Genomic DNA, 288,358 nt, shown 5'->3' with positions numbered 1-288,358 from the left:
ATTTTTGCAGTAATTGGGAACTTCTTAAATTTGGAACGTATTGTCGGAAATATTGTAGTTTATTAGCAAAAACTAGGAAAAATAATGAAGACCATATTATGGCTAGAATCACTGCTTTATCACATAAACAGATTGAAGATTTTACGGATTCAGAGAGAATTGAGTTCATAGATCAGAAACATCACTTAGAGAATATCTATAAACTGAAAGCTGAAGGTGCCTTCATCAGATCTCGTCGAAATTGGTTAGAGGAGGGTGAGCAGAATTCTGCTTATTTCTTTAGGCTGGAAAGGCAGCGAGTTAAAAATTCTATTCAGCAACTATGTATTGATGGAAAGGTAACTGATGACTTTAAGGTAATTGCAGATTTTTGTGCCAGATTTTATAGTGATTTATATTCCTCTAAATTCTGCCAGCAATCGGCCACACAATTTTTTAACTCTTTATCTTATATAAAAAATTAGTGATGAAGATTGTAGTCTATGTGATGCACCTATTAGTCTTTCAGAAATTATTGTCTCTATTAATAATCTAAAAAGTAACAAATCCCCTGGTACCGATGGGCTATCTGCAGAGATTTATAAAGCTTTTAATCAAAAATTGGCTCCTTTTTTACATAAAATGTTTTTAGAGAGTATTGAAAAAACAACACTTCCTCCCTCTTTATGTCAGGGACTAATAACTTTAATACCTAAGTCCAACAGAGATCCCCTTTTAATTGAAAATTGGCGTCCGATTTCTTTACTGAACACTGATTATAAAATGTTTGCCTACGTTTTGGCAAAGAGGATAAAATCTATTCTTAATAATATAATAGATGAGTGCCAATCAGGTTTTATACCCCAGAGACATATATCTAATAACATACGCCTGATTTTAGATTTGTTGGATTATTCAGATCTTATTTCAACTGATAGTTTTATCCTCTTTCTTGATTACTACAAAGCATTTGATTGTTTAGAACATGAGTTTATGTTACAGGCCCTGCACAGACTTGGTTTTGGTAGTTTTTTACAAATGTGTTAAGATGCTTTATAATAATGCAAATAGTTCTATCCGACTTACTAATGGCACTTCTCCTAGATTTTTTTTAAAACGAGGTGTAAGGCAAGGTTGCCCCATCTCTCCATATCTTTTCTTAATAGCTACACAATTTCTATGTTTCCATATTAAAGAGAGCCCTGTGAAGGGAATTTCTGTTGCTGGTACGGAATTAATTATTAGCCAATTGGCTGATGATACGGCATTGTTTTTAAAAGATGCCTCTCAGATCCCAATTGCCTTGACTTTCTTTTATCTTTCTCAAATGCATCTGGCCTTCTGCTTAATTTGAATAAATGTGAGTTACTTCCAATTAAAAAAAGTGCTGCATCTTCTATCTGTAATATTCCCGTTAAAGAGAATGTCACATATTTAGGAATCAAAATAATTAAAGATTCTAAACTAAGATGTCAGGAAAATGTTATCCCAATTATGGAAAAATCAAAAAAAAAAATTAATCTTTGGTTATTAAGAGATCTGTCATTGAAAGGAAGGACTTTGCTTACTAAAGCTGAGGGTATCTCTAGATTATCCTATGCTGCTCATTCTTTATCTGTAGATAGATCAACCTGTAAGTTAATTGATGTAATGTTATTTAAATTTCTTTGGAAAAATAAAACTCATTACATTAGAAAATCTGTTATTTTAAATTCTTACAGTAAGGGCGGCTTAAATTTTATTGACTTTGATTCTCTCAATAACACTTTAAAAATCAATTGGTTGAAACGCTTTCTCCATAATCAGTCTTCTATTTGGAATGTAATCCCTCAATATGTCTTTTCACAATTAGGTGGAATTAATTTCTTATTAATGTGTAATTTTTCCATTAGTAAACTCCCTATCAAACTTTCCAATTATCATCAGCAAATGCTTTTGGCTTGGAAACTTATTTATAAGCATAATTTCTCACCTCACAACTTTTTTATTTGGAACAACTGTAATATTTTACATCAGAGGAAATCCTTGTTTTTAGAAAATTGGTTCAGTAATGGAGTGTTGTTAGTGAACCAATTGTTTGACAATGATGGCATTTTGTTTAATTATTCTGATTTTATTTTAAGATATCATTTTCCTGTATCTAGAAAATAATTTAATACAGTTTTAAAGGCCATCTCTTTGGAAATTTGTATGCTCTTTAGAAATAATAACAGTGGCTCATTGATCTCTGTTTGTCCTCCCACTCCTGAATCCACTGTGGTTGGTTATATTTGTTTCTCTGTTAAAAAATCCAATCACAAAATTAAGTCTTTATTCTTGGACCGTGTTACTTCTATTTCTTCCTCCATTTCTTATTGGAACAACTTTTTTGATGATATTAAGTGGGCATATGTTTGGTCACTTCCTCAGAATTTTTTTTTAACAAATAAAGTTAAAGAAATTTCTTATAAAATAATTCACAGGTTTTATCCTGTCAAGCAGTTTTTACAGAAATTTAAAAGTGACATTGATATATCTTGTTCTTTCTGTGAACTTTCTTCTGAAACTGTAGCTCATTTGTTTTGGGAGTGTCCTTTTGTTCAGTCTTTTTGGAATAATCTTAATGCTCTGATTGTCCAAAATATTTGTGCTATAAACACATTCTTTTTGGGTTTTATGTTAAAGATAAGAATCTATTTAATGCAAGTTTTTGTATAAACCTTCTGTTATTTATTGGAAAGTTTTATGTCCATAAATGTAAATATACTAAATGTAAACCCCACTTTAACATCTTCAAACAAGAACTGAAGTTGTATTTAAATACAATATCAATGTCTGTTAATAAGAAAGCTTTAAAAACTTCTAGAATTTGTGCCATATTTAAGATTTTCCCTTAATATATTTGTATCTCTATTTGTATGCCCTCTTTTTCTCTCTTTCTGTCAATTTTAAAGAACTTATATTTTACATTTTTCTTTATCTATTATTCCTTGAGTATTTTATTTTTTATTTAATTTTTTTTTTCATTGAAAGGTATGTTGTTCGTTTTGTACATACTGTTCTTTTCTGTTTATGTTTTATACTGTATTCTTTATTATTATTGCAATATAAAATTAAAAAAAAAAAATATATATATATATATATATATATTCGATGTCTACACGTGGGGGAATTAAACGCCCTTTCTGCTGATTGGTCAGCCAAAGATCAACTGTGCAGTCATCAGTAGGCTACTTCTGCAGTTCCACGCTGCAGAATAGTAGTCCTCGGCTGCTGCAGGTGTACGGATTTATAACCGTTTTATTGCAACTACATTTCCTCTTTTTCTCATCAAACAAGCAGACTAATGAATAGCTCGACACAACTCTTGCCGAGGCAGTCTCTAGACAAGGTTTTTTTCTGTGTAGACCAGCGGTTCTTAAAGTGATCAGCGAAAAAATTTGCTAGCCTACCATATTTTTCAGACTGTAAAGGCACTTTTTTTTTTTTATCATGATACATACAGTGATTTTTTTCCAAAGTGACTTATATGATGCATTTAAGGCCAAATAATCTAAATGTAGACTTTTAAAAGTAGGCGAGTCAAGTATCACTGTGGATTGGTTCCTGTGGTGGCGTGCGACAGAAAGATGTTCAGGGAGACCAAGATATTGGGGTTCTGTGTGGAATGAAGGTGTGATTATATAATCTTTTCCAATACAGCAAAACCTGTTGGTGTCTTTGTTTTTGTTTTTTGTTTTTCTATCTTTTCTTATCTGTGCTTCTCATCCACTCTGCACAGTGCAGCTTCACACTGATTTAACTCTGCACAGCTAAATAAAACAGGCTGGGTGCTGATTAAAATTTCTGAAATAAATATTTCTGTAAAAAGCTTAGTTTGCACAGAAGAAAGCCCGATCTAGGACCTGCCCCGTACAGTTTAAGAATCGGTATACTGATACAGCAGCAGAGGACTATTATTTTGTTGAATGGAACAGAGGAAAGACTGATGATGTCACGGGTTCAGATTTGGTTGACCAATCGGCAGAAAAGGGCGTCTCATGACCGCCCACAAGAAAAAATGAAAATAGGCGCCGTTTTCTCATTTTTCTACTATAAATATTAAATCAAAAAACGAATGATCAGATGATACACGGACCAATAATCACACCTTCATTCCACACAGAACCCCAATTTAGAACAACAGATTAATCATATTTAGGCTATGTATTCTTGATTGGCTTGAAAGGGGTGTTTGGTTAGGCTAGTTCTTCATTTACTGAATGAGGACGGGAGCTACTGAACTTAAACAATTTAAGCGCATTATAAATGCCATTCCAAAAAGTTTTATAAATCTATTTATAAATCCATACAAAACTTTTGTTAACATGCCAGATGGATCATGTGAACTCTCATCACTTCTCTTTAATGGTAACGACCTCAAGCTTCCCAACAAACTTATTCGTTCTTGTTTGTCTATAGATTGCTTTCTTCTGTGTAGATATAAATTCTATTCTTTGCATCAGCTGGGCATGGCAGGGTATGATATGACGGCTATTATAACCTACCCTGCTCGCCCAGTAAGTTTGTTTGTTTAATTAAGTATATAATTAATTCATTCATTTCAAAATAAAAAAAAATGTAAACACTAATACAAAAAGGAAAGAATGTAATTGGGTATAATAGGTCTATAACGTTCACGCAAGAAACTGTCATTATGACTGACAACCGGAGAACAGAGATATTAAAATACATACTCTCCTGAGTTTTATAATGTAGTCTTGTATTTTATTAAAATTGATTATAATTATCGCAAAATAAGCGCTCGTGCGCGGCGCGATACTGTAGGAATGCAAGATTTTCAGAAAAGTAAAAACTTGCCATTTCGGTTGTTTCTCACCAAACCCATATACCCTCAGAACGCCTGGAATATACACCACAAGTTATTTTACGACAGATTTGCATCCGCTTCAAAAAAGAAAAGAAAAGAAAAAAGAGCATACTCTGCCATTAAACGGGCAAGTGCGAGCAGGATATTGTTTGTGTTTGTTTGTGTGTGTGTGTGTGTGTGTGTGTGTGTGTGTGGGTGTGGGTGTTTCGAAAAAAGATAGCCTTTAGAACAGGTGAGTTGCCCTAGTTCACAGTTCCAATACATTGTGATGGGTTAAATCAATAAGCAGACAAACACGACTACATCAAGCACAGACCAGTATTGAAGTGCACAGGAAATATGCAGCAGTCATTTTAAAGCAGTTTATATAATTAATATTGAGTATTAATTTTTTTTTTCCTCAACAAATAACTAAATACTCTATCTTTTTTGTTTGTTTGTTTGTTTTGTGTGTACATTCAAAATAACTACAAAATGTCATGCCTTTGGAAAATAAAGAAAACAACAGCATGCAACACTTTCTGTGGCACGCCACAAACACGAACCAATCCACAGTGAATACTTGACTCGCCTACTTTTAAAAGTCTACATTTAGATTATTTGGCGTTAAATGCATCATATAAGTCACTTTGGAAAAAAATCACAGTATGTATCATGATAAAAAAGTGACAAGTTGTGCCCCGGTACGAGTTGTGTCGAGCTCATTAGGCTGTTTGTTTGATGAGAAAAAGAGGAAATGTAGTTGCAAAAACGAGTTATGAATCCGTACACCTGCAGCAGCAGAGGACTACTATTTTGCTGAGCAGAACTGCAGAAGTACTGATGAGGGCACCGTTGATCTTTGGCTGACCAATCAGCAGAAAGGGGCGTTTAATTCCCGCCCACGTGTAGACATCGAATATTTAAGATGTTTACTAATTTTTCTATGCCTGAACGAAAAACGAAAAATTAAGCTAAATTCTCGGTTTTACCTTTTTTTCTCGTTTTTCTACTATCAGTATTAAATCAAAAAACGAATGATCGGATGATACACTGACGGTACACAGACCCTCATGTCATGTTTGTGGCTTCCAAGTTTCAGCTATAGAAGCAGGTAACATCCGTAGGTCACGCTTGCTCGCTCTCATTGGCTATCGCGGGTATCACCTCAGAGGCAACCCGATGAAGAGTCGTTCGATTTGAGTTCGGCGACTCTCCGTCTCGATTGGGAACATATAAATAATGGTAATGACACCACACAATAGAGGATTTTTGGACCAAAAAAATCGCTTGCGACAAGCCACGAATCGGGACGCCCACACCCCCGATTGTTCGAGCCGAGGGTGCAAATTGGGCATAAAATCGGCCTTAAAATCCTCTAGTGTGAGAGGAGGAGGGACAGAGCGGTGTGGAATAATGGTAAATTATGTGGAAAAATAAAGCATTTCTTTTTTAAACGAAGCATTAACACATGTTAGATTGCACCCCATGCAATCAAGCCTAGAAAAAAAAAAAAAAAAAAAGTCAACCACCCCTTTAAAGAGTGTTTAAAGAATGCTCTTATGTTCATCAATAGATTAAAACAGGAATATTAGAATATTAGCTGGTCCGGTAATCAAAAAAAAAAAAAAAAAAAAATATATATATATATATATATATATATATATATTATCAATGTTGTGCTGTTTAATATTCTTGTGAAAACTGCATTAAATTCTTAAAATATATATTTTTAATAGTAGCGTGGCTAGCATAAACTTTCTATATTCATACCATATCAATTATTTCGATATTTTTACATGAGTGATTTTATTCTATATGAATCTTAACACAATATTTTTCATAATTTCTAATTCATAATTTCTTTCTATTGCAACTAGCCACTAATATGTTTTTTTCAAGCTAATAATTACCAGGGAGACAACAGTGTCATCGAAGAGCATGCTGACACAAGAGATTGCTCTTTTATGAAGAAAACAAAGACAAATCAAAGGTTTATTGTGCATCTTTCCAATCAAGCTGTAAAATTATGCAAAAAGGTTAAATGGTTTAATTGTGTGTATTTGACATACATAAAATGCTAACTATGAAGGCAGCCACCGCAAAACAAAGTGTGCTATTTTATTCCAACACGAAATGCGATTTAGACTATAGTCATTGCTTATGTGGTGGAAATGACATTAGTTTAGGAGGTAAAAAATACATTAAAATGAACAAATTGTGTTTAAACTTTTATTTTCTTCTTTTTCAGGCACAGTACACAAAACAGTGAGGAACATTTTCAGTGAGGATTGAGAAGGCAGCTTGGGAAGATCTGTCAGCTCTCCAAAAAGCAAAATAAGGCAAGTTACACAACAGCTCTGTTAAACATACTTTCATTGGCCTGATAAGAAAAGGCACAGCCTCGAGATCATCTTCCCCCGCTGTTCAGTACCATATGGTGTGATCCATAGCCTGGCATATTGACCTTTTGCTCCATCACAGCCTGAGTTAAAGCCCACCTGAACTCACTGGCACAGTCCTACACACTTCAGGGTAAATGCATTATGATCAAAACATAAGAGCCTGTGAGCAGATGGTGCTCTTGTAAGAAGCATGTAAATATGTCCTTTAGTTACGTCTCATTGCACATGAGATTTTTTTTCCCACCCTAAGCAAGTTTAAGCTGTAATAGAGATACATAGTGCAGCTGAACTTGTTTAGGTTACCTATACTTACAAGCAGGGCTGGGAAGTTTACTTTTAAAATGTATTTCACTACAGATTACAAAATACATACATGAAAGTAATCAGTAATGTATTTTGTTAGATTACTCAGGTTTAGTAACTTAATCGAAATACTTTAGAATACTTTGAATTACTTAAGCTATGTAACACAAAGGAACATATTAACTTGATGTCTTGTTTTTATGTTTTCCAACTCTAAATAAAAGTGACATCTTCCAGTCATAAGATTAGTGTTTTCTTTGCATTTTTTAACATCAGTTTTCCACAGCTTTTCTATGAACATTTAAATCTACCAATCAATATAAATTCAATTTGAATAAAATGAATGGGATTCCGGGCTGTTTCATGCTGCATTCCAAGCTTCAAAACGAATCCAAACACACCAAACTGTTTACTTAAATATTAAATTAAGAAATTACATTCAAATTTAAAGTAATCACTTTGGTAATCTAAAATATTTTTCGGATGTAACTGTAATTTGATTACCACCTATTTAAAATGTAATTATAACGAAATCCAATTATTACTCATATTTTGTATTTTAAATACGTAATGCCGTTACATGTATTTCGTTACTCCCCAGCCCTGCTTACAAGCACAGGGTGAAGTTTGTAAAAACACCTCGCGGAAGATCTAAAAATACAAAGGTGGAGAAAAATACCTTCTGGACAGGTAATATAAAGCACTCTCTATTTCAGGCAAGAAAAGAAGGCACAGGTTTCCACAGGCAGACAAAGCTATCCGAACCTTTTCTATGGCCTCTGGCCAGTGTTGATGAAGAAATATACCTGTAAACAGTGGAGCGTTAAACCATTTAGTTGTCACAAAATCAGGGCATCATGGAAGGCAGGGCCCAGAAGAATCCTCTTATTATGTGTTCGCTTGTTAGGTGGCCCGAGGTTAACCTGGACACTCCTCAATGTTACTCTGAGTTGACATTTAATCAGAGCCGCTGAGTTAGCAGCAGCTGGGCTAAGACTGTGGGTATGCTAGACAAATGGGATTGTGGGATAGATTGGAAACTGTGGTATCATCTTGTGTAACTGCATGGAGGTTTACGAGTTGGGTGGGAGAATTAATAGATTTTTCAATGCATATTCAACAAATCTGCACATTAATTGTCTTAGTTCTCCATTAACAAATAAAAAATAAAAATGTGTAAAGTGCTACACTATGATTATTTGAATTTGTGACTGAAGCATATTATTGAAAAATGGTTTACAAGAACATGCTGTTTCAGTCTTTCTACTTCAAAATGTCACATTTAATTTAGCTTGGTTCTTGCTGTTTCTTATTAATTAATGAAAATTGTTTCTACAACATTTTTGTTCATTGCATCTGGAATCTAGCTCTTGATCTTGAAAATCACACAGATTAGGCCATGTTTTCTAAAATTTCTCATTTATCGACTAAATAGCATTACTGATTCTCCTCTAACTTGTAAGTTTGCATGTATTTGTGCCTGTAATGCAGTTTTTTATGTTTGTCGAGTTCAAAATGCAGCACCCATAATTGCCCTCAAGTCATTTATGTCAGTGACTGAAAAATGGCCTGGTATTTGCTTGCTTATTGCATATTTAACTATGATGCACTAAAATATTTACAGGCAGTTGTTCTTCTACTGTCACTGACACTAATTACACAATCACATAATGATTATGTGTGTGTTCTCACTGCTAAACAATACAAAAAAAAAAAAAAGCAAATAAATAATAGCATACTAACTTCTGAGCAAAGAAGCTATACATTTGTTCATTTTGGGCTGCAATAATCATAACATATCTTTAGCTTGCAATTGAGTTAATGTTGTCGATGCAATTTGACAGATGACATATGGTTTTGATGTGAAGACTATTTGTCTTTTTTTTTTTTTTTTTATTTGTTTAGTATTATTATGAATTATGTTTGTATGACTTTAATGTAAGAGAGATTTATGAACAGAAATCACATTGGAACCAAATAAGTAGGGATTTAAAAAAAAAAAATCTAAATCAAGAATTTAGATTAAAACTTATTTGAATGTATAAGGAAAAATGTATATCTGAAGTCCTAGTTAGGTTTTCCTCAATTTTTCATACTTTTTTCTTGCAGTGTGACAAATCCATGTTAAAGGTACATAAATTACATGTCGTTTCTTAATTAATATAAGGTCATAAAACTACATGCATGTTAATTATAAAATAATTAGCCAACTGATGTTTTAGATGTATGTTGTTAACCTCTGGCTCTGAAGTATTACTGTGTATGCATGAATTGTTTGAATTGGTTGTGGATACAGCTACAGTACAGTAAATCAATAAATGTCATCTAAATTTGTCATCTGTCATCCTGGCAAAACAGCATTTCATCTTTAATATTAATTCAGAATATGCGTAACATTTTGAGGTGTGTTGTTTTGTATGCGGAGCATCCAACTATTTTACACCATCGGGATATGAAATCGACAACAGGTTCCTTTTCTCTAATCATTGCACATAGCAATACTTAATTACTTCATTTACACTTCACGTCCCTAAAGCAAATTAAGAAACAGTTCAGTCTCACGATACACAAAACAGATTTGTGACACTGAAATTATGTCACTGTGTGCTTTTTATATCTTTTGGTTACAAAAAGAATAATATTACATTGCAGTCTTCCATTTTAATGCTATCTAGCTCATTCCTTTCAATTTATGTTTATGTATGAAAATCTCTGGTCGGTCAATCAATCTCTCCCATCAAATCTCAGGGCGGCTGGTAATTTCTGCCACCCAATCGTTCATGTGCTAATTTTTTGGTTGCTCAAGGTGGTCTCCGAACAAGTTGAACGTTAATGAAATGAGCAAATCCATCTGGATCCAGACAGATTGCTCTGGATGGCAGTGAAATTCCATTAAATCTTGGCAAAAGAGACTAATATCCTGAGCCCGGGCCAAAGACAAGTGACACAGCAGTGGAATGTATCACAAGAAAAAATGACACCCATCTTGGCTAACCCAGGCATGAGCTAGTCTCCAGTAATCCACATATTTATGATTGAGCAGAAATGGATTAGTTGTGGTTTTCCTTAGGAAAATAAGCTATTATGGTGTACAGTGGGCCTGTTATGTATTGCACTGACTTTTCTCTCCTTCATGTCTCCTTTGGAAAACTTACCTCATTATTATTTGTGAAAGCTCACCTGTTCTACGAAGTTTCAGCAGATGCACCATGTTGACACGTCATTGTCTCTTTGATTGAAACCGGCCCTGAGAGCCTTGATGTTTGGCATTGCGCTGTCCTCTTGACAGACGTCCAGAATAACAGACTGTCTCACCTACGATGGCAGATTTGAAAATATTATTACACAATGAAAGACTGTTCAGACAGAATTGCCTTTGAGGATTGAAACACAACTGGAAAGTATAAACTATAGTGATGTGTTATGGCATTTTTGTAGTATTCACATATAAGACCTATTAAAGAGACTTAAGAGAATAATGGCCCTTTTATATACCAGTGTTACTCAAACATGTAGCTAGCTAGGGAACCAGTTCTCTGCAGAAACCATTAGCTAAGCTAAGCTGAAAGCTATTCTGTAGAGAAACTAGCTGTCTAAATTGAAGCTTTTTAAATAGCAAATACTTATTACAAAACAAACAACAAATGCAACTCCAAAAGAAGTAAAAAATCATTAGTAAATCAGATGGTAAATCGTTTCCATCTCCTGAAGGAATTTCTTTTATAATGATAATATTAAAACAGAAAAGTATAATAAAATTTCACAACATTATTGTTTTCCCTGTATTTTTTATTGAATAAATGAGGCCACGATAAGAGATTTCTCTCAAAAACATTCGAATTGATCTTTCTGACCCCATAATTCCTCATAGTTTTCAAAGGTTGAACCAATCGCAAAGTCTTGAGTTGCCACAAATACTCAAACTCATTCAGTTAGAAAGTATGCTGCAGAAATTCCCGAAGAGACACATTAAAACTTGACGGCAAGGTATGAAAATAATCAATAGCCTAGCTTACCCAGGATTCTCTTGTTAAAACCTTATATTCTTCCTCTGGTAACTTTGCACTTGGATTGTAGCAAAAATGGATGGGCAGTTTTGAAAGAAAATTTTTCAGTTATTATTGTAATGAAGCTCATTTGTTTTTCCTGCATCTCTGGACTTGTCAGCAGGTGTTGCAGGGAGCATCCAGGTAGTAGAGAAACGAGGACATTGGAAACAGTATTAATGATGATTGAAAATGAAGCGCTTTTGGGCCTGTAATTAAAACACCGAGGGGCTTCAGAATATAATGCGCTAGTGCTCATTAGGGTGTTGGCCAGTGACACATTTTATTAATGAACAGGCTTGTGTCTCTAGAGATTCCTCGGCAGAAATATCCCTGGTCTCTTCAAATCAAGCTTGGAAAGAAAAATGGCTTTTGGCTCGAGCTCAATAGTTTAGTAATCCTTAGGTGTATGTAGTCAATGAGGCAGCTAAACAGATGTTACCGATATGCAAGAAGAGTACGAGAAATTTTGTAAGCGCTCGAGTTTGTCATCATTGAATAATAAATCTCACGAACAAAAGTCTGTCCCTTGTTGAAGATGCTCCTGCTGGGTTCTCATTGGTTGAGAGGACCCATGAGATTACAGATGCGAATACTGACTCCAAGAGCTTGTTTAAGAAGTTTTAACTTCAGTCGTGCTGAATTTATGGCTGCTGTGTTTTACTGTACACCTACATTTAGTTCTAGTTATTCCAGTTTATTTTTGGCTGTTCTCACACAGTAACATTTTATCTGTTTACACAGGGGAGGAAAAGAAAAGCTGCCCTCATGCCATGTCGGGGCAGTCTGTTGATCGATTTTTCTCACTTTGGCAAGCATAGAAGCTTCATAAAAGGTCTCCTGTCATATAAAGGCAGACTTTCACCTTATCATATCAGCTGTGGTTCTGGTCAATAGATACATGACCATGAAGAATTTCTTAGAAACTTATTAAACTACAGGACTAGGATCGCTTTTACTTGATATTAAGTTGATAATAAATAATTAAATAGCCAAAGTAAATAAATATATATATATATAAGTATATACTGTATATGTTTAAATATTTTTATAATGATTATGAAGTTTCTGAAACTAAAAAAAAAAAAAAAACCTTGACTGTAAGAGAATTAATGAGAAAGTAAGATTAAGGGTGAATCCCATTTCTCTGTCTTACCCTTCCCCTTCCCCTACCCCTTCGCCTTACCCCCAAGGCTAGTCTGCGGGACTGTTGTGCAAATCAGCAATGTAACATTAGCGTAGCAAACTAGCGATTTTTTAAAACGTTTCAATTAAGAACATGGATGCAAATATATATGTACAGGACTGTCTAGAGCACAAAACAAGACTGTCGTAATTTTTAAATAAATTATTTAAGCCGAAAATACTTGAATACTTGATGATCTGGCTGCCATTGTTGCCGGTTGCGCAGTGTGTTCTGGGTACCCCTTGGTTTCAAGTAAGCTCGCGAAAATGCTTGGTTTTAAGGGGTATCTATCACTTCCCCTTAGCCCTACCCCTCGATCAAAACGAGAATTGGGATAGCCCTTACTCTCACGTGAACGCGCAAAACTAAGGGGAAGGGGTAAGACAGAGAAATGGGATTCACCCTAAGACATACATGCCATCTGTATGTATAAATAACCAAATCTCTTTTTATCTTCCTCTTAGAAATGAATATGTAACTATGGTAACCAGGATTTGTTTTCTCATGCAGATGAGCCTTTCCTCCTTTTGCACCAGATTCAACTGGTTCTTAAGTGTTTTGTAAACAAATACATCACACTTTTTGAATATGTTCATGATAGCTATAGTGTAGTGGGAGGTCAAATTTTAGTTGTTCTGCTAATCAGAAAGCTAATTTAGCTGACTAGCTAGTTGCTCTGGGCTTGTGAATCATTTTTGCATTTCTGATTGGCTGTAAAAGTGTGGGCCGCACCTCTGACTTGTGCCTATTCCATTAGTAGACACCTATTATCAGGTTACCCATTTCACTGAGATCTGTCAGGTAGTTGGGACATTTTATGTGTGGTTTTCCCCAAAAAACTGTTTGCATGGCACTTTTCAGGGTGGACTGTTTCATAAGCCTGACACTATGTAATGCCAGCCTAGCAAAGACACTGTTATTGAATCATTGGTCTGTGCCAACTATAGAAAAACTCATGCTTATATAGTGTATATTGCATATCGTGAGTGTGAATAGGAGTCTGCTGACGAGTCAATCTGAGTACAATCTGTCAAATTATTGTATTGTGGAAACTACACCTGGCAGAACATTACCTGAAAACATAAATATACCCATCACTGTAAAAAATGATTGCGCCAATTAGTTATCATAACTTAACATTTTGAGTTAAGTTAACTTATCTGGATTGAACTTGTTGAGATAACTCAAATATCAACGTTTTTCTTGGCTGAACTTATTAGACTTAAAAGAATGAGTCAACTGAACTCAGATAAATCAGTTAACATAACTGCTTCAAACATTTGAGCTTTAAATAGCCTAGTACAAATATGTGCAAATGGAAACTAATAAATATTTTATGATATCAATACATTTTAAAATTGTATTTGCATGCAATCAACTATTTTTTAATTTATTGTTATTATTTTTGATGTATTTTATATATTTCTATGCATGCCATTTATAAAGTAATGTCCATGAACTGCAAAAATGTAAATATCAGTGTAATGTTAAAGCTATATTATGATACATTGTAGGAATTTCTATAATTTTCGGATGACGTCAGAGGATGAACGTCCTTCTGCAGCACCACCATTTTCTCACTTTAATGATGCGGTGTTCTCGCTAGGTTCTCCTCTAAAACCTGCCTCTTTATGAGTTACAATTGTGTAGATGAGTAATGCTCAATTGGTGATTGCAAGCCGTCAATAAAAAACGAATAAGAAGAAGTTAAAATTGTTTTTGCAGACAGCTGCAACCTGTTTTTTTTTTTTAATTTTATTAAACTACGGAGGGTCATCTTGATTAATTTAAGGTAGGAATGCCAAGTATCTGTCAATTTATGTAAAATGTTTAACAGAATAGATTTGAATCTCATATTGATCCACAACATTAATATTCAGAATGTTTGTGTACCCACTCCTAATATATAATTTTAACAACCACCGCCTTAATTCAGTTTCACGTGCAAAAATCATGTGACCATTGTAAGCCAAATATTGCAACTTTCATATTTAAAATGTTATAAAATGAAATACTGTATGGGCAAATTAGATAAAATTGATTGTACTATTGATTAGATTAAAAAAAAAAAAAAAAAGTAAGAATTTAGATGTTTTTTTTCTTAATGACGCCAGAAGAGTCTTTTTGCAGCACCGCCATTTTCTCACTTTAACGTTGTGATGTTCTTGCTGGAGTTTCTTCCCAAATACCTGCGTCGGTTATCTTTCAAATTTGTTTTGGCAGACAGTACAAACCAGCTCTTCATCGTGTTAATTGAGCCGTGGACCTTCATCTTAGTCAGTTTAAGGTAATGCAAAATCTGTTTAATATCTATCATCTTTGATAATGCCATTGTGAATATCAGAAAGGTAACAGTTACGCTATGTGAAATAACTTTACTTAAAAGATAGATTTTAATCTCTCATTGAGTCACGACATTTATTATTTGGAGTGCTTCTGTACTCACTTCTAAGATATTGTTTTAATACATTCAATTTTGTCAACTAATTGTAGTATAAACCAGGCCAACGCCTTAAACCAGTTTCGCGTTCAAAAATTACTTGAACTTTTTAAGCAAAGTCATGTAACGTTAATGCTTTTCATATTGAAAACTGAATACTCGGTGGGAAAATAATTCGCTTTAAAAAATTCAATCCCATCATTAGAAATTTAATTTACTGATTTTTTTTTTCTACATGACTTCAGACGATGAACGTCTGTTTGCAACCGCCATTTTCTCACTTTTACGCTACCATGTGCTTGCTCCAGTCTTGAGTTTTTCCTCAAATGTCAGCGTCGTTTATCTGTTAAATTAGTCTTTTAGGGTTAGCAGAAACCTGTTTTTAAATGTGTTAACTGAGCCTTCGAGCTTCATCCTGGTCAGTTTTGGGTGAGTAGGCCAACTATAGTCCTAACGTTACACATTTGAATGAAAATGATTTGTAAGCCATTTAACGCCTTTTGTATTGCAATCGGTACTTTGGGGGAACAATTTATTTATTTTTGCTTAAATAAGTTGTATTGATTAGAGACAAATAATGTAACATATGATACTGTATTATAATGTAATGTTTTTTTTTTTAATGTAAGATAATGTATTTTTATAGACGATGAACTGAAAACGCACCTGCAACCTCTGATATTTTCTCAATTTAACGCTGCAGCCTTGCCATGTGTGTTGGTAATTCATGTGTGCTTGTTTTGGCTCTGAGGATTGTTTATCTGTTAAATGTAATAGATTTCTGCAATCTGCCTTGCTCTTATTTTTATTAACATGTGAGTTCTGTAATTCTGTTATTTGCAGAATTATACCTGATCTTCCTGTTTCTGTCCAGACTAAGAGGATCCAGTACACTCGATAGGTAAGGTTTGTTTGTATATAACTGTAGTTTGAGCAGTATTTTTATTAACATGTGAGTTCTGTAATTCTTTTGTCTTTTGTTATTTGCAGAATTACACCCGATCTTCCTGTTTCTGTCCAGACTAAGAGGATCCAGTACACTCGATAGGTAAGGTTTGTTTGTATATAACTGTAGTTTGTTGAGCATATTTTCATAGAATCTTACATTATGTAGGATGATTTAATGTAGAAAACGGTAAAATACAAACAAGACTTAAGCATTTTGCAAGCAGGGTCTCAGAATTAAGATACTTTCACTACATATACTGTATTTCTGCTAAAAATTGGGTTATACACTTTCAATAAAATAACTGACATTGAGTAAATATTTTGATAATACACTTACTGTAGGAAACCGACATTGAAGACCATGTGACGGCAGGAATGGATGTGGGCATTCTCATAATTCCTGATGGAGATGATGCCTTTGACTACGTGGTGCTGGAGGAACAGATTGCCCTGAGAGATGCCATAGACCTCCCTCATGCTGCGGCTCTACTAGTCGGGCAGATTTTTGCGCTTAATATTGATTATCCCAAAAAACTACGCTACACATTTGAGGTCATTCAAAAGATTTTCATTGACCTTGGAGGTGATCAGTGTTCTGTGAAGGTGCATGGACTGAAAAATAGACTCCTTCGCAAAACTGCGTAGTGTCCTAACTGAAAGGTATATGATGTGTGCCTTTTTGTTGTTCATGATTTAGCCTGGTGAATTTCTGGTTGTTTTAAAACGATGAATGTTCAATTCTTGACGTGGTACTTTATGCAGTGCTAATATATGTAACTCAATATAAAAATATCTTGTTTGATTTTTAGACACTTGTTTTCTGTTTATACAGTGTTAATGTACATTACTGTATGTTTGTACAGTATTGTTCATGCAGTACATTTATTTTATGCAGTACATCACTGTATGCTTTATTCAGTATTGTTCATGCATAACATTACTCTGTATTTTATGCTGTTTTGTTTATGCAGTACATCACTGTATGTTTAAAGTATCAGTTAATGAACTGGTTTTAGTGGAAAAATAACATCCAGATGATTTATGCTCAGTTAAGACAAGTTGTCATTTTAAATTTATTAAACTGATATTGTTCATTGCACTTTATTCTATTCAGCTTTATTCTTAGTTAAGACAACTTAACAATTTATGTTCACAAAACTTAAATGATGTTTATTGTACTTGTTTTATAAAGTCCTATCAACTTTATTGTCAGTTAAGACAACTTCACAATTTAAGTTCACAAAACTTGACATTTTAAGGCAGCACGAACACTTACTTTTTTAAGTTGAAACAACAACATTTTTTACAGTGCACTTACCAGAACAGTGAAAATGTTATAACATTAACCATTGGAAGACAATTTAGTAATATCCAGTTATACAAGAAATAGCTATAATCTTGCTGTAATTTAGAACTCAAACAAGCAAAACGGTCAACATGAGTGGCGGTTATTCAGCTGTACTATAATGGGTTTATTTATAAGCAGAGAACAGTCTGTAAAGAGAGCTATAGATACAGTAGGGAAAAACTAATTTGATCCCCTGCTGATTTTGTACGTTTTCCCACTGACAAAGAAATGATCAGTCTATAATTTTAATGGTAGGTTTATTTGAACAGTGAGAGACAGAATAACAACAAAAAAATCCAGAAAAATGCATTAAAAAAAAAAAAAAGTTATAAATTGATTTGCATTTTAATTAGTCAAATAAGTATTTGACCCCTTCGCAAAACATAACTTAGTACTTGGTGGCAAAACCCTTGTTGGCAATCACAGAGGTCAGACATTTCTTGTAGCTGGCCACCAGGTTTGCACACATGTTAGGAGGGATTATGTCCCACTCCTCTTTGCAGATCCTCTCCAAGTCATTAAGGTTTCAAGGCTGACGTTTGGCAACTCGAACCTTCAGCTCCCGCCACAGATTTTCTATGGGATTAAGGTCTGGAGACTGGCTAGGCCACTCCAGGACCTTAATGTGCTTCTTCTTGAGCCACTCCTTTGTTGCCTTGGCCGTGTGTTTTGGGTCATTGTCATGCTGGAATACCCATCCACGACCCATTTTCAATGGCTTGGCTGGCCTCAATGCCCTGGCCCTGACGTTACATGGCCCCGTCCATCGTCCCTTTGATGCGGTGCAGTTGTCCTGTCCCCTTAGCAGAAAAACACCCCAAAAGCATAATGTTTCCACCTCCATGTTTGATGGTGTTATTGGGGTCATAGGCAGCATTCCTCCTCCTCCAAACACGGCGAGCTGAGTTGATGCCAAAGAGCTCGATTTTGGTCTCATCTGACCACAACACTTTCACTCAGTTCTCCTCTGAATCATTCAGGTGTTCATTGGCAAACTTCAGACGGGCCTGTACATGTGCTTTCTTGAGCAGGGGGACCTTGTGGGCAATGCAGGATTTCAGTCCTTCACGGCGTAGTGTGTTTAGCAATTGTTTTCTTGGTGACTATGGTCCCAACTGCCTTGAGATCATTGACAACATCCTCCCGTGTAGTTCTGGGCTGATTCCTCACCGTTCTCATGATCATTGAACCTCCACGAGGTGAGATCTTACATGGAGCCCCAGTCCGAGGGAGATTGACAGTTATTTTGTGTTTCTACCACTTGAGAATAATCACACCAACTGTTGTCACCTTCTCACCAAGATGGTTCTCGATGGTTTTGTAGCCCATCCCAGCCTTGTGTAGGTCTACAATCTTGTCCCTGACATCCTTGGGCAGCTCTTTGGTCTTGGCCATGGTGGAGAGTTTGGAATCTGATTGATTGATTGATTGCTTTTGTGGACAGGTTGTTTCTTATACAGGTAACAAACTGAAATTAGGAGCTCTCCCTTTAGTGCTCCTAATCTCAGCTCCTTACCTGTATAAAAGACACCTGGGAGCCAGAAATCTTCCTGATTGATTGGAGATCAAATACTTATTTGACTCATTAAAATGCAAATCAATTTATAACTTTTTTTTTATTGTTATTCTGTCTCTCACTGTTCAAATAAACCTATTCTTTAAACCCCATCTTTACATTATTAAATTCCTAAACAAGCTTTACTTCAAGGCCAAAGAGAAAACAATTAATTCGGTTGACTGCATGCCAAAATGATTGTATGCATGATTGTTTGTGAAAAAACAACAACTCATGATTCTTCACAGTTCATGTTTTACCTGTTGCTGATTCAACTTTTTGTCCTTCTAGCTTATTTGTAAAAACTCTGACTCTTTGTTACTCAGTGAGACCTTGAAATAAGTCGTCATTGAATGTTTGAAAACATTGTTTTGATCATTTCTGTTTTTCAGAGAAGAAAATAAGGCAGAGGTGACGTGTGACCCTGAAGCACAAAAGCAGTCTTAAGTAGCACGGGTATAATTGTAGCAATAGCCAACAATACACTGCATGGGTCAAAATTATCGATTTTTATTTTATGGCAAAAATCATTAGGATAGTAAGTAAAGATCATGATCCTTGAAGATATTTTTAAATGTCCTACCGTAAATATATCAAAAAGTGATTGTTAACGTAATATGCATTGCTAAGAACTTCATTTGGACAACTTAAAAAGGCGATTTTCTCTATATTTCAATTTTTTGCACCCTCAGATTCCAGACTCTCAAATAGTTGTGTCTCGGCCAAATATTGTTCTATCAAACCATACATCAATGGAAAGCTTATTGATTCAGCTTTCAGATTATGTATAAATCTCAATTTTTTTTAAAATTACCCTTATGACTGGTTTTGTGGTCCAGGGTCACATATATGCTTTTCATTATATACACCATATTTTTTCACTGTGGCATATATTGTCACGATTAGTCCAAGGATGAAGACAATGATGAAAATCAAATGAGATTTATTAAATAAATCCACAGATAACCAAACTGCGAGACCGCTGTATAACACAGACAATATCAGATAACTGAAAGGTCAAACAGCAGCAATTTAAATACAAGACAAATAAGGGCAGTAAGGATGAACACCTGAGTTGATTAAATGAATTACTATGACAACTAAAGAGTGGCGGGGAAACCGAACACTGCAAAGAACAAACTAAAAGTCCATGATAATGAAACAAACTAAACAGAACCGTGACATACTGTATATAAACTTGGCCATAGTTTGTTATTATTGCAATGTTCATTTATGTATGTCAAGGAACATAAATATATATTAGTGCTATGTATGGAATGAATTTGAAATATAGTACTACAGTATGTCTTTTTCAACATTCACATTCTTGCAATATAAACTTGTTCAGATAAATGCCAGTTATGTAGCATTAGTAGATCCTTCAAGGACATTTATTTGTAAAATCATACAACAGGAAACACATGTCCACATGTTAAACAAATGCATGTGCTACATATCAACAAAACAGGAATGGACTACTTACAATGCTTATAGTAGTGAACTATTTAAGGGTTGACCAGATTACAGCAGCTTCCTCTCCCCTACGGTGCCAATGAATATATAAAACACTTCATCCACTTCATTCTCACTAAAATCAGACATCTTGTACTAACTCCTTCATGCAGTGAAAGCACTGACATTATTGTCGATTATATGCTAATCTTAGCCAGGAGGCATTATCTCTGGATGATCTGTGTTAGTAATTACATGCCTTGCGGAGAAGGATGGCTTTCTGCATGAAAGCCATGCATGTTAGTCAGAGCGCAGCAGACGTTGGTCTGCATGTTTGCACCTGTGTGTCATCCTAAATATTGAATCAGAGCTTGTGACGTCGGTCCTCACTCTTCACGTACACAGCAGTGTTGATGGCCATGTTATGGATCACTCCACTTTCTTTTCCAAATAGGCACAGCATGAGATTTTCAGACCATTGTTGAGGCTGTAAGAGTTTCTTTTGTTAGCTTTTTTCTTCTTTCATATCAGCCATGCTTTGAAGTGCACCGTATATTTTATAACCGTACCACCTGATGGTCAATTATAGAACTATTTTTGCGCTCAAGTACTTAATTAATGAAGAAGCAATTACTGATGAAGGGATAATGATGAAAGAAGTCTGAATATTTTAGGATGTCACGAAAAATACAATACTAAGTTTCCCAAAATGGTTTTGAGGTACAAATTAGTCATTAGAATCAATTGAATGGATGGAAATTCTGTGCCATTTTTCCCCCCCCGGTGCTGATGTTCTTTTTTACATGCCACATGCCGACAATGTACCCGCCTGGTGGGCTTTCGTGAGGGGGAGAATTGTAGGAGCAAGGCGATGGTGACACACCCTGCGGTTTAGTGGCATTTGCCTGCTGACAGCAAAGGAAGTCTGACTGTCAACAGTGTCATAAGAATGGCTCTATTCACTGTGATGACCTTTACAGTGTTTTTTTTTCCGGTATATTACCATAATATTGATTTCTCTTCCGTGACATTGCACAACATCTTTTTATGACCCCTGTGAGTTTTGTCAATGACAATGTTACACTGATTTGAAATCTTTATAGCCAGAATAAACCTTGATTTACTATTCGTCAATAATAATGTCAATATAAAGGGACATTTTGTATAGTGTTTTGTCAACACTCTGGCAACTTTTGCTTATGTTAAATGCGTAATCAACACAGCTACTCGGAATGATTTGTTTGTTGGAATTAAAGTGACAGCATAAGCATGAATCACAGCTACATGGAAGTGAATTCCTCATCTCCTGTTTCCTCCAGTGTTCATGATTTGGAATGATTGACTGGATTATTTTTACCTGTGAAGTTTGCTGTGAGAACTTCCATCTGTTCAGAGTGAGATAATCTAAGACACTCTGTTCTTTACTGTTACACCTTGTCTTCGCTCACAGTCAACGATGATGTGTCACTGTGCTGGAAGTAGCACTTCATTTTATTTTTAATTTTATCAGGATGTCCTTTTTATTGAAATATTTATAAGGAATATATGTATGTATGGTTGTGAGTCAAAGATGAGACGTGCTATTTATATGTGTCCACATCAAATTAAATTTACAAAAGTGATTTTATACACACAGAAATCATATTAAATGTAAGTAAAGTGTCTACTTTTTCTGATCTGTACTTATTAAAATGTAAACCAAAAAGGTGATCATACTGAATTTTATTATATTTTAAATGATGACTTCTTGCTGACAAATGGGTTAAACCTAGTGGTTTGAGGGATAGTGGCAAGATTTAAAATCACAATTAATACATTTTTTGGGGGGGCTGCACTGTGGTATAGAATACGATTCTTGTTCTAAATATGCCTGATAAGATTTTATTATGTTACACTGACTGGCATTTAAGTGGGTGTCTTCTGTAAATCAAAGCATGTGTACTGTATGTGTATATATGTAAAAATCATTTTTGTTGTTCTGTGTCTAAATGTATTTATTTTACTTTTCTTTTTTGTTCCTTTTTTTAAAATTGGTATACTTGAATGGTACCTTAAAATGTTTTGTGTATATAAACAATGATCAACTGTGAATTCCAGTTCTTGAGATGGTCTGTGTGCAAACACTCTCAAATTGCATATGTTCAAAACACAGACTGGCAAAATGAATGCTGAATGGCAGATGCAAATGGCACAGAAAATGACAACCTTCTGTAACAGATGGCTGTCTTATTTGTCTACTTGTCTTTTGCTCTCTTCTTTGAATTACAGTCATTTGAACAGCTGTTCCGGCAAATTTATTTCTGTTTAATTGTGCCATGTTCATAATGCAGATAATAAGAGAGGATTTGAGAAAATGCAGAAATTGGGATAGCTTGTGCAGGTGGTATATATTTTTTAAAAGTTTCATCCGGAAAGGTCAGAGACTGAATGAGGATTTCTTTGAAGTACTATTTCAAAGGAGCATAAAGGCAGTGTTTCTCATGGTCATTGTTGTGATAAATGCACTATGATAAATGCTAGGAATACTGTTAGTAGACATGTCAGTGTCATTCAAATGCTTTAGGGAATGAATGATGCTTAACCACCCAAACAGTGGATTACATGTTGCGATCACAATGAGAGTGGCCATTCAGATGTAAATTTTACCTTGCCAAGAACCTTGGCTGGGAGTGTAGAGCACATGCAATGGAGAACAATGTTCAAATTCAGCTCCACATGAATCCATCATCTGCTTCTAACCTCATCAGATAGCATATGTTACTAGCAAGCCTATTTGAATGAAATGTAAAAATTTTGTCTTTAAGTGCACGTGTTTAAGGCCTCACGTTGGCATTTTCTGTCACGTATGCTTGCATTTGGTGCAGTAGAATGCAGTAAACAATGCTGAAGAGTGTGCAGACCTCTAAGCTTATTTCTGTAATTATTTAAGAAAAAAAAATATGTTTAAGGATAAGTCTGTGGATGTACATTCATAGCATTCTTAGAAGCATGCATTAATACATCAATGGATGTGCATTGATAGGATAATGAATTTCATTTAAAGGTTGCATTATTGGCAGCTGCCCTGCTGGTGGATCTCCAGTGTGATGGGTATGCGGTGTAATCCAATTTGCCCTTCCTACCAAATGTGTATTTGAAGGACAGATAAGAGGCATAAAGGCCTTGACTGGGGACTCTAGTCTCAGGGGTGTCTTACTGTAAATACTCACAATGCTGGTAAAACTGTCTGCTGGAAAAGTTAATGAAATGCTCTGACTGACAAGCCTCCTGGCTGTAATCTGCCCACTGCGAATAACTGTGTCAGTTCTCTTTGTTGTTTTTGGTTTTTAATGTTTTGGGAAAGTGACTGCCATCGAAGGAGAAAACATATTCTCAAAGATTGAGGACACAAATGAGGACTTTCTAATAACTCGATAGTTTATCATAGACAGCAGTAAGGTAAAACGGAGAGTAAATGCAAACTTTCCTGAGGGGTAAAAAAAGCCCACAGGAAACATGCATTATTGTCCCCTCTTGAGTTTTGGAAGAGTGAATATCTCAGTCTGTGCTCATACTTACCAATATACCAATGTGTGTAGTCAAAAGTCACTTTAAATGTGAAGTGTGTGATATATTTGTTATCGACAAATGAGAAAAATAGAATTTTATTAATTTATCAGTAGTTACTTTTAAATTATTTCACCAATAATTGAATAAAACTATTATATGTTATCTTTAGCAAATTGCAAAATGTTGTTATTTATACTGTTTAAACAACCACAGAGTGTCTTACAAAACATTTTGTATTCAGAATTACTTTCTTCTGCCACAGATTCAAATCTCAAGTTCACAGGTGAGCCAAAGCTTCCATTACAATGTGGTCTCATGATAATTCGTATGTATTTTACAAAAAAAGTGGTTCTATAAAACGTACATTTACTTGCATTTTACATGCACTAAAACATACAATACTGACGTATTTTCAGCATCTAAACGTACAAATACTTACGTATTTTCAGCGTTTAAATGTACAAAACTGACGTATTGATGACACCTAAAAATGAATCCTTATGAATATTGAAATCGCAGCATTAATTTTATTATTCTTGTTGCATTGTTAAATTGTTTACTCATTTACTTAATTTGAAATGATAACATTTCATTCTGTTCTGTGTGATTTCTGCTGCCAGCTCGTTTCCAAGAATAGGCCTACATAATGTTAAACAAGACTACACTTTAAATCCTTAAAATAAATAACATTTCTGCAATTGTTTAACCTTTACTTGTCATGTAAAGTTCTCTTTGTTTGCCATGGGCCACAAAAGGCGTTTTCTCCAATATGCTGTGACTGACAATAGGACTATAAAATACACCAAAAAATGGATGATGGCGCTGATGGTTTTACTCAGGTGGTTAACTGTTTTCTCTAATGGCTTCATTCATCCACTTTAGCTCCCCTTTTGTATATACCCGTGAGTGTATGTATGTTTGTTTGTTTGTTTAGATTAGTTATGTGTGTTAGCGTTTAGTTAATAAAAGTTGTGTGCACAAATTACACGAGTTTCTGGTTCTGCCTTGCAAATTAATGTCCCTTTGCGATTTTTGATCCTTACTACATGCTCTAATGCATTAATACTTAAGAAAGTATTTTCTGTGGCCACGAAAATATCCTTTATTAGAGTTGATACTACACTGGAATGTTCGCTGGACGAACAGATCAGTTGATGGCAATTTAATTCTGCTACAGTTATTACTGTCAGCCGATATAAATAATTGTAATTAATCATAATTAATTGTAATTATTTATATACAATTCCCTTTTAAGCTAATTTTCTACACAGCAAAGCCCACACTGCCTGACACGCTCTTTACAAATTCAAATATACCGCTTCAAACGACAGGTTTTACGGCAGGATAATCGAATGCTCATTGGCTCTCGCCTGCATTCTTCACGGATTGCGACCTGCCGTGTTTCTGATGAGGTGTGTTTGAATGATGCGCGCGCCATCACGAGTTCACTGAGTGGATCGGGAAAATAATCTGGATAATATTTTCAGCGATTAGCAATTTAAATTCAGCTCTGCACTTCACACAAACCTACTGTATTCCGCCAGAGAGGACTGCGGCTGCAAAGCATGGTCATTTGGATTATTTTTGGACATTTTTGCAATAAATACATGATTATAATTGCATTTATCTGTCTGTCATGTTTTTCTTATACTGTAGTTATGTTTAGGTTTAGGGGGTAGGTTAAGGGGTCTAAAAATCTAAATCGCTTATTGACAAAATGATTTTAAAAAATGCATATTTGCTATAAAATGGGTAGGTTTAGGTTTGGGGGTAGGTTAGGGTCTAAAAATCTAAATCGCTTATTGATAAAATGATAAAAATGCATTGATATTAATATCTTAGTGATATACAAGATATGTAATGCTTGTAAATGTATTAATACCTACATATAAACAATGAGACCAGGCTGGTGTATCACTGCACAGCACCGTCATCAACAATAATATAGTGTCAAATCTGTTCCATGTATTATGTATTTCAGCAAAAATAAACTTAAAAGTATAGTGACGGGGATGCTATACTGTAAAAAAGCACCGTGTTTCGGATGAGACGTTAAACCGAGGTCCTGACTCCCTGTGGTCATTAAAAATCCCATAACACTCATCGTTAAGAGTAGGGGTAAAACCCCGGTGTCCTGGCCATATTCCCTCCACTGGCCCTTGTCAATCATGGCTTCCCAATAATCCCCATCCACTTGATTGGCTCTATGACTCTCTCTCCTCTCCACCTGTAGCTGGTGTGTGGTGAGTGCACTGGCGCCGTTGTCCTGTGGCTGCCGTCGCACCATCCAAGTGGATGCTGCACACTGGTGGTGGTTGAGGAGAGACCCCCCCCCCCACATGATTGTAAAGCGCTTTGGGTGTATTGCAATACACAATAAAGTGCTATATAAATGCCTCATTCATTCATTCATTCATTCATTAAAAATTGTCCCCTGTCAAAGAAACTCCAATGTGGAAGATATTTTTATTGACTTTTTTTATTGAAGTATTGGCCATTTATCAGTTATCATTTTATTGGCATAAAAGTTATTAGCTTAACCATATCAGTCTGATCTGAAACATGTCTAATCAAATTCAAGACAAAATTATCTGGCCATGCTATCCACATTCATATTTAGCTCTATACTCATTTGTTTCTACATTTATTTCTCATGAGGAATTTTAAGCAAGTAGCAGGAAAGGGAAAACTGAGTGCAGCATAGTCATTACAGAATGTTGAGACAAATTTGTTGTTTATATAAAACTCTATCAAGTCTCATGAGCTAGAGCAATCTCTGAGCAATAATGTTCCACTGGTTGTCCACAATAAATGAAGAAAAGATAATAAATGTTTTTATAGGTTTTGCTTTCCCATACAGGGACAGTTTAGGTGAACTTGGATATCATACAGAGAGAACAACGTTTTTGATGTCAAAACAAAAAGTAGATTTGATGGATGTGAGATGCCTCCATGCCAGTTCCCTGAGTAAGACCCAACTCAATTACTTTGTTGAATTTCAAGATAAAGCCATCAAAATGCATTTCTTAAATCCACGTGCTGTTTATCATGGCCAAGACAGTCAATGGTCTCAATAAGAAACAGCCTCTCAAAGAACAAACACCAAGCACCATACTAATCATGCGGTTTCTTTCAGCATCCCCAAATGGCTATATTACGTTACCCCTGGTGAGGGCATAACAAGTTGGTATTGAGAGAATTGATATTGAGAGTCGGTGCCGGTGAGTCAGTCATTGTGTCATGTTGCTGTTCCCTTTGGAATCACACAGTCATTTCAAACCTCTGAATCATGTGTGTAGCTTGTGGCTTCTAATTAGCGTCAAACATGATGTGTGTGCTTTTCACCATGTGGCAGTGAGCAAATGAGTCAGACTTTCATACCTAAGGGACAAAATGTAATCAACCCAAGCACTTTTGTGTGTTTTTTTTATATGTTGTTGTTTTTTTCTCCAGCTGCAGTTCGATCGATGAGTAGCTATTTTTGCTAAAAGTATCTTCCTTCATATGATGCTATTTTAGAGATCATTATTTTGGTGTAACAGAATATGTTGACGTGCTTTAATAATCAAAAAACACATTATTGTTAAAATACCGTACATTATTGTAGGTCCTCTATGCCTCTCAAACGCGTAATTTTCAACAAAGCCCCTCCTTCCAACTAGCACAGTCTGCTCTGATTGGCCAGCTGACACATTGCATTGTGATTGGCCGAACACCACAAGCACGCATCGGAAATGTAACGCCCTTTCCATAATCACGAGCTTCAGCTTTCAAGTTAGTTTTACCATCAGTTCAAGCCCGAAAGGGGAACAGAGTCGTGTGACAGACACAGTGATGATGCTCGTATGTATTTGCAGTACACAAGCCACGGTTAAGACTATTTCTGACGGGCTGTACACTCCGCTGTAATGTGACCCTGTTCTCCTCACACACACACACACGACGCGTTACACGCAAAACTCCGCATTTGAACAGTCACTAGCAAATACTTAAACTAATAACAAAACATACTTACAGTCGCTGATTCAGAAGCACCAGATTATCGTACTGATTGTCGTATTGTTGTACTGAAACAGCGCCTTCTTTCTTTGCGTGCACATTTGGGTGGCATTACGCAAATATCATCACATCGTCACATCGTGACGTAGACATGTGGGGGTGTGTTTGAATGAGACGTTTCAGCCGGTCTGGACCAGCCTTCTCTTTTAGAAAAACTAAATCCTTTTGTGGGAGACTTTGAGCTTTGTAACTCTGCAGATCATATACAAAACACAAACAGCTACAAAACAAACTAAAGAAAAGGAAAACAAGAAATCACATCATATGACCCCTTTAAAAGTACTGTAGCTTAGTGTCAAATCTTTAACCTAATGCAATAGTTCTCCCAAAATGGAAATTTACTACATCCAAGATGTAGATGAGCTTGTTTCTTCATCTGAGCAGATTTGGAGAAATTTAGTATAACATCACTTGCTTACCAATGGATCCTCTAGAATGAATGGGTGCTGTCAAAGTCCAGCTGATAAAAACATCACAGCAATCCACAATAATCTACATGACTCCAGTCCATCAATTCACATCTTGTGAATCAAAAAGCTTCATGTTTGTAATAAACAAATCCATCAAACAAAAGTTCTAAACAAATATGTTGGTAGATTTTGATGTGAAATGGACTTTTTCACTGGAGGAAGTGTTATTATGAGTTATGGAATCCTATTTTGGCCAGAAGTAACGTTTAAATTGGAAATGCTTTAATGGTGGATTTGTTTCTTACATACATGCAGCTTTTCACTTCACAAGATGTTAATTGATGGACTGGAGTCATGTGGATTATTGTTTTTATCAGTTTTTCAGACTTTCATTCTGACAGCACCCGTTCACTGCAGATTCACTGGATTCATTGGTAAACAAGTGATGTAATGCTAAATCTCTCCAAATCTATTATGTTGAAGAAAAACTAATCTACATCTTGTATCGCCTGAGGGGTGGTACATTTTAAGCAAATTTTAATTTTGGATGAACTATTCCTTCAAGAGCTGAAATATTTTTCTGAATTAAACTGAATTAAAAATTAGTTCAGTGCAAAATTATAAACAGAAGATGTCCCTGATGACCAGGAAATAAAATGCATGGCTGTATGTTAATTCCTTTATATGGAGATTAACTGTTTTTGATACAGTGGTTTCACTCCATTCTGGCAACTGGCGGTGACGGCTCCTCTTATCAGTCTTCAAAAACTATTAGATTTCTTGTCTTATCAGGACTCAAAGAGATGGAAAAAGTGCCAAAGTGGTTTCAAGGCAAACTTTTGAAGTCTAATAATTCCCTTGAAACTAATGCACCCCACCCTTGGTTGGAAGTGGGCTTGAGCACACTGATGAATCAAAATAAATGAGGCGATAATTCAAGGGCACTATCAACACACTTCTGAGGAGACGTGGATTTATTGTGGTGACAAGAATTAGCCTAAAAGCTTAACGGTACTGTTTATAACAAGTTTTCATCATAATTTGCAGGAAATAATGTATATTGACAACCCTGCTAAAAAGACCAGAATAGCTGCAAGACTACCATGGTAGAATGGGTTCAAATTTAAATGTTTTGTTTTATTGATGAAATTTTGTTGATCTAAACCGTTTTTTTTTTTTTTTCTTTTAATAGATGGGATGTGCCCTTCAAATCCAAGGTTACTTCTACAACATGAAATTTCCTTTAAGTTTAGTGGTTCTTTTTTCTGTTCTTCAAGCTATTATCTTCTTCCATTCTCAGCTCATATATGGCAGAGTAGACGGTTCATTTCCAGTCCCGATAACCCTGCCTTACACACAGGCGCTATTCATTCCATGGGGATCCAGTCAAGAACCCGAAAGAAAAATGTTCCTAGTAAAAATGATTTTGTATCAGAGAGAGAGTGTGAAGTATGTGTGGTCAGTGTGCAGTGAATGTTGGCCTTCTTTAATCAAGAGCCATGTTTTTATTGGTCCCACGCCCATTCCTTACTGATGCATGAAATTAGCACTGTAATGCACTTTGATGATGTTTTACCCAATGCCTGAGGAACGTTATGCTTGCGTATGATGTCAAAAGTTTTAAATATATTTTAAAATATTTTTCTCTGGAATTGCTGTCAAATTCCCATCTCTACAAATGACTGCTTTCTCCTCAGAGCTGAAAATATAAAGGTAATTGCGAAATAAAACTTAAAATAAGGAATTAAGTCACAAATTTGAGATATGAATGACCTCTTTTTATTTTTTACTGTAAGGCTAAAATGCCACAGTGAAGTTGTCATAGTCTGACATGAATTTAATATGGTAGTGAATAGTCTGCTATTTAATATACAGTGGCCCTAATAAATTAAATTATGTATTTTTATTATTAATTTATAATTGATTTCTAAAATGTATGGCAATGGTTGCATACTTAATAAATAACTCTTTATAAGTATTAATTAGTATTCATAAAAATCTTGTTTATTTAAAGCCTTGTTGCAGAACTCAATCTCTATTTGTTTTTTGGCACTGGATCCATTTTTGAAGATATCCAAAGTTGTTGCAAAGAGAATATAAAAAAGGGAAAAACTGCTAAAGAATACTCAACAGTGCAAAACTAACTTATCTCCAGCCAGGTGAGCGAGTCATGCAGGACTGAATGTCAGCACAGGTTAAGTACTTTTGATTAAGTTTGGCCACTTTGGTATCGCAAGTACTTTCAGAGTTCTGTACAACTTCAGACAACTGCCTTTTGAGGCTCCCGGTAGGTCATACCAGGGAGAAGGTCACCGAGGTCAGACACTTGCAGAGCATTACGATCAAAAGTAGGAGAGAGAATAGATGCAGACCTTCAGGCATTTTCTTAACAGCCACCCTGCTATTGTTTTAACCGTGGCTCATTGTGAATTCCCTCTGAATTCTCTTTGTTTTTGTATATACAAGTGCTGACAATTTGAAGATGTGAAGTTAGAAAATACGAAAACACAACAGGGACAGTTAATTGACCACCTTTTAAACTAGGCCTTATTGTATATGGGATTTCCAGAGCAATATTTTAAACAGGATCTATACTTGGACTCACTAAATGTCTTTAAGGTGATTTTTTGTATTCTTCTGGAGTCTATGAAGGAATGCGGTGCAATAATCTCATGGTTCCATGGGTTCCTTTTGAGAGCTTTATTGAATCATGGCTTCTAGTGTTATAAAGAAATACTTGAGTGCTTCAGGTGAAAATCTCATTGTCCTACATTTGTTGAAGCAGCTTGCATTTAAAAAGACATTAAAATGACAATCACAGTACAGTGTCTAATTTGGAAGTCTTTGCTTAAATTACAGCTTCAGCTGAGAGCGTAGCGTTCACAGTTGCAATACTGTTTTTGACAGGTATTTTGATTGCAGACAACCCATATAATTCCTTTCTTGCACATTTCTAGTCACGTCCCCAGATATCATTGTTGCCATTGTCAGCTTTTTTTCAACCCAGCCACAATTTCACAGTCATTTAACCTTAATTGGAGCCATGCAAGGACAAATATTGAACATTCAAACAGAAGCAATTGTGTGAAAGATTTTCAAGAGGTTCTCAAGTTTACTTCAAACTTTCGACTAAAGGAAAAATGTCCCTGCTGGCCGAGGGAGTGTTGTTGTTTAAACCGAGCCTTCATTGTTTTGTGGTTAACGGTAAGACTTTAGCTAGAAGCAATAATTCTGAAGGTCCAGCCTAAATTGACAGAAACTGTTCATCAATGAAGGCAACTTTTCAGTTCAAAATCATCTATTGTTGCTGGGTTTTGGTGCTAAGGAACATTACCCTCATTCAGACAGTGTCTAACATTTATTATTAGTTTTGAACTGTTAAACAGTAATAGTTTGTGTGAAAGATCGGCAGTTTTTGCAGTGGGAAACGTGAAAGAAGAGTAATGCACAGTTAATCTGAGTTTTTGCGAGTCCAGTGAACACTAATGCTATCGTGTGAGACTGTAGACGGAGTTATTGCAGAAGTTCGGCTGATTGTGTCATCGAACAGGGAATGGTGTGAGAGACTGGCTGAGAGCACGAGAGAGAGGTGCTGGAGCCGTGAGTTTCGTTCTGAGCACTGTTGTTTTTGCGTGCGTCATTCGAACTGTGAGCATTTTTGAGAGTATTGCCAAAGTCTCTTTAAGACAAGTCATGTCACTCGGCGGCCATCTTTGTAACGCCTCTCGGGCATCCAAGTGCAGCTCCTATCTCTTTGAATGGGGAAACATCAAATTCTCTAAAACTGTGCACTAAGTTTACAATAAAATTTCATATTTGAAATCACCAAAGAAATCTGACAACAACTGTATCATAAATGTTGTTTCTTTTGCTCAAATAGCATTATAAAAAGCTTATTTTTCAGGCTAGATCAGCCAGTGCGCATGCGCAGTCCTAAGCGCACGTCTCAGAACGCTGACTGTTTCTATAGCAACCGGGACTTCTAACGGCATCTGCAGTGACGCGCTGACTTTACCGATTAGTGATTGGCTCTTTCATTCAGAAGGCGGGGCTTCCTGCGATTGAGCAGCCATATTGAGTGTTGCATTTTTACACATTCACAAAACTATACCAGTGACATGTCTTGGGTATTCTATAGTCTTTGGTATTGCTGCGTTCCCGAGTCATTGATGAGCTGTGCTTTAGAGTGAGAGACATTCATTACTTCCTGCGCGTCATCCAAGTGCACTTGTCAGTGCACGAGGATACGTGTATAAACTGGAAGTGAGTTTTTCACGGAGTGTTTGATTTTTCCACTCTCCCTTGAGTATTCTTACATTTTTGTCGAGACTGTCCATCGCCAGGATCCGTTTTGCTTTTGGGAAGCACTTATCTTTTGAGACAAGAGTCAGTGTGTGCTGTGGCCGAGCTGCGCCATTTTGTTCCAGAAAGTTCCTGAGTTTTTCCTGGGCCACGCTGAGTTTTTGCTTGTGTGTTTTTTTTTTTTTTTTTTATTATTACCCTGTCATCCTGACGATATCTCCTCATTGTCCTGACCCAGCTGTTCATTTAATTATCGCAAGTCATCTCATCAAATTCTTCGTTGCTACGGACTGGTACAGATGTTCTTTGCACATACACACACACACACACACACACACATTAACTCTTCACTGATATAAATTGAACTGTACTGTGAACTTGAACTGGGTTGGTGTGGGAACTGAATCGTACATTGATTCATAAGAGTTGCTCAAACATTTGGACTGAGTCAAGAGTTATTTCTGAGTTTAATTGAAGTGGGTCATTTGATTGCAATTGCAAGAATCATTTATATGGTTCAGAGTTTTGTTTAAGATATCAGGTGCTGTCTGAAAATATATTTGTGGTGCACCACGGGTAAAGGGTATAGTGACAACTTTATTTGAGTAACATTGTTTTATTTGTTTTTTTACATTCATTTCATGTCTTGTTCTGATCGTCTTTATTCCACTGAAACACTGCAGAAGAAAAACAGTCTGAAAAAAGGAATAAATTTGATTGAATGTTTAAGTAAATCTTAAGAGTATTATTGTTGAGTTTACCTTGGGGTAGGGGCGTCTCACTTGCTCTGTTAGGTACTGGGGGGTGGGAATGTGAATTGTTACTGTTATATTGCCTCACATATTAACACTTAAGGCAGCCACCAGATTAATATAAGTATTTATAAACTTACCTGAAGCCACACTTTCTGGTCCCTTTAGTATACTACACGACAGAGTAAGGTAACACGTATACATAACATATACACTGAGACTCAAAGCACTGGGGTGCGGGACCTTTCCTCCTTAAGTCTTCCAAGATAACATTAATATCCCCCTACAAGGCAGGACTTATAGTCTTGTTACATATTGGTATTAATCTTTTTGTCAGCTTGTTTTCTTTCAATTAGGACTGGTTTTATGTTTATTTTTGGAACAGATTTTTCGTAGGTCTCATTAATCTGAGTTTACGTGCATCAGTTTTTGAGTGAAAAAAGCGTAATTAGTGGATAATTTTGTCAACATTAAATAAAATATGAAAAAATGCAATGTATATCACATTAGTATGCTCTAATGTTTAACCAAGAAATTTGTTTTGAAAAGCTTTTATTTTTATATTTTTTTTAAATAAAAAAAAATTGCGCAAAAAATCACTCTTTTGGTGTTCCCGGCCTAAAATGACCTGCCCACAAAAAATAGCTTATAAATCTCTTGTTATGCTATATTATCACCAAATATTAGTATAAATCTTTTTGTAAGTTTGTTTTCTTTCAATTAGGACTGGTTTTGTGTTTATTTTTGGAACTGATTGATTGTAGGCCTCATTGATCTGACAGGCCGTTACATGAGGAGAGCTGGACAGGAACGTAGAAGGGTAACAACCCAGCAGCTGGACCGGAATCTGCTACCTTGAATGGGGAAGAATAGGAGGAGCACTGCTAGAGCCCTACAGAATGACCTCCAGCAAGCTATATGTGTGCATGTTTCAGACCAAACTGTCAGAATCAGACTTTATTAGGGTGGCATAAGGGCCCGATGTCCTGTAGTGGGACCTGTGCTCACAACTCAGCACCAAGCAGTTTGATTGGCATTTGCCAGAGAACACCACAATTGGTAGGTTCGTCATTGGCATCCTGTTCTCTTCACTGATGAGAGCAGGTTCACACTAAGCACATGAGAGACGTGAAAGAGTCTGGAGATACCGTGGGGAACATTATGTTGCATGCAACATCATCCAGCATGACCAGTTTGGCAGTGGGTCAGTAATGGTCTGGGAACATCCGTGGAGGATTACAAAGACCTCCACATGTTAGCCAATGGTACCATTGCTGCAGGATGAAATCCTCAGAGCCGCTGTCAGACCTTAGGCTGGTGCAGTGGTTCCTGGGTTCCTCCTGGTACATGATAATGCCTGGCCTCAGTGGCTAGAGTGTGCAGTTTTTAGATGACAGTGGCATTGATGCCATTGGCATCAAGAGATTTTCAGTCTCCCTCATTCATTTTCAATGGATGGTCATTTTGGACGAATAAAGCTAAAATCAATAAGGCCTACAATCTGTCAGTATCAAAATTAAATACAAAACCAGCCCTAATTGAACAAAAACTAGTTGACAAAAAGATTAAATCCCATTTTTTTGTGATGATGTAGCGCAACAAGAGATTTATAAGCTGTTTTTTGGTAGGCTGGTCATTTTTGACTGGGTTTGGGACACACAGCAGCCACAACAGCACTTATGTTTTATTTTTTTTTTTTCCTTTTATTCGAAACATTCCCAAATGCATTAACTATATCATGAAATATCTTCATTCTCACCTTTATAGATTATGTTAGTTGATCTAGTGGGCGATGGTAAGTAACCTAATATAATCTACTAACTATGCATAAAAACCTATTTGTTTACTTAATTAACAGATATGGGTGTCATGCCATAACATATTTTAATATGAATGACTTTATATTTCATGTGAATAAAAACATTGTAAGCTAGGCTACTAATCATAACACTTTCATGGTAGAGAAAGAGAACACAGAACATTTTGCTACATTATCAAAGAACATTTTTACTGACAGTCAAGAGTTCAAGCACTCTCAAAAACTCCCAATAGAATCACTGAAGCTGTTTACACTATGAAATTAATATCTTACAATATTTGTACATTTGCCAGAAAGAGGTCTTCAGTCAGCAAGCAAGTGAAGAAAACACCGGCATTTTAGCGATGATTGTCATTGCATTCATAAGTTCAACAGCATCGTGTGTGATTGGTTATAATGCACAGTGCTGAAAATACTGTGAAATTTAGCAGCCGATGATATGATGCACTGAACGATCTAATCACGCCGGTGTGATTGTATTAAATATAGAAAATATAAATCGGCAATTTTTTGTCTTTTGGAAGCTGCATTCAAAATCCACTTGGCTCAAAAATCTGAGGGGCACGTGCCCCCTCACTTTGAATGTGCATGACGCCTCTAGTTCCAGGTTGTGCAGGGGATGTGAAGTGCAGGGATGGGTTGGTGTCTGTATTCAGAAAGGCACGGAAAGCAAATAACGCGTTCTAATAAAATACCGCGAGTCACTAAAGGGACATAGTTAGCTTCTTGCTAGTGGTAGCCTGTTACATTACAGTACATAAGATTTCACTTACCACATAAACAGAGTAAGGAGAGATGACTGAGGATGATGGCGAATGATTTACAGATCCTGAGCACCACTGACAAGCATCCGATCTTGTAAAATGTGTGGCAAGTACTGCCGCTCCATATAATAAACAAAGTATGTGCGATCGCGAACCTCGAAAGAGAAAGTGAAACTAAAAAGTGATTAATATCGGGTATATACAGTATAATATAACAACGATATAACTGTGTGAGAAAGTATTGAAATATATATTTTCCCTGTGTTTCCTTCCTGCTGTGTGAGCTACTGAAATGAGCCGCACAGTGAAACAGCCAATCAGAGCAGAGCTCAACATTATTATTCATGACCCCTCTAAATAAGGTAATAACGGACCATTTCATTCTAGGGACAAATCCTAGGGTTGTAAATGCACATGTAAAACCGTTTCTGGAGATTTTTTGCCCTTACCTAAGCCATATACCTTCTATGTAGATATCAGAGAACAATTTAAAATATTGTATCAATGCATTCTATGGCACCTTTAATATTGACAAAATTATCCACAAATGTTTTTTTTTTCACTCAAAAACTGAGGTACATAAGCTCAGATTAATGAGGCCTACAAAAAACACAAAACCTGTCCTAATTGAAAGAAAGCACACTGACAAAAAGATTGATACCAACATTAGGTGATAATACAGCATAGTAAGAGATTTATAAGCTATTTTTTTGTGGGCTGGCCATTTTTGACCGGGAACACCAATCACACAAGTGTGATTTTTTTGCAATTTTTTTAAAATTTTGTACAAAATAAAAGCTTTTCAAAACAAATTTCTTGGTTAAACATTAGAGCATGCTAGTGTGATAAACAGTGCAAATGTTTTTCAAATTTTATTTAATATTGACTAAATGATCCACAAATACAGTATATATTTTTATTTTTACTCAAAAACTGAGGTACGTAAACTCAGATTAATGAGTTCCAAAAATAAACACAAAACCAGTCCTAATTGAAAGAAAACAAGCTGACAAAATGATTGATACCAATATTATATATAACATAACACAAGATTTATAGGCTATTTTTTGTAGGCTGGTCATTTTTGAGCGGGAACACCACAAGTGTAACAAGGTTGAATAAAATAAAAAATAATGAAAATTAACCATTTTTGCTGTGAAAGTAGTTATACCCTGTGTGAACATAGTCAGTCAATTTTAGTCCAATGTGATAACATTAAGTAACATTTTCGGGAGAAAGAAAATTCTCTTCGGGTCAAAATGACCCGAACATAACCAGAGGGTTAAACTTGAAAGAAATAAAAATCTGAAATTTATTGTGATAATTATCAATATTGCTTGATATGAAAGAACATCCTTCAATAGCAAATACATCGGGCCTAGCTTGACTTGACTTGGCTTGCCATAACTGTTGGAAAATCTGTCATATCATTGATCAAAATCCTTTTAAATGTCATTATATCATATCATGCCTGGTGAGGCCACACAATGTAAAGCATCTGACCCTGTTATTAGTTTGCAGTGCATAATGGTTACAGGTGTTATGGTCCTAAGAGAATAGAAAACAGTGGCATACAATGACAGAATTAATGGCTATAATAAGGGATTCTAATATAGTTTTTGATGATAGACATAAAAATCTTTATTAGGTTCTGTGTGTAAATCCATTTAGTATAATATATTATGCTAAATAATTCATTAGACATCCCCAGCCAACACAACAAAGGCTCTGACAGCTAAAAACAGTGCAGACAGTTCACAACCAAGCAAGCAAGCATAAAGAGCACATCAAAACGGGTTCATTGAGCTTGAGGGTGGAGGTGGGATGATGAAACAATAATAAAACACCCAAGCAACTAATCCATAATGACACACAAAAGGATTTGATCAATACTAATGATGCAGATTTTCCTACAGTGATGGGAAACTTCAAATACACTAGCGGTCAAAAATTTTGAATAATTAACTTTTATCCATCCATTTTTTAAGTCTCAGTTTTTTATTAAAATACAATAAAAAATGTAATATTGTAAAATATTATTACAATTGAAAAATTTTATGCATATATTTTAAAAATGTAATTTATTCCTCTTGATAAAGCTGAATTGTCAGTATTATTACTCTAGTCTTTAGTGTCACATGATCCTTCAGAAATCATTCCAATTCTGATTTGCTGCTCAATTATCAATAATGTTTCTTATTATTGTTAATGCTTTGCTGTTGATTTTTATTTATTTATTTTTATTTTTATAATTTGTGTGTGTATTTTTTTTAAATGCTGTTAAAAAACAGCATTTATTTGAAATAGAAATCTTTTGTAATATTATAAATGTCTTTATTGTCACTTTTGATCAGTTGATCAAATTTTCTAGTAATATTTCAGACGGACTGTTTTTTGCTGTATTTTTATCAAATAAATGTAGCGTTGGTATACATTAGAGACTTCTTTTGAAAGCATCCAAATAATAATAATCCAAACCTAAACTGTACAGTAAATTGGTAAATACTCTTGTTTTCAGAAAGTGTGCAATCCATATATCCAATAATTCTTTGTTACAGCCAAGTTACAGCTGAAACTGTAACAACATCAGCAATGATACTGCCAAAAACAACAGAGTGCCAACAGCTGTGCTTGCGCCCCTCAGAAATTACATTTGATCAGATATTATTACCATGAAACAAGGCAAAGGCCAGAAAAGACATAGCTTGAAATATATTTATCAGATAAAATCTTTCAAAATGGCTTTGGAAAAAAGAAAGAGAGAGAGAGAGAGGGAGAGAATGATGGCTTTTCACCTACATGGAATTGAGATTTTATGCTTCTAACTATCCAATGTGGATAGATGAAAGCACAGACACTTGAGAGACATCACTATGACAGGAGTGGATATTACTGCTTGGCAGTAAAAGCAGTCTTGCACCATGGCTGTGAAAAGGCACTCCAGTGGTGGACTTTTGAAAGCCTGTCTGCCTCCACATATAATTGGAGTCATTATTATATTTCAAAAAAGCATGGAAAAGGGAGAAACATGCCCAATAACAGATAGGATGTCACTACCATTACACATTCTTAAACCTGGCGTTATGCACACACAAACTGACTAAATTGCTATAACCTCTGTCTGAGTATGATACCAAAAACTAATATTTACTCTGGTGTCATAAAATGACCTATGAAAATGTCACCTTTGAATTTATATTTTTAGAAAGCACATTTTTGAAAAGCATGAAAAATGTTACTTTTGGTTGTTATGCTATTAAGCCTACCTTAGTAAGTGTTTTTTTTTATTTTATTTTTTTTCATGTCCAACATGTAAGTACATACTCATTAGCAGTGGCTTTCATTATCAACAGAAGAGCACCTCTGCTAACTGCTTATACTCTTGCACTTTGGATGTTAGTTATTAGCTTCTAGCACCTTGTTCATCCTGCCAAATGGGATGTATATTTATACACTGTACAGTCTGCAATCAGATATCTATTTAAGGTGTAATTATAGGCTTTTATACTATTTATTTATTTCATAAATTGTGCCACATAAGCTGCCTCTGATGATACCTTGTTTTCACCACTAAGGCAGCATTGCATGTGTCCAAGATGACAGATATCAAGATAAATGTTAACTATATATTCATATATTTGTAGTTGGTAAGATTTTTTTTTTAAATATGTTTTAAAAAGAAGTCTCTTATGCTCACCAAGGCTGCAGTAAAGGGCACCTATTATGAAAAATTCACTTTTACATGTTGTTTGAACATAATTGTATGTTGGCAGTGTGTGTACACAAAAACCCTATAATGCTAAAAATGTCTTATTAGAGCTAAATTATTCATTCAAAAGCAGTGAGTGATTTTCTGTGTTCATTTTATTATTTGGGTCACATTTTCATAGACAGCAGTATAGGTACTGTATATTACACTTGTCAGTTAATACACAGATTTAATATAAACATGTAATTCATTTCCCAGCTGTTTAGCTTCATATACATAACTGACTGTATTTTTGTAACTTGTGTGTTTTAACAAACTTGTGTGTATTTGACAGTTTAAGCACAATAAGGCATGGAAGAGAACTTAGTTTAGTACTCCTGTATTTTCTGTGCGCGCTCAGAAAACTGTATATATCAGAAGTTTAAACTGATATGGCTTTAAAAACCGCATGATTTCAGCATCATATTTAAAAGTACATTTGAGTATGTGTTTATTATTAATAGGTAAATTTGTCATTTTTCTTCTGAAATCTATTTTGAGTCTAATCTGGAGTACGTTTGGTGCATTGAATTCCTGTCTATGTAGAGCATTCCAAATTGGTCATGTATGAGGTTGCATTCTGGTTTTAATGCCATAGAAAGCAGCTGCATAAGTAGACCGTAAGCAGCAAGGTACAATCACAGTGGTTTTCTGCAACCAGACGTTTGAGCAGGCATCATGACATGCTAAAACCGGTTATATAAATCTACTGCACCCACTCAAAGTATTTCAAGTGGCCTTGGTCAAGATAAAATTTGACATTGAGGTGAGCTGCCAGATTTCCTGGACAGGGCCCAAGCTGTTTTTATTATTCTTCCACACAAAGCATCACTTTTTTCTGAAAGAACCAAATGTAGGAGCACAGGAGACAATATGCTGGAGAGAACAAAGGAGGCAAGTACACGTTGGCAGTAAGTTGCTGTAATAGCATTGAGAGTCCACATCAAATGAACAAGACCAGACACTAGAATGCTGTGAGGTGTGTGCTTAAGTAGTAGTTTTGACGAAGGTGCTCATGAGGTGCAGGTGTGATCAATCAGGGGTCAGGTGAGGGTGTGCACAGTGATAGGGAGTGAGCGAGACTGACTGATCTGTGACAGATATTTGTATTTACTATGTTTTTCTTTACAATAAAACCAGTGTGATGTTCTTAAAACATTCATCATGATTGCCTTGCTGTTTTACTGTAAATATGATTAAACATTGCAGATGAGTCCAGTTTACTTTTAACACTTTTTTAAATGTACATTTACATTGACAGAAATCTCAATTAAAACTCTGGCTGTTCATCTATACTTAATGACAATTATTCTTCTCACATCTGTTTACTATTAGCAGAAATCGACAGAAATTCACATTCACATTCACAAATGAGGCGCATTTTGTTAAACTATGAAAAACTGAATCCGAGGGAGGTGTTTTTGCAAATAATGTCCCAATAGTTTTAGCCTTAAAATGTGAAGTGCTAATCAGGCTAGCATTATTATGCTAATAACCCAAAGTGTTTGACTTGGTCACAAGGCTACAGATTATAAATCACTGTGCAGAAAGTGCTTTTTTCAATGCTTTCTCCAGTGTCCACAGAGAAATTTGGCCAACCAATTTTCATCAAAGGCAAAGGTGTTAATAAAGTTCAAAAAGCGGTTTTCACACATCTGAGTATTTTCATACATCGTTGCTTAATGTTCTCGAAAGCATTTCGCAGTTCAGTGCTTTTAGCAAACACAGACAAGTATTGAAATAGGGGTCATAAAGGAAGTCAGACTATTTAGAGCCTGGCCGACCAGCATTTTGTTAATTAAACAAAACTCTGTGAAACTTTAAAGAGACAGTTTATCCAAAAATCAAGGTTCTGTCATTATTTATTCACCCTCATGTCGTTCCAGACCTTTTTTACTTTATTTCTTTTATGGAACACAAAAGTCTTGTTATTTCCAGTCTCAGTAAAGGCATGAGAAATAAAAACATTCTCTTTTCAGAAATAAAGCTAGTCAGATGACATGATAGTGAATATGAGGACAGAAGTTCAATGTAAATGAATATAATTTCTGGAATAGTTAATTTAGGAGTCCTTCACTTCAGTATTTGTGCACTTATCTTAAATAGACACAAATATATATATATATATATGAAGGTGATTCATGTTTTCAAAGGATCTTGTGATGAAGAATTTTAGAAAATACTTCAACCGTCTCAACTTCCACTTTGTTTTCCCTCACAGTTTTCAAAAACCCATCTGAATTCTACACGGCGTCCAAACAACAACAGACGTGACCTATAAGGTTGTGAAATGGACACTGCACTCTGGCTGTCAAAAAGCACAGAGGAAAACATACCATGATGTATGAGTAATTTGAACAGAAAATCTAAACCCTATCCACATTCCACTCTTGATCTAGCAGCACACAGCATCCATTCCAGTGTAGGTTTTAAAAAGCACTGTACTCATAGTCTGTCACAGACATGCTATACTGATTTGTTCTCTGTGGCCTGTAGCTCAGTCAAGCGTCATCTCATGTTTACTGGGCTGTCACTTGCCCCAGGCTTTGAAATTTGGGTGGCTTGTCTCATAGTCTCAGATTCCGAATGGCATTCATCAAGTCCGTATGTCACTGAGATTTGATAAAGACACACGAAGTGACAATCACTCTTGCGTTTTTCAAAGGTCAAAAGTTCTAGAGAGCAGTAGTTCGACTGTCTGTTCCTGACGTTTCCTTGCTTCCTGTTGCTCTTCACTGTGTTTCTTATTGTTGATGCTTTTGCCTTTTGAAATGCACAAGCAACATATTTCTCCGTCGAGCTCAGTGTCATCACAGCACTCAAGATAACCTTTTGATAAGGATATTATGACTCTTTACAGATGGAAAACTGATGAATGCATGCTCATCTGATCTAAGTTCATTCCAGTTTTTCATAACTCTGTGTTCAACATGTTTAAAATAGATCTTTATTATTGTATTTTATTTATTGTTGGTAAATTTGTTTCATACTGTATTTTACTATATGTGACCCTCGACCACAAAACCAGTCATAACGGTCAATTTTTTTTAAAGGGGATATATGACGTTGCTAAAAAGAACATTATTTTGTGTATTTGGTGTAATACAATGTGTTTATGCGGTTTAAGGTTCAAGAAACACATTATTTTCCACATACTGTACATTATTGTTGCTCCTCTATGCCCCGCCTTTCTGAAACGCGCCGATTTTTTACAAAGCTCATCGTTCTGAGAAATGAGACATGCTCTGATTGGCCAGCTATCCAGTGCGTTGTGATTGGCCGAATACCTCAAGTGTGAGACGGAAATGTTACGCCCTTTACCGTATTGTGATGCCGTGTCCCAGCGTGACGACACAAAAACAATAAAACCCATCATAAATGAGGCATTTGTTGCATCCAGTGGGGACATAATTACTGATTATAATGACTTATACTGTCTTTTTATGTGTTGCGTTGCGTTGCATCGCACCGCGTAAACATTACCATGTGTGCATTTGTGATCAGAGAAAAGACAAACAGCATGCGCTACTCTACACTGCTCAAAACTTGCGTTTAAATTGTCAGTGACAAATTCTTTAAAAAAGAAAACATACTTACAGGCTGTGTGTCAGAAGCGCCAGACTGTCCTTGCAAAGTTGGAATTGCCCCACTTTATAGAAACAGCCTTTGAGCATAGCTGGCATTGTAGGCTACGCCCAGGTTCAGGAAATAGTCCTTCGTAAAATACGCTGCACACATTCTAATATTTGGGTTGAACTGTTCTGGAACAGTGTTGTAAATACAACTTAACCACTGATTTCTAGTTGTGTCCTCTTTTGGACACAAAATGAAATTTTCAATTTTTCGAAATTGAGATTTATACATAATGGAAATACTGAATGAATAAGCTTTCCATTGTTGTATGGTTTGTTAGGATAGGACAATATTTGGCCGAGATACAACTATTTGAAAATCTGGAATCTGAGTGTGTAAAACATTGAAAATCACCTTTAAAGTTAGCCAAATTAAGTCCTTAGTAATGCATAATCAAAAATATCTTCATGGAAGATGATTTTTACTTAATATCCTAATTATTTTTGGCATAAAAGAAAAAAATCTATAATTTTGACCCATACAATGTATTGTTGGCTATTGCTACAAATATATCTGTGTGACTTATGACTGATTTTGTGGTCCAGGGTCACATATATTGTTCTATACTATATACTGTTTCACTATATCACTATATACTATTAAAATATGCTATTTCATGTTTTATTATACTAAGAATATAGTACAGAATAATGTATAATTATATACTACAATACATTTTAATATAGTATATAGCATTATAGAATAATGTATATTCATACTACATTATACTATGTATTTGTCAGCAAAATACAAATACATAGTATAATGTATTTTACATTATAAACAACATGATCTCACAGAATTCCGTGTAATGTTCACGGACTTAATTAACCTCCGAATCTGTGGTGGCATCACGGAATCGCCGAAAATTCCGTGATGGGCTCACAGAAAAAATTCTGTGATAGGCTCACAGAAGTGATACCAATGTAAGTCAGTGACAGGCATCAGCTGTGCTCCACGCACGGAAACCCTTAGCATCAATATGCCGACGCGATACTGGGAAATTTATCGTCATCATTATTGTTCAGAACTGGGTAGGTTTAGGGTAGGGGTGGGGTCAGGTACTCCAGTGAAAGTATAACCATCGGAGTCACTCTTTTTACGTGGTCCGATGCAGCGCTGGTGTTGAACCAGTGAATCCATGCATGGACCACGGCTGATGCCTTCTGTGAGCCCATCACGGCATTTTCGGCGGTTCCGTGATGCCACCACAGATTCGGGGTTAATTAAGTCCGTGAACATTACACGGAATTCTGTGAGATCAGGTTGTTATAAAAGTGCAGCACTGCTCACTCGAGTCATGAAAACGAGTTGTTTTTAAAACGAATATTTAGCTGTTTCACGGTGACGTCAACATGAAACATTAGCATATTTATGCCCGCCGACTTGTTGCACACGCAGACCCGGGAAAACTTGAACCTCCCCTCCCTCAAACACCGTAGCGGATTCCTGTGGAGAAGACCTGTGCTCTGCACTGTGAGGGTAAATACGTTAGGGTACAGTTAGGATATGGCGAAAAACTCCCAACTCATTTTCTCCTCCAACTTCAAAATCATCCTACATCGCTGCAGAAGCACCGACCCAGTGTTTACAAGGTGAACATACAAGGAGGGTCAAACACGTACCTTTACAAAAAAATAAAAAATAAAAAAGGTAAAACAAAGATGTAGTACAATGTAGCGCGTTGAAGTTGGAGGAGAAAAGTGTTGGGAGTTTTTAGACATACCCTGTCTTGAACCGTTGTACACAGACAAAGTATGCATGGGTCTCGCAGAGCTAGACAAGATGAGCATTTGTGGTTAAAAAGTGTATAAACTTTTTCTTTTTCTTTTTTTTAAAGAAAATTACAGATGATTTCGCTAGATAAGTTGTGACTGATAAATTCTTTGCGAACATCTTGGATGACATGGGGGTGATTAAATCATCAGGAAATTTCTATTCTGAAAGTGGAGTAATTCTTTTAAAAACTGTTGCTGTCATGTACTCTGTACTGTAGCATGCAAAATACGTATTTAATTGTGTGTTGTGTTCGCTCCGCGCAGCTTGTAGGCCTAGGTCTCCGTCTAACCGGCTAACAGCAATATCTGCTCGCTCGCAATTGTCTAGAAATGTGTCGATGAATAGTGAATGTTTGTCGTTGTTATTATTTGGAGTTCTGATAAAGAATAAAGCAATATGTTGGTGTACAAACTGCAGTAATTTATCAATGCGTTTCTGCATTGGGCTAAGGCATATACCATGGCTGTTTGGGTGTTTACCACCGATCTGTGGGCTAAGTGGCGATGGGTGTTCCGTTATTGACATGCGCTGCACGCAGAAGACCAGTCACAGCAGATTGGGTCATCAGACCAATCACCGCAGTTTAGTGTCACGCAAAGGAGGAGTTTGGAAAAATTAATCGTTGAACGAACCGTTTGGGAGTCTTGAGCAAAAAAAAGGAAAACATAAATGCATATTTTAAGACAATGAAAGTGTTTTTTTTTTTTTTTTTGACCTTGCATGCATGTCAACCTGTTGTTGAGGACTCCCAAAACCAAAATATGAAACTTTCATAACCCATAATAGGGTTAACTAAGAATAATGGTCAAATTTATAACTTAATATTCTAAAATAAGATCTTCTTTATGACTTATGCAGCCTACAAATGCGACCTCCGGAGGATGAAGCCTTCCATTTGAGAAACGGCCAATGTGATAGCGAGGTGACAGGTGCGGGGAATTAAATTCCAAGTGATGGTGATCGTGGACTGCAGGTGTGAGCCGGGGAGTATTCTTGGAAATGGATTCCTGAGCTGGTGACTGGGCTGGTGAACTTGTGACAGTATTATTTTATACTACACTACATGCTTTTGTCATACTTTATTATACAATTTTTCTATACTATATACTGTTATAATATATATAATATTACTGCTACTACATATAGTAAAAATTTAAGACCAAAGAAATAGAAAGCAATTTTGGATAAAAAGTGCTATAATTATAAAGAATAAATTTGGACTTTTGATATATTCTTTAATATTATTATTATTTAATTTTTGGTGAATATGAAGGTTTTCTTTGCTCTTCTATTTATGGAGCCCTCTGCCTCCAAGGTGAGATGATCAAAGACTGCTCCTATAAGAACAATGCACTGGCAGACCTACCAAGCACTTTCTTACCAGAAAGATCTGCCAAGACTCAGTATTTGAATAGTTGCAATATATTAGTTTTTAAGTATTAAATGTAATGACTTGTAATGTCACTATTTTAAATGTATTAATGGCCGATAAAGTCATTGCCTTTAAGTGATGATATACTGGCATAAGTAGCATTTGAGTTTTTAGGGCCCGAGCACCAGTGATGGGAATAAGGTCGTTATAAATAAACGGCGTTACCAACGGCTTTATTTTTTCAGTAACGAGTAATCAAACGAATTACTGTTTCCCCCATTACAACGGCGTTGCCGTTACTGATAATAAAATGTGGCGTTACTATATTATATTATTAGAATTTAATTTTTCAGTTCATCTGAATGGATGCGCAGTGTAGCTGTATTTGACGTACCATAAACGCTAGTGTGAACTCGCCGTCGCTTTCTCTCACATAAACACACGCAAAGAAAGATACAGAGCGAGAGAGTCTTACATAACATGCAGAATTGACGCGTTACATGTAAACGATATTCTTTGTTGTATTTTCCTGTCAAAATAACGGAGTTCCTTTGGAATTCTTCAGCTTTTAAGAACTGCCAGTTTCTCTGGTAGTGGGCGGAACTAATGCGCAAACGACAATCTCATTGGCTGGCGCTCACCTATTATCGTCCCTGTTTTAATTTCAGCAAATCAATTCGAGTGAATGCAGACAACGTGATTAATATTCATGAACCCAGCAGCTCATTAATCCTTAGTGCGTTTTATATTGATGACAAATATGCATTCATCCTTGGATATTCTGTCATCATATAATATTAAATTATCATAATATTATTATATTATAATGCTTGACTGACTGATACTAAGTGTCAGTAGATAAATAGTGTAGATTAATGTACAATGTTTTATAATAATAATTTATTCTTTTTAGTGTCCATTTCAATAATTTAACATATTTAATATTGGGGGCATCCAAAGTTATTTGACATTTGAACTTTTTTTTTTTTTTTAAAGTAACGCAATAGTTAATTATTGTTAACTGGTAATTAGTTACTTCTATAATGATGTAACTCAGTTACTAACTCAGTTACTATTTGTGAGAAGTAACTAGTAACTATAACTAATTACTTTTTTAAAGTAACGTGCCCAACACTGCCGAGCACAGATGGTGTGAGGACCCTATTGGAATTGCTCCGTTTCTTCTTCTTCTTCTCCAAAGTGAATCGCATTTTTGAGGGCCTAAACATGCTCCAAAACTCATGAAACTTTGCACACACATCAGAACTGGCGAAAATTGACATCTGATATGGGTTTCAGAAGTGGGTGTAGCAAAATGGTTCGATAGCACCACCTATTCAATTTCATCAAAGTGCCCCTCGAGCTACGTTTCACATACATGCACGAAACTTGGTACACACATGTAACACACCAATACCTACAAAAATGTCTCCTTGTTCAAAATCCCAAAACCAACAGGAAGTCCGTTATTTTGAATTTCCTGTATGATTTTTGTGCAGTTTTTGTCATTTCCAGGCCTAATACTTTAACAAACTCCTCCTACAGTTTTAATCGGATCATCTTCAAATTTGCTGAGTGTAATCATAAGGCCTTTGTGATGCTAAATTGCGAATATCTTGAGTTTTCGTCAAAGGGCGTGTCCCTGGTAGCCTGACAAATTTCGATGTTTCGCCATGAAACAGGAAGTTACTGTAACTCAGGCAATATTCAATCTACCCCAAACTTCACATGTTTGATTGGAGTTCAGTCCTGAACACATATCCATGCCCCAATTCGGTTATAGTCATAGCGCCCACTTGCTGGCAACAGGAAGTGGCATGTTTAACACTGTTATGGACTCCTAGGAACATATTAAAAAGTGTCAGCAAGTGTTAAGTAGGCTGGCTACATGCTAGAAACATACTAAAACATGCTAGCAAAACACTTAGCAAAGTGCTAAAGCATGCTAATGCAGTGAAACAGCAAGTTGCTGTAACTCAGGCATGCAGTGTCCAATCTGCCCCAAATTTAACAAGTTTGATGAAAGTCCTGGCCTGAACACTTCGACATTAGTTATAGTCATAGTGCCACCTACTGTCAATAGGAAGTGACATGTTTAACACTGTGATGCACTATTAGCAACACAGTAAAATATGTCATTGTGTGCTAAACATGTTACAAACATGCTCAAACATGCTAGCAACACTTAGCTAAGTGCTAAAGTATGCTATTAACGCCATCAAACAGGAAGTTGTTGTAACTCATGCATATAATGTCCAATCTGCCTCAAACTTCACACGTTTCATGAGAGTCCTGTCTTGAACACATCTACATGCTCATATTCAGTTATAGTCAGTTATAGTCATCTACAGGGCCCTTTCATTGCTGCTTGTAGCTTTAATTTTACTTTGAAATTACAACTAACAATAACAATCTTAATTGAGTCAATGTTTAAAATTATATATGTTTATTTCTGAAGAAAACTGCATTATACACTAATAAGGCTTTTAATTCAACACATTCAGCCAGTTGTTCCTATTTTTGAACAAGTAGCAGTGATTATATATTGGTAAATAATTTTCGGTTTGAAATTTCTGAGAGCTGAAATGTGATGTTTTGTTAAGCTTTTCTGTTTTCTTTGGCCAACCAAATGCAAACTTCATCATATACTTTCTTCAAATATACTTCTGATAGTAACTGTTTAGAAAAAAAGTATAGAAAACACCAACTTAAATGTTTACAGTTTCCACTGTAACAGCATTAAGGGGCACCTTTGCAATCTGCAATCCAGCAGCAGTCTCTGACAGTGAGAAACTCTACCCACAATTCATTTATATAGCAGCAATGTCAGGCCCAGTTCTACTTTCTTTCTCATACGTATAAACTTAAATTCACTTGTGTTCTTTTACAGTTGAGCTGCGTTCTGCTTTATGTTTCATACGGATGTCAAGATACTCTTGTCTCCTCATCGTTGTCTTATCAGTCTTGACCTCTAACTTGATGCTGACCGGGAGGGATCAAATGTCCATCAGGAGAAAATCAATACTTGTGGTCAAGGTTTCACTCTCAACTTCAGTCAAAACAAGTTAGAGGATGCAATGTGTAGAGGAGTCAACAACCTGTTGGATGATCCTTGACTACAGCAAAGTCCAACTCTCCTTCTGAGTTTTTGTATAAAGCAAACATGTAAAGTTACCTGCCATTCATTTGTTTTTCATTTAACACTGTCTAACAGAAATAAGTACTGATTATTTCTCTTACTTCATATAATCTTGATAACATATTTATAATATATAAATAAGTATAAAGATTTGCTATATAAAGTGTCTCAAACAAATGTACTGCAACCGGTACTTTCTTAGCACAACTTACCTTACAGATGGAATAATAAAAAAATATCACTGAAGCTGCATAAAGAAATTTCTGCCAGCACTAGCCATTTGTGTGTGCAATATTCATTTGACAATTATAGGTGTTCAATAATTTAATCAAAGATATAATTTTAATTAGGAAAAGTGGCCTTTTCTCTTCCACATAATCTTAAATATACTGGTAATACATATGATAAATATGTAGTGTATATGACAATGTTAGATATTTTAATAATGTTATAAAATATTCTGTGCACTTTGTGGAACGGTTTGTACACAGACACTAAATAAAATCTGTTGCGCCAAAGTGCTATTGTGCCATGATTTCTTGCACAGGATAGTTTTAGCATCACACCTCATCACATATACACACAGTTTCTCTCTCTCAATCTCTCTCTCTCTTTATATTTATATATATATATATATATATATATATATATATATATAAACTTTATTCAAAGGTTTGGATTTGGAAAGATTTGGAACTTTTTTTAAAAAGAGGTCTCTTTAGCTCATTAACGTTTGCATTCACTTTATCAAAAATACAACAATATACAGTATTGTGAAATATTACATTTGAAATATTACAGTTTTCTATTTGAATATATTTTAAAATGTAATTTATTTCTGTGGTGATAGCTGAGTTTTCAGCAGTCATTACTTCAGTCTTCAGTGTCAGGTCCTTTATTTATTTAGTTATTTATGTTTGTTTGTTTGAATAGAAAGCTCCAAAGAACAGAATTTATTTGAATTTGGTTTTTGTTGTTTTTCTTTTCTTGTTCTTGTTGTGTAACAATGTTAAAGTCTTCACCTTTTTAATGCATCCTTGCTGAATTAATTAAAGTATTAATTAAAAAGTAATTTTTAAAAATGGGAGTATCTATTCCAGGTACTGTTTTTGATATTGTTCCTGGGTGTAAAACTTTGAAATGGAGGAGAATAACAAAGCTTAACGGTGATGTGAAGATGAAAAAAAAAAAAAAAGTTAATAAGCCAAAGAATAAGTTACATGTGCACTGATATGAGGGTTCACATTTACAAATAATGATGTTTTTGCATGCTGAAACAAACCACTGGACAACATTGAATTCAAATAAATGAATGGTATTCCTTGTACTTACAGGAAAAGGAACTTTTGCAGAGACTGAAACAGCATATAAGGCAGTCTTGACAGATTGGCCACTGAGCAGCATGACAGCTGCCTCCTCATCCCCTGCTAGCATGCAGACTCACAAGAAACTATTGGCTGTCAATCAAATGGAATTTCTAAATAGTACAGGCATGAGGGGAATATATGTGGACTATTGCAATCACTGCAAGTACAGCTGAGCTGCCAAAATGATGGAATCCATAGGCACCGAGCATGAAAACCTGGAAATGAAGATTTGATTCTTATGTGCAAAGAGCAAATTGTGGGATTTTCTGTCTTCCAAGTCCCTACGCTAAAGGCACGTTGTCCTAACACGCTCAAGTAATGAGAATGTCGTGTATGTTTCTGTCAATATTTCAGCTATACTTGTGACAGTTTTACACAGGTTTCTCTTTACTTCCCCTCACAGCACCACAATGTCTAACAGATAAATTATTCGGATGTCCAGAAATCTGCAGTGACATGTAAACCACCTGGAGCAAAGCCTATATTTAATGCTGTCACAAACTGAGGGAATGTGGTCTGAAGAAATATGAGGTGGGCTAACATTTGACTTAAAGGCATCTGAGAAAATGTGCACTGACCCTGACGTCAAGCCAGGTAGAGACTCTTTGTTTGTTTACATTTTCCCATGAACCAGGCCATCATATTATGCTGTTTTAATAGAGTTAATTAAACTGTCTTCCAATAATCATCAGATTGTGATTTCTGCTAACAAGTGGTACGCGGCAGCACCTCTCCAGTCGATACGTCTGTGTGAAGTATAATTGCAAAGTGTTTGTTACACTTGACAGGAGACCCACTTTAGCAATAATCTCAGTCGGTGTTATTGATCTGAGCTCAGCGGGGGCTTGTGTTCCACTGCATGAGCAGTGTGTGTGGCGGGCCGCTGCCAAGAAAGTGACCCCGTCTATCAGTCCAGGGAGAGGAATGCTTCGTTCACACACACAACACATCTGGTGCCAAATCATTTGGCTTGAATCCCCCTGAATATGGGAATATTTTTTTCTTATAGTGATGGGTACATTACACAAAGATGGTATTAGAATACGTTTAGGATGCACAATATATTATATATAATAATGGATTTTTTTGGGGTATTTTCTGTAGAGTGTGCAAATATATTACATATATATATATATATAATTTTTAAAGTAATGTTTTGCATTTATATTACATCTGCTGTGTTTTTAAAACACAATTCACATAACAAATGTGATATTTAGTAAATCACATACAATTCTGTGATGCCTAAATTTACTTTTAGTATTTAAAATGGCTGATTTCAGTTTTTGTTATTAATATATATATAATTTAGACAAAATAAGATTGAATATTTCTCAGCTTATCCAAATCAACCATAATTTTATTTAAAAGTTCTTAAGATTTTCTTGGTTACCATTAGCCCTGCTGGTCTTTCTCCATTGACAATCACTGAGTCACTGAGTTCATTGAGTCTTTTTCCAGCAGAATGATCAAAGACAGCAGATTAAACATTTTGCACATAAAATGTGTCCTACGCCAGCTGAAAAACTGCCATTGAGATGAATGGGAACGCTAACTGCTAACCTTCGGCAGGTATTATAATCCTCACTGCATCAGACTCTAAAGACACTGATGTGCTTTCATGAGATGAATATACGACAAAAGATTGATAAACCAACCATTACTCATGAGTGAAATTCATTGACGTATTATTTAACATACAAAGCAAAAAGTGAATGACTGACAGGTTGATCGCCAGCATAGGTTTCAGTAATTACTTCTCAAATGAGAAAATTAAGGATGCATAAAGCGTAAGTCAGTCCTATCCCCTTGCGTCCTATCTCCACAATCTGATCTAAATTTAGCATGAATGAACGTGATTTCATATTATGCAAATTATCATATTTTGAGGTGTTGGATAATATATCCCTGTATGTGGCATAATCAGGCAGTTTTGTCAGTAAGTAGCAAGTAAATAGCAAGTTCCACCATGCTGCGTAATAATTAAAAAAATAAATACAAACTCAGAAATAGAAACATTAATTTGCCTTCTGGTTTAATTATGATTGTGGATGTCAATGGGGGAAAAATGTAGTGCTATAAACAGCAAAACTGTTAGTTTAACTACATTTCTTTGTGATAGTTAAACTTTTTTAGTACTGAAATTTATTTATATAAGTAGGGTATATGAATGTACAGTATATAAATGTGTTAAATGTGGTTAATAAGCAAATTAATACTTGTTCAAAACCATTCTTTCAGCAAGTTTTGTGCCATATCCTGTTTATTTCAGTAAAATGTGCTTAACTTTTATTCAGTTTATACACTGTCATTAAAATATATTCAGTTAAAAAATACTGAAAAGAACATTCTGAAAACTGCTTGCTTTAAGGAGATCCCATAAAAACCTGTTGATTAAATCACCTTTAGGCTTGAACAAAACAACATCATTAACAAGACCTTTTTTGTAATTATAACGATTCTCAATAGCTAAATAAACTGATACCATTTGATTAAATATTAGATCAACTTAGCGCAGAATCGACTTTTCGACCATAACATGAAAGATTAGTTGAATTTACAGATGCATAGTTGTTTAGAAAGTCCTGTGTTGATGTAACAACAATATCTGATTCCATCCATTGCTGATATCGCCTTGAGCGAAGAATATACGTTTTTCAGTCAGCACTATGTGATGAATGAAACACGGACTTATTATGTAAGCTTTTGTCACTGTATGAATTGCTCTCGTGATCATACTGAATCAGGCCCTGGGGGATTGAAAAGCTTCAATTTCAATCTGAGAAACATGCTAAACAGTCTATGGAAAGGCTAAATTGAGCCTTCTGATTAAGATGTCCTTTGTATCCCATCAGTGATTGCTGATCACTAAGAAACAGCATTCCCCTGATATGTCTATATTTCCATCTTCAGTAGATGTGCCCTTGGAAACCAAACACTGATGAGATTTTACAATTGCTGTGACTCCATTTGGTCCTCTTCCTTGGTGCTGTTTATCGATCCATTTTGGTTTCAGCTGTATAGGAGTGAGTTGTCTCTTCTCTTATCAGCATGCACTGATTAGGTAAACTCATCATGCCAAATGAGGTTTTGAAAGACTCTGCTGCACAAAATTCAGCCAGTTAGTCTGTATATTTTTCCTCCACTAATGCAGATAGTATCAAAAGATGCCAAAGCACAGATGCTCTGACTCGCCTGAGAAAAATTGCTTTGCTCAATGTTACAGGAACGCTGCAACCAGTGCTGTTGTAGTTAATACAAGTACAAGAAATGGCTTTTGCTTAAAGCATTATACTTACAATTTAGTTTATGTCAAAGCTCAAATTTGTAGTTGTTTATATCAAGTGTTTAAAAGTGCCTTCAGAACAAGATTATCAACACACACACTTGTTATTTTAGGTTAAATGACACCAATTAACATAACAGATGCAATATTGAGATATCTTGCTAAAAATGATGGAATGATGGAAATGCCTTCCAAAGTACAGTCTGTTAAATCCTGGAATCTTTGTGCATTCAGGAATACACACCTTAGCCATTAAACTTGCCATTATTAAAATGATTTGAATATTTTGAAATGGAGTGCGCGCAACCTGAATAGGTTGACTGTAGTGACCATATCAAAATTATTATTATGTTGACTTCTTGAAACCTTAAATATGCGATTCAGAAAGAAAGAACAAATTTGAGGTATTGGATCAGCCTATAAAAAAAATTATATTTTGACTGAAGCTTTACAATTATCCGAATGAAAAGACCTGGGACGAATAGATAACCTTTAACTGCTCTTTAAGCATTTGCTTTTTATCAGCAGTTACAGGTCAAGCATGACCATTTTATTTGTCCTTTATCAATGTCAAATACGTGTGTTCCAATTACCAACCCATTGCATGGTTACCGACCTATACCGACCCATTCATTTACAGATTTCAGTTTGTAACAAGCTAGTGAGCTAATCGCTCTTCTTTTGGGCCAATATACTCATCGTTATTCTGATGGGTTTCATGTTTCGCAACGAAACATTTAACAGCACCGTCGCAGTTCATTGGATTTGATTCCCTGGGTTTGTCGTTTAGGTGTCTTTCAAATGTTAATATGCCTCACTCCATTTAGATCCGCTTAAAAGGAGTCCCAGTATAAAATGTGGTATTTGTGGCTTGTCTGTGATCCAGAAAGTTCTGCAAGTACAGGTATATACAAACTTCCAAAATTCTACTCTCTGACACATTCACATAATATGGGTAATGCCATATTCTTTAAAAGAAGCAAGATTGTAATGACTGCACTTTCTTGTGTACTGCTAGGAAGCATAATTTTATTTAAGAATAAAAAGAGTCAAAGATGTCAACTCTTCATTCCACCGTACTTCTTTCTGGATTAACTTGCAACTGAATGTCCAAGTTTCTTTTTAAAGCTTCTTCTCAGCTGCTGGTAATTGGTGGTACCAATTATAAGGCTCCATCACTGGGGTATGACTCAATGTGTGCCCAGGGTAATTAGAGGCTGTGTCCAAAACCTATACCAGCAGTATACAGAGATAGGAAGATATGAAGTCAAGTCCGAATTTAATGTTTGTGTATCATCTTTTCTACGAAGATGCCTTCATCTGGTCTGTTTTTGAAAGCAGATTTATCTGACAGTGGACTTTCTAATTTTTATTTTCGCCTTTGTGCACATATTTCTTTTTCTTTTCTATTTCACAATGACGTTGTAATGTGTGTTTTTTTTTTTTTTGGTCAGACCACTAGTAAAAGTGTAACTGTGAATCATATCCAGTCTTTTTCAATCAGTATCCCACATACAGTAATGTGTACATTTGTACATTTGAAATGGATATATAGCATACATAAGAAGCACAGCCTTCTGCATTTCAGTACAGTAACTGTCATCCAAACTGTTGCCATAGTTTACATCAGGTAATACAGTTTTTCTCAGTCACTTTGGTGCATTTCTCAGATCAGAAATGAAATTCTCAAAATTACTTGTTCAACCTCCACAACATCTAGTCACTTGTGCACATCATAAAAGCATTTTGTCATTCTTTTGAACAAATTGCGATTGCTTTGGTACATTCATGCAACTGATTATGTACATTTGTCTGTGGTTTCCTACATTTTCAGTTGCTAATATCATGTTGCTCAAAATGTATTATATAGTTCTCTGTGCTATAGTCTTACCCCTCAAAACATCAAGTCATTAGCTCATCGTATAAGTCATTAAATGCAAAATGGTTGATCTAGTTGTCATAAACTGTCAAGCATATTTTCTACACATTTCTATTAGACTTTTTGTTAATTTGCCACGAATTGTGCAAGTGAATCTTGACTTTCAATAATGAAGAGAATATAGATCAACCAATTATAAACCAGTTCTCTGAAATAGCTCAAAGGTTCATCTCATGCATCTTCTATTGGAAAGCATATATAGACAGAGGACAACACAAGAGTTACAAATTCTGATGATGGATGAACATCCAGAAAACAATCAGGGTCAACAGCCGAAGAAGAGGAGTAAAGATGCATGGTGGAAGGATACAGAGGCAAAACAGAGGAAGAGGCAGAAGAGGCCAAGGACATAGGCGCATATCAGATGAAATACTGTTGTGGACCATGTTGTCAATCATGGCCTTATAATGGCTGAAGCTAAATATTGGAAGATCAACCATATCCTCAATTATACAGTCCCTTTCAATCAATATCCCACATACAGTAATGTGTAAATTTGTACATTTGAAATGGATATATGGCATACATAAGAAGCGCAGCGTTCTGCATTCCAGTACAGTAACTGTCATCCAAACTGTTGCCATAGTTTACATCAGGTAATACTAACAGAGTGCACTGGTATATTGACAACATGACTAAGCATACTACACAGTACATTAAATTGAGGAATAAAACATTTGGGGAGTACCACACTTATTACCGGTTTTTGTAGTATTGTTTTGAATTTATCTCATCAGTGTGTAAGACTGTGTTGTAGTGTGTGTGTGTGTGTGTGTGTTTGAGGGTTTGTGTGTCATGTCTGTGAGCAAATTTGGTTTTTCAGCAAGATTGAGTTGTTTTGAGTGGAGAGCTTAATTTTGACCTGAATATAGGAAGTTTGGGGAATTGAGTTTAGAGTTGCAAAAAAGAGGCATAATTTCAAGAAATGTGTTTAAGCAATCGAGAAAAACTGTAAGTGTTCTGAAACTGACAGTAAACAGTCTTTTGTTGTTCATACTCGGCTCTTTACACTTTTTTTTTTTTTTTTTTTTTTGGACAGTGTATATAATATTATAGTCCCATAATAATATATTTTTTTTTAATTCTAAATGCTTCTCCTTGTATTATATTGTACCTTCACCCTTCCACTGATTCCTGATTAACAGTAAGTGTTTTTTTTTTTTTTTACCAGTTTTAGTAACAGTGTTTTGAATTGATCTCACTGGTGTTTTCTAGTCTGTGTATTTGTTAGGTTTGTGCATTATCTGAGGCCAAAGTTTGATTTTGACTAAAGAGAATATGTTTTTGACTAGAATAATTGGTTTTGACCTGGAAGTTTGAGGTTTGTGCAAGTTGGTGTCTAGTTTTGAGATCGAGAAAATGGTTAATTGTTTCATGAATTGTGTGTTAGCAATCGAGAAAAACTTTATTATTATTCACTTTGGTATTTTCACAAGCAACTGTTACTTTTTCAAAACTCTTAGTACTATTATCACAACAGATCATCAAAAGTACACTTTTCTCAAACATTTCAGCATATTTTCAATTGTCTTAGTACAATACACACAATCACAAAGTATCCTTTTCACTACACAAAAGTTGTTTCATCTATTTAAATGTTTCATTCACAGTAACTGCCTTTCATAAAGCTCTTACTATGAAACTTTTCATTTGCATTTCTTCTCATTCAGTTTAATACATTTGTCTATCATTTAATCTAACTCATCTTAATGGTTAATCAGTGAATCATTAGGTGCATCTATAGATATCTGTAGATCAGGGGTGGCGAACGTCGGTCCTGGAGAGCCACAGCCCTGCAGAGTTTTGCTTCAACCCTAATCAAACACACCTGAACAAGCTAATCAAGGTCTGAAGAGTTATTTGGAAGCCACAGGCAGGTGAGTTTTTATTAGGGTTGGACCTGAATTCTGCAGGGCTGTGGCTCTCCAGAACTGGAGTTCGCCACCCCTGCTGCTATAGATATAGTTTCTAAAGAACTTGTTTGCAATTTAGGGATAACCAAATTTATCAAAGATAACCACTATTGTGTGCGTGCGTGTGTGTGTCTGTTTGTGTGTGTAGATATAGATATAGTTTCTAAAAAACTTGTTTGCAATTTAAGGATAACCAAATTCATCTAAGATGATAACCACTATTGTGCGTGCGTGCGTGCGTGCGTGCGTGTGTGTGTGTGTGTGTGTGTGCGTGTCAAGTACTGTAATCGTATTTTGGGGGCAAATTGGTACCCAGAAGTGAGCAAAGCCTGACAAAAATCACCAAAAACCACCCTTTGAGAATGTCCTCATTTGTAAAACTGTGTGTTACATACAGCAGGATACAAGGGAGAGGAACTGATCAGAGATGTATCAAAAGAAGGGAGACAGATGGCATCAAATACAGCAATTTACATCACAGTATACCAAAGAGGCGTTACCATGGCGGAGAGTGCACATTACTATAATTCACCTTTCATCTGAAAAGTTTGGCTACAGTATAGATTCAGTCATATTGGACAGTGAGGACATTTATTGACAGAAAACAAAATGGCATACCTTCATCACACCTTTTAATACAGTAGCCTAACACGCTCGATAAATACTTTTACAAACATTTGTATGTGCGTTATGCTTAGGTAGTTAGGTAATGTATTTTCTAAATTGACAATTATTGCCTCTATTACTGTAATTATTTTTTTAAGGTGATTTGAGACATTGTTTGCTCTTGAATGAACTGACTGTTAGAAGTACTAAATTGAAAGAAGACTACAATGTTGTGTTTTGATGATTAAATAAAATGTTCTCAATATATATTACAATATTCTTATGTTTTGAAACAATGATTGTGTGGATGAAAATATGTGTAATTGTAACAAAAGCATGAGATCAGGTTTTGAAAGAATGACTAGCTATGTTACAAGTGCGATCAGCAGTGTTGGGGATAATGCATTACTTTTTAATTTACAAGAAAATATCTAGAAAAAATTAATTCATTAGAACATTAATTCATCTCACTCACAAAAAAACAAACAAAACGGATTCAGTATTTCTCAAAATGAAAAGAAAAAAAAAACAAACAACAACAGTGAAATGCAACTCAGAATATGATGCAAACCTGCAATAATTAAATATGTTAAATAATACAAATATTCTTTATGTATTTTAATCTTATTTTATTAACCAGTGTTTTGCTGCCGACCTTCGATGATCCAATTCAACCAATCAAAAAAGCAAAAATTACTCATGATAAACTAACATTTGTTCTTCTTTTTTTAATGCTGAAGAGTGTTGAACTTTCTTCTTCTGCGTTCTACGAAGTGAATTTACGTTTCCTTCAGCCTGAGGATTTTGGTATGAAAGGGCTTTTACACTTGCCAAAAATATAACTTTTTTTATATTAAAAACAAGCAAGCCCTGCCCAGGTTTAAAAGGTAACGCCAAGGTAACGTAACACATTATTTTCCATAAAAAGTAACTAAGTAACATAATTAGTTACTTTTTTAGGGAATAACGCAATATTTTAATGCATTACTTTTAAAAGTAATTTTTTCCAACAATGGTGATCAATTTTTATTTTTTTTTATTTTAATCTCATGCACATATAGGTCATGGACATCCTTTTAAATAATTGTGTGCAAAAGTCATCATGTACAATGGCTTTTTTCTTCAACCTACGGCTGTATTCACAATATATATAGGCTTTTATTGTCCCTCTACTTTCTGAGAAGAAGTATTTAAAAGACTCTCTCTCACTGCAATAGCTCTCCAGGTGACTACAGTACAACAGGACGTGTTGCATCAAAGGGACAATTTGTGATGGATGGCACTATTGTGTAGATGGCCAGGGAGGTTTAGAAACTTTACTAGCTGAGTCCCTTTTGAGTCTAAAGAAGAAGTGGGAACATTATTGTCTGTGGCACTGTGAGATGGCTACATCCCTGTAAGGCCATTAGCTGACAGCCATGGGGAGGGAGGTGGTGGGGTGATATCTGCTGGTCTATCACAAGTTGAAGTTAGCTGAGGCGACCGTGGCTGCAACACCTACCTCAGCTGTTTAGTCTCTTTTGTCAGTGTCACAGGAGGTTTGTAGAGTGTGACAGATGAAAACTTGCTTTTGGGCTTATAATGGTGGTATATTTTAGGTCATATGATTTCTAGAGGGTCCAGAGGCTTAGAGTCATCAGAGCCTTTTCAGTCTATAATGCAGTATATTCTGAATGAAAATAGTCAGCAATACACATTAATGTGTAATGTATAAATGCACATCTATATGTGTAAATCTGCATAAATACATATATTTGCTGACTTATGTCTTCTGGTTTAACATGCTGTAAGCTTTTATTTTATTTTATTTGAACCTTTTTCTTTGAATTATGTGGAGAGTTCAAGTATTAATATTAAAAGGGTGAAAATATATTTACAGTGTCCTGTTATTTTGTCCACCTTAAAAAAAAAAAAAGAAAAGCCCAGAATAATAATGCATATCAATATGTAAATATGCATAAATGCACAAATTTACTGACTAATTGATGTAAGTCTTCAGGTTTAACATGCTGTAAGCTTTTATTTTATTTTTATTTTAACCTTTTTCTGTGAATTATGTGGAGAGTTCAAGTCTTACAGTTTTTCTCAATTGCTTTGGCTCAATTCTCAAATGAATTTTTTTTCCCGAAACAATAAGTTCAGATCTCTGAATAATTAGCTTCTTGTTCACATCAGATTGAGGAAGACATAATAGAGGAAGAGGTGGAAATAGAAGAGTCAGAGTCTCTGATGAAATCATAGCCACACTTGTGGATCATGTAATAAATTGTGGTTTTACAATGGAAGAGGCTGGTCGAAGAGTACAGCCTAATGTAAACAGGTCCACAGTGTCATCAATTGTGCAAACCTTTCATAGGGAAAACAGGTAAATATGTATCTATTTTTTTGTTTTACAGTATGTAAAGCATTTTATAAACAACAATATTGTAAAGGTAAATGCAAGTCTATTTGTACATTCTATAGAACCGCACAACAACCATTCGCTGGTGGCAGAGCAGCAGTATTTAACCATCAGAAAGAACAAGATGCAACATGGTCATAGCCAACAATTCCATCAGGCTAAGAAAGATCCAAAGTGCAATCATAAATGACAATAATGTCTTCGCGAATATAAATTCTGTCAGCATTTCCACCATAGACAGAGTTTTGAAAAGACATCAAATGACTATGAAACAACTCTACAAGGTGCCATTTGAGAGGAATAGTGAAGGAGCTGCGGTACCAGTATGTCCAGATAAACTATTGGTGTGCACTTACAATTTTACTGTACTTCTAAGATGCCTGTATTCTAAGAAGTTTTAGAAACACATAAAAAGAGTAAACATTTACTGGACTCTAGAATAAAAATTAACTTTATTTTGTTTCTGTGTTTCTTAGTAGAGAATCATGTATTTAGAAGGACATGAAACAACCCACATTCTTGTTTTTGTGAATGAGGCCGTGTTCAATTTGTCCAAAGGCCGGAGATGTGGTCGCAATCTCATTGGACACCGAGCCACAACTGACACACCAGGCCAACGTGGGGCCAATATTACAATGTGTGCTGCCATTTCAGAGAATGGTGTGAGCACACATATTCCACACATTGGGCCCTATAATAACCAACTTCTCCTGGCCTTCCTAAACACACTTTACAGAGACCTGATTCCAGAACAAGAAAGAGGTTTAGTTGGACCACATTTGCCTAAATATGTTGTTGTCTGGGATAATGTCAGCTTCCACCGAACCAACATTGTTAGGGACTGGTTTGCTGCACATGAAAGGATAACAGTGGAGTTCCTTCCACCATAGTTTTTTTCAGCATGGAGGTGGAAAGTATAGAGCGACAGGATGTCCACCAAGAATAATTTTTTTTCATGGATGTTATTTGGTATTTTTGTGTATTTTTGGTAACATAAGAAATATGAAATGTACAGTAATTCGACTAGCAATATTTCACTTTACATGTAATACATTCGTACAAAAATAAATGTACTGTATAAATACAAATGTTCATATACTTTTTTTCCATGTACTATTGACTCTTCTCAACAAATATCATTTTTTTTTTTTTTTTTTTAAATAAAACCTTAATTTCCATGGTTGACTGTCACGGTAAAAAAACAACTAAACATTTTGACCAATGTGGCTCACATGATGAAAAAAATACTTTATATTTTGGTGGCCTTGGCCAAATTACTGACACGATAACTAGGTTTTGAAGCATGAATGAAATGTTTTGGGTGAGTAACTACATTTTGCAGACATGCAATAAAGTTCAGAAATTCCAGCAAACCATTGTGACATTTGCACTCACAGTTTAGAGAATGTAAGACTTTCGAAAAATGTGCCAAAGCAATTGAGAAAAACTGTAATTAATGGGGCTGCTGAGTGAAAATAGATTTCGGGTGTCTTATTTTGTTGTCCACATAACGGTAATAAATCCGCAGTCACAAGTCCTTTAAAACCTATTGCCCACATGGCCCACACTCAATGTTTTCTTATTAATTAACTCTGCAGACCCAGATACAGGTCCACAATCACGTAAAAAATGTTTATGCTTCATTTACATAGCCTTCCTCATATGGTATCAGCCCATACATGGTCTCATTTGAAAGCTTAGAGCCTCTTCTTTTCAAGGAATACCATAACTATGTTTTATGAAATTTAAAGCAGTAAAATTAAGCTTAGAAATATATTCTTCCCACACAAGAATTTCCACCTAACGATTGCGAAGAACTTTTCCAAAGAATGTGTATTTTTTATATTTTTCAAGTCATATATCACAAGAAAGCTCTCATTCTCAGGAATCTGACTATATATATTTCATTGTGTGACAATCACAGATCGAATGATCTTCAATAGAATCGCAATGTAAGATTTCTCACCTTTTCGCAAACATTGTTTTTGTCATTTCCTACTCGTACTACTGCAAACAGCCAGTCTCTATATTATCTTTTAGATTATGATCTCTTCTTTCAAACGAGACCATTTTCACGTTTCTGCATGCTTCCAAAGCTGAGAAATCGTCGTTTGTTTCAGATGCACTTTTTGCCAAACACGCTCTCCAAAACATAAGCGCTTCTTCTTCTTCTTCTTCTTCTTCTTCTTCTTCTTCTTCTTCTTCTTCTTCTTGAAATTTATTGGCAGTTGACAAACAACAAAAACATAAGCGCTCTGGTGAAGCAGCTATGATAATCTACAATTCTGTGCTGCCTGGTGCTGCTCAATAGGTCAGGTTACATTTCAGTCTAGCCGCAGCCAGTCAGAGGTGTGAAACTTGACTTTGGATATAAAAATATAAGTTATAGATAATGAAGAACGTTCAGCCGCATCTGGTGAGCGTGTTTGAGCGCTTTTGCTCCGTTTTTTGATACAATCTTTATTATGAAACATGAAAGCACAGCTAACAGTCTGATGAACTGTTTATTGATAGAAAAGTACAGTACAGGATGCATTTCAGTAAATATACATAGATTATTACAGTGCAGTGTGGATGAACAGGTATTTATTTGTTTCACATTCTGAAGATCAGACAGCAGCCACAGACAGCTGGAGCAGTATGGAGGAGCTGTTATTTCATCTCCAAAAGGCATGCAGAGCTCAGGTGAGGCTCCAGACAGAAGAACAATACAGAATGCACATAAATGGAATGATATAAAGCTGGATGATGTGGATTCTATTTTAGATTGTGATAGACTAGATATATTTTTATCATTTATACATAATGTGAAATTTGGTCCAATTTGTTGATGCCATTTTGAATATTACTACTTAGAAAAACATAAAAATGAAACGTAATTCAATCAATAATCAAGAAAAATGCTTATGACACATAGTAAAATGGGATTCTGGGTGTAATTTGTTTTATATAGCCTGTTTTTGCTAAGGAAACTCAAAATGACACTTGTAGATGCAAAAAAAGGATAATTTCACTCGCTTCGTTTATAATGCAGTAACTCCTATTTGGAAGCTGTTATTTGAAAATGTATTTTTTCTGGTACATTTTGGCAACCAACCCGCAACTGTTGGTTGAAAACAACCCAATTGCTGGGTTTGTCCATATTTAACCAAGCATTTTTTAGAGTGTAGTGGTGTTGTGAGAATGCTATGACACAATATGCTTTACAAGTGATTTTCGGTAATGACTATCATTTGTCCAAATTATGATTTTAGTCTTTCCTGACTTCTCTAACTGAAATATGTTATCATAATGCATTAGTAATTTCGTATGGCTCATCCAATTACATATCTTCTTTTTTTTTTTTTTTTGTAACCAAAGCATTTGTTTTACCATTACCATTAAGTTTGACATTTTAGTTTCCTGACGTGCCCTACAAACTGATTTTTTTTACTGTATGTTTTTTCAACGTTTGCAGCATTCACCTCTCACTACATAAGATTAAGCGGTATTTTTTAAAAGATTTATATAGGCCTATTAAAAAAAAAAAAAAAAAACAATGTGAAAGGGATAGGGACATTAAACTGCCTGACTAAAGAATTTGCTTTATGTTTTATTGTGTGTACATTTCAGTGTTAGAGATTACTTTAGCTCTATAAACCTCTATTGTGATTTGTGCAGTGATATAAAAGCCACATTCGTCTTTGTACGGTGGTACTGTATATCTGTGCTGCGAAAGGCAGTTGGTATGAATCAGGGTTTGGAGAGCAAGAGATTACAGGAAACTGATGATAATAACATAGCGAAACATAATGTTTATGGCTTCATTTCCCCTGTAAAACTTTATATACATCGATAGAGAAAGCTGATTTTATTTACTTTTCTCAAAATGTATTTATTTTGGCAAGCTGTAATACACAATACAGTACAATGCCTGCTCAGGGCTTCTGTGCAATGAAAAGGGCGGGAAACATTTAATGAAATAAACATTTAATTGCATTTTTACTTTAGTGCAATAACAACTGTTTTGAGTATGCATCTTTACTCAGTAAATAAACATCGGACCCAAATGAAAATTACTTTATGCTCAGGGAGTCAGCTAATGGCTCTGAAAGATTCTCTGATTCAAACCCCTAACTCACTCCTTAGGCATTTTGTGAATCTTTTGACTGACTCATTAAAAAGAACCGGTTCGTAAGAATAATTTGATTGCAAACTAAACAATACAACACACTCGCCTTAGTTATTCTGTGATGGAAACACTGATATGATCTAGTGTGATGATATCCAACAAAACCGCACAGAAACAATTTTTTGGGCAACACAATTAGGATGTCAAATTATTGTCACTCAGTTGTTTTTGTATGTTTGTGACCGTTTAGTCACACTTTAGATCAACTCTGTGTGATAGGCTATTTAAGTTTGCATTCATTCATGAATGTTTGCTCACATACTTGTGCTTTATATTTTATTTCTATCAGACTGGTTTGGTTAGCGTATGAATTTAAGGTTGAGTTCAATTCTTCATCTTTATCCAATTTTTGTTATCATTTTTTAATACATTCTTCTTTGACTAAATTCAGTAATACAGTGGATAATTTGTGTGTTTTACCTTGTAGGCAGCATACATGGGAAAGCAAATGGAAATATTTGAGCAACTGAGTGAAAATGTTACCATGATGGCCTTGAATGACACATTCCACCACACCAGAGACCGAAGCCCGATACAGCAAAGTTAAACATCCTATTTAAATGCATTGAGGCCTGGTAGATAAAAACAGAAATACTATGGTTTGAAGAATTTGCTGGCATTTGGGTGGAGCTTTAAAATGTGATTTATCCATGTATTCCTCTGACTCTGTCAGTTATGGGATGAATATTTTAAGCAAGTAATCTTGAGAGATCTGAAATTCTCTCATGTCTTTTGGCTTCTTTGTTTTTGTTGTGTATTACAGAAAGCTCTAAAGCTTAAGTTGTCAGTCAAAATAACTGCCGTCCAAATGGTCCGTTCAAATGGTCTTTAATTGTCATGAGGCCTTAACTCTTGCCCCAACAAAATGTGTCCATAACCACACAAAACAAGTTAGCATCACAGTGAGTTGTGATTTCGAGCACATTATTATGTAATGTCTGTGGAAAGTCATTTACATTTTGTGCTATACGCTTTTCTAGAGTGTTGAGTATTGAGCCAAATGCTGATGGCTACTTACAAAACACAAGTCTGCTCAGCCAGTCTGCAGTGGTGCTCTGCTGATTGAAGAGGGATGTATATGGAAAATGATGCCTATTAAACACAGCTCAGTATGTCCCCAGACTGCTGTTTCTGATTAAAATGATATCTGGAAAGGGGAAGTGTTTATTGTCAGGTGCAGCCTAGTCGCAACTTAAGTTTTTCACTTTACTTGCCAAGAAAACAGGATTTGGTTTTTAGATATTAAATTCTGTCATCATTCACTCACCATCAAGTTGTTCCAAACCTGTATGAGTTTCTGTCTTCTGCTGAACACAAAATAAGATATTTTTAAGAATGTCAGTAACCAGTTTTTGGTCCCCATTGACTTCAATAGCATTGTTTTTCCGTACTATGAAAGTCAGTGGGGACCAACAACTGTTTGTTTATGCATATTCTTCAAAATATCTTCTTTTGTGTTGAGCAGAAGAAAGAAGCTCATACAGGTTGAAACAACTTTAAGGGTGAGTGAATGATGACAGAATTTCATTTTTAGATGAGCTATTCTTTTAATGCACCTCAAAGTTGGTGACCAAATTGAAGTAACAAGACAAACCAGTGGCACTTGACAATTGTTTCACCTCCATGCGACACGGAACTCCTAGCACAAACCGTTATTTGATAAGATCTCTGAAGAACTGGCTGATGATGTTGGCTCTGGGCGGGCGACCATTCGTGATAATCAAGTATCAGAAAAATGTCTCATCTTCCTAAATAAGGTCCTACGGCAAGGTTTGTTCATTAGTAGACCATTGTAACGACGATAATCTTCCAGAAAACTTGCTCTAGGTGAATGAAGAATCTAAATGAATGCAAATCATTTGAAAGTTCTGTGGCTATGATTCCATGAGGCGAAGCATGTTCTACCCCATCTGATAATTCTTCTAATGTCATTTCCTCTGGCATTACAAGCAATGGGAACTAATTAGCGTCTTAATTTTCAAAGGGGAAGCAAATAGGACCCATGTGGTAAAATACAATAAACAGCAAGGGCGCGCAAGTCATTAGAGAATGAGAAAGTCAAAAGCTAGGCTTTAAAAGGCTTTTCATTTCCCATTTAAAGCAAGTTCTTCTGAAACAAAGTTGCAGCCACTTGCCGTGCAATTACTCTGGTTTTGCTATTTCAAAATTGTAAATGCGTGTTTAATTGCAGCAGACCCTTCAGTGCCCTCCTCATACCGCATGTCTTAATGTTCCCCCTCTTTGCATACGTCTAGCGATTAATTACGAGATACAACTGCTTTGCGTCAGGACAGGCTTCTGTTTGTCTAATGCTGTCAGTCAGATATACATGGCAAAGCAATTACGATAAGCCATAACGGACCAGTGTCAATCAATCGTTTCCATAATTAACAATAATTCCAAAAGATAAATGTGAAAGGGATAACGTCCATTAAGCTTGCAATTGTAGGGAATTCCACACTTTCAAAGCCACAGCATATCTCAAAACATGTAAATGTTCCTCATTATGACAAATGACCTTTTAGTCATATTGCCTTAGCAGCAAAAGCATTGCACTGACACCTGCTGCAATTACAAGTACAGTAATTATCTATACCCTTGGGCGCTTAGTAGACATAAAGGTCGCAAAGTAGAGGTGTCGTGCTCGGAACAAAGATTGTAGGACATTATCATTCTCTGGGTGACTACATAATTGAAATGAGATTCTCACCATGTGGGCAGAGTAACAAGACATGGGAATATGTTAAAGGAAGCAGTAGTCTGGGAATAGAGCTGTTCAGTTTGCAGTGCTAAAATCTAAACGACACTTAGCATTTTCGAGCCATGTTTCCCTCTGGAATATCCTGTGGGTTTTTTGAAAAGTGTTTTTCAATTTGTGAGTTCAATAAGGTCTTTTGTTAAAGCCATCTAAAGATATGAATTATCTCATGTCGTTCCATACCTGCAAGACCTTCATTCATATTTGAAGGCTGACATGGAAGAGAAGAAATTGGGGAATAAAGTCATTGTTTTTGTTTTCTTTGCACACAAAAAATATTCTCGTAGCTTCATAAAATTAAGGTTGAACCACTGATGTCACATGGACTATTTTAACAATGTCCTTACTATCTTTCTGGGCCTTGAATGTGTTAGTTGGGTTAATTTGGGCTCTGAATATGAACGAAGATCTTACGGGTTTGCTATGAAATTATGGTGAGTAATTAATGACATAATTTTCATTTTTGGGTGAACAATTCCTTTAAAACATTATCATTTATTCATCCACATGTTGTTTCAAACTTGTATGACTTTCTTCTGTGTGACATGAAGAACAAAATACTGTATGTACTGTATATTAGATGAGTAATTGATGTTTTATCTATGCATTTTATCAATGATCTCTGTTGTTTATCAGTGGTGCACAAAATAAATTCATACAAATTGTGCATTCATAAATCCAACAAAATAATGGATTTTCCACTGCTAGCAATGTATGTTTTAAAGCACACAGGGGTGTTAGAATTCAAGTTTGAGGTTGTTGGACGTTAAACAAAACATGAATGTATTTTCAAATAATGTTAGCCATAGACATTAGTTTTATAAATCTATAAATTTCATATAAATATTTCAAAATCTTATTCAAAACACCTATTAGAAAGTCCTGACGGAACCCATAGAAAATTAACCTTCTGCCACGGCATTCTCAAAAATGAATAAATAAAACAAGGGGGGAAAACATGCAAGATTCAAAAAGTGTTTCATAAACAGCTGACTTTACTACCAGGGCGTTTGGCTGTCTTGACACAAATCAGTTTAATTTGATTTATTGAACATCCACATTTAAATTCATGAACCATGTCCTTTGGAAATATTAAAGGGTTGCAAGAACGAATTTGTATGTGGCCTCGGCAAATGTCAGTGAACAGAACATCTGTAAATCTCCTCATTCATAACACTCGTGAATCCATCTTGTTTTCATGCTGCATATTCATTATAGTGTCAAACATTTCATTTCAAGGACAGTTGAGAGAAACAACTACTTAAGTCTTTTTAAAAATGCTCGTATATAGAGCCATGAAACATCAGCGGCGCAATTGACTATATAGCCAGAATCTATTCTAGTTCCCAAGGTCAATATCTGTGGGTGAGGAGCTGCACCCATTGGCTTGGGGCAATGAGAAGGTCGCATCTAAACAGCATGACCTGAGGGACAAGCCAGTAGGTGATTTGGGTTCCCTTAAGCCAGAACATCTCTATCAGCAGTAAACTGACACAGAAGCAGATGTGTGCCATTTGTTTTGCGCGATGTGTCTACCAGGAAAGGTCAGAGGGGTGCGGAAACCCATCCTGCTCTGAGCGAGCCAAACACCATTAAATCCTGATGGCTGGAAAATAATCACTACCTGCTGGATGCGAAGTGACACAGTCTCCACATCCCCAAACACATCACTGTCCAGCTCAGATATAGATAAGCGTTACGTAATGTGACACTGCGGTCCGTCCTGACTGGGGATTTTAATGAGTTTCTGCATTCACTCTAGGGAGTAAAATACTAATCAACAGGGTTTAATGAGAGGTTTAAAGGAGTAAGTCATGTATGGTAAACTAATGAGGCGCAGAGGAAGGCGTTTCTGCATTGTAACTCTGACACGTATGGTGGTGCGCACTTCACAAGGGCAGACGGAGCACGGATAACATCGCTTGAATTTCAGCCGATGTCTGTTCATTATGGCTTGTGTTTATTGTCTGCAGGAAAGTGTAATTTCAGTTACAGATACGTAACAAATTGTTTGTTTTAGTAAGAGTAATATTTTTAAAGATTTGCTTCCCAGATTCCTTATTTTGAGGAGGTTTAGAGAGAAAATTAAGTTTGGAGTTGACATGCACCATTCATTAAGGCCATCTGACTGACATGTTTTCATGTGATGTAACAGACCAGCATGCTGTGCAAAAGATAGTGATAGTTTCGTGAACATGCTGAGACATCTTGTTTACTTGAAATTATCTACTTCAAACTGAATTCTTCAAAGGATAGTTTATCCCCCAAAAAATGTCTGCAATCATTTACTCAGAGAGTCAATAAGCTGAACTGAATTTGAGGCTGATTTTGTGAACTGGCTGAACTGATCAATTGAAAAGATTTGACCTTTCATTTTAATGTGTTTTTCACACAAAGCTATCGGATGACTTCAAAAGACAATCAATAGTGTTGTTTGAATATAATTTGTAAAACTGCTTTAAATAATGTATTATAAAAAGGAATTAATTGGGCTCAATAATAATGTACTGTGACCATGACAATATTTGTAAGGTGCTTTTAAGGTCATTAACATTCAGAAAAGTGTGGCCAGCATATTCTTCAAAAAGGAAAGTTTGTTACATAGAAGAAAGGATAGTGAGTAAATGATGACAGAATTGTCATTTTTAGATTAATTATTCCATTAAAGGTACCCTCAAGTTGTTCCAAAACTGTGTTGTTACTTTCCTTCTTCTGTTGAATATAAAACAAGGTATTTTGAAGAATGTGGATAACCAAACAGTTGCTGGAAGTCAGTGGCTACCAGCCATGGTTTGGTTTGGTTACCAAAATTCTTAAAACTATCTTCTTTTATTTTCAACAGAGAAGAAGAAGAAGACAAAAATGAAAATAATCTCATATAGGTTTAAAAATTAATTTTTAATTTAGTGATTTAATATCACTATATTGAATAAAATAGTGAGTAATTAGATAGGTCTAAAGAAGTATAGATAGAAGAAAATAGATCTAAAAAAAAAAAAGAAAAAAAAAAACATGTTTAGAAGCAGAATGTCGAATGAGAGCAGTCTTATCCTTGCTAGCCTCGTTGGAGGCCTTAATGATAATAAAGCCTCCAAGCCCCATGAAGGTCCTGATGCTTCCTGAAGCATAAAATGAAGCATGCTTCAGATGCATAAGAGGTTTAGAGTATACTTGGATAGTAATGTAAGCAGATAGAACCTAATCAATGTAATGGCTACTACTTAGGTTTATAGCTTGTGAAGTTTCATCTGTAAACTTATTAACTAATGCAAATATTTCTGCATTTCCTTTATGAGATTGTTATTGCAGCTAATTTCCCCACAAGTTCACATACCATTTTCCCCAAAATTGAGAATGCTTTATAAATATTTTATTTTAGTTGTTTAATCAAATATTACAACATAAATCAGCATCAGCTCCCATTTCAGGCCAAATTAATTAATTAATCAAAGGATTTGAAAACTTTCTCTCATTAAATTAGTTGTCGTTCGTTCGTTTTTTTTTTTTTTTTTTGTGAGTCGCTTTGAAATTAATATAGTTTATGCAAATGGACTTCTTGCTGTGTCTGTTGATTCACTGAAGACACAATGTACTAATTAATGAGTCTAATGTATAAAAGGAATTTGATAATTATGGCGCTTATGATCAAACAGCTTATGTTTTACACAAAATTAGATCAGTGACATACACAGAACCTGCCTCACTGCTTTTATACTAAAGGGACACAAATACAGCTGAATTACTTTAAACATTCACCAAATGTTTCCTCATACTAATAATCAAAACTGGATGTATCTTTCAATAATGAAGCTTTTCATTCAAAAGAATCATAGTAATGATTTGTTGACAATGGCTGGAATCAAACAAACAATAGAACAAATTGTCATGAGGAAATATTCAGACTTCGTTTTAAAATTACAACTCTCACAGTCTGCAATCAATCCAGTGTAGGCCCAATGTAAACAGTCTTCCCAGAAATCAGACTTTTATAAGTATAGTGTTTGAACTGCCAGATTGAATTTCTCCCATTGTTTGCTCTAGAATAATAGGGATACAAAGACAAAATACTTCAAGCACAACTGTACAAGACCAAGGATCATGTAAAGGACTCCAAAATAAAGAAGAAATCTTTTTATTCAACAAATCATACTGAACTCCAATTCTGAGAGCTAAACGCCATTTAAACTAAGACATAAAATCTGATTGCACTGATTCAACCAAACTTAAGAAACATGTTTATCAGTTCTTTGATATATGACTAAGCTCTGTTATTTTTAGATGTGCACTGGTTGTTCTGAAGAGCAATCAGTGAGTCAAAGGAAGACATACATCGCAAAAATCTCTCAATTTAACAATCTCGTTGTATTACGGTCAGTTCGAGAAGATTGTTGAAGATTGATGGTAATGTTATCACAAATTACTAAACTTAGTGAATTTAATCATAACAACCCCAATATATATATATATATATATATATATATATATATATATATATATATATATCTCATTGATATGAGTGGTTACGCTTTATTTTGATAGTCCACTTTAGACATTCTACTAACAAGTAACTTTGTAACTACGTCAACTACATGTCAACTAATTCTCATTAATTTGCAACTACATGTCTACTAACTATATGTCCGCTTGTTTTATCGCATTTAATCACAGCTGTCGTCGTTTTTTGTCTGGCAGAGGCAGCAGGTATGCGTTAAAATTTCAAATTGAAGCCTCTACTACATCGATTCTGGCACCCAACATCACAACAAGATGATATTTTAAGCTCCTTATGTAGCCAAATCTGTGCTGTTTTGAATGGGCCGCCTCCAGTTTTGCTTTGTTTTGCCTCCAGCTAGCGCTGTGACGTCGGCCCTTTTCACTCAAAAATTGAGGTGCATCAGCTCAGATCAATGAGGCCTATGATCAATCAGACTGAATCCAAGATTTGGTGATAATACAGGTGCATCTCAATAATAATAATTAGAATGTCGTGGAAAAGTTCATTTATTTCAGTAATTCAACTCAAATTGTGAAACTCGTGTATTAATTAAATTCAATGCACACAGACTGAAGTAGTTTAAGTCTTTGGTTTTTTTAATCTTGATGATTTTGGCTCACATTTAACAAAAACCCACCAATTCACTATCTCAACAAATTAGAATACGGTGACATGCCAATCAGCTAATCAACTCAAAACACCTGCAAAGGTTTCCTGAGCCTTCAAAATGGTTTCTCAGTTTGGTTCACTAGGATACACAATCATGGGTAAGCCACAAACATTCATTGCCAAAGAAGCTGGCTGTTCACAGAGTGCTGTATCCAAGCATGTTAACAGAAAGTTGAGTGGAAGGAAAAAGTGTGGAAGAAAAAGATGCACAACCAACCGAGAGAACCGCAGCCTTATGAGGATTGTCAAGCAAAATCTATTCAAGAATTTGGGTGAACTTCACAAGGAATGGACTGAGGCTGGGGTCAAGGCATCAAGAGCCACCACACACAGACGTGTAGAGGAATTTGGCTAGAGTTGTCGTATTCCTCTTGTTAAGCCACTCCTGAACCACAGACAACGTCAGAGGCGTCTTACCTGGGCTAAGGAGAAGAAGAACTGGACTGTCGCCCAGTGGTCCAAAGTCCTCTTTTCAGATGAGAGCAAGTTTTGTATTTCATTTGGAAACCAAGGTCCTAGAGTCTGGAGGAAGGGTGGAGAAGCTCATAGACCAAGTTACTTGAAGTCCAGTGTTAAGTTTCCACAGTCTGTGATGATTTGGGGTGCAATGTCATCTGCTGGTGTTGGTCCATTGTGTTTCTTGAAAGCCAAAGTCACTGCACCCATTTACCAAGACATTTTGGAGCACTTCATGCTTCCTTCTGCTGACCAGCTTTTTAAAGATGCTGATTTCATTTTCTATCAGGATTTGGCACCTGCCCACACTGCCAAAAGCATCAAAAGTTGGTTAAATGACCATGGTGTTGGTGTGCTTGACTAGCCAGCAAACTCACCAGACCTGAACCCCATAGAGAATCTATGGGGTATTGTCAAGAGGAAAATGAGAAACAAGAGACCAAAAAATGCAGATGAGCTGAAGGCCACTGTCAAAGCAACCTGGGCTTCCATACCACCTCAGCAGTGCCACAAACTGATCACCTCCATGCCACGCCGAATTGAGGCAGTAATTAAAGCAAAAGGAGCCCCTACCAAGTATTGAGTACATACTGTATACAGTAAATGAACATACTTTCCAGAAGGCCAACAATTCACTAAAAAAAATGTTTTATTGGTCTTATGAAGTATTCTAATTTGTTGAGATAGTGAATTGGTGGGTTTTTGTTAAATGTGAGCCAAAATCATCACAATTAAAAGAACCAAAGACTTTAACTACTTCAGTCTGTGTGCATTGAATTTATTTAATACACAAGTTTCACAATTGAATTTGAATTACTGAAATAAATGAACTTTTCCGACATTCTATTTTATTGAGATGCACCTATATAGTAATATAGTCATTTTTAAAAGGTTGATTATTCTTTACCAGGAACACCAAATTAGGTAGAGGGTTTAAAAAATGCTTTAGTGTGTATTTTTAGTGTGTTTTTCCACACAAAGCTATCGAGTGACTTCAAAAGACAATCAATGGTGTTGTTTGAAGGTTCTTTGTAAAACTGCTTAAAAAAAAAAAAAAAACCTTTCTGTTCAACTTCTGAGTTAATACACTTTGGCATTTCTTTTAATAATGGCCATGAATTATAAAATGATTATTGGGAGAATAATTACAAACTTGATCATAAAGAAATCTAATTTACATGACAAGGGGGATCTCATTTAAATCCAAATCATAATTAATATGTGCGGAATGGAAACCAAACCCCAAGGTGTAGCTATAAACTCCTTACATCATCTGGATTCAGTCGGATTTTCTGAATAGGTGTTTTACAATACAGGTGGAATGAGTTTGTTTCTTCATCTGAACAGATTTGGAGAAATATAGCATTCATCACTTGCTCACCAATGATCCTCTGCAGTGAATGAGTGCCGTCAAAATGAGTCCGAACATCTGATAAAAACATTACAATAATCCACAAGTAATTCAAACAACTCCAATCCATCAGCTAATGACTTTTGAAGTGAAAAACTGTGTTTGTGATAAACAAATCCATCAAGACATTATTAACTCCAAATTTTTAGATGAACTATTTTTTTAAAGGCTTATACTGCAGAAGACTGTTAAACACATGAAAAATGAAGAAGAGAAGAGAAGAGAAGAGAGAAGAGAAGAGAAGAGAAGAGAAGAAGAGAAGAGAAGAGAAGAGAAGAGAAGAGAAGTCATGCAACATGGAAGGTTGAGACTGCTTCTGTGTCCTTGCATGCAGAAATGTGATTTACAAAGCCCTCATGGCATGCAAGCGACTCAGTGAAAGGCGAGACAGAAGGAGGCTGCCTGGGCAAGCAAACCATCAACAAGTGACAGAGCGAAACTGTGACATACGCCTTTTGATGGACGTAATTTTTCAGGCTGTCATCAAACATGGACATTCACACTGGAACAGATAAATGCTGTGACAAAGGGCTTTCTGGTAGGCTGTGATGCTAAAAATAACAAGAGTGAAATTGATAAAACACTTGCGTGCCCCTGCCTGTAAGATTCTGAGCAAGAAAATTTTCTTAGCGTGCCTTGAATTATTCTGACATCCCTGTTCAGAAGATGAAGTGATACTTCTGGAGAAAAATTACCAGCTGTGTGTATATAGTCATCTCTTTCTTCATCTGTTCAGGCGTCTCCATGTTTCTGCTCTGACAAATCGCTGGCAATAACTTTTCTGGCCTGTAGTTGAAGAAATTTTAGAGCACTTGAACATTTAGTTGTTTGTTTGTTTCTAGGTCAGGTCTGATGGACCTCAACACACAAGTTTACTTTTTTTTTTTTTTTTACATGTGATTCCCATGCTTCAATTACATAATGATGTTTTTTGTTGTTTCTTGTTTTAATAGTATTTAATAGTATCATTTTTAATGATTGTTTTAAACAAAAATACATTTTTAAATTAAAGTATGGTAATATCAATGTCACATTAAGTACAACGTTTGTATTAAGTTTACTTGGCACACTACTAGACAGTACCGTTTCTAGGCATAGGCAAGCTAGGCGGTCGCCTAGAGCGCCACCAGCTGGAGGGGCGCCAATGAGCGCACGTACTGCCGCTACATTTTAACAGGGTTGTGATCAAGAGTGGAACGGACACTGAAATATGATTGCCGCCACCACTGGATTCCCCAGCATCATTGGGCTAGAGGACTGTCATTCTGACCATGCCTGTATGCCATTGGATCAGAGCGCTGTCAATTGCTGCCTCTGATTGTTGCATGCAAAGTTTGCATTTGGATTTGGAGCGCTCAACAATGCCATTAATGGGTTCTGTCAGTGTTTTGGCAAGGTAAGGCTTTTTTTTTTTTTTTTTTTGCCGTGCAAGTTCTAGAAATCATGTTTCATGTGAAACTGGTCTAAAAGGTGTGCGTTTTTGCACCAATGCATCGTTAAAGGTTCAGTGCGTCATGTAATATTTACATATAAAACTTTTACAGCCAATTAAAATCAATACAATTAAGATCAATACATACTTTATTAAACCACTTTGTCAAATTTAACGCATCCTGACTGAAGTGTCGAAATGCTGAATCAATTAATTCGCTTCCCAAAAAAAAAAAAAAAAAATTCATTAATTAAAAAATATAATTCGCTTCCAACAGCGCTTAAAGGGATAGAGGGCAGAGCATCACGTTATTTAAAGACAATGAGTAATAAAATAACTACTAGCTGCATTCTGATTACTTTTATATGCCTATGTAGTTTTGGGTAACAAAGGGTTTTATAGGTTTGACTGAAATAATAATACAATAACTGACACAACAACAACAAAACAATTGAACAAAAAAAAACAAAAAAAAAACAAAACAGATAAAATCAAAAAGTAGCCATTGATAATATCTAAACATGTATCCAAATGTAATGAAATTCATTTATGTGTGATGACAATTTCTTAGCAACTAGGGATTGTAACATAGAGCTATACAGGCATCCAGTGGCTATAATGGTGTCACAGATAACAAACTGTGCAAAATGTTTTATCTTAACAGTCAATTTACAAATAGGCCTAATGCGTTCAGATTTGTGGAACTCACAATGTGCTGAATTTCCACAAATTAGCGTTGTTACTATGACAACCAATTTATATAAAACCTATAGCCTATAGGCCTACAAATATAATTTTTAAATGTATCAATGTTGTTATTTAAGATTTTAGTGTTTACATAATCAGTTTTATGTTATTTTGTATGTAATATTAATTATCTATTGGGTGTGGGATTTCGCCTAGGGCGTCAAAATGGCTAGAAACGGCCCTGCTAGTAGATCTACAATGTGCTACAGTACTTAAGCTACAATGCTTTTGGGAAACAGTTTACATTGGTTTACATTGCCTTTGGAAACAAGGCTCAGGATGGCATTGTCTACTTTACCGTCTGCAAAGCTGCAGTTTTGGAATCTCAGGGTTTCCTCCGAAAAGAAACAAATGTACATGGTGCAAATTCTACTAAATGCAGAACACTTGTTTACATCAGAATGTCACATTAAAAAAGCATGAGATGGAAAAGAAGCCCTTAATTACTAGGACTTAAGATTAGCTTGTGCAAGTTAGAATACCCATCCATCTGTGTAATTACATATTTAAACTTTCCTCAGAGCTGTCAATCGTTACTGCCTGCGGGCTTTCACCAAAATAATGCATTAGGCCCTTCAGAGTCTCCATTTGCCCCCCATGCATATTGAATATGCTGATGGATGCAACACAGACTCTGTCACTTCCTGGAAAACATATTACAAGGAATTAGCCATCACTCAGGAGTCAGCACCTTTTTATTAACATCTCCAGCTAGTCAAACAACCTCTAACAAATGTTATGGATTCCAAAAGTCATTATGAATAATGACAAGGATTCCAGAAGATTCCCTTTATCTCCCTGTCCTTTGGGATGTGAGGCTAAGCTGATTAATGGAGAATCAGTTTAACTTCAATATGACAAGGGAATGGCAGGTCATTTAGATGTGAAAATGGCTGCTAGGATTTCTCCACAAGTGCCACCCAGCTGAGATAATGCAGTTTGCGATAATAGCTGACAAGATGCTTTTTTCGGGGATCAGTGATCTTTGGAATCGATGTTTCGATGCCAAGATCGAGAGCGCAGGCATGTCAAACGGACCATTCCACTGTTTTTATTAAATGATATTCTCGCAATCATAAAAAATGCGCTGCACTGTATTTCTTATTTTTTATGTCTCCATTAGCCTTGAATAAGTGCTTAGAAATCACGGCTAACATTTAAGTCAGGGCACTTTCGTCTGTAAATGTCTCCGCTGCACTTATCTTGACATTAATCTACGTTTCAATCATGTCATGGCATGTGCTTGTGAGAATGAGCAGCTGATTTTTCTGCTTTTCTTATAAAGGCTATTTATTACGTCATCACACGCTTCGTGAGGGGTATTCGTAGTTCATCACAAGACTTACGGAGCACAATGCAAACTCCCTTGGGTTTGAAAGCATATATAAATCAGAGGAGAAAAAAAGGTCAAGGCAGAATTGTACTTCTTTTTATTGATGGCTTTAAGTTTGCTCTTTGGATTCAACGGGGCATTTATCAGTTACCAATTACAGCTCCTCAGTGGCTAGTAACTGGATAACAATCTCAAGTAAGCAAAGCCTGTGTGTTACAAAACGAATGTGGAGTCAGTTCTTTCAATGAGTCGCCACAAAATGCAAATTGTGCTCATGAAGTTATGGGTTTTTTCGTCATGGCTGTGTCTCAGCAGGAGTGTACTTTCTGTGAGAAAGTGGGATGATGGAAAGGTCGCAGAATGGTTTTATTCAGAATTCACAGGCTTTAAAATAGCTAATGAATGAGATGGATTTTTTATATATTTTTTTTGTCTAAATGTAGCATGAGTGCACACGAACAAGTTGGTATAGGCAGTGGCGTAGCAAGTCGGCCCCGGGCCCATATGCAAAAAAAAAAAAAAATGGTTAACTAATTGTTGATTTTTCTGACGTAAATAACGTTACGTGACTATTCACAAGTTGTTTTAATTACAGTATAAATGCTTGGAAATAATATTTAACGTTTTCAAGTCCATTCATTGTAGCACGCAAGCCACCCAATAATCGCAATAAGCTTTGTGCTTTGTCACTTTTATTATAACACAAAGTCTCATCCATCTGTCAATTTTAAGATCAAATACAAACAATAAATGTGTTTTGTGCTCTTTTATTTGTAGTGAGATAACTATATTCGCCTTCAAGCAGCATGCGAATCAATGATATTTTTCTCCTTAATATTTGCAGCACGAAATATACATGAATAAATATTTGAATGCATATTGTAAAAAAACTATTTAATACAAACGAATATCTCATGAAATCGATCAATTAGAGTTTCAAAATCATCTATAAGCCTACATTGTATTGCTGTTTTTCGTGTTAAGAATGACAGGTTGGATTCCACAGACATTGTTTTTTTTTTTTTGCGGAGTATAGGTGTAATTTTCACATTAACTTCAAGCAATATAACATGATTTTATTATCGTATTATAATAATACAATAATAAAATCATGTTATATTGCTTGAAGTTAATGTGAAAATTACACCTATACTCCGCAAAAAAAAAAAAAACAATGTCTGTGGAATCCAATTTAATAAATTTATTATCGTATATTATTTCGTTTTAAAGCAATTTATAGCCTTCTATAAATATATTTATCATGTCAGTGAGGCAAGTATTTGCTGAGTTTCGGTTCAGTTTTTGTGAAGCAATCCTGCTTAAGAGCGAAAATGCAGAAAGCCACTCTGTTTGTTTTCTTTATTTTACAAAAGCACGTTTTGTTGATATTGTGAGTGTACACAAATAAAACTATTTGCAGCTCCAAATGATGTATACTCTTGCCTTTATAAGGAAAAATGATATCATCCATGTCCTTCAAAGCATGCTTCAGTTTCCACTCTTCGCACAAACGATTGGATTGGATCTTATTTTTTAATTTATATTGTGAAATGCATGAAGTTTTTTTATCTCTCAAATCGTGTTTATTTGAGAAGGCTAAACTATGCTCAACTCACTTTCTGGCGCTGGCCACAAAAAAAAAACCTTGAATTTAACAAACATAAAATGTTACAATCATGTTTCTAAATTAACTTAATAAAGAAACGAAACGAAATATAACCACTTTGCTATTAAAGACCAAAACTGAACTATTGTAATGGCTGCAACAGCAGCTGTGTAAAGACCAATTTATACTTCTGTGTCGAACCTACCCCGTATGTTACGCCGTAGCTCTGTGTAGTATGGCATAAGTAAAGCCCAATTTATTCTTCTGTGTCGAACCTACGCCGTAGCTCTGTGTAGTAAGGCGTAACCTATGCCCTAGCCTGAGTGCACCCCTCCAAAAGTCAATTCTACATGGAACTAAAGCGCTGTGATTGGTCTGCTAGAACCCCTCCCTCCTTATGTACTTGAGTTTTGTGTGTATTTAAAAGTGAAAGTGACGTGAGCATGGTGAGTATGGTGACCCATACTATTAAATTTGTGCTCTGCAATTAACCCATCCAAAGTGCACATACACAGCGGTGAACACACACCAGGCGCCGACACATCAGACCAAGCTGTATTCATGTTACCATAACTGTTCTACCTTTTGCACTATCGAAATTATTCAAATTGCTCCTGACAGACAATATTCGCTATTCGCCAATATATGGCTTATTACGGTAATTTATTGCGCTCCGTCAACAAATGACGGCAGATTTGAAGGGAGAATTTGAATGGAGAGATAGGGAGCGCGGAGTTTGTTATTGCATAAAATAATAAGCAAAATAAACAAAAACATGGTCAAGGAGGAGTAAACAGCATAAGAGTCGATTAGGATGATTTTTGATGAGACTTTGGGAGCAGGCTGAGTGAGACTTTTTCACATGTGTGGTGTGTGCGTCGCTATAATGAGTCCGCGCATGTAAATGAATGGGTGTATGCATGCAAATGCATGTGTAAATGTGTGCGTGAATGAACAAAAAATCCTCCTGAATGAAAACTGTGCAACCCAGTGTCCCAAAAATACTTGTATATATGTATTATAGTTGAATTTTGAAGTAAGAAGTGTTGGATTATTTCGATCATGATTTTTCTTTTTTTTCTAAATAAAAAACAGAAAAATTATTCAGTTTTTTTTTTTTGTCTATTTAAATTCTGTTTACAAACTCAAAACACAAGATTAATGGTCAAAAACTGTACTTTTTTGAAAGCCATTTGTTTTCTGAAAAAAATGACACCTTGCACTTGAAAATAGCACATTCTGTTAGAATTTTACAGTCAAATAAACAAAATGTGTGAAAATGACCTATTTTACCCTTAGGTTTTAAAGGGTTAAAGCACTGCGCATTATAACCAATCACACACGATTCTGTTGAGCTTATGAATGCAAGGACCAATCAGAAGCATTCAGATGAGTCATCGCCGAAGTACCGCTATTTCGTCACCGCGCGCTCCCTGACTGAATTCTCTGGTAAATTCCCTCAGAAACAACAAAGTGAAGATGTACGAATGTAAGTAAGATTAATTTCACAGTGTAAACAGCTTTAGAGATTATTATGGGAGTTTTTGAGTGTGCTTGAACTCGCTGGACTGAAGTGAAAATGTTCTTTGATGTAAACGTTCTTTGCTCTTTTTGTACAGTGTTATGGGCTAATTAGTAACTTACAATGTTTTTATTAAATCCACATAAAAGACAAAGTCAGTCGTATTATATGTTTATGGTATGACATTCATTTTATGGTATGACATCTGCTACTTAAGTAAAAAGACTGATTTTTATGCAAAGTTAATATTACACTATTAGGCTTTGACTATCGCCCATTATAGATCAACTAACATAATCAACAAAGGTGCTAAATGCATTTACTTACACATATTTGAGAATCGAGATATTTCATGATATATTTTGGGAATATTTCTAATAAAAAAATAATAATACATAAGCCTGTATCAGTGGTATTGTGGCTGCTGTGTGTCATATGACAAGTATGAGAGTCCCCCTTCAGTCGTGCCCCCTCAAAAATGATGCCCCTGACATACAAAATGATTTGTCAAATAAATGAAACATGATGAAATATTAATTTTAGTTGAATTTGTTATAGATTACTTCTAGAGATTGCAATGATACATGACATGGTGAAAAATGACTGAATGAATAATACTTAAAGTAGGTTAGGATGAATTTTAAAATTGTGCCCCCTAAAAGCACAAGTGGCCCCTGTCTGGGCCCCCCAGTTACTGTGGTCTAGAACCGCCCCTGAGTTGTCCGCGACAAACAATGTTGATCTGCCGTGGTACAAGTCCTTGTGCAGATTGAAAGAATGCCATCTTCTCTTGTTCAGTTGTTGTCTCCTTTTTGTAGTTTTAAATAATGATTTAATGATTTGATATTTATTTGCCGCCATCCGACGAGCCGCTTCTTCTTCGGCTTTTGCCGTGGTACTGCGGGTTGGTTACACAAGCAACATGCCCGTGGACACTGCAGACTAGCGGCCTGCATGTGTACTGCACATCGACGTGGACAACGACGCAGAAGTATAAATGAAAACTGACGCATAGCCGTAGGTCTGACGCAGAAGTATAAATCAGCTTTAATGGGGAAGAGAGAGAGATGAAAAAAAGACACAGGCTCGGGTTGGACTCGGGTGGAGAATTCTGATAAGCTGTCGGACAAGGGCCGTGCAGGGCTCTATAGCCTATTCGTTCCCTTGTTTTAAATTAAAAGTTCCCCCTCGGCTAGGCGGGCCCCCAATCTGCCCGAGCTACGCCCCTGGGTATAGGGTAAGGCTTTAAAGGTTTTTTCAAAACTTTAAAATGTTTTGTCAAGTCAGTTCTCAATGATTGATTTGATCAACTTTGCTTTTGTTGTTTGAATTTAAATTGGCTTTAATTAAATTTCCTATATCCAAATGTGAATTGCAATTATGCATCCTATTTACTACATGAATCCTAATTTCTTAATTGAAATTCAGAAGTTGAAGTCATTCTTAATTCAGTTCTGAATGATGCAGAAGCTTGCAGACTGCTGTGTTCAAGATGTATATTTGATCAAACTATTAATTTCTTCCTATGTGTTTTACTCTGTTTAACAGCTATGATATGGGACTACATTATACAATGAATAAATGAGCACATTAATAAGCAAACAGTTTACTTCCAGCACTGGCGATAAACACATTTAGTGATGGAGACAGCTCTCAGACCCACGCCTCATATTTGGGGCAGATTTATCGGATTGCGCCTGCTCTCCGTTCCGCTAGCGCCTCTCATTGAAAATGAATTGTGAATCTCTGTGTGTTTTGCTTTTCCGCCCCCTCTCACTTTGGCTGCTATCTGTCCGTTCTCCATAGAAATAGGATAATCAGTGCTCATAAACAAATGTCTTTACTTGCTAAATGTGAGGGAGGGATAATAATAATGCTGTCCGGTACAGGTGAAGTTAATCAAAGTAGAAAATAAAATACTAAATATACAACCACTTGCATTAAGTTTCTTAACACAAAAATAAGCTCCTTTGGGAATTGAAACCTTTATCCCTCATTAAGAACGTAGCACTGTACCAACTAGCAGCCGTGTAATGCTATTGCTAATCTTCTATTTATAGTTTAATTTAAAGATGCAACATTTCTCTGTCTTTGATTCGCAATTTTCAGTTTGATTTTATTCTGAAAGTTTAGAAAGTTTATTCTGAAAGGTCGAAAATTTATTCTGAATTGCCTCATACCGTATATATTTAGACCCCATCAGGGAGATTTTTAAAACCCTGTCTGTAATTAGAATCATTTTTCTATGAATGAAACAATGTTGTATTTTGTATCTGTAACAGTAAATAATGATGTATAATAATGCAGCTGGTGGTCTTCTAGATATTAGCTCTTTCCTTTGTGACTTGCTTCACCCAAGATCATGAAATTATGGTGAAATTGGATGTGGTCACTGAGGGACAAGCAGACTGAGAAATCTGAATTAGGCCTCATTTGTATGCAATTTAAATTCTTTTTGGCCCGTCTTTGAAATGGCTAGTTTTCGGACTCTGTAAGAGGATTAAAAGCAAATAAATTTGTGTCAAACTGGGAGCTCGGCTGATGGCCATTCACTTGCATGTCAGATTTAAGTCTAGGGCTCTGGACTCCTGTCGGCGTTGGGCGCAGGCTTAGCGTGGGATTTAAGACTCGTTTGCTGCAACTTACCACTGTCCTAATACAGAATCATTTTTAATCTGACATTATGTGAGAACTGAGGGTGAAAACATATCCATACAGGCTGTTCAGGACTAGAAAGCACTTCAGTGCAGACACACTTGACTAATACACCTTTTCTGTATATGCTTTTAATAACGTTTACTGTAGCATTATCAAGTCTATGTAGTATCTATCTATCCATTATTTAATCTACGCATCCATTTTGTGTTGCTTTCCTGATCACCCTTTCTGATGTTTGTCACATTGCCAATTTTTGTCACATTATGTGTTGCATACAAAATTCATTCCATGCCCATTTTGTCTCCAATAAAAATACATATAAGACTTAGCAAAAAAAATGTGTTTAAAACCTTTATGAAAACTAGTAACATCAGTGGCCTCAATGGGCCACAGGCACTAGATGGTCCTCGTTTTGAAAAGGTCAAAGTATTGAATGATTTTCTGACATATGAAAAACGTGCCATAGAGAGATGTATGTGGTTCCATTCACAACGATCAACAAACACACCAACTTAGCACATTTACAAGGTTTTCAGATTCTTTTGCTGAAGACCCCATGGAGAATATTTTTTAAAGCTGTATTTTAACTATCGACCCTTTTCAGGAGACACTGTTAAAAGGAAACACTTCTTCAAATGCTCTGCTGCAGAGTGTGAGAGTATGTGCTGCATTTGAAATGCCGACGTGCCTCACTGTCTTTTATCACACTACTGCACATTACTAACTGTGGGCGAACAGAGAAAGGGTTGGGAATAACAAACAAAGTGTCTGTGCTCTTCATACGTTTCGGGAATGCTGGGGGTTGTGCGTTAGTGACAGAACCAGCAAACATGAAAGAGAGGAAATTAAGACACATCAGGCAAGTTTGGTAAGAATTAGCAGATCAAAGGAGAAAGGCAGGTAAAGTTTTTAGACTCATTTCCACTCTGTGTGTGGATTCAACATAATGTGAATAAGAACTGATACTGGAGTGGGGTAGAAAATGTTTAGTTTTTTAAATGCTGTGGCATGATGAATGGGGTGTTAAAGGAATCATCTAAAAATGAAAATGTCAAAAGGACAAAAAGCATCATAAAAGTATCATAAAGGTGGTTCATACTTGCATGCATTATATTCCAAGTCTTCTAAAGCCATACTGTCAGAAGAAGAAAAAAAGTACAAAAGCTGTCACTTTGGCAGTACCTTTTCAAAAGAAACACCTTTGCGCCTTTTTATGCCTATAAAGGTGCATATTAGTACCTCAAGTATACATATTAGTATCTTAAAGAACTCACGAGAGAAGAACCAATGTCCCATTGATAAATGAATCATTGTTTTGAGTCAAATCTTTTCAAGGAATCAACTGATGCAGCATAAAAATGGTCTGATTGATTTGAAAGCCATACTGGTTTGAAACATGAAGGTGAGTACATTTTTTTGGTGAACTATCCCTTTAATCTCTTTAAAAGGTTTTATTGACTAAAATGTACTTTTGTTTAATATAAAATCTAGTGTTTTATAACAAATTTTCATATTCAATCAAGGTGTTTTTGAGTTTTAGAGTCTGTCTTAGACTCTCAGATCATTAGTATTTCAGTGCTTCATTGTTTGGATACATAATTTCAAATTGATGCAGAGATCAATACATAACCTGCACTTGATCTAAACCTCTTTTTCACTGGTTGTCGTATCTGTCAAAGCAGGCACAGCTTAACATTCCCAATTTTCTCTTCGCTGTTACAGATCTCCACGTGAGCATGAAAAACAAATGCCATCCAGCGTTTTCACTGACCCATGATGAGTTGTGTGGGACAAACAGTATCAGCAATATACACCAAACACAGCCAGACAGAATGTCTCTAGAGAGAATTTCAATATTTCAAATTCTGGATGTATTCCACAGTGTCTCAGCAATCATATCTGCATCAAAAAAAATGACTCTTTTTATTATTATTATTTATTTATTTTGCTCAGCATAAGCACATTTCTGCCAGCTTGCAGCAGTACGATGATTGTGCCAGTCTGTCTTGGATAAAATGTTATTTTAACCAACACATTCTCTCATCTATACTGTCAGCTTAAGAAGCTTATAATTGACCACACACATTTATTGACAAAGCCCAGTGGATTTGGAATAGTTTAAGTTATGCGGTTGGTGTAATTGGGTGCTTAAAAAGTTAATAACTTATGAATTAAAGCACTTGTCAGCTTTTCAGTGTTGTGTACATAATCTGTGGCCGGGGCCTAGTGAGCATGAATGTTAATGACAACTATGGGGACTTAATTAAATGATTTTCATCCTTTAGAGTGGCTTGAGTTTCAGCTGGAATGTGGTCCAACAACATTTCCAAGTTAACTTGGGAATAATTAAAATTATGAATTTAAAATAAAAATAAAAAAATAAAAGCAAATTCAGTAAAGATGCCCATCATTTTCTCATAAGAACAGATGCCTGAAGTGTGCTTAAAATTGTTATCTTTTATTTACGTGAACACTTTTTTGTAATGAATATTGCAAATATAGGCAAAACTGGGAACAAGTGGGAATAAATGAATACCCTTAGGCCAAAAATGACATCTCCAATTCTCACTTATTGGTCCTAAAAGCATTTGCAGTAGAAAATGACATCAAAATTTCTTTTGTCCAACTTTTACCTCTCAGGCAATAAGCATTAGAAGACGTGTTATGGCAGATCTGTCTCCGGACAGAGAGCGATGCTTTGTCTTCAAATGAACAGAAATATGACAGCATGTTCATCATTTTTAATTTTAACTATGCCAGTCTGGCACGTACTGGTTTGGTTCAGGCAAATAGCTTTTGAAATAAATAAATTATAGAGGCTTTATATTGTATTTGGCATCACTCAAAGCTAAACAGACAGTGGTTGGCAGGAATCGAGCACATCTGAAACCATTATTTGCCATTCTCTCTTGTGGCCACCCAAAAACAAACTACAAAGGAAAGCTCTGCATCCCGACAGGGTGCTGAATAGATTATTCTCTCCCTTGGCACCTCGTGAACCTTCCTCTACCATCCTCGTAAACAAGCCTACAACGGCGATTGTCTTTCGGTATCAACGATATAACAAGTAATAATGATGGTAATGATGTCTATTCATTGGAGCCAAGATGGCTCCAGTGGTATGGAGCGTTTGTAAATCAGAAGCGGACCTCCCTGAGCTTCACATGGGCTGGGTAGGAAGCATGGCTGCTGAGACCATGATAAGCCCCCCACCATGGCACCATTCTGCACAGTAAAATCCCTTTGCCCTGGGTATTGCCAGTCTGCGATAAGATAGTATGAAGCATCGAAAAACAGCCCAGGTATTAACCTGCCCATCTGTTTCTCAAAAGAATGCTGGGAGCCCCAGGAGGGCAGCGGTGATGGGCTGAATCGGAGGCCAAGCTCATTTTCTGGGCCGCATGATAACTGCGGCCCGTACAGAGGCAGGAAGATGGGCCCATGCCGAGGACTGGAGAATCTTGTGAAGAAGAGCTCACAATGTGAGCACAGCAGTGATGCCTGACCTACAATCAAACAGTGCGAAACAGTGCTAGTCCCCCGACCCGTGTGTATAGTAGAGAAACTCTTCATTTAACACAAGCGACCTGAAATATGCCCTCAGAAGCCGTGAATTATAATTCAAGATGTCATTTTAAAGGTTTGATCTAAGGTTTAACAATGAATATTACCCCAAGATAGAATAAACAAATTCCAAATGAAAGATCACAAGCGTCAGTGTTCAATGACCACAGTCTGGAAATGGAAAACAAGAGCAGACCTTTGATAACTGGAGTGGCCTTAATGAGATGTCTGGATCGGCACTGTGCGCCTTTGTGTATTTCCCACACGTGTGTGTGTTTGTCGGTGTTCATCAGGGGTTGTGCATGTGTAATCATGCATGGAGAGATTCACTGTTCATCGTTATTTTGCTTGACACTCACCGATGCTATCTCCAGCTAGATGAGAGATAAAAGTGGGAAGGAAAGGAACACATTAAATACATGACTCAGAGAGATGCAAATAGAAAAGAGGAGATAGCCAGCGTGTTAGATTGGCCACGGAGACACAGATACACCAGGGGCCTCTCTTGCATAAGAAAATGTGCAGTCCTCACAGGATCATAGCTATATTGGGCCTTGCAAAATAAGCATAAATGTGATGGATCACCTAATCACACTTAATCTAAGCAAATATTATCGTTTAAAAAAAAAAAAATCTTATACAGTGTTGTTTCACTCTTCTTCTTCTTCTTCTTCTTCTTCCAGACTACTACAAAAATGTTTTATGATTAAAACTATGATAATCAAACAAAGAGTATAATAAAACCCTAGTAAAAAAGTTATATATTTATAATACAATTATTTCATACCAAGTATAGTCCAAATCTATGAATATATTTACATATCACTCGAGACTTACTGATATAAAAATCATAAATTGAGCACAATGTACATTTATTAATATAAGCCTAAAATGTGTTTTAATGTCACCATTGATGAAGATTGTATGATCTTTGAATAATATCGGTATTTATTTGCAAGATATTTATAATGTGCCTGAGGTATACTTGCAATACTTCCACTTTAGCACAATCCAACATACTTCAGTATATCTTTAGTTAGACTTCAGCACTACTTCCGCACAATTAAAGTGCGGTAAGTACAAAATTAGTTGTTCCAATCTAGCAGACTTTAAGTATACATGTTTAATATACCAAAAGTACAACTGCAGGGTATTTTATTAAGCATTTAAATATGTATATTTATTTGTAGTGTACTTAGAATGAAATAAATGTATTTCAAATGCATTTTAGTATATTTATTTTTCACTAGGGAAGTTTTAATTTTGTAAAATGTATATATTTTAACTTCTCACAGTTTCACAGTTATGGCATCATTTCCACCACAAAAAACAAGTTTGCCCCAATGAAATAAGTGTATTTGGTAACCAAGGAGACAACATTGTCAGTGAAGAGCATTGAGATGAAATATTAAACGTGATATGTGAAGCAAACAATGAAACAAAGAAAATATTTCTTTTGAACATGAGTGCTTTTTGTGTGTGTCAGTGTGTCATTTCCAATGAAGCTACGTTTAGTGGAATTATGCAAAAAGTGTGAAAATATTCCCTAATTGTGTGTATTTAGTATACATACATTGCTAAGCAGGACAAAGGAGTTGGCTGTTTTATTCTAAAAATGTGTAAAAAAAAATTCTTCAACTGTTATTTCCACAGCAGAACGTTATTAATCAAATCTGCTTTGAGATCTGCAGAAATTACATTGTGGCAGACAAAGACAGAAGACTACATGCAGACAGAACAAAAAGACATTACAGAATGTTATTCATATGCACACTCTAAAAAATGATGGGTTAAATATAGCCCAGTGCTGGGTAAAATATGGACAAACCCAGCAATTTGTTTTGACCCAGTGGTTGGGTTAAATGTTTACACAAACCACAATATTCGTGTTAGGAAACATTATGGTCACATTGCCTTAAAGATTTTGTAAAAGATACAGGGAAATGCAAAAACAAAAGCATTAAAATAAATAGAAATCAAATAATATACCAGTGCAATGTTATAGAACCAGCTGCAGTGATATCTTCTATAAATATATGATATTAACAAGCGTTCTACATTCCAGACTACTGATGTGTTGATAATGGTACATACTGTTCTGTATACTGCACTTTTGTATATTCTGCAATATATTTTCTCATTGTCACTTTGTCCTTTCTTTCTCATAATTGGCCAGAAAGAAGTGTAAACACCATATAATGTATTCTATATTTATCCATGACAGCAATGAGGGAAAAAGACATTACAGAAAAGTATGAACTCAATGTACTGTAGACTTTCCCCACACACACTACAGTGTGAAACTCCCAAATTACCTCATGCTGGATAACACAAGTGAACTCCTACTTTGGATTGACAGCCCGCCAGAAGTTACTTTTTGTTTAATTAAACTACAGTACAAGATTTGCCTACCAGCCAGACAGTTAAAGAATCCGCCCAAGTCATCATGACAGTCGGCATGCAGATTAGAGGGAGCTTCAGTTACTGGCCTGTTTTCAGGGTGACCACTCAAAGTCCTTAGCGGACACATATCTGACAGCCAAGGGCAACATCTCATTGAACAAACAGTAATGAAAGGGAAAAGTGTCCTCCCCTGAAGCAGCAGACTCCCCAGCCATTGCTGTCAGGGTCTGGCGAGTGTTCTCTCTTAGTAATACTGTGAACGAGTCAGAAATTCAATACGCAATCTACATTCTTATTAGACGTGTTACTTTTCTAGGTGGCTGGAGCTAGGCTGCTGCCGACGATGGGGTGTCTCACAGTGATTTGAAAAACAAGACCAATGTTAGAGGCCCTAAAGGAATAGTTCACCCAAAAACATATTTACTCACCCTCATCTCATTACAAATTTGTAACGTGCTGTATTGTTTTCATGAAGCACAAAAGGAAAATCACAGAAATTATATCTGCACAAATAGCTTATAGCATACTTTAAATTAATCTAATGGGGAAAAAAGTGTTAATGTCCAAGTTTTGCAGTCTCCTGGTATTGTGCTTGTATCAGAAATCAAACATAACGTAATAAACTAATACTTTTTGAAATGTCTGTGCTAATGTTTTAGACCATTTAGGCAAGATATACCATGATGTTTCTGGCAGATGTGTTTTGTTTGTGAATAAATCAGTTTTTTGTCTGAAAATAATATTTTTTTGTCAAATGGATTCAAAAACAGAACATTTCTTACATTTTGAAGGGGTCATGAACTGCACTCAAATTCCCTTGAACTTTTGACATATAAGAGGTCAATGTACTATAAAAACATTCTATAAGTTTCAGAGCGCAAAACTTTCTTGTTAGTCTAAAAACAGCTTATTTTGAAGACAGTCTGCCAAAACATGTTGTGGAATGTGCCACTCTATGAAGTAATAGTGTGTCTAAACAGCAGAGAAAGATCAACGCCTGCTTCTACATCACTGCCTGTTTAGCCCTGCCCACTGATTCGCGCAAATAGTGTAAATAACGAAAGACGGGAACGCAGGTCTACACAGAAACCAAACAATAAAGATGGCTCCGAACACAAGACGTGTGCAGTGACCACGTCAGTGAGATCTCGGTCCTTTGTTCACATCATTTTACTACGGATTCCTTTACAAACATGGCACAATTCGACGCAGGGTTTTCAGAAAGATTGAAACTAAAAGACGGTGTTGTGCCGACTTGATTGGATCCGACATTAATGTCACAACACCAACCCAGGCTCATTGGAAATACATGCCTCTAAATGCATTTCTGCAACACCGTTATGAGAGTGAGGCATCATGGCGGCAGTCAGCGGGACAGGTGTGTCAGGAGTTCTCCTGGCACTTTTAGTTTTTGGAATTATTTTAAACTTCACAGAATTGGGACAGAGTGTAAACACACAGCAAGTTTCCCATAATATATCAGTGTATCGAGAAACAATGTCAGTAAAGCATTTCGGATATGGAAAGCACATTTTAATGCAGACGTTTGTAAACACTGCGGTCGGCCGGGATCAACACAAGCGAAATAATGCAGTCCGGGGCAAACACCAAAGTGACAGTGGGATTATCATCATACTCTACCTGTTGCTGTCCGGAGATGTGCACCCGTGCCCAGGTCCGATTTTCCGGGACGACAGCTGTAAGGCACCAGCGAGCGCACTAGTCGCCATTGAGGGGCTGGGGCTCATTCGGCATCGACCGGCTGGTGGATCTATCAATGACGGGGAGCGAAGATCTCGGACGAAGCGGGCTGAGACGCCGGGCTTGGTGAGTGCTGAGGGCCTTGATTGGCCATCTTTCAGCGCGTGGACCGACGGGCGCGGGCTGTCGCCGTTGAGGAGCAAACAACTACAATTTCCTTGCCCTGCGTTTCTGACCCTACTCGATCATATCGTGCGGATGTTAAGGTAACTGGTCATTGCGCTCAAGGTAAGCGTGAAAATCTGCGCGATACAACCCACAGTCGTTTCAAAAACATTATAAACTCTGCTTTGAAAAAACATCGCAAATTGAACTTTTTTAAAACTGTTAATCACTCTCGACTGATCTGGGATCAACAACTCAAACCAAGGGGTCTATTTGGAGGGCATATGAACATCCGTAGCCTCAGTCCAAAGTCTGAAGAAGTACATCATCTTCTTATTAATTCCAACTTAGATTTTTTAGGTCTGACAGAATCTTGGTTACATAAAAACTCTCCATCTGCTGTATTACATGTACCAGGGTATAATATTTTTAGACGGGATAGATGTGAGGGAAGAGGGGGAGGGGTAATGATTTACATAAAAGATCACATTAACTGTCAGCAGATATGTTGGCCTTTTGACCATGATTTGGAGTGTATTGGGGTGAATATACTGCTCTCACCTGAAATGTCTTTTGTGTTAATTGTTGTATATCGTCCACCCTCCTCTAATAATGATTTCTATATCACTTTTAAAAAGCTACTTCAAGCATGTGATTTTAAAATTGAGGTAATACTGCTTGGTGATTTTAACTGTAACTGGCTTAATAAGACTAATAGGAAATCCCTTAAACAGATTACAGATAGTCTGGATTTTACTCAATTGTTGGAAGGTCCTACTAGAATAACCACATCGTCTCAGACACAGATAGATTTAATATTCAGTAACAAGCCTGAAAGAATTGTAAAAACATTTAATTTTATTACTGGACTGTCTGATCATAATCTGACTCTACTGTCGAGAAAACTTACAAAAAAGCGATTTCATCATTCTAATAAACCCGTGGAGCAACTTAGGATTCCTAAGAATGAAATGGATAATTTTCAAAAGGCAGTACAGCAGACTAATTGGATAGATATATTTACTGGGAATAACATAGAAGAAGTTAGCAGAATGTTTTCTACCAAGCTACAAAACCTAGTTAAGGAGTTTACTAGAAAGGTAAAAGGAAAGAAAAAAGTAAATGCACTCCCCTGGCTTAATACTGAAATATTTAATTTGATGAAAGAAAGAGACTCTGTTTTAAAAAGATCATTAAAAACAAAATTAAATAGTGATAGGCATAGGTTCACTTCATTACGTAACCAAGTGATTAAAGAGATAAGAAAGGCCAAAGCCAATTTTTTTATGACAATTATTAATGAGGGAAAAGGTAACACAAAATTGATCTGGGAACAGATTAAGAATGTGATGGGAATCAGCCATAAGATTAGAAACCAGTTAGAATTGAACCTGAATGGTAAACTAATTCAAGACCCAGCTCAAATAGCTGTAGCTTTTAATGAATACTTTATTAATTCTGTGAATGAAATCGCACAGAATTTTTCCCTAATAACTGGAAATGTTGTCACAATAGATGAAAGCATGCCTTCTTTTAGCATTCAACCTATCTGTGAAGTAAAAACTCAGGCAATTATTAATTCTCTTAAAATCTCATCAACAAAAGATATTTATGGAATGGACTCGAAAATGCTTAAATGCCTGAAAGAACATCTATCTTACCCTATCACACAAATTTTTAATCAGTCAGTACTAGAGGGGATATTTCCTACCACCTGGAAGACTGCAATTGTAACTCCCATATTTAAGTCAAAGGACCCACGGAACATATCTAACTATCGCCCAATTAGTATTCTTCCAGTAGTCTCTAAGGTTGCTGAAAAATGTGTGTCAGAGCAGTTTGTCTCTTTTCTTAATAATAGTCCCTTCACACTTCATCCGATGCAGTTTGGCTTCCGGGCCCATCACTCCAGAAACGGCTAACTGTTACTTTTTAGAGACTGTTAGAGCAATGGTGGACGAGGGAGGTGTTGTTGGCGCTGTGTTTTTAGACCTCCATAAAGCATTTGACACAGTCAACCATCAGGTTCTTATTGCCAAACTCTCTACTTTTAATCTTTCCCCCTCTGCAATTAAATGGTTTGAGTCATATTTAACTGGTAGAACTCAATTTGTTTCTGTGAACACCCATCGTTCACTAGCTCTTAATTTATGCACAGGGTGCCACAAGGATCAATACTTGGCCCGCTTTTGTTTAGTCTATATATTAATGACTTGCCATCAGTTTGCCCTGATATCAATACAATAATGTATGCGGACGATACTGTAATTTATGTGCATGCCAAGACAAAAAATCTGGCTGCCATAAAATTGACCAAAGCCTTGGACCAGATTACCAATTGGCTAAATCGTTCATGTCTTCAATTAAATGTAGACAAAACTGTGGGAATGTTTTTACAAAAGACAATGTAATAGTGTGTCAAACATATCAATTTCGGGTCAAAACATTACTATTGTGCCACAATTTAAATATCTGGGCGTTATTATTGATTCTAATTTCTTTTTAAAACACATATTAAGAAAGTCTGCAATAGGGTCAAGTTTAGTTTAGCTAATTTTAGATATATTAGAAGTGCCCTTACATTTCATGCTGCTAAATTATTTATGGATGCAATGATTATGTCACATCTAACATATGGTCTGACAAGCTGGGGACAAACTAACAGCTCATCACTTAAGCCACTAGCAACTATTTATAAAAACTCTTAAAATTTTGGACCAGAAGCCTAATAGTTTACATCATTGTATAATCCTTAAAAATATAAACTGCTGAGCTGGGAAAATGTAATCAAATATAAAAACATTTGTCTGGTTTATAAAATTTTACATAATACCGCTCCGCCTCCTTTCAACTCATTCATAATCCAACGTAATAACAGCAGTCATAATACCAGAAGTACCACACGTGGCGACCTAGTAATCCCACTCAGAAAAAGTACATTTGGTCAATTATCATTTTCATTTACTGCAATACATAACTGGAATTCATTGCCCATTACAATTAAAACATACATATGTATTCGACTTTTATTGCACACCTTAAAAATTGGCTAATCGACAATTACACCTGCACACATTAATATGCTAGATGTGATGTGTGCATTAGATGTGACATGATCATGCTTCTGCTACTTGATCTCTGCTGACTGTTTCAATGCTATGTCCTATATGTGTTTTAATGTGGCCTTTGCATGATTATTTTGTGTGTCAATTTTTTCTAGTTTATTGCTTGACCTGCTTTTATGTCTTTGCAAGTTGTGTTTGCTTGTCTGTTTCAATTTTGTACCACTTTGTTTGTTTGTCTAAGCTTTTGCTTAAGCTTTGTTTTAATTGTAATGTATTTATTGATGTATGCCAATTAACAACTGGCTGGGGACTACAGCTGGAAATTAGCCGTAGAGGCTAAAGCTGCTCTTTTCATTAAAAGAGGTTGTCCACATTACTATAAACCAATAAAGTAAAGTAAAGTAAGTAAGTAAGTTATTACATACCTTACTGCACGTTTCGAGGCAGTTTCAAAGTGAATCGTCCAGTGAGTGGCGCTAAAATGCATGTTCAATACGTGACCCTGGCACGTTTTTGTTACATTGATATAGGCACGTATTGCTGTGTTTTTATTATGTTGCTTCAGGTAAATATTGCGGTGGTTCATAATTTAAATATCTGGGGAATGTCACTAAATGTTAATGCTCTGTCATGTTGGAAATATCCCCTACACCAAACCCAACCCTAAACCTACACGATAGTGTTAACAAATTCAAAAGTGATATTAAAAAAAGTGATTTTTTAATTCATAACATGATATTCCTCAAGTAATTGTGTGAAAATTAGGCTTTATTAATCAAAACTGTGGACCTGCAAATCATACTTTATGTGAAAAGGAATAAAAGTTTTTTACTGCCTCTAGTGTTTATTTAAACTGGAAACTGCAGCGATTCATATGTATAGGTAATTTTTTTCAGTTTTGCAGAAATGTATTTAGAGGTATTTCCAATGAGCCTATGTTGCGCTACACACAAGTGTGAGTAACAGTTTTTATTGTGTGGTCACTATTGCTTTTTCAGATTGTTTGGTGTACTGAGTTTCTATGCGTTTTTACCTAAATCACTGCAGCTTACATCTATGAAGGACGTAGGCTGTCAAACATACACAAGTGTTAGCCAATCGTAGCAATGGATTCATACTTCCAAGACTGCAATCCGCCACACTTACTCAAATAAAGTGTTCTAATGAGAGGGGTAAAAACAAGGACAGAAAATATTCTATTACTTCTAAATGATGTTTTTTTTATAACATTATAAGTGGACCTCAGAGAACAGTACAAAATAATAAAAAAGGCAGTTCATGACCCCTTTAAGAGTTTGTTATATAAATATAAATGGCTGTATGCACTACATGAGGCCTAAATGCTTATATTGAAAGTATAAATGTAATAAAATTACATCTAAAAATGGATTACAGATACAGTAACAGATCATTTTTCCCTAAAGACGTCATATTTACTTTTTTGATGGGAACGAAATGGATAAACGTACAGTGTGTTCAATGGATTGTACTGTAGTTTAATAACATACCAAATACCAGCGCCCTTCTGAAAACAACTTTTAGTAGACAAAAACTCTATGAAACTTTTTGAAAGTTGTAAGCTATGGAAATTACATGATCTAGGACCTTTATACATGTGTGCCATTGTAAAAACTGTAAGTCTATCCATCACAAGTTATTTTTCAAACGCCTCTAATTCAATATGGCATTTAACCTAATTAAGGTCTACTACAGATACATATAATGGCTTCATTCCTATCAGCTACTACAATGTACTGTATGTACAGTATTCCATAGAGAGTTGTGTATTTATCTGTATCACTCTCGTTCTTTCCATCAGTCTTGCGAGGGAAGAGCTGTTTTGTGGTGTGGTCTGGCGGTGTACCACAAAGCCATTTATTTACAGCCCTCTACTTGTGCTAGTGTAAATATTCTTCATGAGAGCAGACGCTGTCACCAAAGCACCGCAGTTCATCAAAAACAACCCTTTCCTGTCAAGGACTAATGTGGTGGCGTATATCACGGCTATGAAAACTGGGCTTGCCAAGGGACCACATGTCCTCTTCAAAGCCTTCTTCAAGTCGTTCAAGTTTGTAAAGCAGGGGAAAAAGGGGAAACAGATCATGGAATGGTAATCAAGCACATTGCTGTTGGTTTCACTTCTCAACTAAATGCTGAAACTTGGAGCGAACTACTACGTTCAATTCTTCACCTAATCAAATAATCTCATTGTCTCCTATTATCTGTCTTACATTCTCTCTGTCAGTGCCATGACTCATAAAGAGCTGTTATGAATCATTTGTGGCTGCATATTTAGCCGCCAGTCAGATATGGATAGTGCTACTGGAGACAGTGGAATCTAATTTGATTCCATTATATTACTATTGAGCTGTAATGAAGACTTTTTTGATATTGTAAATGCAGTTACGAATGGATTGAAAGTGGATTTTAAAGCCTGTATTGATGGTGAGTGCTATCATTGTGAGGCCATGAGCTCTACAATGCATTGTAAACCTTTAACCTAATGAGCAGAATGAGAATGTATAATACACTCATCTGCCAGAGATTTCTGGAGGTTTTATTTGATCTGAAATATTCATTAGTCGTTCGTATCACATGCTAGATAAGAAAAGGAGGGCGGTGAAAGCGAGACGGATGAAATGCATTCTGTTCTGACCTTTGCCCATTTCACACAGCACTGGTTAGAAAGTAAGTAAACTGCTTTAATGAATCACAGTTCTTTTGCATTTTGATCTGCTTTTATCTCCACTTATCAGCAAGTGTGAAGAAATGGAATATTTAAAATGTAATGTGTTATTCTTCTGGCCATTTTATCGAAAAAAAAAACAACTTTTTCTTTTCTCAGGTCATTTAGAAGAATAAACACAACCCTTCTGGGGGGAAAGGCTTGTTCTATTGGACAAGTGAATATCTTTAAAACTGTTAAATAAAGACGAGCGTGACTTTGGCCCCAGAGACCTCATGAAAAGTGGTATTATTTGGAAGGAAATGAAATGTGAAAGCATTTTCTTCCAGAGCACGGCCAAAAAATGTGTTGTAATGGAAGGAAAAAAGCACCAATAATGACAAGACATCAAACACTTGAAGTAAACAGAAATGCTGGGCGTATTTAATTGATGGTAATTAGTTTAGCGTTTTAATTTCACTGTTTTTAAAGGTAATGAACTGCATATGCCAAAGCATTAAGTTGGGATAACTGCTTTGATTATCTCTGATAATCATAAAAACATGAAGTACAAGCGAAAAACAGCAGGAGAAACGTTTGTTATAGCTCTCCTGTCAGAAAAGTGAAGAAAACTCGCTTGACATCTGATTATTTAGAGATACATTACTTCTCTCATTGTTGGATATTACCGCTGTGCGTGAATTTACGCACACAAGGCCGTTCGGGCTTAATTACTTCCCACTGGGCGAATAATAAGAGGTATTTTATCTTTTTTTATTTCCACATTGTCCTTCCATGTCTTCAATCTGTGTTATTCCCAACCACACACTAACACCATTCACACAGGTCCACCTTAAAGACAGAAGATAGAGTTGTAACCATATAACCGAGTTTGCTTGAGCAGATGCAATGAGACCGGTAAAGTTCCCAGCGTATTTTCAGGGGAGTTGATCTTGACTGAAAAGGATCGTGTGTGAGGGTAACCCGCAAAGCTGTCTCCTCTTAGCTACGAAATGAATCACAGACTTATTGTAATAGCCTTCCTCTGTCACAGAGCGCTTGTACCTGTCAAAGCATTTAAATTGCAACACATTTCAGAGGGGAGTTGTGGGACTGACCCTGCCGTGCTCTTCCGATGAAAAGACCCCTGCGCGGTGTTGCAGTTTATTCCAAAAAATGGGCCAAAGATGAATCCCATATCCCTTGACATAAAGAACATTTAATTAAGGATTAACAACAATGATGAGATCCAATGCATCCACTACTTCATATAAATGGTATGCTTTGAGCTGCAGTTGGTAGTTCAGGTAGTCTGATTACATAGTGTTGCACAGTAATACAATACAATTACAATAAACAGCATTAACATGAACTCCAAAGACAGGGTATTAAATAGAGACAGGGACATTCATGAATAGAGAATTTGCCATTTACAAAACTGTTAATACTTTTGTCTTTATGCTTGTAATAACATTGAATGTGAAAGAAATTATCTGTTGTCTTGATGTAATATCCCTTTTAACAAAAAGGTTATTTAATGTCATCTTCCAGGAACTGACATCATTAGAAAACAACAAACATCAGTAAGTATTAACAATGGATTTGATGAATTATCTAATATTTTGTGGTATTACTTGTTTGACTTTAAAATATTTCATTTGGTTAGATACTGTAAACTGACAGAAATCAGTATGAAATTAAATAACAAATAGCAAATCAAATTGTTGTCTTTGTGTGAATAATTTAAGTAACTGAGCTTGACCAGAGCATATTTTCAAAGTCTTGCTTTTACATTTACATTTATGCATTTAGCAGACGCTTTTATCCAAAGCGACTTACATTGCATTCAAGTTACAGTTTCTACATTTTATCAGCTCTTGCTTTCCTTGGGAATCGAACCCATGGTCTTGACGTTGCTAGCGCCATGCTCTACTATTTGAGCTACAGGAAAACTTAATTAGCCTATGTGCACATGTAGTAGCACAAACAACTATACAGTGTGCTCTATGGGCACGATGTGTTTAACACAATTACATTTTTGAATCATACCTGACAGCAGAGAGACACACAGCAGCGAGAGTTACTTTAATTTAAAAAAAAAAAAGTAGAAAGAAAAGTTGCATTCAAAACTACTGTATAACTGGACTGACCCAGGGCTGTTGTCTGCTATCCACTTTGCGCATGGTTTGTGATGTGATAGGATTCAACATCATGTCGTGATCTCATAAAAACAACTTTATACGTTCCCTCTCCCACCTTCCATTGGGCTGCGACAGGCCTTCCCTTCATTTACGTATTTATCTGTCTCAAAGCCCCCATGACCCTTGCAGTTAATGGATTCCTGTGAGAACATGACTGTTCATAAATCAGTAAGTCAGGCTGTGTCTCTGTTATAAATGGAGTGATCCAGCTCGCTCACATCACTCATGAATCTTCAGGGTCAGGGAGAAGCAGGGGGAAAAAAAACACGAAAGAGGGAGAGACAGCAGGGGCTATTCATCTGGAATCTGAGCTGGAATCAACTCCATTTGGCACAGAAAGGCAAATTGAAAAGCAAGTTGTTGGGTCATTGAGATGACAAGCCTGGGTCTTTTATCTTCAGACGCTACTCAGAGTAAAGAAGTGCTGTAAGTTGTTCTCATTCTAATGAAGTACTTTGTCCTATCTTAAGCTATTTTAAGCCTTTTCCGGGCATCATCAATTTGAGAGCAGTAACTTTAATCTCTTAAAGCCGAAGTGTAGAATTTCAATTTTGACATCCTAGAGAGAACTATGAGTAAGCAATTCATTGGTTGATTTTCCCCTAAAAACACGATTGCTAGTGTGATATTGCTTTTTATACTATAGTTCAATGAACAAAAAGATAATATTGTGTAACTTACATTTTAATCAATATTTCCAGGTAGTTATACCACAGGCGTTACACTTCCCCAAGCAACATACAAACGTTGCTTCTCTGAAAGAATCAGTGAACAAATCATTTGAGTGAATAATTCAGTGGCACGCTCATAAAAACAGTCACTTATTTCCTTAATTCAGTCCTGAATGAATCAGTGTTTCTGAACAAATGGCTTCAGTGAACGATTCTTTGGTTTATTCACTTTTTTTTTGGACCTGAATGAATCATGTTTTGAATAAATCGATTGAACAACTGTGTGAATCACTCGTACAGTTTGTTTTGTTGCTGAATGAACCCATTTTTTTAACAAAGTGGTTGAGTAAATGATTCAATGACTCATGGCCCTATTTTAACGATCTAAGCGCATGGTCTAAAGTGCAAGGCGCAGGTTTACTTAGGGCGTGTCCGAATCCACTTTTGCTAGTTTAACCATGGGAAAAACAGTCAGCGCGCCCGGCGCATGGTTTAAAAGGGTTGTCCCTATTCTCTTAATGAGTAATGGGTGTGTTTTGGGCATAGGTAGCCTAATTCTGATACATACAATGACTATCCATTATGACATGTAGGCATTTTTATATTTATGTAGCCTACACAATAATAATCTTTTAGTTTGTCAATGACGCAGTCTATTTCAGTTCCCTCAAAATAGCAACGCGCCAACAATGCGCCTGAACACCAGCACACCCATATGTGCACAAATGGGAGCAAATGCATTTGCTATTTAAACAATGTGGCACAGGACGTGAAAATAACTGCATTGCACCTCGCGCCTCATTGCACCAGGTGTATGATAGGGCCCTTAGTCATAAATACAGTCACTAGGTTCAGTCTTGAATCAGTGAATCAGTTCTGAATGAATTGCTACAGTGAATGTTTTTTTGATTTTATAGTCACTTGTCACTATCTTCTGGTGTAACGATAACACTTGCAGAAATATACTAATGCAAGAAGTGAATTTAATTCCTCATGAGGCCAAAACTCAGGAACTCTCGCAGCACATACAACATGCAATAAAACAATAAACGTTCTAATCTGACAGGAAGATCTGGGAGAAAGACCATTTGCTCATCTGTCCCTTGACCCATCCTTAGGCTCCCTCCTTCCCCCCTGGGCATGACATAGAAGTGTCAAGAAATCAAGTTGCCAGACTTACAAACTGAATTTATTACAGTATATCTTAAGAATTAATTATCTTAACCCTTTCATGCTTGGTATAATTTTAAAGGTCTCTGTGTGATTGGTAAATTGGTCTCAATTTCACAGTAGTCACTTGTATTGTGAGAAATATTGAAAACTTTTGTAGAATTGTGTTCTGCTGAGGAGGGGTCTGCAGGAATGTTTATCCATCTTCATCCAGGTGCGACCCTGGAGCACTAGAACAAAAAACACCAAAAGGTCTTTTATGTTTTTACAACTGATCTGAAGATTTTTGTTTTTCTTATTTGGGTATATAAGGGAAGTGACAAAACACTACTTTGGAATTTCTGTAGTCAGAAAACCCCATGCAGTGTGTGAGGGTCTCTGGAGCTCTGCTCCAGAACTCTCGCTGCTGTGTGTCTCTCTGCTGTCAGGTATGATTCAAAAATGTAATTGTGTTAAACACATCGTGCCCATAGAGCACACTGTATAGTTGTTTGTGCTACTACATGTGCACATAGGCTAATTAAGTTTTCCTGTAGCTCAAATAGTAGAGCATGGTGCTAGCAACGTCAAGACCATGGGTTCGATTCCCAAGGAAAGCAAGAGCTGATAAAATGTAGAAACTGTAACTTGAATGCAATGTAAGTCGCTTTGGATAAAAGCGTCTGCTAAATGCATAAATGTAAATGTAAGTTTATTCTCTAGAACATCTGAGTGCTTTGCTATGCATTTTAGACCGTGTGTCTTATGTTAAATTAGGATAGCTGTTACATGTGTGACTATGTCACTTGGCTATTTCCCATATAGCCACAGTCTCTATGTACAGGAGCAAGGTTACCACGCGGTTACAATGTGATTCACAATTGCATTATCCTTTTTAAATTGGCTTCTAATTGTTTCATTATGTAATTGGCATGATACAACTTTACCTGACTAACAATAAATTGTTATATTTGATTTATTCTGAACTGTCCTGAAATCATTATGACTATTAGACTGTGAGGAGGCTTTTGTTACCGCAAATCTACGGCCAGGATAGGCCAAACTGAAAGCTCATGAATGAACGGAGCAGTAGGCACGTTTCTGTCTATCACTGGTGCTAGCAAGTTGTATGGGAAAAGACTAAGTAAACTACACTTTTTGTCATAAGCAAGCAGTTGGCAGCAGGCAATTAGGTATTAGTCTACCTACATCCTCTGACTAACATCGGACTGGCGAGTTTGTGTCCGTGAGATCTAAGCAAAACCCGGGGCGTGAGACTCTGTGCGACATTAGATCCCCAGTGAACGGATAATTGAAAATTTGGGATGTCTAGAATAATCAAATATCTAAATTAATATACAATCGATGTCTGTGATCAATTTTTAATTATAAATATTCTCTGCCGTCTCTGTCTGTCACCTCTCTTCACAGACACATAAATAAAACGGTGTGAATCTCAGCGAATACTTGCCTCAATGACATGAGGAATGTATAGAAAGCTTGAAATGTCTACTTTTAAATGAAGTAAGTCACGTCCAAAACAAATATTCTCTGTTAAAGTAATCCATATGAAACCAACACGAGCTCCAGTTTTCCGGGTCTCAACTTATTATCTCTAATGCAGTCACGCCCACGAGCTGATCGCGCTTTTGAAATTGAAATTCAAACATTCTTTACAAATAGCCTTTGCTCATCAGTAAAAATTCAGCAGAAATTGTGTAGTCAGTTTTCATAGCACATAAATAATCATATGTATATGTGCTTCTTGCTAAAAGAAGAGAGAGGGGAAAAAAATAAATAAATAAAAAACAGTGTTAGCCTTGTGTTTGCATTTTCCTTATCTCACTGTCCTGCACCTCTCACCAGTACGCTGGGCACCTTAGGCATTATTTCCCAGGATAATGTCCAAATTTATTATTCATCAAGGCTTTCTGTCATAATCAATTCATTTCCAAGGGGCTACATTCACTGATGTGTTTTTAATCTCCCCCTCCAGGAACGCTGAACTTTGTCATATCCAATTATACACTGTGAGTCAGCCGTGGCTAGATGTAGTTTCCTTCGCCCCGTTACACACACGTGCACTCTCAGAAATAAAGGTACAAAAGCTGTCACTGGGGCGGTACTTTTTCAAAAGGTACATATTTGTACCTAAAGAGTCCATTTTGGTACCTTAAAGGTACATATTAGTACTTAAAGTGTACATATTTGAACCTAATAGGTACAAAAGTGTACCTTTTGAAAAGGTACCGCCCAGTGACAGCTTTTGTACCTTTATTTCTGAGAGTGTGTTTACCTGTGCCGAGCCTTTGATATTCATACTATATGTATACACATGTTCTGCCAGAGACACAGGTGAACTGTTCAGACAAAAGAATGATGAAATCATCATGGTTTCTGACAGTGGACAATTCACATCTGTTCTTCAGGGCTTAAAAACTGTATATACATATTTATATAAACACACATACCCATGTAAAACATACGCATATTATATATATATATATATACAAAGCAAGTCAGGTCAGATATGTTTCATATCAGAGCTCTCAGATGTATTTGTCAGTGTCCACTCAGTGACTGTCAGAGGCTCAGCTGAGCAGACAGGATTCTTCCTGTCAGATTGTAGCAGTAGAAAGCCTTACATTCCTCATACGGCAGTGTGAATTGATCACCTCTAAACCACACAGAAGCCAGCAGGAGAACTGTGCCAGCAGAACAACACAGGGAAATAATTTTCAATGTGAATTCCTTATGTTTTCTCTCCTCATTTTACATAACACATCCAAAAATTGCTAGTAATTGTATTATGAGCTGAATGTAGTGCATAAAAACTAAATACCTAATAATAGTCTTAATCAGCATATCTGCAATACATAAATAAATCTCAATACACATGACTTCTACAGTATAAAGAATATAGAACAAAGTGGCTTTGAAATGGTCTTTAACCCTCTGGGGTCGACAAACGCTGATCAGAATAATTTTTTGTTTCATAAAAATGTTTTATAAAAACTCTGCAGATCACTTTCCACAAAATGTAGCTTTTCTATCTATTTTTCTTTAGGTTTATTATTATTATTATTATTATTAATTCTGACTTTTGCATTCCAAACAGCCAATTATTTTCTTTGAGTTATGCCTGTAATCCAAAGGGTTCTTGTAAAGGGTATGTAATCTCCATTCCATTTCCATTTTGTCACAGTCATGGACTTTTGTTTGTGTTTTGATTCCCCATGTGCTCTGTGTGACCTAGTTTCTGCCAATGTCTGATTGTGTCGTTATGTTCAGGTGTTTCTCGTTATTAACCTCCATATAAGTTGTATTCAGTTCAGTGATTCTTCGTCCGGTCTTACGTCTGAATTACCCTAGTGTATGTGTATGCGGCTTCCTTGCCTTGGATTACCCATATGTGGATTATTAAATACTGTTTATTGTCATCTTCGTCGTATTAGTGCTTCTCTCCCGCACCACACCGTGACACTTTTATTGACTTTTTAGTGTTAGAAAATGTTTACCACTTTTCTCCTGTGGTTCTCTCAAGGCTGTGTTAACCAGATGGGCATTTTGGCCTGTGCCAAGGTGCATAATGTCCAAGGACGGTACCGTACAGGGCTATAAAAAATGTTTGGTCTACCTGAATCCCTCACAATTTTATTTTAGATTTTCCATTGTTGCTTTTAACAGTTATGAATGAAGTGAGGAGTTGGAGGTGATTGTTTCATGACTCCAATACACTACTTTGTGATCTCTTGCCATTTGTAGAGGACCAAAGAAAGGTTACCACACTCTATATTCTCTCTGCATAGCCTGCTGTCCACCGTATGTCAGTCTAAAGAACTTTTTGAATTCTGCAGCCTTGCAAGAAAATAGGGAAATTCAACTACCACATAACTGCACTTTAATTATTCTCTGAAGTTATATATTGTGTACAGTGTAACAGGCAGATACTTCTTGCGCCTGAAGGCTGTAAAGATATAGCATATTGTACATGCAGAAAGAAAAACTATTTATGACGCTACTTGACCCTGTTTTTCATAAAAGGTTGTATGTATCCAATGAAATGTGTAATGAGCGATTAAAACAATGACTATTCTCCTGCTAGCAGACAGCCCTGTTTTAACAATGACGATACATTTTAACACTGACAAGCTCTTTCCTAGCCTGCGAGGAGCATGACAGAGTTCTGAGAGGGCTTTTGGGCAACATGAATAATGTACTTTCAGCTACAGGCCTGCTGGATGTGAGAGCGTAAAATTCACGAAGAGCATTGATAAAAAAGGCAGTGTTTTGACACTTCAGCTCCAGCAGATGACAAGTTCCCACCAGTGCCAGAAAGCTGGTGAAAAGGTGTCTAAGGAGAACAAGATCAGAGCACATCCACTGAGTATCAAAGTCAGTCTAATCAACTGCTCCAATTATGCAGCTAATGAAATGTCAAACACTGAAATTCTTCACCTTAAACATGTCATCAAAGTGACAATTAGATCAGAAAATAAGTTTGATATGCTTGAGAGGCGATTTGAGACAGTATTGCCTAATTAACCTTCTGTGATTGATTTGTGAGGGGAAGCTAGTCATGCTAAGAGCGTTTCTGGGAATGAATGGGTCATATGGCAGATCTGTCATTTCATAGTAAGCTGGCGAAAAATATATATATATATATCAAATCGAACAAAATGAGCTGTCCACCAAGGACATTTTGATCTGGATGGAGAAGAATTTCCTGCTTTTGTGTTCTATTTCTCTGTCCACAGTTTGAAGCATGATGATTCAGCACTAAGGGATGTTGGCGGTGTTATTTTCCTTTGATTTGGATTCTCTGTGGGAAGTGTGAGTACACCCATCTGTTCCTCAACCTCGTCATTTTCCTCTCCCTCCGTCCTCCTCCCCACAGACCGCTCTCTTCTTCTCTTTTTTAGTATCAAAACAAGCTAGTTCACAGGGGTTAAATTGGTCCGAAGTGATCCAGGTGACCATTTGAGTCATTTTTTATTTATTTATTTATTTTCATTTTTTATAGACTGAATAAAAAGAGTGTAATAATAACATAATTATGTTTTAACTCCAAACCATTGTAGAGATACAATCATTTGAATAGCGGCTGTGTAAAAAATGGCTGTGAAAAAAGTTTTTGACAGAAACAAATTTATTCCTGTATACATTACACAATCAATATATATCATAGACCTGCATTTAACACATGGTGTATATATTTAACACTATGTTTATGTTTTTAGTCATATGCTGTTCTCTCAAGTTTCTCTAACTAATGTGCTATGGATGTTTAATTACTTTTTTGAGGTAAATGTCACATGACACTTGTTCACACACTGCAGTAAATGATTTTTACTCAGTATTTCTGTCTTGTTTTTCATTACAATCTAAACAAATCAATTCACTTGAGAAGCATAATTAAGATATTAAGTCTTGTTTTCTCAATAAAAAATAAAATAAACCTGTAATAAATAGGTTTTATTAAGTTTAATTTTATTTAGATTTAGTTAATTATTACTTCAAATTAGTGAACTAAATGAAACTAAACAAAATTTTAAAATATTGCCTATTCATGAAAGCTGGGACTTTATAGAAAAAAAAAATAGCATAAAACAACATAATTTCACATTTTTGCATTTATCTCCAAACAACTAACTGGAATATAGACCTAAATCTGGATGAAAATGAAGCTTTGAGAAATAGACTTACATTCTTAAAAATGGCATGCACTGTACAAAGGTCCTAGATCCCAAGCAATTTGCAAAAAATATATATATTTTTATAGACTGTATGTGCTGTATAGTCCTCTATTGAACACAATGTACTTCTGTCCACAGCCTTGTTTACATTTCTGTAAAAAATTAAATATGGTGCTACCCTGACTCAGGTCTGTAGTCTCCAATGATTGTATATTTATTCATATACATAGCCTATTTCTCCCACGTTCAAAACCTCAATTTACCCCTGCTGGCACTGTATACTATTTATATCAAAGAAGCTAGCACCTCGTAAACTAGCCATACCAATCATAATGATGTAGATCATTTTCTGTTTACCCTTGCATGCTTCAGTATGGGTAAAAAATGGACAGGGGATAATTAACAGACTCCTTGGCTCCTCTTGATGAGCTCTTTTCATTAAAAGCCCGAAACAAATGATCTGCCTTCTGCATTAGCATACGGCGCAATTCACTTCCGTGACGGCAAACAAACCATTTGCCATTTAATAGTCCTAAAGAGCAATGCGACTGTTGTTTGCTCACTCAATATGTGCAGCAGAATTAATTAAACAAATCAATTAAACAGCAAAAGGTGACGCCGATTATTAATGAAGTCTTCCTATGGTCCCCTGCATTCCCTTCTGTCTCTGGCCCGTGTTTCTGTTGTGCATTCATCTGATAATGACAGAGCTGCACTGATACCCTCAATAGGAATCGGCTCATTATTTGTGTGCTTATGTTGTGAAAGCTCTGTAATAGTAGGAATGCCTTGTAACGACCTTTCCAAGCCAGGCATTCCATTTTATATTTCCAATTAGTACTGTTGTGACTCATTTGTACTCTGTGATCACACACACCCATGCAGGCCTTTGGATAAACAGAGAGGAAAACACAAAAAAACAGAAAGTGCTTTCAACGTATCAGCTTTTATACAATTTTAACAATCACAAATTCATGCTTTTTCTCATAATCGAATTTCACCACAAATGGCACTGCCCAGCATATCACATATACCTGTAGATCTTACTCAGGGTAAACACCATATTGAAATTCACATGCAATTTACAAAAACTTTCAATACCTTGTAAACATTTTTAATGGTCTGCTTAGATTATTATTATTATGTCTTTTTTTTCTTATGATTTTTTTCTTCTTCTTCTTCTACTTTTACTTTCTGAAAGATGTTTGGCAAGCTGAATAACTGGCAGTTGTACAGTACAATTCATTGAACACACTGTACTTCTGTCCTTCACTGCCTTGTGTATTATGCCTGTTCAAAATTAAATATAGTACTGACCCTACTAGTCTATAGCTACCTGTCTGAAAGTACATTTATCTGTAAACATAGCCTAGTACTTCCACATTCAAAATCCCGATTTAATAAAACAAAAACAGAGGTTTTATGGAGTGGTTTTAAAGGAGACCTATTTTTACAATACACTATATTGCCAGAAGTATTAGGACACCCCCTTCTAATGAACAGGTTTGACTACTTTAGTAATTTCCATGAGTACAAATTTTAGGGTGGGTTGCACCAACAAGGATTAAATTAAGCAAAGTTCAGAGCTAATCGAGGATTTGTTGATCCGGGTTTTATTTTAAATTGAGTTGTGTTGCACCACTTAATTTTAAACTGAGATTAACAAATCGGGGATTAGAATTCTAACCTGCGATTAAAACCTCAATCTACGATTAATTTTCTCCGCCATGATGGATTCGTCATGTAATTAATTACCAACAATGTTAATATTCCTTATCCTCTGTCTCTGAAATAAGTTGCTTTTGTCGATAAAGGAAATAAACTTTTAAAAGGTCCGTCTTTATAAAACGCTACATAGAGAGACCGTTGATCAAACGGCTGATCAAACAAGCAATAAAACTTTGAGGCAGTGCATATGGATTTGATCATCTTGGAAATATATATTTATTGTATCAATTAATGGAGTATAGCTTATGACAAAACAACCGAGATAAGAGAAAATAACTGGCATGATTTATGGAATGACTACCTACCTAATGACTACGAGAGGCGCGGCCGCGATCCTGTCTTCTTTTCTTTTGTCGTACGCCGAGATGCACCGAGATAAGTGACGGACTCACATCCCGGACTCGATAGCAGACGCCAGTTTACTACAGGCTGCCACGATCCTCACAATCTGCGGGCTCAGTGCGCTTTAATTTTCATTTTTATTAATAAAAAACACCTCTCTGAGACCTGAGGACACACCCACTGTTTCTGTCTTTGTTCAATCAGCTTGTTATGGAGTTATGGAGCAACAGGATTAAAGTTAATCTATTTTAAATATACAATAAATTCAGGATCAAACTGATGGTTTAAATGTAAACCTGCTTATTTTTAAACAAGGTTTAAAGTTTGGTGCAACAGAATTATTATATAAACCTTGATTTAATCTAGATTTAAACTTAATCTTTGTTGGTGCAACCCACCCTTAATGTTTAAGCATATTCAGGTAATGGTATTCTATGGAATTGTGTGCTTCTAATTTTATAGCAACAGTTTGGACAGGACCCTTTTCTCTTCTAACATGACAATCCCTCTGTGTACAAGGCAAGGTTCAAAAAGAAATGATTGATTCAGTCGGTGTGGAAGTACTTGACTGGTCTGCAGAAACCCTGCTGAACACCTCTTGCGTGACATTAAATGCAGACCTTGAGCCAAAACCTCATCACCAAGCACCAATGGCAGTCGGTTACGTCTGTGAAGGTAAACAGCTGGGAAAGAAATTGCATGTGTATATTAGATCTGTGTGGCAGCAGTGTAATAAACAGTAAATAAATCAATAAATCCACTGCTCTCTTGTCTCCTCTGAGGCTGGGACTCTAAACAGTGTTCTGTGCACATCAGTGCAGCCAAAGACAGAACAGTCAGCATGCTTTGCTCGAACTTAGAACTGGTACACTGTTGTCACTTGCAAAAAACACAATGATGGCACCGTGGGTGGAAACTTGCAGATTTGTGGCGGTGATATTATAATAAGATCCCCTTTCTACATCACAGGGGGAGTGAAATCTGAGTGCCTTTTTTTTCCCAAAAGCTTGCAGAGAAAGGCTTACCAAAAAAATAAATAAGATTAAATTAACTGGGTTGTTCTTTTTCACTTTTCCTGGGTTGGTAGATGCACAGGGGACACAATTATAGCACTTAAACATCTGATTATAGCACTTCATGATATGTCACCTTTAATAAATTTTGCTTTAGGTTCCAGATTTTAGTTTGGACATCAAGGTTCGGCTGGTTAGTATGGTCCCATTAGCTTATGCCGGTGCAGCAAAATACATGCTTTTCGCTCCCTTTTAAATTATTTTGCTATCCTTACTATGCAAAATTAAATAATTGCTTTTTATTGCATTTAGCATTGCTCTTCTAAACAGATTTGTGTTCCATTTTTTTGGTTGCAACCCAAACCCCCAGACTGAAATAATCTTTAATACATCACATTTCAAATGCATTTCATATATGTAAATTTCAGACTACGCTATCTGTGGTTTCATAACAAAGCCTCTGCACAGTCCCTTGATAATTACCTGGTCTGGAATCAAATGTGATCAGTTTAGTTTATCAATTTTGAGGTTGAACTGGGGGCAAGTATTAATTGAGACATTTTCTTTTCCTGTCAGAAAGGCATTATATTGTTTTCCAGAATATAGATAATATGGATAGTTCATCATTCACAATGTCATATACTCGATTACAATAATAATGATTTACTTGCTAGGTTTTAAAAAGCACCAAGGGTCGTAAATGAGAAACGTTAATATATAATTTTATATAATAGTATCATTCATATTATAAATTACTAGAATTTACCCCAGAATGTCATAAATATGTGTATGAAAATATATGACTCAAGTTTTAAGACATTTCCATCTGTATTAATGTACATTAAGATTTATGAAACATTATGTAATGTATAATGTTTTTTTAATGTTGTTATTATTATGAAGCATAACCGCTAATGCCAGCTCTTACTGGGCTCTGATAAAAGTTAAAAGGCATCACAGTGGAATTCATTTTCTCTAAAAATCTGAACCACAAAAGCCTTTTTAATGACCAAAGCTAATGTGTCTTGCTTTCCTGTCAGCCCTTTCCTCTTAAAGCGAAATGGTCTGTCCCTCATTCGACCATTTCCCCTAAAGTTTTCCACACTAATGAAGACATACACGCTTGTCAGTCAAAGGTCAAGGCCTGGGTGGTTGGCATGGTTCAGTTAGCCGCCGCTAGCGGTTGCCCTAACATCACCATTATGGGGGCTAAAAGGATCTTTCTCCATTAGCGACTAAATCATTTCTGACTGAATTATTATTTTTTTTTTTTTTCAATAAATCAGAAATATATCAGAAGCAACTGTCATTTGAATGAATGTGAATGCTAACCAATAGTTCTCTCCAGGTATTACAGATCTCCTTGTCATCTGTTCAGGCAGTAATTAAATTTCATTGCTACCAGAGTGCTCACTAGCACCAAGAAGTTTATTTCATTAGACGTGGCTACATTTCAGTTTGATTCTATTCTACATCCTGCCTAGTTGATAATTCAGTAAAATCTTATGTGAGATGTGTATTATCCATTAATATATGTCCCATGTGACTGTACATATCAGGATATTTAAGAGAGTTTCCATCCTGAAGTGGCCAGCGATTGAATTGAATACAATGAGAAAGAGAGATAAATGTCCTGGAAGCAATTTATTCAGTGTTTTATAGATAGTGCATGCAAATGAGGCTGTGATTGATGTAAAATGTAATGACAGGATGTTATACATCAGGATGTGGACATATGGTGTTTAATTTGAAGTCATGGGCTGTTGATTGTAGAACAGCCTTCATATAAGCTTTGGCATAAGAGCTGTCAAAATCTATGTAACTCCAAACCTTGTTCAAAAAGTTTCAGTGAGAAAGCCAAGCTCTTTTATTTTCGATGGGAACAGAATAAAACTCTTTACAGCCCTCTGAAATACTTTTTCCAAGAAAAAAAAAAAAAAATTGTTCCCTGCACTAAGTTTACAAAGCAAAGTCTCAAAGCCAAAGCTTTGTGTGATTTTGCTTTTACTGTAGAGATCTCAGCATTGATTTCTCTATTTTGTGGCAGCAAATTAATAATGCATGCTGTTTACACATGATCAATATAATGTCATAGTGGAGGGAGAGGTAAAAAAATAACCAAATTGAGTGCTATATTTATCTGCCCGTTGCAAGTTAAAACAGTGTTGGAAGAATTAGCTTGTAAAAAGATAGCAGAACATTGGTTAGCGCAAAGGAAGCGACAAAAATAAAAAGCAATAGAACACAAAATCCTTTATTGAACAGGATAACATAGTCTAGCATTTGTCACAGTATGCTGCAGCAACACAGCACTGTTATGAACTGCTTTAACCTCTAAGTGAATAGAATCTAGACAACAAAGACAGAAAGTACAGCTGAGCAAATATAGAAGCAGCTTCAAAGGAAAACTTCAGCCATAAATGAAAGTTCTTTCATCAGTTACTAAACCTAATGTTGTTCCAGACCTATTCATGACTGTTCCAAAAAGACACAAAATCACAATAAAAGTCTGAAGCCATCCGACAGCTTTTAAGTTGCTTTTCTCTGATAATGTCCCTCTTCAGTGAGCTGTTAGCCTTTGTGACCAGCTCATTGAATCAGCGATGAATCTTTCAGTCCGGTTTTGTGAATTAGTCAAAGAATTCAGCCTTGAATCGAACATTGCTACTTCTCTCAGAAATGTGCCAAAGAATAGCTAGGTTAAATGTCATAATTTTCCAAAACGAATGACTTTCGGACTCTTCCTCAAACAAAGTCCCAACAAAATCGTTTGGATTGCATTCTTAAAAATAAAGGTTCTTGATTGGCCTGTATGGTTCCTTGAAGATCCTTTAACATCCATGGAACATTTCTATTGCACAAAAGCTTCCTTTGAGTGGAAAATGGTTCTTTAGATTATTATTTGTTTGTGTGTGTGTGTGTGTGTGTGTGTGTGACTACGCAATTCAACAATGGTAACACAAACACACACACACACAATATTATAGTGAAATTTAAAGTTACAACCAATCTATGAATATTAAGTAATCACATAAAACTAACTCAGATTTGACCCCAGTACGCAGTTTCACTTTCCATTAACTGTAATGGAACTGCAATGATCAACCAGCACAAATGTTACAATTTTCTCCTTTGGTGTTCCATGGATGGAAGAAACGCATACAGGTTTTGGAAAGACATAAGGGTGAGCAAATGATGACAGGATTTAATTTTCGAGTGCACTATCCCTTTAAAGAAAATGCAATACACTCTCCTCCATGACTCCATACCTCTCTGCCTAGGGAAACATTTGCATGCTGTGCCTTTCTGGATCTAACAGCTGTCAGTTTGGCTTACTTACCTTCAACGTATGTCTCCTTCTCTCTGCCTTTGTCTCTCTTTCATTTTCTCTCTTTCACCTTCTCTGTGACTTCTTTTCCTGTTTCTCTCACCGGAGACCAGATGAAGCACAATGCGCCTGTGATCAGGGATTATGCACTTAACATCAAGTGTTACTTCTACCCTTACATGCCGTACTGCACTTGCTAGCATAATCCCTGAGGCTCTGCTCTCCAGAGATGCACATATTTATTCATGCGAGTGCACGACAAGCAAAAAGTAGGTTAAAGTATGTTTTCAATTAGGTCCAGTGACAATTAAAGTAAAACAGCCATGAACATAGTGGTGCTCTTCTGGGCAAGCATGGTAAATATCTCCTGAGAACACACATGAATGCACACATTAATTGAATTTAGTTTTATAAAGCACTGCTCAATACATATTGTACATATTGCTTTACAAAGCCCCTAAAGAGCTCAAGAATCTATGAAATAACAGTATTTTTTAGGCATAAATAGTCAGGTTTATGAATATAACAAGAAATACTTTAAGAGTGGGGTAAGAAAATGCTTTTTCAGTGCTGGGTGTGTGGAATAATCTAGGTTTATGACAGTTGTATTCCATTTGCAGTTCAACAGATTAAAATGCATCAAGAGACTCATTTATATCATATTTTTCTGAGATGTTATTGAAGCTCAACTCTACAGCTAAAGTCAGGGCCCCACAGGTCTGTATTCATCCTCAATGAATCCTCATCCTCCTTCGTTTTCACACTGACAAAAACATATTTACATAGTATTTCCTCCTTCTATGACATTTCTTTCCTCATTAAGCATTCATAACCCATAGGAACAGACACGCTGCATTTTTTAAATAATTTTATTTTGGATGTTAATATTGTCATGTTCAGAGTTATTACAACATCATTTTTACCCAGGAGTTGGCCCCTCATATGAGCAACCCAAAGCAACGTGCCTAATTACATATAATTAAGCCCCAGCGTTTTGGAGAGCAATCGCATATTCCCTTTATTGTATTACAAATGGGACCATTACCTCTTAACAAGGAAGGCTCATCTCTGCAAATCAGGTTAGAGAGATCCTTTCCAATTCACAGCCCTCTTGTTAAATGTGTCTGAAATGTCATTAGGACTCTTCAATCTCATCTGTGTTTGTTTTAGAACACCATATGATTATAGAAAATCCTCTGCTGCAATTCACTGCTGCTGCCATTTCACAGTGTGTGGCTGGATTTTCAAAGAGGATAATATGTTATATTTAAAATGATTTGAAGCGAACCGAGACGTCCTCCATTTTTAAGTGAGCGGATAGATTGCAATGTTCTTTGTGGATACCTGCTGGAGCATCTGCTGTTCGTCTCTTCTGTATTAACAAATTAGAAATTAGTAGATGTGAGTACAGCCATAATTATTTGAAGGGAAAATCATCAGATAAACAAATGCAGCAGGAAATAAGGTCAGTGAATAAATTTGCTGAAGTTGGCAATAAACACAAATTAGACAAGGAGACAAGCGCTCTCTCACTCAACATATTTTGGGTCATTAGGGAGTTGAAAACTAGCTGAGAACACACAGTATATATGTGACTCTGGACCACAAAACCAGTCTTAAGTCGCTGGGGTATATTTGTAGCAATAGCCAAAAATACATTGTATGGGTCAAAATTAGAGATTTTTCTTTTATGCCAAAAATCATTAGGATATGAAGTAAAGATCATGTTCCATGAAGATATTTTGTCAATTTCTTACCATAAATATATCAAAACTTCATTTTTGATTAGTTATATGCATTGCTAAGAACTTCATTTGGACAACTTTTAAGGTGATTTTCTTAATATTTAGATTTTTTTGCACCCTCAGATTCCAAATAGTTGTATCAATGGAAAGCTCATTTATTCAGCTTTCAGATGATGTATAAATCTCAATTTTGAAAAATTTACACTTAAGACTGGTTTTGTGGTCCAGGGTTACATATTACAGTATATAACCAGCATAACCTCTGCGCTTTCATAGTTACTCACGCAATAGCGCATTTGTTTTCCTCACATGGGTGTCTCACACTCAAGTCTCACACTTGCTACCTCATTAATTGTCTAAATAAATCTATGAGTAAAGTTCAAGTTCCATTACTCCATGTCTTCAGTGTCAGAAATCATTATGCTGATTTGCTGCTCAAGAAACATTTCCTTTCTATTTTTCAAGTCTCAATTTTGAATAAAAAAACGAAATGAATAGAAAGTTTTATTAGTATTTAGTATTTATAAAATTATTTAGTATTTTATTAATCAAAAAATAAATATTCATCTTTCATTCACAAATCTTACTGACCCCAAACTTTTGTATGGTAATGTAATTTTGAAATCCTTAGTAGCTGTGAATAGCACCTTTAAATACAGTTACCCGAATGAGCTTAAAGGGATAGTTCACCCAAAAATGAAAATTCTGTCATTAATTACTCACCCTCTTGTCGTTCCAAACCCGTAAGACCTTCGTTCATCTTCGTAACACAAATTAACATTTTTTGATGAAATCCGAGTGCTCTCAGACTCTGCATAGACTGCAATACAACTGAAATGTTCCCAGGTCCAGAAACGCAGCAAGGACATTTTACGAAGCTACGAGAATACTTTTTGTGTGTAAAGAAAACAAAAATAATGACAAACAAGAAATGACATGGTTTTCCAGACAAATTAGCTATTTATTAAACTCTTGAACTATATGATACAGCTGCTGAATAATACCAAAGTCCCTTTAAGGCAAGTCATTTCACTTGCCGGCCATCTTTGAAATGCCTCTTGGGCATGCAAGTTCACCTACAGTAGCTTACGATTAAATTTCATATTTGAAATCACCAATGAAATCTGACAACAGCTGTCTCATAAATGTTGTTTCTTTTGCTCAAATAAATGTAAACCTTATGTAGCCTATCTCCACCCCTTTTTCAGTGCAGAGCTTCTGTCATCTGTTACAATATAAAGTATAAGGTCGTACGAATAATTTCGGTCATAAATAAAAGAATAAAACGATTTAATGCATCCTTGCTAAATGAAAGTATTGATTTCTTAAAAAAAAAAAAAAAAAAAAAGAAAAATTACTGACCCCAAACTTTGATGATGTTTTAATAAGATTATTTATTATTTAAGATTATTTATTTAAAACTAATCTATATGGAACTAAAAAGTTCAAACTTATTGGTAATTTCCTGTTTATTTTGCTTTATACCTGTAGCACTTGAATATGTTATCAGATTTCTGGGGTTATAAAGACAGCCTTTATGACATAATGAATAAAGATGATTCATATTGGTAAAGCCATAGTATCACTGATTGTGAACGTGTAGCTTCTGACTGGAGCAATTACGTGGCACTGTTGGCTTGTTGTTACAGTAGTGTCAGACCTTTGGTTTTGAGTGAAACCGCTATGACCCAGAGGTGAGAATCAATATAATGTATAGATCTCACTCACTCACTCACTTAGCAAGGGTGAAACGTGTTTGTGTCGGTCAAGGCCAGTCATGCTCATCTGGATACCTTGTGTTGCCATTGCCTCATTAAAAATGAGACACAGTGCAAAGGTGTATTGAGTTTCCAGACTACTACAAAACAAATACAATTACTCATCCATTAAGTCCTCTAGAAAACAAGGACTCACATTTCACAGATGTCTGGTGTATGATGCCAATGATTTTTAATTTATCTGTATGGTGTAAGTTGCTGCCTATTGTATCTTTAAGCGTTGAGGAAAGTGGAGTAATATGTCAGATAGATGTTTCACCTATTATTCTAATAAAAACTAGGTCATTTTTGTTATATATTTGCACATATATTTAGAAAGAGTGATTTATAGAGTCGCATGAAAAAAAGTGACGATCATTTTCCTAATGCATGACATTGTTTTGGCATTTCAAAGCAAATTGTCTACATGACAAGTAAAATGGGTTTTATGTCAAAGCAAATGTATACAGATCTAAAAATATATTTGTGTGTTGGTGAACTGCCAATGTATAATTTTGTGGCTAAAGATTAGCATGAATTATTAAATGAAGCATTTCCCCCCCCCAAGCTGTGGGGGAAAGAGTGCCAGATGCCCAGTGGCTCAACAAATAGTCAAAAGCTTTGAATCCGTATGCAGGAAATACTTTTGTTGAAAAACTTGAAGTGGGGGCCAGATTTCTTCAAAGAATCTCAGAGGCGTTGGCAAAGAAAATGCCACTTCTGAAATAAAAATAAAATTATGTACCGAAGAAACTACCACAAACTGGGAAACTGCATGCAGGGAGAAATTGCATTTTTCTCTGTAACCTTGATGAATGGAATATGGATGCAAACAATATGAATAATATACATCCCAAAAAATAAAACTCTGCTATAATGCATTATTAAATAGTTATTTGTATAAACAACTAATTTATGTTCATATTTTTATTAGAAATATAAATAATTTAAATATTCCCAATGATTTACCCCTTAACTTACATAGTTTACCGTTACAACGGACCCTGTTTTCTAATTTCAGTTGACATTCATGAATATATTTTTGTCGTATTAGTTTCCCCTTACCTACAGGGCAACATAAGTCAAAACTGGCATAGCTTACACCAATCTCCCTTGGATATTCAATGCAAAAATAACCTCTTTGCTCCTTATTTGAGCCTTAGCCTAGTTCTGGAGAACTATCAGAGGCCTGTTTCTCCATAATGTACTGATTATTCCATTGGCTGCTTTAAACGGGAATGATGCCCTTAATGAAATGGCTGCCATTGACATCATGAAAGCGTTCTTTAAAAGAGATGACAGCGCTTTAAACTAGGGAAGGGCATGTTTAACATGAGGGGCTGTTGTCTGATCAAAACCCTGTTGTGCTCTCTGTGAAAGGCATGACTTTAAAAGCACCCAGCAGGGCACTGCACAGCCAGACTCAAAATCAAGGGCTCGTCGTGATTTGGTCACAAGGCAAAAACATGTTACTTTGACACTGAAGGCCACATTCATCGACTGCTTAGCAATTACTACAGTATCATCTGCTTGCTTTAAGATTTCTGACTAATGTCTTGTCAGTTATGATTGATGGGCTTGAAAGTATATGTACTTCATTAGCAGCACTTTGGAAGACACCCATAGAAACCTTGGGCTGTCACATCATCAGACAGCTTTTCACATTTCCTCGATTTAGTTTCAAAACTGAGTAGAACATTTCCACTGAAAGCCCAATTAGAAGTCATGCTCTCTGACAGATTGATAGTTCATTTAGATGATCCAGAAATAGCGTTTGTTCTCCCACTAAAGCTAAAATGCGAAATTCACACTGTTTATCATCTTTTCTCTTCTTTTTTTAACATAGAGAATTTAGGGTTTTATGTCCCATCTGTCACAGCACATTTGCTGGGCTGCATTACAAACAAAATTACTCGGAGGGAACAGTGGACCTGGTCCTGAAACTGAGACGGCAGTCACGTTTCGATTGAACAACAATGTGATTTTCTCAAATGATATAGATTACTTAAACCCTGTTTGTTTTCACTATAAAGCAACTTCCTAAGGGATCCCTGGTAAGACAGAATGACTCATAGCTCTTTGATTTCATCACATCTGTTTATGTGACAAGAAAACAAGATGGTATCATGTTGTGTAATGAGGGTTATTGATGATCTAGGATAAAAATAGACAGCCTATGCACTACTTTTAAGGTCCACCTGCTGTCAGGCAGTTTCATTAGAGCTGCTAGATCTTTTGCTGCTTAACCTCCCTCTGATATCAAAAGAAAAGCAATGTTGAGTTTAAATATTTAATCTAGCTTTTCTTACCTGTCGTGTTTTGAAACCTTATTAAACTTATTTGTATCCAAACTGTCTAAATTTTGTTCAGTACAGAGCTCAAGTATAACACAAAAGCCAATGTGCAGTACTTTTCTCTTGTTTAAAATATATACTTGTGTACATACATGGGTCAATGACATCACGCAACTATTTTATTCAAAAACGCATGCAATATATACAGAGGCTTCCATGATCACCATGTCTCGTTTGGTCAGGGAGCATTAAGTTGAAAAAACCAGGGTGATGCAACTTGTATTTTTTGTTGATATGGTACTTCTATCTTATATTGAAATATTAATTTCCAGCACCCATTTTATTTACTACTACAGACCACAAGTCCTCTAAACATGCATAAAACCATCTCACTGGTTTGTACACAGTAAAATATTGATAGGAGAATTGGGAATTGCTCCCCTAACTGTGTGCCAGCTCGAATCCCTGGTGACAGCTGCTTCCCCCTCAGGCAAACACTTTTGTTTTCTTGCCTAAGAAAACAACCGGCGGTACGAGAGCGCAGGGGCTTACTTAGCACACTGGGATGTCCTCAGGATATTGCTAGCAAATGCAAAGCAAACAAGCTGCAATTCTTTCAAGCATTCCTTATTTATGTCATTACCCACCTATTTCTCCTCTGGCTTGACTACATTAAGTAAAGTAGTATGTGCAGTCTGCTGGTCATTACTGCAAAATAAATTCTGACGGGGAGAACAGGCAGGTTGTGATAATGTATGGTATATTGTCCCATTTATTACCAAGTAAAAATAAAAGGGCAAGAAATATTGAATTATCAAATTTTCTTGAGAATCAAGAGGTTGTGTAGAGATGTTAAACCGTGTAGGAGCTTGGTCAGAATGACAGAAGTATTGCGAGTGTGATATTTATTTTATATCAGGAAGCTAATACTGAGTAACTTACATTTTAGATGGTACTTACTTTGTTTTTTGCTACACCAATAAAAATAGTTTAAAACACAGCCACAGAGTGACACAAATAATGGTATTCCTGAATAAATCAATGGTTTTGAGTAAATGATTCAGTGAATCACTAATAAGAAATAGCTTCATGAATGAGTCAGTGTTTTAGAACAAATTAGCTGAGTGAATGATTCACTGACTAAAAACATTGATTGCACTTGAAATTGTTATATACCTTCAGAGTAGGTAATCCTTTTGAATAATTACTTTCTATATAGTATGTGTTTAGCATAAATGTAATCTGAACATACTACATTCGTCATATTGGATAGTAAAGTGGCCAACAGATGCACACTTAAGAATCCTGACAGAAATAGTATATCATCCGGGTACTTTTTTATAAATACTCTTAATTTAAACATGTTCACATTTAGTTGTTCTCTTACTATATAGAAGTGATACAGTAGCGTTCCTTAATGAATCGATGTTTTTAAACAAATCACAAAGATTTTGTGAATTGGTTTGTTTGTTTTGCACTAACTGGTTTGTGTGAATGTTTCAATGACTCAAAAGGTTGCTTGTTTTGTTCCCAAATCAGTGTTGTTGAACAAATTGTTTGAATTAATGATTCAGTGATTCCAGTCACTTGCTGCCACCTACTGGTGTATTAATGTAACCTGCAGAAAGAATCGGAAAAATTCCCACCACTAAATTGGACACTAAAGTACAGCCTATCCTTTATTAGAGGTGAACTATTCCATTAACCCCATATTGTTATACCGCAAGACAAAAAAGCATTGCACTCTTAAATATCTCCATTCCAACAGATTCAGCTCTCTGCTTTCACCACGAGGAGACCTTTTTCAGGATGACCTTGAATGAGTGCTTCTGAATGATTAGGTTGTGCTTTACATGTAAGCAAGCTTTCACAGTGGCAAGAACATGCCAGGTGAAAAAGAGCTCTTCCATTAACATTCACTCACAAGCGTTTTTACTCAGGGTGCATCTGTCACACAAGAGTTAGTTGAAAACAAATGGCATGGGAATGCCATCTATTTGTCAGCTATGAGCGATGTGGTGCCTGATTCGGATCAGGCCACAGCACATCGTAGTACAACAGCCTCTCAGAAGGAATACCAGGGGAAAAGGTAAAGATTGCTTTGGCCCCTCGGTTATTGTTTTACAGGATGGGTCATATTTTTTGTTGTCCTGCAGAATCTGTTTAGACTTGTGTCAGATAAGACGATTATTACTTGTCCACGGTTTGAATCCAACTGCCACTGGAAGGGAAGCACAGGAAAAAACTGAAGGTCTTGAATGTTAACGTTCCTAGTTTGCAAAGCACTGGCTAACAAAACAAGCATTTTATCTACTTGAAGCAGGTCCATTTGAGGAAATCAAAGAGTTCAGGTGAAGGCCTAAACATTTTTGAGCAGTAAACCTCTTTGAATGTAAAAAAAAAAAAATGACAGAGCACAAAATGCTGAGTTTACTTTTTAAAGGAAAGAAGAGGTTTTCAAAATGACTGGATGGTGCACAGTGTACCTTAAAATTTTTATTTTTAAGACTCTTAAGTAATGCAATATTTTGCATAACACAAAATATCAAACCAGATAGCATTCATGTGAATTGCTTCACTGCTTATAAAAGCCTTCTTTTGGTCACATTTATGTACGAAAATGGCATTATACATGTACAACAAGACAATATATTTAAAATTTCACTCACCTATTACGATTACATCAAATAGAAGACAAGGCCAGCAGAAGAGTTTGTTCAGGTTCACTGAGCCTGAAAGCACCAGCAAATTTAGAAAACATCATCTTCAGTTTGACAAGACTGACAATACTCAAAATACAGAACCGCGCTGTGCACAGTGCAAATGCTCACACAACTGAGGGCCAGTTGTATAAATGGTCTTCTAGGCATCTAATTTTTTTTTTTCAAGACTGTTTTTTTTTTTTTTTAATTCAGTTACATAAAAGCATAGATTAGTCTAAACTGAATCCAAAAATTACCCTTTGGTTAACTGCTAGTTGGTCAAACTCGTACTTAAGTTTATGCAAATGGTCCCAAATACTCACAATACAATCAAATACAGAAACACGCTGCAAATACGCACAATGCGACCAAATACAGAAAAGTCACAATGGAAATGTTTGAAGGGGACCCCAACAACCCTTATGAAAATTAACCATGGTTTTATTATAGTAAAAGTGAAAAAAACGTTTCACAGTTACAGTAATTTTGTATTTTGTCTGCTTATTTAGGCTAATAATATCCAAAAAAAAAAAAAAAAGCAAAGAATCATATGATCAGGATGTTAAAATCAACAAAAAATCGAATTAATAAGCATATCCCTCACTTAAACATTTCCGATGTGGTCTGTGCGTATTTGCAGCTCGTTTGTTTGTGTTGTAAGAATTTGCAATGCGCTTCTGTATTTGGTCGCGTTGTGAGTATATGAGGCGCATGTGTTTTTCATTTGAGCCCTCTCGTATATTGGCCACTTGGTTTTGCTAATAATTCTGTTCTAAAACTGCGTTTGGCCATAATTGTTGGCGCGGAATAGCAGTTCATGCATATTACAATGTAACTGACATCTCCAGTGACTGGTTGATAAACCAAGGGAGCCTCCTCTGTGGAATTCTTATTATTTTTTTAACTAATGAGAAATAGAGCCATTCTGCTGACGCAGTGAAATACTTTTTTTGTTTATCAACGGAGGCCAAAGTCTCCAGCTATGGATTGTCCTGCGGCTTCCTCCTTCCCTTCTCTATCCACAGAGATGTTTGAGGGGAATAGCAGTGGTAAAACATAGTGGAAGCCGACTCCAGCAATATTTTATGGTTTGCAAGGTGAGATTACAATAAAGAAATAAATATTCTGAAGACATGTAATAACTTGAGATTTTATTAACACTAAATCCTTCCATTTTTTTCCACCACAAAATTTTGAGTAGGCTGTGCCTCCCTTTCTTCCCGACGAGCCGCCATGGCAATCTGCACCTTTCAAGCAAACCATGTTGTAAAAAGAAGCTTTTTAGGTTTCAAATGATAACACAATAGACATTGTTCAAAATGGGGGAACAATTAAGACATGCTCTGGTCGTCAAATGTTAGTGAAATATAATTAAAAGTTTATGAAAAGGAAAGTTAGTTCACAGAAACTTTTTCATATTTGCAGATCTCACTAGGTTTGAAATGTGCTATCTAATACAATGAAATTCAAACATTTCAAACAAGTCTCACTACTTTTTGGGCCAATGCATATGGCATCATAATACATATGATGGATATGCCACAAGTCTCCTCCTGGTGGGTGTATAACCCAGCGTGGGATGATCAAATTTTCATTCATTTTGTATGTTTCATTGGTTCCAAATAAAATATGTTTTACCAACCATTGGAGCCAATGGTCAGTGAGTCCAACAGAGAGAAATGAACAATTGATAGACCTGTGATTTAGAAAACGCCATTTAAATGCAGCGGCGTGTTTTCTTTCAAGCCGCCAGTTAACAATTCATGCTCAGAACTGTCATCTTTCAATACATCACCAACCGTACGTTTCGCTTTCACACAGGTCTGATTGGCGTCAACATTATTATATTTCATCCAAACATCACAGATACTAAATGTCTTGGTCACAAGCCACAGGCCCTTTAACACATCTTAATGGAAAAAAGACAGATATGTGCAACAGGAAGTAGTCTTTTGCATTCTCTGTACGAATCATTAACTCTGACATTCTTTGTCAAAATTAGCAGCTGTGACTTATCAAAAATAAAACTAGCTGTCAACAGCAGAACATTCATCTGCATGCAAATGATTCCTAAATCTTGAGAAGAAACATGCAGTTTGCCCACAGCTGTGTTGCATGATAGGCAAAATTCTCTCAGGACACCTTTAGTGCCACAATACGCACATGTATCTGCTGTTTGCGCACTGTTTGTCAGCCAAAATGCTTGCGCTGCAACCTGCCTCTCTCTTTGTTGACTCCAAGGCGAAAGTGTGGCTGGTATACGGGTCGTTCTAGAGCTAAACTCCATTTTAGAATGCAATTCAGCACTGCCGTACAATCGCTGGCTTATGTTGGGCGAATAAAGCGTTCGCACCCATCCTGCATTACGGACTGACTCAGCATGTGGCACCATGTGATCTCGGTTTGTCTGTGCTGCGACTGTCCCACTGGAATATTTTACAAGGGTTCACAGGAAATGAGCAAATGACTTATGCAAATTGAAAAGCAATTGAAATAACCACTGCTGTGACTCGCTTTTTCTGCAAAGATGAATGTGTTTGTAATGATATGTGGCAAATTTCTAATATTGTGGGTCACGCTTGGCCATTTAAGCCAAATGGACAGGCTTAAAACTGATAAGGGCAATGCCAAGGTCATGTTCTGAGACAGAATTGTCTTGTGTGATTATACTGGCACAATTTATTATGAAAACGAATCACTCTAAAGTGCCTTAGTTTTCTCAAAGTTGCCTAGAAACGCTGTAAGAGATTTTTAGTACACTAGTCACACAACACCGAGTAAGTACAAATAAGATTGACCTTAAAAGTAAATATGCAGAGTATCAGAAGCTTGTTTGATGTTTTTATCCTCAGCAAATAACATGCCTGGGTGATTTTCTTGTCTAACGAACAAAACTTCTCAGGGAAACAGCATGTAAGCGCAGCTGTTTCACAGAACTGCGATCTCCAATCAATTTGATCGCAAATGACATTGTGCTCAGCGCAACTGCAAACACCCTTCATGCTGTAAACGACACTAACATGGGTTTAAGTGGGCTCTTGGACGTGTATCTGCCTAAGGCCAGCGTTCTGAAGCCAGCAGGGCTAGGATGAAGAGATTCAGCGGGAGCTTTGGTCTGTCCTCAGAACCTCCATTCCACTCTCACAGCTGTGTTTACACCTGTCATGCATCATCTGAATGCACCCAAGAGTCCTTGGGTTATAAGTACGTCTTTTTCCACCAAAACGGTGTTGGTGCTCAACTAGAGAATATTTGAATTTGTAACTTGCTCAATTTCCTCTGACTTGACAGCTGAATAATGCCATAACTGACCACAAACAAACAGCACAGTTTTATGTTCATAATACACTCTTAGAAAAAAGCTACAAAGATGTCACTGGGGCAGTATCCTAAGGTAAAAGTTACATTTTTGCAACTTATTTATCCCTAAACGTTACATATTTATCCCTAAACGTTACATATTATTATTACCTAAAAGGTACATAGTAGTACTTTAAAAGAACATATTAGTACCTTTTTTCTGAGAGTGTGGCATGCATAACATAATACTCTTACCAATAATGCCATTTGCAAATTAGGACACTATGAATAATTCAAATCCAGAACAAACTCCATTAAAAATTTTCATACGTCTGCTGAGCGCAGAGGTGCTGAACTGTGTTCAGCAAAAGTGATCATTTTCAAATCTAAGATGTTCTGGCAGCGGCAACGGTCGAGTTTGTCACCATCCCAACATGCATACATTTATTCAGATCTGACCTTTTGGTACAGCTTCTGGGTTTTTCCAGTGTGGGATGTCATTTAATGCACCGTACTTATCCACCATCTCTGTGTAAATCGTATGTAATCACAGGGATTTTTGCTTTTGTGAGGGTCAACAAGAGATGGGAAAAAAGCACGGCCCTGAATAAATTTGTCAGCTTAGCAGCAGCCAAGAACACACTAGTTTTGCCATTTTATTTCCTACATTTACTTTAGACTAATAAAGTGCACTGTTTACAAGAATCACATACAGAGGTAGATTGTATTGGTTTTATTTTAGTAACAGTGAATTGACAAACATGAGGCTACATTTTATTAGCATAAAAAATAAAAAAAAATCAGTGCATTTGGGACACAAATGGAAACTTCAAGTGGTTACTTTATATGGATGGATAATGCACACTTTGTATTATTCATGCTTAATTTAATTCACTTTTACTTATGAATTTCATATCCAAACAATGAATGACTGTTGTAGCACTACAGTTATTACATTCAGTGGGATATTATGGCCTTCATAAATGTTTTATGTTATAATGCAAAAACATAAAAACTATTTAAGTTTAACAGTTTTAATAAAAGTTTGCAGTACCCGGACAAATTATACATTTCGTACATTCATAATGTTGCATGGTATGAAAAATGCATGACGACAAAGTGGTGAGGGGTGGAAAAATAAACCATTTAACTAGATTATTCAGCAGCTATTTCTGAGGAATTTTAGTTTAATACAGTTTATTTGCTGTCTTCAAAAAAGATTAAACCAGCCTAAGGTGGTTTGCTGGTCTATGCTGGTTCAGCAGGGCTCCAACTTTGACCAAGCTGGTTTTTAAACAGAGCTTTTTAGAGCTGTATTCATTAATGAGTTTATTATTTATTTACTTGTTCATTTGTACCAAAAACAACCTCAAACTATTCCCTTTTACACAATACAATGTGCATCTGGCACAATTCCTAATGGAAGACTGGAAGACAATGTCTTAAATGTAGATCAAACAAGAAAAAAAAAAAAAAAAGAGGGCAACCAACTGTAGCTTGCAGATGGAGCTGCAATATTACACAAAATATCAGCAGTGAATACCCTTCAACAAGATCAAATAAACATCAAAAGCTTCACAAGATCTCCAACTTTCCTGCAATTAGTGGTGCTTGTATCTTTCTCCTACCAGCTGCTAATGAACTTGCTTGTTAAGTAATGGTGATTTAAGCAGACGTTTCAAATGACTGCCATATGGTGAAAATGTTTTCAGGTTGTATACATAAGTCCACTAAAAATATTTTTAATGAGGCTTCACCATTCACCACAGAAATTTAGGCTGTCAATTGTTTTGAAATCCATTATTAACACTCACTCACACAGCACTGACCTGCACAGGCTTGACTTCATGTGTTCGCATTATCAAGAGTCAAAGGGTGAGAGTATTCTCTGAGTGACTGCACAAAAGCATGAAAACCCCTTTCACTTTGCTTTTCACTGATATTTCTTCAGATGCAAGGGAATAATAAAATCTGTGGTGTGGTAAATCCATGATTCACTAAAGGCTGACCAGACTGAGGCCTCAAGGAAATGTTCTACTTGAATAGTTTAGGCCATGATTATGGTGAAGTCTGAGATTAAATACATGGATTTTAATTCTCTACTGGTAAGGAAACACCTTCCAGGTACTGTACAGAAATGAGCGACAGAGGCTAAATTAACTGAAAATGTATTACTCTGAGCCTATTAGTTATGGAATATTCTTATCGGAGGACCTGGATTTATCGAGATCGCAAGGTCATTTAATATGGAAGACATTTTTTTCTGAGAAAGTGAACAGTCCAAGTGCCTCACATTTTGTACCACACATGCCCAGCGAAAAGGAAAAGTTCACTCTGAAATGAAAATTCTGTAATTTACTTATCTTCATGTCATTCCAAACCCATATTACTTTGTTTCTTTCACATATCCTGGTCACCATTCTTCTATATAATAAAATTGAGCTGTCAGGCTCCAAAATGACATATACAAAAAAAATTAAAAAAATACAATAAAAAAAAATAAACAAAAATAATAATAATATAATATATATATATATATATATATATATATGTATGTATCAGATATTTTCAATTAATCACTTACAAAACAGGTCTGGATGATTTGTTCATCAATCGGTTCTTAAGAGAGGAAAATTATCAGAGAAATAACCCCTTAAACTTTAAATGGACTGTTCATCACACAAACTTACTGAATGACGATAATTTGGGAGGATGAGCCAATTTTATGACAGCTTTTGTATCTTTTTTGAAGCTTTCATTCATTGTAACAGCGCTGAAAAGAGTAACCAGAACATTAATTAAAAAGAAAGTCATTCAGGTGTGGAATGACATACAGTATGGGTAAGTAAATTGTCAACATTTTCATTTCACAATTCCTTAAACACAATTTCAGTTCAAACTGTGAGAGGAAGCTGCCAGATCATAAGTGTGCTTTCTGCGGTGGTCGCCACAGAACCCTCCCTCAGTCGGCGGAAGCCCTTCCCGCCCGAGATGACTGCTACTGAGGTAACCCTGTCCCTCCTCACCCTGTCCCTCTCACAGGGTCGACCCCTGACCCACATGTCTGGATCATCGCTGAGTTCATATATGGAGCCGTCTTCCATGCTGTGTTCCAAAGATTCTAAAGATGAGTCCGAGGCTTCGTCCCCTCTCGCGGTTAACGGTCGCCCGGGCAAACCTGAGGTTGAGCGGAGGCGGTACTGCAGCAACACCCCGCCCCGTCCCTTCCCTTTGCCATCCACTTGGGTGGAAATACTGGGCTGCTGGAGAGATTCCTGAGAGGACGAGTCACTGCGGTCCTCCACTCCACAGGCCGAGTCATGCCCTTCCACCATAGAATCCCGCTTCAGAAGATCAGGAGACAAACTGCTGGAAAGGGCAACTAAGAAATCCACAGGCCCGCAGTGTGCATTAAGAGATGTCATCCCTTTACCTGTGCCACATTGAAAGAGAGCTCAAATTGCTTTAATCAGAAAAAAGCAGCAATGCCAGAGGGTCAGAGAAACCTTCAAATTTGATAACTCATTTCCATTATTACTCATACTACTTACTGAAATGACTTCGAATTAAAGGAATAGCTCAGATAATTGGTCATCATCCTCGGTTGTTCCTTTCCCCATATCTTTTTTTTTTTTTTTTTTAATTTTAATTAAAAGATTTTTTCCATATAAGGACGAGCTCCAGATCAGAGGGGAAATACCATAAAAAGGTAGTTCATATGACTTTAAAATTATGCTACCATATAGAAGTTTAGGGTCAGTAAGATAAAACATAAAAAAAAAAAAAATTAATTTATTCAGCAAGGAGTTGTTCTTTAAAAAAAAAAAAACATGCATCATGGTTTCCACAAAAATATTGAGCAACAACTCAGCATTTTAGAATTTCTAAACCATGATGTGATACTAAAGACTGGAGTAATGACTACCACAGGAATAAATAACATTTTATAATAAAATAAAATACAAAAATATTTTATTTAAAATTGTAAATATTTTACAGTATTATTGTTTTTACTGTATTTTTGATTAAACAAATGCCTTAGTGATTAAATATGACACTGATACGTGTGTCATGTTAGTTTGGATATCAAATATTTGCTCACAAGACATGTTGAACTACTTTATGGTGCTTTTTCTTTCAGGATCTTTGCGAAGAAGCTTTGTAAAAAAATGTTTTTTTTTAAAAAGATTTTTAATTGTGTGCCACAGAAAAAAAAACATAGTTTTTAAACATGATGGCGAGTAAATAATGATAGAAGTTAAAGCTGCAGTCTGTAAGTTTTGCCTCTTTGTCGCCATCTGCAATTGCAGTTATTTGCGGAATTATCTTCCCTGCGTGGGTTGTGTGCCGTCACGGCTCCAGTTCGGATGAATCTAATGTTTTGAGGTGAATGTGTGGTTGTCAGTCACCGCACCGGTGTGGATATTCACAGTACTTCGGAATCACAGATTCTAGCCTACATCTTAGAATATATGACCAAAATAAGAATTTTCACCGGATATTGACATCTGAACAAGTAAATAACAAGTCTGCCACTTTTGTTCTGACCAACTGAGGGGAAAAAAAAAAAACATTACAATAAATTGCGCTACCAATGGTCATTAAATCTAACGATCACTTAGCTCGTATCACATCAAACCATGTAAATAATTATTATTGTTATATTTTTTTCTCAAATTGTGTTTGCGTGTATGTAGTCTGTATTAGCGTTACATATAGATTTCAATTTCTGTACTGTCTAATCTCTAATTGTCATACCATTCGAATTTCATATAAAGAAATTCTTTCAATCCAAAAATCTAATTATTCTTTCTATTTCAAAATGGTTCTCTTTAAAATACAAAAACTTGTGTAATTCCACGTAGGCTATCTGTAATCAGATGCACATTTAAAACTGGAATATAATTTAATTCAAGTCACATTTATTTCATAAACACATAATCCTTTCTGGATTACAATCCACCATCAAAATGATCAATTTAATTATTCCAGCTGCTGTGAGAATAGGCTTTAAACGATCCTCTACCTGCAGCATCCACACACACGATATAGCCTACTAGCCGGGATGCCTTCTTTTTTTTACAGAAGTGACGTAATGACGCAACGCCATGCTTGAATTTCCCGCAAATTCCTACCAGTACCACTCAAATTAGAAAACATTATTATAAGCTAACCGTGGTGAATTGGGCTAAAGTAAGGCAAAAGTTTTGAACACTGGCTGGTTATGTACTTGCTCAAATATTGATTTCGGATCATTTCATCACTTTAAATTTTAGAGTGAAATATTATTTTAAAAAATGAATCATTACGTAATTGTCTCTTTGAATCATTGTCCCTTTGTAATCGTCCTATCATTGTAGAAGAGACTTTCCAAAAGGACTAAAAACACTTATGTATCATAAAGAGCCACCATCTGTGTACCTGTAATTTTGGGGATGCCTTCCAGCTTGGGCACAGGCAGGGTGATGATAATGCCCTGGGCAGTTCCCACCCACAGCAGCCCCTGGCAAATCAGCAGGCTGGTAACTCTCATGCTCTTCTGACCTTCAAAAGAAAAATACAGGGTCACCAACACTAAAAAAAAAAAAAAAAAAAAACTTTCTTTAGTCAGCCTGTTTATATCTATGCAGTATGATAGCATATTTACAAACATTGAAAACCACTTTCCTGCTTGCACATCAACAATTATTGTATCTGTGGAGACTCAGATTAAAACCCAGCACACTGCTGATTGCCCCCTCACAGTTGTGCTTCTCTCATCAGCTTTATTTAACTGGTCAATTATAGCAGTGTGTAGGTCTGACAGCATTTAAATCGCTGTTTAGACAAAAAACAACACTGAACATTCAAACAACTTCATTCACAGTGCCCAAATCCCTGACCCTGAGTTTTTAGACATCAGAAAGCCACCATGGCCTAATTACATCAAAGAAGAACAGCACAGCAGCGACTTCAGCAAGCATGGATGGTGGTCGCATGCTCCTGTTATAAAGCTCGCTTTGCATGAGCGATCGGCAAGTGGCTAATTGATTCCTTTTCATGGCATGCTGTCTTTAGGTTGCTATAGTACTTGGGGAGTCTTTTGCTAATGTGTAAATGAAGCATTTTCAGTATGGTAGTTAGTCACCAGGAAATCACTGAAGGTCATGAAAAAACATGAGTGAATGCACTGCATTAGGCAGAATTCCTTCTTAGAAATGTCAGCTGTCCGTTCCTGCAGAGCATTCACCTATTATACATTCTTTTTCTGTGCAAGAGGGATCACCTTAATAGTAGATTGTCAAATAAATCTGCAGTTCTACAGTAATGCATATGAATTCATGAATGCTGAAAACATAAGATGCTGAGGTTTGTGGAAAAAAAATGCATATTGCATATTTTATTAGATGTCCTTGTAGTTGAAGCATAATGGGCCTCATTTACGAAACGAAGGTACAACAGAAAAATGGGCATACAGGCGTTTCAACACAAAACTTGGAATTTATCAAAATGGATGTGAGCGGTAGCTATGATCAAACCTCACGTCAGGTCTGAGCACGTGTACGCAAGTTTTTGAGTTAGCCTGAGTTTTGGAGAATTTTGTTCATTTAGATTATTTTCCTAAACCGACAAACAAAGCTTTTTTTTTGTTTAGTTTTTTTTTCTTTCAGGGCTTTAGCTTTATATGAGGAAATAGCAGCATAAACAACAGATGATGAGGAATCACACATCGTCGTATCATGCACCTGCAGCGCTTCTGTGAATGGAGCAAAACAGAAATTATAAGAGGAATAAAATAAACAGGGCTACACTAAATATATTTCCCTTAATTAACAGATTAACAAAAGAAAAAAACAAAACAAACAGTGCGACAAGTATAGGCCACTTTCGTTTTTGTGACACTCTTAATGCATTTTATATCTTTATTTTTTTTTTAAATAACTGATCGGTGATCGCGCAGGTGCCTCACACACACACACACACACACACACACACACATTTCAGCGTTACTAACTTGACATTTCAGCCATTAGTCTAACTAAAATGCAGTCAACCAAACATAAAAGTTACACTGCATAATTTAAGGTCCACTGTAAAATCAGCGTGCAGCGCCGAAACAAACATTTATTGCGCATGTGAAGGATGATGTTTTACGTGGATATTGGAACACAAGTGAAGTACAAAGCCTTGTTTACATCATAGATAATAGTTTAGCAACCAAATGTTACATGGCAAAAATGGAAACATTTGGATGTCGAATGAGAGAGGCTTGTGAGACCAAGGCTGTTTAGTTTCACTTTAATAAATTCATTTTAGCTTGACGTTGTATTCTGTTTATAATGAATGCCACTATAGCCTAATTTGTGTTTTATTTCATAGTTTAATATAACATCTTATAGCTACCCATTTTTTCATTCTGGTTTTGTAATACCGTTAAATTTAAAGGGTTTGTTGTGAATTAAGAAGAACTAAATAATCTATATAGTGTTTATAATATTTATAGGCATAAATGTTTCGTTATATTTACTGATATTTAATATACATATAAATTAATGCCATTGTTTGCAATTATAAGGTTAAAGGGTGTTTTTGGAGTAAGATCAATTTCTCTTTCATGAGATTACTTCCTCTTTTTGGCCGGGTTACGTTTCTCCGTGTCGTAAACTCTAAGGGCGAGGCTTCTAAACTTCTTGTTTTTAGGGGCGTGATATTCAAACAAAGATTGTTGTCTTCCACATTTATCAATGTACGATCTTTCATACGATGGGATTGGCGGCATACGAATGTTTCATAATCACACTTGAACCTTGTCGTAAGCTGATTTGTGCGCTCGGATCTGCACTCGTTTCTACGTTAATGATAAATGAGGCCCAATGTGTACTTGGTCTGTTTCTGCATTATAACTATTAAGATTTTAGGTTAAAAACTATTGACTTTTAGTATATAAGATTCAGCCTAACATTAGGCAGTTCAAAAACTAGTGGTGTATTACAAACAAACAATATATTTTCAACAATTCTCCAGCTGTGGTCCTTGAAGAGTCTTTAGCCACTCAAATTCTCCTCCTCACCGTTCATAAGGATGATATAGACACACGTCCTCTTTCAGGCAGTTTCGTAACATTTTATGTTGATTGGAAATTCTTAATTATTGCCCTGATGGTGGAAATGGGAATTTTCACTGCTCTAGCTCTTTTCTTAAAGCCACTTCACTAATTTGTGAAGCTTAATTATCTTTTGCTGCACATCAGAAATATAGTCTTTGGTTTTTCTCATTGTGATGATGATTAAGGGAATTTGGACTTTGTTTTCTGTTAAACATATTTTTGTGAAACAGGAAGCCATGGCTGGATAATGTCATGTTCATAATCCCCCTTGGAGTGCTCAAAATTGTAAATATGAATGGGAATATACTTCAGAGATATTTTACTTATAAGAATTTTTAGGAGTACCAATAATTGTGTCCAAAGTGTATTTGAGAAAAACATTAATTTCATAATGAGATTTTCCCCCATTTTCAATTTTGTGTTTTTTTAATAAAAGATCAAAAGGATTAATAATGCAGGTTTATTTTCAGAGCCTTCATTTATCATATTTACCAAGGGTACCAACAATTATGTCCACGTGTGTGTGTGTGTGTGTGTGTGTGTGTGTGTGTGTATATATATATATATATATATATATATATATAAAGGTGCATCTCAATGAATTAGAATGTCGTGGAAAAGTTCATTTATTTCAGTAATTCAACTCAAATTGTGAAACTCGTGTATTAAATAAATCCAATGCACACAGACTGAAGTAGTTTAAGTCTTTGGTTCTTTTAATTGTGATGATTTAGGCTCACATTTAACAAAAACCCACCAATTCACTATCTCAACAAATTAGAATACTTCATAAAACCAATAAAAAAACATTTTTAGTGAATTGTTGGCCTTCTGGAAAGTACGTTCATTTACTGTATATGTACTCAATACTTGGTAGGGGCTCCTTTTGCTTTAATTACTGCCTCAATTCGCGTGGCATGGAGGTGATCAGTTTGTGGCACTGCTGAGGTGGTATGGAAGCCCAGGTTGCTTTGATAGCGGCCTTCAGGTCATCTGCATAGTTGGGTCTGGTGTCTCTCATCTTCCTCTTGACAATACCCCATAGATTGTCTATGGGGTTCAGGTTAGGTGAGTTTGCTGGCCAATCAAGCACAGTAACACCACGGTCATTGAACCAGCTTTTGGTACCTTTGACAGTGTGGGCAGGTGACAATTCCTGCTGGAAAATGAAATCAGCATCTCCATAAAGCTTGTCAGCAGAAGGAAGCATGAAGTGCTCTAAAATTTCCTGGTAGATGGCTGCGTTGACTGTGGACTTCAGAAAACACAGTGGACCAACACCAGCAGATGACTGTGGAAATCAAATCATCGCTGACTGTGGAAACTTCACACTGGACTTCAAGCAACATGGATTCTGTACCTCTCCACTCTTCCTCCAGACTCTGGGACCTTGATTTCCAAATGAAATGCAAAATTTACTTTTATCTGAAAAGAGGACTTTGGACCACTGAGCAACAGTCCAGTTCTTTTTCTCCACAGCCCAGGTAAGATGCTTCTGACATGGTCTCTGGTTCAGAAGTGGCTTGGTAGCCCTTTTCCTGAAGACGTCTGAGCGTGGTGACTCTTGATGCACTGACTCCAGCTTCAGTCCACTCCTTGTGAAGCTCTCACAAGTGTTTGAATCAGCTTTGCTTGACAGTATTCTCAAGCTTGCTGTCATCCCTGTTGCTTGTGCACCTTTTCCTTCCCAAATTCTTCCTTCCAGTCAACTTTGCATTTAATATGCTATGATACAGCACTCTGTAAACAGCCACACCTTTCAGTAATGACCCTCTGTGACTTATCCTGTGACTTGTGGAGAGCTTCAATGTTCATCTTCTGGATCATTGCCAAGTCAGCAGTCTTCTCCATTATTGTGGTTTCAAAGAACAAGAGATACCCAGAATTTATACTGTAGGGATGGTCATTAATTGAAACTCTAATGTAAATATTCTAATATTTTGAGATACTGATTTTTGATTTTCATGAGCTGTAAGCTCTAATCATCAAAATGAAATGTTTTACTTTACATGCAATTAATCTAAAATTTATGAAAGTTTCACTTTTTGAAATAACTTACAAGAAAAAATTAACTTTTTCACAACATTCTAATTTATTGAGATGCACATGTATATATATATATATATATATATAATCAATTAACAATGCATAATGTTAAAACGTTGAACCTTATGTCATATATCATATGAATATATAAAGGAAAGTGTGTCTTAGGTCCTGTAGAAAAAACTGTTCTTTTCAATGCACTTTGACTCATCAAATGATTCAAATATTTCTCTCAGTTAATTAGAGTGAAAGTCAAAGTGAAAGTGAAGTGACATATGGCCAAGTATGGTGACCCATACTCGGAATTTGTGCTCTGCATTTAACCCATCCAACGTGCACACACACAGCAGTGAACACACACACACTGTGAACACACACCCGGAGCAGTGGGCAGCCATTTATGCTGCGGCGCCCGGGGAGCAGTTGGGGGTTCGGTGCCTTGCTCACAGTCGTGGTATTGAGGGTGGAGAGAGCGCTGGACATTCACTCCCCCCACCTACAATTCCTGCCGGCCCGAGACTCGAACTCGCAACCTTTGGATTACGAGTCCGACTCTCTAACCATTAGGCCACGACTTCCCCGTACTAAAGGTACTAAGAGGTAATAAAAGCTGCATGTTTAATATAAGAAATGTGGTTTAAAACAATTTAAGATGGTCACACCGCAGGCCATTCAAACAGATTATTATGATACAAAATTATTTCATCTTAATTAACTACAATATAATGTTAAGGGCAGAAGTTGTAAAATGTGATATAATATAATATAATATAATTCAAAGATTCTCTTTGATGTAATATGGATCTGACTGTTCCAGCTATTATAAGAGAGGACGGATTCAGCCTGACGTCTGTCTTGCTTATCATGTCTGAAGGTTCTAGCTGATGAGAAACTGCAGAATAATCTGTTCACTTTAAGAAAATAATTAATTCATCATCCATCACTTGGGTGCAAACCTGTGGGATTAGCAGACCATTGATCTGTAATAACTATATCAGTCCTCCTATGTGTGATGTGTGCAGATTAGCATATTCAGGAAAGCCAGTGGGACGTTCTCTGGGCCTAGAGTAAAAAAGGGGAAGAAGGCATCTGCCAAAGCTTATTTTCACTTTTGTGCTCCATTGACTGTAAACCCCTGAACATAACATGAAATCGCAGAGTTACCTCACCCAACATGAACTACATATTTAAACACAGCTAGCTGCGTAAGTTTGACAACAGCCTGAGGGTTGCAGGACCTTCGCAGACATCTTCGCCACAACACTCGCCTTTACTTCTTCACGTGTCTTTTGAAATACAGCTGTAACTTTGATCCAGAGGTTTGATGTTCTTGCTGTTTGACAAAAAAAAATAAAATAAAATAAGGTATATGTTTTTCTTTTTGATTTTAATGAGACACAGTTGTAGCAACAGGCCCGTTGACATTAACTTGCTCTGGCCAGTTCCTGAAGTCTGCTACACAGCTTTGGGTTTATTTTTCTCCTTCTCCTTTCTATTCCACTTGATCGCAATTGTCTGTGACAACTGGAGGATCGTGGGCTATTTTTTTTTTTGCTAAACGTGGACAATCGCATTCAAGTGAAATCAAACATTATTAGACAGCCTGAAAGGAGTTATTCTGCTCCGGAGGATTCTGCGAGCTACTGGAGCGATGCCGCCCAGATTTTCTCTTTATACAGTCTGATGTGTGGCGCTGAATTGCACTGAAGTGATGTGGATATTTACTTCAACTATTATTTTCAGTTTCCTTGCTTATATAATGAATGTTTACACAAGCTCCCTTTACAAAAAGGTAGCAAAAACCATGGCTTTGTCTTACATATATTTCATCTAAAGTGCAAAAAATTTGACAAATTTGAGATTTAACAGGACCTGAGGGAGATAAAGATGGCTAAAGGTGAGTGCAGAGAGGTAAAAAAGTGAATACAGCTGAATTGAATACCAGCTGCACTGAGAAAAGGCACAATGGCAAAACGCTGGCATATTACCAACATGCCACGGCTGCTGGAGTCATGACAAGAGTGTTGCCATGGCAACATTTCGAATGGAAAGCTTTGTCTGTGCCATTGTGACTTTTCCTGCCTGTAACCCCGCAGCTCCATTACTGCTCTGCGGGGTCTTAAGTTAGCTACTTATTCATGGTCGGTCCCTGGAGAGCCAGCCTACAGGAATCATTCCAACAAGAACTTCTCGTCATTACCTTTTTATCACAAGAAGTGCAGTTCAAAGAAATGATGGAAACAATGCTGATCAAGCATGTGTGAAGGCATAAAGAATTTTTGTATTCAAACGTCTCCTTCCGTAGGGTCAAAGGAGAGATACTCACTGGGGTTGTAAAACGATGAGGGCATAGATATGTTGATCTCCTGCAGGTGCTCCAGTGTTTCCGTATGGAACAAGCGTATAGAGGAACCTTCTGAAAAAGCCATCCATACGCCCCCCCCAGCACGTACCATATGGGCCACACTCACCATCGGGTCCTGATGGACCTCAAATCTCTAAAACAGAACAGAGGACAATGAGATTACATTAGATATCTAACTTCATATCAATACAGGTCTAGTGGGACATTTTCTGATAGTTTGTCATCGAGCTGTTTTTAAAGATATAATGCCAACTTCAAAAAGGTGAAGAACTCCACTACACAACTGAGAGGAAAAGTTAAGATATAGTTTACCCACAAAAGAAAATATCATCTCATATCAAAAAATGAGTAATTTTCTCAGAATAATGATATATATCACACTATTTATTTTTGCTTTAAATAAGGTCTTTATGATACCAAAATTTACCATAGAAATTGCATAATTCTTGTCACCAGTGACAATATCACAGAAACTAATACTAGTCTAAATTTATATGTAAAAAAAAACAAAAAAAAAACTTAACTTCACTGAAGACATGAAAACAGTCAGCGATTAAATAAGAAACAAATTACAAGCAATAAGACAAAAAAAAAAAAACTGCAGTAGAACAAATAAATAAGAAATGCTACATACATTGATACACTGTATAAAGTAATCAAATGAATAAAATCACTGTGCAAGTTAGATATACTGCATATTATTTCTTATCACAGTCACAAAAGTGAAAGCCTTTTGTTGTTTGATTAACGTGAATGACAGACAGCAGGAATATTAGACTGCCGTCACTTTAAGAGTTACCCGTATCCAACATACTGTTACACATGTTTTCTTTCTCAGCTGTTTGCTTTCACTTAAGACCTAAATTACTGTGTTTACGAGGATACTTGCAAAGACAGGCATTGTAACATACAAGTATGTGTATTAAACCATTCAAGGGCTGTAAAACTGCAAAAATATCTCCGCTCAATATTCTCGCGCTCGATGAGCACCGCTTCTCTGACAGCATGTGCATATAGCGAAATGAGCTCGGATTACCGGTGTATCGCCAGGCCCTACTACTTACCCTCTTGTTGTTCCAAACCTGTAGTAGTTTCGTTCTTCGGAACACAAATGAACACAAATGTTTTTGCCCATACAAACCAAACTACTTTGGATCCCACAGCATTTCACTGTATGAACATGACATTTTTCAAAATATGTTCTTTTGTATCCCTCATACAAAATCACACAGGTTTGAAATGATACGAGAGCAAGTAAATTACAGAATTTTCATTTTTTGTGAATAAACTCGAGTGCCTCATTTTACTGGTTGATTTAGGCAAAGACATAATTGTGATAATGGAAAACTTGACAAGATGCCAAGCGATCCAGAATTTTAAGATTCTTAAAAACTTAAGAGTCACTGAAAGTGCATGTTTGCATGTAAAACGGCCATTATTTTGATCATTCAAAGTGTCTAAAACACATTTTTATGCATTTTATGCAAGTTGTCTTTACAATAATTTGACTAAATTGTACTTGTGCACAACTAGAACATTTTTGTATGAAATCTGAAGATCCATTATGCATTTGAGTTACATTCATTCAGCGGGAATCCAGCAAACACCCATTCCAATAGGATGATGTATGCCTTATTATCTTCAATATAAAATTCACACAAAAACAGTAACAAATTCTGTGCACAGCAAGAAGAAACTATAATAATGCTGTATAACAGAACCATCTAATCTAAGTCACATTTGAGATGTTTGACCTACATGTTCAACTGGGAAGTATAAACATGACATTAACATTCCCTTCATGATAAAGTCATTTCAGACTGCAGTCGCATTGCTTTGCTAATGGGTTAAAAGGTGGACTGCAAAACCAGAAACCAATGAGAATCAACAAGCAGAAAGGATTGGAACACAGTTTGGTACAGAACTCAATAAGGCATGACAAAAACAAGCAGTTACAGAACTGCATCTTCTTTCTTCTCTCATTTGCTTTCTCTTCTCCATTAGCTCACAAACTGAATATTGAACTATAATGATAAAGGGTCCATCACAAATGCATCTAGCTTTTATTTCCCCCTCTTTTATTCTCAATACAGTACATATGCAAGGACTTCCTCACATGTAGGGCTGGGCGATATATCGAACACGATATTCATGTGCATCTCGTCAGTAAAGCCGGTTCCGTGATTAGCGCTAAATCTCCATCACCTGTTTTCAAATAGAGCGCCATTTTTAATACACAGAGCCGTAGTTCACTGACAAGCTACGCAATATTGCGTTCATTATCGAAGGCGATTCATCTGCGATAATGAACGCGATATTGCGTAGCTTGTCAGTGAACTACGGCTCTGTGTATTAAATGGCGCTCTATTTGAAAACAGGTGATGGAGATTTAGCGCTAATCACGGACCCGGCTTTACTGACGAGATGCGCATGAATATCGTGTTCGATATATAGCCCAGCCCTACTCACATGTAAAGAGTCTAAAACTGGGACAAGGACGATGTGCATTCAGGCTCTCAAGTTGGCATAAGAAAGTGAAAACCTTACACTCTTGTGTAAATAAAAAAAAATAATGTGACTGAAAGCAAAATTTGCTCCATATATGTGCACCCATTTCATATTATTGCTAGGAGACCATACTCAGATATGGTTCAGGTTGTTTTCTCCAAACTGGAAGATCCACAATGCTGCAAGAATTCTCTTTAATGATGAGCCACCAAAGTTATCAGCAATTTAAGGCCCTTTGTATCATTTGAGTACACAGTGTGCCAGCATAAATTCCAAACTTTCTGGACTTCAGAGCTGATTTATAGTGTTATGTGTACCAGAGAAGCAAAACAATGCAACCAGATCTCAAAAGCAACCACTGAGGTGGAAGAGGGCATTCACATCTTCACAGTTCTTTTTTCCTCGGTCTGATCCCTGCAAAACACCACAGGTCTGGTATTTGGATTGCTCCACTCCTGAGAAATCCTGGATTTTAGCCTGTGGCAAAAACGTTAAGAAGCAGGCATTGTTCTGGTCATCCTCTATCAAAAGACCTCTACTTGAGCAACAGATACCTAATTCAAAGATTAAGCTGAAGGTCCCCTTCTGGTCCAGACAGTTCACTTCTCTCACTGAATTCGGAGCATAAGAGATACAGATAGTTCACCTGGAAATGAACATTGTCATTATTTACAAACTCTCATGCTGTTTCAAACCGAATGACTTACTTTCTTTTGTGGAACATAAAAAAAAAAAAATATCTTGAAGAATGTCTCTGTATTTTTTGTATCCAGTGATTTTTCACATCCAATGTTGTTTTAGTTGAAACATTCTTCAAAATATACATTTTCACAATAGTCGGTCCAAAATATCACATCGATTTTGACTCTGAGTCTATTCAGAATGTTAAAACCTGAAACTACAATAATACGAACCCAGCTGTTTCTTATTCTTCCTGTGATCATCATGTCAAAGAATTTAATACAATTTTGCACTGGCCAAATGAACAACAACAGTAAAAATTCCATTTCACAGTGAAAATATTATCATCCTCAAAACAAACTGAAGGGGAGCTGAGTGGAAATGACATGTTAAGGCAACACAGATCTGTTCAGTAACGCAGTTAGAGCTGCCCAATGTGCTTAGTTCTCTAAATTGTTCTCTGTGAGCCTGAAGGGCTCAATTCTCAACTGTGATGATTTTGCAGCTTTTTATAGATAAGCAATCCATAAAAATCTTTGAATTTGAAAAGGCACTTATGACTGAAGCAGCTTCCAAAGTTGTTTGACCAGAGGGCCTACTAATACGTTTAAACGAGTCCTTTAGGCAGTCGTGGCCTAATGGCTAGAGTCAGACTTGTATTCCAAAGGTCGTGGGTTCGAGTCTTAGTACCGGCAGGAATTGTAGGAGGGGGAAGCGAATTAACAGCACTCGCTTCCACCTTCATTACCCACGACTGAGGAGCCCTTGAGCAAGGCACTGAACCCAACTCCCTTAGTGCCACAGCAAAAATGGCTGGCCACTGCTCCAGGTGTGTGTGTTCAGTACTCACTGCTGTGTGTGTGCACATGGATAGGTTAAATGCAGAGCACAAATTCTGAGTATAGGTTACCATACTTGGCCACGTCATGTCATTTCACTTTATTAACGTTACCCTACTCACTGGTATAACCTGTTCTTGAGCAGACCAGTCTAAATGAAATCGTCATTTTAAACCTTAATGCAAACTCATCTACATCCTAAAGCCTTAGTTCTGCCATGACATGACAATGTTAATGTGTTTGGCCTTGGCAGAATAGATCTGCTACGCTGCTGCGGCAGAGCAAGTACCGAGACTCGCTACTGCCAATACATCCACAACATGCTGCAGTGAGCATGTAAGAAATACTACTGCTGCTGCGCATAATATATTAAATAACCCCCATATAGCATACATTAATCACCCTGTAGCAGATCTATACAAGTGGAGCTGGGGAAGGTGGAGGGTTTCTGAAACGTGCTGCAACTGCTACAGCAAACACTAGCCAAGTATTTGAATTTTGAGCAGCAAGCTCATTGGTTGCTGATACTACAAGAACCAATCAGCTGTGCCATGTGATAATGACGTCATTATGTCAGATTGAGTTTGACCTATCAGACTGCACCATCTAGAGTTTCACGCCAGAATTTTGGATTTAAAGTTGATGATCAGTGAAAAAAAGTTAAGCCTTTGATTCTGTATATACTACCAGTCTGACTTTGAACTGTTGAGGTGAATTAACTTTTTGGGGACAGTTATGAGTTGGTTTAGAATCCTGTCCAAACATAAAAATAGTTTCAAATCCAACTCTTGTGCTGAATACCAAAATATACCTCAGATAAATATTTTTCACCAGCTATGTCACTGTTATGTTACTAACACTAGCTTCCCTATTGTTTTTGCATTCTAATTATTTTCTTTTTATATATTATACAATTAACAAAAGCAAAAAGGCCTCTAATACTAGCTTGCTCTATTCTTTTTTTATTCTATGCTTTATTTTTATTTATTATATAAAAAAAAAAAAAACAACCTTGCTACAGTACGTGTACTACGTTAAGCTAACTGGGATTTGTTATAGCACTTGCGTATCATTACTCTTTTGTTGATTTTGATTGCTTCTATTGTTAAGTTGCTTTGGATAAAAGCTTCTGCAAAATGGCTAGATGTAAATGTAAATGTTATCATTGTAGAAATATTGTTTCTCTGTGAGTCAAATGGAAGCCTGTTTCAGTCGGAGTAAAAATTAATTGTGAGATAGCTTAAAATAAGAAATAAAGTTAGGTAATTTTATGAGAAAGTCACAATTATGAGAATTATAAACTGCACTATAAGTCAAATTATGATATAATGACACAATCTGAGATATAAAATAACTAATATGAGATATAAAGTCATGTTTTAAGACCTAAGTGTTAATTGTGAGATATATGACATATAAATTTAAAGTCTGAGATATAAAGAGGAAACAGGCTTCCATAGAGTCAGTGGCAGACTGCAGATACGGTACAGTACTATGCTGTCTAATCTTCCAGTAAAAGTCCTTGCTAGACTAAAATTTAAAAATGCTGTAATCCTTCATAGGGCTTATTCTAAATAGTCTCCTAACACTAGGATACTTGATTTATGGGGATCCAGCATTAAGGTTCTCAAGCAGAAGAGCATTCCAGAAGATCTAATGCTGTTGCAACCACAACACAATATCAAAAAGTATACTTTAGCTTAGCGTTAATTTACACAACACTGATAGTTGTTCTCGTTTCTACTAACGTGCAAGATGTACAAAAAAAAAAATCAGCATTTCTGCTTACCGTTTTATTTTACTTGTTATAAAAAATATATTTAGTTGTACAAACACAAAAGCAAAATCAAAAGCAAATGAACACCTTCCTTCCTTTATGTTTTTTTGCAATGCACAGGATTATTGTGCCTACAAAATCACCATCCGACCAGTGGGTTCAAGGGCCACACATCATGAAGGTTTCAATGACTCAGGATCCAGTTTCTTTGATTTCAAAGTGATTCACAGCGGAGCCTTGCTCCACTGTCTCACAAAACAATACACCCCCTCCCAAACACCTTTTTAAAAGTCCACAGGGAAAGAGGAGCCATTTCATGCCTGATCCTCTAATGAGGCATGAGGGAGCTGTGCTCCTTATCAAGGGTTTGCACGCAGCCCCCTGAGGTCTGTGGTGCTACCGAGGAGCCCTGAGAACCCTTACAAACAGCTAGTTCTCCAGTCTGGGGTTGAGGCAGATTAGTTGGAGGGGGTGAGGTGGGTGCGAGAGAACTTTCTCTCCTCTGCACACTAGCGGACAGGGATTAGCACCTGTTTGCGTGCCCTTGCCAAAGGGAGCTTCTTTTGTTTGAGAGCAAGGGAGACGACTGAAACTGCCTTTGATGTGTTTTCGCTTTTAATTGACTTGTCGGCAATGCTTGCCTTTGCTCTTGTTCACTCTCTGTTTTCATTTTATTTTGCTTGGACAATTTCTTCAGAGACAAGACACCAGAAGAATACTTCTATCAACTGGTTACATCCATCTGTAATACTGTTGTGAATGTGTATATATGTTTACATTGTTACAAACGATTTCCATTTCAAATAAATGCTGTTCTTTTGAACTTTCTATTCATCAAAGAATTCTGGAAAAATGCATTATGGTTTCCACAAAAACAAAGCAGCACAACTGTTTTTGATAATAATAACATAACATTGATAATAGTAAGAAATGTTTCTTGACAAAACAGTATCAACATCAGCATATTAGAATCAGTTCTGCAGGACCATGTGAAACTGAAGACTGGAGTTGGCTGCTTCACCATCTGAGAAATAAATTACTTTTTAAAAATATAAAATGTTGATTTTATTGCTAATTCATTATTTTAACACATTTTTAATAAAATTGTATTTTACCTTTTTTTTTTAATTGTTTATAATTATTATTTTTTGAATCTTACACAGCACAGCCAATGCTTTACAACTATAAAATAAAACAACCACATGACTGAAAAATGATGAACAATCTCATACATCCCGTATGTGCCTGGCATCTACACAAATTTGATTTGAATAAAATCATCTAGTGCATAAATGAGCATGTGAAGCACATACATCCTAAGTTAATTTATCTCAGCTGCTTGCTGAAATAACAAAGAGCTTTTAGTTTGCAACATCATGTTTGCGATGTGATTAAATAAAGCATTTATCCACATATAGTACATAGTCACAGGAGATTAATTTGAGATACAAATACTGATGCACTGTATTTCTTTACAATATTACCACATTCTCCATATAATATGATTATTATTACTTATTTTACATTCTGAAAATCTGTATACATTTACAGTTATGATGACTCTACATATGTGTATAACTTGGGCCTCAGGACTCAGAGACACACACAGAGACAGAAGTTGCCTCCACCAATTCACCCCAAGACACTACATCAGTTTATTACAGCAGGAGAGCACTGTTCTACCAGCGGACAAAACACAGCACGCCTCCACCTACCATCTAACCCCTCATTAGTCCACAGTAATACTAGGTGACAGTGCTTACGAGAGCAACATATTTAAACAATCACTCATTTAAACGTGTGTGGGACCTCACTCTTCGATTTTTATCAGCTGTTCTACAGCCCTGTTTTCACCTGGTATTAAGACCTGGTACTTGTGATTTCAGTGATCACAAGTGATCAGCTAAGACATATTACCATTTACACTTGGTCTTAACATGTGTTTCGAATGCATCTCCTGTGACCTCTTGTGTTCAAACCCTCCCATCTTATTTTTGGTGCTGTTCCACTGCATGGTACGGCATGCCATGGGGAATTTCCACTTGGTACAGTACCTGGTACCTGGTACTTTTTTCAGTACCATCTCGGCTGATGTTCCAAGTGAACCGTACCGTTACCAAAACGTGACGTGTAAACTCTGCTGATCACTGATTGGCCAGAGAGAATCGTCACTACCTGTGTCATTGAACTTGCGACATGAGACACAACAGACCCGCTACATTTAAATCAGCACAGCCAGCGAAGGATCGAACAAAACTGTGAATGAGCGCACCTTTTTTAACAACCAATGGATGGTTCGTGGTCTGTTGAGGAAGTACAGACATTCCTCTCGTTGATAGCCGAGGAGCGGATCCAGCGAGAGCTTGATGGGGTAATGCGGAATGAACGTGGTTTTCAGGAGTCGCGGCAGTAGAGGCGGCGCAATTATAACGACGTGAATAATCCCGCTCACTCTAAAGTGGTACTAAACTGCAATGGAAACACAAACTGAACCGAGCCATGCCGTGCCAAGTCATACTACGCAGTGGAAAAACGCCATTTGTAAAACTACACATCACTTTCTAAGGGAGAGCAGAGTGTAGCCCACTGAATGAATAAAACCATTACGTTGCTTATGAGGAAGCAGGAAATGAAGCAAATGCAAAGGATTTTCATTGTAATCTGTGTGTTTTGGCACAACATAGTGAAGTTTGAATCAATAGTTTTCGTAAACTCTCTCAAAACACATCCCATAATGTTCACGTTAGGTCAAGATGTTTGATTGATGCATCTTTAGGCCATTACATGGCAAGCCAGCGGGTGGCCAGCCTTGGGCCGTCTTTGAGCGCCTGTCAGCTTTTTGCGGTATGTTCTGCACTGTCCGCACTAGTTGGATCCAGTTGGCTGTCAGTCCTAGATTTGTTTTCCCTTTTTGATTAATGAATATACACTGCTGCCACCTGCTGATATAGACGGTTGTTTCCTCAGAATGTACATGCTAGTTGGCCAATGGTTGTAGTCTTTGCGGTGTGTTAAAGCATATAAACTTGTAAAAAAAAAAAAACTTTTTTCACGCACACATCATAGCTAGTTCTTAGATGTCAATTTGGCGTTTCTTGGCCTTTACTACCAGGTGTAAAGAGGGTTACACTTTATTTTGATAGTCCACTTTAGATATTTTACTAAATATAAGTAACTTTGTAACTACATATCAACTACATGTCAACTAATTCTCATTAATTTGCAACTACATGTCTACTAACTCTCAAAATAGACTGTTAGGGTAGGTTTAGGGTTAGTTGAATAAGTTGATATATACTTGCAAAGTTTCTCATTGTCAGTATGTTGTATATTGTGGACCCATCAAAATAAAGTGTTAGAAGTTATTAAGCAGACAGTCTACTAATACTCTAATGACTGCTAGTTGACATGTAGTTGCAACGTTACTTACTGTTAGTAGAATGTCTAAAGTGGACTATCGAAATAAAGTGTTACCGTAAAGAGGTCTTACATATTAATGAGCCAAACTCGAAAATCAAGTTGGTTGCAGTCCCAAAAAATTGTGCAGGGTTTTCTCTGCATAGTGCGTACATGCCCGACCACCACTGTTTGTTTTCTCCGCAGTACTGTGGTTGAAATGCTTTCGGCATTCTACATCAATAGCGATCCAGTGGCCTCAATTGTTTCGGGTCAGGGGAACAAGGTGGCACGCTGCGTAGTGTGGAATTCTTCCCTAAAAACTGGTGACGAGAGAGACAAATTCGCACAGGCTCTGTTGCTTATCCCACCGACACACATCATTGTACGCCACTTTGCCACGAGTCCCAAGGAGGCAGATTTACAGCTGTAGAGGAGATGCTTCCCCCTCCAGCTGCTGGGCCTGCATAGCTCCGCGGGAAAAGGGATACAATGTAATCAGTCGAACAAAACAGAGCACTGGCCTGAACCGTGGAGGATCAACCGAAAAGCAGCAGGGGCCCACTCACCTACCACTAGCTCAAATCTCCTTTCTGATGGGCGCATCCAGAGAAATCTCAAAGGATAAAAGAGATGTTTGATTCCAGAGATAAAACCCAAGAAGGCAGAACTAAAGAAAGGCTCAGGGTTATGGAGGCCCATGGGGTAGATCCCCGGGGTATGGCTCCTCCATATTTGAGACAGCCGGAGAAGATTATGAGTATGTCAGAACTATTTACTCATCCTGTGTGGTTTAAAAGTAAGAGGGGGAAAAAAAGAGACCCTGGAGGAGACACCCTGGTCATATGGATTGCAGTTCCTCGGTAGGATTATTGATCTTCACACACAAGCTAATTTGTCAGTCAGTGTTGGCCAAGTGCCCGTGAAACATAGTCTGTGCTCTTCCATTTGCTAAAGTTTGGTGTGAAAGCATATCAGCATGAATAGAGTTTTGAAATGATGAGTCTACCTGAGTGGACAAACTGGAGCCGTCAACTACAGTTACTGTGTTAGCACAGCTAGCCCAGACCTTGTCCTCCAAGGCAAGTAGTGTCCTGATGGGATCTGAACCAACTGTTACTTTCCTACAGGAGTCCTGGTTCCACAGTTCCCCTACAAGACAAAAAGACACAGTAAGTTCACAGTAAATAGACTTTTATGTCTCAACTAAAGGCCCCAAAATTCAAGATAAGACAGCAAAAAAAATTAATCTATTATGTCTTTTGTGATATGTGAAAAATGAAATGTGTCAACTACAGCATTACATTTACATGTGTACTTTGAGAACTGAGCATTATAACAATTATAACTAATAATTTATTCCCAGTTTGAATAAAAGTATTGTTTTTTACGCTACTAAAATAACCAATGTAAAGTCTTGTTCTTCTAATTTGTAAAAAGCAATAAACTAATTCACAAACGGTTCTTAGATTGTTTTGCCTGTGTGGTTAGAGATGTATTATATTAACTGATATTAATAATCATTAATGTGACATCAAGAGCAATAACTGACAAAAGAGATTGTTATAAAATTGCAGCCCTTGTTTTTTTTCAAATACATTTCATAAATCGTATGCTGACACTGCTGTGTCCTTGTAAAAAAAGTATAATGCAAACTGTTTTTTAATTATTATTAATAATAATAATTCTCACACAATAAATATAAAAATGGTTTATGTTTGTTTTGATCGTAATGAGCTTTAAAAATGTAATAGCCAGAAAATAGCCCCAAATATATCACTTTGCATATTCTGAGTTTTATGACAGAGAAAACAGAAAAACAAGGTAAACGTACATGAGTAGCGAATACAATTAGGCTTGTGAAATACCTTGCTTGAAGGCAAATCACTAATCCTATCTGGTGGAACATTTCAAATATGGCCAAAGATATTCAAAGCTAGTAAATTCATATGTTATTTCCCTTATAAATGAATGCTTCAAATAGCAGAGCTACAAAAATGTGCTGCATGCTAATTCCACTGCTTTGCCCTGAGCAAGTCACTTAAAGTAAATTGGTTTCATTAATACTCAAGAGTAAATCCTTGTGTTTGCAAGACAAATATGTATAACTGGTGGTGGAACTGTATAATTTCTGGCTACGTCTTAAAAACATACAGCTAGAGCAAGCACTGCAAAGCGTGTTTGTGGACCGCATATCTTCCTCAATAAAACTAGCGTTTTCTATGCTAATGCGCTAACAGTGCCATGTTAATAACTGCAGCGTGTTGTGTAATCCAATTTATACGTTTCTCTCCAGTGTGCTCAGAACGCGGCAGACTTTTTCCTTGAGTTTTAATCACAGGGTTTGCACTGTAGCCACCGTGGACACCATTATGCATTACATAAGCTTTTTTCTTCGTCTTTTCGCCCCCATCACAGTGTGTTAATGAAGCAAAATTAGAGAGGGAACCACAGCGAGCCATTTAATTAACATTTCGAGTTGTTTATTTCTGCCTTTGAAACCAGAATAGCTTTACAATGACTTCCGACTTCCTCAGGTTAATTGCATGGCATATTCAAAATGTCAGTCTTCCCATTTTTTTTGTGCATATGCTTTGAAAACATCCCCTCAGCCGCTCTGTACCCCCTCATACTCAAACGAGGGCCGCCTCAGATTTGCATCATGCAAAGCCTAGCGAGGACCTTTGGGGCGGAGAGGACTTATCTGGACACTCAAAGCATCTGCAGATGCAGTCTTTACTTTATTGCTCCAAAAGTAATAAAGTGGAAGGAGGAGAGACGCAGTCTCATTCAGATGGGTGCTTATTGCTTCTGGGTGTAATATATTTACGTATTTTCTACGGAAATTCAGACACCTCATTATTATCCTTATAAATTCTGCAAACTGTTGATTAAACACAACAAAATGATCCTGCCCTCTTAATGTAGCTAGGAAAAAATGGGAAGAAAAACACGAACTCCCCCCCCCCCAAGCAATTTTGGCTCGCTCATACGTTTCAAAAAGCTTTCCGATTAATCTCATGTGAGACCCCAGTGTTTATTACAATATTAACTGTTTTGAGGGCAACGTATTGCCCCACAGAATAATTTGTAGAATTTTTTTTTTTTTACAAAAAAAAATACAAAAATAAAAGAAATACAATTTTAAAAATCCAGCCTGTACTTCCCAGGGAATATATCTGCTTGTAATTAATTTCTTTCCACTACATGAATAATAATATTCAATCGCCACATTGCACATCAGCATAATTAATCTTACTTTCCACTTCACTGGAGGTAATTCCTTGTTGACAGCCAGGTAAGTAGTGCATTGTGATAAACCCATTGTGCCAGGGTTGTCTGCCTTGCACCACCCCCAACATACACGTACACACACAGCGCAGTCCCTCGCTATCTATCATGTCTCAGAATGCAAGAGTTCTGCATGCCTGCCCGTCTTCTGTTGTCATTAGCCCACACTTACACACTGCAAATGAATAAGGTGCAGGCGCTGGCAGAGGACAGACTTGTGAAATCATAAATTGCTTTCAAGGTAATCCTGAATCCATTGGCTTTCCATCTAACTAACACATACCCAGAACAATCTTATCACCCCTGTCTCATCTCTGAATGCATTCAGAATACATGACAGAACTAATATCTTTCACATACTCACTGAGGCATTCAGCTAACTGAGGGGGGACCAAAAAAAAAAAAAAACATCCCTGAATGTTTGAATGGAAGGTTGATGAAAGAGCAAATTGAACACGGGGACAATCAGATTCATTTACACTATTAATTTGATTTGATTACCCTTTCACTCTATTGAGTCCCTTTCATTTGGGGACATACTAATAATTACCCTTCTTAATTATCCCACCCATTTAGTGTTTAATCCCATTAGTGAGAAAAAGGAAAGAGAAAACATACTGAATGTAACTGTCCATTTCTGTGCTAATGTGATAAAGAGAAAAAACACGCCTAATAGGGTAGAAATAACATAGACGTTTAAATCCGAAAGTGATTACCCACAATCCTAAACAAAAGGCAGCAATGTATGTAGAATAAATAAGCTTTGTTTTGCATAATGCATGAAAGCAAAAGAGAAACAACTATATAGAGCCTCGCGCAAATTATGAGGCCTTGAATTAAATGTGAAAAGTTTTGTTCACATAAAAAGACCAAGACACTATGATATCTGAACTGGGACATTAGAAGGGTCGTGGAAATGGAAAACAACTTGCATGACAGCTGGAAACTAACTTAGAAGTACAAGCTTCTCAGGTGTACTTAAAAGGCAGCATGAGCGTACAATATAATGAGACATCCAGCGTTATGCAACTCGTACCTCCGTGATGTCTCTCGTACACCATCAGCATTCCATCCCGCAGGCCAGCGAACAGGAAGTTCCCGGAATGTTTGAGACACAGAACTGGACAGCCCTCGGGGTTACGGAGAGTCACAAGACATTGGGCGGCTGTGTCCATACTGCCATAGACCAGAATGCTTTTGGAGATAAACATTGAAGGATATATAAGGACATCTATGCAGGAAGAAGTATAATTTTAAAATGAAGAAAGGAAAGCTATTGCCTTATTTCCACTGTTCATTTGCTTTGATATTGTGAAATGATTTTTTAAAAGGAGAAATTCTGTTCTCTGTAGCTAATCAGTCCCCTTAATTTGCATAAAGAATATCTCAGAATACCTATTGTTCTTCTCAACCTTCATAAATGATTTATCTTACTCAGAAAAATCGCAGTGTTTTTAAGAGAGAAAATTGTTTAATTTCTGCCAAAATGACTGCACCTCAAAAACTTTTCCACATACACTGTAAAATTTTTTTTTGTAAAAACGCTATGAAAAAAAAACAAACAAAAAAAAACTGTTAATAGGTTAACAGTAAGTTCCCGTACTATATACAGGGAAAAACCGTAAAAGATCTAACCAGACATTTAATGTAATTTTACAGTAAAATGCTGTTAATTGTACAGTTTTAAGAAGAAAAAAGAACAAATAAATGTATAATTTACAGTCAAAATCTGTAAACTGATATTCCCAGAATTCCCTGCGTGACACTCCACATTTGAAAGTATTTTGTTTAAATAATCATGTTTTTTTTAATAGTCTTTGTTATCAGTTATGCACATTTGGGCTTTATGTTACATCTTCTGTTGTTTAATGAATGTTTATTGCATTATTTAAGTATCATGTGTGTTACCATGATGGTGTTTTTTGTTTGCATGAATGACTCTCTGTGCACCTTCTATATATTAGTATATACTTCTGCTTGTGGTGAAGCTACTTGTTCTATTCTTCATGTGGCTCTCTCTTTTACCACCTGCATTATTATGGTGGTTGTCAGTATGTTAAAGGTACAAAACAGATTTTAATAGCAGTGTGCATTGTTTAATTTATTGGTTTACATTCAAATTTTCTTGTTTGTAAATTACAGTTTTATACTGTAAAATATACAGTTTTTGGCCGTAAATGTGTTTACAGTTTTTCTGTATGTTTTACAAAATTATTCCGGCAACCACATCTGCCAAAATTATTTTGTAAAAACTACAGAATTTTTTTTACAGTGTATCTACCCAAAGGTTTTTAGCAAAGTGTTAGTTTTAATATTACAAAGATGCATATATACCGCAAAAAGGTGCATCTACACAGATGGCATTAATGCGATTGCACATAAAATGTTAGGAAATTAATGAAGTCGACTATCGTTTATCCTTTTCATACAGAAATTGTTTTTCCATTAAATGACTTTGGAGCCTTTCTGATTAAAAGGCTTTTACCTTTCTTGTTTCCCCTATTGCTACACATGTGCTCAAAACAAACAACTATTAGGCTATTAGTCTTGGCTACCGCTTGGTTCTCACGGCCAAGTGAGCTGACAGGAAAATAAAGGAAGCATTGATGAGGCACTTAATTTACATAGAACCAAAGCAGCATCAATATCTTTGATGCTGAAGGCTTGGGTGAATCTAGTTTCCTCAGAGCAACCTTAATTTGGCTTTGTAGGTGCCTTTAGATATTTAACAGGTACTCTGATATTTTTAACTGAGGAACACAATACATATTTTTAAATAAAACAGTGTATACTGTAAAAAAACAAAAAAGCAAAACATGCTTAATTCAATGTGTTACTTGCTGTCTATACTAACTGTGAAATCTACTAGCAATTTCAGAGTGACAGCTGTTTTTTTTCATTGTATGCGTTAACCTTTTTCCATTTTTTCCACTGTGTACATATTACCTGCCATCATCAAGTCCCACACAGATAGTATTTCCAACTCCCGTGGAGTTGTGAGGGCCGGTTTCAGCGTCCTCTGAAGGGGTGGGCTCAGGCACATACTCCAAACATCTCACTCGAGCTCCCATCTGGAGGGATTTTACAGGCCGAGGTGTGGGTCTGTTCAAGGAGAAGATGTCCACCTGGCCTTGAGTGGAATCACCTCCACCGGCTACCTGCAAAAACAGAGCAAGGACACCTCTATTATAGGTAGTCATCCAACCAAAACCGCTCTCTCACATCCATGACTGTACAGGTAGGGAAAGAAAATAATAGAGGAAGGGAAGGGCTTTCTGTTTTTCTGCCACTTTCAACCATTCCCTCGGCTTTGTGCCTTCACTTCCAGTGCCAAGAACCACGCGGAGGAAATTTCAAAAGGCAGAAAACTCTTTCACTTCCTGTGTACTTTAATGTTTCCCAGCCCTGTTATTTTATTCCTGTCAATTTCAATTCCACAGTAACGGCAAAGTTAAAATCATACATCTCGTAAAAATCTAACCCAGTCTTTCGCTTGATAAAGTCTCTAAAATTCATACTTTATCACCCCTAATGCATTCCCAGCATCGGCTCGATAACTTCAAACATCTTTTTTTGAAACTCCAGGGATCTTTTCATCGCTGAAGCAGAGGAAAAGGTGGGGTGGAGAGATGTCTTTTGAAAGCCGCTGAGCTGTTTGACAATGGAGGGTTTCCTTTGGGTTGATGATTGATCGCCTTCTTAAGACAGAGACTGAGATGACAAACTCGATCCTTGGTGAAATTACATGTAGTTGACAGAATAAGACTTCAGCACAGTGCTGCTCATAAATCCATCCTCTGGTGCCTTGCCTCAACAATTGATCTAGGTTCTGCACCCATTCATTTTCCTAGCGAGTTGCTTTAAAATGCAGACTCTTGTAACACATTTGGATTGCATTGCATCATAAATTAATAATCCCCCAGTTCGTGAAAAATAGTGTTTGTCTTCGCATCCTGCTCACTCTCATGGCTACTCGTTCATGCATAATGCAATGAAAGCAACCCGCTCGCTATTAGAAATTAAACGAACTGATCAGCATCCCATCATGCCCACCACACAAATTGGCTCATCTCTCCTTGTGCGGCACTAAACTGCTCCAATTACAAAATCCATACAAAAAAAGCCTTAGAGAGGTGGTTTAACCGAGGGAGATAAAGGGGAAGAGTATTACAGAAAGTCTGCTGGCCTCATTATAAGTGGCCCTTGTTTAGGGGCCATCATTTATGATTACCTCAGGACACTGAGCGACTGGGGCTGGCCGAGTGGAGTGTAATCTCAACCAAAGAACGGGAAAACAACAGCAAAATGGGAGGGATGCTGCCGGACAGCAGAGATTAATTCTCATTTAGAGTCATGTTATGTGAGCAAAATGGCAGGGCTAAATATAGTCTTTAGCCTTACAGTTCCCCTCTAATTTGCATGCAATCATTTGTCTGATTTGTATCGCAGCGTACAATCTGGATGGCCAAGGTCTCATGGGCTGGGAAGAGCAAGGCAGAGCAAATAACGGCCTGTTGCAGCAGCGCAGTGGGAGATAGTGAGGGCTTATCTTCGGGCAAGAAGTTCGGAAAATAACTGAATCTCTCTGCGTTTTTCCTACTCAGCTGCAACCTCCAGCGGGCCCTTAATTCTCCCGCTTTCTCACACAGGCGCAAATCCATGTTCGCAAACTTGACGATGATCCACCCCTCCTTTTTCAATTCAATTCCTGCACAGACTAGGTGGAATTACAGTTCCCTGACAAACTCATCAGTACTTGTTTGGAGGAGTGGATATCTGGAATCGTGCCCTGGAGGCATCTCTGTTTTTTTGGCCGGAAAGCCATGAAAACCAGCCTTAGAGCCAAACCTCTGGACAACAGAGCATTAATTAGGCTGAAATTGACTAAGAGCCTAAAGGGAGCAAAGGTAGTCTGGGGAGAAAGACTTCATCTGTCTATTTGTACACACTGGACATATTCAACCACTTGCCTTTGACATCCTTTAACCAATGTTTTAGATTTGTTTGGATTTATAGTTATAGTTAGTTATAGAAAACTGTGAAAATTATGCTGTATGCACCATTCCGTATTGAGTTTTAAATTCCAATTCCAATTATTGGTGTGTCGTGTAAATAGACCTAAAGGAAGTAAAATTTAAATAGATGAAAATCTATATTCAGGCTAAAAGACAAAGACCTTAAACAGAAAACCTATATTTTCTTTCCATTTTGTTTAAAGCTCTTACTTTCAATTCCTAAAATTGCAATTTCTGTTCAGTCCGATTCCAAATCCACTGAAACATCCTGTGTAAAATTATGCATAACATTCCAAAAAAAGTACTACTTCTGCTACTAGCAGCACCAAAAGGCATATATCATTTCCAAACTGTTTTTGAAAAAAAAAAAAAAACTGTTGTTTTTTAAACAACATTTTACCCAAAAACATGGCATTGGCAAACAATAAAAAAAGCAACTACTTATTTTTATTATCACTAACCAACTAAATAAATAAAATCCCAGCAAGAGCACTGTGAACACACACACACAAATCAATAAATAAGCCTCAGTCTTAGAAGTGAAGAGGCTAAGGAAGAGTTAATTTGGTGGATGACTGGCTAGCTTACTGTCTTGGACTGATTAGAAACAATGTCATTATTTTGATCTGAGCCATGAGAAAAATCCCAGCAGCCCATCTTGAGTGATCTGATTACTGTCACTGCTCATTTGGAACGCTAGCAGTGAAAACTGCCTGTTGTGATATGATGATGTGCTATCACTGACTTATAAGTTGGGAAGTAGCAAACGACTGAATCATTTCCCCTCTTCTCACATCTATCAGTCCAGTCGAATTCACTGAGAAAATGACACCTGCTATAAGCGGAGATGTGTTGATTGCTTTAGGGGTTTCTTTAACCCTGCTATATAGGTTCGCACAGCTAGACTTTTGACTAGCAGTGTAAAGGCAGGTCCACATCGCAGCTTATTATAGTCATAATATGGCAACTTTAACAGTCTTCGACTTGGGTCCATCTGAAATAGCTGCAAACACATTAATAGACCTGTGTGGAGAAAAATGACTGTAAAACTATGGAAATATGAATTAGATCAATGATCATTTTTCCACAGTCCTTCAAAACCTAATAAATAATGATTATTTCACAGCCACAACTCAACAAAGCGAAGCAGTAATACCAGTTTACTTACTAATAAATGCCTTAAATAAACATCTGAGTATATTTTCAGCTTTAACTTGGTTAAATCAAATTACTATTTCTTCCCCAAAACCATTACCATGCCTGTTTGACTGCATTTCATCTTATAAGATGCAGCAGACCAAGCCTACATGCATTTATATATCTGAAAAAGAGGCAGAAATGCAAAACACAGCTCCGAAGCACAGAAACTAAGTTTACGAATGCTGTATAATAGCATATTTTAACACATTTAACAAGTAACACTGGCAGCCCCACTGAGACTAAATGGATGCACTGAGATAATATTTAAAAAGTGACCCCTATGATATAAGCTGCAGAGTGAGATTTAGATTTAGGATCAGATGTCGAGAAAATTATATTTTGGATATGCAATGCTGAGGATTTTTGGCACCAGAACGAGGTCCTAATCCGGCCAGATATAATATCCTACTGAATGTCTCCTTGTATCTTTTAAATCCACCCAAGTCCACCCTCAGTGCTCTTTAGAATACCCACAAAAACAATTAACTCAAAGACACAGGCAAGGGCGTCCTTTTGTGTCCAACCAAGGCTCGAATTGGATTTATCCCCCTGCTTTGGGGGATTATGTGATAAATTGCCCACTGCAGCAGTGGAGGGAGGAGAACGAGACTACTGTGCGAAACTTTTAAAGGTGATTTCACAGGGCTTGTTATGAAAACCTGTTTTATTTTGCAGAGAAAAGGTCTTTGCAGAATACAGGTTACGTCCACCATAAATTGATGGTAAATTAATGCTTGCCAGTTTTAAACAACATTCAGAATTAAGGCCTGTTTTGCATAACTGGGATTTAATGGTGAGTAATAATAATTAAAGTCTCTTCAATCTCTGATGTCACCGTTTCACTGTGGGTGTATGATAATATGTATATTTAATGTGCTTCTGTTTCTACTTACCCAGAGGTAGCCTTGAGGAAGTGAAGTACTCGCCGCCGAGAAACCAAGTAAAGCACATTGAACAGGACTGTGAAGCGCAGCCTCCAGCTATGAATAATAAAAGAAAAAAATTAAATCTTACCCAACGACTAGACCTGAGAACATGTTAATTTAATGCAATTATGAAACAAAAAATAACCAGTGTCAGCACTTTTAAAACAATTGTATATGTTGCTATAGCTCAAATATGGTTCAAATAATGCCAAAGTAATAGGTTTTAATTCTCAGGGAAGTTGTTTAGCTTGAATGCAGTGTAAGTTGCTTTGGATGTGTAAATAGTGAAAAATAAAATATACTAAAATGTATTTGAAATAAATTTATTTTGTGCTAAGTATACTACAAATACATTGACATCTTTATGTACTTAATAAAAATACCTTGCAATTGTACTTTTGGTATAATAAACAGGTATACTTAAAGTCTGCTAAATTTGAACATCTAATTTTGCACTTAATGCACTTTAATTGTGCGAAGGTAGTCCAACTAAAGATATACTGAAGTATATTTGATTGTGCTAAAGTGGAACTATTGCAAGTATACTTCAGGTACACTTTAAATATCTTGCATTTAAAGAATGATATTATTCAAAGATCATACAATCTTCATCAACAGTGACATTAAAACACATTTTATGTCTGTGGACGCCTCCAGGCCCCCCCGGTGCCATGGCAACCCATCAGATAACACTAGTTTTATTGCTCAAAGGAATGCAAATGGCCGAGCAACACTCACTTCATATAGGAAAAAGACATTATGCCATAAAATGGACTCTTCTCTAATTAATTCATAGAAAAACCTTTCTTTGAATGAGCACACATATCATTAAGTCATTGTGTATATTATTACTGTTTTTGTGTATTTTATACTGTTTTATGCATGCTTATAATAGATCACTAGTTAATATCACTCTGACTGTAACATGTTTGGTCTCTATCAATTCGTCTTCAGATGATCTAAGTGAGAGTGAATATTACATGTTGATACCTATGCAACATATCAGTGTCCTAAGAATCTTTAATAGTTTGTATAATAACTTTCAATCCAACCCCTTTGCAAATTACCATGCTCTCAGACAAAGGGCCATAAACCCCCCAGTATTTCCAAACTCCCGCTTGGAATTTCAGCCTTTCTCATTGGTCAAGCCCATCCTGAGAGGTGTGACTCTTCACAGACCTTAAAGAGCTCACGCACAGTTTTCTTGCGCACTCTCTTCTGCTAAAAATCCCGGACTGCTGCCCGTGTGGAGAGCCTGAGCCGGTGCCAGCGTGCCCGGTGGGCTCCAACATATCCCAGTCTTGCGGTTCTGTTAGATTCTAAAAGGATGTGAGCTAGAACTCTTCGGGACACTTAAGTTTTGCGCCAGACTTTGCGGCCTTGACTTTCCATTCAACCAAAGCTACGCGGACCTCAGAACAAGAATAACCTCTTTGGAATTCATCACTCTTCAACCCGGAAGAACGTGATCGCGAGTCCAAGACCTGAAACCATCAAGACTTTCCATCCGACACTGCATTCCAGACACACGTCAACAATCATGGAAGTGCAAGTATGGTACATCTAACTAAACGAAGCAGAGGTTTAGTATAAGTTATAGACCCCGTTCTAAATGGCGCTGATGGTTTAACTCAGGTGGTTAACTGACTCTTTCCATAACTGCATTCTGTTTTCTCTAATGGCTTCATTCATGCACTTTAGCTCCCCTTTTGTATATACGCGTGAGTGTATGTATGTTTGTTTGTTTGTTTAGATTAGTTATGTGTGTTAGCGTTTAGTTAATAAAAGTTGTGTGCACAAATTACACGAGTTTCTGGTTCTGCCTTGCAAATTAATGTCCCTTTACGATTCTGACCCTCGCTACATGCTCTAATGCATTAATACTTAAGAAAGTATTTTCTGTGGCCACGAAAATATCCTTTCTTAGAGTTGATTTGAACTTGCACTGAATGGTCGCTGGACGACCAGATAAGTTGATGGCAATTTAATTCTGCTACAGTTATCACTGTCAGCCGATATAAATAATTGTAATTAATCATAATTAATTGTAATTATTTATATACAATTCCCTTTTAAGCTAATTCGCTACATTTAAATATATTACTTTTTTACTTACTTGAAATAATAACATTTTAAACTTATTTTAAGGATGTTTAGCAAATATGGTTTAGCAGACAGGAAAACAAGACAAACATACTGATTAGGAAAATTATTTTCTGATTACAATGTAGCAATGTGGCTCACTTCAAGTGGTGGGTGGCATATTTACGGCGACCATAATGTTGCGTGATATCACGCCATATTAACAGACCACAAACAGCCGCTGTTTGGGAATGTTTGTATTTAATGTGAGAATGAAGGCTGGGAGAGATGGCAAAAAGCACATCTAATTTAATTAGGGAAAGAGAGGAGAGTTTGGTATCTATGAGAATTGAATATCTTTCATGTTGCCCCCAGTGGAAACTGGGCATCAACCGCTAGCTATTTCCAGCAGTCATTTCCCATTTTCCCCACTTTTTCAAAGTGCAAACATAAACAGGTCCAAAATAATGCTGGCGAAATGACAATTTCAATCAGCCGATAGCTCTGCCTCTCCCTTCGCCGAACGACTCCCTTCTTTTTTTCATTAGCACGCAGAGTTTCCTTTCCTCTTGCATATCTACCATTTATCCCATTTTTAAATCATTCATCCATCTGCGGTGACAAAAATGTCTAATTTGTAATTAAATGCCAGTCATGGCAGGAGCACATATGGCAGCCTGCGGGCTCAGAGCTCGGCTGGTGGAGGGAAGGGACAGACTGAGGCTTTCTGAGTCACTTGAGAACTGTTGCTCAGTGAGGAGCACAGGCAATCTTCACAGGTGGAGATTGCTTTGTCTTTGTCCATTCTCCAATGAATAGCAAGTGCATTTGCCTGAATATCTGCTTCAGCCACAGTCCCTAGGGGTCTAAGACACATGCTACATGATTCCCCAGCAACACATTTATTCTGGATTCTCGAACGGCACCTTGCAAGACTCCTGTCCACCTGCAGAGGTAATATACTGCTTCTGAAAACTGATTTAATCCGGCCCATCCTGAATGCTCTTTTTTTATGTATGGAATTTCAGACGTGCTTTGTGACCTGTGGCACCTCGTAATAGCCTGACAGAGTGAAGGGTTACTTTAATACCTATGGGTCTACGTTAATACAGTTATTATACAGTATGGGTGAAATCAAATGCATAAGATGCTAAGATTGTATTTAACTTCTGGTCTTTACTTTAAAATACTTTATAATACAAAATTATCGGTATAAGGTATCGTCAACATCAATCTCAGTTTGCTCAGCGAATATGGAATTTTAAAGAAAAAAAAATGAATTTAGACAATAATTACAAAAAAATATATAAATTATAATGATAAATTATATAATTAGTTACAGAATTATATAAACATACAAAATTATATTATTAATTATCAAATATTATTTGTGTGTATAATTAATAAATATGTATAATGTGCTTGTCAATGGTCACCAAAATTGTTTGCTTACCAACAATCTTCAAAACATCTTTTGTTTTCCAAATGGAAAAACATGAGGAAAAGATGACAGTTTTCATTTTTGGGTGAACTGTCCCTTTAAGAGTTCGGGGTAAGCCCTGTTATATTAATCATAATAGTGTCTGTCCATCATTCAAACTCAGTCCATGTTATCAATGGTTCACAGTCAGCAGCTCAACTCAAAATGGCTAAATAACCTGAGAGGCCATTTAATTAGCATCAGGATGCCTTATTCCACTAAGCCTCTCACTCAGATGCAGGTACAATGCAGGAGATCCCTAAGGGAGAAGGAGAGCGATCGTAGAGAGATTTGATGGAAGACTTGTGTTTGGGTGCTCGTCTGGGGAATGGGTACAAGGTGAGCTAATTAAAGAGAGATTTGTTGATGAAGAAGAGGTGGCCACAAGCTGCTGGCCACAGTGACCCACTGCTGGTGCACACCCACTGGTATCCACCCAACCCTTCTGGGTGATGGGCTGTATGCCAGCTCCAGGTGGTAGGTATCCTTTCCATAGGTCATGAACTCATCTGGAGGAAACCCATATTAGCTTCCCTTGCAGAGTCTATCCTGCCTGCAATATGTCCATATTTAATCCCGTAATCAAATGCACAATGATAGTGTCAACAGCATCCAGACAAACAAGAATTTTTATTTTTTTTAAAAGGTAGACATCTGATATAAACGAGGGAGAAGTTTTCAATGTTTTCAACCAAAAAGCAACACTAAAGACTTTTTCACTGGCCTTTATATGCGCAATAATCCCCAATCAACTCAATTATTATCATCATCAGCAGTCATCCAGCTTGAGGAGGTTTGGGGACGGAATCCTTAGAGCAAAACAAATGGAGTGGTATGCTTTTAGGTTATTTTCTGTGACAGTAATCAAATCCCTACTCTACCTGTGCTTTGTTCAATGCATTTTAGATGTGATGAATGTTACACAAAAGAACATACATCCTCCCTCCCAGAGTTAATAAGTAATTATGCAAGTTTTGGTCTCCCTTTATGACTCATAAAGGGACCACATCTCAAATAAAAAGGACAAATTTGTAGAGATGGTTAATTAAATATTTTTTTCCTTCTAAGCATGATATCTGAACACATTATAAAATGTAGCTTTGAAATGGCAAAATATATTATGCATTGTGATCACAATGACGATACAAATATTATACAATTATAAAAACTCAAATTCACAATTAAAAATCTTATGTTTACCAAGGCATTGTTAGTTTGATCAAAAATACAGTATATTACTACAATTTAAAACTATTTTCTGTAAACACTTGCACTGCCTAATATTTAACTGCATACTCATAATGTTTATGCTAATCCATAACTAAGGAAGAACATGACGCAGACAAAATTGGGTGCAGATAAGGAAAACAAACTAAGACTAGTTTACAAAAGTAGGTTTTGCAAATCTAATATAGTGGAAATAAAAGACATCTGAGGTCTCCCTAAAGTCTCTATGATCCTACAAACACAATGACCTATAACAACACTAATAGGAGATTCACTGATTCAGTTTAGTTAAATCCTTTGGGTAGAATTTAACATTTTGAAATGTCCTTTTCAGCGTTTCTAGCATTGACCGTTTATTCAGTATGTTTAGGTTTTAAGCCATAAAAACGTACGACAAATTAGCGATTGTATTAATGACGCAAAAACAGTACACAGTATCTGTACATAGTATATACGTAACTCCACCACACATATTGCAACACTAAGCTGGGGCTCTACAGCACTATCATTAAATAAACTATGGTTAGCATTTAATCTGCAAAGTTTGGTTAACATTGAGTGCAGCAGACCGAATAAAAAGTCTAGTCTGAGTCACTACAGCAAAGCGGCACTCCACTCCGATGAAAGAAATCTCCAATCCTCCTGACAACAGCATCACAGGCAGCTCCCACACTCTAACAAACACTAATAGAACTCTTCTGTTGGTTATTAACTGATAATTGCCAGGCTTCAAGGTCCTCTTTACCACTTCTTCTTCACTCTTAGCCTCAAGGTAGAAGCAGGGAGAGCCAAGATAGTGAAATGAAAGATGCTAACCTGATTGCAGCTTGAGAAGCAAACTGCATTTGTATTTGTTTGACACAGGTTAAATCAGTGCTAGTCCAGGGCTCATGCTGTATCATAGCATTCCCGCTAATCCTCGTGGTGTGGAGGAGAGCTGCAGATACCGGGAACCCAGAGAAAAGCTGCATAATGCAAGGCTGACATGAGTACGTTTAACATTCTGCTACATCGCAGGATTAGGAAGAGGGAAGAGGGAAACGGGAGTGGATTAGCCTATAGGAATTCAATACACGTGGGGAAAAGGACTGGTGACAGGGTGGCAGGACTGAAGAGCTAGAGAGGTTGTGGCAGTTTAGCCCTCAATGTGACTAAATTAGTATAAATCGCCCAAGTCCCTCCCTCTGAAACAATCGTGCTGCTTCATAGGCAATGACAATACCCCTGTTTGCCAGTTGTTTTCCAATATCCCTTGGTCACTAATGCAGATGGACGACAGGATCAAAGCTGAAATGAGCTGCAAGAGTTACGATTTCATGAGCTGGATGAAATCCAATCATTTAAATTTCACGGACCAAGATAAGCAAAGATCAAAGTGTCAACCTGCTGTGCTATCTGTTATGCATTTTGCATAGAATATTTAGAGTAATGTGAGCAGAAGTATAAGTTTTCAGTTAGACCTCTCAAATTTTAGCCCTCCAGTTACTTGGTGTCGGGTTCATGAGCTGGATCATGGCCTGTGGTCAAACATATGGCTGAGCTATTGAATAACATACGCAAATCGCAAAGAACTGTTCACCTCATGTTAATGTTAATCATGTTATCATTTTCTCTCTCTCACGTTGTTCCAAACCTGTATCCCCCACACACACACACACTTTTTTTATTTTGATGAATAATTTGGCCATTTTTTTTCATATAATGGAAGTAATTGAAGACATGGTCTGTCAAGCTCCAAAAAAGCAAAATAATTTGAAAAAGAAAGAAAAAAATAAATCTTAATACCTGCCCTAGCTCTCTTTTGGAACATTCATGAGGGAAGTGACTCAGTTCAAGTCTTTTCAATGAATCACTTGATCCAGTTCACAAAACTAAATAATTTGTTCCCAAATCTGATGGATCTGGTTCTTGTGTTCAACCCAATGATTGACTCAATGATTCATTTGTGGTGGTTAACAGCCTGTGGGGGAAGAATAATGTCCAAAGATTCAGTTTGTTCAATTGCTACAGTATCATATGGCTTCAGAGGACTTCAGAAGGCAATATGTCTTTAAAGTGTTTACAGGTTGTTTTGGAGCTTTACAGCCCAAATTCAAACTGAATATTTAATAACAAAGCATTTCAAAATTCTACATAAAAAGAAATGTATTCTAGTTTGGAACAACATGAGGGTGAGTAAAATTATGTCAGTATAATTATCGTTATCAATTATCAAAGTTAACAATTTGTGGGTGAACTATTCTTTTAACCAAGACGCTCTGTTTCTGGTGACAACTGATGGAAATTTCACATCAATGCTACGCAGGATAGCGTTGCGAGTCATTTAGCATATCAGTGTACCACAGTACCATCTGACATTGGCAGGACATCACTAAACAACATTCATATTCATGTGGGCATTGATATTTCCCTCCTTATGTCCTGCTCAGTCACTCTGCACTTTGTGATGCATCCAGCTAATGCAATGAGAATCCAACACGTCTCTTCATCCCCCTTGGCACAACTTCTCTGACACAGCGCGACAATTCCAGAGTCGTTGAGATGAAAGCGATGGACTGTCCTGCAAATAATGGGTTTGAAAATACGAGTAGAAGCCAAGTTGTCTGGAGAATATAAAGCCTCTGAATCTCTCTGTCTCCATATCTATCTCTGCCTTTCTCTCTCTACCAAGCAGAACACGTGCACAGGGAAAAGTGGTGAGCCACCACAATCTCCACCAGCCCTCGGGATCTAATTGGAGGATGCCATTGCAAGGGACCACAGAGGGGTGTGACGGGAGGGTATCTTTAATCCCTTTGATCAGATGACATGGAACACAGAACAAAAGGTCCTCAAATCCCTACTGCGCTGAGCGGCAGGCACTGTCACCAAGCTGCCATGCTGGCTCAAGGACGTATCCCAGGCTTTAAGCTCCACTTTTAAACACCCCTTTATCCTGCACAGCTGTGCCCCCAGAAAAACTGCTTAAAATTCTCTGAATGATCATAATAATTACAAGAAACAGCTACTAATCAGGTGCTGACAAGGGAGTGGTAACGTTAGATAACCAAATCTCCTGCTTCACTTTCAATTCCAGTACTCTTCGCCTTATAAGCCTTGGGGGACAGGTAAGGTGGAGACGAATCCACATTAATGGCGGTGGAATGCTAATGAACCACATTTAAGCAGAAGACACAATGATCCAGGTTGCTTCGGGTTCTCCGCGGAGGCCAAGTTTACACTGCAGCGAGCATGCAAAGCGCTTTAATGTTGATGTGCGAGTGCGACCGCTGTTTAATTTGCAATGGCCCATGTGGGGTGCTCGGTTGAAGAAGACTGACAGCACAATTAGCTGAGAAAAAGGCAATTCAAAGAAATACGAATACCAGATTTACTCCAAGATTGAGGCGGTTTTGTTTCCTCTCATTAAACTATTGCTCTCAAAACATTCCTATATTCCACTGAAAGTATATCACAGGAAGCATTGACGTTTAAATTAGCACATTTTGTGCCTGCTAAGCTTCGCTCCTTGTGGTTATATTAGTCCCTGCCCTTGATTTTCCCCATAAAAACAGGGGGCGTGAGGAAACAGGGTGGAGGACAAGACAGTGACTGCTTGTTTTAAAGGCTCTGTTAGAGCACTGATGATTTCCAATAATTAGCACGTAACTGTCAAAGCTACAGATCAACCCTTTACAGATGACCTCGCTCTCAGACTGTGCTGCAATGCCACCTCCAGCACAAGAAGAACAGATCCACACTGCCCTCTACTGCTGGATAAAGTCAACAATATGGATGCCACGTCAAACCTCTGTGGTGTCAAACAGGAAAATCTGACATATGGTTAAGGAAACATCTCATCCACTGGTATTATTCTGCAGAGAATAGAGGTATAGTTATTCAAAACTGAAAAATTTGTCATTTTATTCCAAACATGTTTTCACTGTTGGGGACTCAAGCCCCTGCCCTTTTTCAAAATTATTCAAAATTGCCCCTCCCAGACAAATAGCAATGATATTGTAGTCAATAAAACAAAATGCATTTGAATTATAATTAACATGACAATGTGTACAAAATGGTAACTAATCGCTCAAAAGTCGGAAAATTCCTGTTCATTTTATGTGTCAAATCTGAGGCGTTGCTATGGGTTGCGTGACTGATATTCCACAGTCTGTTCGGAAACCTAGGCTCTCAAGCCATATATGGTTCTTTCAGTGAGTGGGTCGACGGAAGGAAAAAAATAAACCAAACAGTCGATTTAATTAAAAATCCATATACTATATATTTTAGAATATTACATAATTCATCAATGCCCGTTTGTCATGTATAATACATCAACCAATCATGATCTGGCACAAGTTCAAATTTCATTGGACAATAATGTGAAGTGGAGCAGTCATTTTCTGTTCTTATTCATAAATCGATTGAAAATTACATGGGAGAGACGAGCTTATGTGTGAAGCGATCTGGATCTGCGGTTTGTCTCATTTTATAAATCAAATTACATCGCTGAGAAAATGGATGCTAAATGACTACAAAAGCATGCGTGCAGTGCCAAAAGTTGCAATAATGGCAATCAGTATTCAATTCACTTACATTTATGTATGATGCACCATTTACTATTTGATTAAACTATCATAGTTAATGAAGCCCATGTGCCACCTACAGGTCTATTATGTGAAGTGTAGGCTGGCGAAATGCTCGTCTTACCATGTCTTATGCTCATCAAGCCTGCATTTATTTGATCAAAAATACAGAAAAAAACTGTAATATTGTGAAATATTATTAAAATTTAAAATAATGTTTATCTATTTCAATATACTTTAAAATATCATTTATTTCTGTGATGCAAAGCTGAATATTCAGCATCATTACTCCAGTCGTCAGTGCATGATCCTTCAGAAATCATTCTAATATGCTGATTTATTATCAATATTGGAAACAGCTGTGCTGCTTTATTTATTTATTTATTTTACTTTTTATTTATTTTTTTGGAACCTGTGATACTTTTTTGGGCTTCATTGATAAATAAAAAAATAAACAGAACAGCATTTATTCAAAATAGAGATGTTTTCTAACAATATCAATATTTACTATCACTGTTTCTATCAATTTAGCAAATCTTTGCTGAATGAAAACTAATTTCTTTAAAAAAATTAAAAAAATTAAAAATACTGGCCTCAAGCTTTTCAACGTATATTGTTACAAAATGTATATTTTAAATAAATGCTGTGCTTTTTTTTTTTTATTTTTATTTTATTAATCAAAGAATCCTGAAAAAATTATCATAGGTTTCCAACACTGATAATAAATCAGAATTGCATAAAATGTATTTTAAAGTATATTAAATATTTGATCAAATAAATGCAGGCTTGATGACCATAAGTGACTTTTTGCAAAGGAACTCTCTGCATGTCCCTGGTCCATTCAATGAAAGGTAGTGGCTTCCAAAAGGACATTGGGTCCTCTCATTGTATGGACAAAAAACAAAAGGATGAGTACAAGGTGACACAATTTTCATTTTGCTAGGTTAACTATCACTTTAACAAGATAAAAGGAGCCTTTTCTGTCTGTTTTGCAATACCCCTCAAATACACTAGAGATAATTTTACTGTCGATGCTCTGAGTAAAAAGGCATTTTTGGTGTCGCTTACTACACCACATTTCTTTATCTCCTAATAAGCCCTAAGTCCTCTATTTACACCATTTCTGATGGCCTTGCGATATCTCAAGTTCACCTGAGATATCATTACAATCTAATATGGCTCTCATGACTGGAGGGGAAAACAAATGGGCTATAGCACAAAGCCAGAAAGGCATCCGGGCTTATTACCGAATTGGCCTTTCGTAGAACAAGATCTCCACACAGATGCTATGATAGCCTTGCTGCCATGGGCTATTCACATAGCATAATGTGGTAAATCCTGGTCACAACCCTGAGGCGAGCCCATAACAGATATGTCACTGTGCTAGTGGGCTGTTTGCTGCATACTGCGGTGCACTGAAAAACCCTGGGCTGCTCGCAAGAGCCTACCTGGACGGTTATGACCATAAGAAATAATGATAAGGCAGGGGAAAATTTATGGTCAGCCAGTCAAGAAGCTTCTAGTGATGAGACCATATGAACTGTCCCAAGACAAGACTCAAGGTGGATGAGGAAACATTAAAGGGACTGTTCATCTAAAAATGAACAGTCATTTTTGGGTGAACTAACACTTTAACTCAAATAAAATATGGCAACATTATTGACACTGAAGTCACTAGTTCTTGCATGTCCCGTAAACAAACAGATTTTATGATTTTTGAAAAATGTCTCAGTGGTTTTTGTCCATACAATGAAAGTCCAGTGTTGCCCTGTACCCCATTGACTTGCGCCATTCAAAATATTCTTCAAATATTTGTGTTGTACAGAAGAAATTAAGTCATACAGGTTTGGAACAACATGAAGTCATGAAACTGATAGAATTCATTTTGGGTGAATTATGTCTTTAAATTTTAGTTTCTTCTGTTAAAATATTATTCCTGTCAAGAGCGACACTCGTTACTTTTGAAAGTTGTACTGTTAAACACCAGACATGACCAAAGTCACCGTCAGAAGAAAAGATTTTGAGACTTTTTGTCACATCCTGTCACCAAACTTCGCAATGGACAGTGACAAGCTCCAGTTGCATCTCGGGAGCTTCCGCCGAGTGCAGCGATTTGCAGCCTTGACCGAGACGGCGAGTTTATATCATCATTTATGACAGGTCCTCTGTGATCTTGACAGAGAAAAGGAAATCAGATTTACACTTTCTGTCCAACATAATCCAAATGCGTTGAGGGCCCAATGCATTCTCCCTGCTTGAACTCTGCAGAGGAACAAGTGACAGATTAGGGCAAAGCTATTTGAGTAAAAAAAACAAAAGGGCTCTTAATTAATTACACTGATCCTTGGAGATGAAGAGGCAGATGAAGTGGAGGTTAAGCTATCAGCAATTAATAGCAAAGCCTCGATGAAGCCTCCTGGATTTAGCTGTAAGTCGGGTTATGGGTTTTAAAATGCAGCTCAACGTACTGTATACGTGTTTGTATTTGCTTGTAGGATATATTGCAGCATAGGAGAGAAAGTGTCACAGCAGTCCAGCGGAGATGTGAAGGAAAAAGCTTTTAATCCATGCTGTGGCGTCTGTTCTTCACAGACGAGGAGGAAGATGAAATGCAGAACTCACAGAGGGATAGAAAGGAAGCAGAGAGGGAAAAAACGCAAGCCTCATATATGCACAGAAAAGATTGCAGAAGGCATAACCTCATCTGATTTCATGGGTAAAAAAATCCATGCTGACAAAAAACAAAGGAGAAAAAAGTAGAATCAACAGAGGGCTGCCATGTAAGGGGAAGGGCACCTTTCTCCAAGACATTTCTGATCTATATTTCATGTGCTTCCTGTCTTGGTCTCATGGGTTGAGCATCAGCTTGAGATGTAAGTTTTATCTTTTTTCTTCCTCTTCCCGCTGTAACCGTTTCAAGTCATTGGTGTCATATATCAGTCCCTCTCCAAATGGTGCTATAAATAGACTCCATCCACACATTCACTATAGCAAGAGATGTCATAGTGCCATCTCGTCAGCAGTCAACAGTCAATCATGGAGTTCTGCAGCCATCATATTAGTTATGGACTACAATTGGTTCACTCTCAAGCAACAGTACACTAGCAGTACTGATGGAACGTAGACAGGAAACAAAACCAGTACATCCAGACCATGTTAGAACTTACTGTAAAACAAGCAAAACTCATATACAGGATATCAACCCTCATCTGAAGGGTGCAACCCAAGTGGGAAATTCACTGTTTGCCCACCAACCACAGTGGCAGCTGAATTTTTCCATTTGTTTTCCCATTTATACAATATAAAAAATAAGTTTAAAATAGTAAATACATAACATAGAATATATTTTCATACATAAGCATTGAATCAACAGAAAAATTTACTGTGGAAGAATGCACCGTTACAATTACGATGATGTAAACTGATTATAATTGAATTTGCCATGACAATGCTTTTAAATTAAAATAACATAAAAGGATACAAACTGTTTGCAAATGTATTCTACACTTCACAGGCACAACACGTGGCCAGCAAATTGGAAGAATCTACATGCAAACAAACCAACGATGGTTTGTGCTTAAGATCAGTGATGCGTTAAGCTTATTTCTTGAGGCCCGAAAGCTGCTTTTTAAAAACCTGAGTGGCTATTGACAATCAAAACACAACCATGAGTGACAAAAACAGCTTTTAAACTGCAAAAAACTTCAAACTAAGTTAAGTATACTGGGCACATATCGGCAACAATAGGCTAGAGAAGGCCCTAGATTCTAGTAAGTACACTTCATTGGACAGAACCATGACATGGGTTTAAGTACTATGAAAGAGATTTAGAAAACATTTCTCTATTTTCCCCCCTTGTGTTAATCCCAAAAAGGAAAACAGCCAAACCTGATACATCCAAAAAATCCTTTTTCCAGCTTGTCTTCCCACACTTCAAAGCACCCGGTATGGAATCTCCACGGTATTAAAAAACACTCTCAAATAAGAGCCATCTTCTCTCCATCCTAATGCTTCATCGGGAAACAGATTTTGTTTCTTTCTCTTCCCACGAGACCTCTTTATACTTCTCGGTACTTCTAGCATACAGTTTTTACAGCTGAAGTAGATTTTTTAGAGCAGGGTTTTTAGCACGTTAAGGTTTCTGCATTATCCATGTGAACGCTACCGTGTTGGAAAACGTAATAAAACCAAACTCCAAATCTCCAGGAATGCACAATTAGAACACATGCTAGCCTGAATGCAAGCTCGTATCTGGCTTGTGTTGTTTGCCAATCCCATTACAACCTTTTCATGACCTTGATATCTCTCAACTATCCAAATGAAAAAACAAAATGGAGAGCTGAAGGATACAAACATGAAGATGGATATATTTTCTGACTGGCTAAGATGACATAATTTGACATGGAGCTCAAACAAGGAAAGTTTTACCTTACCTAATATAGAACCAGAAAATCTGAGCATATCACACCGGTCCTCAGGTCCTTACACTGGCTTCCAGTTACATTTTAGGATTGATTTTAAAAGTACTTTTACTCGTTTATAAATCACTCAATGGCCTAGGACCTAAATACATTGCAGATATGCTCACTGAATATAAACCTAACAGACCACTCAGATCATTAGGATCGAGTCAGTTAGAAATAGCAAGGGTTCACACAAAACAAGGGGAGTCCGTTTTCAGCTATTATGCCACCCACAGTTGGAACCAGCTTCCAGAAGAGATCAGATGAGCTAAAACATTAGCCACATTTAAATCCAGACTCAAAACTCATCTGTTTAGCTGCGCATTTGTTGAATGAGCACTGTGCTACATCCGAACTGGCTGCACTGTATTTTATGTATAATCATTTTTAACTGTTCTACATTCATTTTAAATCAATTTTTAAATCATCTTAAATGTTTTTCAATTTCTGGTTTTATTGTTGTCATTATTTTACTTGCTTTTATGTAAAGCACTTTGAATTACCATTGTGTATGAAATGTGCTATATAAATAAACTTGCCTTGGCTTGCCTTATAATACAGGTTAGGCCTCGATAAATGCAAGTGTATGCATTTGAACAGAACAGCCCTTGACTTTGTATTGCATTTCAGGAACAACGAGTGCCTGTTTGTTTGGCATTACAGGATTTTTGCAAGGCTTAGAAGTGGGTCAGATATTGCCTGGTGGACTGGTTAGGGGTGGGACAGAGAGACCCCAACTGATCCGCGTCAGAAGTGAAAGACCTGATAACGGTTATCTCCTCCGCCTAACAAGTCCACCCACCAGGCTTTTACAAAAATGCCAGAACTGTGTGTGTGCAGATCAGTTGTTCACGGTGTGATGCTACAGAACTTCCATTTTATTATTGGAGACGAGCAAGTTCGCCAACGGCTTTTGTCTTTTGATCTTGGGTCTTCAAGTGGCCCCCCCTTTCCAATCTCTGCACCAATGAATGTCCTGCCAAGCGCATCAGCTGCCAAAACCTAAAAGTAAGATGTTTTGGAGGCCTTGGCACTGACCAACACATACTGCCCAGTGGTAGCGGCAGTTGAGGAGCAAGGCTGGATATATGCTGACAGTGAGACAGAAGACGTCTCTGCCAGGAGGACTTAAAGTCACTCACTTTAAACCTATCTCAAAAAAAAATAAATAATAAAAGCCATCTGTCAACAAGACAGATGAACAAGCCACCCATCCATAACCAGACCAAATTAATACTACCTTTAGATGGCATTCTGATCTTATTCATTTGCTGGCAGGATTGTGCTCAAATATTTCAAACAGGGTTCTGATACCTTTGGATGAATTTCTATGACTTTCCCTTACTGTTTTTTTCCATACCTGGAAAGCACCCTTAAAACACAAAGGTTAAAGGTTACTGAAACACTGCAGCAGGTTTTCACAAAGCAATGGCACCCTATAGAGTTTGAGCCAAAAGAAAGCTTAACACAATTAAAAAATAAAAAATAAAAAAACTCCTGAGCAGCTGTGGAAAGCAATGATGTGGAAAAAGTATATCGTCGATCTGTTTGTCAGAGCTCCAAGCTGTTGCAGAAAACGCATGATCAAGCTATTTCACCAACAGCCTTGACTTCCCATCTATTGGGTTGCAATGAACTTAATTTAATGCAGCCTGATTGATTTGTTCTCGGGTGTCCCACAGTCATTAACGTAATTGCATGATCACTTTATAACACCCTCACATGGTGACTGTGGTAATCTGGCACCTAGATTCACCATTCAGGGGTAAGTCACCTAACTTTGTTAGGTCTTAAAATCTAGCCCGAAATATCATCTTCCAGACAGTAAAATTGATTTAATTCCTTTTTGACTGACTCTGAAGCCATTTTAGTCTGTCTCTTACCCGAGTTCACCATTTGATATATGAGGAGCTTGCCGCTCTTAACAGCTCCTATTGATCCACAACATTGCTCTCCTACTAGTGTGCCTGGAAAGCTTCCATGTCACCATGTAATTCCACAATCCTGGCAATGTTCCTGTAAGATCATCCCATGGTCAGACTCTGTCTGTGGAGGTTGCTTCTGCGGTATACAACAGTTCCTAAAAACACTTTGTCTTCGGGAAATTAGCTGTAAACTTTTTTCTACTCAAGGAAAGTTTCTCATTACCCTTTGGACCTCAAACTGGAAGTCTCTCACCTTACATTCCTGGGCTTTGGAGGTGAAGGCAGGCATGCGACAGGCCAGCAGTGGACACCAAAACGGAGCTTTTGTCTTCCTATCATCCTCTGCAGAGAACCAACCCGGTTTGTTTTCGTCTCCTGCAAGAGATTAAGTTATATCTGGGTTAGTTTATTATTCATTCTCCTACCCTAGAAGATCATGCGGAGTGACATCACATCTCATATGTGTATCTAATTATACAAACTGAAGTATGGCAGTAGTTAAGATGTTTGAGGCTCCTGGTGAGCACTCTCTGAAGATATTTTCAGTATAGCAGACTAATGAGCATTCAAAAGTCTCATTCCTGCAGCAGGTGTCCGTCTCAGCATGTGAAGCAGCAACCTCCAGGTTTCAATTAATGAAGTCTAAATTCTGGAGGCGTGGGCCACCTAGGTCTTCCCTCACAGCCACTTTGACAGGTGTTTACAATTGCCAAGCACAATACTCGCCTGCCAGCAACCGTTCTCTATTAAAGCAATTCAGTAATTACCTATCACGGCCATCTTATTCTTGCGTAAAAATGTCGTGTTTTTCTGATCCCCTGCGTCTTTGCCAGCGCATCAACTCAAAATTAGCCCCAGAATCCATGAAAATAGGCTACAAACAAATGCAGTCAGATTGGACCCGGCTCATTTGTTTTCACAGTGTGAAAGGTACGTGGCACGGTTTGACGGACGATGTACCATAGCCATATCACCACGCAAGTCAGAGCGGGAGACTTAAGGGCCAATTAGTTTGAGTTTAGTCTCACTGTTTCTCAAGGGTATCAGGAGGATTTCTTTCAGATTTCAAAATGGTCATCTCTGTATATCAGCGCTTTGTGGTAGACACACTCTTAAGAGGCGTTAATGCTTTGATTTTTGCTTCCGTTCTCCCTCCACTTATGATGAAGCCAACTCTCTAAAATCAATGCAATCAATGGCGTACTTCAAAAGGTCAGACTTCTAAAGCTTCTACTTCTACGAAACTTCTCAGACTGGGACTTCTTTGCCTGTAAGTACAGTAAGATCATGGATAAAACCACACAAATTCATAATTGCACACACCTTGCAATAATCACCTTTCAATACTTTTAAGTCCAGAAATGGGAATTCTTAGTCTAATCTTTTTTACACAAAGTTGATCCTAATGCTACGGCAAATCTATGCATTATTTATAAAAGTATTAAAAGGTAATTACATTTTTTTGAAGGACAAAGGGAAAGCAGAATTTGAGATAATTTCTAAGGGGATATTTCTGCATATCTGTGAAAACATTAGACTGACAACGATGATGTTCAGAAATATCTTAAATAGCATTTGAAATACTGTTATTGTGATGTTTACAATAATTTTTTTATTCATATATTTGTTTTGTTTTTTGTATGTTTAGTGTATCTCAAACACCAAATGTTGCAGACACAACATTTCTGACTCTGCTACTTTTTGTGAGCTAATGATCATGAAGAAACTGAAAATAAGGATTAGGTCAACTAGTTTTTGCATTCTGCTAACATGTGGCCTCCTGTGAGTAATAGGATGCTAAAACAATTACCATTTGTTCTGACAGATTGTTTCTACATACAAACCTGTTCTCATTTGTAATTAATATGTTAAGTTAAAACTTAATAAATCACACATACCGTGTGGACAAACATTGTATACAAACACCGTATCAACAAGGTTTGTCAGATAATATTTAAAACGCAGACAGTACCCTAGACAGACTCAACCAAGTCCGGTCTTAGGAGGACATGTTCTCATTGTTCACATTTATTTCTCCTTCAATGAATTGCACAGACTAGCAGGTCAAGGTTTGACTGGGTACCTTAAGCAGTTCGTCCCATTGGAACATGCAATAACTGCACCAAGCTTTTTATCATTCTTTTGAAATATCAAGTAAATCATCAGCCAAAGAGCACACTATGATTTTTGCATGAAAGCAAATGCTATCCAGGTAGGCATCTTTCTCTGCACCTCATAAGTAAAACCCTGACCCTCTAGACTATCATATTTATATAATAAAAGCAAGGCACTAATGTCTTTAGTCATTTAGAAGCAGAGCCTTGACAGATATTACCTGTTTTTCTTTCGATGCGCCTGTTTATATTTTCACAGCACAATAAAGCATAAAAGCGAATTTTACTAACTTACAAAAGCGTCTAATCCTTCCACCCACCACATCTCCTTTCCAGTCGTAATCAGGACAGAATTCTCTAGATCTTCTCATTAAGTAAAACTATGATCTCATCACAAGTTTTGCCCTTTGGAGAGATGATCGAGGAGCGTAGTTCACTTCTAAATCACTATAATTGAATTCTAGCTGTCAGTCAGCCCTACTTAAGGGTCATTGGGTTTGCTGTTTACCTGCCTCGCACTGCGACACTTAAGCTAGCTATTAAATTAGCTAATAGTTCAGCACAAAATGTGATCTTTGCTGATTTGTTTGTCAGAAAAGGTCAACATCCCAGTTTCCAAAACTTTTCCAACACACCAACACTTTTCAGACATACCCAAGTTTGTCCAAACATACATGCTCAAACTCTCAGCAGAGAAGAGTAAACACTAGCTTTTGCTGGTTTACTAGGAGCACAGTACCATTCAGGACTTTGAAATATATTAATAATGCACAATAATTGATGTTTCGCTCTCAATAAATGCTGCGGTGGCAAGTGAGATGAGGCATTAGCGTTGTTGAGGCCTGTCTTGTGCCCCTGCATAGCAAGGGCTAGCGCTGCTAATGACTCAGGCATAATGCATTCTGTTGGCGTAAGCTCCCAATACCCCGGCTAACACAATGCGAGGAACATGCCAAAACTCAGCGGCCAAACACACTCTCTGCTCACTCCCTCATTAACAATGCAGCAACCATCGTTCTATTCATGTTGTGTCGTAAAACTCAAGCCGCTTAGCAAAGGATAAGCAAACAAGTGTGCACCTCATCAGGGAGGCTGGGGTTTAACCAGGGGTTGCTCATTGATAGCCGCTGTCAGAGTGTGAGAGAAAGAGAGACAATGGAAAAGCAGAAAGCGAGAATGAAGGTGAGAGAATGATGGACAGGAGAGAGGATTTAGGCTCGAGGCTAACAGGTATCTCCACCAGACAGACACTGGATGAGAAACTGGGATAAAATAAAAGTGGAATGTATTTGGAATACATCTGCATATAGGCAAAAAGCACGTTCACACACAAAACTGTCAGATAAAAGTATGTGAACAATAAGAAATGGGGCTGTCAATTTATTTCTGTATTGCTTCGGTATTAAACAAATGTTCTGGGTTCAACTGAAGTGAGCTCACTTGGCAGCATTGTGTCAATTACTACAGAAAATCATTTCGCTTCTGCTATTTGCTCTTGTTAAGTATAGTGCATTTAGAGTAAGGCTTTTACAGTGGATTACATTGTCTGGAAGGTTTAAAGGATGAAAAATGAAATTTACATTTTTTTTTTAAAGCACTTACATTTGTTAAAAATAATAATAATTATTATTATTATTATTTTCTGTAAAAGGAAAGTATGTTACAGTTGTTTAAAAGCAGGGGTTTTCAAACTGGGGTCCTAGGACCCCTGAAGGGGTACGAGACAGTTCTAAGTTGTAGAAAGTTGTAGAAACCAGACCATTAATTGTGGTTTTAAACTACTCGTTATGGTCAGAACATGACAAACAATTCACATTTTTAAGTTCTTTACACTTTTCCAGTCATTCTTCATTAACAAAATTAATATCTTAATAGAAAATACATTTCTTAGTTTACGCATGTTCTAAGTCAGGGGTGCCCAATCCTGTTTCTGGACATCTACCTTCCTGCAGAGTTCAGCTCCAATATAGGCGTAAATCCCAGGGGGGACGGGGGGGACGGGGGGACAGGACCCCCCCTTTCTGAGGCTTGTCCCCCCTAAAAATATCATTATAAGCGACTCTGTGTATTGAAAATAATATAATGGACATATACTTAAAATAATTGTGTGATTAGTAAAACAAAATAAATGCAAAAAAAAAAAAATTAAGTTCAGAAATGTTTTGATTCCCCCCTCCCTTTCCTCACAGTGGTTTGGTCCACTGCCTGCTTTCCTTCTTTACCGATACACACACACACGAGTCCGGTGAGAGAGAGCAAGTTAGTTATGTGTAAGTAGGCTGTCAAGGCTATTTTATTCTCTTTAAACATCGGGTGAAATGATTCTTTCTCTTTAATACAGATGATGCTGGATCATTAATAAATTAGTCATGACAAAAAAATTATGATATCCGATGTATTTTCTATGAGCGATTATAAGGTTAACAAGCTTAATACCGTAGCTTGTCACCCATTACAACTAACATGGCGATAAGCCTGTGTGTGAACTGATATTAGGCTAATTTTGTAGACCTACGTGTTGGGTTTCGTTCAATATGATGTTAAGTGGCAGATCAGTGGGTTTAATGCGGTTGAATTAATGCGAAAGAGACATACTAGGTTTCAGACGAAACCTAAAATACTATGGATGACGCAAAATAATAATTATAATATGACCGCGTGGTGAACCATGAACTCATATTTAAACACAGTCTCAATGCTATGTACATGCTGTGTACACATATCTATCCTTACAAGTACAATTTTGGCTGTATTATTTGTGTCCCCTTCAAAAATTGCTCTTCAGAAATTTTACTTTTATTGTCCCCCCCTACTGTCAGATGAAATTTACGCCCCTGAGCTCCAACCCCGATCAAACACAACTGAACCAACTAATTAGGATCTGAAGGAGCACTTGATAATTACAGACAGGTGTATTTGATCAGGGTTGGAACTGAACTCTGCAGGAAGGTAGATCTCCAGGAACAGGACTGGGCACCCCTGTTCTAAGTGATATTGTTTCAAATCATATCTTCAGCACAGTTTGCAGTACAGGCTTCTATATTAATCATATTACAATTTTTAGTCTTTTAAAAATGCACATTTGACAGTAGCTTGAGTTGAGTGTTGGAGTAGCTTGAGATAGGATGCAGATGTACATTTTTGTTTATTATCAAAAATAGTAACATCTAGTGCTGGGCAGTTTATATCACGGTATTTTTCTAAATTATACCGGTTTCACAGTATATGACATTTTTTTTTTTCTTGCATGACCGGGTGTTGACCACATTTTCTACTGACTGAGAGAGGAAATAGCCTACTGCAGTAGATTGACGTAGAATGCCATATTTTACTGTCACGATGAGTGAATATTGTAGAAAAATTCCACATTAATAGTGACTAAACACGACCCATTAATACATGTTAACCAGGAGTCACCCTTATTTATAATTGTGACATCAACTGATAAAATCAACATGCATCTAGACTAAAGAGCTGCTATGCAGTGGTTTTGGCTATATTACTTTTTTGTCTCATGCAGTGCACTGCCTCTGAGTAACAAACTAAAAAAATTAAATAAAAAAAAGGGCATGATATTAACAGACAAACTACGCTCATATTTATAATTCCAAACAGTCAGTAAGCGACAGGTGCTTGGAAACACTGTTTTGTACTCATTTATTGACAAGTCTGCTGCTGTAGGGGCACACTGAATGTGATGCTTCTCTGCCGCTCAATGCACAGAACAGACGCTGAGAGATGTGATACTGTGCCGAGTAAGTCAGACCTTATGCTCGCGGGGCAGTACTAGCGATATCTTCCAACTGTACCATAGCTAAGGTTTATCCAAAAAGTCGCTAGGTGTGTCAGTATGTATATTCTATGGAAAAAAGCCACTAAAAGGGTCTGAAAGTTGCTAAATATAGTGCTAAAGTCACGCTTGTGTGTGTGAGACACGGGAGCTGATGGCAGGGGCGGTGGATATTTGTGGCGGTCAGTGTGGATATTGTGGATGAGTTCTTCTGTCATCACGTTCTACTAAGTTAGTTCTACAGCTTCAGTTTCGGAACTTTCACTCTTAGTAACATACAGCGCTTCCCTTACCACAGTGCAACAGTGAAAAGAAACCCCTCTCAAATATGTCGCGTTCTGAACGTTGTTTAAACGACATACAGACATTATTGCAGTATTTTAAAATAAGAAAATCATATCATAAGAAAAATACACACTGGTATTCGGTATGAACCAGTATACCGCCCAGCACTAGTAGCATCTGTAAAAATTGTAACAACCTCATTTTTATATGGTGAATTGTAATCAATTAACTGTTTTATTTATAGGTTTTATTACAATTAACCACTGGTCTTCCACAGTAGCATACATTTTGATCATGATAACCACAGTAAAAACCACACATATAGCACCTCAATACCATGGTAAAAAATGTAAATGTGGTTTCCAGGTATTTGTAAGAAAAACAGTAGTCTAAATACATTTTGTATAAATGCACAAACGCTATAGCTTTGATAATAGGGCTGGGTATCGATTCAGATGTCCCGATTCGATTCTATTTCAATTTGCAAGCTCTCGATTCGATTCGATTCGATTCGATTCTTGATTCGATTCTCGGTTTTTTGATTACATTCAGTGAATATAGGTTTAATACAAATGCTATTGATATTTCTAAAAATTAACAGTAAACATCAGTTTACAAAGGGTGAATTAATAAAAAGAAATTAAGAGCCACAGGCCTGTATTTTAAACCTATTCTTTATTTTATTTTTATTTTTTGTATACGGTCCTTTCTTAAACAATAATAGGGCCCTATAAAATGTTTTTCTTAATTCATCTGGTAATAAGATGAAGGCATAAAACATTCATTTAATTTATCCTAATCAACTGAAAATTACACTTTTTATTTTTTGGCAAACATAGTGCTGCAACAACAGATGATTACGGTTAAAATTAAAAAGAATTAGTAGTAGTAGTAGCATTGTTGTTACATTGAGTCTCAAGACTGCTAAATAGCAATATATATTTCTGACAGTTTCTTCACGTTAAACCAAACTTTTATTTTGACGGGTTTCTGTGAAGAACTTGCAGCTGCTGTGTATGTGATATCATATCACTGATATGACGGTAGTTTTTTCAAATTAAATGGTAAAATGCTAATGAAGTGACTCTCAGAGCAGCTGGAGATGATATTCGTGTGTTCATATCATCATATAGTGAGACTGCAGAGACTGAAATCACCACGAGCGTCGTCCGCACTTTAGTAAAAAAGGTGCGTCGCGCCATGCACCATTCATTCATTCATTCATTGCGGAAATCATGGCGCCTTTATGTGAGATGTCAAATGCTTCCACAGACTTGTAATATCACTATAGGATTTCACCTGAGCACTGCAAATCACGCATTTTGCTTTGTTCTTGGTTCTTGTCAACAGTATCTCCATCATGATGAGCACTGAATGAATGAAAGGCTTTCTGTTGTAACATCACCCAAGGTAAATAAGAGGGTGACATCTAATGGAGAAGACTAATGATAAGATTCACATTAATCAGATCTTAAATATTTGCTGAAATAAATACCAGAATGAGTATAATGAGTATGAGAATCGATATTGAATCAACGTCATTAAAAAAAACAATTAATCGAAAAATCGATTATTTTGCCCAGCCCTAATTAATAATATAATACAATTTCATACGAATATCCCAAATTTCTGCCACTATACATGGTGCAGTTAGTGTTACTACAGTAAATCCATGGTAAATGATGGGACTGAAAAGCCCTACCTGGTCTCATGGCATTTACGTACCTGGGTGCACTTTTTAGTGTGACATGAAATACGTACCAATAAGTACATATCACTGCAGTTTCCAAAATAAATGAACACTTTCACACAAATTGACAGAGTTGCGATAAATAAAGCGTAATTTTCGCACAATTACTTGAAGAATATCATGCTATGACTTCAAAACAATATTAATATGCTGGGAGATTTGAAAACTGATGCTTTTGAACGTTAACATCGCACACATCCAGCTTCATATCTATGGGTTTTCATAGCTGATAAGTTTGTTTGGTAGCTCACGGAGTACGGAGACGGACTTAGGAGACGAGAAGCACCGGTTCGAATCCTGTGTAACTACGGTTTGACAAAGCAGTTAAAATCTGCGTAAAAGGAAGTTCAAATGGCACAGTTGCATCAGCTAATACGTTTTTATATAAGTTTTGCATTTGTTAACACTATGGGGTAGGTTTAGGGTTGGATTTGGTGTAGGGCATATTTCCAACACGATAGAGCATTAACCTTTAGCGACAGTCCCCGGATATTTGAATTCTGAACCGCCGCAATACGTATCTGAAGCAACGTAATAAAAAAACAGCAATACGTACCAATATCTACGTAATAAAAACGTTCCAGGGTTCACATATTGAACCTGTGTTTTAGCGCCACTCAGTGGACATTTCTATTTGAAACTGTGGCAAAACGTGCAGCAAGGTACGTAAAACGGTGTCGCACAAAAAGTGCGCAGAGATACATATTTTTATGAGACCAGGTTGGAAAAGCCTTTTGACTGTATCGTTGCCAGTCATTTGTGTTTTTCGGTGAATTCAAGTGCTTCATATTGGATCTTGTGACTGAGACTCATCAATGGGTAAACGCATCTGCTCTAGTAAGCTTGCACTGTGCTACCATTTAAACTTTGAGCCGAGTGGATAAATGATACGTGTGGCACGGTTCAAATGAGTCACACTGTTTAGTTCCACTTTTGGTGCATAAACAATTTATTGACCTCTTTTTATCGTTCGTTATATCAAGCAAAATTAAATGCCGATTATCATCGTTATCATTTTATCGCCCAGCCCTATCATTTTTTTTATATTCTGCATGGACAAAAAGAAGCCCGAATTATTTTCTGCAGTAATTGATATTTTCACAAATGCATACCTCAGTGCATACTTGTCCATATCCCAAAACATTCCTTCAGTAAATAGATGTGCATGGCATTCCTTTGTACTTAAAAATATATTGTGTTATACTTAAAGTTTACATGACCACCTAATTGCAGCACCCAAACTATTAGTGCTCTTGTATTGCTTTTTCCTTAAACATCCAAATTGCTCTTCATTATCATCTGAATGCATAATTGAAATCATTCATCAGAACAGGCCAGAAAACCGCCACACAGTGAGGGTGTGAATAGCTGAACCGCAACCTTGCTGGGTACTATACACAGATGCTTCCATCAGGGGTTTGCAGCCTTGACTCTTTGAGAAAGGTGCACAAGCCGTGAAAGCACTTGCAGGCACATCTATTTAGGACAAAATGTGCATACACCATTTTTAATTAACAGCTATGTACTCCAATATAATACACTGAACTTCATCGAACTTGTTTGTCATTTACAACAGTAGCTAATAACCACTCGTGGACCAAACTCTTTTTCCAAAAGGAGCTTAGCAAATATACAGAAGCATCACATAATAGGGATTTAATTTTAATTATGCTTCGGCATTATCGACTGACAGCAGTGGGCTTTAAATCTACTGTGATGATTAATTACAAAGAAGACCAATCTATAAGTACTTTGACAAAAGCAGCAAAGATATAGTCGAATCAAAAGAGTTCACAGGATGTCTGCCTGACACTTCAGGGATCAGTGCTGAGCTACACAATTGTTTATCGAATCCCTATTAATATTTATAAATCATAAAAATACACTCTTATTTTTCATTTTGTGAATGTATAACAGTATAGCTTAATACCATTACACATTCACATTAGAAGTAAAGGTCATAGTATCCTGTACATACTGTATATGATTTCTAAATATTAATGTGAATTACATATGAAGCATGTTTGTCAGTGTATAACTCCATGGCTTAGCTGCTAACGATAGAATAGAATAGAATCAAACTTGTACTACACAAAGACCACGTACACACTGCAGCTAAATTCAGTTGTCAGTTCACCTTTCACTCCTTAATCGCATTCTGTACACACATAATTCACTAAAATACGGGAGTGACAACCGCATTAACTCCCGAAAAATACAACCGCATTTACAGAAATTCTACGCAGTTTGTACGGAACCGAACTGAACAACTAGTTGTTAATTACGTAGTTGATCGTGCATCAGAAATGTGTCTTCGTCTGTATGTGAGATGCAAGAAAATAACAGTGAAAGAAGTCTTAACTTAGCCCATTTTGACACGGGGCTACCTGCGCTCATGAGCCGGTTAAGGCTAGAAGGGATACGTATGGCACTACTGGGCATGCGCACATCAATACAGCATATTTTTTGTCACACTGTACAACAATAATTACTATTTTTTCGTTCTTGTAAGGGGTAGGTTTAGGATTGGGGTAGGTGTAGACATTAATAAAACACAATCTAATAGGTAGAAAATAAATTTCATTGTTCATTTCCGGTCGGAGCTGTATCCCTTCTGGCCAGAACCGAGCATGAGCCCTGTGGTAAAGTGTCAGTGTTGCCAGATCTTCATATCACATCCTTGTGAATATCTTTATGAGACCAATCAACATGCCTAAAAGCGCTTGTAAATATGAGGACATGGCAACACTGCAAGACAGCACACTCTAAAGCAGCCTCCCGAGCATAAACAAAGCGCCGCACGTCTATCAACGGTAGTTTAGATAAAATCGACGGACAAAAAGCGTCTTTAGTCAAAAAATGCCACATAACAAACGGCCAAATTTTTATTCACTCCCGCAAGAAGACAAAATGTTGCTATGGTTACAAATGCGAGAGTGACTGTTGTTCCGTACACACATGGAACGATAATTTCACTCCTACATTTACTTACTTACAGTGTGTACGCGGCAAAAGAGAGAAAAGTCATCTTTAGTCAGTCATTTGGAAGCATAAGGCTCAGTGCAGTAGTTACTTCAAAAGATCCTTTGTGTGTAGTAACAGCATTAGAAAAGACTGGCTTTCATCATTTCCTTTCACTTTAGCATTAGCATTTTCCATATGGTGTTTTCTTGGGAAGCATCAATGGGTTTTAAAAAGTGCTTTGATGAAGGAAAGCTCACTAATTCGGTCACAGGGAAATGGAGAAAAAAGGGGGAAATCAAAGTTGCTATGACATCCATAGACTTTATTGCTGCTTGCTAGGTTACTAAGCTGTACAGTGAATAAACAGACGGGTTAAGGCCACTAGCGCTTCACAGAATCGTTCTAAAAGTTCTCTTTTCTCTCATTATGTGGCCGTGCCAGACAGACCGCAGCAGCGATCACTGATCAGGAGCGAGAGGAGATGGAGTGTGTGTCACTCAGGTGGAGTGGGGTGAACTACCACTGCCTTTCCTTCAAACTGACAAACAGTGTTTATCATCAACCTGATCCATCTCAACAACAGGTTTACAAATGGTCCCCCACTCTTCTTCTCTGCGACTAATGTACAATGCTTTACTATCAGTCACATCCTTGTATTCTTTGTTTACCACAGAGAACATTGAGTAGATGAACACAAATAGAATTCGCCTTAGAATTTGAGATCTCTGTATCTCTCCTGCCATCTTGCAAATCTCCAACTTTTCATTTCCAAGCTTTCTATCAGCTCTGACCAATCTGCCTTCCTTTGCATGTGTGCATATATATTTATGCATGTGTGCCAGGAGCGTTTTCTCCGAGGATGTAGTACAAAAATAAAACAATGGCAATATTACAAAATATAACATTAAAAAGTGTATAAATCACTTGTTTTTTTCTAAAGAAACGTTGTCCTACAGTGACACCAGCAGGTAAAGTTACAGCAGGAGTCTCTCGCCTCCCCTGAGTCCATTGGGCCTCATTTACGAAACGAATGTACGACAGTAATAGATCTTGTGCGACTTGTTCAGTAATAGTTTAGCAACCAAATGTTACAAATATGGCAAAAATGGAAACATTTGGATTCTTGTGGAATGAGACAGGCTCCTGAGCCCAATGCCATTTCAGTTTTGCTTGTATGCTGTGTATAATGAATGCCACTATAGCCTATTTTGTGTTTTATTTTATAGTTTAATATATAATTTTATAACTACTTATTTTTCATTCTTGTTCTATTCTGAATAATGTTAAATTTAAAATATTTGTTGTAGAGTGAGGGGAACTAAATAGGCTATAATGTTTATATTTACCAGTATTTTAATATACATATAAATTACATAAATTAATCTAATCTTAATCTAACCTATCGTTTGCAATTACAAGGTTAATGGGTGTTTTTGGAGTAAAATCAATTTATCTTTGATGAGATTACTTCCTCTTTTTGGCCGGGTTTTGTTTCTCCATGTTGTAAACTCTAGGGGCGAGGATTCTAAACCGGGGTGTTTTTAGGGTTGTGATATTCAAATGACGATTGTTTTCTGCCGCCACATTTATCAACATGCGATCATTCGTAGAATGAGATAGGCGGCATACAAATGTTTCATGAATCGCGCGTGAACTCGTGAGTTGATTTGTGCGCACGGATCTGCGTTCGTTTCTACGTTAGATTGATAAATGAGGCCCATTGAGTTTTAACAGACCCCCTAAAGCAAGCAGTGGGTTTGGTGGGGAGGGGCAATTAAGAATGAATAGGGGAAAGTCACATGAGAGGAGGCAATGCCTTCATTGCGATATGACTGGTTATGTTTGCATTTACGAATCAGTCTGAATAAACAATATAATGGTGTTAATGGGAAGACTCATTTTAAAAAGTAAGTAAACAACTCACACACTTACAGATAACCACTTTGTTACATCAAAATAAGACTGCATGTTTGCAAGATTACAATAACATGAAAACATGACCTGTGGGAGTTTTTAGTGAGTAATCAGCTTGGTGAAATTAAAAGTAAATCTCCATATCTGTGACCAATATTTCCCGAGCTTTGATGACTGATGATCCGAAAAATGCAAAAATAGTTAAAAGTTAACTATTAAAAAGAATAGCTGAACATAAGCTCACAAATAAAATATTATTTAAATTGTTACTGCCTTGAGTTATTATTTTGGAACAAATGTAAAATGCTTAAAAGAGTAAAAAAAGGGGGGAAATATGTTTGCATAAATTTACTGACAATATAAATATGCTACAAGCCCAGTACTGAGGAAGCTATTTTGAAACTAGTTTACCAAGCTACAAGCTAGTCACAATTTAGTAGTTAGCTAGACTACAAGCAGAAAAAAGGAAAATGAACTGCACTGAATCTACATACCAGTGTATATTATTTTTATAGATTTGAATGTCTTTAGATAGATAGACAGACATTTTTTTTTCCAAATGTAAAGAATAAGAAATTAAAAATGCAGCACTGCACATCAGCGTTCATTAGCATTTACTAAATATTCTGCTTTAAAAAATAAAAAATAAAAACACCTAAAATGCCACATATCAATTTTGAATCAGTTTGCTTACATGAACTTTCATATTGGTACCGATTCACTAGAACTGGCCATTTCTGATTGGAACCCTTGAAGCCTGCATGTCAAAAATATTAATTAAATTTACACCTGTGAACATGCAACAAGGGAGCATTTGGAAAAAGAATTGGGTCTTTTCTTTGCACCACATGTTGTTGTGGTGGCAATCTGAACCACATCTTCATAATTAATGGAACCCTCAGGACACACTCATCCACAGTCATGCTAAAGCTCTCGATCTCACGCCCCATGAGTTCCCAGCATGTTGCCACAATATCACAAACACTGTTTTCTGACAGCCTGTTTTATGCAGATACAAGCATATGTTACCCATCGTGGAAACCTGTTAATGGCCCTCATAAGTGACAAAACAGCTTCTGTGCATGTTAAATCAAACAAAAGTTACACCTCAAAGCAGGGCGTATATCAGAAAACAGGTGGGGTAGAGGACTGCAGGATCTGTAAATAAGGATCAATACAGTACATGTCAAAGTGGACCTAAGGGATGGAGGAATATAGGGATTGATAACACAAGGAAGTGGCTTGTGTTGTAATGCACTTCCAGACGGGAGGTGAAGATTCTCAAATGACTCCAATCAAAGGTTTTTTTCTGCCCATATCAGACCCACATGTCCTCCAAAGACATAAAAGAGCTTGGCAACAACAGGGCCCCCATGAAATTGCACCAGCATTTCTGTTATTGTAATTTCATTTGGCTAAATGAGTAGGCAACGTGTGGGCGTAACGAAATTAGGGTGTAACCTACATCATCAGCAGGTTGAATAATGACGTCCTGTCTGCACAAAACGCTTGGAATGTTTTGACGTACAGAAATAATGTTTTTCAGAATCACATGCCAAATAAAAATGTTATGACTCCGCAAAGTGAAGTGTGAAAGTTACACTGTGAGTTGAAAATTTAAGCTTATTCTGGTCAACAAATTTGGCTGAAACGGAACAAAAGTCTAACAACTAACCAAGAAAAAGCAGGAAAGCAAATGGGGAAATGCAATGAAAGCCTCTTGCAAAAAAAAAAAAAAAAAGGTGGGGAGTGAGAAAGGTTCTCATGAATGTTTGATATTCTCTAGTTGCTATCTAGCTGGGTTTTTTTGTTTATTTGTTTGTTTGTTTTTTTGGTGAAAGATGTTGCCACTTACGCTGCCAACATCCACTTAGTGTCAACTGAGATTGCTATTTGCCTATTGCCGTAAAAGTCTTTTCAACAACAGCTCACAAATAATCACATAGGCAGCATATGTAAGACCATCATTGTTGGTGTGAAAACAAAATAATTTGCAAAAAAAAAACAAGGCAACGCTTGGAAAATTGTACTTTGCACTTCAGAATGATTACAAAACTGATATAAGAGGTAAAACCAGGTTCCAATACTCTTACAGCTATTAGCTCCTAGACGTACTCCAGTTCACCCTATTTCTGCTCATTTAGTAGGATGGTGCAATCTTTGATCATGCCCCTCGAAGTAAAACTACATTTAAAGAGCTTTATCACAATTTACAACAATCTAGATGCCTCAGTTTGAATGAAGCATCTTTACTACATCAATAGCTTAAGGCCCTAAAACAATATTTAATGCATGAATGTCCAGCTGTTTGGAAATCTTACATATAATTATTTTCACAATCATATGAACATAATGTGCAGTTGTTTTGCAACAGAAACAAATGCAAAGCCCTTTTTTTTATTTTTTTTTTAATCATAGCACCGTTACACCACTATTGACATGGCTAAATCTTTTGTGAAATTCAGTTTTTTTAGAGTCATAAAAAAAAATGCCAGTACTCTGATGCAGAGGTAATTTCTATTAGCTTGTCATAGATGGAATGGGCATTTCTTCAGGGAGTTACAGTTTATAATGCATTGCCTGAATATCTCCTTGCCCTTAAAGGTTAAAGGTTAAAACATATTAAAACTACTTTACACATTGAAAAGTCCTATATAAAACTTGGCTGCACTCTGATTTATCACTGATGTGACAAACACAAAGGAAGCCAACAAGTCACAACCTTGTAAATGCCGAGATGAGATAACCAAGCTATAAGAGCGTGAAATTGTATTTTATCATCTGTTATTTTACTGCATGCAGTAAATATTTTCTGGCCTTTTTTGTATGAACTCTGAATAAACACAAAACACCCATCTGGTTCTGGAATCATTTAAAAAAAATATTTAATAGATGATGATAATAATAATAATAATAATAATAATAGTTTTAATATAAATAAATAAATAAAATTATTATTATTATTATTATTTCGTTGTATTATTAACGTATTCTGGCATTTGTCTCAGGAGCAATTCTGAATAAAAAATTCTAAAATAATCTTTCAAAATGTTTTCAATAATAATGATACTACTACTACTACTAATACTAATACTAATAATAACAACAACAACAATAAACATTTCTTATGTTTATTATTTTATTTATTTATTTACTTATTACTTTTTTTTTTTTTTGATCTTAACAATCATAGTCAATGCTTTGGATCAACAGACCTCTAGTCGTCAGTTAGCGGAGGATAAAATTTAAACTTACTCAGTGCTATTTTAGCTAAGTGTAACCGGTTGACCCAGGAGATCTTGCTGACGGGGCTTGGTGTGTTGAAGACCACTGTGAAGCTCACAGGACGACCAGACCTACAGGACATGAGAAAAACATTGGACAGGTGGTGAGACATACTGATCTAACCAACACGGGAGTGTTGCCATAGCCCTCTGAGTTAGATAATCTTGTACAATTTTCATAAAAACACACCACAACATGGTGGTCCCTTAATTATCAGTATTAATAATACAGTGAAATAGTTTTGCTGCAGTGCACCAAGGAGCCCTAGAGAGAGCAGCTGCCACTCTCCCCAATACAGCTTGATCTCAAGCTGAGTCTGGATCTGTGTGCTGAGTCTTATTTTTCATGAAGTCTGTGCTTATAGGAAAAGAAGACAGCAGAAATGAAAACAGCGTGGAGATACATAACATATTTCGCCCCCTTTATTTAATCAAAGAGACATATGAAGGTCAAGGAGACTGTAAGCTCTATGGATGTGGTGATGTGAGGTTATGTGGAGAAGGAGGGAGAGGGTCAGGCCACAAAATGGGGTGAGCATGCTGAGTTAATCTGCATTCTAAGCCAAGATGTTTAGCCAGGTTAATGGACCAGAACTTTTCAGCAATGCCTTCTACAAGAGGGGAATGAGCGAGCATGACTTAGCACCGTCTGCTTCTGGAAGGTATCAGGTTTTTAATATTAGTTATTGAACGAGATTGGCCACAAGAAACCCACCTGGATTTGACTTTGAAGAATGAGTTTAAAATTGAAAATGGGGTTCAGTTTCTGGATTTGATCATTATAAACTCTATTATCTAAACCTTGGATGTATCCAGAGTAGGCGAGTCTGTTTTTATGAAGTACAGCTGTGCTCATAAGATCATAACTACACACCATTTGCAGAATCTATCTATCTATCTATCTATCTATCAACACATACTAGTACTGCCCTGCCTTAACCCCTTAACTGTCACTCACAGTTTTGAACACAGACATGATAGTGCACTATCCAAACTTATTTTTTTATAATTCATGAATGAAAATATTTTCCAACGTGATTTTGATGTACCATTTCCATGGTAATGCAATGTCTGATTTTAAAATGGGTTTCAAAGGATGAATTTTGAAATTTTAAGTTTTCAACTGATATATAATTTCTTATGATTTCTAAAGCGTGATAGAGAAAAAGGCAAATAAGAAGACTTTCTGTGACAAAGGTCAGAACTCCTGTTATGATGTAGATTTTTCAGGTGCACTCTTGTCATAAATTAATCTATTACTTTTCCTACATAATTTATTTACAAAAAAAGTGGTAAAATACCTATTTAGGAGTCTTAGACCTTTCCAACGATATATAGTTTGTCATGATTAGATTAGGATTTAATTGTAAAATAGTGACGTAAACGTAGGCGTCCCACAGGGTGGACGGTGACAGTTAAGAGGTTAAAAAAAACATTAAAAATCTTACTGATCCCAAACCTTTGAACAGCAGTGTATGTATATGTATAAATGTGTGTGTATGTATAAATGTGTGTATGTGTGTGTGTGTGTATATATATAGTGCTGTCAAACGATTGATCGTGATTAATCGCATCCAAAATAAAAGTTTTTGTTTACATAATTTATGTGTGTGTACTGCAGTGCTTCTCAATTCCAGTCCTCGCATGAATATACACAGTACACACACATATATTATGTAAACAAAAACTTTTATTGGATGCGATTAATCGCGATTAATCATTTGGCAACACTAATACACACACACACACACACACACACACACTTCTATACCTTATCTAACCTGGTCTCATGGCATAAATGTACCTGGGGGCACTTTTTAGCAAGACCATTTTTACGTACCTTACTGCACGTTTCGCAAATTTCAAAGAGAAATGTCCACTGAGTGGTACCAAAACAAGGGTTCAATATAAACCCTGGCACGTTTTTATTATGTTGATATAGGTACGTATTGCTGTGTTTTTATTACGTTGCTTCAGGTATGCATTGCGGCAGTTCAGAATTAAAATATTCGGGGACAAAAATGAATGCTCTATCGTGTTGGAAATATGCCCTACACCAAACCCAACCCTAAACCTACCCGATAGTGTTGACAAACATGCATTTGTTGATGCAACCATGCTATTTGAACTTTCTTATATGCAGATTTGTTTTGTTGAACCATAGTTACAAGGGATTCAAACCGGAGCTCCTCACCTCTCAAGTACGTCTCCGCACTCCGTGAGCTACCGAACAAACCTACTGTCTCTGAAAACCCACAGGTATGAAGCTGGATGTGTGTGATGTTAACGTTCAAAAGCATCAGTTTTCAAACCTCCCAGCATATTAATATTGTTTTGAAGTCATAACATGATATTCTTCAAGTAATTGTGTGAAAATTACGCTTTATTAATCGAAACTCTGTAAATTTGTGTAAAAAGGAATAGAAGGCGTCAGAGTTTTAATGTCTCTAGTGTTCATTTCTTTTAGAAACTGCATATGTACTTATTGGTACGTATTTCGCGTCTCGCTAAAAAGCGCCCCCAGGTACGTTTATGCCATGAGACCAGGTAGACCATATCTATACACATATTGTGCAATGGAAAGGTTCTATGGATGTCAAGTAAAAAGTTGCTCATGGAACCAGATATCAACAAAAGCATCTACGATTAAAAAAAAGCTTTTAGAATTTAATTTGTGTATACATTAAGTATTTCAACTAACTTTATAAGGGAAGTACTAAATTCAAAACCAGATTCAATTTTTATGATTCCTATTATTTAATTTGAAAAAAAAGTGTGCAGTTTCAGCAAGAAATACACAAACTTGCAAGCAGAACAGCAGTTTTGCACTCTCCTTAATAAAGCTGTCCAAGTCTTCAATGAGTCAGGAAACCATTCTACACTTGTAAAAATACTTCAACTTCATTTTTAACACTGTGCCTGCTAAAGAGAGTCTCTCAGCAAAGGCTCAGGGACACGGAAAGCAATTCACATTCAAACATCATTAGAAGGTAATTGACTGGAGAATACGATGACGCCTGCCTTGGCTACTGTCACACCAGCAGCCTCTGCCTGCTCGGCATTCATTTCCAGCCCAGGGGAGACAGCACTAGTCAGCGAGAGCGAGAGAAAGAAAAGAGGTAGGAAGAAAAGTGTGAAGTGCAAAGACACAGATATAGAAGAATGAACTAAAACCTTAGAAGACGCTTCGAGATAAAGAAAGCGAATTCCGACTGAAATTCAGGTGATGCTTGGCTCCTTCCCAGAATGGCAAATGCAAACAACAACTCACAGATTTCCTTCACTCAGCACAATGGTTTCACGGGGGAAAATAAGCAAAAAGAGGTGGGATAGGGGAGGGCTGGTTGTTCGGAGCGAAGTAAGTGCGCTCCATGCTTAATTTGATTCTTGGGATAAAGCTGGGCACCCACATCGGTCTAAACACGATAAACAGAATGGCCCTGGGTTCCTCCCGCTGGCTGATTGAAAATCTGGGTGGTTGCGAGAGGGTGTGCGAGTTTGTGTGTCTCTGTGCGGCCTGAATGAAGAAACAGCAGAGGAGGCAGACTCCCAGGCAGAAAGGGCAAAACGGAGAGCAGAGAACAGACTGATTTATGGCTGCAGGTCAGTGCTGTGGCATGTGTGTGACACTAATGCAGAATGACAGGACAGATGGTGAAATGGAAGAAAGACACTCAGCTCTTCTCTGTGCCGATTGGAGGAGACTGTAAATCACACAGGAAGTGGCTTTGGAGAAAGCACTCTATGCCTATAAGCTCTATAAACCCCACGCCTATTAGTCCAAGATCAATTGACCTGTCAAATTCACACTTAACCCTAGGTTAACATCTTTTTAAAACCAAGTTAAGGCCTCTTTTAAACTCTGGGTTAAGCCAAGTCTCACAAATGTGTTAGCAGTGCTTTGAAGTTGTTTATTCACAGACAACCAATCATAAACTGCCTCAATTGTTACCTTATTAAATATTCATATGCTTTCACGCTGTGTTTAATTTCAGGGTGTAAGTGAAATGGTGAAAGCAAATGCATTAACCTGAGTGATTATTATTTAAAAAGAGATTTTTCAAAAGACAGAATCCAGAATCTGTGTGGCCAATCTGTACTTGTCCAATCAATGTTAGTAACCTCATAAATATGCAGATTCCTGAAGCTCATACAGGCAGTAGCACTGCTATGGTCATGGGTTTGATTCCGAGGGAATGTTTCAAGTGATATAGTGTATACTTTCAATGCAGTTCAAATCACTTTGAATAAAAGTGTCATTCAAAATGCATAAAAAATGAAAAACAAAATTAGCAGGGTTTGCAAATTTGCAGTGTGAAATTTTAAAACCTGGCAACCCAGGATTATTTACTAACCCAGGATGGACTATGAATGATCTTGGATTAACAATTTCAATAGTGAAAAGCCAAGAGGCACCACATAAAATATATTTTATGTGTCTAAAAAGCTGATTTAAATACAGTGCACGTATAGATCTCAGTAGACCTAGAAGAAAACAACATTCTAATATGAAAAACTTGAAGTCTTGCCTCTGTTTCAGCCATCTGCCAGTATACTACATTAATATTTCATTCTCAATCAACCCGCCATGTTTTTGTTAATGTGTAACAGGCAGGACACGTAGGCACATACACGGATTTGCAGCAAGTTGAATGGGTGACGTTAATTATCCTGCTTCTTGAATGTGCATCAGCCTCCATGGCAGCACTTTGAAATTCCACGTGTCACCGTCCCCTTTTGCTGCTTGCTGAGAGGAGTTATCTGATGCTAGAAAAGGTTCCTAGACTAACAGCAGGTGAAAAACAAAGAACAGTGGATGCATGCTGGGAACTGCCTCTCTCCCCGGATCTGTATGCATGTGTTTGTTAAAGAGAAGGATAGGTAAAGAGAGCGAGGATTAGTGCATTTGCACCAAGGAGAGAAAGAGAAGGTTTTAAATTAGTTTTTTTTTTTTTGTACTCAAAGATTTTCTTTTCTTCTCTGCCTAGCTGTGATCATGTTCTTCTTTTTTCTTATCAGAATGTTTTTGGCCTTGTTGCTTCCTTTTATTTAGAGACCAGTGGAGAGAGGAAAGGAAATGATGGGGAAAGAGGGCAAAACCAAATCAGGAAATGTTGTGAGCCGGATTCAATTAACATCAGCCAAATGATTACTATAGCTCTGACAGCTCTACTAGGCCCTATTCTATTCAGTTCTATTCTATTTATTTCCATTGTGGTTCATTAACGGTTCCATTAATGATATTTTAGAACTTCTGAGGAACAAATATTTGGGGAAAAAATGCAGTATTTCTTACAGTATTTAGTAAAAATACAAATTCTTATGTCAGGGATCAATGTTGTCACGCTATATGTTTTTAAATCACTAAAAAGAATCAACTCATAAAACCTATTTAGAATTCATTTCTAATTCAGACATGTATTCAGAATACATAGTATTATCCGATCCCACCCTCCTCTCTTTCTCCCACTTCGCTTCATGCCAATCTACTGTCCTATCTAAATAAAAGGCATAAAAATGCCAAAAATAAATCTTAAAAAAAAAAAAAAAAAAGCATTAGTTCGGGAATCAGACTACACCGGTTTCGGAAATCAGACTAAACAGTTCACATTCATGCTGGAGACTCATAAAACTGTTAATAGAATAGTTAATCATTTGATTTTCCAATTGTCTGAAAAACAAATCTCAGATTCCCTGTCCTAATGACATCAATGCATTATGACATCACAGCAGGCTGACGAAGGCATTGGAAAATTCAGGGAGTGTGACTGTTTTGGAAACAGGGCAGGGGTTCTAGCGAACATCTGACTGAGCAGATTGCTCTTGCGAGTTCTGCAGAGCGTGAGCCAACCGAGCAGGCCTGAAGAGCAGGGGTCTGACAGATACTGGGATGACTACAGGGTACTGAGCTGCTCTGGGCCGGTTGGGCTGTCACATTAGGTTGAGAAAGCACACAGAGATTAAACGTTCTGCTGAGTCTCTTCCATGTGCCACGGCAGAAAATCAGTCCTTTGCACCTCCTCTCAGCTTGCAAGGCACTGTTTTTCTTTGTAGTCAGGGAGTAAGGATGAAATGAAATATATATTTATATATTTGTGTCTGAACCTTCATGCAAGTGAGTTTATACAATAACGGCTTTAACCCTCATGTTCTCTTTAGTGTCTCAAACAAACCAATGCTACTTGTTAGGTGATAATTCATCCAAAAATGAAATTATTTATTCACCCTCATGTCGTTCCAAACATTCTTTCTTCTATGGAACATGGAAGAAAATATTTTGAAAAATGTCGAAAAGTGAAGGGGGTCAATGCTGTTTTGGAATTTGATTGTATGGACTAAAACAGAAAGAATCATCTTTTGTGCTCCCCAGAAGAAAGACACTCTTGACATGAGGTTAAGTAAATGATGGCAGACATTTTATTTCTGGGTGAATGATCCCAATTAGTAAAATAACTGGTATGATTTGTATTATTTTTACATGTAAATCATTGGAGTCTCTTTGGAGTCAATCTACACAGAACATGAAGGTTAAATGAACATCAACTGCTCTATGCTTTCCAGTTTATCTTCCTTTCTCTCTGCTTCTCTTCTCTCATGTTCTCCTCATCTCCTCAGCTCTTTTCTTAGTTGAATCCTCCACTAATCTGTCTTCATTTCTCTTCCTTCCACGGCCGATTCTATGAGTGAAGTTTCCGCTCTCACTCTGCATCATTAAGATAAGCACATTCAGGTGCAGTGCACTGTGAAAAATGTGCAGCCTCCGCCTTGACACATTTACATTCACTGACTCTTAATGTGACATAATAAGAGTACATTAAAGCCCCTGTCTACGCATCAAAGAGAAATGACACTACTGCTCCAAATGGGAAACAGCAGCTCCCAGACTAAGTTAAATGAATTGAATAAGCTCTATGACTAGCCATAATGTAGCACTTCCCAGACTGAAAGGAGCTGTGTAACTTTACCTCCAGCATTCCTTGATCTCCCGAATCTGAGAACTATCACTTAATGATTTCCCGTCATGCTATTAGGCTTGTAATTTGCTGCTCGGCTTCGTTAAAGGTGACATGGGGCAGGCTTTTAACGCATGCCGCAAATAAAGCCGGGTAATGCGCTTTCATTAGGGGAAATTAACATGGCGCCAGGCTCCTTCATCATCTTAACGTTGTTGCAGATGAACATTAACATGTTTGTCATCGGCCATTATGTTTCATTGCCGCTTGGGATCACCTGCTCCAGAGAATGTGTAAGACTGCCAGTCTGAAATCCAGCTGTGGTGTAATCGAGACAAAATAGTTTTTTCTTGTTTAGATCTCAAAATCCATTTAGCAACATGTCTTACTACTTACTATTTTCTTGAGGCAAATGCAATCTATCAGGCGAACAAGAGGAGGAAAATGTGTTTTTTGAATTGGCTATAACAAATACCTAAATGCATCAGTATATGCTCTTTTGCATTTTGTTGAGGCTGTTGAAGAAATATCATTAATTTTGTCAACATGCAAAGAAGCTTTTGCCCCATTTACTTACTTGTCTGGTCTGCCAGGGACTTGCAATCGTAAACGGCACTTGTTGGCGCTCTGAATTTGGTCCTCCTTGATGCGGATCAGCCTTTGCAGCGCCAAACACCAGTCCTGTGCTATAGTGGTGTTCAGATTCTATAAACACACAGAACAAAGACAACTGTGATCCTAGCAAACACAGATGTGCTTTAAGACCTTGATTTCACATTGGACATCAAATGGTGACTCAACACTGTACCAATATTGTATAAAAATGTTGTAAAAAAAAAAACAATGAACTGCACAGGCCCTATATAAAGTGCCCTCCAAAAGTACTGGAACAGTAAAGACAAAATTGCTCTGTTGGCTGTGGAGTCAAGACATTTACAAATATGATTAAAATATGAATATGAGACAAAACTACAGAATGTCACATTGTATTATTGGGTGATTCAACACATATGTTTTTACCAGCTAAGAAGTTCAGCACTTTTAGAGTTTCATACCTCTATCTGATGTGAGCATAAGTATTGGAACAGTTGCCTCACAGGTCTTTCTAAGTGATCAGCTGTGTCCTGTTGCATTAATTCTTTAGATATTAAAAGCAGGGAATGTGTCATATCAGTTATATCCATTACTTCTGCATTCTGAATCTTGCATTCGATGATGACACACACAAACCAGGATGAAGATGAGGGAGCTGACTTTGAGAGAAAAGCAAGCAATTTGAATGTTAAAAGAAAAGAGGAAGTCAATTAGAGCTATAGCAAAAACAAAGGGCATGGAGAAATCAAGAGTTTGGAAACCACCAGCGACACCAGCAACCAACAAACTACCTGATCGGCTGAGAAAACAACAGTAGTTGATGACAGACAAATCATAAAAGCTGTGAAAATGAACCCTAAAAGACGTGTCTTTAAAAATCACCAACAACTTCCAGAAAGCTGGGGCGATGCTCTGACAATCTACTGTCCTCAGGAGACTTTGACACAGAATTACAGATGCTACACAGCAAGATACAAACCTCTGACCAGCTCCAAAAATAGAAAGGCAAGATTAGAGTTTGCAAAAAAGCACAAAGGTGAGCCAGGAGAGTTTTGGAACTGTGTTTATGGACCGATGAGACAAAGATGAACCTTTATCGAAGTGATGGGAAAGCAAAAATGTGGAGAAAAAAAGGGAACTGCAATGATCCCAAGCACACTCTCAGAAATAAAGGTACAAAAGCTGTCACTGGGGCGGTACCTTTTCAAAAGGTACACTTTTGTACCTATTATGTTCAAATATGTACACTTTAAGTACTAATATGTACCTTTAAGGTACCAAAATGGACCCTTTAGGTACAAACATGTACCTTTTGAAAAGGTACCGCCCCAGTCTGTACCGTTTCTAGGCATAGGCAAGCTAGGCGGTCGCCTAGAGCGCCACCAGCTGGAGGGGCGCCAATGAGCGCACGTACTGCCGCTACATTTTAACAGGGTTATGATCAAGAGTGGCACAGACACTGAAATATGATTGCCGCCACCACTGGATTCCCCAGCATCATTGGGCTAGAGGACTGTCATTCTGACCATGCCTGTATGCCATTGGATCAGAGCGCTGTCAATTGCTGCCTCTGATTGTTGCATGCAAAGTTTGCATTTGGATTTGGAGCGGTCAACAATGCCATTAATGGGTTCTGTCAGTGTTTTGGCAAGGTACATTTTTTTTAAAGGTTTCGTTAAAGGTTCAGTGCGTCATGTAATATTTACACATAAAACTTTTACAGCCAATTAAAATCAATACAATACTTTTTATCCCTGTGCTCACCAAACCCATCTTGAGTGTTTGCTGCTAAAAAGCTAATTTTTTTAGTTTCATCTGACCATAGAAGCCAGTCCCATTTGAAGTTCCAGTCTTGTCTGATAACTGAATATGCTGGAGTTTGTTTTTGGATGAGCTAGGATAATTTTTCTTGAAACCCTCCTAAACAACATGTGGTGATGTTTGACAAATTTTTTTTAAAGGTTTTCTGACCCCGAGACTCAACTATTTTTTTGCAATTCTCCAACTGTGGTCCTTGGAGAGTCTTTAGCCACTCAAACTCTCCTTCTCACCGTGCATTAGGACGATATAGACACACGTCCTCTTTTAGGCAGTTTTGTAACATTTTATGTTGATTGGAAATTCGTAATTATTGCCCTGATGGTGGAAATGGAAATGTACACTGCTCTAGCTCTTTTCTTAAAGCCACTTCACTAATTTGTGAAGCTCAATTATCTTTTGCTGCACATCAGAAATATATTCTTTGGTTTTTCTCATTGTGATGGATGATTAAGGGAATTTGGGCTTTGTTTTCCCTCCTATTTATATTTCTGTGAAACAGGAAGCCATGGCCAGAAAATTGTAACATAGAGCTATACAGGCATCCAGTGGCTATAATAGTGTCATAGATAACAAACTGTGCAAAATGTTTTATCTTAACAGTCAATTTACAAATAGGCCTAATGCGTTCAGATTTGTGGAACTCACAATGTGCTGAATTTCCACAAATTAGTGTTGTTACTATGACAACCAATTTATATAAAACCTATAGCCTATAGGCCTACAAATATAATTTTTAAATGTATCAATGTTGTTATTTAAGATTTGAGTGTTTACATAATCAGTTTTATGTTATTTTGTATGTAATATTAATTATCTATTGGGTGTGGGAGTTGGATGGGGGGGGTGTGGGGGGGTTTCGCCTAGGGCGTCAAAATGGCTAGAAACGGCCCTGGCCCCAGTGACAGCTTTTGTACCTTTATTTCTGAGAGTGCATACAACCTCATCTGTAAAGCATGGTGGAGGTGGTGTCATGGCATGGGCATGCATGGCTGCCTCTGGAACAGGCCCTCTCAACTTTACTGATGACTTAATGTATGATGACAGTAGCAGAATGAATTTGGAAGGGTACAAAACCATCTTGCCTACCAATATTCAAGAAAATGCCAACAGATTCATTGGGAAGTGCTTCATATTGCATCAGGACAATGACCCAAAACACCCTGCCAGTTCAGTCAAGGAATTTATAATGGCAAAGAAATGGAAAGTCTTAGATTGCCCAAGTCAATCTCCAGATTTAAATCCGATTGAATATGAATTTCACCAGCTGAAGAGGAGAGTAAAGGCAGAAACTCCCCAAAACAAGCAACAATTGGAATTGGCTGCATTAAAGGCTGGGAAAAATATTTCAAAGGATGAGACCAAGAGTCTGGTGACGTCTATGGGTCACAGACTCACTGCTGTGATAGTGCGCAAGGGATCTGCAACTAAATTATAGCTGCCTTATGTTCAACTGTCCCAATACTTATGCTCACATCAATGAGTGGGATGAACTTTAAAAGTGCTGTTCTTTTTATTTGGTAAAACATGTATGTGTTGAAACGGCTAATAATAAAATGTGACATTCTGTAGTTTTGTCTCATATTCATCTTTTCATAATATTTGCAAATGACTCCACAGTCAACAGAACAATTTTGTCTTTACTGTTCCAATACTTTTGGAGGGCACTCCAATACATATACATATATATATATATATTGTTGTTGTTTTTTTGTTTTGGCTATCCTAACTACAGTATACGGTCATGGCCAAAAATATCGGCGCCCTTGATAAATATGATCAAAGACGGCTGTGAAAATTAATCTGCATTGTTAAACCTTTTGATCTTTTATTTTAAAAATTCACAAAAATCTAACCTTTCATTGGATAATAAGAATTTAAAATGGGTGGGGGGGAAATATCATTATGAAATAAATGTTTTTCTCTAATACACATTGGCCACAATTAACGGCACCCTTTTATTCAATACTTTTTGAAACCTCCATTTGCCAGTTTAACAGCTCAAAATTTTCTCCTATAATGCCTGATGAGTTTAGAGAACACCTGACAAGAGATCAGAGACCATTCCTTCATCCAGAATCACTCCAGACCCTTTAGATTCCCAGCTCCATGTTGGTGCTTCTTCTCTTCAGTTCACCCCACTCATTTTCTATAGGGTTCAGGTCAGAGGACTGGAATGGCCAGCAGAAGCTTGGTTTTGTGCTCAGTGACCCATTTTTGTGTTGTTTTTGAGGTTTGTGTTTGGATTATTGTACGGTTGGAAGATCCAAACATGGCCCATTATGAGATTTCTAACAGAGTTAGTCACTTATTGACTTTTTATCTGTTGTTATTTGATAGAACCCATGATGTCATGTGTCTAAACAAGACGTCCAGGACCTCCAGCAGAAATATAGGCCCACAACATCAAAAATACAGCAGTATATTTCATTGTACACATGGGGTACTTTTTATCCCTGTGCTCACCAAACCCATCTTGAGTGTTTGCTGCTAAAAAGCTAATTTTTTTAGTTTCATCTGACCATAGAAGCCAGTCCCATTTGAAGTTCCAGTCTTGTCTGATAACTGAATATGCTGGAGTTTGTTTTTGGATGAGCTAGGATAATTTTTCTTGAAACCCTCCTAAACAACATGTGGTGATGTAGGTGCTGTTTGACAATTTTTTTTTTAAGGTTTTCTGACCCCGAGACTCAACTATTTTCTGCAATTCTCCAACTGTGGTCCTTGGAGAGTCTTTAGCCACTCAAACTCTCCTTCTCACCGTGCATTAGGACGATATAGACACACGTTCTCTTTTAGGCAGTTTCGTAACATTTTATGTTGATTGGAAATTCGTAATTATTGCCCTGATGGTGGAAATGGAAATGTACACTGCTCTAGCTCTTTTCTTAAAGCCACTTCACTAATTTGTGAAGCTCAATTATCTTTTGCTGCACATCAGAAATATATTCTTTGGTTTTTCTCATTGTGATGGATGATTAAGGGAATTTGGGCTTTGTTTTCCCTCCTATTTATATTTCTGTGAAACAGGAAGCCATGGCCAGAAAATTTCATGTTCATAATCACTCTGGAGTGCTCAAAATTGTGAATATGAATGGGAATAAACTTCAGAGATATTTTACTGATAAGAATTTCTAGGGGTATCAATAATTGTGTCCAATGTGTATTTGAGAAAAACATAAAATTTAATAATGATATTTCCCCCCATTTTAAATTCTTATTATCCAATGAAAGGTTAGATTGTTGTGAATTTTTTTTATAAAAGATCAAAAGGATTAACAACGCAGATTAATTTTCACAGCCTTCTTTGATCATATTTACCAAGGGTGCCGATATTTTTGGCCATGACTGTACATGACCACACTAATGTTTTTGAAAGTCTCACCAAAGCTGCATTTTAACTAAAATAACTACTTGTATATTGTGAAATATCACTACAATTTAAAATATTTGCTTTACAATTTATAATATAGTGTAATTAATGGCAAAGCAGAATTCAGTGGCACATGATTCTTCAGAAATCATTCTAATATGCTGATTTGGAGCTGAAGAAACATGTTTCTAACTGTTGTGCTGCTTAATATTTTGTGGAAACCATGATACATTTTTTCAGGATTCTTTGAAAACCTCTGCATCATATCACATTAAATGCAGAAGTCTTTATTGTTTTTTGTTGATATGTTAGCTATGTTTTTGGCCTCCAAGTATTGATGAAATAATAAAGGTTTCCCTCTCATAAACAAAATTATTCATACCTCCCAAAAGCCAAACCCAATTGAAATACATCTCCAAAATCAATGAGGTCTGCAGAAGTTCACTCATTCTCTATTCGCTGTGCATTTATATTCTGATTAGATTGTGGGTAGGAATTAGTCATTTGGAGAAAGGCCAAAGGCATGGTTATGTTCAGGGATCCATGCAAGACAAAGCTCTGTTACTGTTTTCACACAACGCTCAGAGGTAAAAGAAGCAATCTAGCTTTTGTACTGGTTTAGTGGCTGTCAAGCCATCAGGGGAGCTGTCCTGGTTTGAGAGCAGCCTTGTGCTATATAAACATGCTGTTCAGAGCCATCTCCCATCTGAACATGTACTCCAGATAAGATTATGAAGGTTTCCCCATGTTGTTGTCCAAATATCAAGTGGATACCATGATAATCAATTGATGATGTTGCCGAACTTTGATCACAATTTAATTACGCTGAAAACTCTGTTACCCTAAAGGCTTCCATCCCCAGATGGCTGTAGCATATGTGACTAATACTGCTTTTGTTTCGCTGTTTATTGTATTCTACCTTGATCTTTTCCTGGATGTTGTTCTTTTCATCATTTTTGGACACTTGGGCTTTTTCATTATGAAAATTCTGTTTATTTATTCAAAAACACATCTGATCTTATTTTTAAAATGCATATATGTAAATAAATATACTAGTGCTGTCAAACGATTAATCGCGATTAATCGCATCCAAAATAAAAGTTTTTGTTTACATAATATATGTATGTATATTGTGTATATTTATTATGTATATATAAATACACACACATACAGTATATATTTAGAAAATATTTACATGTATATACATTTATATATTTATATTCTTATATTTTATATTATATATAAATATATTTAATATATAAACATAACATTTTTCTTAAATATATACACACATGCATGTGTTTGTATTTATATATACATAATTAATCGTTTGTAAGCACTTAAATATATTAACTTACAATACCGTTCAAAAGCTTTGGTTCAGTAAGATGGGTCAGTTAGCGTCAGTTTTTTTTTTGTGTTTTGCTTTGTCTTTTGATAGAAATATATAATTATATATATATTTTCACAAAAATATTAAGCAGCACAACATAAAATAATACCAGTAATAATAAATATTATCAAAAATCAGCACATTAAAATAATTTTTGAAGGATCGTGACACTGGAGTAATAATGCTGAAAATTAATTTTTGCATCACAAGAATGAATTACACTTCATAATATATTGAAATAAAAAAGGCTATTTTTTAATTGTAATATTTCACAATATTACTGTATTTCTAATAATAAATTCAATTCCTTTCAAAAACTTCAAAAATAATAATTATAATAATAATAATTTGTTGCATTTATTTAGCGCTTTTCTAAACACTCAAAGCGCTTTACAATGTGGGGGTCTCCTCATCCACCACCAGGGATTCATTTCTGAAAAATAATTCCAATGACTCAAGTATACAAATGTATTTTAATATTTATATACATTATATATTTAAAAGGTATGAAATGCATAATTTATTTAGCACAAACTTCAGTTTATGAACCATCTTTACAACTACTCTCTTCAACTATCTCTGCCCAGTGGTGATTTTTAATGTATAACGTCAGTTCCCTTCAAGTTTCCACTTTAGGGTCCAAATACATCCTGGGCCCACTGTACATGTGGTAATAAACAGTACTTACCTGGTACGTTCCCTGTAAAGTCCCCACGAGCAGAGTGACCTGCTCTACCACTGAGAGGTCATGCTGCAACTCCTGCAGTTCCTGATACAGACGGGGCGGACCCAGAAAGATACTTCCTGTCAATCAAAAACAGCCAGCTTCACTTATCCAGTACTTAAATTGCACACCATGCTTTATCAGAGCATGAACCCCAGAGTGCAATCCAGGGTTCTTGAAAGCTGAGATGGTATTTCTGTGGATATGGGTTCCCGTAAAGGTGCTGAATCATTCGAATTCATAATCGAGTCAGGAAGGCTCGGTTACACTGTGAGCTACGCTCAAATAAAAAAATACTTTAGCATTTCCTATAAAATGTGCATTCTTCAATCTCAAAACACTGATCTGCAACCTGCATAGTGGTCTAATGACATAAAAGGTGAATTCTCAATGATACCTGACCTTTAAAGAGGAATTCAGACTGATTGTGCTCTAAGCTTTCACTTGAATGTTTGCCCAAATGCAAATCGAAACAAAATCAAACACCTTAACTTTTAAAGACTTGGGGTCTATGACAAAACTTTCATTTGTCAATACTCTCCAGTAGCGCCACTAACACAGAGAATTGATGCCGAAGATAGATCGATCTCCAATTGTTTGTGTAGCCACACCGGCTAATGCTATAGGGAAGAGGAGCAGAGTATAAAATGAAGCCATTTAGAAATATGAAGCCCTTTAAGGGTGACGAAACGAACGCAGGTGTCTCATTAGATGTGAAATGTACCATCGATTTGAATCCCCATTCACTTTTTTGCGGTCTCTGGTCTCTGCCTTCAGAATCAATAGCTGGGGTGAATGTGCTCTACGCATCCGACCGATAGCCCAGGAATGAGGAGTGTAATTAAATCCCAGAGCTGGATGCGAAGACCGCAGGACTGTCTGGCCTTTCAGCACCTCCGCATAATCAGGTGACCTGTGTGCAGAATTGGGGCGGCGCGGGCATTTGTTGGCCCCCAGCTCAACCTAATTCTCGAAGTAGTGCTGGAAGGTCTGTCAGAGATCCACCATTTCCCTCTCTCTCGGTTCTCTATACCCGTCTTTGTGTCTTTCACTCTGTCTAGGCTTCCATCCACTTCTCTCTACACCTCTACATCTTTCTCTCGTTGTTTTGTCTGTCTCTCTCTAACCTTTCGAAATTTAATAGGGTGTTCAATTCACACAGCCACAGAGACATCTGTCACTGGCACGGCTTGATCAATAGCAGGCACATTTGAATAAAAAAAGGCACAGTGAGCCCCTACAGCGCAAGCTGGCAGAGTTGACGTGCTCTTCTGGTTGCTGTGGCAAGGCCTCGGGTGGGCCCTACAGGTTTGTGGGCTCATAGCCCACCTTGGCCTCAGGTGAATGTGCTGACTTGTAATCCAGACTAATCCAGTTGGTGTGCCGGGATCTGGTTTTTCACAATATGGCATGGTATTCTGCCATTTCCACTAGTCTATCTCTCTCACACACATTGTCATATGTAAACTGACACACACGCTGGGCGGCCGCCAGCGGAGGCCTATGCAGGCACAATACGGAAGTCCAAAGCCTAAAGTCAACAAAGCTGTTGCCAGAAGGGCAGCTCAAATTTGGATTTCTCATTCAAATCTGTGCTCTTTAACCGACATCCATATCAGAGTGCTTTTGCACGTATAATTTTAGCAAGGATCTGTCTGGCACATGTTTAAACAAATCTAAAAAAGATGTGCATGACCGCTGAGGAAACAATTCTGTGATAACGTCCAGAGACCAAAGTGTGATGCAAAATTAAAACTGCCATGCAAATATATAAATCAAGATATGCACATACATATAAAAAATCCAGCAAGTAAAAAATTATATAAAAACAATTTTTTTTTAATAAAAACAACAATAATAACAAATGATTATTATTATCATAATTTATCTTAAAACAATATAAATAAATAATACATAATAATTTTATTTTCTTGTTTTTCTAATAATGATTAATTATTATTGTTATTATTATTATTATTATCATCAGGCATGTGATCAGCTAGAGACAAAAAAAGAAGGAAAATCTGACCACGCCCAAGTCACGCCCACAGCACTTATTAAAAATATATATTTTAGCACATTAAAATATACATCTTATACTGTAAGAATGCATACTATTGTCCTGTAAAAAATAAAAAGCAGCAATTAATAATCATGAAAACAATATAATATATTATAATAAAGTACTATAATATATTATAGTAAAGTACAGTGGGTACGGAAAGTATTCAGACCCCCTTAAATTTTTACTCTTTGTTATATTGCAGCCATTTGCTAAAATCATTTAAGTTCATTTTTTCCTCATTAATGTACACACAGCACCCCATATTGACAGAAAAACACAGAATTGTTGACATTTTTGCAGATTTATTAAAAAAGAAAAACTGAAATATCACATGGTCCTAAGTATTCAGACCCTTTGCTGTGACACTCATATATTTAACTCAGGTGCTGTCCATTTCTTCTGATCATCCTTGAGATGGTTCTACACCTTCATTTGAGTCCAGCTGTGTTTGATTATACTGATTGGACTTGATTAGGAAAGCCACACACCTGTCTATATAAGACCTTACAGCTCACAGTGCATGTCAGAGCAAATGAGAATCATGAGGTCAAAGGAACTGCCTGAAGAGCTCAGAGACAGAATTGTGGCAAGGCACAGATCTGGCCAAGGTTACAAAAAATTTCTGCTGCACTTAAGGTTCCTAAGAGCACAGTGGCCTCCATAATCCTTAAATGGAAGACGTTTGGGACGACCAGAACCCTTCCTAGAGCTGGCCGTCCGCCAAACTGAGCTATCGGGGAGAAGAGCCTTGGTGAGAGAGGTAAAGAAGAACCCAAAGATCACTGTGGCTGAGCTCCAGAGATGCAGTCGGAGATGGGAGAAAGTTGTAGAAAGTCAACCATCACTGCAGCCCTCCACCAGTCGGGGCTTTATGGCAGAGTGGCCCGACGGAAGCCTCTCCTCAGTGCAAGACACATGAAAGCCTGCATGGAGTTTGCTAAAAAAACACCTGAATAAGATTCTCTGGTCTGATGAGACCAAGATAGAACTTTTTGGCCTTAATTCTAAGCGGTATATGTGGAGAAAACCAGGCACTGCTCATCACCTGTCCAATACAGTCCCAACAGTGAAGCATGGTGGTGGCAGCATCCTGCTGTGGGGGTGTTTTTCAGCTGCAGGGACAGGACGACTGGTTGCAATCGAGGGAAAGATGAATGCGGCCAAGTACAGGGATATCCTGGACGAAAACCTTCTCCAGAGTGCTCAGGACCTCAGACTGGGCCGAAGGTTTACCTTCCAACAAGACAATGACCCTAAGCACACAGCTAAAATAACGAAGGAGTGGCTTCACAACAACTCCGTGACTGTTCTTGAATGGCCCAGCCAGAGCCCTGACTTAAACCCAATTGAGCATCTCTGGAGAGACCTAAAAACCAACGTTTACCATCCAACCTGACAGAACTGTAGAGGATCTGCAAGGAGGAATGGCAGAGGATCCCCAAATCCAGGTGTGAAAAACTTGTTGCATCTTTCCCAAAAAGACTCATGGCTGTATTAGATCAAAAGGGTGCTTCTACTAAATACTGAGCAAAGGGTCTGAATTTTTTATTACTTTTATTAAAAAATATTTATTACTTTTCTTTTTTAATAAATCTGCAAAAATGTCAACAATTCTGTGTTTTTCTGTCAATATGGGGTGCTGTGTGTACATTAATGAGGAAAAAAAAATGAACAAATGATTTTAGCAAATGGCTGCAATATAACTGTCACGGTGCACACAGCAGGGAGGAACGAGGAACATGCAGACGAGGAGTAACTTCAAAATAATAGTCTTTAATGGTGACATCAGGACAGGGCAACACAAGGCAAGGCAGACACAGACAGGAACACCGGGGAATAACGAGCAGACCAGACGAAATCTAACTAAACAGGCAGGAACTAAATACACATGACAATCACTGATAATTACTAAAACACAGCTGGACAAGACTTGACTAATAATCACACTTAACAAGGACAGGAACAAGACCAAATATGGACACAAGAGGCGGGAACACACACACACACGACAGAGGACTGACAATAACAAAGAGTGAAAAATTTAAGGGGGTCTGAATACTTTCCGTACCCACTGTATGTAGTATAAAGGGCTCGAAATTAACTTTTTTACTTGGTAGCACTGGTGCGCCCAACTTTAAAAAGTTAGGAGCACCAGCAAAAATTTAGGAGCACCCACCAAAAATTAATGAGCACCATAACTACAAATTATATATTAACAGATTTCATCTTTACATTCTTAACTTTAATGCAGATTGGTTAATATATTAGCTGTCAATCACTCAGTCACTGCTTTCCGCTGTCAGGTGACAGGGAGCTAACTACCGCGGGAAATGCAGAGGGCTGAAGAAGAGAGAAAACAAAAAGAAACACTGACAGATGTCTTTTGTAAACCACCTAAATTAATCTGAGTTTGGTTAAACACAGAGAGAGAGCTCCTCTTTGGCGAGGGTTAGGATGGTGTATGCCGTGTTAAATTTTACATTCAGCTCTGTCAATTGCGCAGAAAGGCTGGCAGTTAGGGGTGTGAAATATTGACAAAAAAATGATATCTCTATTTTCTAGGATTTTATCGATAACGAGAATTAGACGATATTTTGCTTGTGTTATTGTGCTGGTAGTCTTAAGGACTACCGTGGACAGCTGATTTTGATATTCTTCATATTCTTTGTGGTGGTCAGTTCACAGCAGTGATAGAAAATCATCTTTTCCAATAAGTTTAAATTGATTTTTACCTTTTATGGTCATTTTCACAATTAAGCCATTTTTTCTAAAAGTGTGCATTATCATTTGAGTCAAATTCTTATATTTAATCAGTCAATTACAATAATAAGACATTTGGGCTGTTATCAAGCAAATTAAATCAGTATCAACAAAATTCATCTTTGAATTTGAATTTTGAATTTCTGAAGTGGCATTTAGATGCACCCTGCTTAATGCAGGACATGAATGCATTTAACCTGCAGTTACACATGCATATATAATGTTTTAATACTGTAAACATAAAACGTTGAATACTGATATTTGAAATTATTTTAAAAAAATTAAAAGATACTTTAAATGTGAAATTACAATCGCCAGTAGGTGGCATCGAGTCACTGTTAATAAGTGAGTCACTGCGATTGAACCGAATCATTTAAACGGTTGATTCATTCAGGAACGAAACACCGTCATGTTGCTCAGAGACGCGAAACAGTGCTGTGGCTTTGTTTGGAATTATGTGTTGTCGAAATGGAGCAAAAACAGGAAATATGGTGTCTACAACATAAGTCTCTTAATATTAACTTCTTGTTTATTGAACTGTTGTATAAAATCAATATCACATTTGTAACCATGCTGATTTTTGGAAAAACAGCACTGTTCGTGTGATATTAACTATATGAAATAATATATAGCCCCCATATCTTGAATTTTGTTATGCATTTTATGACTGAATCATGCAGTGAAAACGCACTGTAAATGCGCACGCGCACTAGTCTAACCTACTAGACTTCATCACGTTATGTATGCGTGCACTCTCTGTAGGTGTTTGGTTTGGTTTTTGCAATATACTCGATAATGTCAAATCGCACATCGTTAAAACAACAATTATGATATTATTGCTGCCCCTTAGGTGAGCATCCTGACAATTAAAGGCCTTAACGATTGAACCTGATGATCCTGAACATTTTGCCACGCACTTGTCCCTGCATTTCTTGTGTTTGGCACTCTCTCCGTATTTAACCAAGCTCTCGAGCTTAAAATGTGTAGATTCGGTGGCGAATGCTGTTAGTGTTACCGGCAAACTCCGTCCCACAGGCTTTAAAGTGAATGCAGTGCAGTGCACTCGAAGTCTTTCAACCATTCTCTCCGAAAACTGTACGCCTTCTTTTCGGCTGGTGGGTCAACATTCACCACATGATCGCGATCACCAGCACCATTATTTGTAACTTTAGGTGGTATACAAAATAAATCTGTCAGTGTTTTCTTTCATTTTCTCCCTGCTTCAGCCCTTTGCATTTCCCGCGGTAGTTAGCTCCCGGTCACCTGACAGCGGAAAGCAGTGACTGAGTGATTGACAGCTAATATTAACCAATCTAATATATGCATTAAATTTAAGAACGTAAAGATTTATAAACATTTCTAATGACGAATGATGCGTTCCTAAATGCAAATTAAAGCGGCTCAAACCAAGCGCAGCGCAGCTAGGACCAGGGGCACCGGAAGGGGGGCTTGAGGTTAGGACGATTCTAAGGGCCCGATGATGGAGGGGGGCCCCCCGAGGGGGGAACGCGATCTGTATGGAGGGGGAATACACTTATTATTAATAATAATAATAATAATAATAATAACAACAGTCTAGAATAATAGTCTAAATGTCAGTCCTCTGTTGTGTGTGTCATGTGTTCCCGCCTCTTGTTTCCATATTTGGTCTTGTTCCTGTCCTTGTTAAGTGTGATTATTAGTTAAGTCTTGTCCAGCCGTGTTTCGTCTGATTATCAGTAATTGTCATGTGTATTTAGTTCCTGCCTGTTTAGTTAGTTTTGGTCTGGTCTACTCGTTATTCCCCGGTGTTCCTGTCTGTGTGAACCTTGCCTTGTCTTGCTCTGTCCTGATGTCACCATTAAAGACTATTATTTTGAAGTTACTCCACGTCTGCGTGTTCCTCGTTCCTCCCTGCTGTGTGCACCTTGACACTAAAACATTATATTATATTATATATCATTATTATATTTTTATTAACAATCTAAAACAATCTAAGTTTCTTATTAGCATGCCTATTATTAACATGTTATAGTTAATTTCTTGTAATTATTTTATTTATTGCTATTTATTAGTGCTCATAAAGCACATATTCTGCATGACCATATTCTACATCCCTAATCCTACCCATTATCTAACAACTACTTTACTAACTATTAATAAGAGGCAAATTAGGGGTCAACTGATGCAAAATCATAGTTAGTGTTTAGTTAATAGTGAGATGGATAATAATATTATAATAATAAATGTACTTAAGGCTCGTTCACACCAGCGGACGATACTGTGAACCATCAGTGGGCAGGTCCCATCTCATGGTTCACAGGGGCCTCTATGATTTGCAGTATGCCACTGTTTTGTGCTGCTTTACAGTGGCAGCAGCAGTGGGTCTGCCTTTTCCTGGAATGTTGGTCTATTCCATCAATAAATTAGGGCACTAGGGCCTGCAGGAGATGAATAATGAGTCCATTTTGAGGTATGCTGGGGGAGCATGGGATCTGGTTTGGGCGAGGAACCCCATGGAGTGACATCACAAGGGAGGAGAGATGTGGCGCAGACCAGGCAAAACAGGCTTGTATGTCTATGTGCTGCTATAAATAGCTGAAGATGGACACATTCCGACACAGTGAACCAGACTACGTCAAAGGTGTCTGGAAAATAGTGATTAAAGTGGAAACTTCTTGTTACATAACCAGAAGTGTGTGCTAACAATAAAAAGAGCTTCCTGAATAGAGTAAGAGAAGAGAGCGACACAGTCTGCCTTTTATCTCCACATAGTAAGAGATACCGAAACAGATCCTCACCAAGTACAGATTCTGTGACCAGTCTACACACAGAAAAAGGCTTTGAAAAGAAGAAAAATTCTGTGGCACACTATGAGACTGGTGAGAACTTATCCTTCACTCTGATCATTTTAGATATATGAGAGATAAATACAGAAAACTAAAAACATAGTCCACATTTTATTTTATTGTATACTGTTATTATTATTTGTTTTAGCCTTACTGCACCTTAAATAAAATAAAATAAAATACAATTTTTGAATGTGTCTGAAAGTGCATTTATTTGATCAAAAATACAATAAAAACAGTTATATTGTAAAACAGTATCAAAACTGTAAAACTGTCATTTATTCCTGTGATGGTAAGGCTGAATTTTCAGTAGCTGTTACTATTATCACATAATCCTTCAAAAATCATTCTAATATGCTGATTTGCTGCTCAAGAAACATTTCTTATTATTATCAATGTTGAAAACAGTTGTGCTGCCTAATATTTTTGTGGAAAGGGATCTTTTTGATAAATGGAAATTCTTAGATGAATAGAGGATTATTTGATGAATAAAAAGTTCAAAAGAACAGCACTTATTTTTTTTTTTTTTGTAACATTATAAATGTCTTTACAGTTATCTTGACAGTTTAATGCATCTTTGCTGAATAAAAGTGTTAATGTTCTTTAAAAACATAAAAAAATTCAATCTTACAGGCCCCTAACATTTGAATGGCAGTGTATAGAAAAATATAGGCTTTATAACAATAAAATAGAATAAAAAACATTTCTTAAATATTTACTATACATTTTATCCTGTCACTATGTTTTTTCTTGTATTGATTATTTGGCAATATCTCATGTCGAACAATCGTGCCAGTACTTTAAATTGAATTGAGGGATATGGAAATGGTGAAAATGAGAAATAGGAAGTTTTAGGGAGGCTACTGCTGAGTTATAAACCAGCGGGAATAGAACAAAGGTAGATAAATTGGACAGAACACTGTTTTATAATGATTTCAGAGAGAAATAAGGTATAGGGGGCATAAGAGGTCTTCTAAAGACTCCTGCCCGCGAGCTGTCTGCTAGGCCCCAGCATTAAACATCTTCTGTCATCTAATTTCCTGGCTCCCCTGTGTGCACAATCCAACATGGGTGTTCCACAGACAACACCATTAATATTTCAGCTCGGAAAGCAAAATGCTTAAACAACCAGAACCTGTACATCCTGATAACACTTTGTACCTGAAGCTCTGTCAGCATATTTATCTTAGTGCCCCACAATTGCTCTTTTCCTCTTCCTTGTCTTCTAACTCAAGACAAAATAATGTTTTATAAGAGTGTTCAGCCCTGATTCCAATCTCCTGAACTTGCTTTCTCTGATTGGGAGTGGAGGTGGAAATAATGCACCAAAACTGATGAAAGCATGCTGAATATGTTTGTGGTCTATCAGACAGTGAAATAAGATTGCTTAGAGTGCGCCTCTGTTGTTCTTATCTACCCTGACTGAGATACACTCATCTGCAGAGGCCATAAAAAGGTGCATTGCTCACAAGAAATGGTCAATTAATTCAAAATGTCTCGGAGACTCACATCAAGGATGCGTGTTATCTGATTGTTTAGCAAGTATAGGCGCCAACAGTGTTGCTATTACCCGATCCCAAAGAGCTGCCCGAGCGCTTGATGCCTCCAAGCTGATAGAGAGTGTCCTTGGTCTGGGAGCCTTCTTGACCCACTTCAACTACCTGGACCTGCTGCAAGGGGGCACTCCACTTCAGGGTGTACTTGGGACCTACTGGAACCAGACTGCTGATGTCAGGGGGGCCCCTGGTGGTGATAAGAGGATCAACATGTAAAAATGCTTGGGCGTAATTATAAACAAGGAACCTGACAGACCCACAAGAGAAGAAAAGGGATTTAATTTGAAACCGTTCTGACTCAGAAGCTGCCAGTAAAATTCACAAATAATTTAAAGGCAAACAATGCACTGAATTAAACTGACTGAAATGGTATTCTCTTGTAAAACACTTTCTAATACTCCTCATTTTACTTGTGAAGTATCTAAAGAATCTGCTTCAAGAAAGTGACTATACATCAGCTGTTCAATTTTCTTAAGTTTTTTTTTTTACTAATTTTATTGTTCTTGTATCTTTAATTTTATGATCGTGTGGTTTCAAGGGATATTTATCTTCACAAGAGAACTTGGAACTCTGAGAAAGGTTTTTAATGTTGTTGTTGTTATGAAGCAGTCATTTTCCCATGCTTTTGGTATAATAAAACTTGTTGAATTTGTACTGGTCAGACAAAGTACAGGATGAAGTTCAATCTAAAGACAGTCCAAATGAAGTAGGGATGAAGTCTAAGCTTTAAGCATACACAACTATAATTTAATAAACCCTGCTTAGTTTTTATATTCATTCATCTCTTGCTTTCTGCCCTTCCCTTCCCCATAAAATTACAGTCGACCCACCGATGTCACATGGACTATTTTAACAATGTCCTTACTTGCTTTCTAGGCCTTAAACGTGATAGTTGCATTGCCGTCTATCCGAGAAAGCTCTCGGATTTCATCAGAAATATCTTAATTTGTGTTCGAAGATGAACAAATGTCTTACGGGTTTGGAACAACATGAGGGTGAGTAATTAATAACTTAAAGGGAATGAAAAATGAAAATTCTGTTTTGTTAACTGATTTTGGGTATCAGACAAGACTTGTTGTTAAAGGAATAGTTCACCCAAACATTTGCTAAAAACTGGAAAAAGCAACATTATGGACAGAGTATTTGTATTTTAGCTGAAGCAATTATTTGAAGTTAAAAGATCTTAATGATGGACTTATTACAAACATGCTTTTCGCTTCACAAGACAATAATTGATGGACTGGAGTCACATGGATTACTTGCAGATTATTGTGATGTTTTTATAAGCTGTTTAAACTCATTCTGACAGCACCCATTCAATGCTCATCCACTGGTGAGCAAGTAATGCACTGCTACATTTCTCCAATTCTGTTCAGATTTTTTTACAGATCAGCTTTAAGCACATTGTGAAGGGCCGGACCTCCAGCTAGTTTCAGGGTTTCTTATTATTCTTTCATTCCTGTAATGTGGGATCAACATTGTGCTCACCTCTTTAAGATCTTCTAAATGGCATGTCGAGTCACACTATAGTAGAACAGAGACATAGTGTGCTGCAGCAGAAGGACAAGCTCAAAAGCTTTGAGATTCAGCATCAGCGTGTGCTTTTTCACTTAGCTGTTTACCTTTTGCACTGCTGAGATGTGATCAATGGTGCTGTCATAGATAATCTATTTGAGTGGAACAGAGGAGCGCCTTTATGCCTGTGATCTATGGGGATAATTCGTGTCGCTGTAGCTAAACACCCTGCTATTTGTTCCCAGATAATGAAGGCCCATTTGACTCTGTCCAAATCTGTCCTGTGTCTTAGCCATTAGCCGCTAACCCCCTCACATTGACTGTGGCATACTGGGGAACGTCACTGTAATGCTTCAGGAGACTCAGGAGTCTGTATTTAGATCGGCTGATGAGCTTCAATCCGTCAGCGTGGCATTACAAGCGGGACGAAGGGACAAAGAGAAAGTCAATCGACCTTGTCCGGGACACATACTTGACATTGATGTTGGCACAGATGAGCATGTCACCGAAGAGAAAGACTTTTCGCTCCTTAGACTTGAGGACCTGTCCTCTTTCGCCGTACACCGTCTCAATCAGTGTATCGCAAAGGATCAAAGAGCTCTGCTCGGAGTTCAGCTGCTGAAGAAAAGACAGGAGAGACACAGATTACAAGTAAATCTTATAAAATAGAGGCGACCAATTACATGGCTACACACTTACTTAGAGGCCACAGCGTGGCATACTTGAAGGTTCACAGGGAGGCAGCGCAGAAAATTGGAAACACAGCAGTACATTTGTAGCACAAAAGGTTGGGGAATCTAATCTTAAAAGATACTCATTTAAAATATTCTCATCTACAAACTATATAAATTTGGATGTGCACAACAAAAGGGGAGTATTTCTAAATGTTGTAATTATATTAATAAAATTATATTAAATGGTCCTTTTAATTAGGGTTTCATATACCATAAACCTGTACTTTCAATGCTCCAACAATTTGATATCAATTTGAGAAACATTTTGAGTGTACTGCACTAAAAATTACAGAGGAAACATTTAAATTATAAGAATATTTTAGTGAATAAAACTCCAAATGTGTTTCTAGGTCAGTGTGACTCTGTTATGCTGGATTTTGTGTTCTGAAAAGAAGAAAAAAAAAAAATAAAGAAATCATAAAAAGTTTTATTTGTAACCATCTGACAGCCCTATATATTGCCTAGATATATTTTCTTTTTTAAAGGCTTAAAAGGATAATTCACCCAAACATGAAAATTATTTCATCATTTGTTCACCCTACGCAATTCCAAACCAGTAGGACTTTATTTCTTCTATGCACACACAAAAGACGACATTTTGAGAAATGTCTGAGTGATTTATTTTTTTATTTTTTTGTCCATACAATGGGACTGAAAGGGTTTAGTAACAAACAAGAAATTTCTTCTTTTATGTTGCACAGTAGCAAGTAAGTCAGACAGATTTGGCCATGAGGGTGTGTAAATAATGGCAGAATTAATTTTTTTGAGTGAATTAGAATTTTTGCACCACTAAAATCAAGCAGAACTGGAAGGCAGATTGTTTTCAAACAGGTTTCCTGAACACCCCCATCTCTCAACAGACAGACCCACTCTAAACTGTTTCAGGTCTGACATGCACACTACACGTAAGGAATAATTGATGACGGGCCGTTGAATTATTAGAAAAATAATGCATACCCGAGGTGGTGATGCCCATTACACCTCGGGTGTGCATTATTTTTCTAATAATTCAACGGACCAAAGTCAATTATTCAGCTTATACTGCGGTTGCCACACCTCAAGACATCGATAAGATGATACAGTATATTTCAAGGCATTCGTCCGGTTTTTCTACTTAAATCACTGTTGTTAGTAGGATTATTTCTTCCGCATCTCATCCAACGCCTCCGTTGCTAATTCCAAAACGTCATTTTAAACCTAGAAATTGAGGCTTGAGCAGTTGATAGTAGACTAATGCAGTTAATACAGTTGATAACTAACTTATGAGAGAGAGAGACAGACAGAGAGAGAGATAGTCTAACTCCAACCACAACCCCAACGACAAAAATCAGAAGTATAAATATGATGGAAAATTAAAAAATGAATTTGACCTCCAAACCAAACTCCAGTGTTATTCAGCCCCAAACAGAACCACACAATTGGCAAATTACTTCTCAATCAAACAATTAAAAGAAAGACAAATTCTTTCAAAATGTCGACTCAGCGACCATGACTTTGAAATGGAGAAAGGAAGACATAAAAAATCCTGGATACCGAGAGAACAACGATTATGTAAAGACTGCAACTTAAATCAAATAGAGGATGAGAAACACTTCCTTCTTGTCTGCCCCAAATACACCACTACAAGGCAAAAAATTATTGATTTGTTCATTTTATTCTCTGGATGACTACGCTATATACTCGGAGAGGATGAGATGGCAGTCAAACTAGCTGCAAAATATGTATACACTATACACACCATACGAAATGGTTAATTTAATGTATCCATTTGCTTTATTTGACATTCTTCATTGTATATAATTGTAATTATTATTATTAATATTAGAAATACTGTCTGCTGTTATTTTTATTTTATTGTATTTATTTATTTTCTCTCATTTATTACGCATTTATTGTCTCCTTTTTTACTTTGATGGTGTAATCATATTCTGTATTTTATTCTGTATTCAAATGCTTTGGCAATACTGTAACACAAATAGCATGCCAATAAAGCAACTTGAACTTGAACTTGAGAGAGAGAGAGAGAGAGAGAGAGAGAGAGAGATTACTTCTGTGAGTCTCTCAATAGTGTTCGGCAGCAATGTCTCTAGTTATAGTGAAACTTTAAGTTCATTTTCTTCACAAACAGCGCAGTTGTTGTTACCTCGCTTGTGAGAAGTCATGTAGTTTTTAAGTTGTTAAACTATGTTACTGATAAAATCGTCAGAGTAGCGCTAACACCACCATGTACAGTATGTTAATGTATGTGCAAACTGTATGTGCGTCTGTGAGGGAGAGAGAGCAGGATAGATAGAGTATGTGCTTTCCGTACATAAAACGTAATTTTGTGGTCATTTTTATCCTTTTGTTTACTATATTTATTTGTTTGGCCAGTGTCATTATGGGTTTTGGTTCTTTTGCTTTAAGGACCTTTGAAATACCTCAAATAATTTGGAATTTGGAACTACGTTCGCCATGCATTTCCCTGAAAATAATTGCACACCTTAGAACGTTCATCAGCCAATCAGATTCAAGCATTCAATGTCCCTGTAGTATAAAGTTAATTAATGCACTATACAGTCATTCTATATTTATCCATAATGCAAGACAAGACAGGGAAAAACTTATAATTTGTATTGTGTTAGGAGACAAACCAAAGTTCATCCTCATTACATCAGCAATAATGCATAAGCAGCATCACAGCTGCAAAACCCAATGTCCAGCGGCTCAAATAAATACTGTGTGCTGGTGTTTGATCAGTCAGGAGAGTAGTTTTATAAATAATGCATCTGCTTCTGTAGCCCGCATCACACAAAATGAGTCGCCGGATCCAGAGGGAATTGGCAACACTACTTGGCCTTTGTTGAAATGCATTGAAAAATTAGACCTTCAGTCAGTCAGAAGGCATGCTCCAGGCACCGTGTTTTTATAGTAAGAGCGCCACCCAAAGGCTGAAAAGGCAAACGAAATGTTGTGGGGGAAGGACAGATATCCTTTTTAGGGACTTTAGTGTGTGACTGAAATGTTTGTGTGTGTGTAAGAGAGAGAGAGAGAGAGAGAGAGAGAGACAGAGGTGTATGTGATGTGCTTGCTGAGGAGCGACAGGGAGATGCTGCAGTCTTAGCCTGTGCAGCATACTATATCTGCCGGCCTACTAACTCATATAGTCTGAGACAGACAATGAATATTTCATTGTGTGTATATGTGGTAACACTGGAATGCAGCTGAAATCCCTGAAAAAAAATGGTAAGGTTGAAGCCACTGCACAGTGCAACACACATGCTCACTACACCCACAGCAAGAGCGGTTGTGCACACAGGTATACAGGTTCAAAACCTCCCCATCTCTCTGCCCACTTTCTCATCACTCTCGACTTTATATTGAAAAGGCCATAAAAATAAAATCAAACAAACAACTGGAGAAAACATGCCTTGCTGTCAAACGTCCTACTGTAGGCAGCTTTCTAGCATGTTAACTGAAATTCAACTTTATGATAAAAAGATGGATTTTTTTTTACATTTGAATAAATCACACAATACAATTTAATGGCATGTTTTACAGATTCAAATTTTGTACATTTGAAATCCAGACAAGTAAAATTAGAAATTAGTTTTTATTTTAAACAGCAGTTTTTCGTTCTCATTTTTTTTTTAGGAAAAATAAGTTATATTCAGGTACTTTTGTCTCGTTTCAGCTGTCATCACACAATTTTTCAGTGAGCTTAGTCGCAATGCATTCCAGGATGTCCTTTCCCTATTTTGGCCAAAGATAATATAATCAAGTTCAAGTTCAAATGAGCTTTATTGTCATTGCACTACGTGGAGACAGACTTTGTGGCCAAAGACTCTCTAAGGATCACAGCTGGAAAACTGCATAAAGTAGGTAAGTCAGAAAAGTTCAGAAAGCCTAAAGTAAAACATTTCAAAAGTTTTTTTGGTTTTAATTTTGATGATTAGAGCTTACAGTTCATGAAAGTCAAAAATCCAGTATCTCAAAATATTAGAATATTCACATTTGAGTTTCATTAAATGACCATCTCTACAGTATAAATTCTGGGTATCTCTTGTTCTTTGAAACCACAATAATGGGGAAGGCTGCTGACTTGGCAATGATCCAGAAGACAATCATTGACACCCTCCACAAAGAGGGTAAATCACAGAAGGTCATTACTGAAAGGTGTGGCTGTTTACAGAGTGCTATATCAAAGCATATTAAATGCAAAGTTGACTAGAAGGAAGAAATTGGGTAGGAAAAGGTGCACAAGCAACAGGAATGACCGCAAGCTTGAGAATACAGTCAAGCAAAGCTGATTCGAACACTTGTGAGAGCTTCACAAGGAGTGGACTGAAGCTGGAGTCAGTGCATCATGAGTCACCACGCTCAGACGTCTTCAGGAAAAGGGCTACCAAGCCACTTCTGAAACAGAAACAACTTCAGAAGCATCTTACCTGGGCTAAGGAGAAAAAGAATTGGACTGTTGCTCAGTGGTCCAAAGTCCAAAGTTTTCAGATAAAAGTAAATTTTGCATTTAATTTGGAAATCAATGTCTGGAGTCTGGATGAAGCCTGGAGAGGCACAGAATCCAAGCTGCTTGAAGTCCAGTGTGAAGTTTTCGAAGTCAGTGATGATTTGGGGTGCTGTGACGTCTGCTGGTGTTGGTCCAAAGTGTTTTATCAAATCCAAAGTCAATGCAGCCGTCCACCAGGAGATTTTGGAGCACTTTATGCTTCCATCTGCTGACAAGCTTTATGGAGATGCTGATTTCCTTTTCCAGCAGGACTTTAGCACCTGCCCAGAGTACCAAAACCACTTCCAAGTGGTTTGCTGACCATAATATTACTGTGCTTGATTGGCCAGCCAACATGCCTGACCTGAACCCCATATGGAATCTATGGGATATTTTCAAGAGAAAGATGAGAAACAGTCGATCCAACAATCCAGACGAGCTGAAGGCTCAGTAGTCCCTCAGCAGTGCAACAGGCTGAACACTTCCATGCCACACCTCACTGATGCTGTCATTTGTGCTAAAGGAGCCCTGAACAAGTATTGAGTGCATAAATGAACATACTTTAAAGAACTTTTCTGTTTTTTTTATTTTTTTTTATATTGATCTTAGGAAATATTCTAATATTTTGAGATAGTGGATTTTTGACTTTCATGAGCTATAAGCTCTAATCATCTAAATAAAAAAAAATTTTATTAATTTTTTATATATTTTACTTTACATGTAATGAATCTAGAATATATGAAAGTTTCACTTTTTTAAATGTTAGAAAAAAATGAACTTTTTCACGATATTCTAATTATATCTGAGATGCACCTGTATATATACCTCCTATGTCATCATAAATTGTTTGGGAGGGTTTCAAGACAAAATCTTGGCTAATGGAGGCTGCAAAAAGTATTGAATGAAAAGGAGCCAATAATATTAGCCAACACATATCAGAGAATAAATATTTCATAATACAATTTCCCCACAATATCAATAATTTTACATCAATGAAAGGTTTGATTTTTGTTCATTTTTTTTTTTTTAACGAAAGATCAGTAAAAAAAAAAAAAAAAAAAAGATTTATTTTTGCAGCCGCCTTTGCTCATATTTACAAAGGGGGGTAATTATTGTGACTACAACTGTACAAATGAATGAAATGTCGTGCCTCACAGGACCACAGTGCTACATATTTAACCTGTTAACTCTCGGTTCTACTTTTTGAGTACAGACACTAAAACTTAATTTGCTATAAATCTTGAATACTATGAAGCACAGACTTAAATTTGGTCTCTTTTTAAAGAAGACGCTTGGCAAATTATTGCATAAGTGAAAAAAAAAGTAAATTAAACAAACAAAAAAAAAAAAAGTAAGTTTACGTGTATGAAAACATAAGATATAAAATATTTTATTTAAAATATAGATTTTTATAAAACTTCTAGAAAACAACAAAAACAAAAATCTGAAAAAGTTGTGTTCCAAATTTGAGGTTGATATCTCAAAAAATGAGCTTTTAGTAAGATTTTGTTTGGGCCGCAGTACCAAATGTTTCCACTAGATGACCAGTGACAGTTAACAGGTTAAACATGTCTAAACAATATGGAAAAAATATGTATAAAAAAATACATTTAAAAAACACACACATATATATATAAAACAGTTAGTTCCATTCCTCGATTCTGATTGGTCCGCAGCTGTGTTTTATTCACGATACAGCATGGCTATGACCACTTCACCAAACTGTTCTGTGTATCACTGAGCAACACCCTTAGCAACACCCTTAGCAACATAAACAATCAATAGCATCAAAACTGTTTAATGTATTATGCATTATGGAAAAGAACCATCGTGACAGAAATTAAAAGCAATAATTTGAGACCAGAAATGCATCACATAACTGTACGAGTTAATAATAATAATAATAATAATAATAATGACTATGCACCCGTTTGTAAGGAAGGTTATAAATTAACTAATTTCTCTGCCCAAAGCTGTCACGTCACGTGACAAAAGAACGAACGACTCAAACCCGAAGACTCGGGAGGTGAACTAATCAATTCTCTGTCTGGCTCTGACTGTATAGGTTAGTGTATGAGGCTGTCACGTGATGAACGAACGACTCAAACCCGAAGACTCGAAACAGGTGAACTAATTCCAGTACAGAACCTATAGGATGTTGCGCATGCGCGACTGAACGAATCACTCCCTGAGACGACTCGTTCTTCCCGAGTCACATTAAAGATTCGTTCAAAATGAACGAATCGTTCAAGAACGACCCATCACTATTAAATAGCCACATGAGGGCGCAATGAGCAAAATAATGCATGCAGTGGATTAAGTGGTTTATTCAATGCGATTAAAATAACAGTCTATAAAAAAACGTGCACACCGTCTAAATTAACATAAATCAAATATAATTTCATAAATTGCATAAACAATTATGAACAAAACAGCATCATGTGTTTATACATAGCTTAATTCAAATAGCCGAAGCACACAGATTGCATTTAAAAAATTGAGACGCAGTGAAATAGAATAAACCTTCACAAATTCGCAACGTGTTTTCTAAAAGTTTGAACTCTTTTAACTTTACATGGCTTTCTATACATCTCTAGCGAGTGCAACAGTCATAGTTGTCAGTCCCAAAAATGTGCCTATATGCATTCTTTGTGAATGGCTTTGGTTTTAACCTAACCAATAACTTCTCCTCATTGAGTTTCTATATTTCTGTAATATTTTGAATGAATAACGTAGCAGCGGCGCATCTTGTGGGTTCAACTAGACAGATTAACAAAAACAAGTATGATAACAACACTTACATCCTCATCTCCGCATCTCGTGCGACTCTGCTGAGGCTCCCTCACCTACGCACACCTCATAACATTCAACTGCACCATTTTTGCATTCAAAAGCAAAATTTTATTTAAAAAAACTATTCTACTATTCATTTTTTATTCACAATCTCCTCATCATAGGCAGGCACAGCACTCAGCATGTGTTTGTGTGTAGCACACTCATAGCACGCGCCTATATCATGCGCTACATCCAAATTTAATTTCTATCAGTATCGATGAAGGTGTGCCGTTGATAAATACTGATACCGTTTTATCGCCTAGGCCTAATTTTAACACCCTTCATTTTGACAGTGGAATTAAGATGCTGCTTATGCAGGTAGCTTTGCAACAGAGCTAAAGAGAAAGAGTCCAACTTCAGAAGGAGAAAGTGAGAGAGATGCAGACTGTGAGAGAAAGAGAGAGAGAAATGACTGCAGTGGAGGAAGGCGAGACAGAACAATATAAAGAGAGATAAAGAGAGAAAGTAAAAGTGAACCAAACAAGAGGTACTAAAAGCAACTTAGACTTTCCAATTGAGGGTCTCATTTACTCTCTAATTCAGAAATGCATTTGTTCGCATTTGCAGCAGCTGGCCTGTGATATAAGCATGGTAATGGAAGAGAAACATCCCTGCAATGTATTCAGGAGCTGCTGTAGCGCATTAATGGACCATCATTGCTCGCTGATGATTACATGAAAAAAAATGCAGGCCAGGTATAACAGGAGATGGGTCAGTTATTTTCAGGGTCAGCTGTAATGTCCAGATACTTAGCAGGCTGTTTAAAGCCTTTTGTTAGGTGATAGAGACCTACAGTTGCCATATGAGCACACAGTAAGTTGAGTGTGAGCTTAAATTTTTTTTATTAAATTGCATTTAGTTTTAGGTTATTAATTAAGCCAGGTGTACAGTTACCTTTAAGATGCATGGCTCCAGTGAGACATTTAAAAGTCAACACAGATTGTGCAACATCGATGGCTTATGTCGAGGTCATGACTGAATAAAGCTGCACTCTTGTTCTACATCATTAATCATGTCACATTCTGACATTCTGATGGACAGAAAAGTGCCCGCAGGCTGTTGTGGCTGGACAATTTGTGTGGCTGGACAATTTGTGAACTTTCTTGAGGTGATTTTATGAAATCATGCGGTGAAAGGAATGCTAAATAAAATATTTATGATGAATAATATACAGATAAGCTCTCTTCACTCTCTCTCTCTCTCTCTCTCTCTCGCTCTCACACACAACACACACACACACACGGGGGTAACAGTAGCAATCAAACAGGTTTAGGAGGTTAGGACGATTCCAAGGGCCCTGATAAAAGATGGGGCCCAACACAAACCATAGGGAATGTGATTTCTACCGAGGGGGTCTACACTACTAAAATGTTTTTGAAGAAGTCTCTACCCCTAACCTAAGTCTGCATTTATATCCAGAAAAAACAGCAATACTGTGAAATATTGACCCAAACTTTTCAACGGTAGTGTGCAGTGGATCCAAAAACAATTCTGAAACCTACGACACTTTAAAAAAAAGTTTAAAAAAGACATTTCACAAAAGAAGAGCTTTTTTTAGATTTCAAATGATAAAATAAGACATTATAAGACCAAATTAAAACAAAAAGCATTGACTTTCTGGTTGTCAAATGCAAGTGTAACATGTCCATTGTTAATGTGATGAACCACAGCTGTAGCTGAAAAGCTGTGTGAACATGATGACCTTGAGACCAGCTTGTGAAAAGTAAATCGCAAAAATGTCAAAAAAAAAAAAAAAGGGAAGTCGGAATGAAACTATGAAATGGTTTTCTGATTAGGAATTACACTGTTGTGATTACATCAAGGCAACAGCATTCTGCTATCACAGCTGAGTAAGTGTGTGCATGCTCGTGTTTTTCTCACCTTGCTGAGAGAGCGGTCACTGACACAGCGAGCCAGCTGCTGTGTCTCAGTGATCTGATCAGCCACCCTTTTCTGCTCATTGAGTTTCTCAGCAAGGGTCTCCAATTCAGTCAGAGCCAATTGCAAGGGCAGCCTGTCCACATGGCCAGTGGGAGTGTTCTTCAGCATGTCCTAAAAAAAAGAGAGAGAATGAGTCTAACAGCAAAGAAAGTTAAAGAGTAAAAGGGACTCACTTCAGGAAGCTAATGGAAGAGATTAATGACTGCACCTCTACTGCACAGACAACACATTAGCCATTTTGATGTACTATAGCACTATTAGCATTCATTTAAAGCTGCTGGTACCTTTACTCCCACTCAAAAGCAAGAAAAGAGGGTCAGAATAACAGTACCATCTCACGTTCAGGAGAGAAGCATGTTACCAGCCCTCTGGGAATTATTACCACAGAGCTGTGCACTGAAACAACAATCATTCACAAAGTCTCTCTGAGAAACAGTGGAGAGAGAGAAGAGGGCATAGAGAGTGCCAACAACTCAACCTTTCCAGTTATACATTTTGCTCTTTTATTCAACAAATATTTAGCCTAAACTGTCATATTAGCAGTCATACCGGTATTAAAATAAATTTACAACTTTGTGGAGTCAAGAGACAATTTAACTAGAAGTACAAAAGGCCAGAACTGTATTTATAACACCCTTGCGTTAATAACACCCAAGCTGCATGTGTTAATGGTGCTTTGATAAATTGAAAAGTTCTATAAATGGCAATAATTATATTTTATTTCTACATATTAATGTTAGTTAATAACAATTAATTTTCAAATACTATAATACAAGTAATTTTCTTAGTAATCTAAACATACCGAAAAATTTGCTCATAATAATGACTAATGTTTTCTTTATATTCAACGGCAATTTGTTGTTGCTGTTGTTTTGTTTGAAGCATAAATCAAGCATTTGAATTCAGCTCTTTTTGATATTCAGTATAAAAATGTGCCAAGTTTGATGTCACCATTGCCAAATGCCATTTTGTCCATGTGGACGTCAAATTACCAATTGTGAAATGAATGAAACATGGCAAAACAGAGAGTAATCGATAACTTAAATTACTTAAAAAGCCACTGTTATATTACTTTTATTGCACGTATTTTGAATCATTATATGGAAAAGAACAGCTTAGACATTCTGCCTAACACATCTTTTTTTATGTTTCTAATAAGATGCGTCTGTTTGTGGTTGATTCAGGCCACTTAAAAGGAGAAAGCAGATAAAGGTTTCAGTCTATCGTCAGATCTTATTCTGTTTAATATGTGATTAAACACAGGCTACTCTCAAGTCAGAGCACTAAAAAAAAAAACCTTATTCCCATTCATAACTTATCTATCAAAATTCACGGGTAATCGATGCCTACTGAGGTATGAAATTAAGTGCCATAGCACTCCTGCATGGGGAAATTCAGTGGTGAATTCCTCGCTTGCTCCTTGTCCATAAAAATGAACAGAAGTGAAGAAAGGACATGAAAGAGATCAAGCCAGTAGAACAACCTGTTTGACGTTGTCAATTTGGTGAATTCATGACATTTCACTGTCACCTGAGACCCACTGGCTGAAGAGGTCAATGTGATATTTCTGAAGTAGATCTTGATAATGCTGTGGCACATGGACATTTGAAGTGTTTATTTATTTAAATAAATTACAATGTAATTTACTTACCCTCATGTCGTTCCAAGCCCATTTGACTTTTTGGGCACAAAAGGACAAATGTAGAAATGGTGCTAACCATTCATTTTTACACACTGAAAGTGAATGGGGACTCGGACCGTCCATGTTTCAAAATCGTCATTTTGGTCCAAATGCACTATATGGAAATTAGTTACAAGCATATTCTTCAACATTTTTTCTTGTGGATTTCACAGAAGAAAGTTAGTTTTGGGCTGAACCTTCTCGTTTATTCAAACAATGTGCATGCTTGCTGGTTTATTAAAGTTCTCTCGATAGGAGTCTTGATATACACCCAATACTGTATCATGGCCATGAGCCAAGGGAAGAACAAACCTGTGAGCCAATAGGCCGCAAGAAGACCTGGCACGGTCTTAGCCAGTCATTCAGCTTCTAATAGACTTGCTTGGCGACTAATTTCCAGTTACTTAAAGGAGCACGACCCCTCAAGCACTCTAAACGACAGCACTGTGTGAACAGTTTATGGATAAATACTGACCTGCAGGAGGAGGATGAACTGAGGAAAACGCTGAATAGGCTTTACCATCAGACCATAGAGAGTTATGCGGTCAGTGCTGGACGCCTGCTTCTTCTGCAAGCGTAAAGAGATGCAACCACATATTGAGAGAAAGGCAAAGGAAGAGAAAAAAGCAGACAGAGTAATTTCCACATACAGAGCAGAAGAATCTTGCCACTCAAGGGAGTCAGAAAGGTGGGTGAAGGTTAGCATTACACTATTGATTCTTTCATGCCTGCCAGCAGACTCTGGCAATCATTAGACTGTGCACTGTCAGAGAGTAGGTGTACTTGAGAACCCTCCAGCAGATTTCAAAGCAAGAATATTAGACTATGGTCAACTAAGCATTTGTGGAGTTCAGTCGCTTTTACAGATGTTAAAGATTCAAGTCACCGTGGAAATTTGTTGCCATGATAACACTACACACATATTTTCCGGTTTATGCAACTTTAAAGAACAGATAACCTCAGTTTCACATTTACAAGGTAAAATATTTTAAAATATTTTAAAACAACACTTACAATCCATTCAGAATACAAGTGGCTTGCCTGAAATGCTGCAAGCGAAAGATGTTCTCACTCTCTGACTAACCTCAAAACTATTCAAATTAATGTCTAATGAATTCTTGTGTTTTTAATGAGTCTTTCTGACTAATTTTGTCAGTGAAAATATCAAATGATTCTTGAAAGAAGGTAAAATTACTTACTTTTTTAACTTATTTGATACACTTTTTTTTAAATTAAATGAACTTATATTAAATATATTATTTTTAATATATTATTTTCTAAGATCAAAAAAGGAGATATCTTTAAAGTCATTGCAATATATCTTCTGTTATGTTCCACAAAAGAGAAAAGTCAAGTTTTGAATGACATGAGGGTGATTAAATTATAACAGAATTTGTTTTTGAATGAACTGGAAAAGAAAATAAGCATACTCCATAATAGGATTTTTTTGCAGTGCAACAGGAAAAAACAGACAAGAAAGAAGTCAATAATCCATATAGCAGCACAGCACAGCAGTAGACAGAGGTGATTTAGGGTGAAACTTGTGATTCTTGAAGCGGATATTGACAACAAATATCAGCTCTTACCTTGAGAAACTCCAGAAATGCTGGTTTAGACATGCAGGCTTTCTTAATGAGGGCCATGGCATTGGTGAAATTATTGACGTAATCACTATATACGTCCAGCACCATGGATTTCGAGAACTAAGAGGAATGCAGAGAGAAGATATTTAGACAAACAAATTTAATTTGGTTTCCTGTTCATTTTCTTCTTTGTTTAAAGCATCTCTCAACATGAACAGTTTCTCCTGTTCTGAGACTGGTGGTCTTGAATTTCGCTGTCATGGTGGGCAGGCTACTCTAAAGGTGATTACAGGGCAAAGGAATGGAAGTAAACAGTAATTTTAGTGTGGTATTTATGCAACGCAGCACCACTTTTTGCCATCCCTGGGACCTAAACATCTTTGACAGTCCATTACTGCTGGGTGTTTTAGAGCAGGCAAAATGGCAGCCATCCATTCGCTCTGCTTTGATTGAAGCTGAACAGACCTGCTGACAGCAGCAGTGCTCGCAGGACTTGGAGAGGACATTAACGAGCCACAAATAGACGTTAACCCCTGTCAAACTGTACCTCCCCCTTTGGGGATGCCAAGTATGGCAGGAAATGATACACGCGGGTAAAGATGTTATTATCAACAAACACACATACAGGGAAAATTTACAAAATAGTTGCAGCACCTTGCAGCAAGAAGTATTTCAGTGCAAAAACTATTAGGATTGTGGTATGAGCAGCTGTTAAACAATTTGCAATTCATTTTATGTTTTAGCAAATTAGTGTCTAATTTGTATGAATTCATACAATCTCATTCTCATTTTATTTGTACAGCGTTTTTCACAATACACATGGTTTTAGAGCAGCTTTACAGAAAATCATGATGTCAATGTTGCAATATTTTACGTCACAATGAGATGTGAGTGATAATATACAGTAGTTTACATTTTGCAATGACAAAAAAACAAGCAGTTCAGATTTGCTATACTTTATATATCTCTCCAATGCACAGCAGTGCAACTTCAGCTTTGAGTGTTCTCTCTATGGCTCTTCTTTGTGCTCCAGGGACTTTGTAAAGACCAGTAGTGCTAGGCAATAAAAGCAGGTCAGACAGGCCAAATGCTCTCTTTTAACGGAAGAATAATGAGAGCAGCTTATGGATGCTGCCTGTGAGGAGGGTCACTACAGAAACCTCATTCATTAGTCCATTAGACGCCCTGCAACCCAGTGGTGCCAACACGCTTACTTTGGTAAAAGACAGCCATCCTCACTCATAGTAATTGGTTATGCTTTTGAAGTAAACTGGAGCAGAACACTATTGGTACCTGAAACAGCTTGCCAACAGAGAAGCATAATAACACACAATGCTCAGTGTTCTGTAGTTATGTTTAGAGGTCAGTCATTATAAAGTATTTTCCTACTCACTGAAGCTACAAACAGGTCCCCAATCTTTTCACAAGAGTCCCATTCGGCCACCCGAGATGCCAGGGCAATCTGGAACATGGAGTGGCACTGCATGATCTCCCACAGACGGAAAAAAATGGGCCGGATTTTCCTGACACTGAGGATCCGAGGCTCAGCCTCCATCAGAGGTCGCTGGTATTCCTAGAGGACCATAGGAAATGTATGCAATTACTGAATGTTTTTTATATTTATACATGAGGAATAATTCATTTACAGCTCTAACTTGCCTCACCTTGACAAGGAAGTGAGATTAAAAATATGCTGCATTAATTTTAACAGCAAGGTGAAAAAAAAAATATCACTATGCATTATACATTATACATTTCATTCATTTGAATACAAGATTCCAAATCTGCAATCTGCATATATGAATACATTTTTACAACGCATGTAATGGAACACATGGAGATGAACACATATACACATCACCTTGTTTTTTTTCAGGGTTTCGTCATTCAGTTAGTCTTTGTTATATTGTATGTATCTTGTTTCAAGCTATTGTATAGGACGTCAGATTTATTTAGTCTGTTCAAAAGCTTGTAATCATTAAGTTTTTTTAATGATTATGCTCACCAAGACATCATTTATTTGATCAAAAATACAGTCAAATAGTAATATTGTGAAATATTATTACAATTTAAAATAAATATTTTCTTTTGTACTAGATTTTAAAATGTAATTTCTTCCTGTGATGGCAAAGCTGAATTTTCAGCATCATTACTCCAGCCTTCAGTGTCATAAAGAAAATAAACAATTAGAAAAACAATGACTGCTACTATGAGCTCAGTGCTAAAAATCTTTTCTACAGATAACCAAAACAAGCAATAGCAGAAAATAAATACAATAGAACAAAGACACACGTTCAATAAACTATGCTTTTCAAGTTTTTCAGCTCAGTCTAAAATAAATTTTCAGATATGCTACAGAAATGTAATAATCAAATGTAAAATAACTACATAGTCTTCACTGTATAAATTAAATATAGATTAATCATTTTGATGTTACAAAGGTTATTTAGTCAGGAGCAGTGAGCACTTTTTTTATTTTTATTTGACAGCATTAGATTTATTATTAGTTTGCTTTCACTTTCAGAATGAAAGCACCGATTTAATATAGCCTATTGATACACATGCGTTTTCTTTCTCAACTGTTTACGTTAAGACATATGCCTAACCGACTGTGTTAACTAGGATATTCGCCAAAACGCGCATTTTGATGTAATTTTGTCTGTATTTATTCATCCACGCACAAAAAAGCGGAAGAGAGCTCAATTTAGTATTCACGGTTCCGCAAACAATCCCGAGCGTCTTTTATGTTCACCTTGTGCCTTCGGGCAGTCCTTATATTGAGTCCTGATGCGTGAGTTTGAACGAGAATTCCCGCGTTGGCGGTAATGCATAGACGGACGTTATGTGAAAATGTGGACAGTGCCAAAATATCGTTATTTTATGCGTGGCATCATATCTTCAGACATTATATCGATCCATATCGATGAATTGTTACACCCCTAATATATATACACACACACATATACATATATATATATATATATATAAATCTAACTGACTCCACATTTTTGAATGTTACTGTATAATGGTTTCAACAAAAACATTAAGAAAAAAAGAAACATTGACAATAATTGTTAATAATATAATAAGAAGAATTTGAGCATATTAGAATGGTTTCTGAAGGATCATGTGGCACTAAAGACTGGAGTAATGGCTGCTGAAAATTCAGCTTTGCCATCACAGGAATGCATTTTAAAATATATTTAAAAAGAACAGTTCTTTTAAATTTGAATATTTCACAATATTTCAAAGAAGACTCCTGAAATGTCTCTTTTAAAGGGGTCATCGGATGCCTATTTTCCACAAGTTGATATGATTCTTTAGGGTCTTAATGAAAAGTCTATAACATACTTTGGTTAAAATTTCTCAACGGTAGTGTAAAAAAACCTTCAAAAACTAAAGAAACGTTAATCCTCTGTGTCTTCAGTGGCTCAGATGTCGAGAGTAAATGACGACTGCTATATTCATTACTACATCAAACAACAAAACACCTCAATCGCTTAATCAGAGACATCTTGTCTTCCCCTGTACCGGAGTTGGCACAATGGCGGACGGATGACAGCTCACTCAGGGTGGGTCTAAGGTAAGACGACCTTGTCAATCAACTATCGTGGGAGCGGTCTGTACAGAACTACGTCATTCTGACAGGAATCTCAGAGCAGCCTGATTTTAGAAAGGGGATTTTAAAATAGATTTAAAAAAAATTTTTATTATTATAGGATGGATGGACACACTTCCGACACACATTTATGTTAAAACAACTTGTAAAGTGAATTTTGCATCCGATGACCCCTTTAATACTCCAAAACCCACAACACCTAAAAATGCTAAACTGAAATGGACAGTTGAACACATATGACTTTTCTTTCTTTCACTGAACACAAAAATAACATTTGAGACACTCTTTTTGATAAAATAAAGATAAAAGTGGTTGTTAAGATCCAAAATGACTTAAAAAATAAATAAAGTATCATGCAGGTGGGTGAAGAATAACAACATTTGGGTGAACAATTCCTTTAACTTGTTCATTTGCTACTGCTAATTCTCTGATATTAGCTTTGACTATTTTGAAACATTGTTGAATTCAAACTGTGCTCAGTTAAATGTTTGTTTAGGCTTGATTTTCTTAAATTGCAAAACAAGCTAGTGATGTTCATAGATAAACTACAAGACCTAATCTTTAAAAGCAAAGACACTTAGACTGTGCTAGTTAGACTGTGGACACAATAGATTTTTCATGGCTGCTTTCTTTCCTACCCTGTAGTCTCCAGCACTAATGAATTATCGACAAAGAGAAAATAAGACAAAGGATGAGGCAATGGGACTATATCTTTTTCTAAAGATGCATCTGCCCACAACGGCACTACTAAACTTAATTATGCAGCCCCTCACTTGCCTGCTTTGGGGCCACTTCACCTGATCTAAACACCCTAGACCATGTCTAGCATGCTATAAAGAGAGCAGGAATTGTAAAGTACACCCGGCAGAGCTTTGATTTGACAACAAAGCTTGGAGACAGATCCTGAATGACTAGATTTCATAGAGCGTAAAGCTGTCATTGATCTGTGATTCAATTTTAGACGGTGCCTGTGCCTTCAAAGGAGTGTGATAACAAATGCTTTTCTCTCCACCACTAGCTGAGATCAGAATTATGTGTAATGAAACTCCACACTATAAAACCCACCAGACCTGCATGCTTCCATTTAAAGGAATGTGAATGTGGAGACAAATTCATTATTAAAGAAAAGTGATAGTGTTATCTTTTGTTTTGAGGCTTTGAATGGCTGGGCTTTCACATTAGGAAGCGTCTTGACATTATTTAGAATCCTTCCAATGACTTTTGTTGTTCAGTCATCGAGACAAAAATAGTGACAATTTGACTAACGTTTACATATAACAAACATTCTAAGAAACATTAAAGGTGGCAGTAATATTTGACTTTAGAATTTTAACTACGTTTTTGAATTTATCAGAGTATGAAGTATTGAAGGATTGAGTTTCAGTTCTATGTTAGCACACACTGAAGAAGAAAAAAAGACTTACCAAAGGTTTTAAAACTCTGTTATGTGAAAACATTTTGTCTGTGCAAATTGACCCTACTGAATCATATCAAAAGCTTTTTTTTCAACAATTTCACCAACACAGCTGTTTTTTTGGGACAGATGCAATCGTATTTTACCTGTAGGATCCGTTTAAGAGAGTCCAGGTAACTCCTCTCACTCTGCACAATGGAGCCCAAAATATGGCGTCGGACGATCTGTGGTCAAGACAGTCAAGACATTTTTTACATTATAAAACATGTTGGTTTTTTTTCACTTTTGATCAGTTTAATGTGCAACTGCTGAATAAAATTATTTTTTCAAAGAGTAGTCAATATCTATTGTAAATCTATCCAAAAAAATATCTATTGTAAATTAAGTAATTATATAATTTATTATGTAAATATTTATATTACAGCTGGGTCATTCCGTGTCAACTCAACCAGAGGTCCCCAGCTCAATTTTTTTATTTTGATAATACTTTTTTCTGAAGAAAGGTAAACATGTATAGTGATGATAGCCACAATATTAAATGTAATGGATGAATATTTACTGAGTAATCCACTATTTTGTAGAGGGGGGTCAAAATGGCAATTTTCACCCGTGATTCAGAGCCAAAATACAAGGGTTAAAAATGACTTCATAAAGATGTTAGCATCACAATGTTTAGCAGAACTGTTAGTAAAATATATTGATTTTATCAATCTTTTTGTTGCATTATGTGCCAGTCGTGACCTTTCAAAAATGGGGAAAGAGCACTTTAAGTTTTTTCTCTAAAGTTTGCATGCTTGTTACTCAAGAAGTATTAAAGATATCTTAATGCCATAAAGGCATTAAAATGCCATTAATGCCATTAAAGGGCATTAAAGGTGCTGTATGTAGGATTTTGACTCTACTAAAGCATAAAAATACCATAATATGTTTGCAGATATTTAAGAAACATGCTAAGTTAACATAGTTGTTTATTTGAAAAACAATTCTACAGTCAGTTATTCTCCTTTGAAAATGTGCATTCCGGCCTGGAATGTCTGTGTTTGTTATGGTTTGTGAAACCCGCCCACTGCCAGTTTATGCAATTGTATTTCGGAACCCCGGGTTGCCAGTCGGCGGAAAACACAGCGTATTTAATTTCATTCATCGCCATGTGCACTCTTTCCTGTTGGTGTCCTTAATCTGGCAACCTGCGTGTGCTTCAAGTCTGAGGAGGAGGGGCCGGGTGAAAAAAACGTCTCCAATATTTTGAATTTGGACTGCAATACCTAGTACAACAAGGATGTCAATCCTACATACAGCACCTTTAAGATATCTTCTCGAGTATGCAGACTTTGGGGAAAAACTTGAAAACTGCTCTTTCTCCATTTTTGAATGATCACCATTGGCACATAATGCAACAAAGATTGATAAAGTCAACATATTTTACTAACAGATCTACTAATCTCTGGGTAAAAATAACATTGAGATGCTGCCATCTTTCTGAAGTCATTTTTAACCCCCTGTAATTTGGCTTTGAATTTCAGGTGAAAATTGCCATTTTTAATGTACATTATTCAAAATTTATATTTAGTGGCACAATAACTTACCGTACTTAAACTATGTAATCTGTATAACATAAAGCTGTGCTGATTTCTCGCTTAACTTTTTGAGCAAGCAAATTTGTTTTTAAACTGTGTTCTTACCTTTCCACAGTTCATTTTGTTAAGTCTACAATATTGATTTGAATTTGGACAAGATGAAAAACTTTCTCAATAAGCATGACAACTGATCATTTCTTTTACTAACAATGTGCACATTAAAGAACACAGACGGAGCCAGATAATTTCCATAATGACCAGTGCAATCTACCAAGAGCAGCGTAAATTACCGCCTGCTTTAAGACAAGCTTTTTGGGGTGTTAAATAATGGCACAAGTACCAGTAATTTGATGAGCTCAAACGTTAGTAAATCTCGTTGTGTGATTCATTTGAATACTCTCCTCCCATAAATTTTGCATCTGAAAGGGAAACTCCTACAAATGCAAATTCATAAGGTCAGGTGCAAAAATAACTGCCCACGCCTTTTCAGCACTAATTCTTCACTGTTCATCTTCTGTAAATCCTGACAGTAGGCCTACATTTCCAACGCCAAAAGACAGTTTGCTCTGGTGCAAGCTGTTAGTAAATTTGGCCCATAGTATGAATTTGAAAAGAAAAGATCTTCACTTTGGTTGGGATGCAAATTTTACTACGAAATTGATGGGTTCCCTCAAATGTGTATATTTTGGCACGGACTATGTACACACTCAATTTAAAATGTAAATAAATACATATACGCGCACCTGCAGGCTGCTAAGCCCATCTGGCATTGGTCCCAGTTGTGCAGGTGGGTGTTTTGCCTCTGATACCATCACATCCAGATACCCTGTATCATCCTCAGTGTCATCTGTCAGGATACACAAAAACACGTTCAAACATACCATATATCCCTGCAAAGCTAAGAATATACTACTATCTTATTACAACTCAGAAGAGATGCTCAAACAGAAAAAAGTACATTCAAACTCAATACAGAACAAGCTGTTCTAAGCCACATCCAAACAATCTTTCAATCCACACGGCTACAAAGGAAAACCATCCGACATACAATTTCACACCTTTTCCCAAAGGCTTAAAATCTTCACACACATTTTTGCAGCATCTCAAAATAATAAAAGAATCTCCAAATCAAAATGTTTAGCACTATATGCAGAGTGGTACCTCATTTAGAGTGCAATTTCAATAGGCATCGTGCCAGTCTCCACTTCTAAAAGGTGATATTACCCCATTGTGCATTATGGGGACCAATCCCAGCCAATTTTCCTGTGCACCAAATGCCCTCATCAGCTCTTCTCCCTACCTTTTATTTTAAAGACCCAGTCTGATTTATAATGCCTTTCAGCTTCCCAAATATTTCACATCATCTTTTTTTCAGCCTCCAACCTCCAGGAGTCAATTTTCTTCTTAAAAGCAAAATACAAGAAAGCATTGAGAGGTACTGGACTTCATCAGCCTTTTTCTGTCGTGTCTGACTCATGGCAGTCAGATCATCTGCCATCTGTAAAGAGGTCTAGCTTAATCTAATGAACAGCCCTGTTCATCTGAGAGGAAAAAAAGCATTAAAAATGTATAATTGCTTCTTTCTTGAATGGGATTTTTTTTCTATCAATGGTAAAGGAGTGAAGATGAGTGCTCGAAAGAAGATAAATTCTCAAATGAAATCATTCTTAGATTACCTGAGTGGTCCTTTTTATGTAGGAATGAAACTCTCCTCATCACAGCCATTTTGGTCTTCTCCAGGCCATCTTTTGTTCCGCTACGTGCCGCCCGCATCAGCTGATGGACCTGCAAAAGGGACCAGAGGCGAACAAAAAATCATAGTCTGCCGAGCTGGAGTACCTCCAAAACCAGTGATGTGGTGGACCCTTATGGAAAAAGGTCGACCATCTCAAGCCCTCGAGCGTAAACAGCAGTGCTCGGGTTCGCCTGCTATTTATGAGACACCAATTCAGTGCATCAGGGCAGCAGTTGGCTGTGTGCTCAAGGGGGTCTGTTCCAATGGCCACAAGCCACAAGATCCTAAGCGAGTGAGAGAACATCAAGCTACAGTGATATTTTTATATTTAAAAAGGAGGGGCGTCCCATCTCTGCAAAAACAGGTCATTAGTAGAGAACATGTGGAAATGTCTTGCTTGAACCACATGAGAGCTGTGTACTTTATAAGTGTGCCCATAACCCACCGTCATACATAGCAAGAGAGCTGAAGCAAAATGGAGTGTTTTATAGTGGAAGCGATCTGAATGGTTTGTTTACAACAGAGTAAGAAAAAGTGAGAGAGTACGGTGGCCCAGTAGTGCACAACACAACAAAATCTCCACAACTTAACGCATACTGTAGGACTAATTTCGTTGTGTTGTGCTAATTTACCGATGTTGTGGCTTGTTTCCGTTGTGTTGCAGACTTGTTTCCATTGTGTTGTGCAAATTTCTTTGTGTTGCGACTTGTTCCCGTTGTGTTGTGGTTTGTTTCCATTATGTTGTGGAGATTTAATTGTGTTGTGCACTACTGGGCGCAACTTTAAACAAAGAGAGAGGGACTTCAAACAAAGCAAAATAAAGAGACAAAAGGTATGTTCCAATTGACCATAAGTGCAATGCAAAGTGGACTTTACATAGTGTTCAGCCATCAAATCGTTTGGAGCATATAGCATATAATCAAAATGATCAATATATAATTTCACAGGAAGTGAACAAGGAAACTTTCTTTGATGAAAACAGAAATTTAAGTAAGGGATAATCAACGGCTGCACGTCGGGTGGTACTTCACCTCCATGTCATGCATTCAAATCGTTTAATGCACAGCTAGCCGTTTATTATCCCGTTTATGCCATGGTCATTTGCCAGCATTCACATATTAAAGATGTTAATAATATTTGCGCTGCAATATTTGACCGGAACGATAAAAATGACGGTTATTTTCGTCTGTATTACTATTCAACTGTAACTGTATGTTACTATGGTTACCAATGTTTATAGGAAGCGCATTAATATAGAACATGATTAAACTGACCTGGAACTACCTGTGCAGTTAAACGAATTTAATCAACACCTGCCAGCTAATCAGAATCGAGTATTCAGACAGACCATGGCATAATCAAATTTAATGAACAAAGTTCAATAGAACAGCACATAAAAAAAAAAAAACTGTAACAAATTATAAACTTTTTAATCAGTTTAATGCATCCTTGTTGAAAAAGTATTTAAAAAATTGCAGACAACATCAAATATCTGCACAACTTCTTTGTTGTCTGTGTTTGATGACATGAGATTTATATGACCAAACAAGATCAAGTGCAGTGAACTTCTACAGGTATCTCTTCTGCTCTGTTTGTTGGAAGCAGCGAACACAATGAACCCTGAGACTCAGGACACAGATAAAAAAAGTGACAGAAAAGCAAGACACAGACAGAGAGAGAGAGAGAAAACTCAAATGAAAAAGTCTTACCCTGCTGAAAGAGACTTACATATGCTGAGCTCTGGATGCTGGTCCCAAGCATGGGATGCTAGGATGTCAGTACGCCACCAGGATTTTTTACTACATTTAAGTTTGTCTGGTTGACAGCAAGTCTATTTTGGTCAGCAACAACAGACCAGCATAAAACAGCATGGAAATTCATGCTGGTCCTTTCAGCAGGGAAAAGTGCAAAAGAGAAGGAGTGTAAAACCTTGAACCCAGGTTTGTGTGATCGCTCCAATTTACAGCTCTGAGCTAGTTCACCCCCTAATGCCCATTCTTCCCATACGTGCATGAGTGTACCTGATGTCTGCCCCCCAGTCTCATGGCTATCTCCTGTTTGGTCCTGGTGTAACGTTCTCTCAGTCGTCGAACATCAGGGGAGAGCTACGGGTATCATCGCGGCAACAATGCAGCCCATGGGTGAGAGCACAATAACATGGCAACATGGAGGAGAGGAAGGAATGAAGGGATAAGCATAAAAGTGAGGGAAATGGAGTGATGAGGGCAAGGCAAAATCAGGATCGACCACAAAAGCATATGCAAGAGAAATGACTGGAATCAGGAGCATGGCTTAATTTTTAAGTCAAAGCAGTGTCGGATAGACAGAGGAACATTAGATTATGACAAAACATGCACCCTCGCTAATGTGAATCTCAGACAAGCACCTCCTCATTTCCAAAACAAAGCCACAGGCTGCATCCAAAACGGAAGTAGGAAGGCATCACATCCAAATCCAATGTTTGTGAAACATGCTGTCGAATAATATGCTTCCATCTGATCTACTTTCAAAGAATGAATCTAGGCTGCCTTCAGTGCCTCTGATATCCCTGAAACTTGTGTGTGGAGTTCAGAAATTAGATGAACATTTGAAAACACCCTGAATAATTAAAACAAAAAAAGGAGTTATGTATTACCATGCATTTATTTAATTAAAAATACAGTAAAATGGTGACGTATTATTACAGTTTAAACTAGGGCTGTCAATAGATGAAAATGTTTAATCAGATTAATCACACCCTTTTTGTACACACTTATGAAATGAAGCATACAAGATTTAGCTTAAGACGTTTGTTTTTTTCATCATATCTATCGTATCTATTGTTCAGCAAAGATGTCTCTCCAAAAAAGGACACGTGGAGACTCCAAAAGGACACCAAAGAACTAAATTACATAAGTAGCCCAACTGATACATTTGCACACACCAAAGCACACATTAAAAAAATAAAAAATGTAAAAATGTTTCAGAATTCATAGTAGTAAGTGTACAGTAGACAAGTCAAGTTGCGATACCGAACAGGACCACATGGAGACACCAAAAAAAACCTAAACCAACCGCTTTGAGCTGATTGCTTATACATACTACAGTACACGGATCCACTCAGAATGACTAAACATAGCTACATACACGACAAAACAAAACATTATCCTGAATGCGTGTAGAAACAATGTGAATGTACTGAAATGACAGAGCTTGTGTTTTAAAGTGAAATACATAGGAAAGAATAATTTACTAAAAACTTGAGTCTCTATTCTCTATAAGCAGCCTGGTTTTCATTACATCAGTGCTGTTTTGGACTGATTGTTTAAATGCACTCGCTTACTGAATCATTGGACTGGACAGAGAAGCGCTATCTGGTTAAAGGGTTAGAATAGAAATTGTGTTTCAGCAAATTTGCATTAATTATGTTAAATTACTTTATTTAACCAATCGTGTGCATTAAAACGTTAATGTTTACAGCCCCAGTTTAAATGTAACAGTTTTAAATTTTAAAACGCATTTATTCATGAGGTGGCAAAACCAAATTTTTTTTGCAGCCATTATGTCAGTCTTCAGCGTTGCATAAATCTTTAGCAATCATTATAATATATTAATTTTTGTGTTTAAGAAATATTTCTTATCAATGTTGAAAACAGTTGAGTGTTTGTTTGTTTTGTTTTTTTTATGCAGTTTTGATAACAGCTTTACATGTTACAGTTTTCAGGATTCTTTGATAAACAACTTTTAAAACAACAGCATTCATTTGAAATATAAACCTTTTTTATATATATATTTACTATTACTCTGGTGAATTAAATACATCATTGCTAAATAAAAGCATTAATTTCTGTCTTAAAAATCTTATTGTCCCCAAAATGTTTAATTGCAGTGTATATTCATAAATATTTTATATGTAAAACAGACACTGCCATTATTAAGTATTTCAGTCACTATTATTTTTTCATAATAAAAATGTCTGTTTCTGACGCAGTTGCAAAGACCAAAGCCCAATTACCCAGTGCTGTAGTGAAGTCAATTGTTGCTTGTTTGTCCTTGTGAGTTCATTTTAATCTTAACAAGCCCACTATAGGAACTCTTGACACCTTTCGAAATAAAATCATTCCAATTATAAAATGCACTAAAAAAGCTGGCGGAATAACTGTTAAACTGAGCTCAAATCACTGTGGTATTAGACTCAGCAATCTAATTCTTGCTTATCGTGAGTCGTCTGGCACTAGGAATCTTATGGAGCCTAATTCAGCGGAGGTAAAGGTGAGTCTGGCCATGGGAAATTGGTTTCTGAGGGACTGCCGCCTGGGCAAAGTGTTTTCCATACCAGTGTGACCTCATGAACGTGTAAGGGCAGATAACACAGTGCACATTGAATTCAAATTTGCAGCAATATAGAGCAGTGGGAAAGTGTGTCAGTTACACCCAGCGTTAGTAGCGATTAAGCAAGTGCTGGCCAATACTGCACTCTTGTGGTGGCAAAGCACACAGCAACCCTTCACAGACCATTAAAGTATCACAAGAACCGCATCTCAAATAAATCATCAAACCACGTACCAATCAATCAGCCTGCAACCTTGGAGGGTTTAAATCTTTTTACGGGCCTTTGTGGTTTATCATTATGAGGAATGTGAAAATGTGTGAAAATAAATCAGATGTTGGTCAGGATGTAATTATTGCAGTTGTGGGGAGTCTTGAATTAACACACACACACACACACACACACACACGCACGCACCTTGCTGCGGGTTGGCGCCCTCTCAGAGTCGGACTGCTCATCATAGCTTTCAAACTCACTTGAGCTCCAGCCATTATTGGGCCCTTGCAAGCCCTCCTCTTTCTGTATGTCTTCATAGATCAAGTCAGCTGACACACAAAGCAAAGCAGTTTTCAGTACAATCCTGTAAATATCGAAGGACTTCGAAACAATGATGTGGCGATACAAAAATATCTATATAACACAAAGATGGGTGTTTCTTCAACGACAGGCACTTTAGCCCTTGTAGAATAAAAAAAAATAATAATAAAAAAAAATCTATATATAATTTGATAGTGTAAAATAATTTTATATATATATATATATATAAAATGTGATTTCCACCACATCTCAAATGAACAACTGTGTTTGATAACATTCTGTGTTGGAAATAACACGATTGGCATAATTATCTATAGTAAGCAAAAAGCACTGTCAATGTCACCATATTATGTTGTGTTACGTATTTTATTTTCAGCGTTAAAAGCAGCCTAATAAAACATGCGTTACACTAGGTAGATGGCTGAAATGCAATCAAAGTGACTGTTTATCTAAATATCTCACGGAGGCCTGTAAATTGTATAAATAAATGTATAATCAATGTTAATAGTTAAAAAGATATTTAATTTCATTAAAAGGGTCAATGGATGCCCATTTTCCACGAGTTGATATGTCTATTGCCCTATTCGGACGGGTCTAGTTTTCCAGGGGGTCGTTAGAGAAATGTGTGTTTCACAGAGGTACTTGGTGATTTTAATCCCGTCCGAATCTGCCACGTCTGTGCTTTTCTCACACAACCTCTGTAATAATTCCAGAGCAAATTACCTACTGTTTTTCAGCAAACTCACTGATCCTCTGAGAAAACTAATCCAGTCCGAATGCGATGTCTGTGATTGCCGGTGATTTTTTTTTTCCACAATGCGTTTCCTTGTGTGTTTTGTCCAACGTGAAATACCGTAGATGCTCTTACCGCGCGCACATTTGATATATTTGCCTCCCGGCAAATAAAAAATAAAAAATAATAACAATAATAAAATCAAGAGCCAGATCACGTAAACTGTTAAGACTGGCTCTTATAATATCAGAGTCAGGTAAAATTATTCACGGTCATTTCTGCACTCAATTACATAATGTTTTAATTACATATGTGCCTTTATGAAAATTAAACATGGGTTTACTGCAAATAAATAACTAAAGCAAGAGTAAAGTAACCACACATTAACATGGTTTTGCTATACTAGCCATTTAGCTTCACCATGGTATTTGTGTGATTATACTAATGGTAATCAATCCGAATGACTATAGGCAATGCACACATACAGAGTGATCTCTGAAATGCCCAGATGTCCAAAACAGCCCCTCCACCTCTGTAATAAACACAGAGATGTTAGTCACGTCCGAATTGGTACATGAAAATCACAGACGTCAGGTGATAAGAATCGAAACTCAAACGTAGTTTAGAAAACGAATCTCGTCCGAATAGGGCTTGTAACATACAAATAATGGTTGTGTAAAAAAACACCTTTTTTGCCCTGTCAAAATCAGCTCTGTTTACAGCAAGTCGTTTTTTAGGCCATGTTGCTTTAAATGCTAATGACTCTGCTGAGCCCGCCCTTCTCTTCCATGGAGTGACGAGCAGACTTTAAACTTCAGCCGCGAAACTGGCTAACTAGCATATTATAAGGAAAGGCAATTTGCAAAGACTCATAAAAACCCTTACTCACTTCTGTAGGTGAGGCTGGATCATGAATTACTCGCGCGAACATAAGCCCGAGACACACTGCACGATTTTCGACTGTCCCAGACGAAAGACTGGCATCGTGAAACAATCGTGGCAATTTCTGATTCGCCTCAATTGTTTCACGATTCCAGTCTTTCGTCTGGGACAGCCGAAAACCGTGCAGTGTGTCTCGGGCTGTAGACTAGAGGTCTTCACGGGTCCACTTGGATCCCGAAAGCCCGAGACTCGACCCGAGAGGGTTCAGGTCCAAAACTTCTACGAGTGCCTCGGACACGGGTCGGGTTCGGTATTAGCAGCCTCGGGTCTCGGGTAATTAAAATAAATGTGCTTTTCCCAAATGGACCCGATTAGAATTCTTTTAAACTTTCCCAGATGTGTAGCCTACTTGTTAAGTTCATTTTTGAGAAACGCGCGTAAAAAAGGAACATACATTTGTAACCTCAGAAATCCATCTTATAGATATGAGATCCATCAGGAAATCCACTCACTTCATTACGCTGCGTGTCAATGCAAGGCTTTTCTTTTTTTTGTGTGCAGAAGCCCTTCACCGGAGATGAGGTAGCTAACGTTGCAGACAAAACTAGCAAATCCATGATTTATTAACCTATCGATTTATTTTTTATAAAACTATCACGTTTATATTTCAAATCCACTGGTTACAATTGAAAGCCAAACTCAGAAATAACATGTATCCATCAGGCAGGCAAAAATATAAAGTAATAATAAGCTAATAAGTAAATAAACTGAATGAAAGTAATGGAGCAGCAGCCAAAGCAGTCAGCAGGACCCCGGGTAAGAAGTGATTCGGGTCGATTAGAATTTTAGGACCAGAGAAGACCTCTACTGTAGACGCATTTAGACGCATCGGGATCGGCGCATTCCCTTCAAAACAAAAGTAGCGATAATCCTCTGCGTCTTCAGCGGCTCAGATGTCGGGAGTAAATGACGACTGCTATATTCATTATTACATCTAACAACAGAACACTTAAATCGCTTAATCGGAGACATCTTGTCTTCCCCTGCACCGGAGTCGACACAATGGCGGACAGCTCTAACTCAGGGCGGGTCTAAGATAAGACAGCCTTGTCAATCAACTATCATAGGAGCGGGCTGTGCAGAACTACGTCATTCTGACAGGAATCTCAGAACAGCCTGATTTGAGAAAGGGGATTTTAAAATAGGGATTTAAAAAAATTTAAAAAAAACACCGGGTGGATTTTTATCATTATAGGGTGGATGTGTACACACACTTCCAACACACATTTATGTTCAAACAACTTGTAAAGTGAATTTTGCATCTGATGACCCCTTTAATTCCATTTTTTAAATATTTTCTGTATTTCTACATTCCAATTTATATGAATTACATTAAAATTTGATTTGCAAGCTTAAGCAGTGTGCAGTATACATCTATTTTTGTTACACAATAAATATTAAAATGGTTTATGTTTTTTCAATCTTTGTTTAGATTTGTATCTAAACAATCATCATTTGTAAATGTACCAATTAATATTTTCTAATGAATTTTCATATTTTTTTTAGATGGAACACTAAGATCAGAAACAAGAGTAAAACTATCAAATATATTCAAACCATAGAAAGATTAATAATAAAAGTATAGTAAATAACTTTCAAATGTTCTAATATTTAACCTTGTAAAACAGTTCTAAATATTTATTATAAAAACTAACCCCTGGTACACAAAAGTGCTTGTAGAGAAAACACACGCAACAATCAAACAGTCTTGCATGCCAAAAGACAGACCCAAACACAATCTATGACTGACCTTCTCCTGAAGACAGATTTTCACAGGGTACATCATCATAGATCACCTCCAGACCAGCAGAGACCTCATCTAAAAAGAAAAAGATGACAAAATAAATAAATAAAAATGAAATGCACGCTTAAGGACTGTGAGTGCATTAATTTGGATGTGTGTACCATATAAAAGCAAAGTAAGAAGCCTATGAATATTTGTGAACAATCCCTTGACAGAAACTAGAGAACAGAGCATCAAAAACAAAACTGTTGTTCTTTGCTTGAATTTTATGATCTGAGAGCTGCTTCCAAAAAGCTTATCCAAGCTAACACAGACATATGCTTATATCATAACTTGTGAGTTTAGTGCTGTTATTTATTTATTTTTTAGCTATTTATATGATTGGCTTTTTTACCCTGTATTTGTAGTGCTCTAGTCAGCATCAATCAAAACACGTCAATGAAACTGAACTTGGCTTGCCACATTCTTTTAAAAGATGATTTGTTTAAAACAATTTCTTCTTAAAATTACCCCAAAAGCTGTAACGTTAGCTATTTTTCTGAATAGCCTAGCAAACAATCAACTTTAAGTAATTCTCTCTAAAATGTCTGTATCATTTTGCAAGAAAATACACAACGTTTTAAGTATACAAACATGGTTTTATATTATTCTGTTACAAAAGCAAAACTATGTCATTTTTACTCACCCTGGTTTTTTCCTTCAAATGTTAGAGGCTCCGTGCTAATGACATTTTGATTGCCATTTTGTATAAAACATAGCCTATATTGTTTTTTGTTGAATCCATAAAATATTATCTAAAACTTGTACAAATACTGATTTCTCAATTTTTTTTTTATTGCAAAAATTGTAGAAATATACAAGAACAGGGGAAACATGAATGTATTCCTACAAAGAACAAACATAAAAATAAATACTGATTTCTCAATCAGTACAAGAGGATGGGAATGTGTCGTCACAGCGGCAATGCATTCTGGGAATTTGGGTCACGGCACGGGAGCTACAGCGGAGAGTGAGTAGTAGTAAATGTAGACGTTTTATATTATTCTACTTAAGATCGCGTTGCAGTGGTTAAGGCTTATTGTATCATCAATTATATCCCTTTGCACGGCCGGTGTGAAAAACGTGCTTTCTCCGCGTTAGAAAGCCGAGGTTTTCCCTGCAGACATTGATTATAAGGACTATGGCAATTGATCATTCCAACGCGATCTAAGTTGAATCATATAAACATTAAATATGTCTACATTCACTAAGGAACTCGGATGAAAATTAAACTGAAACTCGGTATGGTAAACAAATAAAATGTGGCTTCATAATTAATCTCTGTAGATTTATTATAGATACAGTGATTTCATTCAACTGTAAGCGCTCACACCACAAATAGAAGGAATCATATATGGAAATGTTATCTGCGGCAGCTTGTTAATAACCGGATACTTTTTGTACGGGTTAAGTTTCATTCATTCATTTGATCGCTTGCATTGTTCGGCATCGCTAATAGAGTCTTCAACTTGGTCCAGTCAAGTCAAGGTATTTATTTGCACAGCATCCACAATACACATCGTTTCAAAGCAGCTTCTAAGTTCTGTTACCTCTATCTTAACACTGAGCAGTTTTACCGGGCAATATGACTATGGAAGCAGAATAATGACAATAGTTTTTGAAACATAAAGCATGCTGAATTCCAAAAATTGAAAAAAAAGATGCATTGCAATTAACAGTGCTTGAATTTTAATGCCTTGTATTTCCAGGGCTTGCATTTTTAGGTCCTGAAATTTAACATAGTTGTTTATTTAAGCTGTGAATATTTCATTTCAAAATATTTCACACACATTTTCATAATTAAAAATTCAATAATTCATATTCACCTTCCAGAATTCACTTCCAAAATATTCAATCTGTTTAAAAATACGATGTATAATATTCGACAGGCAAATTTCAGTCATTTTATTTCACTTTCCAAATTCGCTGCCACAAATTTAGTGGTTAAAATTCGGCAGAAAATTCAGCATTGCACATCCGGGAACCGCAGGAATAGCAGTAGAGCACCGATGCATGATCTCCAGCTGCTGTCAGCCGCTCACCAGCAGGTGGCGCAAGCGGTTGTTGATGAAGGCCATATGTGGATCAAGTAACTCATTTACAAAAACTGATTTGCAGAAATGGAGCTAGCACTAGAAGTTTTGATTATCGGGGCCAGTGTAAACATGTGGAAACGCTTATTGTGTGTATGTTTAATTCAACATTTTCGCTGTTTCCCGTAGCCTACATATAAGCAGCTTTCTCTACCACAAAAGGAGATTATAATGCTCTTTTACCCAACGCTGAAGTACAGAACTAACATTACATCTGAGGAAGACATATATTGCTTTCGGTTGTTTAGTTTCTGTAACTCTGTATCCTGGCTTGTGTGACGCTGTGCTGTAATACTGGGGTTCCCCTCATAGGTCACACTCCAGGATTCCCCAACGACACGCGCCTCAGTGAACTAATACAGTGATATAAGACCTCAGATCTCAGAATACACTTTACTGATGATTATGCAAACTATATGCAGGCATGCAAATGAGATCAGAAGAAAGCAACGCGCTGCATTTTCGTTGCTTTCCCTTACCACTGATCTATAGTCGACAGTCCTACAAAGATATCAATACCACGATTAGTTTTAACAGTAAGCAACCACTTTATATCAACATAAAAAAGGAGTACAAAACCGCCTAGGTGTATTTGTGCAGCAAATGTAAACATACACCAAAAACACAGTCTACACGTTTACTATAGTAAAACCATGGTTAATTGTCGTAAGTGTTTTAGCAGTTAGCCTAAGTTATATCAGTACCTCTGTAGTGAAGGAGACTGAATAATAATGAATATTTGCAGCCTCTCAGACAAACAGAGCGATTTTTTTTAGTTGTTTAAACAGATTTACATATTAGTCTGTTTTATTCTAAGCTTATGTAAGATGTTTTCAAAAGATATTAAGGTAAAACAGTCAGCTTTTTCTGTGGTGATTTGCATTTGTTTGCATTGTGTGCTCCAGAGCGTGACCTAAAACATGGCGGAATCCAACGCCGCATGAGGTTGGCAGAAGCTACTTCCACTAACTCCGTCCACCATTGGGCTAGTCAACATTATAAAAGGGGGATAGCAATCTTCCGTTCCAGTGGCGCAGATGGTAAAGCGTGTGTCGTACTTCTTTCAATGCATTCGACCCTGGTTCGTATCCGCCTTTTGACAAACTTTTTTTTTCCTTCTCGCTTTTCAAATTTCAAATCACATCAGAAAAGCCTTTATTTTTAATAAAAATGATGGAAATAATAAAAAAGTTGAAATTAAAGTATCGGGTAGGGTAGGTGTAGGCAGGGCTTTTGTCCCAATAAGGTGGCATCCATTTAATAATTTGAATTAAAATTTACACTCAGTTATTATTGCATGTTTAATAATGTATTTCAATACTGAGGTGCAGACCTAGTATAAATAGCAGAAACCCCTGCTATGTTAACAGTGTAAATATAATCTATAGCTGTTTGCACTTAGTGTAAATAGCATATCACTAAAAAATACTGCTATTTGCACTTAGTGTAAATAGCATACATCGCTAAGAAAATATGCTATTTTCACTTAGTGCAAATAGCCACTGCCAGTAAATAAAGCCAACGAGTCATTGATTTTTAAATTGTACAACTTATAGTATTTCAGTCATTCTTGAGACATGGGACAAAACATGTCCAGCAATTGTAACTGCTATGAGGTTTTAAAAATATATATATATTCAATTGTAAATGTTATGGGGAGTAAAATAGAATGTATTTAACACAATTATCCCCTTCAATTTAATTTGATCATTATTATGTGAAATCTATGACACTTATTGTCTTCTCACTACATCTAAAACAGTGTGTCCACAGAGTAGGGTTCAATCATTCATATGCTATAACATGGACAAAAATGTTTTTTTTTTTAAATAATGAGAAAGACCTAGTTTTATCAAAAGTAACACTTAATAATATCTCATATCAAAGCAAGGTTGTTTTTCAGTGACACATGTATGTTTCATAAGGTTTCGAATTTGTGTCCCCATTTTTTGTCAATACTGTCAGACATTCATTAAAATGTAATAAAATCAGGGGATATCAGGGGCAGCGGTCACTCTAAACGAACCCCTCGCCACATTCCTCCTCTGCAGAGTACATCACTGTCGGACAGTCTCTGGTCAGTTTTATAGTTTTAGAATATTTTAAATCATTTCCTGGTCACAACCATGATATGTTAACACCATCTTCCAATTTCTGAGGATATTATTTGAAATATTTAGATCATTTTATTTTCCTTAAGCAGGTTCCAATAGCATCTAGCATCAACAGAAAAAACTAAATGGCAACTACATGAACTCCATTTGTTTTGTGAAAGAAATGCCAAATTTGTCAACACCGTCAGATGTCACCACCATAAGATTTTGTGTTCCAATGATATATCAAAATACTTAAATGTGACTCTTGAATAAAAGATTTATAAACAATAACATACTCACTGTTTGTTTTAATACAGTAATTTATTGATTCAATGTATTTGATAGTTAAAAAGACTACAAATTCAGGTTTTCGTCACCACCATCAGTTACATATTTTGATTATTTCATTATGATATTTTATATTCGTTGTGGAATTGTTGGTCACATGTGAAAGTATAATCTGTCTGCTAACATGAGAATGTATTTTGAAAAATACATAATTTATCTGTTAAAGATAAAGTTTAAATTATATTACACAGTCCAAGGTAAAAAGCTCATTTTGTTAAAAAAGAGAGAAAAGTTGGGAGGTTATTATAGCATAGCTCAGTAGCTTAATACATATAAGATTATAAGAGTACAAGGTTTTACTTTTTCAATTTTGCACCCTGTTTTGTTCCACTTCTCAATAATGACTGATTTATTAAACATAACTGTGAGACATTTGATGTTTTATCTCTTACCTTCAGCATTTTGTGCTGGGCTGGGTCTGATATCCTCTGTTCCTGCGTCAGTTTTAATAGTGCATGTTTCCCTCTCCGTCTTCACCCCAGTGCAAGTCTGGTCTTCCTTTTCATTTAAGTTCCCTGGTGCAGCAGAGTCTGTGGAAGCTTGATCTCTGGAACATTCCCCAAAAATAGAGCCATATTATTGCTGACCTCTCAAGGGTATAACCGTACTGAGATCAGCTAAGGCCTAAGACTGGGTGGTGGGTGGTAGAAGAGAAGGGGAAGAGTTCAGATGCCATCCGCCCCATTTAGTGATTATCACAAAAAGCGCTTGTGTTTCATTATAAGTGCTACAGTGTTTTGTGTAGAGGACTTAAGCTTGTGGAAATGGAAATGAGATGAAAATGGGGTAGAGTATTCACAGTACAGAGTTGAATAACCAATGTAATATGAGGAATTTTATCTTCATAGAATTTGATTAAATTTAAATAAATGTTTATAAAAGCTAGTACTGCAGGCCAAACAACCCAGTGGTGCTTATTATGTCTATTAGCTGTGGAACACAAAAAAAGGTTAATTACAAGGAAAGAAGACGATGGAAATTCTGTTCATGGAATGATGTTGTCATGTTACAGCACATCCGGTCATTGAAAGGTATTTCAACATTCAGTCTCAACAGTCTACTGCAGGTTTTAATAGTGCTTTTGAGAGTTATCATCTATTGCCTCCAATGACACCACACATGCTTATATCAATTCACAGCACCTTTTACATAACATTTCAAGGGCAGTAATGCACTTCACATACAATAAGGTAAACATGCCAAGTGAATATTAATAAGCTCTGTAACTTCATAGAAAGCATGACATACATCATTTTAACTGCAGTTATTCCATGTAAAAGTGTGTGGAATGGCATCTTAAAAGTTGGCTGTCAGAGCTAATCTCACAAGCTCTCAGTTGCTAGGGGAAAGAGCAGGTGTTTTGCAGTAGAACGCACATAAGACAGCGGTAAGCTCTGTGCATCTCTTCTCACTACAGATGTAGCTAGTGTTTTTCTTTTCCACTCCTACAAAACATACTTCTCCCCAGGTTAAGAGGGGAAGATGTTGCATGGGTATGTTTACCTGCCTCTGCTTTGTGAACATATTGGAAACAGGGTTACAGATCCTTTTTCTCTGCAGCTCAAAACACAGAACTTCTACTTGCAACATTTGTCCCACAAGGCCCTAAACAGGACCTTTCCCTGAGTGCAAAGCAAGTTATTATACTATGCTATTATTATATAATTTAATCTATGCATTGTAAGTAAAAAAGGTGTTAAATAGTTTCTACTATGTTCAGCTTCTAACAGAGGTGGAACAAATTGCTTGGGACTATTAACCTTGTAAAAAAAAACAAGAATATTTGCACAGGAAATAAATACAAACTGAAAACAGTAGGCTACTGACACACACCCCACCAACTGAAAAGGCTATTGATAGCTCTAACCTGCCGCAGTATTGACAACTTCATGTTGGAAACATCCATTCAGCAGAATATAACGGTAGAATAAACTGAAAAATGTCTTGTTTTGAATACAACTTTCACCACAGGAAATCTCACAGGAATGATACTGCCATATATTTCTATTATCATGCATTTCCTCATAACACAACAGAACTAAACTGGGCCAATCACCTGGCATGCAGTTCGCCATAAAGATACATTTAAGTAATGTGCAGGTTATCTAGATTTTAAACCACTTGAAAATGATTTAATGCATTTAAGAATCTGTTGATTCACACAGCATACATTATATTCCATTCCAAATAATCACTCCAATACTCCAAGAAAAATATAATTTGAGATCAACATTACAAATGAATGATGAGATTTTTACAACAACACACAAAAAAATATACAATATTAAAAAATTAAAGGCACTAACTAAATATCACTTGACATACTATGACACCTGAAACTAATAATGATCCATTAGAGGTTGCCATGACAACTGATTGGTGTGACTTAATAATCTAGTAAACTGTGATTTGTGATTGGTAGAGGCAAGCACTATAAAAAGACCAGTTTAATATTTAGTAACAAAACTGCATGGTTGGGTACAAGTTTTGTTTTCTTTTTTATTCTTTTTCTTTTTGATGATAAGCTGAGTGTAGGTTTGGCTTAGTATGGGTACTGTGACAGTGCAACTTTTAAGGTATGTTTATTTTATGGATTTGTTTGTTAACTTTTTTTCTAAGATTTACTCAAACCACTTATTGACTTTAAAGTGTTTTGTAGTTCCTAAAAAATAAATGTTTTGCAGGTTTTCTTTGGCAGTACTTTTAGGCTTTGGTGTTCATGACAGTATTGTAACTGGTAAGTGTATCTAGTTGAATAATTTAACTTGACTGTCAACAATGTCTTAATGCCTTTTGTTTTTCTGTAGTTGATGGCTATAGCTCTATCAGCAATGGAGGTGATCCTGGATATGATAACCCAGATATCCCAAAAAATGGTCAGCCCATGCAGGATGTTAAACTACAAGCTTTTTACACATGGAATGGCCTAAGAGATGAAGCAGGACTAACCAGGCCTCTGCGTTCTAGGAATGTAATTTATAGTGCTGCAGTTAAGGGAGGCTATGGTACTGGAAGCTACAGTACTCAGACTGGCTTGTCAGGTGGTCCAGTGGCAAGTGGAAGTTCTGGTTCAGACACTAGAAGCCAGCTTCAGGGCTCCAAATTTGCTTCGGCTGGAAGTGGTAGTCTTCCTCATGGCTCTGTGGGTAATCCAGTAGGTATTGGCATGTCAGGGTATGGCTTAAGTCGGTCAGTTGGTGTTCAAGGCTCTGACACGATCCATTCTTCCTCTGTCTTGACGCCATTGCAGCAAAGCAGTGATTCTGTTCTTAAACCAGTGCAGCTAACTTCCCTAATTCCTCTGCAGACCAGCAGGGACTCTTTAGCAAAGCCTGACACTCAACAGCTAGTGCAGACAATCTACCAGTCCAATGGTCCACAACCAGCACAAGCCAGCTCTGGAACCATGGCCCAGTCTAGCTCCCTGCAGTTAACCCAGACCAGTGACCAACAATTAGCACAGGCTAGCTCCCAGTCTGCATGGCAGTCAAGCAGAAAGCCTCTTAAGCCTCAAAGAGATGGACTCTGGCAAACTGGTTCCAAGCTGTTTTCAGGTTCCAGGCCAGTTCAGAATCCAAGCTTTGGATTTTTCAAGCCTCTGCCCCCCAAAACTCAACCAATGTCACGACCGAGCTACCAAATAGTGCAACGCAGCAGTGAGTCGAGCAGCCCTCCGGTAGCTCAAGCTAGCTACGCACTTGTGCGTCAGTCATTAGGCCAGCAATTAGCCCAGTCCAGTGGCCAGCAACCAGTACAAAGTAGCTATGAAACTGTAGTTCAACCAAGTATCCAACAACTAGCACAGGCCATCCAGCCTAGCAGTGAACAACCTGCACAATCCAGATTTCAGTCCATGGCCAAGGCCAGTAACCAGCATCTAGAACAGGCCAGCTACCAATCTGTGGCCCAGCCCAGCAGCCAGAAACTTGCGCAAGCCACTGACTTGTTAGTGTCCCAGCCCAGTAGCCAACAACCAGTGCAGGGAAGTGGCCAGTCTGTAGCCAAGGCCTCCAGCCAGCAGCTAGTTCAGGCCAGCCAATCTGTTGCCCAGTCCAGTGGCCAGCAACCAGCACAGGGTAGCTATATATCTGTGGCGCAGCCCAGTAGCCTGACTCATACCAAGCCCCAAAAAGGTAGGCTTCAATTTGGCTCCAAGCTCTTTTCTGGTACCAGGCCACCCCAGAAGAGTTATATCTCTATTGTTCAGTCCAGTAGCCAACAATCCGCTCAAAGCAGCTACCCATCTGAGGCTCAGGCCGGTATCCAACAACCAGCACAAGCCAGCTACCAGTTTGTGGCCCAGCCAGCTCTCCAACAACCAGCACATGCCAGCTACCAGTTTGTGGCCCAGCCAGCTCTCCAACAACCAGCACATGCCAGCTACCAGTCTGTGGCCCAGCCTGCTGTCCAACAACCAGCACAAAGCAGTCACTCATCTGAGGCTCAGGCCAGTATCCAACAACCAGCACAAGCCAGCTACCAGTTTGTGGCCCAGCCAGCTCTCCAACAACCAGCACATGCCAGCTACCAGTTTGTGGCCCAGCCAGCTCTCCAACAACCAGCACATGCCAGCTACCAGTCTGTGGCCCAGCCTGCTGTCCAACAACCAGCACAAAGCAGTCACTCATCTGAGGCTCAGGCCAGTATCCAACAACCAGCACAAGCCAGCTACCAGTTTGTGGCCCAGCCAGCTCTCCAACAACCAGCACATGCCAGCTACCAGTTTGTGGCCCAGCCAGCTCTCCAACAACCAGCACATGCCAGCTACCAGTCTGTGGCCCAGCCTGCTGTCCAACAACCAGCACAAAGCAGTCACTCATCTGAGGCTCAGGCCAGTATCCAACAACCAGCACAAGCCAGCTACCAGTTTGTGGCCCAGCCAGCTCTCCAACAACCAGCACATGCCAGCTACCAGTCTGTGGCCCAGCCTGCTGTCCAACAAAAACCACAAGCCAGCTACCTCTCTGTGGCCCAGCCTGCTGTCCAACAACCAGCACAAAGCAGTCACTCATCTGAGGCTCAGGCCAGTATCCAACAACTAGCACAAGCCAGCTACCAGTTTGTGGCTCAGCCAGCTCTCCAACAACCAGCACATGCCAGCTACCAGTCTGTGGCCCAGCCTGCTGTCCAACAACCACCACAAACCAGCTACCCATCTGAGGCTCAGGCCAGTATGCAACAACCAGTACAAGCCAGCTACCTCTCTGTGGCCCAGCCTGCTGTCCAACAACCAGCACAAAGCAGTCACTCATCTGAGGTTCAGGCCAGTATCCAACAACCAGTACAAGCCAGCTACCTCTCTGTGGCCCAGCCTGCTGTCCAACAACCAGCACAAAGCAGTCACTCATCTGAGGCTCAGGCCAGTATTCAACAACCAGTACAAGCCAGCTACCTCTCTGTGGCCCAGCCAGCTCTCCAACAACCAGCACATGCCAGCTACCAGTCTGTGGCCCAGCCTGCTGTCCAACAACCAGCACAAAGCAGTCACTCATCTGAGGCTCAGGCCAGTATCCAACAACCAGTACAAGCCAGCTACCTCTCTGTGGCCCAGCCAGCTCTCCAACAACCAGCACATGCCAGCTACCAGTCTGTGGCCCAGCCTGCTGTCCAACAACCAGCACAAAGCAGTCACTCATCTGAGGCCCAGCCAGTATCCAACAACCAGCACATGCCAGCTACCTCTGTGGCCCAGCCTGCTGTCCAACAACCACCACAAAGCAGTCACTCATCTGAGGCTCAGGCCAGTATTCAACAACCAGTACAAGCCAGCTACCTCTCTGTGGCCCAGCCAGCTCTCCAACAACCAGCACATGCCAGCTACCAGTCTGTGGCCCAGCCTGCTGTCCAACAACCACCACAAAGCAGTCACTCATCTGAGGCTCAGGCCAGTATCCAACAACCAGTACAAGCCGGCTACCTCTCTGTGGCCCAGCCTGCTGTCCAACAGCCAGCACAAGCTGGCTACCAGTCTGTGGCTCAGCCCAATGTCTTAAAACCAGTGCAAGCCAGCTACCAGTTTGTGTCCCAAACTGTTAGGCCACAGGTTGCACAAGTCAGCAGCCAACAGTCACCAGAAGACCGCTACTACTCTGTGGCTCAGCCAAGCAGCCTGCAAACAGCACAATCCAGCTACCAGTCTGTGGTCCGGCATGGTGAGCAAATGGATTTTAAGCCAGTGCAGGCCCAAGGGGGACACCTTTATCAGATTGGCTCCAGACTCTATTCATGCCAGGAGTATGTATCTCAGCCCAATTACGAGCTTGCAGCCCAACCAGGACCGATTGGGTATCTGACTCCATCCAGACTAGTATCTTCATCCTTAGCTCAGCACATCAAACCTGTTCTGCAACATGGATACCAGGCCCCAGTGAAGCCTGGGCAGGGCACCTATGTGTCTGTGTCACCCAGCGGATCTCCTGAACCACAACAATCAACACTCCAGTCCACTTTAAGACCAGCACAGCTGCCCGAAGAGCCTAGCTTCCAGCCCCCAGTCCTTCCAAGCCGACAGCCTCTAGCTAAGCCTGGACTGCCTAGTTATGGTTCTGTATCACAGCCCAGTGGACAGCAATCTGGACCTTTGAGACAATTGCAACAGCCTGGCTACCAGTCTCTGGCCAAGACAGGGCAAGATGTGCATCACCACCTATTTAAGTCAGAACCTTCCAGCTACAAGCCTCAAATGTTGCCTAGCCGCCAGTCACCATCTCCGTCTGGCTATGTTTCCCTAGCCATGCCAGCACAGTCCAGTTACCAGGCACAGTCGAGTTCTGAGATCATCTCTCAGTCTGGGTACCAGATATCTTCCATGGCAGGGCAGTCAAGCTCCCAGCCTCAAAAGCTGCCTAGCGGCCAGTTGCTAACTCAGTCTGGCTACTCTCCTCCAGCCGTTCCAGTGCGGTCTAGGTTCCAGCCCCAGGTACAGTCAAGTTATGAGACTGTATCACAGCCTGGGTTCCAGACATCTATGCCGGGGCAGTCACATTACCAATCTGTATCCAGATCAAGTTCCCAATCCTTGGAACAGCCCAGTAGTCTCTTTATTTCAAGCTATGAGTCTGCGTCACGACTGACGCAACCTGGAACGCTGTATCCAGCACAGTTGCGTTATCAGCCTGTCACAAACCAAAATGATCCTGGACAAGCTCAAAGTAGCCAGCGTTCACCCCAAACCAGGTTCAGGCTTTTGCAACAAGTGAAATCCTAGCTATTTACTAGTGTTAACAGATTCCTAGTTTTGGCTAATGTTTGCTCTGTTTTGAAAGTGCCAATAAAGTCACTTAAGTGTATTTTTGTGTGTTTTTAAGTGGAAAACCAACTCGTACCTTTTGTTGGTGGTTGCCGCATCTGTAAACAAAATAAGGGGAAAATGTGAGGATTGTATAATCTAGTTTAAGTTGGCTGATATAACAGTTCCACTGAACATTAAATATTCCAAAGTTTAAGCAGGTATGCCAAAATAGTAAGTAATCTGGCTATTTATAGCAAACGCTTGTCTCGAAATGGTAATGGTTCCCCAAGATGTAGTTCAGTAATTCCCAATACCAAAATGAGATCCCAGGTGAATATAATGTGGAAATGACAAAGTAGGAACTTACTAGTGTTATAACTGGTACACTCCTGACCAGCAGGAGAAACTGTAGTGACTGCTTGGGATAAATTATCTGCATGTTTTTCCTGAGTCCCCTTCAAGTCACTTGAATGTGTCTGAGGCTCACTGCATTTTGCAGTCTCCTCTCCGGAGGTAGTCTTGCCCTTTTGTTTGCCAATCTCATCTTCAAAATTGACTCTTTCTCTCTGCTCTTCTTCCTCCACATCCTTCTCCAGGTACTGGTGAGATGAAGCTGTGGACATAGGCTCTGTAAAAAAGGAGCCAAATGTTATTTTCTACATCATACTACACTGCATGTAGGTCTTTTATTTGCACTTCTATAAAGTGTATGTGTGTGTATATATGATTACATTTACAGGACCTACTGTGTGTTTACACACTGAAAATTTAAAAGTTGTAAGTTATGTTATTGTCTGAATGAATTGCAAGTTTGTGTATCACTGGGACATACTATTTTGGATCAACACTATAAGACAAATTGCAATTATAGGCAACCTTACTTTGGAATTTAGTGATTTAGCATTTGGGAGGTTTTCCTCCCCCTCATAAACCACTACACACAGTTTATTAAACATTCTTTAGTTATCACATCTATGTCACTGTCAAAAAATAGCTTTGTTTAATGAGTTGCACCATTTAAGGCAAATGCTCCCTCATCCCACATTTGGCAGTTTAATGACCTCACAATTGTTTCCTTCGGTGGCACAGTTCCATGCAGTGATACGTCTGCTGATATCACTGTCCACAAGGACATGATCGTACATGAATTGGATTTTCTGCAAAACTATAGGGATAAGGGGATGGATTACAGCTAATAAGGTTTTATGTGCAGGTCACAAATGATGTCACAGCCAGGCATACCAGGCAGAATATTGAGTATGTGTTGTTTATTAATTTATTATCCACAATCTATGTTTGCAATGGAATATTATAAGCTTAAAGGACTATAAAAATTTGGTTTGCATCAAAGGAACAATCAGAATACATCTACATGCTACATAACTATACAGTAATGCATCACTAATTAACCTCATTAGGCAGGCTCATATTATAAGCTTAAAGGACTACAAAAATTAAATAAAAGGTCAAATCCGATTTTTTTATTTTTTTTATCATATCTACATGCTTAGACTATACATAACTAAACAGTAATGCATCACTAATTAATCTCATTAGGCAGGCTCACTAGATTATTTAATAATAAGTAAATATGTCTTGTGTACAATGGACACCATCACTTTGAGCCAAGATTGGCTCGTCTGAAAACCTAACCACAAATGATTTACCTATACGTTTATTCAAATACTGAATCAGTTACAAAAATGCTAATGTAATGAAGGGAGCCTGAACAACACCAGACATGTTTTTCAGAACATTCATGTGAGTCCATTCTGATAAAGCCATTGTGTCCAAGGCCTTCTGTCCCTTACAGTGGACCACAAACACAGTTTCTCCAGTGGGCCCACTTCATGTTATACCACACACAATGGCTCTCTTGTAAATGAGACCTTGGAACAAACTCACAAAGCGTTGTTTCTGCATTCATCACCGAGGAATGCCTGGCTGTTTGTTAGATCACAAGTCAAAAGGTCAATGGTATGTGATGTGAGAAATGGTGGGACCAAGCACTGCTAAAGAGAAAGGATCATCTGTCTCCAATATTTCATCCATTTCTATAACAATATATGACATTACAGTCTCAACCAAGGAGAACCACAGGAAATTGACATCATGATGATGCTGATTGGCTGATGGCACCAATGTGCACAGTCCCCCCAAAAATGCTTCGACTTATATTTTTATGAAGCAGACCATAAACTTATTTTCTCATGGTGTAATGCAGTATTACGATTGGCATTAGAAAGTATTGAGGAAGACTGGAATTGCACATTAGTTAAGACCAGTCTGCATCAATTTTCAAAGCAAAGAGCATGGATATCCAGAACTACTGTCAGTTGTGGTTTATTGGGAGAAATAACCCAAGAAAAAGTATCATGGAAAATAAATATCAAAAAAGATATAAATTGTTTCAGCATTACAATTAAATTAATAATTGGAGACTCATCACAATAATTGTATAGCTTTATTCTATTACTGTATTTTAGGAGAAACATCTGAGACAATGTTAATATTGAAACGTACCTGGGAACTCCATGAAGTCTACTGCAATATGAAAGAGAAACCAATAATATTCTTATTATGGGCATTTACCTGAAATTGGAAGAACATTACTGTATAACATTTTGTAAATGTGTAAACAGTTTTGATTGGCTGTTCATTGGCAAACAATAGCAGCGGGAAAAATACTGCAATCCCAAAAAAACAAAAGAAAAAAAAACATTACTGAGCAAGAAAACACTTCTTTTTTTTTTTCTTTTTTTTTTTTAAATCAAGCAAAATAAACTGCACACATCTGGGGCCGTATTTACAAAACATCTTAAGGCTGACAGTAGCTCGTAACTCGCCGATTTAGGAGAAAATCTTAAAAATAATGTTAACAAATAATATTATAATAATATGATAACAAAATCACTTTCACAGACTTTTAAATAATGTTCCTTCCTGGTGGAATGACCTGCCCAACTCAATCCGAGCAGCTGAATCCTTCAAGAATCAGCTAAAACACTTCCATCTCTTCCATCTTTATTTGTCCCTCTAACACTCTCTATTCTAATTCTATTCTTAAAAAAAAAAATTGCCCCTTTTAGACTTGCACTCTATTCATTTACTAACTGCTTGTTTTCTTAAAAAAAGACAAACAAAAAAAACACACTAGCTTCTCTATTCTTTTTGTATTCCATCTATTTCTTTTCTTTTTATTAATTACACAATTAACAAAAGCAAAAGAAATAAAAGGCCTCTAACACTAGCTTGCTCTATTCTATCTGTTTTCTTTTTATTTATTATATAATTAAAAAATCCTTGCTACGTGTACTATGTTAAAGGTGCAATAGGTGATTGTCTTCAGAAACATTTTTTGTTATGCTGGTTGAAAGTCTCTTCACATCCTGATAGCAATCATTAAGTTAAGTGGTCTAAATGTATGTATCTATATTTATATATTCTGTGGAAGGTGTAGGACCAAGAAATGTTCATCCAATCAAAACGCTCGGTCCGAGCGTTTTAATTGGCTTTCCTACCTGCCTGTCAACGTATGTATTTTCTTACCTCTGCGCACCCGGTTGGCGCAGACAGGATCCATCATCAGCGTGTTCACGCACACTATTGCGGATAGAGCGAGAATAGCAGGCAAACATCAACAACCCGATCTTCCTTCCTGCCTGGTATTGTAGTACTTTTACTAACTGTGCTATAATGTTTTCTCACCGGTGAATGACACATGATGTAGCTCCTAATTCCAGTCCCCGCGTGCCCCGCTCTGCATATTTTGCATGTCTCGCTTAGTTAACACACCTGAATCAGATAACCAGCTCATTAGAAGACAGCTACGAGCATGAACTGTGTTCCGATTGACATGCTCCTAGTGTTCATTGCTCCCTACTCCCTGAGCAAGGGAAATCTGTTGAAGTTTACTTCACTTCGGAACATTCATGGTGGAATATCTGGTGATGTCCACTTCGCATGGCACTTAATGGTCCAACAGAACAACCGTCGGACGTGATAAGATATGCATATGAAATGTACAGAGCAGGGAGGGCGCGAGGACTGTAATTGGAAACCCTTGATGTAGCCTATTGTAGTAATTTAATGTTGTCTCTGGTGTTCTGCTCTAATATGCATATATGCGTGGCTTTGGACGGCGATTGCAGGAAGGGTGGGACGTTCGCTTTCAGTGCTATCAGTAAACTCTGAAGTTAGCATCTTCTATTGCACCTTTAAGCTAACTGAGACTTGTTATAGCACTTGCATATCATTGCTCTTTTGTTGATTTTGCTTCAATTGTCCTCATTTGTAAGTCGCTTTGGATAAGTGTCAATCCTAAATTTAAGACTTTTTAATTTAAAGCAATTCAGAAATGCTTTCTGCGTCACCCGTTTCATTTGTGGGGTCTGTGCACAGTATGTGCATAACGGTCCTCAGAGCAGGCTGTAGCCTACCGGTGGTGAATATACAGCCCTCAGACAGAACAGGCAGGTTGTCGATGAGTGACAGAGTAGAATAAGGATGGAGCAAAGTCTGGATGCGCTGTCCTTGAAGGATGTTCAACTCGGTTTTGTTTATATTTTGTTTAGCCTATAATTTTAAATGACAGATGTCATATGTATTTATTATTTTTCTCTGCGACACTTTTCCTACTGTGTTAACAGCAAAATGTTAAACGAATTTAGTATTTTGACAAGACGAATAAATTAGCTAATAGGCTATTTTTGTACAACCTACTTTTTTTCCCCTCTGCAACACTTTTTCCTATTGTGTTGTAAATGTTAAATGAATTGTATCCTGACAAGACGAATAAAAATAAGAAATACAATTTTTGTACAACATTTTTACAGTTTTTTACGATTGCTTAAGCACGATTTTAAAAACAAGGCTCTTTTTGTCAAAACACAACACACAATTCACACATCCAGACACACAAGTATCAGAACACCTCAGGGCCCGTATTCTTAAAGATTCTAAGATTCCTCTCAGAGAGCTTCTAATTTAGCTTAAAAAAATTTAACTAGGAGTCTTAGCTTAAAAGTGATTCAGGGCCATTCTGAGAGTAACTCGGAGCGAGGAAAAAGCAAAAACTTTTATCTTAGTGAGGAGGCGGGGCTGACCCCATTGCTAGCTATGACACAGTCTTTTGAAGACTGTGATTGGTTAGTTGTCCAAGAAGGAAATAAAAGAGTGCTTTTAAGAGTAGGGTTTATTGTAAGCCTTTTAATTTTTCCTGTTTTACCGTATTCTCTCTCTCTCTCTCTCTCTCTCTCACACATTATATATGTATATATATTCTTTATTTTTTATTTACCATGCTGTCATACTTAACGTATTTTATAGGAAATGAACAGCGACACAATGAGGTTCTGAAACTGCTGTAACAGACCCAAATCACCGCTGCTGCAGAGTTGCATTTTTCCAGTTGCCAAATATGTTCATGTTGTTAATGTAGTGATTACGTCCATTTCTGGCGCTATGGCATTTCTGCGCGGTGTCGGAGATATTAGCTTGTCTCAAATAAGATCGGTCACAAACATGATTCCTGCACGATCTAATATGTAGCGTCTTATTAACTCACTGTCATGCATTATGTGCAACACATTTCTTCTCCCTCTTCATGTTTAGTCCATTTTCTCCACTGCTAAAGAAACTCTTACGTCTCTTAAAAGGCCTCGTTTGTACTCCTTACAATTTTGGACGTTAAGACCTCTTTTAAGGTTTAAGATGCTTTCTGAATTACTTTTTTCTTTACTAGCATCTTTTCTTTAATTTTAAGAGGAAACACCCACATTTCTAAGAATTTTCTTAGAATATTGTTACTAGGAGCAGCTCTTAGCACTAAGATTTTTCATGAATACGGGCCCTGGGTGGCTAGGAACATGAAATTATCCAGACATGACTTCCTAAATATGATTATACTGTATATATGATTATAAATATTAAGGAACACAAAGGTCAAAAACCCTTAATCATCCATCACAATGAGAGAGAGAGAGAAATAAAAAAAAAGAATATAGTTCTGGGCCTGTATTCACAAAACATATTATCTTACCACTAAGAATTCTTCTAAATAGCAGTTAAACATTTTAGCTAAGAGTTTTCTCTTAAAATCTATTCACAAAGCTGCTGAGACAAACTTTTACTAAGGAATAGAGAGAAGTCTTAAGCTAAGAGTAAGGGGGTGGGGTTGACCTCGTTGCTATGGATGATGACAGCATGCTTACTAACTACGCACACAGTGGTTGGCTGATAGAGGAGGAGTCTCTGTCAGAGATTCATTCACAGAAGTATTGTAGAACGCTATATTATGAAGCCATATTCAAATAAAGGTTTAAAAAGAAAAATATAAAAAAAATGTTAATTGCCACATTCAAATAAAGATTTTAAAATGCAGGCAAAGTGTCACTAATTAAACAATATAACATAGATGTATATGCTCAGCTAATTGTCAGCCTGTATGCTTCTTGTAAAAAATTAATTGTAAATATGCATATAAATATATTGCATATATGCATATATAAGCCTTTTAATTAATAGAGTAGTAAGACATGCAAACAAAAAAGAAAACCAAACTTGACGCAAGAACAGCTGTTACTTCTTGCCCAATTGGTTAATGAAAACAAGCATATAATCAAAGGAAAATTTGAAGTTGGGATAACCTCCAAAACCAAAGGCGATGCCTTTTTAAAAGCACATTATCGTCAAATGTTTCTAAAATGTTTCCGTTCTGAGGCAGATTTCCAGCAACTTCCATTTTAGGATAGTTTGTGGTTTGCTCTTAGTGACTTAGGAGTCCTATTCACTACTCCGAACGTTTCACAGATTTAGGAGCTAGTTTTAGTGCTAAAGTGCTTTGTGAAATACTCTTAGAGCAATTTAGATTTTCTCCTAAATTGGCGAGTTATGAGCTACTTTTAGCCTTGAGATGTTTTGTGAATACGGGCCCTGATGTGCAGCAACAGGTTGTTGAGCTTAGCAAAACCTTCACAAAAGTCAAGAAAATAACACAAAGTATAAATAACTAAATAATAATAATAAAGTAAGAAAACAGCTTAAGCATTGAACATTTACATTTCCACCATTAGGACAATAATTATAGAGTTCCAATCAACATGAAATGTTATAAATCTGCCTGCAGTATATTGTCTGTCTGTATTGTCTAAATGCAACGTGAGGAAGATAGTTTGAGTGGCTAAAGACTCTCGAAGGATCACAGCTGGAGAATTGCAGAAAATAGTTGAGTCTTGGGGTCAGAAAGCCTTATAATAGGGCCATGATTGGATCTTCCAACAGAACAATGATTCAAAATCAACATAAAACTGGGTCACTGAGCACAAAACGAAGATTCTGCCATGGCCGTCCCAGTCCTCTGACCTGAACCCTATAGAAATCTGAAGAGGAGAGAGTATCAACAAGAAGCTGCGAATCTGAAGGATCTGGAGAGATTCTGTATGAAGGTATGGTCTCTGATCTCTTGTCAGGTGTTCTCTAAACTCATCAGGCATTATATGAGAGACTCATAGCTGCTAAATTGGCAAAAGGAAGTTGCAAAAAGTATTAAATAAAAGGGATTTCCCTTAATGATATTTTCATTCCCTTTCATTTTACTTCAATGAAAGTTTAGGGTTTTGTGCCACAGGTTTCTTCTATCAAGGGTGCCAATAATTTTTATATATAAAGACCCGGAAACACAACGTTAATCTGTCTCCTGGTAGTCCTGAAGTAGCTGTAGTCTTCCTCCAGGAAATCAGCCTATAAATTCTGGACTAGACTAAGTCTAAGATATTTAAAACCATGACAGAGAAAGCAGACTTCTGTTAATCTGGTTTAAAAGGCCATTTTAGTCTAGGACTAGGTTTATGCTGCCTTCACGTGCTGTCGGAAATGTCCTATTTCCCACTTATGAAGTCGTGATTACGAGCTTGTCGTATTCAAGTGCTTTGATGACGGAAAGAATAAAATGTAGCATCCCATTGGTTGACAATCATATAAACATTCACCGCGCTGTACATGCAGTTCGCTGACAATTCTGGAATTTCGGTCAAATACATGCTTATTTCACTGCTTATAAAACATACAGTATGCAGTATGCTTCGAATGATCGTTCATATCTAGTCTATAAATACACTACTTTAGCGACAAGACAAAGGGATGTAGTTGTTGTGAGAACAGCATTGACAGCAGCAATGGTTGTTCCCTCCACCATGTTTAAAGTTTATGACCCGCCCAACTCGGAAACTTGGGTATCAAAATTATTACGAATTTCCCAGTGGTAAATACAACTTGAGAGGCCGTTCATGTCCAATTTCCGACTAGGAAGCTTGTATTTACAATAATTCCGATAGCACATTTAATATCTGTTTGGGAAACCGCCCCATAGAGTTTAAATTCTTTAAGAATAACACAAATGTAATATATGTAAATTTATTTAATTTACTTGCAATAGAAAATTCAGAATAGAATGCTAACCTTTACATTTCATTTTTATTGATGGGCAAATCAATAATAAATATGATTTACAATGCTGGTCCCTGCAGTGTCAGTACCTGTCTGTGTTTTTTAGTGTCTTTCCAAGAATGTTCTGTCATGATGTACGTCTGCTGATTTTTATAACAGCAACATAACAACAGCATTTACACTGTTATTGATTGATATAAGAATATTTACAGGATTGAAGCAACTTTTGTACATTATTATATTACAAATTTGCATTTGTGTTGTTTTCCCTTCCATTTTTGAGTTGCAAACCACCTGCTGACAACCACTGGTTCCTGCTAATAAAACTATGGACGCAGCAGTGTACAGTATCAACACATGGAGGAAACATCCTTTTCCGCTTCTTATCAGTATCCCAAGAGTCTGTTGCATTAAATAGCTGGAGTTACCACAAGACAGCTCAGAGATATGCTGACAGTGATTCATGATGTCATCCCTGTCCACAGGGTATTAAACCAGGACATGTGCTCAGGATGAATGAATGCACTGCAAAATATTAAAATAAAGCATGTCAGATAATAAAATAAGGTTGTGTTGCAACTTGCTACTGTTTTTTTTTTTTTCACGTGTATCTCCTTTCTTAATTTTAGCAGGATGTATGAACAAATACACCAGTGCATTCTGACTTAATGGCAGGTTACCCTTCTATTTAAACTGCAGGATGCCTGTACAGACCTCTACATGTCCTCTATTTTCATAACTGCACATACTCAAAATGTGCCAGGTCAGCAGTGGCTGATTCTGCAGACCACAGACATGCAAGGATGCATTATTCATCCTTGGGGTTGTCTATAATTCACTTTTAAATTAACAGTGTGTTAAAGTCAGGATGAAATGAAAATTCTGCCTATTTATTTATTTATTTTATAATGTATAATTATACATTAGTACATTTTGTGTGTGCATATGTTTTATTTAGGGGGAAAAAAATATTTGACCTCATAATATTTAGTGCAGCTTCACATTAATAAACAAACAAAAAACAATGAAAATATTGATTTAGGTCAGGTGTTGTTCCAGTTCAGTCAAGGTTTCAAAGTTCATCAATTATGAAACAAGTTCAGCTCGAATCACTTCAATCTTGATTCAGTTCAGTTCAATAACAGCGTCAAGTTAGTCATCATCTAGTTCAATTCAGTTCAAATTTTGTTCTCATCTGATAAGTGCTATTAAATCAATAATATTACTGAATTTTGATCATCATAACTGGACCTTTCAAAGAAAATGACATATTCTACAATCAACTATTGTTAATTTGCATTCATTTAAAATCCATCAAAAGCTGATGCATAGAATCAAGTCCCACACTACATTTTAAATAAAAATACACACTACATTATAAATAAAAAAAACATCTGTTACTACTTCTGTTTCATTGCAGCTTTACAATAAAACGCAGAGTCACCGTGTGTAAATGACTGAAGCAAGGAATTCCATTGGCCTCCTAATAATAGTGATGCCAAAACACAGTATAACCATAAAACACAATAAAGAGAGTCATGTAACATGTCATTGTTCATTCATATTGTTCATTCACATCCTCAAACCTTCAAAGCATGATGTGGTTTGGCATGCAAAGGTTCAAAAGATCTGTTCAATTCTACCTTTACATCTATAGAAACAATCACATAAAAAGCTCAAGCTCCTCTTTCACCTTCTGAACATATAGTGTTTCGTGTCTCTCCTGCTGTTGCGTAATGTGTTCTCAAACAGGGCAGAGGACTTTGTACAACACCTTTCACTTTCTGAAATTTTTCTCACATGCCTTAGGGCAGGGGTGCCCAATCCTGCTCCTAACGATCGACTGTCCTGCAAAGTTCAGCTCCAACTCTAATCAAACACACCTGAAGCAACTAATTAAGGTCTTCAGGATCGCTTGAAAATTAAAGGCAGGTGTGTTTGATTAGAGTTGGAGCTGAACTTTGCAGGACAGTCGATCGCCAGGAGCAGGATTGGGCACCCCTGCCTTAGGGTGTCAGATGGAAACCTTCAAATTCGCACTAACATGTGGATGGAACTCCCTCCATCCAATATCCAGTATCACATCCGCTAAGAGGCCCCTGCGTTTGTACACATGCCTCTGTCATCCCAGAGGGCCCAAAACCTCCTTTGTATTGGAGAGACCACTGACAGGGTGCATTTGTACTGCAGCTCTCTCTCGGACATGCATGGACTGCTAACGACGCTGAACTGTCATAGAGAAAAAAGGAGGGAAATGGAATGTGGCCCATTTTTAAACTAGGCAATTCGGTAAATGTAAAAGGAAGTCAGTGAAAGTTCAGTGGCAGCTAGATGCGGATTTGGAGGGCCAGGGTTGTGAGGCCCCTCAGTACCACACAAAGTGTGTGATTATGGATCTTATGTTGGAATTAGTCCATAAAAAGCTGCTATAATTTCGCTCTAAATCAGATATATGGTTGTACTTGGAGTTTGAAAATATTTGATCATTCCCAGTTAGCACCTTGCAGTTGCCTCATGTGTCAGAAGTTCTGCTGGTTAGAACTGGGATAAAGGGATAGAAATAGTAAATAAAAATAATTTACGCACCCTCATATCATTTCAAAGCTCTATGACTCTCATTCTTCTGTAACAGCGAAAAAGTGTATATTTTGAAAAATGTCTCAGTACAGGACTTCCATAGACAAAACAATACATCATATTTTGTGTTCTCATAGCCTGTGAGAGTGTCTTTCTGGGTTTACGGAGATTTGTAAGATCCCACTGTTTCCCACTGAAATTGGGGAGAGTGCACAGCCTCCTTTTCTGTCTTCTCTTCTCCTACCCCCACTCTAGAGAAAAGACCCCTTTTCATGGTGCCCCTGCCTTTGTTGCATGAACGGGAAGCAAACTTAGAGTATTAGTGTGCACGGGAAAAGTGAAACTGATAGACCAATAAACAGCACAACTCACCTTTTTGTCCTCAGTAGTACTTCCACAGGAAAGCTTCAGCACCTCCCAAGAGGGACTTTAATCCCAACAACCTCCCATGCACTTCCTGCTATGAAATCAGCTGCCTCCTTGAACACATCCTCATCCTCCGTTTATCCGCTGGTGCCGGACTGAGGCCTTTGTGAGGGCGGCAAATACCCTGTGCTGTTTACTTTCCCACAGGCAGCAAGTTCCCTACTCTGTGCACTAACCGCTCCACTCCTCCTCGCTCTCGTAGGCTGAATGAGCCCCCCTCTTCCCCCGGCTTCTGTCACTCCCTTCTTTTCTCTCATTCCTTCCCTCCCCTGCTGTTGAACAGTTACAGCCCTTCTGAACAAGCATAATGGCTGTTAAGCTCCACCAATGGCTAAGCTGCTGGCAGACTTGTCGTCCAATTAAAGTCAAGTTAGATGACCAAGGGGCAGGGTCTAGAGAGCTAAAGGGAAAAACAGAGTACGAAAAGCCTGGAAGGGAGGGAGAGAGAAAGACAGAAAGAGAGACAGGGATTACAGCATCTCCAAGCTGGCCAAAAGTGGAATAAATAGTATTAGCTAAGTGGTGACCATTCAGTATTGTGCAAACTGTGCAAAACACAATGGCATTAAATATATCACTTTATATATATTTAAAGGATACATTACATGCAGTGCAATGTGTAATTTTTATATAAATTATATAAAAATTCATAATTTATAAATAAACACTCTATAGATCAAGTGTACTGCAACATTCAAGCCTATAAAGCCAGCCCTCTGCCACATCTAGGACTCTCAGACCATCTGTCTCTGTCCCTGATACCAGCACATAAACCTCTCATCTGTACACAAAGACCATCCACAAAGACAGTCAAAATATGAACTAAGGAAGTCACCTCAGCCCTGCAGAACTGCTTTGAGGATACAGATTGGGACATTTTTGCACATCAGCCGTTATTTCATATATACATTTTTGTGCTGAGAATGTGTCTGAGACAAGGACTTTGAAAGTATTTCCTAACCAAAACCCATGGTTCAACAGCAATGTAAAAACCCTGCTTAGAGCACGGGATGCTGCGTTTAAATCTGGGGATCTGCAGGCCTACAAAGAGGCTCGGAGTTACCTGAGGAAGGGCATCAGGGAGGCAAAATGCAGCACATAGAGGAATACTTATACAGTAACAACTCCAGATGTAAGTGGCAGGGGATAAAAACTCTCACTGGCTTTAAGGACAGCCGCAAAAACCGCAGACAGCTACACTGCCAGGCACTTTAAACAACTTCTTTGCTCGTTTTGACCACCGGAGCGGAGAGAAAAGACTTCACACTGCTTTACCAGAGGTCAACAACCCCATAGTACTACACCAGCACCAAGTCAGATCCACACTACGCAGAAACAATGAGAGGAAAGCAGTTGGTCCAGATGGAGTCACAGGAAGAATACTTAAAGGGTTACTCCACCCCAAAATTAAAAATTTGCCATTAATCACTTACCCCCATGTCGTTCCAAACCCGTAAAAGCTTCATTAGTCTTCGGATCACAATTTAAGATATTTTAGATGAAAACCAGGAGGCTTGACTGTCCCATTGACTGCCAAGTAAATTACACTGTCAAGGCCCAGAAAAGTATGAAAAGCATCGTCAAAATAGTCCATCTGCCATCAGTGGTTCAATCTGACTGTTATGAAGCGACGAGAATACTTTTTGTACGCAAATAAAATAAAAATAATGACTTTATTCAACAATTTGTCTCCTCTGCGTCAGCGTAACGCCATTTTGGAAAATATCCACTGGACGCAAATAGCGTATGCTGTTCTGTGTCAGCCACACCACACGGATACATTTTCTACGCTTGGACTTGAACGAAAACTGCGTATCCTTGTGGTGTGGCTGACACAGAACAGCATACGCTATTTGTGTCCAAATTTTCATTTTGGGGTGGAGTAACCCATTTAAAGCCTGTGCGGACCAGCTAGCAGGGATATTCACCACCATCTTTAATCTCTCACTTCTGCAATCCACAGTTCCGACCTGCCTCAAATCAGCTGCAATTATCCCAGTACAAAAGAAAAGCACAGTGAATTGCCTTAATGACTAGGGGTGGGCGATATAGCCTCAAAATTATATCACAACATTTCAAGAATATTTGCAATAATGATATTTATGACGATATGCAAAAAAATATGGAACAACGTTTTATTGGTGGTTGCAGCTGGCAGGCAGCAGCATTTATTAGTGCAAACACAATGAAGGGCAATTTTCATCCTTTTCCAATGAGCTACTGTCATTGATGACAGACTACCTAATTCGAAGTGTAAATCTATTGTCATAAGGTGGCAGAAGCAGCATTATAGTGCAATAGTAGTGACCAGTGTTGGGCAAGTTACTTAAAAAAATTAACTAGTTATAGTTACTAGTTACTTCTCACAAATAGTAACTGAGTTAGTAACTGAGTTACATCATTATAAAAGTAACCAATTACCAGGGATAGTAACTATTGTGTTACTTTTTTTAAAAGAATGATCAAATATGTCAAATAATTGAATATTAAATGTTAAATGAATGAAATGGACACTACATGGAATACATTTTTATTTTTAAACATTATACACTAATACAAAACAACAATTTAAAAATACTTATTTAACTGAAATTTTTTTTACATTCTAGCAGAGATTATACCAACAAAGCACAATTTAACTTAAAATTAATAAGTTAGTAAAATAATATTTTGTGGCCATTTTGAGACCACCTTCTTGAATCAGGCTTGCAAATAAATGCAGCCTTGCTGAGCAGAAGGGAATTCTTTTAAAACATTAGAAAATATTATAGATCACAATTTGAACACTATGTGTGAACGTTATAATAAATGCATTAATAGAGCTGTTGTCATTATTATCATTATTATTGTCTTACTTTTTAATTTTATATAACAGAACAACAGTAATATTACAATACTAACATTTATGAATGTTGATGGAGCTTTTATTTTGACGGAAACCCGCAGGAAGTCCTCAGTGCTTCTTTTTGTTGACAGCAGCAGATTTATAAATTATTCTCATTACTAATTTGGGAAGATGCACGTATCACATTGTCACATGCCTTGTAAAAATTCATAAAAGTGTTACTGAGCAACTGACGTGTAATACAGTTTCAGCGCAGATTTCCCTAAGAAGACAGCGCCACGAGCTATTAGAAAACATAACGTTCTGCAGTGTATTTAATTGTTTAAGGCCATTTTGCGATTTTAATCATCATACAGAAACCAGCAACAACCACCCCTTCCTCTTCTCATCGGAGACATGAGATGCAGTACTAAACGGTCTCTGCTGTCGGTGCTTGTAATACAGCAGAGCTCAGCTTTTAATACAGTCAGCTGACATAAACTTGTTCAAAAGCTAAGCAGTCTGGGCCTAGGCAGTTCGCTGTGCACATGGATACTGGATTTTCTGAGCAATAGACCCCAGAAGGTCAGGACGGGAGATCTCACATCTTCCACACTCATCCTGAACACTGGCACACCACAGGGGTGTGTTCTCAGCCCCCTCCTCTACTCCCTCTTCACCAATGACTGTTCCCCCATTCATCCTACAAATACCATCGTCAAGTTTTCTGATTCCACCAGGCTGATATCAGACAACAGTGAGACAGCATTTCACAGAATGGTGCTCTTACAAAAATTTGAATCTTAACATCAAAAAGACCAAGGAAATAATTTTGGGTTTCAGGAAATCTAAGCACACTGAGCACTCTGCCCTCTTCATGCATGGAGAGGAGGTAGAGAGGGTAGAGAGCTTTAAATTCCTTGGACTACAAATCTCTGCTGACCTCACCTGGTCTACGCACATCTCCCAGCAGGTGGGGAAAGCACAACAGAGACTTTACTTCCTCAGGCAGTTGAAGCACGCCCAGCTCACTCAAAACCTGCTGACCAACTTCTACTGCTCAGCCATAGAGAGCCTGCTAACCTATTGCTGCATGGTGTGGCTTTCCAGCTGCACAGAAGAGAACAGGAAGGACCTGCAGTGGGTAGTGAGGGCAGCTGAGCGTGTCATTGGCACATTACTGCCCATACTCAGTGACATCTACACTGACCGACTTCAAAAGAAGGCCACGTGCATTTTAAAAGACCCCACTCATAGGCTAGTTGATACATAGATACATAGATTATTTCATATTGATAGATTACATAATAATGGAAGCTCCACGCAAGAGATGCCGCGCATCTGTGGTGTGGAAGCATTTCCATTTGGAAATACAAAATAAAGTGGGATGTATGTGTGATAGGCAGCAAGCCTACTGTAATAATACAACATCCATGATGAGCCATTTTGAGGAGCACTCATCCTGGCCTTTTGGGGGGTGCAGAGGATGGTAACATTGTCCCTGTACCTAGGCCTGCTATTGACACTGCTGCGCCATCTAACCAAGGTATGCACTGTATGAAATCTAATTCAGAAAATCCTGAACATAATCCCTGGACATAATCTGTTCTCCCCTCTACCCTCGGGGAGAAGATATAGACTAATAAAATCCAGAACAAACAGACCGAAAAATAGCTTCTTTCCTCAGGTAGTTAGATGATTAAATACATAATTCCACTTCCTTCCAGGACTCATGCAATAACTCTAATCTTTCCCCCATTAGATTACCATACTGCACTATTACATCTTGCTCTACCTCACTGCACTACCTCAGTGTAATTATATTTTTATATTTATATTTTTGTATCTATGCCTTTGTCTTGAATGTTGCTGTATGTTTATAATGTCTACTTGTCTTGTAAACAGTGTTGTTTATAAACACTGTCATACTGTTTGTTACCTGCTAATCTGAAGAGCTGCGAAACTGTATTTCGTTGTTCCTAAAAAATGACAATAAAGTTATATTCTTTTCTATTCTATTCTATTCTATTCTAAATTATATTAAAAAATCATGATTTTTTTAGAAAAACATTTTAAATAATACATTTTGAAAAATACCTTTTGAAATAATTATTTTGAAAACATTTGCCATTTTTACCACATTATTCTGTAAACATTTGAAAATTAACTGTAAAAATAAAAACAGTAAACCTTATTGGAGATTTATTATTGTTATTATTATTATTATTAAAACTCTATGGTTCTTGAAACCTAAAAAAAACTATTTTTGCGTAGAAGGCATGTAACATTTCAGCACCTAATTTTCTTAGGTAAATTGAAAGTGAAGTGACATGTGGCCAAGTATGGTGACCCTTACTCAGAGGTTGTGCTTTGCATTTAACCCATCCAAGTGCACACACACAGCAGTGAACACACACACACCATGAACACACACCCGGAGCAGTGGGCAGCCAATGCTGCAGCACCCGGGGAGCAGTTGGGTTTGGTGCCTCGCTCAAGGGTCTTACCTCAGTTGTGGTATTGAGGGTGGAGGGAGTGCTGGTAATTCACTCCCCTCACCTACAATCCCTGCCGGACCTGAGACTCGGACCTGCGACATTCGGGTTACAAGTCTGACTCTCTATTCATTAGGCCACGACTACCTGTTGCATTCATTTAACCCTCTATGGTACCGTGTTGCCTCCAGGCAACATACCCTATTTTAGGATTTTTTTATAAAATGAGACATTGATAAATAGGTCAACAGAACTCAAATATTAATCAATGAAAAGGCAAAAAAGTGGTCACATGACCCTCAGGGGTCCATTTTGCTTCCAATTTCAGGAACATGTGTACATGTCACATGACTCCATATTTTCTCCAATGAAAAGTGCATTTATCATAAATTTTCATCCATATAATGGATGGAATCAACTTGGGGGGGAAAATCAAGTGCGATATAGTGATATTTATAGTGTAATTTGGTTAATTATATTTAGGCTAGATTAAAAATTACTATTAAGATATTGATAGATAGGCTATAGACATTAAGTTAAGTCAGTTAAATCGTGACGTATTGTCAAGTATGGTGACCCATACTCAAAATGGTGCTCTGCATTTAACCCATCCAAGTGCACACACACAGCAGTGAGTAGTGAACACACACCCGGAGCAGTGGGCAGCCTTACTCCAGCGCCCGGGGAGCAATTAGGGGTTCAGTGCCTTGCTCAAGGGCACCTTAGTCATGGCTGTTCAGTCATAATCCCCACCTTCAATTCCTGCAGGTGCGGGAATCAAACCAGCAACCTTCAGGTTACAAGCCAGACTCCCTAACCATTAGGCCATGACTACCCCAATATTGACAGATAATTAGGATAAATATACTCATACATTCATATAGGCATACATATACATTCAAATAAGTTAGATAGTAACTAGCACAGCAAGTTAGAGATAGGATATCATAGGCTAGTTGATACATAGATACATAGATTATTTCATATTGATAGATTACATAATAATGGAAGCTCCACGCAAGAGATGCCGCGCATCTGTGGTGTGGAAGCATTTCCATTTGGAAATACAAAATAAAGTGGGATGTATGTGTGATAGGCAGCAAGCCTACTGTAATAATACATCATCCATGATGAGCCATTTTGAGGAGCACTCATCCTGGCCTTTTGGGGGGTGCAGAGGATGGTAACATTGTCCCTGTACCTAGGCCTGCTATTGACACTGCTGCGCCATCTAACCAAGGTATGCACTGTATGAAATCTAATTCAGAAAATCCATATTTTTAAATTAAAATCTTTATATGTAAAAAAAAAAAAAAAAAAGTCAGACATTGTGGCTTGATTTCTTTTATTAATGTTCATTTTTCATGACCAAAATAACATTTATTCACAAAGAGTTCATTCAGATGTCAGACCGATGTTTCAACACATTACAATAACAGAATAAAACACAAATTTTAAATGCTTATTTTAATTACATTCGATTACAGGATTCGAAACCAAGGTGACAGCATTCCAGTCGAGAACACTAACCACTCGTTGAATCGATTAACACAACATACTTGAATTCGCCTAACTGCTTCTCTGTCGAAGCTGTTTCAGAGCAATACTTGAAAATGACCACTAGGTGTCACCGTAGAGACGGGTGGCGAATTGTTTCGAAGCCTCGACACATTTGCTTCGACTGTTTCAGTGTTTAACGAAGCCTCGCTCTGCCCACCACTAGTTTATGCTTTCTGCTTATGACTTGTTTGAATGAACATCATGAAGTGGTCTCTTTTTGGTTTATTGTCTGGCATTCTGTTATCACTGAACTGAAAAAAAAAAAAAAGTTATATTAAACAAATACCACCATAATGTTTCAATATTTAAAAAAACAACAACAAAAAAACTGTGGGCTCAAGCTTTTAGACAAAAACACTTATCTATCATACGATCCTCAACAGTGGTGATTTTTTTTTTTCATACTGCAGTGCATGATGGGAGTTTTTTGGTGTTACCCAGCATGCATTGCAGCATGAAGCATTTTGTTGGTTGTCACCATTGTTGAGATTCATATGCTGGTTCTTGATGTCTTTGTGTCTGTGTCTGTGTCTGTCTAGCTAGTACAAGAGTTCAAATATGTATAGGCATAACATAGATTTAAAATGTATCCACAATAGGTATTGGAGCAACGCTTTGCTCGCATGCTTTAGCTTTACAGGGTTGGTAATGCAAAACCGTCTTTTAACATTTAAAATAACACACTGTGAAATTGTAAAGCTTGTATTGCTCATAGCAATTTACTACAGATGAGATTTTGCCAATACCTCCCTTTATATATACAGTACACAATTATTTACATATAAAAGATCCATGCAAAGTTTTTTTTTTTTTTTCATGTTCCAATGGTTAGATACAAAACTGACTTACTACAGGTTAGATTTTGCCAATATCTCCCTTATGGTATGTACAGTACACAAATATCTTTATTTTTTTTATAAAAACGACAGTAATTCACCAAAAGGGTTTTTCATGGTAGGTTGTAGTAAGTTGTGAAATTTTGCCAATATCTCCCTTACTGTATGTACAATTCACAATTGACCTATCGGTAAGCCCCGCCACCCTACTGTTGCTCCCTCGGACAGACAAATGGAGTTGCTCTGTCTTTCAATGACAGCTACAGTGTGAAAACCTATTGTCCCACAATGTTTTTGCACAATTTTGGTCACAGAAGGCCACCAAATGGGAATTAAATATTCCATGGAGGGATTTATTAAATATTTAAAAATAAATACGGTGGGTAACTCGACAGCGTTTACAGATCACAATGCAAGCGGGAGAAGTCTCATATTACGTCGGTCATCATGATCGCAGATGACAATATGCAGAATCAACACTGTTCATGTATCGCAGGGTATGATTAAATTAATGTACATTTAACCAGTTTAATATGGAGAGGCACTGAAATGTAGACCTTCGTTTAAGTGTTTTTGACCTACACTGTACAAGACACGAGAACAGTCCGCTATTTAGGTTTGTACATTAGCATAACTTTAACGTTAGCTAGTTTTAGCCAGAGATACCTTGCTAAAGCACAAGATAACATTAACGTTCTGCGTGAGCAGATGAAAATTGTAACTTAATGAGTGTATGACAACCAGAAAATTAAAGTTTTTGTCTTCATTTGTAATGGAGTGAATACTTAGGGACATTTTGCTGTTTTGTTTGGATTCAGGAAATGTAGTAAAATAAATTATATTGCCCATCCTCTCAGGATACCTGGAATCAGTGTTACAAGTACCCCAGGCACATCGTTTCTCCATTTTTGAAGCATAAACCCCATAAAACCGATGCGAGCTTCGGATCTTCCAATGTTTCTCTATGGCGCTGAAACCTAAAGATGTCCGAGTTTGACTCCCCGTGCAACTGATACTCGACTGCCATTGGCTAGTCTGCGTTCGAGGGGAGGGGCTTACCAATAGGTTGTAGTTACAACTTTTGGAGCATATTTAAAAAAAGAAGAAAAAAAAACTTTGTGAATTACAGTAATTTCTTAAGAATAATTATATACTGTATGTACAGTGAGGAAGATGTTGGCAAAATTTCAACTGTAGTAAGTCAGTCTGGTCATACAACATTTGGAACACGAAAAATCCCATTTTGGTGAATTACTGTAATTTTTTTCTTAAATATTTGTGTAGTATACATGGGGAAATTATTGTCTAAGGTGAGTTATTGGCAATATATATTTAGTCAGTTTTAGTAAATTATTAATTTACTGTAAACATTAATTTGAATAAATTATTGTAATTTATTAATTAAATTTAAATAATTTAATAAATTATTACCTCGTTTTGTATTGTGAGGTAAATTTTCAGACGGTCCCTAAAGCAGCCTAGGCAAATATGCCGCGAATATCAAACCTAAAACTATCGCGCTTGGTTTTCTATGGGAGAAAAAATGGTTTGGTGAAACTTGTTGGTTGTGGGCTCATATTCTGGGCTCATCTGCTTAAATTTACATAATATACAGTAATATATTTTATTAATTAGATGCTAAATTTAATCATTTATCACTGAGGCAACAAACCACATTAAGTGTTTTCTTTATGGTAAATGTTTAACCTGCAGTTTGTAACTTGCGTTCATTTCCTCATCTGTTTGCATCATCAGTAAGATCTGAGTTTGGTCTTTTAATAGGCTTGTTTGAGATGTGCAAAATCTGCGCAGAACCGATCACCGGTTAGAAAAGTGTCAGAGTGTTTTTTTTGTTGTTGTTGTTTTTTAAGCATATAGGCTAACATTCACAGGGTATACAATCAACGCAATAAAATACAGGTGCATCTCAATAAATCAGAATGTCGTGAAAAAGTTCATTTATTTCAGTAATTCAACTCAAATTGTGAAACTTGTGTATTAAATAAATTCAATGCACACAGACTGAAGTAGTTTAAGTCTTTGGTTCTTTTAATTGTGATGTTTTTGGCTCACATTTAACAAAAACCCACCAATTCACTATCTCAACAAATTAGAATACTTCATAAGACCAATAAAAGAAAAACAATTTTTAGTTAATTGTTGGCCTTCTGGAAAGTATGTTCATTTACTGTATACAGTATGTACTCAATACTTGGTAGGGGCTCATTTTGCTTTAATTACTGCCTCAATTCGGCGTGGCATGGAGGTGATCAGTTTGTGGCACTGCTGAGGTGGTATGAAAGCACAGGTTTCTTTGACAGTGGCCTTCAGCTCATCTGCATTGTTGGGTCTGGTGTTTCTCATCTTCCTCTTGACAATACCCCATAGATTCTCTATGGGGTTCAGGTCAGGCGAGTTTGCTGGCCAGTCAAGCACACCAACACCATGGTCATTTAACCAACTTTTGGTACCTTTGTCAGTGTGGGCAGGTGCCATATCCTGCTGGAAAATGAAATCAGCATCTCCATAAAGCTTGTCAGCAGAAGGAAGCATGAAGTGCTCTAAAATGTCCTGGTAGATGGCTGCGTTGACTGTGGACATCAGAAAACACAGTGGACCAACACCAGCAGATGACATGGCAGCCCAAATCATCGCTGACTGTGGAAACTTCACATTGGACTTCAAGCAACATGGATTCTGTGCCTCTCCACTCTTCCTCCAGACTCTGGGACCTTGATTTCCAAATGAAATGCAAAATTTACTTTCAGCTGAAAAGAGGACTTTGGACCACTGAGCAACAGTCCAGTTCTTTTTCTCCACAGCCCAGGTAAGATGCTTCTGACGTTGTCTCTGGTTCAGAAGTGGCTTGGTAGCCCTTTTCCTGAAGACGTCTGAGCGTGGTGACTCTTGATGCACTGACTCCAGCTTCAGTTCTCTCCTTGTGAAGCTCTCACAAGTGTTTGAATCAGCTTTGCTTCACAGTATTCTCAGGCTTGCGGTCATCCATATTGCTTGTGCACCTTTTCCTTCCCAAATTCTTCCTTCCAGTCAACTTTGCATTTAATATGCTTTGATACAGCACTCTGTAAACAGCCACACCTTTCAGTAATGACCCTCTGTGACTTACCCTCTTTGTGGAGGGTGTCAATGTTCGTCTTCTGGACCATTGCCAAGTCAGCAGTCTTCCCATTATTGTGGTTTCAAAGAACAAGAGATACCCAGAATTTATACTGTAGGGATGGTCATTAATTGAAACACAAATGTAAATATTCTAATATTTTGAGATACTGATTTTTGACTTTCATGAGCTGTAAACTCTAATCATCAAAATTAAACAATTTTTTTTTTTTTTTTACTTTACATGTAATGAATCTATAATATATGAAAGTTTTTCACAACATTCTAATTTATTGAGATGCACCTGTACATACACAACCAGAATACAAAACAGCAAATACCTCAATAATAGTAATAACAAAAAAGAAATATAAAGAGAAAAACAAATAAATCTTTTAAACATCTTTTAAAATAAATAAATAAAAAGTGTCCAAGTTACGTCTGCCTTGCTCTGATGTCATGCTGATGTGTGCCGAAAAACTCTTGCGACTGCGAGGCGGCTGTGTCGGATTGAGCAGTCGTGCGCAGTTGCGATCTCCACGGACTGCGCTGATCAAAAGCATGATGGGAAACGTCTGACTGACCTTCTAAAATGTTTTATTTTTTTAATCTGATTTCATGCAGTTATGTATTTAAATTGTGCATGAATATTCCCAAACACTGACAGTGCAATCTCTGTGTGAGATATGTGATTGATGTCATGTTTTCTATTAAAATCTAAAATACATGTTTGAATTAAAATAAAAATGGATGATAAATAGGCCTTTCCTGTGGAATTAAATAGCAAACACTTTGAGTGTCTTGTTGATCATATTTATATTCATATAAAAGCAACAGAACTGAAATTATATCATGTTTATCAGCAGCACAGCATATGAGTGAGAATAACGCGATATCCGCCTTTGATCTCACAGGTATCTGTTCCACTTCGAGAAGGCAGAAGTGTCAGTCTTGACTGGCTTATTTCACTCCTCCCCTCACTGCAGCCGCCTACTCTCGTGTATATATTACAGGCGAGGCGAGGCGCATCTCAAACAAGCCTAATGACTAAACCTCGAGTCAAAAGCCTTCAAGTATGAGATGTGATGGAGCATGTGATTTGTTGAATAGTGAACGAATACGCCCATCACTGACCGAGTCGCTGTTTTGAGTCTGAAGGAGAGAGACATCTCGTTCGTGAATGAGTTGAATGAACTGGTATATGAGTCATGACATGTAGTTCGTGAATGAATGTGTACCGGGTAGGTCGGTCATTTTAGCATGCGAGTCGGTCTCCTTCAGCAATCAGCAGAAAGTGGATGCAAAGCGCAGCAGGTACTGTGGTAATGTGCACATACGCTTGTTTATATATATTCATATTTAACATAGGCTACAGAACATAACTCCACGATTTATGAATGTGTAAAAGTCCGACCAAACAATAAAAAAATGTATTATGCAAGAAAACCTTATGTTTTGGTCATCTGAACCCATTTTATTTATTTAATGAGTAGATTACACATTTTATTAAAGTCAAATCAAGTTTTTTTTGCATCAAGTAGTAATGCAGTACAATCGTTGACTTTAGACATGACACATAAGACACTCTTTTTCGCCCCCTTCTGGCGTATATATGTAATTTGAAGAAATGGTTACTGAACGAATCAGTGAACGAATCTGAACTATTCATTTTTGTGAACGAACTGAAAATGAACGAATCTCTGGAAAGAATCAAAATTTCCATCACTACTCTGACCCTGCGTCCCAATGTTCATACTATCCATCCTAAATAGTATGTGAGACTGCAATAAGTGTGTCCCAAAGCATAGTATGTTGAAAGAGTATGCCAAAAGTCTACTATTTCAGGTCGATTTTTGAAGTGTGGATCCGTGCACACTCTAATGGCTAAAACTGCCCACAATCCATTGCGCTTTGGCGAAGAATTCGGTCCAGAACTACAAACACGATTAAAAAGCGTTAGAAAAACTACAAACGTGGCGGATGCGCGTGATCGACCTTTATGTAGAGAGGTTTACAAAAAGGGGTCTGAGTTACTAATAATCAACACTTAAACTGGTAAAAACTATTTATTTATTGTTATCCGTGTTATATTTTATCTGCAACAGCAATGTGAACTTTTATAAACATCCATTTGGTCGTTAACTTTTAAATGCATCATTATGCAGAAAATAGCAGAGTTCTCCGCATAAAAGACCCGCGACTGGCAGATCGACGAGCTACTTCTTTTTTCTCCAATATGGTAGGAAGTTAAATTAAATGAAATGTGGAGGATGTTAACTGTGACAAGATGATTGACAGGCCAGTTTACAGCATAGAGATAATATACGTAGACGCCTCATAGACTGACGCTGCCTATTGGAGCTGACGTACAGCGCGGCCGCCATCTTGGATGGGTCACCAATGCGCCCCTCCTGCATTTATTTCTACTGAGGAAGGTGTATCCCCAACTACAATAATCATAACTCCCCGACGAATTTTTACCGGATTTTCACACGGTTTGGTTTGTTACAAACGGCAGAGATTTAGTTATGATACAGGACGCTGTCACACATTGAAAAATACGCGCTTTCATGCTAAAAGACTTGGACATGGTAGGCTATGGCATATTGATAAATGTATAAATGAATGAATTTTATATTTTAATAAAGAAACAAGTTTGATTGTTCATTTGAATTTCTCTCTCTCTCACGCACACACTCACACACACACTCACTCACTCAGGCACACGTGAAAAGAACTTAAAATAATAGTGGAAACAACTTACAATACGCCATAATGTTTGCTCATAAAGGTAAGAGTAATACATCATTCGGAACTGTAAAGGGTCTACTTTTATTTGTGTGCATTCACAATATCAAAAAAACCTTGTGCTTTTATTAAAATAAATAGGAAAACAGAGGATAGGCTTGCCGTCTCGTCTTGAGGAGCGCTTCAATGATGAACCGAAACTCAACGAATTGAGTCACAAATATGATAAATATATCTATAAAAGCTTTAAATTACTACTTTAAAACGAAATAATTAAAATCGAAAACAAAAACTCTTTCATTATGTAATCCGTAAAGATGCATTTCTCTCTAAAGGCTCGTCCAATGAGGAGATGGCAAGCCATTTTTCATCACCGTCTAAAATCTAAAAATAAGGAAAAGCCTAAAACAGGCCCGATTATATTTTTTCAGATTTTTACGTTGCTCTGCTCTTAATTTCTTAACATTTAAAGGATTTTCTGCAACGTAATTTTGTCTGCATGTGAATTATTTATTAGCCTATTTTTTAATCCATGCAGCAAAATGCTTTAAAAACAGCTGTAAAAATTACTTTATTGCATTCCAGATGATTTTAAAGAACTTTTCACTATAAATTTTATGGGTAGCTTGAATGTAAAACATTGTCATGACTTTCGTTGTATTCCCATTTGTAAAATAGGCTACAGATTAATTGTGGTAGTCTAACCTGACGGTTTATAAACAGAAATTGTCATGCAAAAGACTGATACGTTCATTATTAATGGCGTGGCTGGTTCGGTCGACAGAAATATGGCTATAATCTACAGCTGAAATGTTTGCGGGGCAAATCTCAGGTCAGTCTGAGCGCTCATGGTACGCACAGTGCGTCCAGCCGTACACCTGCAGGCGCCACTGACCACAAATGACACAAGCATGAAATGATTCTCAATTCCGAATTGGGTTTCTGCAATGTGCTCCCCGAGAACACATCCTCTGAAAGTTGAAGAACAGAAAAAAAAAAAAACAGCAAGAGATAATGAGAGAGTACCAGTTCCTGCTGTAATAATGTTACACGTAAGTAACGTTAGTTACAACGACATAATATTATAAATAGTAAAATAACCAAAATTATTGTTCAATCTTACTTGTGAAAGGTAATCCCACGCGATCTGGTATCTGCGCGGGTTACTGCAACAGTAAACTGCACAAAATACGGGCATAAATTCTCCATTGACTCCGGTGCTAGTGTAGAGTGAGGAGACCCAACCAATATGGCGGCGACGCTGGATTACGTTCCAGCGGGTGTTTCTCAAACGGAAGGCTGCATCCTACAAAGCATATCTAGGCTGCCACGTCATCAAACGTCTCAATCGGAAGGATCCTCGGAAGACAGCCTTCGTTTCGCGTCCTTCTTTCAGCTGAATTTGAAGGATGCATGGGATGTATCCTCCGCGACCTTCAATCACCCACAATCCTTTCCATTTCGTGAAAATAAACGGACGAAAAACGAGTCAGTACTGAGCTTGTCTGAATTTATTATGAAATCTAAGACAAAAATAATGTTTTCTGACATGAAAGGATAGATGTTATGTTTTGTTTTGGTTTAAATGACTTACTAAAGGCTAATCTGCCAATAATTTATGCCACATGGAGATTATAGACGGCGGTTTTTCATTGTATTGCATTAATAGAAAGCCAAATAATATAAAGATTTGTAATACAAAGGATTTTTCAAAATTAAAGTTTTATTAATGTTTTTGTGCAGTGACGGTGAGGGCGGGAACATATGTGACGTAGCCACGCGCACTTACTAGAGCGTCTCATTCTAGCGTTTATATACCGATGAGGAGTCTAGCCTACAAGACTCTGAAGGACTGAACTAGGAAGGACGCAGCCTCGGTAGGATCCAGCCTTCCGTTTGAGAAACACCCTAATGTCTATGGTTTACAGTGACAGGGTGCGTGTAACAGATGCGACATGAAACGGTCTGTTAAAGACGCAGTTGTGTGACGTGATAGTATGTCCCAAAGCTTGCCTACTCTTCTACTACACACTCAAAAGTGTGTACTTTTTCTTCACCAAAAGAGTACATACTTTATCAGTTACCAAAAGCTCTGGAATTGGTTGAACAATTTTCATGTGCCTCAGGTCTAAAACTTAATACTTCGAAATGTGAATTTATGTCAATTTATGATATGGATGATATATTCTTAGGAGGTATCCCAGTTAAAAAAAAAAGTGTAAATTATTTAGGAATTCATATCACTAAAAATTCAATCAGTAGACATCATTTAAACTTTTTTGATCTAATGAAAAAAAACGAAACAGATCTTTAACATCTGGCTTCAGAGAGATCTCTCATTATTTGGTAGAGTTCTTTTATCTAAGGTTGAAGGGCTTTCTCACTTTGTATATTCTGCTCTTTCTTTATTTGTCAACGATAAAGCTATAAAGGAAATTAATAAAATATTTTTGGATTTTATCAGGAAAAATAGACCTTACAAATTAAAAAGAGAAGTGCTTGCTAATTCCAGAAGAGAAGGTGGCCTTGATTTTTTGGACTTTGCAGAAACTGTAAACACCTTTAAAGTAAATTGGTTGAGAAGATGCCTTATGAATCCAATGTCACTGTGGTTCTTTATTCCAAATAAGATATTTGACCAACTTGGTGGACTATCTTTCTTACTAAAGTGTAATTTATTGCCTGGCAAATTACCCATTTCCTTATCTAACTCCCATCAGCAATGTCTTCTTTCATGTAAATTTTGTTTTGTCCATGGTTTCTCCCCCGCAAAGTTCTTCTTTGGAATAATGCTGATATAACTGTTAGAAATAAGTCTCTTTTTGTTCCCCTTGATGGTTTAATAATAACTTGAACTGTATTCTATCTGTGTTTGATGATTTTGGTAATATTTTAACTTATGAACCTCATAATTTTCCAGTCCCACCAAAGGAATATAATACTTTTATGAGAGCCATCCCAGTAGGCTTAACCCAGTTAATTAAAAGTCACCTCAAATTCAGTAAAGGCAACAGTGTTTATCCGGCTTTACATTTGGGTGGTATTGATATTTTAGATCGGAAATGCAATAAACATATTCGCAAAATATTTCAGACAAAGAGAAAGATTACTCCAAAAGGGAAATTCTACTGGGGTTCCTTTATAACAAATATAGATTGGAGAAAGGCCTGGCTTTTGCCAAGTAAATTTTGTATATCTAACAAAGTTAAGGAGGGTCATTATAAAATCCTTCATAAAATGTATCCCGTTAATTTGTCTATTTCTAAATATTCCGATGTTGATGAGTCTTGCTCGTTTTGTGGTTTTGTTGAGGAAACATCTTCCCATTTGTTTTTTGATTGTGGTGTTACCAACAAATTATGGGTTGACGTAAGCACCTTTGTTTCTAACCTTACATATGTGACCCATACCTTCGTCCTCAAAGATGTTATTTTTTATTATGAAAATCCAAAGCTACTACCTGTTGAATATGTTGTTAATTTTCTTATATTGAATGCAAAATTCTTCATTCATAAGCAAAAGTGGCTTAAATCTCCTTTGTCTTTCTGAATTTGATTCTCGTTTCATCTCTCAGACTTAAAAATAACAAAAAGAGTGCCAAATTTTTGATGCACAGCTTTTCGAAAATGATGTAATTTTATTTTTGCTCTTTTCTGTATAGATAATTCCATAATTTGATGTACGCAATTCCAGAATATTCTTTTTTTTTTGTCTTTATTTTTATGTTTGTTCTTTGTAGGAATATATTCATGTCTTGTTTCCCTGTTCTTGTATATTTCTACAATTTTTGCAATAATAATAAAAAAAAAGGCAATAACTTAATAATGGTTATAATACCAGAGGTGAAAACTGTAAATTATTGAACTAATATTCATTTTAAATGGTATCCCATGGCCAAAAAATGAAGTATAAGAACACAATTCAATCAAGGTAAAGCTTTAAGCATGAAAGGTTCATGGGTGTGGGCTAAATTACTTTACAAACATTTGATATTAAATATCATTCAATGTCTATTTCAATGCGCTGCAGCTTTTTCCACATAGTCTAACACTCTTTTCACATAATTAAATATTCTCTAATCCAACCTGTTACATTTCTTAATTAATAAAATGAACTACTAACTTGTCGACAGCAAGAAGGCAGAGGGAGAACCTGCACCAGCACCACTGACAGATGAAGAGGAGATGGTCAAGTATTGGAAGATTTCTAAAATCCAAAAGTAAAAAGAATAACTTTTGCTTTTGTATTAGGAAATAAAGATGACCAAAAAATGTTGAATAATTTGTTTATTTAACAGCTGTGGTGATGGTTACGGCTCGTACTACCCCTCCATTTGGCATCCTTCCATTCCATTCAGTAATCAGTTTCATTTTCAGAAGGTGAGATGGTGGGGATATGCTTGTCATCAATGCACCCAACCACACTGGAAATCCTGAAGGAAATTCTGATTATTGGGTTACTTCCAGTAATTTTTCTTACCCTATGGCGGACAATTTTACTTGTTTTATGTAATATGCACTTAAAAAGGAAAATCACCCTGGAAACAAGACTAAATATAGACCATTTTTCATATATAAAATGCCTATTAAGAATTTTTAGATATTTGTACTTGAAATAAGACAAAAATACTAAATTTTACAGCAATTTTGCAGCGTGAATGAATGAATAAGGTATTTAAACTTCCCTAACACTATAAACAGGGGGAGGAGACTGAAAGAAACTCCAGGGGTGTATTCCAGAAAGCAGGTTATGTGACATACCCGGATATGTTTGAGGATAAGTGAGCGGATAACCTCAGCTTTCGGTTCCAAAATCGGAGGTTACTTTGAGGGTATGTAAGTAACCATAGCAACTTGATCTCTGAAGATAACCTGCTCCGGAGCAGGTTATGTTCCAGGGTTAGTTCACTTCAGGGCTATCAGAGCAAGTATGATCTACTGACGAGCCTTCAGTGGGCGTGACAGATAGCGCACAATATTATGTATTATTACAATACAGTTATGTATATAGCCTACTAATATATATATATATATATATATATATATAGTTGTATGCTATTTTAATGATAAAGCGCTAATATAAGTAATAAATAAGGTTAGCCTATATATTGCTCTAATATGGTTATATTTTATTGGCATATATAACAGTTATCTGTATAAATTATAAAACACTATTATGAAAATGTAATGTTTAATTTATTATATTAGCCTATATATATAGGCTAATATAATAATATAATTTATTACATTTTATATTATCATCTCACACATGGATCGGCATTTTCTCTAATGTATTTCTATAATAAAAATACATATCTGATATGACTTAATATATAATTAGCATCAAACAGACAATATAATTCTTATTCTCAAAGAAAATCATAATGATCAAATGGCCCGACTGACCGACGAGCTCCGACGCCGATTCAACATGTCGATTCGGCCGAAAAAAAGCCGACGAGGACCAACTTCAGCTGACGGCGCAGAACACACTGAGAAAACTTAGTCGGCCGACGAACAAAAACTGCCCTGAAACAAGCCCCTGAACAGTCAATAAACTGTTGCTCACATGACTCAAAAATAAAACAGAAGGTGAGAACTATAACACCTGAACCTAATAATTGTGTATCACAGGTTTCCATGACAACTGATTGTCAGGAAAGAACTGGTAATTGGCAGGTGCAGGCACTATAAAAGGACCAGTTCAGTACCACTAATGTGTTTGTATCTAACATACTTTATATGATTTTGTAGTGGTGTTGCTGAGGTAGGGAACTGGTGTATTTCTGGTTGGATATGGAGGATACCACTAGACGACTCTTAAGGTATGATGTCATCTCATAATCTTTGATTTATTTTTGTTTGGATGTTTTTCTGTCAAATACTGAAGACCAGTTTTGTTTTACAGTTTTTCTCTGGCCCTTCTCAGTCTCTGTGTCCATGGTCAAATTGGAAGTGGTAAGTTTTATTCAGTCACGTTCTATAATCCAGGTTTATCAACATGTCCATTTAATTTTTGCTTTTTTA

At 37.0% G+C, this 288,358-nt stretch overlaps 2 protein-coding genes and 1 long non-coding RNA gene across 13 annotated transcripts in view; 2 read left to right on the top strand and 1 right to left on the bottom strand.

Annotated features, from left to right (window-relative positions):
* The first annotated feature begins 14,837 nt into the window (after positions 1-14,837).
* Positions 14,838-16,614, top strand: LOC131549066 (uncharacterized). The gene is made up of 4 exons (XR_009273324.1): positions 14,838-15,034; positions 16,031-16,088; positions 16,178-16,235; positions 16,478-16,614. It is a non-coding gene; the product is annotated as an uncharacterized LOC131549066 (long non-coding RNA).
* Positions 16,615-126,793: 110,179 nt separating this feature from the next.
* arhgef10la (Rho guanine nucleotide exchange factor (GEF) 10-like a) lies at positions 126,794-268,928 on the bottom strand. Of its 11 annotated transcripts, none has more exons than XM_058790882.1 (28): positions 268,699-268,928; positions 259,828-259,848; positions 257,672-257,932; positions 257,399-257,420; positions 250,466-250,620; positions 245,504-245,572; positions 241,959-242,086; positions 239,254-239,337; positions 237,174-237,282; positions 236,241-236,344; positions 234,067-234,144; positions 230,281-230,460; positions 228,891-229,007; positions 227,780-227,872; positions 225,564-225,734; positions 216,100-216,245; positions 214,127-214,299; positions 204,868-204,983; positions 197,579-197,706; positions 190,020-190,120; positions 174,201-174,322; positions 158,173-158,259; positions 154,011-154,222; positions 152,101-152,258; positions 148,783-148,925; positions 138,534-138,705; positions 131,497-131,619; positions 126,794-129,508 (listed from the first exon to the last, which is right to left on the bottom strand). In XM_058790882.1, exons 2-28 carry the CDS (start codon positions 259,838-259,840, stop codon positions 128,970-128,972), a joined length of 3,804 nt encoding a protein of 1,267 aa, XP_058646865.1. In that variant the 5' UTR covers positions 259,841-259,848; positions 268,699-268,928; the 3' UTR covers positions 126,794-128,969. The 11 variants fall into 11 exon arrangements, with proteins under 11 accessions (XP_058646865.1, XP_058646866.1, XP_058646869.1 ...); XM_058790883.1 differs by having other exon boundaries at positions 216,100-216,242; XM_058790886.1 differs by lacking the exon at positions 158,173-158,259.
* Positions 268,929-288,033: 19,105 nt separating this feature from the next.
* Positions 288,034-288,358, top strand: part of LOC131549412 (uncharacterized) — a 5,415-nt gene continuing 5,090 nt past the window's right edge. Inside the window, exons 1-2 of the mRNA XM_058791564.1 lie at positions 288,034-288,156; positions 288,240-288,289. Of these exons, the coding sequence (XP_058647547.1) occupies positions 288,128-288,156; positions 288,240-288,289 (79 nt within the window). The 5' untranslated portion in view covers positions 288,034-288,127. The remainder of the gene's footprint in view (positions 288,157-288,239; positions 288,290-288,358) is intronic.

The sequence above is a fragment of the Onychostoma macrolepis genome, chromosome 11 (assembly GCF_012432095.1).
Source record: "Onychostoma macrolepis isolate SWU-2019 chromosome 11, ASM1243209v1, whole genome shotgun sequence".
NCBI lineage: Eukaryota > Metazoa > Chordata > Actinopteri > Cypriniformes > Cyprinidae > Onychostoma > Onychostoma macrolepis.
The sequence above is the reverse complement of the archived record's forward strand: the minus strand, read 5'-3'. Positions and strand labels throughout refer to the sequence as shown.

Coding starts and splice junctions, on each gene's coding strand:
- arhgef10la (XM_058790882.1), bottom strand. Junction 250,621..257,398: donor GCGGCAACCACCAACAAAAG/GTACGAGTTGGT, acceptor GGAATGTTCCAG/AGATCAAGCTTCCACAGACT. Junction 214,300..216,099: donor TGTGCCAACATCAATGTCAA/GTATGTGTCCCG, acceptor TATCACCACCAG/GGGCCCCCCTGACATCAGCA.